General features: G+C 49.3%; 6 protein-coding genes across 11 annotated transcripts; 2 read left to right on the plus strand and 4 right to left on the minus strand.

The window, feature by feature from the left end:
- The first annotated feature begins 7,761 nt into the window (after window positions 1-7,761).
- Window positions 7,762-43,970, plus strand: OSBPL2 (oxysterol binding protein like 2). Of its 2 annotated transcripts, XM_084296907.1 has the most exons (15): window positions 7,762-7,805; window positions 8,562-8,658; window positions 21,013-21,177; window positions 27,119-27,266; window positions 27,515-27,590; window positions 28,914-29,048; window positions 29,779-29,876; window positions 30,612-30,794; window positions 33,561-33,668; window positions 34,970-35,059; window positions 35,696-35,819; window positions 38,465-38,593; window positions 39,458-39,581; window positions 40,197-40,287; window positions 41,206-43,970. In XM_084296907.1, exons 3-15 carry the CDS (start codon window positions 21,141-21,143, stop codon window positions 41,306-41,308), a joined length of 1,446 nt encoding a protein of 481 aa, XP_084153033.1. In that variant the 5' UTR covers window positions 7,762-7,805; window positions 8,562-8,658; window positions 21,013-21,140; the 3' UTR covers window positions 41,309-43,970. The 2 variants fall into 2 exon arrangements, with proteins under 2 accessions (XP_084153033.1, XP_084153034.1); XM_084296908.1 differs by lacking the exons at window positions 7,762-7,805; window positions 8,562-8,658 and adding an exon at window positions 12,353-12,595.
- Window positions 43,971-44,868: 898 nt separating this feature from the next.
- Window positions 44,869-51,576, plus strand: ADRM1 (ADRM1 26S proteasome ubiquitin receptor). Of its 2 annotated transcripts, XM_084296519.1 has the most exons (10): window positions 44,869-44,931; window positions 45,107-45,317; window positions 45,518-45,634; window positions 45,714-45,837; window positions 46,253-46,339; window positions 48,611-48,692; window positions 48,849-49,078; window positions 49,355-49,512; window positions 50,555-50,657; window positions 51,352-51,576. In XM_084296519.1, the coding sequence occupies exons 2-10, from the start codon at window positions 45,108-45,110 to the stop codon at window positions 51,456-51,458; spliced, it is 1,218 nt and encodes a 405-aa protein (XP_084152645.1). In that variant the 5' UTR covers window positions 44,869-44,931; window position 45,107; the 3' UTR covers window positions 51,459-51,576. The 2 variants fall into 2 exon arrangements, with proteins under 2 accessions (XP_084152645.1, XP_084152646.1); XM_084296520.1 differs by lacking the exon at window positions 46,253-46,339.
- A 171-nt stretch (window positions 51,577-51,747) lies between these two features.
- Window positions 51,748-135,668, minus strand: LAMA5 (laminin subunit alpha 5). Of its 2 annotated transcripts, none has more exons than XM_084296729.1 (80): window positions 135,326-135,668; window positions 129,615-129,767; window positions 101,530-101,647; window positions 98,849-98,967; window positions 97,654-97,824; window positions 97,086-97,183; window positions 92,403-92,518; window positions 91,350-91,468; window positions 91,073-91,163; window positions 90,418-90,552; window positions 89,906-89,968; window positions 88,506-88,646; window positions 87,978-88,115; window positions 87,415-87,549; window positions 86,453-86,587; window positions 84,468-84,605; window positions 84,242-84,294; window positions 83,949-84,048; window positions 83,405-83,457; window positions 82,904-83,009; window positions 82,085-82,184; window positions 81,656-81,812; window positions 79,835-79,973; window positions 76,877-77,019; window positions 76,669-76,775; window positions 75,991-76,144; window positions 75,338-75,498; window positions 74,655-74,763; window positions 74,028-74,125; window positions 73,331-73,532; window positions 72,781-72,907; window positions 72,441-72,580; window positions 72,106-72,221; window positions 71,616-71,827; window positions 71,321-71,525; window positions 70,951-71,095; window positions 70,507-70,647; window positions 69,972-70,133; window positions 69,691-69,792; window positions 69,524-69,607; window positions 69,013-69,243; window positions 68,368-68,481; window positions 67,953-68,080; window positions 67,647-67,727; window positions 66,996-67,210; window positions 66,339-66,439; window positions 66,068-66,248; window positions 65,647-65,790; window positions 65,412-65,563; window positions 65,219-65,329; window positions 64,195-64,306; window positions 63,474-63,644; window positions 62,392-62,588; window positions 62,189-62,305; window positions 61,960-62,114; window positions 61,644-61,785; window positions 61,245-61,347; window positions 61,012-61,125; window positions 60,715-60,894; window positions 60,348-60,490; window positions 59,928-60,113; window positions 59,550-59,686; window positions 58,964-59,117; window positions 58,695-58,828; window positions 58,409-58,571; window positions 57,840-57,971; window positions 57,459-57,610; window positions 56,997-57,129; window positions 56,608-56,748; window positions 56,288-56,418; window positions 56,038-56,205; window positions 55,823-55,955; window positions 55,534-55,682; window positions 55,227-55,413; window positions 54,844-54,996; window positions 54,564-54,723; window positions 54,334-54,464; window positions 54,147-54,237; window positions 53,309-53,428; window positions 51,748-53,175 (listed from the first exon to the last, which is right to left on the minus strand). In XM_084296729.1, exons 1-80 carry the CDS (start codon window positions 135,641-135,643, stop codon window positions 53,021-53,023), a joined length of 11,106 nt encoding a protein of 3,701 aa, XP_084152855.1. In that variant the 5' UTR covers window positions 135,644-135,668; the 3' UTR covers window positions 51,748-53,020. The 2 variants fall into 2 exon arrangements, with proteins under 2 accessions (XP_084152855.1, XP_084152854.1); XM_084296728.1 differs by having other exon boundaries at window positions 51,748-53,178.
- Window positions 135,669-185,661: 49,993 nt separating this feature from the next.
- Window positions 185,662-189,041, minus strand: RPS21 (ribosomal protein S21; the record flags this gene model as incomplete). Of its 3 annotated transcripts, none has more annotated exons than XM_084296649.1 (6): window positions 188,994-189,041; window positions 188,722-188,786; window positions 187,788-187,851; window positions 186,588-186,659; window positions 185,895-185,950; window positions 185,662-185,722 (listed from the first exon to the last, which is right to left on the minus strand). In XM_084296649.1, exons 2-6 carry the CDS (start codon window positions 188,769-188,771, stop codon window positions 185,713-185,715), a joined length of 252 nt encoding a protein of 83 aa, XP_084152775.1. In that variant the 5' UTR covers window positions 188,772-188,786; window positions 188,994-189,041. The 3 variants fall into 3 exon arrangements, with proteins under 3 accessions (XP_084152775.1, XP_084152776.1, XP_084152777.1); XM_084296650.1 differs by having other exon boundaries at window positions 185,895-185,946; window positions 186,584-186,659; XM_084296651.1 differs by lacking the exon at window positions 185,662-185,722 and having other exon boundaries at window positions 185,891-185,950.
- Window positions 189,042-191,766: 2,725 nt separating this feature from the next.
- CABLES2 (Cdk5 and Abl enzyme substrate 2) lies at window positions 191,767-213,022 on the minus strand (the record flags this gene model as incomplete). Its single annotated transcript, XM_084296431.1, has 10 exons — window positions 191,767-192,257; window positions 192,714-192,918; window positions 194,139-194,245; window positions 194,647-194,750; window positions 195,505-195,670; window positions 196,330-196,438; window positions 197,873-197,950; window positions 198,673-198,765; window positions 198,944-199,015; window positions 212,499-213,022. 10 exons carry the CDS (start codon window positions 213,020-213,022, stop codon window positions 192,117-192,119), a joined length of 1,599 nt encoding a protein of 532 aa, XP_084152557.1. The 3' UTR covers window positions 191,767-192,116.
- A 7,344-nt stretch (window positions 213,023-220,366) lies between these two features.
- On the minus strand, window positions 220,367-231,101 carry RBBP8NL (RBBP8 N-terminal like; the record flags this gene model as incomplete). Its single annotated transcript, XM_084296379.1, has 13 exons — window positions 220,367-220,485; window positions 221,433-221,559; window positions 221,891-221,986; window positions 223,606-223,734; window positions 224,072-224,897; window positions 225,432-225,595; window positions 226,856-226,938; window positions 227,101-227,267; window positions 228,493-228,565; window positions 228,880-228,992; window positions 229,310-229,405; window positions 229,974-230,016; window positions 231,035-231,101. 13 exons carry the CDS (start codon window positions 231,099-231,101, stop codon window positions 220,367-220,369), a joined length of 2,103 nt encoding a protein of 700 aa, XP_084152505.1.
- Between the last annotated feature and the right edge of the window lie 51,810 nt (window positions 231,102-282,911).

Here is a 282,911-nt window from a genome sequence, read left to right on the forward strand (position 1 = left end):
CGTTATTCATGCCAGTGTAAATGCCGCGCTTCGAGCCAAAGCCCTCCCCGCGTGCCAACGAGGAGAGAGTACCTGCAAAATCCGCTTCCTAAGTGGCAGGGCTTGAAAAATGGCAGCACGCTTTGTGTACGGAACGGCCAGGCTGAGGAAACCCAGCAGAGGTGAGCCAGGTTCCCCTCCTGCCCTCCTGCCAGGTCCCGTCCCCGGCAGAGCTGGTGACCGGGAATAAATCCAAATGTGAAGCGGTCCCTGGGCAGTGCTGGGGGAGAGCAAAGCTCTTTGTCTGGGCTTCTCCCTGCTGGAAGCCCTGAGCTAGCAGCCAGCTGGCGAGGCTCCTTCCTGCCTGCCCCGGCCCTTGGGGCTGTGTGGCTGGAACACAGGGATCGTGCTCTGGGCTTGGGAAATGGCAAGCAGGGCTGTGGTTTTGGTGGCCGCACAGAGCTTGGCGACTGCGTTGTCCCTGGCCTTGGCCACCTGCTGGCGTCACAGCCCCCAGGGCTGCAGCAGGTTTGGTTTTGGGTTCAGGACTTTGGGTTTTATGCATGGAAATGGGGATGTGGAGAGGTTTTAGCATTCGTATGCTGGCAGCAGAAGGGAATGGCTACTTGTCAGCTGCAAATTCAACCCATCTGCCTTGGTCATTAGAGACTTCCAGTTTGGCATTTAGCTTAGACAAGGTAATGGACTCTTTTTTTGCACTGTGCTCAATCTGAATCTGTCTTTTCAGTTTCCAAATATATACACGATAACCAAAATGATTCATGGTACTTTAATACCTAGAGTTATGCAGTCCCTTCCTTCCCAACAGTCCTTTCTTCAGTTCTGATGGCCATTCTTTTACCTAATAACTTTTTTTCTCACATTTTCTGGAAGAGCTCCCTTAGACAAAAATAATGCTGAACATGTAAGACATCCTTGTGAATATCAATTAAGGGTTTTCTTCTCCTTCTGCTCCCCATTCCTCCTCTGGGCTAAAAGCAAGCACAGTCAGCTGTAGCTGACACAGAAGCTGAAGAGAGAGGCATCGTAGTTACTCTGCCTGTCGGGGTTGCTTGTACAGCAGACGTCAGATCCCGAGCCAAACTTTCCAACTCCATCTGGGACAGGAGCTGATTTTTTTGTTCATACTCAAATATTCCATATATTTCATGATTTGCTTTTGTGGAATGTCACAATGAGACCATTTTTATACTTTTCCTTTTTTAACCAATCTGCAAATGAGAATCATTTATTTCTGGAAAGTTTACGTGATGATTTTCAAGCACAAAAGATACTGAAGCACAAAATGAATGTGGATCTTATTTTGATGGATGTGTGTGAATTAGTGGTTACTAATTAGTTCTAGTGGTTGCCTAGGGACCAGTTAACAGGACTTTGTTACATTCAGCACAGAAAACTGTCCCAGCAAGTAATATGTGTGTATAAATATTTGTTGGATTGATGGTGGTAATTTTGCAAAGATAAAGAAAATTACATGCTGCACTGACTCAGAGCAGCCTATAGTTTATCAGTAAAAAAGCTTATCTGCAATACACCCCCACCTTTTCTTTTTTCAGGTGTTATTGGCAGCTACAAGTGGTAAGGTTAAAGTCAGGGACTTTTTATAAAATTACAGAACCTGTTCCCAGGGGTAGTGCCTGCCTGAGCTCTGTGCTGCGTGGTGAGGAGGTGGCACCCTGCTGGGAGGGCAATTGTCCCCATGCTGGGACCTCTGCCAGTCCAGGTGGCTCCTCCCCGTGCTGTGGGGCACAGTGTGGACGTGTCACCAGGTGTGCTTGAAAATATACAGGAATGGTGCATGCATGCTACAGAAAACTCTCCTCTGCTGTCATTTCAGCCACAAAGCATGTGGAGAGGGAACTGGTGCTGAGCTGGGGAAACACTGAGCTACTGAATTAATAATATCTAATTCTATAAGGAACTTACTGAAATTAATTTACCTGACATAAGCAACACCTGTGCATTACCTGGGCAGTAGAAATCTGTTTGACTTTCTGACTTGATGTGGGGAGGATCCAAAGGAAAGCATCCCTTTTGCTCTGGGCTGTGAGGAGCATCCCTTCGCCCTGCCTCGTGCACACCTATCCCGGTCAGCCGCTGCTGATGGTGAGATCCTGGAGACGGAGACAAGTTACCAAGGAAGCGCTCAGTCAGGTTAAATCTTACTCACACATCAGTTCTGATCTTGCATCAATAAATACAATTAGCTTCTACTGACTTAAATTTCCAGAAAGAAAGCATCATACAAGCTGTTGAATTAGTCTCTGATGTAAATGCTGACATCCATAGGTAGAAATTTGGTCCAGAGAGTACAAAGGTGACTTGCCACGCTGCTGTACATGTAGCTAAAACCAGACATTGTAATTAGTTCTAAATAAGGCACTCTTGTGGCAAAGTTTGACAAATAAACCTCTATTAGGATAGAAAGCATCATTGACTGCTGGCAGATAAACTGGTGGCAGCGTGCTGGTGCATGGGCGCTGGGAAAATGGAGCATCCTCAGGTTTGCTCCTGAAATAGAGCCGAGGCACGTTGGTGCCCAGCCTGCAGCAGGAGCAAGTTTCCAGAGATCGGTCTCCGTAGGGGCTCTTCTGGTGCTTCCCAAGCCCTGTACAAATGGGGGGGTGATTAAAGCTGGGAGCTGATCTGATCCATCCCCATGTTCCCTTCTGTGGAGGTGGAAGGAACGCAAGGACCATCCTCCCAGGGAGGGTGAGGCGGGATACGGAGCTGACCTAGTTTTGCACAACTGTTCTCACCCAGAGCACAGCCTCCTGCTCATCGCTGCTGGGCTCCGGGAGTGGAAGTGTCCAGTGCCAAGAGCTGTATCTGGAGTTAGAGGAGTTCAGGATTCGGCAGGGCAACCTCTAGACTTCGTGAGAAAGCAAGTATTTTAAGAAACGCTCTCACTTACCCTGGAAAGTCCCCGTACGTTCAGCTTTTGGCTTTTAAGCTTTCACAAGTTTGGCTATGCAGAATTTCAAGACTTTAGTTTACATTGAGGAGAAGTGGCTCAGACCCTGCCCTGCCCTCAGCTGAATGTGTGCGGCTCCCAGGGGAATTATCACTGAAGCGGAGGACACAGCCTGTTGTGCTTTCTCCTTTACATGCCATTACAAAGAACATGCTTATTCAGCCTTTTAACAGGCTGGCTATTTCTACTTATTCAGCTTTTGCCATGTTCCCCATTATTTATGGATTCCTTTTTCTCTTGAATTGCTTTTCTTCGGTTAAAATTGGTTGCTGGTTAAAATTCATGTGGTTTCAGCATTACCGTGTCCTCCGCTAAAGCCTTATCAGTATTACCAATGTCTGCTTTTTTAGTGTCTGTTTTATATTGAATACATTCATGTGACACTAGCTGCTTAACAATATCTTTTTTTTTTTTTTTTTTTTTTTTTTAGTGCCAGCAGCTTGAAATTCAGTATTCCAGTCAATCGAATTTATAATGTCTGTCTTGCAAGATGGGACAGGCTATAGAAGGAAACCTTCATTATTCAGACCGTGGAACATTTGGATGTTTCACATTTTGCAAAGTTGTGTCTGCCTCACTTGTACCTGGATGCACCCTGCTCTCATTTGGAAAGCGGGAGTGCCTTCAATGCAAGCTCTCAGAGGCAGAAAGTTTTTTCCCGTTCCATGTTTGCACAGCCTCCAGCACAGCGTGGCACGGGGTGTGCCGTCTTATTACCCGAATTATCACGATTTAATATTTAACAAGCAAACTGCAGGACTGCAGAGAACAGGAAGGGGAAAACCACCACCTCCACCTGAGTCACAGGCACACTGCAGTTCTCCAGGCTGGCATCTGCCCACGCAAAAGGCACCACCCAAAGGGCAACAACCAGGGTCTGTGCTCCTCGCTGCAGTCCTGTTTTTCTCCTGGGGCTTGTTCCTTCCCCCCATCCCACCCAGTTCCCAGTCTCGCTGTGTGGCTGATGGCACAGCTCCATCAGGCAGGAGCTGTGGTAGGAGACAAGCCCCAGGCCCCGCAGCCATGTCCCTGCCATGCTGCACGACCCTCTTCTCTCCTGGGTGCACTGTTTGGGGCACTTCTCCGCTGATCTTGCATTTAGCGATGGTGTGTTTAATCCATTGTTGTGATACCTTGGGGTTTATCTGCTCAGAGATATTTCTGGATCGCTGCCGCGCTTTTAATTCACACCCTCCCTCAGAACAAATTAGCCTTCAAGCACGGACAAGCCCCATGCTCCTGTGAAGTGTAGCTGTTGGTAGGCAGGAGAAAGAATGCTTCCAAGCACGCTCAGCACATACCCACAAGGACAACGCCGTGTCTTTGAAACTCTCTGATGCAAGGGGAAGCTCCAGATTCGTTCTGGGTTTCCCGTAGCACGAGTGGGTCTGGAGAAGTGGCGTGCGGGGAGCCTGGGTCAGCTCCAGATGAGCACGGCGTGGAGGAGAGACTGCCGGTGTCAGGCGGAAGTCACTGGAGTGCTTGCTAAACAAATGGTTTGGGTTTTGAAGTGCCCTTGCTAGAAGTCATCCAGTGGCAGAGGTGAGCACTTGCCCAAACACGCCGTGACTGAAGTGGCTGCCTCTGCAGGCTGGCTCCCTTTCAAGGAGGAGAGAAGAGGCATTTGGCTCTGCTTACCTGCGACCGGTGAAGGACTATGTGTATTATTTGTGCAGTAGCACGCCACACAGGAATGGGATTACCTCTAGAGCACAGGATCAATGCGTTTTGTTTTTCCACTTTGCCCTCCCTTATTCTGTTGCAATTTGTCATTTGTAAACCTGCTGCAGGGACAAGGTTTTCTTGGAACAGTTTTGAAGTGGATTGCATTGCTCCACGGTAGGTGAACAGTTGGGTTTATTACAGGTGGAGCTGACAGTTACACCTAGGTCTGAGGCAGCTGCTCCGTACTTTCCACTGTAAAACCCCATTTCAATTATGTTTAACATTGCAAAACTTTTGGCAGCAAGGCAAAATTTTCAATGCCATCTCCTTTATAAGGCAACTGCTCTTTCCCCTCGTTGCCAGCACAAGAGGGAAACAAATAAGGATCGAGATTCTTGTTGCTGCCCCATATACATACGTACATTTGATTTAATACTGCTAGAGAGGAATAACCCTGAATGTTTGGCAACATAAGAAAATTTCAATTTTATTTGTATTTTCTCCTAAGCATGGGAATTTAGCTCAAATGTGCACACCTTTAATTAAATCTGAACAGGTACAAGAAACCAGTACTCCTTAGTCATATATCAGTGGATTTCCCTTTCCATGATGGTTTTGGAGAACTCTTGGAAATCAGCTGCTTACTCGTGACAATGGCTTTGCTTAAAAGCTGCAGTACAAGTATTTATGTACTAAATGGTGAGCTTAAATTCTGATGGATTGCTGAATAATGACTTACTGAAACAAACAAACCAACCAAAAAAAAACAAACAAACAAAAAACCACCACCTTTCTGGGCAAATCAGTAAGATCTTGTAAAAGGATTTAGAATGAAACAAATTATCCTCTCCTCCCAAAGCTTTGCATTCCCAAAAGATAAGTCCAACAACACCTGCCTTGCAACACAGCCTGCATCCCTGCAGGGCTAAACCAACGTGTGGGTGTAGCAAGACTGGATCCAGAGAGACCAACACATCCTCAGAGCCAGCAGTGCTCCCCCGAACACTCCTGAATCCCAATGTGTGTGAGAAATTCTCCAGAGAGATTTTATTTAAGAACTTATATTGGCTCCAGAGCGAGGAGCATTGTCATTGTTAATTCATGTCTCATGTATTGTCAGCATGTGGCTGATGGCCAGGGGCTGTCAGCTCGTTTAGGAGTGAGTAATACTCCAGAATTGGCATACAGTGTGCCACGTAAAGTGCTTGGAGATAGTAGGAGGGAGCCAGGTAGCAAAGGAATGGTTTGTGGTTTTGCTATTGAACCTCTGAAAACAAACTCACTTTATACAAGTGCAGGTGGAGGAAGAAACTGTCATGATCAGGGTCTCTGCCTCCAGTCTTACCTCTGACCACCATCCATCCTTGCAAAACTTCCTTGCTGCCTACAGCAGATAACCAGATAACCCTGCCCGGCCCTCCTGTCCTTAACCCCAGCCTCGACACAATGAGTTGTGCTGGTGGCAGAGGTCTCCGGCAGTGATTTCCTCACTGGCCTTGGAGTCATTCCCTGTTAAAAGCATTTGTAACTTCCTCAGATGAAAAACCTCAGTGCTAAAGAGTCAAAATGCTCCACTTGCTTTGCATTCAGAAGTGCATCAATTGTTGGGAAAAGATCATTTAGAGGATAAGTATTTCTGTGACTCATCTCCCTCCTTCGCTCCCTCCAGTTCCTTGTTCAGTCTCCAGCTTGTCATTCCTGACTGGTTTTTCTTAACTCTTCTGCCTGCTCCTCCTGATGTCCAGGAGGATTTCCCACTGGTGAGGACAACAAGGCTTCCCTGGGTCACTACCAGCGGGTCTTTTTGTCTTTGTGATAGGAGACATACTTCATCCAGACCGCCTGGTTTCCTAACTCCTCAGAAGGATGCTTGTTATGGCTGGCTGAGCTGCAGCACTTTGCTCTACACACGCTTCACATTCTGTTTAGTTTATGCGTATTTTTTTTTCCTTTTAAAGTCCTGGTTGCTGGGTCCAGTGAGAATCCGTTTGATTGTTAGCTTTCAAGTATGACGAGGGAGGGCGGGAGCCATTAGGGAGGATGAGAGTTTTGAGTCTCTTTGATCATGAAAGACATTTAAGCGCATGTGAAGGCAAAGCTCCTTGCAGGCTCAGAAACGAGAAGGCAAATAAGAAGAGCAGAATAGGTGTTATCTAAGAGAAATGTTATGAATCAAATTCATTTCAAGCTCCTGACTCAGAGTTTTGATACTTGCATCAACATTTACAAACGTCAACTGCTTTAGTCTGCCTCTGAAACGAGGGGGGCGATTACAAACCTGCCTCGAGTTAGTGGCTGTGTACGAACAGGTGTGAGTTCAGGGGAGAGAAACGAAGGCACCTGCTGGCTGCTCTCCTGGTGACACAGCTCTGAGTCCTGAGCCCGAGCATTTCGCTGGGCTCTCCAGGCACCGTTAACCTGCTCCGAGGCCACAGAGGGTGACGGAAAGGCCTGGACACTGAGGCCTGTGGGTGACGCGCTGTACCCTAAAACTAAACAGAATTTACCACATAAAACAAGGTAAATCTGAATTCTGTAGGATAGTTTGGATTCTATAGGCAAACCTTGACATAAAATATGAATTAACACCAGAATGCGCACAGCCCTGAGAACACCCCGTGACAGAGCGCCCACAAAAAGGTTTCTAAGGGACCACAAAATCTTCTATCTTCCCCGCCCATCAATCAGAAGGTATCTTTATGCTACTTAAGTTATGGTGATTTGACCTCTCCCCACAGACACGATACCAGCGCAGCCACCCCACAGAGCACACTCGCCCACACCCCGTACAACCCCTCCGTGCTTGTTGTGCAGTGACCACGTCCCCGTTCCCCCATAAACTCGCCGGGTGCCCCCCTTAGCGCCGCGGGGGCTCACGGTACCCATCCTCATCTGCATATCCCCGCCCCCCACCCCGCCCCATTGGCCAGCACCCACCCCCGCGGCCGTGCAGCCCTCGCGACGGCGGAGCTCTCCGCCTCATTAGCATTAACCCCGCCCCCTGGCGGGAGGGCGAAGGAAGCGATTGGTCCGTCCGCGCGGCGGCGGGGCGAGGCCTCGCTTTGTGATTGGCGGAGGGGCACGTCGCTCCGCCGGCGCGAGGGCCGCACTTCCGCCTGGGTGTCAGCGGGGCGGGGCGGGGGGGCTGCGGCGGCGGCGGGGCCAGGTAATGGCGGGGCCGGGACGGGGCTGAGGGGACTGAGAGGGGGCTCTGGGGGTTGGGGGGGGGCTCGCCCTGACAGCACGGCCCCAGCGGCATCCCGGGGCTACGTGGGGCCGGGTCGGGGCCTCAGCAGGACGGGGGCAGAGCCTGAGGGGGACGGGGATGGGATGGGGACAGGGAGAGGGACAGGGGCAGGGAGCAGGCCAGGGACGGGAATGGGGACAGGCACAGGGACCGGGGTAGGGACAGGGATGGGAATGGGGTCAGGGATGGGGACAGAGGGATGGGGACAGGGACAGGGCACAGGATAGGGACAGGGTGAGAGTGGGGCCAAGGACAGGGATGGGAATGGGGAGAGGGAAAGGAATGGGGACAGGAATGGGATGGGAACGGGGACAAGGATAAGGGCCAGGACAGGGGACAGGGACCAAGACCACAGCAGGGCCCAGGACAAGGACAGGGCTCAGGCCTTTCAGCGTGCAGCACGGGCTGCGAGGCACTGGAGCTCCGCGAGCCCTGCCATGGCAGATTGTTGCTTATCTTTCCTTCTTCTCCCCTTCTGCTGGCTGCTTTTGGAGCCGGGTGGCTGTGGGAAGCAGTCTGAGCCCCGGCCCCTGAGGTGAATGCGCTGAGCCCAGCTTCAGCGCAACGTGGGAGCCTCGAGGGGCCCCTGAGGCCCCGGCTGAAGGCTGGAGCTGTGGGAGCTTGCAGGAGTCTGGTTGTCGCTCTGCAGTCACCTCCTCGATGTTTCTCTTACAGAGCTCCTCAAAGGGAGACGAGCAAGATGGGAAAAACAGCAGGAAAAAAGGCTTTTGTTTAAATAACATGCCACCAGAACTTCTGCATGGTTACACAGGTACAAGTTACGTTGCCACTTACTTAATTTGGATATTAATGATGCTTGTGCTATCTGTTTAGACTCAGGGCTCCTTTCAGAAGCGCTCATCACTCTGCAGCACTCGCAGGCCAGAATTTCGGATATGTGCTGAAATTCACTGTCTGTTTTCTGGCTGCTCTAGTCCAGCTTTTCCCTTCAGAAGTATTTGGCCAAAGCACGCTCAGTGCAGGCAGGTAGTAGTTTTGTTCACTGTGAATTTTCTTGATTAAAATACACGGCCTTCACTTAAACTTTCAAAAAGGGACAGGGATCTGCAGCCTGGGTTAGCGTTAGTGCACTACTCATCTCATAACATTTCCTTTTTGCAAACATACGCATGCGAGAAGAATTAAATTTGTTTAATTCCAGCTTAGCCTTCCAGAGTTCGGTAACCCCACATTCTTCTTGTTACTGGGGGCAACCACATCTGTATCGTCTTACAGACTTCATGCCAGCGTGCTCTGGGACTTCTAAAACCTCAGGGCGATTTCTGGAAGCAGTGACTTGGGTAACTTCCAAGCGTAAAGCCGTGGGATGGAAGTAGGAGAACTGGCTAAACTAGCACAGAGGCAAGAAATTCCGAGCAGAGACTTATCCCTGAGTAATCCCCTGGGTTTTCAGTTTCTGTAAACATAGCTTTTCTTTAAAATACTTGTCAAGTCATACAGATTTCTGACCACATGATAGAGCTGAGGGCAGTCTGGGTTAAGATCAGCAGTGATTCTTGGCGTTGCTTTCCTGAACCGACAGCAGCACCTCGTAATGAACTTGTCTCGGAGTTTCCTTTGAGCTCTCCCTGACGTGACATCTGCTGTCCAGGAATAAATAGGCTGCTTCTTCCAAAATGAGCTCTTCAGCCACGCCAATGTAACGCTGTAAACAGGAGACAAAAGTTCAAGAGAGAAAATGATTCAATAACGAACCCTGCCTGGAAGTAGTTGAAGGCTGGACAGGTTAAAGGCTTCCCTTGATGTGATCCTGAAAAAGGAAAATAGAGCGTGGTGCAGGGAGCTGTTTGTTTGCTAACATCCGTGCAAATGGAGCTGGTTTGGGAACTGTGGTCCTGGGGGGTCCTTTTAAGGGTTGGGTGGTTTCTTTAAATCAGTTTTAAAACTGGGGCTGCTTTCTGTGGGGCGCTCTTGCTCCAGCTGCCGGGTCGTCCGGTTGGAGCTGTTAATTCTTCCAGCCTTTCTTCTTGTGAATCCGACTGTGTGAATGTCACACATGCTGACCTAGAACAACGGCGAAAAGCTCAGCTCTCTGCGAGGTTAGTGCTGGCTGGAAAACATCCCAGGCAGGCTTTTTTCGCTTTGATAAGGCTGCGTTTTTACATAGCTATTTGTAGTGCCAGCCAGATGATTTTTTTTGTTTGAACGCAGGATTCGCTTGCAAGTCCGCTGATTGTTTTTCGGCAGATAATTCATTACCTCTGGCATCTGAAGTAACTCGGTCTGGAGCAGTGCAATGTTGCATCATGCTGCTCGATGGCTAGGACCTCATTTACCAGCTGGCTTTTTTTGTAGTCGTTTGCTGAGCGTCAGTGCTGTCACCTGAGCCACAAAGATACCCGAAAAGAAACATCTGTCCTTGACACCGTTGTGCTTACTGGTCGGTCTGTTTTCTGTGAAATACCTGAAATGGTTTCTCTCAGTGTTCTTGAAAGCAATGCACAACATCAGGCCTGCAGAGAGAATGTGTTAAATACGGAGTGCTCACCTCAAATGTTTTCGCTGAGTTTGAATGTACAGCTGGTCACAGGGGCATCGTCACCAGGCGGAATAAATCGGGAAGTGGCAGCCCTGAGAAAGTTGGTCACTTTTTATCTCCTACTTAGGAAGATGCAGGGCTTTGATAGGCTTCCTGTGGCAAAAAAAAAAAGGAAGGTTATATATTGTATTGATTTGTTTACGTGGTTTTTGTTTTTAAGAGGCCACTATGGAATTTGGAATTAAAAAAGACTGGATCTCAGACCTCTAATTCTTAACAGCTTACTGTGAGGAGAGCAGATGATGATGTAATTATTTACTTTGTAGGCTCAGAGCCTCGTTGCGTGAAAGCAGCAAGCAATTAGGATGTGTCAAACGTGGCTGATCATTGCTTTCAGTTATGCTCCTCAAAAACGTGTTGTAGATTCAGTGCACAAAGATAATGGCTTAATTTTCAGGATCAATGGGGTACAAGAATAGACCCAGCTTCCTTAAATTTGCTTTTTTTTATACGGTTGGAAATTCATTTCCTTGTCTAGACGGAGCCTTAGGTTATTTTGGTGTGCGTTGTTATGCACGTAATCAATTCAGACAGATTTCAGCGTTACAACTGCCCTCCCTTCAGGAAATGCAGCAGGATGGGCAGTGTTTTCCTCCCGTGATCGTTTATAATCTGTCGGGAGCGGGCACAAGAGGTGAATTGTTCCTGCAGCTGCAGGAATACGTCTGGGTGGGCCTTTTAATCTTGGCCCTCTTGCCTTGATAGTCCCAAACTGTTGGATTTGTAATGTCCTTGCTTAGCTTAGTGGAATCCTTGAGCTGTGGGAGTCCTGTTCGGGTTCAGTTCCTTTGCTCTGGTGTTCAGATGTGGATGGGGTGAGGTTGGGGCTGTAGGGATGGGGTGAACCTTTGAGGAGGAGTTTCCACGCTCATGGCACAGTCCAGAAGTCCGCGTTCATGAACTGGTAACTTGGCTGTATTTTCACTACCGTTGCTTTAACTCTTCTAGGTCAGTTTTTAGGGCTCCCAAAAGAAGCCGGTACCACAGCTCATTGTATTTTGCTTCTCGTCATAGTTCAAAACTAATTATTCTATGAAGGTCTGACGATGGGAGGCATGTGAACCCCACCGTGTCTCTGCGCTTCGTGTCACTCGCCTCAGACCTACCCAGCAAGGGGCACGTAGGTGGCAGAGGCCAGCGCAGGCTTTGTTCCCTACAGTGAGCGAGCAAGTGGAAGCAAGGATCCTTTCAGTAACCCCCAATTAAAAATCTTGCGTGTTGTGAGGCTGCTGAGGAGCCAGCTCACCGAGCGTGGTTGGTTGTGGGACAGCTGAACTCGGGGAAGAAGCTGTGCTCTTCTGCCAGGGCGTGTTCTGTCCAGGCTTTGCAGAACAGCAGAAAAGCTAGTGGACCCTGTGGTTTAGTAATAAAAGAAAAATGCGATCTATATACAAAGATGCAAATAACTTTATACACATGGCCTTATATACGTGGCTTTAAACATGGTGCTGTACAAACTTATTATCAAAGAGGATTAAGGCTACTAAGGAGACAATTAGGTGGATTTTTTATTAAAACTGAGCAACAGAGGTGAATATCCTGGGTTATGAAGTCAAATTTTAGCTTTTTTTTTAAAAAAAAAAAAAAAACAAAACAATCACAACCCTTGAAAGTTATAAAAGTAACGCCTTTACTTTCTAAAACTTGTGAATTTCTGGTATAATCTTAAAACTCTTTAAGAAACGGCCTGCCAGCTTCACAGCAACGTTTCTGTGCGCTGTTTGGATGAGCTGGTGCTGCAGAATTTGCGTGAGGAGCTGTTGGTAGGCATTAAAATACAGCTGCTTACATTGTGGGGCTTTGCACTCGGTTAGTCAGCTGTGCGGTCCTGCTTTATTTACAGTATGATCACTATCCGAATTGTTCACAGGCTCCTGAACATGATTTGTGAGTAGAGAAGTAGCCCAGTGCCTCGCAGAGAAGAAATGCAAGACTGTGCCTGCTTGGAGAGAATGGGTCTGCGGAGACAAAGCTTAAAAAGCACCCTTGAGTAGGAAAACCTATAAACTGAACTGGAACGGGCTTTTCTTTTCTCTGGTGATCTTAAATGCCGTAACTGCCTTCGTATCCTTACATTCCAAGGATCGCTTTACAGGGGTGGTCACAATATTATGAGAAATACTGAAGCACACTTAATTTTACCTTCCAAGTAAGTTTTCCTTCAAAGATAAATAGTTCATAAATGGTTGATTGTATGTCTATTGACAAAGATAGATACACCAGAAGAGCCTCTGTGCTTGGAGTTACTGATTGCTTCCTTCCTTGTCCTTCTTTCAAGTAAGATGATAAATCCTTCAGGAGCCCAGTAACTAGTTTTTCAAGGCAGTTTTCAATTACTTTTTTTTTTTTTTCTTTTAAACAGCATGGCTAAAAATGAGCTGGTGTGTCAGTCACCATCCAGTCTGGCATTATGCACCATGGGTAGGGAAGGCGGGTAAAAGAGAATTTTAGGATATTTTAGCATCGTGAACAATGACCTGGTTTCCAAGAGGAGACTACAGACTCCAAAGAACGCTGCACCCAAGTGTCTCAAATATTAATGCAGTGTTGAAAGTCAGAGCATTTACAAAAAAATCAGTGTTTTGCATCAGAAAATACTGATCTGCTGGAATTGTGTTTCCTTGGTCTGTCTGTTTTGTTAGGTTTGGGGCCAGTTCTGCAGTTCTGGTTTTGGCTGGAGTGGAGCTGGGGATAGCTGTCGGTTCCTAACGCAGCGGCTCACCCTTCTGCTAGGGTCTGCTCTGTCCGGTTTCATCTTTACAAGTGTTTGTGCTCAATAAATAATGCTGCTGACAGCAGGGCTGTGCTGGGTGTGTGTGCAGGTACTGGTGCTGGTTCTGATGCAGAACGAAGCCAATTTTGCAGCCTTCCCTCAGCTGCAGAGCAGAGCACCGGCGTTTCAGTTGGCTCTGATCCTTGTGAACTATTACCAAAAATCTATAGCCCTGAGAGAACAAAACGCGATTCTCTCTGCCGTAAACCTGCTTGGCACGTGCCTCCAACGCTGAATTTTGGGATGTTCGCTTTGCTGCTACAGGAGCAGGCCCGGGTAAGCTGCCGGCTGTGGTTGTGCAGGGGGTCAGCAGGCAGACAGCTCGCCCCCACGCAGCCGCCCACCCCCCAGCGTAATAAGCAACAGGGGAAAAAGCAGAAATAAAATAAAACAAAGCCAGGTGGTGCAAAACCACCTGCAGCAGGGAGAGCTGCAGCCTTCAAAGACCTGGAGGAGTGGCAGGGGGCCAGGCCTGCGGCCGATCTCTTCCTGAGCCCTCCGTGCTCTCCGTTTGCCAGGTTTGAGAAGTTGTCTCCTCTTGCTGGAAGCGCTGGGTGAGCTGCATCGTGCCGAGATATCTTGGTGGGAGATGCTTTTATATTCGAACTTTGGAGTAAGAAACAATTCCGACTTGGTAAATAAAATCCTCTTCTGGATTCTGCCATCTGCGGAGCTGTTCGCTGGGTGAAGAGATTTCAAGTGCATAATTACAGCAGGCATCTAAATTGCCAATTAAAATGACTTCTTGGCAAATTTTTATAGATGTTTTAGATCCACTGTTGTCGGTAACCTAATTTCGTGAGTCAATTAAGATTCATCCTTGCTGAAGCTTTCATTCAGAGATGAAACACTGCAGTCTGATGCTTTCAGGAGATACAGAAGAAGCAAAACCACATTAATATTTATCTTCTAGTTCAAGCTGTTTATTTCTGTCCCTTGAAGTACTACAGCTATGCTTCATTTCAGCTGGCAACTTGAGAAAAGGTGGGGTTGGCTCTTATTCACCAGTCGTGTTTTAGGGCTGCTGTCTGGTGGTTTCTGTGTTTTTGTTTCAAGTGTGGATGTGAAGGCTGGATGTATTTGATCTTCCCCTGGCTCTTCTGGAGGTTGTTTCTGGACAGAAGCTGTATCCTGGATGCAGGATATCAGACTAATGGAAATGTTATTTTTTATTAACGTACGCTGTCGGCTGGATTAAGCAGGCCACGGAGTTATTTTTCCTTTGTACCGAGCTAATTTTGAATTCTGACCAAGCTGTTTCCACTGAACTGAGCCTGTGCCCTTTTGACCCATTAAAGAAAAGCAAAAATCTGAAAACTGAGTGTCCTTTCAGAGCTCGTGGGATTTGCCCCTGCTCTGCCTCCCTGCTGGCAATATCTGTGCAGCATTTTCTCCATATGAGACTGGAGAGAAAATTCTCTTTTTTTTGTGTGATGAAAACCTTGCTTGATTTTCCTTTTTTTTTGTGTGTGTTTTATAACTTTTTTCTTGCTTGCAAGTATTTTCCTTTCAAGTTAACCAACTCAACTTGTTTTAAAATTTGCTCTGGAAGTGCACATCCAGCAGAACCTTGCCAGGCATGTGAAAAACGTAATGAATGTGCTGGTTCATTAATTCTTTGGTGGCACGTTAATTCCAGCGGACTGAACTTCTAACACCCTACCTGCTAATTCTGGCGAGCGCCTGGTTATGTGTATAAGTGCTTGCTGTTCCCGTGTGTGCTTTTACTCCAGTGCTCCTCCATCTGACGAATAGATGCTGTTTCTGTAGTCGCTGGCTGTACGATGAACGTGTCCGTGTGCTTTATTTATTTCTCACAGGGCAGAACGTGCACTTTAAGAGCGAAAACCCAGGCCTCGTGAAGGTGGCAGGACGGTGTCAGTACAGCATTTGCTTCCCAGGATGGCAGCGTGGTGTAGAACTTCAGCTTCAGGTCTGGAGGACTGAAACAGAGCAGGTGTAGTTGTCAGCTGGACCTCAAAGCAGCTCCTGCTGAGCTGCATTCCAGGGCAACAAGCTGCTCCAGCTGTGAAAGCTCCCCTTCCTGCAGCGTGGAAATGCTGCTTCGAGGAGGAGTGACAGCTTTTGGTTAACCAGCTAGGTCTTTGTTGGTGATTAGCGTAGAAGAACAAGTTAGTATGGAGTAACTCGTTATGTTAGATCAGCTAAAGCATGGTAATTGCATGTTTGGCTCTTAGGGGTTTATTTTTGGACAAGGCTTGGTGTTGTTTCTTTTTAAATTGATGTACGAGTGGTCAGGATCCAGAACCTTAGCAAGACAGACATAAAATTTTCTGTTTGGTTTTATTTTTTTTTTTCTCTTTTCTTTCTTTTTTCTGTTGAAGAATGGAATTTGAGAAGGAGCAAGCATACTTAGTGACAAACTTCAGGAATTACCAAACCTGGCTAGGTAACAGGCATAGTAAACTTCAACTTGTAGCACTCGGTAGTGCTGTAAGCAAATGCAACGATGCTCTAGACAGCCTTTGCAGGTAATATTTGCAGCCTCAGCCAGCTCCTGGCGTTGGAGCATGCAGCTGCTGAGAGCATCCCCACACCTTTGCTTCCAGGGAATGGACCAGTCTCAGAAACAAGTGTCTGCGTCTGCTCTCCTACCGGCACTTGGATGTGTGTCACTGAGTGTCCTGAGCACACGAGGTGCTTTCTAAGGTGACTTGCAAAGTCTTGTGCCTTGCTGTCCTGGTTTTTATAGTAAATACACGTGAGAGTTCTCGCCTGGAGAGAAGCACGCTTTCCCCAAGAGCAGCCCTCTGGGGTGTGCTGTGCTGCCTGCTGTGACCGTTGGTGTGCCATGTGTGTCTGGGGACAGCCGTCGGTTCCAGTTCTCCTGCTGGATGTGCTTCTGGAAAGCAGCAAGTGGTGTGAGGAATCCCCTCCTCTCTGTGGGGGTTGCAAGGTGTGGGACAGGCTGCTGCGGGGATCAGCTCCCGTTTCTGCAGGGTTTAATGCAGCTGCGTGCTTCTCCATCTCTGCTGTACCTGCATTCTTATTTCCCTCCCTGAGAGAAAGGCAAAGGGGCTGCTGGGCAGGTTGCTGCCTTTTATGATGCTTTTCCTCAGGAGAGAGCAGGGCCCTGCTCCTGGTCTGCCCAGTCCATCTCTTGGCTCTTAGGACGCGCTCCTTGTGCACCATCCCAGCTGATGAGCATTTTCCACATCTTCTTGCAAGGAGTTTGCACTTGAAGGAGATTTTTTTTTTTTTTTTTTTAACTACCTGTTAAAAACTGGGTGAGTGTTAGCTTTTATTTCGGCCACCCTCTGCATGTGCCTTACCCTGCGTGTGTCCCTCAGGGCTTTCGCACATGCTTATTGCAGGTGGATCCCAAAGGGAGCACTGCCGTGCCCCTGCAGAGCATCCTCACGTCCTTAATGAAAAGGCCTGGCCCTGGTCATGGGGCAAACAGCAATGTGCAAAGCTTCCCTAATAAATTGTGAGAGTTGAAAGGCGTTTAATGAAGATTTACTTGGTTTTGATGACTGGTTTTGCAGCACTGATGACACCTTTGGGTAATGAAGGAGCAAACCAGAGCTCGTGCCCGGGTGCCTGGTAGGCAGCTGTATGGCAGCCCCTTACCTTTCAGGGCTACTTGCCTGGGACCAGCAAGGAATTCTTACTTCAGCACTGGCATTCACGTTTCAGATTGTGTTATCAGAGAGCATCGGGTCTTGTTGAACCTGTTTGTGGATGGCTTTACAACATCAGTGAGGTGTGAAGCTTGTGTCAGGGGACCCGAAGTGGTAGTCCTTTGATTTGAAGATAGCCAGAAGATGTTCCAAGTTCTGGCCTCCACATGCAATGCGTGGCTTAACTCTTGCTAGGCTGGTTTTGCATATTGCAGTCAGTGCCATGCAAATCAGCAAAATGATCAGGAAAAGCAGCTTCTGCCCAAGCTGCTTGTTCAAGGCTTGCTTGAGTAGATTATGTTAAACTTTGTTGTCTTCTCTTAATTGCTTTGCACCCACTTTATATATAGATTTTGAGTAAAATTGTCTTCTGAATAATCTTAATAACCTTATATAGTGAATTTCTCAGAGCAAAATACAGGCTGCTACAGCCTGCAGGACAGATTCACCAAGCAATTACAAAGTTGTTGCGATGGGCGTTAGGCTTCTTTAATCTGTTTTTGTAGTGTAGCTGTAGTCTCTTCCAGTTTGACCTTCAAAATAGCATCTCTCCTGTAGGGAAATCAATCTATTAGAAAAATAAAAGTAAATGTGGCACTTTATATGCATGCGCACACGACCCGTAATAAATCAAATTAGCATTTACCAACCTGTAGCCTGAAATAGGAGAAAATAGATGAGCTTTGTCATTTATCTTGTGAGCCACGAAGCCTGTGCTGCTTGTGGTCAGGAGTGTGTTGTCATCATTAAATCTCCAATTTCCAGTGCTGCTAAATGCCTTTACTCGCAGCTTTTTCGTGTTATTCGTAAAGTGATTTATGTGCAGCCTGTCTTTAGGCATAAATGTGCCAAGACAGCCAGAGCATAATCCCCAGCCCAAAGCACCGTTCTGGGTGTCGGGGCCTCCTACTCGGGCACAGCCTTTTGGCACTGGCTGTTACACGGAAACCCAGCGAGCTGATTTCCACCTGCCATCAGCAGGCACGTACGGCTGGGCTGCCTCTCTCTGCATCCTTAATTTCCCATGAGTGAGTGGGAAGGAAGCCCTACGTGGAAAACCGTTTTGTTTTTATGTCCCACACAGTGATCATCGGGAATGCGGAGAAAACACCGGCGTGTGCTTTGTGTTTCATCCGTGCTGCAGGACGAGGAGTGAGCAGAACCTGGTGTCTGTGCTTCAGAAAAGGCTTTCTGGGCTGGGAATCAGTCCTGAGCCCCCGAGGTCTGTCTGACGTGGGAGTTGTGCACCCTTCCTCGAAGGGAAGGGCTCTGTGGCGGCTTTGAGAAGAGCTGTTAGCTACAATTGCTAGCGTGGAAGTGAAATCTTTCCAGAACACGATGGGCACGGGGGAGGAAATACAGATTACAAGCACTGAATCTGAAGCAAACAGGATGTTTTTGTCTTCGGGCATTTCAGCCTGGTGGAAAGTAACTTTTTGCTGTTGCTTTTAGAAAGAGAAAGGGACTTAATCCTAGCTTTTTGGCTCATGAAAGCCAAATGCTGATATCATTGTGTGTTTGGATGCATGCAAATTCATGGTAATCTCTGCTAAATAAAAGAACCGAATTTAAAAGCAGTGGTAGGAGCGTTAAGTTATTCCTAGTGCAGCTCTGATGCAAAACACGTTGCTTTATCCTTTTCAAAATGCTCCTAATGCTTTAAAAGAATTTGTGGCTATTATTTAAAGTGACATCCACGAATATTTTGGTTTTTAGGGAGTAGATCGCTGCTTGTATGCAACTCCCAGGGATATGGCAAAGTTTTGTGCTCAGTAACAGTCCTTGTAGGGTGAGTTGTGAGGTCTGTATCACAAGGAGAACGTGGCATCACTCCTTCTTCTCGTTCTCAAGTCTTTCACTGCACTTTTCTTGCGTTTGGAGATGGGAAAGCGTGGAGGAAATCAGGGAATTTGTGTGCTGTGTGTTGTGCTGGGCCAGCTTTCTGGCGCTGCTGGCTGCTGTTGTGCTGGCAGGCTGCGGTATTTGTGGGCAGTTGAAAGCAGTAGCTTCCTAGGATTCCCTTTTCTCCCCCCATTCCCAGCTGAAAGGTTTATGTAGCTGCATCCTCGAGGACAGATTTCCCACAAAGACACGATAGAGATGGAGACCTGGAAGAGAGACTTGCAGGCACCTTGCTGGCGTGGCTGGAAAGCTGGGAGAAACTGCTGGAGGCTTTGCTGTGAGCAAGCTGTGCTTACAGTCAGCACAGCCTGCTGCTGGGCGAGGTGAGGGAGCAGCAGGGCTGCTGGCCTCCACTCTTTTTAGGTAGGGAGTTGTGGATGCACATTTCATTAAGAGAAGTAGGCATTTAAAGACTATAATTAATTCTGCTGCTGTTCTGAGCAGGAGCATGGCATCCTGATCAGTTCACCCAGAGATCTGGGCCAGCTGCTGCTTTTGCACCAGGTATTAGTTCAGTTCTCCCTTTCTCTGTTTCTGTCAGCAGCCTGAAAGCCCTGGATCTTCTCGAAGTGAAGCTGCTGCTGCGTTGCCTCTGCAGGCAGAGCACTTGCTGGCAGCCCTGGCTGGAAGTCTGCACCCATCTCTGTCTGTGTGTGCATCTTTTGAGCTGTTGCATCCTTCCCGAGAAAGAATGAGGCAGTTTGACAAAACCAAATCAGAAACCTGTTGCTGGTGGGCAAGGAAGTTGAAGAAGGTTTAAAGGGCTGTGGCTGGAGCCCAGGGAAAAGGGAAGGAAACTTCTTCAGCTGAGAACAATTGCAACAGCGTGGTAGCAACAGTCAAGAGAGGCAGGTGCAGGAGGTTTCCTCCTCGTGGAGATGAGGATTTGTAAAGGGGGGAAATTGCTGAAGATTGTGTGGGAGCTCAGATAGTAACTATGGTGCAGAGATTGATGTAAAATCCTACGGTGCTGGGCAAAATAGGTGGTTCCTAAGGAGAAACTGAGATACCTGGCATCGGGAGACGTAATGCTCTAAGGCAAATGCCGCGTTCGTTAACTTAGCTGAGGTCTGAAATAGGCTGCTCCTGCTCCTGAACAGAGAGCTGGGAGGACTCTCTGTGTGTGAGGCACTCAAACAGCTTTTGTTCTGGGCAGCGAGGTGAAAAGCCTTGAAGTACAGGGGGAATCGTGTAATTTGGTCTCTCGCAGAGAGGAGGAATTGGCTTGAAACATGGCAAGCTCTTCTGCTAGGAGCAGAGTGCACTTCTGGCTTTGTTCCTCTTAATTGGGATGGAGTTGTGCAAGTTATAATTACGCTGGAAAAGCTACTCTCACAAAAGCAGTGGGATCGTCAAGGGTCATAAAAAATTGTGACTGACGTATTGAGGTTGTTTTGGAGGAGATCCCGGCAGCAAGCTGTGCTGCTCCTCACCGTGTGCTTGGCTCGTCCTTGGTACCTGCTGAGCACTGGGGAGAGTGGAAACTCAGCTTGTTGATGAGTCTGCTTTGCCTAAAAGTGGGTGAAGTAAAACTGCCTGCGTTACACCACCGCCAGCCATCTGGAATAGATCTAATTCGGTCTGTCCGTAAAGTAGAGCTGGAATGCTTCACCAAGCTGTAAGTTATTTGCAGCCTGCTTGGCTTCGCTGAGCAAAAGTTGGTGTTTCTTTACGCTCTCCATCTCGAGGGAAAAACCTCTTGTGGTTCCTTTGAGAGATCACAGCAGCAGCCCGACAAAACTTCTGCACTTGTGGTTAGATAACAGTTGTGTAATGTGCATGAGGCCCTGTGTTTTTATGCAACACTGAGATTTGGGCATGTAAAGGTCTTTTTCTTGTTCCCATCTTTTTTGTTAAGGATGCGGTAAGGTTTATCCTCTTGTTGAAGAGGAGAATTTTTGTTTGGCCAGCTGTCCTTTTCTTCCTTTTGTTCTCCTCTTCAACCTGGACTTGCCTGAACTGTGACTTGCAATAAATAAGGTGTATTTTCCAATAAAGTATAAAATCTATTTATATAGAGAGAACAAGCGTGGCGTAGCACATCTGTTCTTGTGGTAGGTAGCGATCATCTTCAGAATGACTTTGGTGTCAGAAGTGACTCTTTAGCACGAATGCAAGAATCCAGGCGTGTGCACTTCCTTTTGTTGTGGAAGAAATAGGAAAATGAGTATTTTTCAAGTGTGTGTGTGCTTGTGAGTACAAAAAGCGTGGACATTGCTAATTCTTTGTTCCTGTCTTGTCAAATAGATCATCTAAAGCAGCTGGATATTTGCAAAAGAAGACTTCAACAGCGTACAGATACTTCATCTCTCAATCAGATTCAACAATGCATTAGAGGAAGCTGGCCTGGCTGTACAGAGATTTCACACTGAAGGATGAATAGTGAAGAAGAGTTCTATGATGCCGTTACGGGTGAGTGATTGGCACACTACCAAAAAAAAAAAAAGGTGTGGGGGGAAGGCATGAGCTGCACTACGTGTGTGGTGAGGTGTTAGTAGTGTGTTACCATTACAGGTTAAAATAAAAATGTTTCTGGTGAAACTTGTAGCAACCTCTTCTGAAAAGAAGAGAGGAAGAATTATAATTGAGGTTCAGGCTCAGACTTGGAAATGATGTATTTTTTTTTTCCTTAAAGCTCAATGCTGGCTATTATTTTATCATTGCAACAGTCCTTCAGTGCCAGAGTCTTGCTTTCATTTTCAGTAAAATGCAGGTAATTTTATAGCAGCTTGAGAAGTAATGCTTTTAAGACCCTTTGAAAGGTGAAACATCTTCTGTAGATTATTTTTACAGTTGTGTAATTTATTTATTTATTTTAATAGAAAACTTATTCCCAAGAATTGAAGTAGAAATGTGTTTTTACATTTCTACAAATTGCTGTGAAAGTGGCTTTCAAGATAGGGAGCCCAAAGTCTTTGCAATCCAGTGTTGCTACTACCAAAGCAAACGGTGCTCACCTCACACTGAAGCAGTGTACCAAATAGTACTTTTCTTTGAACTAATAAGAATAAATGGTTATTCGTAAGAGCTTTACATGTTTTTAGCTGTGAAACAAAATGCTTAAAGTATTCTAATAAAAAAAAGCCCTCTCAAAGATCCTGAACAATATAACTTTCCCACTTGTCTCCTTAGAAATCCTGTAATAGCGGTGAAATGAGAAATGCTGGCAGCGGTGAGTGTAGAGCCCTTAATGTAAAGGCCAGGGAATGAACAGAGAATAATGGGAAGGCTGAAGGAATGGAAGTAGCATGTAGATGCAAGTGGGTAAGGTGGACTTTGGTTGGGTGAGGGCCTGGGCAACCTGATCTAGTGGGTGGCATCTCTGCCAGTGGTAGGGGGTTGGAGCTGGGTGAGCTGTAAGGCCCCTTCCAACCTGAGCCGTTCGATGATGCTGTGACTTAGACATGGTTGAAGAGGCCTATGAGGAATAAATGGTGGGAGCTGGGTCACCAGTGTGACCGACAGCAGGCTGTACGGGACTTGTCACAGTTATGTCAGGGGGAAGAGAAGGATATTTGGATTGTGTTCATACTATCTAGGAGTGATAGGGGCTAGAACTCCAACTTGCTCTGTAAAATCTGTAAAGTGTGCTGTAAAAATCTTAAAAATACTATGGATTGTTCCAGTGCATCTTTGGTGATCTTATAATTCCAGGATTTCAGGACCACAGCCATGAATGAACTAGAAATTACTTAATTTGAAAAGCTGAACAGAAATGTGCATCTAAGCTTGGGTTCTGTGGCTTGCTGTTTTGATGTTGGTGCGTTCCTTTGCCTCTTGCTGCAGAAACACACAGCCCTCGGTGTTTGAGCAGTTGAATTTTCTCTTTTTTTCATCTTTCCCCTCTTTCCTCAACCCCAACAGGCTGATTTGCCCTACAAGTGCTGAAGGAGGCAATGACTTCTGAGCTGCTGTACGTGAGATGTTCTTGTGCCTTGCAGTCTCTGCTGGCTCTGCTCACGAGTGAGACGTAACAAGTCAGTTCTGAGAGCGCTCCTTGTCCTGTCCTCAGCTTGTTCTTCTACTAGGTGACATGTGATGGGAGGAGAGAAGCTTCAAAGCAAAAGAAAATCAGATGTCTTGATGTGCTCTCAGCACAGCCCTCTTCTGACGGAGGGTGTTGGTTTGCAGCAGCTGCTCCAGGAACTAAACGAGGTTGAACTTTTTCCCTGGTCTGTGTTGCCCCGGAGCATGCCCCACAGGTATTTGGTTTACCAGGAGTGCTCAGTTTGGAGAAGCTTGTTGCAGATTCTTCCTTCCTCGATACTGTCTTTAAAGACAGGTGTTCAATCTCTTCCTCCAGCTAGATGCTTTAGAAATTACTGACAGTTTGATGGATTACTTGCATGAACATAATGAAATCCAGACCTACGTGTTTGTAGCTGTGTCTTGTCCAAGTCATACAGAAGTGTGATGCTAAGAGCAGCTCTGACTGTGTCTTTCTGCATTTGTGTTCCCAGCTGCTGGCGCCTGTAGCAACTCTTTACTCCTCTTAATTCTGTGGACTGTGTCTTTCAGGCAGCGCTGTGTTGGATTCTTTAGACTCCAATGGGTCCTGATTGTGCCTGCCTATTCTTTTAGTTTTTGGATGGTCTGGACACAGTAGCTGTAGACCTAGTTCAGCCAGGAGATCAAGTTCATAACTGAGGTCCTTTCTGAGTCAAGGTAAGCTTGGGTTCCACAGTGAGAACCTCAGGATTTGGGGTTGCAAATTCTGATTTAAAAAAAAATAAAATGAAATGCCATTGGCAGACTCCTCGGTCTGTTCCTTCCAGGAACATTCTCCATAATTTAAGTCAGATCAGTAGATGGGCAGAAGCCAGTCCTAGATGTGTACTTGTTTTCCTCTAAGTCTGTGGCTGGGACGTGGCTACCAGGAACAAGAACATTCTCCAGCTGTGCCTCACCTCCATGTGGAGATGAAAACAGTGTGTACCTCGTGCTCTTCTCCACTTCCTCCCCCAGAATCCTGGGCCCTGCATTCCCCAGGGGGAGCTGCAATGTGTTCCCACAGGTTCCCTGCTTTTAGTGATTGGGATACTGTGGTTTCTGCCCTATAAATAGCAAACCAGGCTTACGAGGGCAGCGGAGCTCCATCAGAAGTTGTGCTTTAGAATTCTGCAGCAATCTGAGCAGCAACCCTTGTAGTGTGTTCTCTAAAACGTGAATTGGCTCCTTGAGGAAGCCACAACTCTTCTAGTTATAAAATAACTTCTAGTTATTCCTTGATGATAACCACTTCTAGCATGTAAACCTCTCCTAAGGAGACACCTGGTTTCTGTTGTGATGGATTTCATCTCGTAGGCTGGGAAGCTTCCTGCTTCTGACACCGTCCCCATCACAGCCAGAAGTCACGCTCATGGGATGGATTTCCGTGCTGCGTGGCTGGGACTCACCCTCCTGGTGGCTGGGTGATGAGCACACTCACAAACGTCCAGGACAGGCCGTGTTGTACAGGTGGTGAGTCAGGTTCGTGACTGATGGAGAGAGTTTCCGTAGTGAAGTTTCCTCGCATTCAGAGGTGATTGTCATTGCCGATTAGCTGGACACGTGGCATCCTACTGCAGCAATGAGTACTTGCCGTGGGAATCTTGAAAATGTTACCTGCAAGGTCAGTTAGTTCTTGGCAGCACGGCGTCTGCTTTTTCTCAGGTTCGGGAGGCAGCCTGCTGTGAGACTGGAGCAGGCAAACCGCCTGGAGGAGTCCAGTTCCTGGAGGAATGCAGATTCTTCGAAGTCTTCTGCGAGACAGGGAGCACGCAGCTTTGATCGCTTGCCTCTGGCTTATGTCACTTCGGGATTGATAATCTCATTACAAACTTGTTACGGACTGTGTGCCATCAGCTTCTGCCGGGTCGGACCTGTATCTTTCATTAATTCTGCCAGATCTCTCTCTGCCAAGGTGTTTTGTGGAAGGATTGCAATAGAACAGCAAAATGTTTGGCTAACAATTTCATTTCATTCTTTTAAATGACCTGCAGTTCCAGGGAAATCTGTTGTGTGCCTGTGAGGTTCATCTGGCCCGGAGCATCTGTGAGCGTGTTGCCCTTCTGCTTCCTACTGCTTGGCTCCTGTTCGCTGTAAACTCTCTCTTGGGGAGCAAGAAGTGAGGTCCCTGCTGCCAAACGTATATATTTTCACGATGTTTGGATTGAATCAGCAGATTCTGCCAGTTTTTAAGTACTGAGAGCCTTGTGGAAGCCCAGCCTGCCTCCTGTTGGAAGCAGCGTGACACGGCTGCGGGTGGCAAAGGCTTGGGTTGAAAACCAAAACCCAACCCGGGCAACTTCTGGCAGTGGAAAAGTTACCTCTCCTTTTACTTGCTAAATACACTTCCAGCATATTTCTCCCTACTCTTTATACCCTTTTCAGGTCTGAGGGCTCCCAGGACGATGCTGTTTTGATTCTCATTCTGTCTTGAGTGACAGCGCTTAATTAGTATGTGAGGAAGCTGCTGGGCATGCGGGGCAGTCGTGTGGCTGCCGGTGACTCAGTGCTGTGCCTGCGCTCCCTCCCAGGTGGATGTGTAACGTAGGCTCAGGGGACCTGTTTCATTTGCAGGATGGGGAAGAAGAAGACCACGAAACTTAGAGTTACTGGCAAGTCCTTTTTCTTTAAGCTCTTGAAGTAGATTAATGCTGTCAACCAGCTTAGATATCTGACTTTAAAATTTAAGACTTTTAAAAAGCTTTGTTTGACCCTTTCCGCATGTAAGTTGGGGCTTTTGATTATACTAAGTTTTGAAACTGTATTTCTCTGTGCGATTTCCTCTCCCACTTTTAAATCCCAGCTTTTCTCTTCACTCCTAGTGGCCTTTCACTACAAAAACTAGCCTGTATTAAAGCTAAAGCTCGTTTTTACAAGTTCAGGGCTTTAATAGCAGTTGGAGAAAGACTTTTGGAAGTTACTGAAACTGTACCAAAGCATTTCAGTGAAGTGTTTTATTCCGAATCAGTATAGAGCTTCAGTGAGGAACAGCTTTTAAAACTTTGTGGTTGGGCTTGTAGCAGCTGTTAGTGAAGATTGAAAGCACAGTTAAACACTGGGCTCTCAACTAATTGAAATGCCCATTAAATGTGATGCAGTTCCATATGTTGTGTGCGCTTGATCAGCCTTCTGGCTGAGGGCATGTGTGCCGGAAAGCTCTTGTGTCTTTCCCCCGCTTCATCAGTCAAAGTTATTTCCTTATGGCCTACAGAATTTGCCTTTTCCATCTCCTTGCACCATAACAGGTTCCAAAAAAGCTAATATGTGGTTAGAAATGACATTTTGAAATGATAAATGTTGTTTTGTTGTGGGGTTGGCTGAAGATAGGCATGTTGTTTTATTTTTTAAAGACAGGTGTTTCAGGGTAATCTTCATTTTCATAACCTGAGTATCTATACCCATCATACTTTCCAATTAAGTACTACGACCTTTTAAGGTGGGGTTATTGCTGTATAATTACACGCTTGTGACATCAAAATGTAGGAGAGGGTTTAATACATTACATCACCCTGTATAACTGCTGTTTACCAAATAGGATTTATCAGTGGTACTTCTTTTTCCCAGTTTTGGATGTTGCTGTTTTTATCCCTAAAAGAAAAAGTAGCTTTTTGTTTCTCAGTGTACACAGGGCTGCTTGCTCACACTCCCTGGGTGGGATCACGAAGAAAATCAGAAAGAAAAGCATGGGATCTCATGGGTTGAGATAAAGACAGTTAACTAGGTAAAGCAAAAGCCACGCGTGCAACCAAAGCAGAGTTAACTTGCTGCTTCCCATCAGCAGGCAGATGTTCAGCCACTTCCAGGAAAGCAGGACTCATCATTCACAATGGTTTAGTGGGTTAAAAGCCTGTTTCCAGTAGCTGTCTACCCAAGTGGATGGAATTGGATGTAGGAAACAAAGAAGTTTAGATATCTTATGTTTCTGTTGCTCAAGTAGTCTGGATGTTTGCCGCTGGATTGTGTAATGCGTATTTTTTCCTCTTTATTGATCCTTGGCTGTTAGCAGTGAGTAGGCAAAGTAATTTTTTTTTCGAGTCTTTAAGGAGAACTACATAACTAAACAAAATTATTGCAGTCACGCTGCAGCTCTGAAGAAGAGACAATACAGCTAATCTGATCAGGAGCTGCTGAAGAACTTGTAGGATTCAGCAGTGTGAAAAAATGGTTGAAAATCCTTGATCCTAATGCAATGCTTAGCTCTAAATACTCTTTGGTCACTTAATAAATGTTCTTCACTCTGATGTTTTTTTAAAATAAAATAACCTGGTGTAAGTGTACTTATGCTGCGAGAGTTGTAAAATGTGAGTGGCACTCTGTAGCGTAATAATGTTCCTAAGGAAATTACCACTTTATGGTTTTTCTACAGGCTTTGATTCTGACAATTCTTCGGGAGACTTCTCAGAAGCAAATCATAAAGTCACAGAAATGCTCGATCTAGATCCGCACCAAAGCAATAGGACTGAAAAGCATAACGGAGAGACAGAGATTCAAGAAAATGGAATTAAGAGACACAGGTAAGCACACGGTACTGCCTAATAAACATGAAATGAGTACGTGCTGACTGATGATCTCTTGGGGCATTGCTGTTCTCACTGTTGGAAGAGGTTATTCTCTGGAACTGAACACAGATTTCACCTGTCTGCTTCCTGTGTCAGCTGTGGGTTAATGCTTTGCTTTCTTTGTTAAGTACTTGAGTCCCTGTACATTAAAATATCTTGTTGTTTAAGGGGCTTATGGTGACAGTTCTTTTTTCCAATTACAGGACATCATTACCTGCCCCAATGTTTTCTAGGAGTGATTTTAGTGTGTGGAGCATATTAAAAAAATGCATTGGACTGGTAAGTTAGTCTAGATGAAATATGCTGATGTTAAGTCTCCTAACTTCAACTCATTAACTGTACTGCTTAGAACTTGCCTACAGAGTGAACCTGGTACCTTTTGTGTTCTTCCTGTAAGAAACTGCAACTCTATTGCGTTACTTGCTTTAGCTGTTGGAGCATATGGTTTGGCATTTCTAACGCTGTCCTGAAAGAACTGGACTGAAGTCATTAAGAATGTAGTTCTTGGTGTTCTACACTGATGTCTTGCTGCCACAGATGCTTTTTGGAAGCATTAAGCAATTGCATTCATATCTTCTCTAGGGCTGCCAGTGCAGTACCATGTGAATGCAACAGACAATTTTTTGCCATTTTAGCTTATGTCCTCTAAGAGAGAGAAATGCACTGTCTAAACTCCTTTTGTTAGGATGAGTACACATCTGTTAGAACAATTTGCTTGAACTAAATCGAGTTAGTTTGGAGTTGCTTTTCCTTACTGCCTGTGACAACGTGAGGAAAATGTTTTATTCCTATCTGCTGGCATTCTCCCTTCCCCTAAGTTGTAAGCTGTGACTGAAGTGCTCTGTCATGAGTGCAACTTTCTTAACAACCAAACAGATTTGCTTGGATATGGTGTAAGACCTGGGGAGCTGGAAATCTGCCTGAACTCTGTCTCTGTCTTGTATCCACATGCGAAATGAGAAACGTACTGACGCAAGGAACAGGTGGATTTAATAAAGCCCCTAAAATTTGTTAGAGCGCTTCAAATAGTATTCTTTATATAACTGTTCCTTTGAAAAAGAATTTGTGCTTCCTGCAGTAATCTAAAATAGTTAGATTTTATGCAAATAGGTACGTGAGGTTTTCAAAGGAATGTGGGGTACTTAAATACCTTTAATGAGCTGGTTGACACATCAGTGCTGCTATCTACATAAATTTAAACCTATTCTGTTTTAAGAAGAACACAGAACGGAAGGTAAATTTTTTTCTTGAATTTACTGGGTTAGCTGGATCAATTTTGGAAGGTTTTTTATTCTTTCTGTTTGCTGCTAAGTATCTGCAGTGCTTTTAACCCCTTCCAGCTATAGCAATTAGAGTTATGCTACAGCCTTGCTTAATGTCTTTTGAAGAATGCTACGCCAACATTTGTAGATGTAGAACTCAGTAGCATGGTGTAGTGGTGCACTTGTCAGTCCTGCTTAAAGGTTGGACCAGATGATCTTAGAGGTCTCTTCCAACCCAAATGATTCTATGAGCTAAATTAACCCACAACTTTTCAAAATTCTTCTCAGTTGATAACTTAGTATTGTGTCTAAAAAGCTAACGTATCCTTTTGTTACCTAGGAATTGTCCAAGATTACAATGCCCATTGTGTTCAACGAGCCATTGAGTTTCCTTCAGCGGATAACAGAATATATGGAACATATATACCTCATTAATAAGGCTTGTAGTCATGCAGACCCCTTGGAAAGAATGCAGGTAAGTACCAGCTACCAGCTTCTGTTTGGTTAGAAGTTGCTCTCTCCTAGTCACCTTTCATTTTCTAAAAAACGTCGACTGGAGTGCATTTCTTTTCTCTGGTGCTATCATAAGAACAAGGCCCTAACTTTTTCAGGACTGCTTTAACTGTGGCTCCTGTTATGTCTTTATTTGTTGTGAAAATGAGATCTTGGCTTTAAATCGTTTTAAGTTGATTTGTTCAGTGGCTCCGTGATTTTTAAGTTACTGGATGAAAAATTGTTGTGACAGAGACAAACTTCAGCATTCTTCTTCTCCAGACTGGCTGTTGTTCTGCTGTTCCATTAACTGTTTTTTATTCTATGGTTATGTGTAATCCCTGATTCTGTAGTACTAGCCTCACAACAAGAAACTGAATGAATATTGTGATACCAGGCCTGGGTGTTGCTTACAGCTCTGTTTTACATGAGTGAAATTGAAATGTATTACTTGTATTTTGTTTTTGTGTATGTAGTACATATCCCTACTTACCAGCCTGAAAGAGATTCCAAGGTTCATTTCTATCTGCTAATATTCAAGAAACCTCATCCATGTTGGAAATGATGCATGCCTGACCAAGGTTTTGGCCTTAAGCACTATATAGAGCTTTCTTTTGGTGCGAATAATAAAATACTGCAATATACAACAAATACATTGAAATTACAAGTTTAATATACTGTTCTCATACCAATGTGTTTTTATTTGCTTATAGGCTGTAGCTGCTTTTGCAGTTTCTGCTGTAGCTTCTCAGTGGGAGAGAACTGGCAAACCATTTAACCCACTGTTAGGAGAAACCTATGAATTAACCAGGTAATAATTAAAGTGGGAGCTGAGGCTATTTGTGGGAGCACGCTCTCAAACTAGTTTAGGTGTTTATTCAGGGAAATAAGTAAAAATCTACAAACATATATTTCTGACTAAAGCTAAAATTGTTTTCCCCAAACTAATTCTAAATATTTAAGAAGTTTCATAAAAGCTAATAATTTTGTGTTTATATATTCTTTGAATTATTCAGAAAAAAAGAGTCTAAATTCTTCTGCCAAAGACACCTGACCAAAGACTCTAAACTAATTTAAAGTGTGTTTTGCTGATCAGGTCAGGTAGAGGAGTTAGTCTGGGAGACTTACCGTGTGCTTAAATGGGTGGTATGTACATGGTGAAGAAATCAATTTCCAGTCAGATCTTCTGCTGCTGCCCAAGCAGTTTCAGTGTTTTCAAGAGTTATTTCAGTCAAACTTCTTGTAAAGCCTTTCTGGGTAGAAAGCCACTTAAGCGTTTGAATGGGGATTGTTTCTTTGTATAAAGAAGTATTTAAAGGGGAAAAAGTATTAAGTGTATAATTGCTGTCATTTTATTAAATGTAAAAGTGTCATGGAACTAGAAAAGGGAAACTCTCACCTTCAGAGTAATCTAAAAATCCTTTTAAAAAAAAGTTACTTTTTTATTCTGTAACAATAAAAAAAAAAAAAAAAGAAAAGAAAAGAGGTTGATCTAGGGGTTAATGTTCTTTTTTTTTTTTTTTTTTTTGTGTGTGTGTGTTGCTAGGGAGGATTTAGGATTTAGGTTTATATCTGAGCAAGTCAGCCATCACCCACCTATTAGTGCATTTTATTCTGAAGGCCTCAATAAGGACTTTATTTTTCATGGATCAATCTATCCCAAACTAAAATTCTGGGGAAAGAGTATAGAAGCGGAGCCTCGGGGAACAATTACTTTGGAGCTTCTAAAGTGAGTATAAGAAGTCAATATCTTTTATGCTTATATCCTTAACATTTAACTTGAATAAAAATATAGGTGATATCCTCCTTTTGGCTCTTCATTGATGAATATGTGAAAACCTCTTGCTGAAGAGATGGTAAAAAATTATTTACAGGTTATTTTTCACTCCTTAATTTAAGAACTCTGGTTTTGGAATTGTGCCATGCTTGTGTAGCTGTTTCAATTTGACCCAGTTTTTGCACCGTGAAAATTAACATTTCCTAAAATGGAATGCAATTGAAAGCTAGTTCTGTGAGGGCACTTAAAATTCAATCAGAACTAAAATTCTATTACCAGGCTATTCAAACTCGTTTCACTTTTAAATATTGTTGCTGGTTTTGATTGTTTGCGTGCATGTTTGGTTAAAAAGAACTGCTGCTTCGGATTAGCTGCTTTATGTGATGGTGAATGCAAGGAACTTGTCAGGATTTCTATCATCTATTTAATATTCCCTGTGTACCATCACTTTCCAAGTAAAATCATGAGTACCCTTCCAGGTTACATGCTTGATTGGAGACAAGCCTAGCAGTCTTAAATAAGGCAACTTTGCACAAGCTGTTTTGTGCCCTGGTGGCACAAAGACTCTGGAGCTTTCCAAAATGGGTCACAAGCATGTACTATCACAGAACAAGCATTCTGCAATTGAACACTTAAAGGTGCTTTTCCAAAAGTTTTCCTCAGGCCTGACTTTGAGGTTGTTTTTGAAATATCTTATGAAACTTCTAAACATTTGGTTTCAATAAAGAGGCAACTTGACTGCCGCATCAAGCATCGACTCTTCCTGTAGTTTCTTTTGAAAGCACAGTTTATTTGTCAAGCTGCTGGCATCTAATCTTCCAAAGCTTACAAAAGTACGAGCTTGTCTTGAATATAAATAGTGCTGTAAATAGAGGAAATTTCTTCTGAATGTAGAAGTAGCTATGAATCTCAACGTAGAATGCAGACTTGGCAAGAATATTCGGTGGAGGGAGAGCCTTTATGTAGAAGACTATTAAAATTCTTGCTCTGCCTAATCAAATCACAGTACAGATTTAAACCGGCGTGTAAACAACTAAAGCACTTGTTTTAAATATTTGCACAGGTTAGTAGCAGAAGCTGAGCTCAAATTTTGAGCCTGTTAATGTTTTGATTCATCCTGCTCTGTTGGTTTGAGCGGTCTGAGAATTACTCGGGGCCTAAGCAAAATTGTAGTCATTGTTAAGTACTGTATTTTTGCTAAAAACAACTGTTTTCGGTGTGTTAGAAAACACACCTTCCTCGCTCCTCCAGCACAAACGAACGTTTCAATTTGTCTGCACAGGGCATGAGTGTCTTCTGGTATATTTTATGCTACACAAGATTTTGCTGTCAAGTAGTTCATGAATAAAAATGTACACTAAGGCTGGTGCGATGCAGGTTTTTTTTTTTCCACTTGAAGAGTAGTCATTATTCTAAAGTATGCTTGAAGATAGTTTGCTGTGGAAAATAGTCAGACATCATTGATCTGTTTTTTCTCTGTGCTGAAAACTGACAGGTGGAAATATTTAATATGTGTGTTCTCTCCATGCTTAATGGAAGTAGAAGCACAAGGCATTTGTCACAGAGGACGCTACTTGTTTCTGTGTTTTTGGTACTAAAATAGAGTTTGCAAGCTTTTCTAAGATGGGTTGATTGCTAACCAGGTAACTTTTGTATTTCTTTTATCAGTATTGAAAGAGGCATAAGAATAGGAGGCTTTGATGCTGCCAGGCTAGTGATAAAAGGATTCCTGTTACTTAACATTTTGAATGTTTTTTAAGGGTTTAGGATCTGTTAACTCATCTTTGTAAAGCTTTTTACAAAATGTTACAAAACAAACAAAAAACGACAAAAGTAAGTGGAAAATTCCTCCATTTTTTGGACTCTTCCTCCTCAGTAAATCTTTGGGAGAAGGAAGGAATTGAATAATAAATTTGACATTTAAACATTGTGCTTATGAGACTGAACGTAGTGCAGTTTGTTTAAAATCAACTGATTTTAAACAAAAGTTAATCTCAACCCCCAAACCTGCCTTCGGTGAGGCCCACCTTCAGGCCTCACACACTGATGCAGTGTTTGTGGAAACCATTTCTGCAGTTTTCTGACTCCTATTGTACTCCTTGGGTTCGAAAGCCTTTACCACCCACAGTTTGTATGAAAGATTGCCTGAGTGGTTAGTCTGACCGACCCTCGAGGAGTGCCTTTGTCAGGTCTGATGGTGACTAACCTCTGCTGGAGGACTCAGCCATCCATCTTCAGCAATAAAAGATCCTCTCTAGGTTATGGTACAGGTTTACAAGAAAGCTTTAGGGTAAAATTTGCAATGCTGCTGCAGTAGCTGAATAGAAGACAGTGTTAGGCTTTGTCTGTCCAGTTCTCATCTGAGCGTTACCTGTCACGTATAGCTTTAAAAGCTCAGATGAAGATGTATTCCTGGGCTGCTCTTTAAGCTGAGCTGGAATTTGTAATCAAAAGTGCAGCAACTGTAAAAACTGACTACTTCAACTATGTAATGGGGAGAAAAGTAAAGGGGATATCACTTTATGAACTCACACTAATGTTTACATACGGCACATTGTTGGCTTATAAAGAAAAGTCTGTTTCTTTTCTGTTTTGAAGTTAACTGTGGGCTGTTCACAGGAGTGCTAAATATTTTGCCACAAATAGAATTGTAATAAGGCTTACATTCTGCCTCAAGCTCAAGAACCTGATTTATTTCTCTACTTATGTTTTTTACAGACATAACGAAGCCTACACGTGGACAAATCCAACCTGTTGTGTACATAATGTAATTATTGGTAAACTGTGGCTAGAACAATATGGAACAGTAGAAATTGTAAATCACAGGTAATGCTGACCATGGGACTGAGGGCTGGCTTAGAGGGGCTGGTGCATTGTCATTACAAAGCAGATACTTCTAATTTTTCTCAAATATGCACAGACCTTTATAGGTCTGAAGACTTTTTTTTTCCACCTTCTAACAAATGCAAGCTACTCACTGGATTGGGTGTAGTATCATCATAATATAGAAGGAAAAGGGCTAGATGGCTTACAGGCTGCAAAGGTTTTACATTTGAGAGTTACCTATTCACGTTCAGCCTTATTGGCAACGGACAGAAATTAGATTTAACTCCAGAACCATTAAATGGAATAATTGTTGGAGATTTGCAGTAGTAGACCTCCCGTTGATTGACCTGTTGATTGTGATTTGTCACTCACTTTAGTTTTAATAATAGAGAATGCCTTAATTTAAGGGTGCAGCACAGAAAAATGACTGCAGAGTAGGAAAATGCGAACTTAAAGCGTGTCAATTGCTCTGCCAACTGCCTATGTAAAAGCTTTTTACCTTACAGAAAATAAAAGAGAGAATGACCTCTTGTAAGAAGGGAGGATTTTATGAAAACTGTATTAATTCTGCACCTGTTTTTCTGTCAGTAGATTAGAGCTTTAATTCAGCAGGGCTGCTGGTTTGATGCTTCTCATCACATCAGATCTAAGTTTCTGTCTCTTGCATTCACACATACATGTAAGACTTGGGATGGTCTCTGTGTGCTTTGTGCTTAATGTAGCAACTTGGCCAGAAACCTCCCTGGGAGACAGTATTTGCACATGTGTACCTCTCAGATGCTGACGTATAATGTTGCTTTGTGTTTGTAAAATATTTAGTTCAGAATTTTTGACATGCAATTTCAAGGTGACTCTTGAATGCCATTAACGAGATTCCCTGTGTAGGTCATTCATAAAGCTTTATTTAATTCCAGTTAGTTGTAAACAGATGTTAACCTGAACCTTGGTGTGTTAATAGTGTACGTTAAGCTGTATGCAAGACTGTATTCCATTTGATTCCTTACATTTTTGGTTAATTTTAGATATGCATGAAATTCAGAAGCACAGTCATGTTTTCAGTTGGCTTTCACAGGCTTGTTTTGTCTTCCTGTGTGCATTTTCTTTTTTTTTTTTTTTATGGTATTTTGAAATGCCCTAATAAAATAATAAACCATAGTTAAATAAAAATAATGATATGAATAATTAATCCACAGTGCTTGCATGGAAAAAGCTAAAATAAGGTGTAGTTAAAGAAAAAAAAAGGAATTTATTAATGTATCTCAGAGCTTGCTTATTTAAGTGCGTGCTTATTTCCTCTACAGTACTGGAGATAAATGTGTCCTTAACTTTAAACCGTGTGGACTGTTTGGGAAAGAGCTTCACAGAGTAGAGGGATACATCCAGGACAAAAAGTAAGTGATAAATGCCTGTTGGCCTCTGTGTTTCTGAGCACCGTGGCATTACTTTAGTGCTGGACCACAACTGATGTGACTGCAAAGTTGCTAGCAATGCAGATTATAATCATTTGTTCTCGGCATCGATTTTAAACTCCTTGATTCAAGGATAAGCATTTTAAGCATTATTAGGAGAAATTTTCCAGTTCAGTCATTTGAAATAAAGGTATTCAGGGAATATGCAGAGTAGTTGCAATTGATTTCACTGTTTCACAGTCACGGCTCCAATCTTCAGTTTAAAAGAATGAGAATACAGTTATTGGAAGTACTTAATCAAACCTGAAGCTGTGATGTGACTCTGGGGGTCTGTATGGTAAGCTGCTGGCTTCGCTGCACCCACACTTGTTTTAACAGTAACAAAAAGTATGTGATTAGGTCATGAGGATGCGTTCTGCAAGACTGCGTAGCAGAAAGACTAGAATAAGGTGAATTGTTTTCTTTGCGTTAATCAGGTATCTGGCTACTAAGAAATTTTGCAAAGAAATATAAAATGCAACAGTAGGAAGCTGTGTATTTAATATAGACTAGAATCTGAATGACTCATCTTAGGCTTTATAAGAAGCAAAAGCTAAGTCTCCTTCGCTCTCTCTGCAGCAAAAAGAAGCTGTGTGTGATCTATGGCAAGTGGACAGAATGCTTATGGTGCACTGATCCCACTACATATGAGACTTACAAAAAGAATGAAAAGAGAGGCGGTGAGCAGAAGAAATTGAAGCCGGTAAGATGAAGGATTCTTTAGGGAGTAAAGAATGCTTAAATCAGTTATGTTGGGCTTGCAGCCTTCTAGAGTTTGTGATGCAGGCAGCCTTGACAACAAAGGGGTCTGGAGACCTGTGGGTTTTTCATCACGTGTAGGCCAGGTCGGACAAGTTACTCCCAAGCCTTAGCGTTAGAAGAAAAATGCAAGATGCTGTATGGTGCAGAGGACTGTTGGGTTGCCCAGTGGCAACAGAAGTCTTGCAAACCCTGGTCATTCATACAAAATGAAAATGATAACTAAAGAGTGACTAGCCGCTGTTTAAGAGACCTGAACTTTCTTTTAGATATTCACGAGAGGAATCTAGAGCAACAACAGGCCTTGGTTTTAGCTCTGGATTCTGTCACGGTGCAGGTTTATATTTTAACTTTTTTTAAATAATAAGATTTTGTTCATCTTAAGAAAATCAACTCTTTCTTTCCTTCCTTCCTGCTGAATTTATATTTAGATGGGGAACTGCCTGACAGTAAACCAGATGTTGACATGGAAAGTAGTCAAAGAGAGTCTTTTAGAACAGTGTCTACTCAAACCAAAGGATTGAAGTTAGAATTTTAACCGTATGGAGCTATTTTCCAGTGTATAAAACAGGCCCTCTTTAACTTAATGGGGTGTTTTTGAATAAAACAAATGAGCCATGTCAGAGGAGGCAGAAGGAAAATAAAAGGGGAGAGGAAAAAGCGATGCTGTAACTCTAGAATGTTCTTGCCTCTTCTCTTCTGGTTGGTGTGGTTTTAAATCCGTTCTCGTGGTGAAATCCTCTGAACTCTCACAACATGGCTGTGTGCTAAGACAGTCAGATTCTCCTCTGGTTCAGGCTGATGGCAGAAACCGAATATGCAGAAAATAAGTTCTCAGGCAGGTGGGGGAAGCTGCCCTGTGATCTGTGGTCTGTGCAGTTCAAGTAGGTGAAAACACATCTGGTGGTACAGCTTGACAGCTTGTGTTGTTTGGCCTGATCCTGTGCAGAGAGAATGCTTAACTTGTGTGTGCTCTGCTTGCTTTTCAGCTGTACAAGGAAGATGTTATTTTCCACTGTGTTCGTGCTGTGTGCAGCCTCTTTCTTTCCTCTAACTGCTTACAGAACCAGCTTGTATTTTCTTCCTAAAATAGATAAAGCCAGAACAAAAGTGATTGAGGTCTGTGGAGTGAACAGTGGAATAAAAATAGTGAGGTGATCAAATAAAACTCTTCATTCTGTTTTCCACCCCCATGCAGCATTTTGAAGTGACAGTCCAGCCCGACGAGATTGCCCGTGCTGACACACGGCTGTCTTTAACTGTAGCATTGAGAACGGGAATGCTGGCCACAACCACGGAAAATAGACTTTTTTTTTCTTTTTTAGCTGTTGAGTTCTTAGTGCAATTTAGGCAGCGTGTGCATTAATGTAAATGCACTGAGGCGAGGTGTGAGTCCTGATGTGAAGAAGTGGCTTGTTTTAGGTTGAGGTAGATGGAATTGGTGAGGCCTTCTGTCCCATTAAGCACCTAGTTTAGGGAATTAATTATTCTGCCTCCACAGAGGCACCAAGAACAGCAGGGAATTTTAAGTGGCAGCAACTTCAAGAAAAGAACAGGAAAAATAACTAGAAGTAAAAGCAGTGTTAGAATGTCAGCCTGCATTAATGTCAGGGGGTCCTGTAAAGGCTCACTTGGTAGCAGAGAGTTGTACCGAAGGTCCTAGGCAGAAGTCAGCAGCTGTGAGTGACAGGAGGAATCATTTACAAGGACATAATTGTCTTTTCCAATGACACTCTTAAAGGTCCAAGTAGCTTCTGAGATGTGTATCTGACCTAGAGTGGGGATAAAAAGGCTTTTCTGTACTTGGAAACCTAAGAAATCACTGCGTTCCTATAAGAGCTGCAAGCCCTCACTTTTGTTGTCCTTTCGTTTTGTGCAATGAAAGGGAGCTGGGAGCAGGTCTGCTGTGACTTGGCCTTCTGAGAGCAGCCTGGTGAAGAATGTTGCATTTGATTTTATGGATTATAGCAGTGCGTCTGCTAACGAAGGAACTTGGAGAGAGAGACACCATGTTTTTAACTTCAGTACCAAGTCTTCGTAGTGAGAGAAGTGGCAGTGATAACAGTTAATAGAATCTGTATCATAGAAAATCAGATTGGAACAGGAGCGTATCTGTTTTTCAATCCCACATCCAAATCTTCTGCAAGTGATGAAGCAATACCCAAAAGCATGCGTGTGCTGTTTATCTTTCTTATGCCATTATGAGAACTGGTTTAAACTGCTGCCTTGACTCATCTAAACCTGAGGAAGTAATAGGCAAAATGAGTAGTTAGACAAAATGAAGCTCTGGCATGGGATAGAAGGGAAGCTCATTTCTGAAAGACATTACTGTTATGTTTTTTTAATGGATGATGAAGCTGCACATAGGTGGTGAGAGACTCTTCTATATTAGAAGCAAGAAGTTAAGATGAAAGTTGGAGGAACAGTGTAAAGAATGAGGAAAAGCAAATGTGAAGGGTGATGCAGCAGTACAGGAGCGAGAGTAGCATCTCAAATCTGAATGGGCTCCCCAGCAGTCACCCTGTAGAACTCTAGATGAAACTGTCTGATTTCCCTCTGTTCCCCTGCCAAATGTTATCTCTGTTTCAGAGTGAAGATGTTATTAAATCTGAAAATGATGAGGCTGATGATATGCCAGAAGTTCAAGACACTGTGCAGTTTGTGCCAGGCAGCAAATTGCTTTGGAGGATAAATTGTAGACCACCAAACTCATCGCAGGTAACTGTTTCCATCAGTCTGTGTGTTCCTATTAGTAGTGACTCATCCCAGGGAACATGAGCAATGTTCAAAGGAAACCCTGGAGAAGTGTCTATCTGTAGCCTGCCTATTGACACATCCTGGCAGTTCTTGCTGCAGCAGCAAAATTAAACTACAACAAACTGTCTGCTTCATCCCTGTGCTGAAAGCATCACTCCTGTGTCAAAGGAGACAGAATGCGTGATCTGCCTGCAGCTGCTTCAGAGTGGAGTTTGGGGTCATTTGTTTGTCTGATCTGTCAGGATCTTTGCACCTGGAGTGGCTAAAGTATGGCTGCATGTTCCCTTCTGCTGACCCTGCCGTTGGGAGATGGGCTTACAAAACGTGCAGTAACCGTGCATCTGGCTGTTAACTTACATAGTTGCAAGTAGACTTTTTGGAAATTGCACAAACAGGTGCTTACAGAATTAGCTATTGTCTTGAAAAAGCCCAGAATATTGTCCTCTGAAAGGAATGAAGGAAAGGATGTCTGCTTTCCTGAGAAAAACGACTTGCTTTTTTAGTTTTAGGTGTAGATTTTTTTTTTTTTTAAATCACTGTACTAAGTATCAAGCATGAGGAAAATGCATCTTGATCTTCTGCAGCAAAGCCTGCTTAAAAAATTAAAGGTGTGATTTCCATTCTCTTCCCTTCCTTGTTCCTGCCTTCTCTCCACTTAAAAAATTAAAATAAGTCAGTTTTATTTGTGACTAAACTTGCTTTCAGGGTAGCCAGAGGGAAAAGGTTTGACTCAATAATTTCTCTTGGAATCTTTGTTGTGTCCATTCAGTATAGGAAACTTAGTGCTACTTTGCCAAAATAACCTGTATTTAATTTGCTTTTAAGATGTACAATTTCACCAGTTTTGCCGTGAGTCTCAATGAACTAGAGAAGGGCATGGAAGCAATATTGGCTCCCACCGACTGTCGGCTACGTCCAGATATCAGGAATATGGAAAATGGAAACATGGGTATGTGTTTGCTGGAGGAAATACTTTAACGTTACTAAAATTTGGGGGGGATGACCGGAGGGATATAGGAACACTGTCTTCAGTTTCTCATTCCCAGAGCAGCCTTAACTTTATTTCATTCTGTACTAACGAGTATGCTTTTGAACAACGTGCCGTGTCTGTTTTCTCTCTGAAATGCCTGGGAGAGCAAGTGTGTCCAAGAGGGATCCCGAGACTGCTGCCCTGGGTTACAGTGTGTTTGCATGTGTGTTTACTCAGGGAAAACTGCCAGACCTGCTGTCCTGCTCTCACGTTTGTTGGGAAGAACACAAGATGAAATAGTGGAAAAAGCACTGTTACGCACGTTGTAGATTAAATTCTTCCCTGGTGTCTGCGTGCAGTATTTCTGAAAGATAAAAGGCCGTAATTTCAGTTTGTAGTCACAACTTTTCTGAAATGACAGTTTTACATTTACTACCTGCAGCTGTCATTGTGGAGTGAGATTGTGTACAGCGAATGGCTTCTCTTGTTTAAACGAGCTGTGTTTTATTTCTCTGCAGTCTTTTCCATTTTTTTCTGCATTTTTTTTTGTTTCAATTTTACTAAATAACCTATTCCTATTGAAATGTTTGCTAGATGTGGCTAGCAAAGAAAAAGAGAGGCTAGAAGAGAAACAAAGAGCTGCTCGCAAGGAGCGTGCAAAAGACGAAGTGGAGTGGCAGACACGGTAAGGAGGAGGGAGTTGGGCATTTACTGCTCGGAGTGGTGGGGTTTTGTTGCCTGAAATGTTTTTATTCAAGACAACGTGTGTTTGATTTCTTTCATGACAACACAATTTGTAGTGTCACTTAAAGCATTTGCTGGGTCAACATTTAAATAATGTAGCTGGAAGGCAAAATTGCTGATAATTTTGTCCTAGAGAAATTATTTTATAATAAATGCTGCAACCTGTCATAAGTAACTGGTAATGCTGGGTTGTTGGTATTTATTTTTTGGTGGTGGTGGTGGTTGTTTTTTTTGTTCTAAAGCCTATGGAGGTCATCTTTTTTGATAGAATAAATAAAAAGTTAAGTCTCATCTCTTCTTTAACCTATTTCTGTCCAGCTTGGAAGTTGAGTAACATGTTGTGGCTCTCTAGGACCTTTTACTTTCAAACTCCTTTGGATTTCTTGGCTTGGTTACTTCAGAAATCGCATTTTTTATTGCATAAAGTGACTTCTCAGTCATCGAGTGCATCACAGTGAGGCATGATTTGGCTCTTGTTCCTGCTGGCTGTTCCTCTCAGGAGCCAGTGCTGTACAGTAAGGTGTACGCTGAAAGCCAGCTGCTGCAGGTGTCTCCTTCAAAGGCAGGAACTGTGGGCTGCTCCGATGATCTCATGGAATTCAACGTTCTGTTTCCAAAGCCTGGGGATCAGTTACAGACTAATTCCAGTTAATGCCTTTGAAAATCTGTTTGAAAATGTAGGAAGTTTAATGCCCTATTTTTCATGTTTGAATATTTACAGAGTGTTTTTTTTTTTTTTTCCAGTAAGAAATACCAGTGTCTTTTAACAACGTTCTTGTGAAAGAAACAAAGTCTTTTTTTGTTTGTTTCTTTCTGCTCTTCTAACAGTTTGCCTTCTTTTTATTATTTTTTTTCACAGATGGTTTCATCAAGGCACTAACCCATACACTGGGACTTCAGATTGGCTGTACTCAGGTGGCTATTTTGATAGAAATTTCTCAGACTGTCCAGACATATACTGAAATTATGGAACCAATTGCTCATCTCATCTGGACATCACTAGATTTCATTCTAAGCCAGTTACTCTGGTTTTGTTAATAGCAAAAAACAGCTTTTCTAAGTAAATTTTAACAAAACATCTATCAGTCAACAATCAAGGATTTAATTATCACTAATGTTGGATTGCCAAATATTTAAATACTGTTGCGTTCTTCCCATAAAGCTGCACCTGAAATCATCATGTTTTCACTAATTTTTAAAGGGACCTTTGGTTCTTCATTTTTTTCCACCGTCATTTTTGTCAGGAAGGTATGCTGTATCTGGTAGAGCTCATAACATCCTTGAAAACTGTGTAACTTTAATAAAATAGAGATAATATCCTCTTAGTACAATAGTGAAGAATCTGAAGTCTTCTGAACTTGGAGCAGGGATGAAAAGTTGATATGGTACCAATGTGATAAAATCTAGTACTGTTCCTGTGAAGAGATGCATGTGAAACTTTCATATGGTATGTAGCACTATATGGGGATTGGAGCTCCTGGCCCCTCTCTCTCAACATGATTTAATAATTCAAAGACTTGGAGAAACAAGAAACAACTTTAGCTTCTCAAACTGTAGTTGTCTGTTACAGAGTCTTCACAATTTTTGGACACTGTGAGCATTAAGCTGTATACCTGTGATAAAATTACATAAAAGTATATGTTAAGAGAAGAGAAAGGTGCATTAAAAATTGTGTGCTTTTTCTGAAGTCAAATGCTGTTCTGAAAATAAGAGAAGCTTCAGAAGCAATTGTAGGAATGTAGAGGTGGTTACAATGTAAAATATATTGCTTGCTACCACTTGGAGGCTTAGATCTTCCGCACTACTTTTGGCAGCTTTGGCACTGTGTACGCTTCTAGACTAAACTTTTATTTGGAAGCACTTGGTATATATATCCACACAGGTTCATATTTCCAGGATGTTTTTGTTTGCATGTTTTTTCTTTATTAGGTCATGTCTGTTTTGTATGTTGTGAAAAAGCAGAATCAATTTAAAGCTGTGGCATAGTTATACCTTTTACATGTTTTCTGTGAGCACGTGATGTCATAGACGTGGGATTTTTTTGTTCCATATCGAAACATCGAAGCCAGATAATATTGGACATAACTGAGCTACAGATCAATTACTGAACTGATGCATTCATTTTCTTTCAAAGTGGTATACTTCTTGGGGGGGAGAGGGGGAAAGGAGGCTTGAAAAAGTAGGTCCAGTAATTAAAACTAATCCTATGGTTGCTTGTTCTTTTATGAAAGCTTCTAATTGAGTAACTAGGCAAAAATGGAGAGTGGCTACACTACTGTTAGGTTTACGGTAAAATTCAGCAATTGCTGGTGTTGAGCATCAGCACCTTGAGGAATATGTGGAAGAATCAATCCAACTGACGCCTAAACACATTTGTGGTTTCATCGAAAGAGTAGATTGTTCTTCCATCCCAGCTACAGGATAAAAAGCAAAAGAAAATGCACATACAGAGAAACATTTTTATCTCAAAGTATGCATCTAATGATTGGATTAACTTTAAATTTGGGGGATTTTTTCTTCCTCATTAGAAAAATGGGAGAAATTGTAAAATTTCAAGGCAATAAAAAGGGCTGAATCTGAATTGTGCTCATGGCAACTTTATTCTGTTGCCAGAAATCATGCTTTGAGCTGATTGCAAGTTTTTCAAACACACGAGCTAGACATGGTAAGAAGGTGCAGACAGTAAGTTTGTATTTTCTCCTAATAAACACATAGACACGTTTAAAAAGTCCTTGCTGATCTGTATGGGACAGCATAAAAACACTTTCATCCTTTTTATAAAAAATGGATTTGAATGACTGTTCCAAGCACTGTAATCCTCCTTGCAGACTCCCTGCAAGCTGACTGGGGAACCATTTATATTAGATGAGGATTGAAAACATTCAGTTTAAGCCAGTTTAACATCTGGGAGTTTAAAACTTGCTTGAACTAAATAATATGTTTAAAGTTTGAGTCATGTTTCTAAAACAATACATATAAGTAGAATTACCAGAATGGAAAAGAGTAATTGCTAAAGAAATATTCTGGTTTTGAGAAGGAATGTACAGGTTAGCATCTCTCTCCTCTAGGTTGTAATTCTAATTCAAAGACCTAAACCCTTTTCATTATGCAAAACCAGAGACAATTGTAACAACACGTTTAATCAAAACTTCAGGATAGAATTTTCATGGAATTTAAAAATGAACTGGAAAGGTTTCTAAAATAAGAACACTTCTTTAGTTATGTCTTTACCCCCTTCTCCCCTTCCCTTAGTGTAATGTTCTTAGTGAAATTTCAGATTGGTTCCAAATCTGTTCTTTTAATTTATTGTTCTTCATCGAAAGCATTAACAAAATATTTTCTCATTGCTGCCAAAAAAAAATTATGCCTGGCTAGCCGTGGGATGCCTAAACCACATTGTGATTGCTCTGAAAGTGAAAAAGTTTTATTTTAAATGCAGATCTCGCCTCAGTAGTTTACATGTCAAAACTTTAATAACTTTGCACCTTTTAAAAGAATGTCACTTTTATAACTTGATTAAACACTGTATATAAGATAAATGTGTTAGTATATGTTAATACGACTATGTAGAGAAACCATCTAGAAAGAGATTATAATAAATACTTAATTCCCTTTGGGCCTCTAGGTGGTGAGAGAGAGGTTTTTGTGAAGTGAGACTCGCGTTCTAGGGCAAGAAAACTGTTGGGGATGGCTCTGGCTTTGCTGATCGGACAGGGCCAGGTCCCTTTTTGTTATCACGGTGATGCTATTGGGCAAAAAGCGATTTAAATCGCAGCTTGGAACACCCACTGTGGTGTCCTGTGGGGGACCTGTGGGGTGGGGGGTGAGAGCAGCCCCTGGGGTGAGCTGTGGTGATCTGTGCCCTCTGTCCAGGGACGTGCCCAGGGCTGGGGCTTTTGCTGAGTTGTGGTGGGAGGAAAAAATTAATTGTGTGGCTTTTGAGTTGTGTCTTTGAGGCGATTTTAGCTGCAGGGGGGGAGCAGCTGCTTCCAGACACCAGCCTCTTACAGAATTGTTGGTACCCAAATTAATGCAGATGGGAAGTGTATCCCCTAAATTAGCCAGGAAGAAGAAACAGGACTAAACAGCAATATTTACTGCTGTTTAGTAACTGAAACCCATTTCTCATCGGTTTGAAACCCAATGTTGGAAGTAAAAAAGAAAAAACCCTCCCGGGACCGCTCAGGTAACCGCCTCCCAGAGGTGTTACCACAGGCCTCAGCCCTGCCCGGCCCCGTGCACCCTCCAGCCGCTCCCTGAGTGGGATTTATTTTTAATAAACGGCATTTTATTGACTTTTATTGAACATCTCTGTTTCCACACAGGGCCGCGCGGCCCCTCACAGCGGGGGGGGGGGGGGAGAGAATTGGGGGGGGGTTGGGGGAGGGGCAGCGCCGCCATCTTCCCGCCGTGATGACACAGCAGGCGGGGGAGGGGCGGGCCGCCGCTTGAGTGACAGCCGCGCCGTCCAACCGCGGGAGGCTGAGCGTGGTCCGCCCCGCCCACTTGTGGGCGGGCTTCCGGCGCGCGGGGCAGGAAGCGGCAGCGGCGCGGGGCCTGAGGCAGACGGCGGCGGCGGCGGCAGGTACCGGGGGGGGGGGGCGGGGAGCGGGGAGCGGGGAGCGGGGCCGGGCCCTGAGGGGGCTGAGGCGGCTCCGGGGCCTGAGGGGCGGCCGCGGGGCTCGGTGAGGGCGGAGCGGGGCCGGGCGGCCTCGTCCCGGGTCCCTGAGCGTTCCCCTCACCCCCCCTCACGGCCGCAGGATGTCCTCGGGCGCGCTGTTCCCCAGCCTGGTGCCGGGCTCCCGGGGCTCGTCCAGCAAATACCTGGTGGAGTTCCGCGCCGGGAAGATGGCGCTGAAGGGCAGCACCGTGACGCCGGACAAACGGAAAGGGCTCGTGTACATCCAGCAGACCGACGACTCCCTCATCCACTTCTGCTGGAAGGACCGCGCCTCGGGCACCGTGGAGGACGTGAGTGGGGCGTCCAGGGGAGGCCTCGGGCCGCGGCACCGCGCAGGGAGCTCCCCGGAGGGGATCCGGGGGGAGAGGGGGTCCCCAGGGCTGGCGGAGCCGCGGTGCTTTGGGAAGGACGGGAGGAGGGCAGGGGGCTCGGGGAGGCTGGAAGTGACATCCCTGTGACGCCTGCTCCTCCCTCCCGCCGCCTCTTCCAGGATTTGATCATTTTCCCCGATGACTGCGAGTTCAAGAGGGTGCCGCAGTGCACGACCGGCCGCGTGTACGTATTGAAGTTCAAGGCGGGATCCAAGCGGCTCTTCTTCTGGATGCAGGTTTGTGGCAAGTAAACGGTAAAGGTCCGGGAGCGACCCGCTGCCAACTCGCCTTGTACCAAGAGCGGCTTCCTTGCAGGAACCGAAGACTGACAAGGACGAGGAGCACTGCCGCAAAGTGAACGAGTACCTCAACAATCCCCCAATGCCCGGCGCTTTGGGTGGGAACGCGAGTGGAGGCCACGAGCTCTCGGCGCTGGGAGGTACAGTCCGTTCCCTGCTCCTCCGCGCGAGGCCCTTGTTTAGAGTTAGCACTTGTAGCTCCTTAGGGAGGCATTGAGACATTCCTGCTGGCTTTGGAGGGTGAGTTGGGGACAATGTTAATGCCAGAAGTATAAACGGGCTTTTAGCAAAATAAACTGCGCTGTTGTAATAGGTGCAGGCTGAAAGTTAAGACTGCCAGAAGAAGGAGCTTGATTCCAGCAGATTCTCTGGAGTCTTACCTTTTTATGAAGCCGAGTTGCATTTATCTTTTATGAGCATCATGAATCAGTAAACACTTGAAACTGTTTTTTCCGTACAGAATGTGATGCCAATTAATCTCCTGCTGTTTGAGCCGGAGTGCTGTGAAAAAAACCTCTGTGAATATGTTGTGTTTCAGAATGTTTTTGTTTTTAGGTGAGGGTGGCTTGCAAAGCCTTCTTGGAAACATGAGCCATAACCAGCTCATGCAGCTGATCGGACCAACGGGCTTAGGAGGACTTGGTAAAATGCTTTAATATCTTTATGCCAAAATGGTATTTTCTCCTGCCAGGTTAAATCTTACCTGACGATATTTTCAAGTAGTGCTATTAAGCTGAATAGCGCTTCTTTCCCATGAGAAAGCAGCAAGGCCCTGCCTCAAATGTGAGCTGTGGGGCAAAAAAAAAAAAAAAAAAAAAAAAAAAAGGCAGGAAATGAGGGGTACCAAATCTAGATGGCACTCATCTTAGGGTGCTGCCTGCAAGGAACATAGGCTCTGCTCCTTGCTCTGCTGAATCTTCTGCCTTTTTGTTGTTGTTCTTGTTTTTAAACCCCTTCCTCTTCCTCCTAAATATTCACTGGAGCAGGAACTGAAAACCAGGGGCTCCTGGGTGAGCATCCCAGCTGTGGGCTCTGGCTTGCATCGTCTCTGATCCAGTGGATATTTGTGTGCAGAGTGGAGTTCACGAGGAAGGTTGGAGCGCACCCGCCCTGCAGCAATCTGTAGTCAGAAGAGGACAGCTCAGCTTAGGGCTTTTTCTTCTGGGGAGAGCTTGAACCACTGCTCTGCTTTTCCTAAAGGGAGTGAGAGGGGCACTGGAGTCACTGCAGCGGTGTTCTCAGCGCTGCCTGTGCTCCAAGGCCAGCAGAGCATTTACTGAGAAATCAGACCCCGGAAGGCAAAGGAATACCTAGCAGCAGGTGGCAGTGACTGAGGTTCTGTGCGTAAGCTCCAAAGTCCATCTTTGTGACACCAGCAGTAGTGTAATTAATTGTAGGCTTCAGATACAGAGCTGGTGCTGGTGGGATGTTCGGATGCAAATCTAACATTAGCGTTGAAAGGTTCTGACTTCCTAGGATGTGTTTGGAAAAGACCTTCTTGCTTCCTTCTTGGAGCTTCACGTGACTCCTGAAACTTCCTTCCTCTTATTTTCAACACGTTTTTTCAGCAGCTCTTCTTTCTTTGCCTTTACGTCTAGCCGTAAGACAGCTCGACACGTAACTCAGAGCCATCTGCTTGCCTCGGCAGGCAGTGGTTGTGGTGAGTCCGTGTGGATCTCTTCCCTGGGTAGCACTGGGTTCTCTGACATCTGGTTTGCATCTCTTGGGACTTTGCTTCTGTTGCAGCTCCTGGGTAAACTTTTCTGAGCGAGGCCAAGCTGGGCAGAGCAGCACGAGGTGCGGCCTGGTTGGTTTTTTTCACCCTGGTGTTCCTGCTGCTGTGGGAGCGAGCACAGGGCAGGCCCTGCAGGCTGGGTTCCACGCTTCAGGGGCGCTCCTGTACAAAGCACGGAGCGCACGAGGGCAGCAGGTGGCTGCAGCTTGCTCTGACTGCCTGCGGTCTGTTGATCGGGGTGCTCAGAGCGCTGCTGTTCTGCTTTCCTTGCCTGCAGATAGTTCCCAGGAGCTGGATGATGAAGGCAGGGTAGAAAAGTGCGTCCAAGCAGCTGTGGTGTGAGAAGGCACCGAATGGGAGGCGTGTGGCGAACGGGGCGTTTGGTGATCATGGCTCAGAGGGATTGTAGGGGACAGTCAGTCACTGACAGCTCCGCTGCACCCAGGAGCTGAGCCTCTCCCCAGCTCCTCAGCTGGTGTTCGTGGGGCTGCAGCAATTCCCTGGTGGCTGCACATGGTATGGGTGAAGGAGGCTCTGGGCTGATTTCTTGGCACGTGCCAGTTGGCTGAAGGTCTGGTGGTGGTTTCTTGGTGGTTTCCTGCTGCGTTTCTCGGTCGCTGTCCTGGGAGCACTTTGGTTCTGTGCGGGGTTGTTCTCACTTGGCTCTGCCTGGGGGGTGTTGAAGGACTCTGCTGCTGCTGCTGCATCTCTCCGTTAGGTGTGAAGCTGCAAAAACTGCAGGTGTGGGAGGGAGACAGCGGTGGTGCCTCAGGGGCTGCCTCTGCAGTCTTCTGGGGGCCTTGGCTTTAAAATTTAGGGACCGGTTGGATTTTTGGAAGCTAGCAGATAAAGGGGGAGAGAGAGAGAGAGCTCTGTTGCAAGAGTCATGCGTGTACAGCACGAACCGAAGTCATTTCATCCTTGTTTACATCCAGAAATTGAGTAATTTCTAAAACGTGCAAGTAAGGCAGGTTTCTAACGGGGATGCAAGCTCAGGAAACGAGAGCTGTTTAATTACAGAGCGGTGGGTGGGGGTTGGTCTGGGCTCTTTCACCCCCTCCTTTATTTTAGCAATAAAACCTTTCAGGTACAAGAGTGACCTCTCTGGACCAGAGAGGTGCGGGAAACCTGAAAAGAAACAAATCTCTAAACCCCTTCTTCTCTTATGTTTGCGGAAGGTGGGCTGGGTGCGCTGACAGGTCCCGGGCTGGCCAGTCTGCTTGGAAGTGGGGGACCCCCGACCAGCAGCTCCTCATCAAGGTAGGGCGCCCCTTTGCTCCCAGTCCGGAACTTGTTCCGAATTCCTGCTGCTTAAGTGGGAGGAATCGTGGCCAACTGAAGGGAAAAATGATGGGAACTAAGACTGCTTGTTACCTCGCTGAAATGAGGATATTGGTTTTCTAATTGTCTTTCCAGCTCTCGCAGCCAGTCAGCTGCTGTGACACCATCTTCCACGACTTCTTCTACGCGCGTCACGCCTGCCCCGTCCGTTCCTGCGGCTGCCTCCGTGACCAGCCCGAGCCCCGTCCCAAGTTCGGGTAACGGAACCAGCTCGGCCACGAGCCCGACCCAGCCCATCCAGCTGAGCGACCTTCAGAACATTTTAGCTACCATGAACGTGCCGTCTGGAGCAGGAGGGCAGCAAGGTAGCGGGGTTCTGGCCAGGCAGAGCTGTTTTTACTGTCCTGTCCTGTTCCAAATGGGTTTGAAAGCTCTCTTAAATGTTTATGTATTTATTTATTTTGAGTGCTGATCTTCTTGGCTGCTTCAGGAATCTTATCCTCACTCCAGAACTGAGAGAGGGAGGGAGGATGGCAGCAGTGTGCTAAATGCCTTTCAGTACTCTGCTGCAACATTTGGTTATATGACAAGATGTGGGGTTTGTCTGTAGTCTAACAGCCAGCCGTTTATTTTCTTCCTAGTTGACCTGGCAACTGTTCTGACTCCCGAGATAATGGCTCCCATTCTGGCCAACGCTGAAGTTCAGGAGCGGCTGATGCCTTACCTTCCCTCCGGGGAATCCCTGCCGCAGACTGCAGAGGAGATCCAGAACACGCTGACATCTCCGCAGTTCCAGCAGGTAGCGGTCAGGGCGCAGTTCTCCTTCCCTCCTCCCTTGGGTGTCCCTTGGGATTCATCTTGCCCGGCTTTTTTAGGTCCCTGCCACTGCTCAGAGCAGGAATTTGATCTGTAGAAGTGGGAGGGAGGAGGGACACGATGTAGTGGAGCACTGGTTCATCCTGCCTGTGGCCACCAAAGGGCAGATCACAAAGGTTTTTTTTGTTGTTGTTTTTTTTTTTTTTACTTTCTTTTGGATTTGAGCTTTACCTTTGCCATTGTTATAAATGCTCTCTGGCAAGTGACAGCTGAGTAGCAGCAAATTCACTATTGCCTGTCAGAGTGGGCTGTAAGCAGTCTCTTTAAAGTTCAATCATTAGAACAAATACATAGAAGGAAGAGATGCTGATGTTTATAGCACTACTTCCCTTTTCCCTCCTGAAACACTAGTATGTAATTCCAGGAGTGTCCGTCTGGATGTACTGCTCAGATTAAATGTGATGTACTACAGGCCAGCCTGAATTTACAGTGACTGAAATTTGTCAGTATGCAAAATTCCATTGGCTAAAGAATGTTTTTAGCTTAAAATGTGGCAAGTCTTGTGCAGACAGGGCTTCAGAAATGAGGGCTGTTGTTGAGCAGTGACCTGCTGACAGCGCATCCTGCACCTAAACTGGGCATCCCCGTGCTGGGGTGCCAGGAGGTTCCGTCACTCTGATTGTTTCCTGCTCGGTCCAGTACAGCTTGTTCACTTGGGCTTACTGGCATGTAGTTGTTCAGGAACAGCCACTGCTCCTCCTTACGGAATACTCACAGGGCCTGTGGTGTAGAGGCGTTTCCAAGCCTGGCCCCAGTGCAGTTTGTTGGGTTGTTGTTTTGGGGTTATTTGTTCTAAAAAGGGCAGAGCCTGCTCCCAGGTGGGCCACGTGGGCAACGTGCCAAAACAGGGAGTGGAAACAGCCAGGGACTGCTGTCCTCACAGTTATTGCACAGTAGCCACAGACACCTGGTGATGGAGAAGTATGATGCAAGCTTGGTTTTGATGTCCTGACTCCTGTTCCCAGGCATTGAGCATGTTCAGCGCTGCCTTAGCTTCAGGACAGCTCGGCCCACTAATGAGCCAGTTCGGCTTACCCGCAGAGGCAGTAGATGCAGCAAATAAAGGCGGTACGTACCAGTGCTGTGGAGAACGCGATGAAGTGGTTGGGTTTGGTTCTTTCTTTTGTGTGTGTGTGTGTTTTATGTTGTGTGTTGTTTTTTTGCACTGCACACACATAGCCCTTGACTGCAGAAGGTAACGATTCTGAGCAACTGTCAGAAGCTGACTCTTACACCACTGGTCTTAAAATCAAAGGGCGAGTGTGGCTCAGGTGTTGTGCAGCAGCCACGGTGCTGATGTCAGGCTTGGGGTTAGAGAATTCAGGGCTCTGCAGAGGGATGTGCCAAGCAGCCTTCTGGGTGTTTTCTTGAAAGGGCTCCAACTGGCTGGAGATGTCAGGCAGCTTGTTAAGCAATACTTTATTTTTGTGAGAGTCATCAATGAGTCAGCTAAAATAAGTTCAGAGCTAGGGCCTTTAGTACTGGGAAAGGGGGAAAGCACCGCTTTTTCTTGAGGAATGTTTAGAATGTTTTCCATGATGGAAGTAATTCAGTGCTTAGGTCTGCCTGTGTACAAGCTTAAACTGCATAAATCCAAAAGTGCACGGGATGGCCCATGAGTGTTAATGTTTTCTTCTCTGCTCCTAGGCTCTCACTGTTGAGCAATGGTTTGCTTTCCAACTAATGACACTTAACCTCATGCAGACAATGAATTCTGTTCCAGAAAATGCCAAATAAAGTAACTAATGTGTTTAACTTCTAGATGTAGAAGCGTTTGCCAAAGCAATGCAGAACAGTGTGAAGTCAGACCAAAAGGAAGGAGACTCTAAGGACAAGAAAGATGAAGAGGAAGATATGAGTTTAGATTAAGTTATTTGCTCTTCCTTACAGATATCCTAGATACTAACTTAAGCAACTGCAGTAGGATTACTAACTTCATATTATGCTTATATAAATCTACAAATAAAGGAATTTTCTTTATCTGCCATACTGGTTTTGTTTTCTCAGTCTGTCTGACCTGCACTTAAGCAGTACGTGCTAAAGTACTGCTTGTGGTAAATACAAAGAGGGCATCCTTGTTGTGCTGCTCCCTGAGGTGGGGATTAGTCCTATTACATTAGTCTCATTCTTTCTCTTCACCAGGAAAATGAAAGAGAATAACATAAAACTTTATTTGACTCCAAAGTATGTACCAGTGATTTACAAAGACCATCTTTAATACTACAACTTAAAAACAGGTCATAATTACATTGAAGATGGACATGTTAAAAACCCATTTTACAATATTTACCCCTCATAAAAAACAATATGATATAAGTTATAAGTCCATTTCAGAAGCAAGATTTTGTCCCCAGGTGGCTAGATATATATACACACACAAATATATAAATGATGTGTAAGTGCACAAGTGAACTCGGTGTCTTGGGAGAAAAGGTGTGGTGTTCAAGTGAAGCCTGCACTGTAACAGGAGTGAGTTAGGCTGAATGGGAGAAGGCAGCTGGTGGCAGGGGAGGTGATGGCAAAGTGACATCGCAGCTCCAGACAGAGGTAACCTTTCTTCAGTACTTCCCTTTCAAACAACAGGTTCTTGCTTCGTACAACAGGACTTTTGTCAGTGGTAGCAAAGAGCTGAATGTAACTGCAGAGAGCTCCGTGGTGGCTGTGACGGCCTGCTTTCGCTCAGCAGTTCTTCCAGCCTATTTTGTTCCTCTTTTTTTTAAATCTTATAAATTAATCTGATAGGCAGATGCTAATTCTGAGAGCAGAATTTTGTCCGAGGCCCCCCCTCGCAGAGCTCTTTATTTGTGTAGCGGCAGCAGGTGAACTGAGCCTGACCTTGGGGGCAGCGTTAAATGCGGCCTTGCTTATAAAAACACAAAAGTGACGGAATTAATCCAGTTTGTCCTAATCGCATTATAAAACAGAAACTGCCTCCAGCCTTTAGCAGAAGACAGCCTGTGACTGTTACTAACTGCCTCAAGTGTTCTGTGACCTAAACCTACGTGCGGTGTGAGGGTGGGGTGAAGGGAACAGGGTTCGGGACACGATGCACAGCTGCTGTGTGCTTCAGCCCACGTTCAGCAGGGACAGCTGCTCCTAACACGAGCTGTGTCAGCACGAGTCCTGTTGCAGATGCTGGACCACTGGGGAAGGAGTCGGAGCTGTTTCCACATCCCGCTCCAACTTTTTGGTTATATTTGTGAAAAATGCCTCTAAAGTGCCCCCTTCTCTCCACCTTCCTCCCCTGCCCTCCTTCCCCGTGGATTCGTGGCCCCTCCATGGTTTTGGCCCCAGCCTGGTGCCTGGAGGCTCGCGCTGCATTCGCTGCAGGTCGGGTACGTTTGGCCACAGCTAATGGCAACGAGGAGGTGACGGCGGGGGCCCAGGGAGCGGGGCGGTGTCTGTCGGCCAGGCTGTACGCTGAGGTGCACTTACAGCACGGGGCAGCCCCTAAGGCCCACGGAGCCCCTGACGGTCCCGGTTTGCTGCAGGTTCACGTGGCTCTGGTTGATCAGCAGATTCCTCATACAGCCCACGTAGTGAGGGAGGGGAGGTAACGATGGCGCTGTGCTGGCCTGCTCTGTTGCTGCTGGAGGAACAAATAAAACCAAGCATTAGTGGGGCTAGTAACAGGGCAGGGGGTTAAGGACATTTTATTTGCAAAAGCAGGAGTATTGCTTCGGGGAATTTTGTTCTGGATTGCATCTTTCCCCCCTCACCTGGCTGCCCTCCCAAGTAGAAGGTCGCCCTTGTGCTGGGTGCAGGAGGCTGGCTGGGCCCCATTGTGTATTTTCGTTCCGTGTCCACATCAAGCTGGAGGACGTTTTTCCGTTTGGTAACTTGGAAAGAAATCAAAGTCAGTCAGTGCTGCTTCCTCACCTGGAGAACGAGTCCACCACCACCGGCCAGTGCTGGAGCACAGCAAAACCGGGCTGGTCAGAGGCCCTGGCGTGGTGCTTGAGAAATGCCCAGGGTCAGGAGAGCCTCCCCCAAACCTGCCTTGTGGCACTGCAGCTGTCCCTAAAGCAGGGCATTTTCCTGCACAACAGAGCTGCCCTCCCCCAGCAGGGGCTGTGACCCCCAGCCCAGAAAGGCCTCGGTGCAAAAACCTCAGCACTCACCCGATGGCAAATGCATTAAAGGCTGAGCCCGGACAGGTGGGGCTCCTGCTCAGTCACCTGGCCCCACTGCAGGCTTTGAACCCGCTGGCCCAACCTGCACCCAACCGAGCCTTTTAGCCCCAACCCTTTCACCCCCAGTGGGATGGAGCCGAGCCTGGGGCTGGCCTGGCAGTGTCCTGGGACGGCCCTGGCCTTGCCAGTGGCTCTGTGACCTGGTAAACGCCCCGTCCCTTGGGCTCACCAGGTCTGACAGCACTAACGAGACCGGGCAAGGGCTCTAATTAGGAAATCACTTAATTGCAGCTACAATCTCCCTGATTAACTGCATGCAGGTGGGAGCTGGGGTTTAAATACCCAAGGAGGGGCCCCAGGCTCCTCCTAGGAGATATGAGCAGAGCAGCAGGAGGGGAGCAGCACCCCAGAGCTGTCACCTCACCTGTGATGGTGTGCCACTGCCCGTCGCAGAGAGATGGGCACGGCACCGATGTGTGGAACTCATCAGCCCCCGTGTTTGCTCTCACGGTGACCTAGCACGGGAGACAAAACCATCAGAGCTCACTGAACTGAGCGTGGTGGGCAGGAGATGCCTCTGACAACCCAGGGGAAGCCGCCCTTCCCGCTACCTTCGTCTCCTCCATGTACAGCAGGAGGTGGTGGCTCCTTCTTGTGCCAACGTGGAAGATGAGCCCTGAGGTGCTGCGGGGACGGACCTCCAGGGACACCTCCACGTCTTGCCCAGTTGCCACTGCATCAGCTAAAAATGAAATGCTGCTGGTGAGAAGGGGACAAGGCACCTCCCAGAGGCACATCCCTCCCAGGGCCACGGGAACCAGCCCGGGCTGCTGTGGGGTACCTAGGCTGATGGAGCCGCCCTCTGCAGCAAAGAAGACCCCGCTCTCCAGAGCACCCTCGTAGCACGGCGTCACCCCAAAGGAGTAGGAGGGGGCACCCAGGGGCTTTCCATCCAGCTGTGGGTTCCTCAGGCAGCCATCAAAGCTGGAGGCTGATGTGTCCTGCAGAAAGAGGCCGTGAGAGTGAGTGCAGAGGGGCCAAATACAGCAGGCACGGGGCCATACCACAGGACCAAGAACTGCCAGGGATGGCACGATGCCACGGGACTGCCGAGCCCTTACCGGCACATGAACCTTGGCTTTTCCAGCTGGGACCCCCCCCACGTAGAAGGGGCTCTGGGCCACGAAGAGCCCTGTGGTGGCCACTGCAGCATCCTGGGCTCGCAGCCCGTCAATGACCAGCTGGGCTCGGTGCTGGTCTCTGCCGAAGAAGACCTGCAAGGACCAAAGGTCAGTGCCGGGCTGGGGGCTTCCTGGGGTGGGAGGAACCCCAGAACCGTGCCTGGGGAAGGGCGAGGCTGGCTCAGAGGTTCAGGCAGCCCTGGCCACAGCTGTTAGAGTCCCACGTGCAACTGAGAAGGGACGCTCAGAGCAGGGTTGTGGCAGGAGGGGGGGGAAGTGACACGTTTCAGCGAGGCCTTGCCAAAACCCAGCCCTCTGCTCACCGTGTGCCACCGCCGGTCCCGGTACTTGTCTTTGCTGCGGATGCGCAGGCGCTGCCTGCCCACGGCCACCACGAAGATGAAGCGGCCGTTGGAGACAAAGAGAGCCATGAAGGTGCCCCTCTTGCCCGCCACGTAGAAGAGCAGCCCGTTGGAGGAGTTCAGCTTCACCTCCAGGGAGAAGTGGGACCTGCAGGGACAGGGGGGTGATGGGGGCACCCTGCCAGCCACAGCTGCAAGGAGCCACCACTCCCCAGGCGATGACTCTTGGGGCTGTGAGTGTGTGGGGTGAGCACGGAGGGAGCCTCACCTCTGGCTGAAGGAGGCCGGGATCTCCTCAAACTCCCAGCGGCTGCTCGGGGTGCCCCCAAAGCGGAAGGTGCCCTCAGCTGCGTGGGGCAGCCGGCAGAGCCCCTCCCGGTTATGGCGGCGGTCCTTTGAGAGGGCCTTGCCCGATACCTACAGGAGTTGCACCAAGGAATGGAGTGAGGGGAGCATCCCTGCGAGTGCTGCAGGGCAGAGGTGCCCAGGAAGGGGGTGATGGTGGTGCTTGGAGTGGATGGGGGAAGGACATAGAGAAGTCTGACAGCAGCTGGTACCTTGGGTTTCCTTCTGTCCTTCTTCAGGGCAGCTCGGAGCTGCTGTGGCTGCTCTCCCCAGGGACAGCTCATGGTGACGTTGATGCTCTCCACATTCTGTTGCAGGTCCACCACCATCTGTGGCTCTGACCTCCTACAAGCAGGGAGAAAGAGGTTTTGTTACTGGGCCAGCCAGGCAGGCAGATAGGGCTGAATCTGTGCAGAGATGCTTTTACCTCTTGACAAAGACGTTGGCGATGCAGCCGGTGAGGTTGCTGAGGGCACCTGGCTCTGGCGAGCCCCCGAGCTGGAAGAACATCCGTGCATCCTGCCGTCGCTGCCGCCGGCTGGGCCTGGCCCCTGCCGTGGTGTCCTGCAGCTCATCGTCCACGTACAGCCGCACCCTGGCAGGGAGGAGCAGTGAGGGCTGAGCAGGTCCCCGTGGTGGCTGGCCCCTCGGGCCCCGCGCACCGCCGGGACACGTACCCACGGCTGTCACTGTAGAAGGCCACGTAGTGGGCCCGGCCATCTGCGTAGGCGTTCTCAGTGGTGATTTTGGTATCCAGCAGGTTCAAGGCCAGCTGGCCCCGCTGGAGGGACACCTGGCACGTCCCCTCCTGCAGAAAGCACAAGGGTCCATGGCACTGCCACCCTCCAGGAGCTCAGGGTGGAGATTTCACTGTGGATTCACTCCCTGACTCCCCCAAAATCCCTCCCTTTTCCAAGGAGGAGCACTGCCACCCCCAGAGCAGGAGTTAATGTTTCTGCCCCACCCCAGGATAACCGGGGGGACAGCAGATGCCCACCTGGGTCGCGTGGTGGTACAGCAGCCCCTCGTGCTGGCTCGTCTGGAAGCTGAAGCCGCTGTAGAAGTCCCGCAGCCCTGGCACGTCCTTCAGGGCCAGGGTCAGGTAGCCGTGGCCGTGGACACTGACTGAGCGAGCCAGCTGCAAGGGAGGCCAAGGAAGAGAGGTGAGAGGCAGGCCCAGCATTTGCAGGTTGCTGGCAAGAGGAGCAAGGCAGCTGGGTTCTCGCTCAGTCTGCCTGGTGCTATGGCTATCACGTGGAGCACCTTGCCCTGCCCCCCTGCACCGAGAGGCCGTGGATTTTATGCACCTTTCTGCACGGACAGGAGATGGGGCCTGTCCCAGGGGTTCTCTGATCCTTTCCCCAGCTGCCAGAACATCGTGCTTACCAGAAGGTCTGAGGTGCACCCATAGCTCACGCCAACGGTGTTCATGCGCTTCAGGTCAACGTACTTGCCAAGGGCCTTCAAGCCCTTCATGCAGCCCCGGATGGGCCCACCCGTGGGGAATAGTGCCTTCAAGCTGCAGGAGGAGCAGACAGCGTTATCAGACAGCCCTGGGGGGGTTCTGGCCCTGCAAGCCCTCAAACAGAGCACTTGGGACCACGAAGGCCACGCGTGTCTCCAGTGCCTTATGCACAAGGCTGTTTCATAGCACCCAGCTCGGCCGAGGAGGCTCAGTGACGCCCACCAGCACCTCATCCCTCACTGGAGATGTCCCATCCTCAAGCCCATGGTGATGGGGGGGATGAGGAACCTTCCCTGCAGAGTTCCAGCAGCCCTGGCTGTGGCTGGGGAAGGGCCAGGGCCACCCCCAAGGACTACAGAGATGAATATCTGGGCTGGACCCACCTGGGGGGCAGCAAAGCTGGGGGCACGCCGCCCAGGTAGTAGGAGACAGCATTCTCCAGGGAGTTCTCCTGCTCCACCATGAAGATGGTGAGGCGCTCCAGCCGCACCAGGATGCGCTTCTTGTTGTTCATCTTCAGCAGGAAGATCTGGATCTGCAGACAGAGGAGAAAAAGGACCTGCCAGCCTGGGGCAACTGGATCCATCACAGAGGATGGCACAAGGTGTCCAGTTCACATTTCAAAGCAAAGAACACCCCAAAGGGAGGCCCGCAGCCAGCAGGCTTCAAACCTTCTCCCAAAACCAGGGGTCAGGTGCCCTGCTTGCCCTCCGGATGAAGAGCCAGCCCCCCACGTGAGCCATGCACCCAGCGCCCTCCCTTACCGCTTTGTTCGTGGTGCTGCTGACGGTGAGGGAGGACGAGTTGCTGCTGGGTTTTGCCACCTCCAGGCCTGTGCTGAAGTCGTAGTAAAGCACCAGCTTCCCGTCCCGGATGGCCAGACAAAGGAACTGACCCTAGGGGAGGCAGGTTGGGTGCTCAGCATCATGCCCTGGTGCCTGGCACACAGCCCGACCTGCCTTTTGGCACCAGCAGCAGGTCCTGGTGCCTCAACCCATCGCTGTGGCAATGAGGAGGGATTCATGTGCAAGGAGCAGCCCTGTGTGGGGGGCACAGGGATGGCACTGCGAGGTGGAAATGCTCCTCACAGCACTGACTGCGCCAGTGAACCCTGGCCTAGCTCAAAAGCTCTTGGAGCTCAGGGGAGGCCCTCAGGCACCAGACAAGTGACTGCCTTGGCTGTGAGGTCTGCATCCAGCCCTCTTGTGGCTTTTAACAAAAGTGCAGAAATACTGCTCCAAGCAGCTCTCTGCCACCTCCGAAGCCCTCTCCTCCCCACTGCCCCAACCCACTGGTAGAGGGGTGGAGGCTCCCTAGAGGAGCGGGCACCTGCCTGATTCTCCAGGAAGAAGAGGATGCCGTTATAGGAGACAACCCGGATCTCCTGCTCGAAGCGCTTGGTTGTACCAAACTGGCTCTCAAACTTGATCTCTGCATACCCGGTACCATCAAAGTAGGAGCCGTCGGTCAGCCAGGGATCTCCTGTGGACTTGGACCTGGACCATGCAAGAAGAGACAAAAGGCATCACTTCAAAGCTGACTGCCACGCTCTGGGGCAGCCAAGGGTCACGGTAAGCCCCTGGGACAGGAGCTGCCCTGGCCTGGTTGCGGTGCCTTACCTCGCACAGGGCTTCTCAGAGGTGGTGTCCAGCTGGAAGGTGTGCTGGAAGTTGTACAGACTCACCACCTCCTCGTTCAGCGTGTCCAGCTCCAGGCACCCACGGTAGTTGGGATAACGCAGAGCGGGAGGGGGCTGGGAACGGAACCAGATAAGGCAAGTTTGGTCCTGGTTTCCCCACCATATCGAGGGCTCTCCCCCCAAGAAGCTCCAAAGATAATGCTGATACCTCCCAGAAAACCGTGCCTCCCTTCCTTCTGCCCGTCTCACCGTGAAGCTGGCGGGGTAGCCGCCCACGTAGAAGACCACGTTGTGCGGGTCGAGGTTGAGCAGCCCCTGTTCCCCCTTGGCCACGCTGTCTCCCTTGGTCTCGTGCACCGTCTGCCTTTCCACAATCACCGACATTTGCCCGTACTGCAGTATCCTGCGGCAGGGAGAGATGCTCAAGGTAAGTGGAGACTGCCAAAGACAAGCCAACCTTGCCCTCCCTGAGCAAAGGGCCTCCACACGAAGCTCAGCTAAAAAAGGGTGCAACCCCCACCAGGGAACCCCACAGCAGCAGTGCATCGAAAGGAGTCAGCACTCCTGTTACCCGTGCTGCCACCAGGCTGAAGGGCCTCACCACGGACAGCATCATCTTTCCTTTCATGAAGGCACCTCCCAAGACCTTCCATGATGCGGTAAGATAATTTCCCTGCCATTTTTTGAACTTGATCATTTAGAAATGAATAGATGCTGGAATCCACGGCACCTCTGCAAGCCCTGCCTGGGTTTGGGCACAGCACCACCACGCACGTGCACTGCGGGGACAGGCTCCCAGTGAGGTCCCTCAGGCCATGTCCCATCAGTCTCCTACCGGTTAATGCTGATGGTGGCGAACTGCTCTCCGATCTCCTCATCGACCGTCAGGGAAGCTGGCTCCTCGTTACCCAGTTTGTAGACCCACTGCACTTTGTGGTCCTTGAGCACGATACCCAGGTAGTCTCCAGTGGCCTGAATGCAGGGAGAGACAGGGCCACGTGTTGGCAATCAGGATGCACAGGGGTGCACCAAGTGGTGCTCCCCCTGATGCACCAGAGCTGGGGGAACAGCAGGGCATGGGGAGAAAAGCTCCTGGTTCCCCAGGTGCTGAGGGCTGCACTGAGGGCACGATGCCTAGGCAGAATCCCCCGCTGACACTGCTCCCTGTCTGGGCTCCCGCTGCCCCCCTCCTGCCCGTGCAGTCCCATCTCACCTCTCGGCTGCCCAGGTACAACACGAACCGCCCCTCTTCTGCCCCATCCTGCCGTCGCTGACGGCTCCTGGGCTCAGGATTTTGGATGTAGAATTTGAGGGATGTGTAGGCTGCCAAATCCTGCAGGTTGCTGGGCATCCGGACCTGCACGCCTGAGCTGCCGTTGAACTTCATGGGTACTTTCACCTGGAGGGAAAGAAATCCAAGCCCAAAGGGCTGAAACCACTGCTGCTACCTCTCGTCCACGACCGCTCTGCCAAGTCCACTTTCTGGAGTCTTCCCTTCAGAAAGCAGCCGTGCCTGGTAGCCCCAGAGCTCTTCTAGCTCCCTCTCCCACTTACACACCACCCTCAGGTAAGCCCTCGCTCACCCCAAGCTCCTCGCCCCCTGTGCACAGCCCTCTCCCTCCCACAAGCCCACCTTGCTGGCGGCGTTCCTCGCCTGCGTGATGAGCTGCCGGATCCGCACGATGTTCTCTGACACGGTGGCATTCTTGTTCCTCCTGTTCTCCAGGCTGCTCAGCGTCCCCAGCAGGAGTGGGATGGTGCTTTCCAGGCTGGACACTGGAATTACAGAGGAGCCAGTGTTTTTGTGTTAGTGAGGAAGGGAGATGTGAAGATCTTGCAATTTTGAGATGTGCAAGTCCAAGCAGGGTCATGCTATCACCCCCCAAGCACAGCAGCCTCGACGAAGGGTTTAAAGATGCTCCAGTGCATGCAATCTCTTGCAGTAAAGGCCCAGGTGATGCACACACTGCAGACTGAGATTAAAACAAAGGAGCACTCACCGGATTTCTTGGCGTCTTGGACTGCTCGGTTCAGGTCTTCGTTTCGAAGGCCTCCATACTTGTCCTTCCACTCATCCAGGTTCCTCCTCATGGTGCTCAGGGTATCTTCCACTCTTGAAGCTGTTTCGTTGGCCTCTGTCGCTGCTGCTTTGGCTTTCTGGATCTCTTCCTTTGTGTCCTCTGGAAAGACAGGAGGAAAATCTCTGAGGTGGCCAGAAGAGAAAAAGAAGCAGTCTTGGCTCACAGCCTGGACTTGAGAAAGGAGGCAGAGAGCACCAGTGCCCACCCAGGACAAACCTTGGTCCCGTCCCAGCATGTCTTGCACAGACTGCAGCTGGTTCAGAAGCTGCTCCTTTTTCGTGCGGAGGTCGGCCAGCTTGTCCTTCGCTGTCTGCAGAGTGCCTTTAATAGCTGCAATTAAAGAAATGTAGAAGCACATACTCTGCATATTGGGTCTCGGTCCAGCCCAAAGGACATTGTGATCTGCTACTTCTGCCCAAAGCCTTCATCCTGCAAGGAGTTTCTCTCACCTCCATTGAGTTTTCTCTGCTGTCTCATCACAGACTCCTCAAGATTGCTGCTGTTCCTCTTCAGCTCTTTAGAGATAGCCCCGAGATTTTCTGATATGACATTCTGTAAAAAAAAACAACAGGTGCTGCCTGGGAGTCTCGAAGAAGAATTCAAGTCTGCTCCTGACCACCCTCAGAAAATGCTCATTTGGACAACTGAAGTAGGGTGTCCTGTGGGATGTGATGGAGAAACCCCAACCCCGAAAGTCCAGCCCTGGCCTCAGCAGATCTTCTGTTTTCTGACTAAGAACAAAGTGCTGAAGTCTCAGAGGGAGGGGGCAGCAGACCACTACGTGTGGGTGTGAAAAGCTGCAGGACCGTTGAGGGAATTTGTCTTTTGCTCATCTGCACAGCACGTACCATCAAAGCCTCGCCTGCTGCCTCGTCGGCATCATGGGCTGCTCGCTCAGCTTTTCTCACAGCTTCAATGATGCTGGCATAGGCGTTGGAGGCATCAATCGCCCTCTGGATAAAACCATCTTGGTTTGTGCCCTGGATAATGCTGTGTTGGAAGACAAAGCTGTCAAGCCTGTGGAGCTAAAGCCTTGGAGACAACATGCCACTGCTCCCCTGCTGCAATGTAGGGGTTGTGGTTTCTCATCCCCAACCCTCAGAAGTGAAGGTTGGGTGGTGACAGACTGAGAGGCAGGACCAGGGAGCTGGGGGGATGTCTCACCTGGACAGGTTCTTGGCGAGCTCGCTCAGGAGCCGGGCATGCTCCTCCGCCTGCTCCACGATGGGGATCTTGCTGCTGGCTGGGGAGAATTTCTTGACCCGCTCTGTCAGGGGCAGCTTCGCTCCATCCAGCAGTGCTGCCAGCTTCTCGTACGCCTGCAAGGACATGTGTCACTCCCCAGGGCTGCCCCACTGTGCTCTGCCCATACCAAAGCAACTCCATCACTCACCTCCTTCGCGCTCTCCATCTTCTGTAGGAAGTTGGAGACCTGGGCCAGGGAGTCCTCAGCCATCCTCAGGGTCTCCTGCACCAGCCCGTACTGCTTCTGGAGCTCACGGCTCTTTTGCTGGACACAGAGATGTGGAGTTAGGAGCGAGTGGGGCCAGGGCAGGAACCCCTCACTGCTGGGCAGAACGTCTGGTGAAGGTCTACCTGACTCTCCTCCAGGTTGTTGCGGTTCAGACTGTTCAAGTCCTCTGTCTGCCTGGTCTTGTTCACGGCCTCGTTGAGGGCATCGCGGAGATCCATCAGCTGGGAGCTGTGCTGGGCCAGACGGTCCTGGATGCTGCTCACCAGGTCCCGGTTGGACTCCCAGTGGGAATGAAACTCGTGCTTCACCCGATGCAACACTGAGAATAGAGGAGATGAGAACTGTCACTAAGCCTTCCTGCTGTGTTAAAGGGCTCTTTCTGTGCTTGGTTGTGGAAAAGCCTGATGCTGGTCTCACTTTGTTGCTATCAAGACCCGAAGTGACTATCCTCCCTCCCTTCCTCTTTCAGCATAGGATCTCATCTAATATTGTCTAAAAATTCTCAGTGCTGGTGAGAGAGAGAGCATCTCTTTCAGAAAGATGCTCAGCCATGCCTGTAAGGCTCCATACGATGGAGAACCTCTACCTGAGTCCCATTCCACTGCTTCATTACTCCCATTGCACTTACTCATTTCTAGTGAGAGACATTTTATAACTCCAGTTGACATCTGCTCAATTATGTTTTGCCACTGTCTGCTAATCAGAAGCACTCAACTCCCTGCAGTAGCTGGTCTGCCTGGTTATGCAGCAGAGCTTTGCACAGGAGCAGAATGTGACCCCTTGGTCCTGCAAGGGAAGCCCTCGGGATGGCAGGGCTGCTGAGGATGGTGGGCTGCCAGTTATTATTCTGAACCACTCTCTTGGGACAGTGAAGAAACACAAAGTGACTCATTCACATCCACACACGATGCTTACATGATAAATGCTAACTCCTGGTTCTAACTTTTGTCATTTTTGGTCATCAAACCAAACCACTCAGTACAATTTGCTGTAAAATTCATTTTGAGGGGAATAAAAAAAAAGTGATCCCCTTGGAGTGTCACAGAAGACCCAGAAATTACTGTGATACTTGTTAGGGGTGTCTGTTTGAATAACCACACCCTCCAAACATGACCATGATGTGTAGTGTCTGCAAGGGCTCCAAACCAGGCTGTCAGGAACAACCAAACCAAGCAGGGTCTGCACAGCTCTGTCCCGGACTCACGCTTCTGAGCTTCCTCATGCTCGCGCCTCGCCAGCTCTTCTTGGCTGCCCAGATTCCGCTCCTTCATCTCCCTCAGCATCCTCTCCACCTCAGCCATCTTCTGCCGAAACTCCTCAGTGGAGGTGGTACTGGCGTTTGCCGCCCCAAACTTGGCCATCTGCCGCACCAAGTCTGCAGAGAAATCCAGTCCTGTTAGCACCAACGGACCCCGGTCCCTTCACAACCCTCTGAGACCTCCCATCTCTCACATCACCCTCACCAAAATGCAGGCAGCCTTTGTTCTGTACTCAGGCACCCAAATTTCAAGATTACACAGGTGTATTGCCACGTTTCTGTCTTGTTGACCACTACCACTAATACACGCTACATCCTGAACACCTTCTTGTGATTTTGCTGCCTCTCCACGATCCAGTCACTCCCTGTTTTGCTAAATCTCTCCTGAAGCAACAGTTTTATGCATTTTAATAACATTTGTGCTCAAGTTTCACGTATTTTTTCCAAAGATGGCATTCAGTCAGACAGCTGGGACTCACAATAACCTCTGGTTTACCTAAACAGCCATCAGTCTGGGAGGATCTCCACTACATTTGCATCTCCCCTTCTTTTATTTTCTTTTATTTTTTTTTCCATGGCCCTTTCTAAGTGATGCAGCACTCTGCTGTTTGCAAAGCAAAATTCCCAGCAGGAAAAACCCACAAAGCAGGGACGCTTCTTTACCTACCTCCAATGCTTTTCTGAATACTCTGGACATCCAGCAGGAGTTGCTCCCCTCTCTGGTAAGTCTCTCTTGTATTCTTATCTAAATGGTTTGCTTTTCTGGAAGTCATTATCATCTAAAACACAAAACACTGGCTTAGCTCAAGTGTAAGTTACGTTTAATGTGACCCATCAGAGGGTATGATGTTCCCCAAAAATACAGGAGGCTGGGAATACACAGCTTTTGAGCTCCTTGAAATCACACCTCCTGCAACAGCTACCCGGTGCTGCGCTCCTGTGATGTGTTACGGATGGTCTTATTTACTACCTTACAGGAGCACAAGTGAGAAGTGAAGCTCCTGGTGCATATACGTTCTGGATCCTGAAATGGTTCTAAGACCACAGAGGACATCTCTGTCCTGCACTCTTGCTTGTGACACAGGAAAAGGTTTAGAAACCAGGGAGATTATAAATGAAATCAAATTCTGCTCAGTTTACAAATTCTCTGAAGACACAGGTAGATTTTCTAGACTGTACCGATTGCACCTCGCAAAATGTGTGCAGTACTGAGGCCTCTAAGGATAACTAGGATTATATATAAATATAATATTTGTATAACATTATATACAAATATAATATTTGTATAAAACAAAAGGATTTATTTGTTTGCTGACGGGGCATGGCTTCTCTCTGCCACAGGGATACAATCAAGACAGAATTGGATATTTATGTTCCCTCCCATATGCTACTTCTGTAAATTACATTTTACTGTATTTATTTTTACTGGTTAAATACAGAACCCCTTCAAAAGCAAGTGTTAAACTAAGAAACAGCCGTCAATATCACAAGAAGTTTAACAGCCTCCAGTGGAGCAATGCAGGTAAGGTAACTTGGGCACCTGAGTAAGACACCCCAACACCTACAGCTGGGCTGAGCAGCAGATCCATCGTGCCAGAACTAGGTTCCTCACAGCCTTCAAAGCCCTCATTTTAGATAAAAAGGGGGGACTCTTGCTCTGGCAAGGGGAGGGAGATGGAGAAGTGTCCTACTTTGTGCTGCAGTGCATTCAAGTCCTGCGTGAGGTCCGTGTTCTCATCCTCCAGCTCATCAGCCCTTTGCCTGACCTTGCTCACGGCTCTCTGGTACTCACGCATCTGGTTCTGGAAGAAAAAAAAAAAAGCTGAAATTAGGCCAACGGGCCAGCAAGCACAGGCAAAAACCAGCATTCTACCTTGCACGCACAGCGATAGCTGCCATAGTACTGTTGAGGCCGTGGAGGCGAGCCCAGGCGATGGAGCTGGCGTTGAGGTTGACCAGCTGGTTGCGGATGGAGGGCAAGGACATCTCGATGCTCTGCAGATCCTCCAGCAGAAGCAGGACACAGCTATCGCACACTGCCAGGGGAACGCAGCACTCAGCGCGGGGCCCTCTCCCGGGGCTTCCCGCACCTCGTTCCCCAGCACTGCAGGACACAGACCTTCACACCTCATGCTGTCCGGGCCGTTGGCCACCGGGATCTCGTAGTCGTGCATGCAGACGTCGCACTGCTTCCCCGTCAGCCCGTTGGAGCAGGTGCACTCCCCGGTGCGCGGGTCACAGGAGCCCCCTCTGCACTCACACTCTGCCAAGTGTAACAACAGGGAAAGGCCCGTGTCATCACTCTGTGCTGCTGCCATGCCGGAGGGAGGGGAAGAGGTGGTTTTATTCCAGCTGTGCAATTGCATCTCTGGATATCTACATGCATGGCACTACCGGGGGCTTCCCTGTGGGTTCTGGCGACACGCACAGGACCCCAAATAGCAGTTAGTTGTTTTCCTCCCCTAACAATCTGACAAGCACACATGCCACCAAAACCTCGTCCCACTCCTCCACGTGAGGAACCCAGCAGCAGGACTCACTTCTGCAGCCCCTCTCGCTGAAGCCCCAGTAGCCAGGGGCACACTGCTGGCAGCGCAGGCCGCTGACGCCAGGCAGGCAGCTGCACTGTCCCGTCTGCACATGGCAGCTGCTCCCCACAGCACCAATGTCACAGTCACACCTCTGGCAGCCGGAGCATCCCTCGAAGCCGTAGTACCCCTCCTAGGGAGAAGCAGGTCAGCGGGTGCCCCATTGACATAGGGCAGGCGTGTGCCTGCGCAGGCACCGTCACGGCACGCAGGTGGCCCTCACCTGGCAGCGGTCGCAGTGCTGGCCTGTCACCCCAGCCTTGCAGAAGCACTGGCCAGTCTGTGGGTGGCACGAGTCGGTCCCGCAAGGTGAACAGTTGCACTCTGCCAGGGAAAAGATACACCCAATTATGTGCTGAACCAAAGAGACTGGTCAGCTACTCTCCAACCCCCTTATTCCCGACAAGGAACCCCCAGGGAATGTTTCTGACTACCACAGAGCCTCTCTCCTCTTGGACCTGCTCCAGCTGACTATTTATTCTCATTGCCCTCGCCCAGGACAGCCCTTTTTTTTTCAAGCTGCTGCTCCTGAGTGGTGCTGGGAGTGGGCTGTGCACATCCACACTCCCGGGGAAGCACCAGCACCGCTGCTGCAGTAGCTGCTTGGAGCAAGACTGTTCCAGCCTGGGTGCGGCTTGGCAGCCTACAGACGGGTGGATTGGAGGTTTTGGAGTTGTGATACTGGAGGGCATGTTTTTAGAGCTGTTTTTTTTTCTTTTTTTTTTTTTTATCATCATCTTTAGAGGCTGCCTGTCCTGGCACGTGTGTAACTGAGCGCATGACTCATCCAGGCAATGCGCAGCTCATCCAAGGCACTTGACATATCAAAGGTCTGCCTGTCCACCTTCTCCCCACAGTGCTTGCTGCCTGCCCCACTCACGCGTGCAGTTCTTGGCTGTCACGGCATCCCCATAGAAGCCAGGGGCGCAGACCTCGCACCGTGCACCGGCTGTGTGGTGCATGCACCCCGTGCAGGCACCCGTCAGGGAGTCGCAGCTGCTGAAGAGCATGTTGGGATCCGTGTTCCTGCTGCAGTCACAGGGCTGGCACGAACTGCCAATCACCAAGGGATTGCCGTAGTATCCTGGGGCACACCTGGAGAAACACAGCAAGTTAAAACACAGCCAGGGCACCGCGGGGATCCTCAGAGCTCTTGCTGGCACCACACATCAGTCTTGAGCAATTATAACAGTGAGGGCATCCAACACTTGCAAGTGATGCAGCCCTGGGATCTCAAAGCACTTTGTGTTTTCCCTTAGGATACCCCAGAAAGGTGCCTTTATCACAGGCTGCAAGTTAAGGCAAAGCCCAGCTAAGCAATGCAGCCCCAGTAATGCAATTTATCAGCAGTAAAGACAGCCATGGGGTATCTGCAGGCTGAAAGGGACAGAAAGGATTCCCGCCAGAGCAAATCACACTGGGGGCAAGGCCACTGTTCCCTCTGCAGTTTCTACTAGAACAGCTTTTGTTCTGCCACAGCATGGGATTAGCGTGGCTGTGGCCCCAGAAACACGGGTGCCATCACCCTTACCGCTCACAGTTGGGTCCCGCGTAGCCCGGCTTGCAGAGGCACTGCATGTTGGAGCCCTTGCGGACACAACCGACAGCAAAACTGCAACGACAAGGGGTGAACGGGAAGGTGCAGGCACCTCACTGACGTGGTGCCGGGGGGTCAGTTACTTGGTGTGGACTGCTGGGACCTCGGGCAGGAGAGTGGGTTTGGGGCCACGGACAAGGCGCACCCCCCAGCACCAAACCAGTGCCCTGATGTGGGCCAGTCTGGTTCCCAGCAGTTAAATGAGGGGGGAAACGGGCAATTCCACACAAGGATGCTCACTTGTTGGAGGCAACGGAAAGAGGACACGGACATCCAACACACTGCAGGGACCCTTCAGCAGAGTGGCTGCCCACGTAGCCGTCCTTGCACTGCTCGCAGTGATCTCCCTCTGTGTTGTGCTGGCAGTTCTGCAAGGACAAGGCAGGCTGCGGGCTCAGCACTGACAGCAGGAAATAGCAGCTCGCACAGACAATTCCCCACCAGATATCTGGATGCTTTGGTCCTTCCTCTTTCCTAAAACTGTTTTTCTCCTGAGGCTGACCCTGAGTGGGACCACCCCTGAAATACCACGTGCAGCTAATGCTGTGATTCAAGCGCGGTCCCACTGACGCCGTTTGCATGTGAAGAGCTTTTTTAATCACACACTACAGCTCTTCCAAGCCCAAAATACCATGCTGGTGCACTGTTTACTTACAAGGCATATCCCAGACCCTGGCAGGCACTGATCTGAGTGGCCGTTGCAATGACATGGGATGCATTTTCCCAAAAATAGTCCCTTGGTGTCCCTGTAGTAACCTGGAGCACATTCCTGAGGAGAGAGGAGAAGACAGAGACGTGAAAAACAGCCTGACAAAGCAGAGACTGATTTAGTTTCCATGACAGAATTTCCACAGGGCTGTATAGATAGAGAAGAGATTAAAAGCAAACAAAGATTTTTTTCCATGCAGCTCTTTTCCGTTCCTCATCAGTAAGAGATAATTGCGCAGGCAGGAGGACCTACTCCAAGATACTGCTAGAACTTGATTTTGGTCTTCAACACCTGAACAATTTCCCCATCCTGCCTTTTCCAAGAGGCCAGATGCAGCTAATTCATGTCTCCCCAGTGTGCTGTGCTGTGGTGGAAGGGAAGCTGTGAGCAGGCTGCTGCAGATGAGCTTGAGAGATGTTTTTCCTTCCTCAGACACAAACTGAGCTGCGATTAAAACTAAAGCCCTCAGGGGTCAACAATCCAAGCCCCATGGACTGCCACCTGCACCAAGCACGATGGGTGTCTGAGGCCCCAAATGGTGGCTGCTCAACTACTCTCTGCCTGGAATTGCATGTGCCCTTTTGCCCCTACCTGGCAGGAGTCTCCCTGGTAGTTAGCTGGGCAAAAGCACAACTCCACGTTGCTGGCTTGGATGCCCGTAGCTGTATCCGTTGCGATCTCCAGGACCACACGGCGCAGGGACACAGATGAGGAGAGTTGGGAGAAGAGTGCCCGTATTTGCAGCTGCTCCAGGTTTGCCAGCACCATCATGAGCTCCTCTCTTGACACAGGGTTGTGCGTCTCCGTGTGCCTGAAGTTACCCTAGTGGGAGAAGACGAAGACCTGACATTACTGGCAGAAAACATAAGCCCTTACTTTGTTCCAGGCGCTTGGACATCCAGCCTAACCTTCACTTCCCTGCTGTTGGGATGTCTCCCCTTTGCACAGGTAAAACAGTTCCTGGATTTTCACAGCCAGTTCTGCTGCAATAGGCAGCAATAAAAATACTGAGCTAAACAATCCTCCCTTCTGCCTACATGCTAGTCTTGTCCTTTCAGTAGCATCTGAACACAACGTGGTGCACACGTGTGCACAAACTCACCTCCACCAGCTGCAGCTGACCTTCATGTACCCCCCCTGGGGATGGGTAGGAGCCTTCCAGAAACATGATGCTCATCTGATTTCCCTGGGAACAGCAAGGAAAGTGTCAGTCACCACCTCATCCCGCTCACGGTAGCAAGAGTCACCAGAGAATTTCTCAGGCTGCACCTTCAGGATCACGTCGGGGCGGGACTCCATTGGAATGAAAACGTCGCCCCTCCGGGGGTCGGAGTGGAGCTCGTAGCGCAGGTGCCCACCGTAGGAGGAAACCTGAGGGAGAGACGGATCACATACGTTGCTGCAAGTCCACACCAGGACCTGAGTCAGAGCTGTCCGTGCTCAATCACGCGTGAGCCGTGCCTGCACACTTGTGGGTACACTGCTGGCATGCACGTTGGTGTTGTCGGGGACGTGTGTGGCTGCTGGTCCCGCTCTCGCTGTGTTCTTACCCGGTCCCCGAGGTAGGAGCTGGGCGCAACCCAGTAGAGCTCCTGATAGGCATCTGGGAGGTTCTTGAGATCAGCGCGGAGGAGCTGTTCCTGCAGGCTCAGGGATGTTGGCACTTCCTGGCGGTCACTGCTCAGCAAGAGCCACCCGTTCATGTCGATGAACTGCAGGGAAAGAACAACCATACGTGTTTTCCAGAGCCCTCACTGTGGCCTGGTGGAGCTACAGAATGTATTTGGGCGCTGACGCTTTCCAGTACAGCTGAAAGGATGCCAAGAGGGTCACAACCTCCCATGCATCTTGATGAAGCCACTGGGAAGCTGAGCACCAGCCCCACGTGGCACAACCCTACTACGCCTTTCCACCCTACGAGGCCCCAGGGACCAGAAAAAAGGGCTGAAAGTGGGAGATGGGCACAGGATGACAAATAACCTTCCTCACAGCCTATCTTCCAGAGGGTTAAGCTCAGTGTGGGATGGAGACCCCGAGGCAGCAGAGAGCCAGGCAGACGGGAACACAACTCATCAGCCCCCTTACCTCGGCTCGGTACTTCTCAGCACTGCGGCAGCGATCGGTCGCACCGAAGCAGAAACACTTGGTGCAACCCTTGGGGTTACTGGCGTCCAAAGAAAATGTCCCCAGGCGGCACTGGTCACACCTCGGGCCCTCCACATTTTCCTGGAAGACAAACAAAGCTCAACTGCATCAGCAGCTCCTTCCTAGGCCTTAGCAGAAGACAGAGACGGCTGTATGAGTGGTACAGACTGCCTGGCTCCCCAGCAACTGCCTGATAAGTGAGCCCTTGCAGCCAAGAAAAATAGGGAAAAGAAGCCTTTCAGGGTGTTCTGAGCAAACTGCTCCTTGAGTCCGGCTCCCTCTTGGCCCACCAGACACCCGTAGCCCCAATGCTGAACATTTTGCCAGAGCAAGGAGACTCGAGCCGAGCAGAAACGCACCACGTGGAAGTGCTGGAGGACTGACCTTGCAGTGACACTGCCCTGTGACCGGATCGCACGTGCTCGCTTCCGTGCCAGCTGGGTGGCAGTCGCAGCGCTGGCAGTTGGGGTAGTGGTAGTAGCCGGGGGCACAGAGGTCACACTGACGCCCTATGACATTGGGCTTGCACCTGCACAGGACACAAGATGCAGCATTAGAAACCTCAGCGTCACGCTGCTGTGTGAGGATCAGTTGGATTTTTAGAGCTTCATCCGTGCTGGCAGGGACACAGTGCTGACAAGGACTTCCCCATGCTGTCTGTTTCCTCCCTGCAGCCTGCCAATGCATCCAGTCACTCCCCCAGGGACTGGAGAAGCTGCCAGGTGTGCCCTGGGCAGGGACAGGGCTCCCTCACCTGCACTGCCCGCTGTCCACATCGCAGCCTGGCTCTGTCAGCTCCTGCACGCCCGGCCGAGAGCAATTGCAGTCCTCGCACCCGATGAGGGGGTGGCAGCCAAAGGTCTGGGGCTCACAGACAACGCATTCTGGCTTCAGGGTGTGCGGAGGGCAAATGCATTGCCCCGTCACTTCGTCACAGAGACGTGTCCCACAGTCACAGGCTGGAAGAGGCAGAAAGAAGCTGTGTTTATGAGGGCAAGACCCAGGCAGCCAAAGGCAAAACGGCCAGAGCAGGAGACAGGACAACTTACGCCTGCAGTTGGGGAAGCCCCAGTAGCCGGTGGCGCAGCGGGAGCACTCTCGCCCGATGACATTGGATTTGCAGGGACACTGCCCACCAAAGGGCTCACACTGGCTGCCCCGTGCCCCGGCCTCATGGCACTGGCAGGGCTGCGCCCCGTTGTTGTAGAAGAGGGACAGGGAGATGGCGGAGTCGCGGCAAAACCTCGACGATGTGCTGGGACTGCAGGGGAAGGCAGGAGGAGTCACTGTGGCATGCCCTCCCAACCTTCCCACCACCCCAAAATCCATCAGGATGTCCTACAGAGACACCGAACTGGTGGGATGGAGAGCCCTGTGACACTGAGATCCCCCAAACACCCCTGGGTTTGGTCAGTAGATAAGGAAAGCATTAACCAGAGCCCTCCCCTGCCACGCACAGTGCCTGCAAAGGGAAAAGGCTGTTGCTTTCTGTGGAGCATGCAGCCCTCGTACAGCAGAGCAGCCACCCAAAGGTCTCACTTGATGTAGAAGCTGTTAATGCCACAGCTGCTGATGAAATCATAGGACTTGTCCAAGGGTTCCTCCTGCAGGTACTGAGAGCTGTAGCTGTCTTCTGGCACCACAAGGATGTAATCCTGCAGCAAGGACAAGATGGGTGAGGCTGAGCTGAGCTGGACAGATGTGAATCCTGCCCTCAATTCTACGCCACTAGCACTGGAGATTGCAGCTTTCAGAGGTAGTTCAGAAACTGAGGATGGTGGGAAACATTCTTATGGTGACACAGATGCAAAAATCCCCAAGCCCTGCTGGAGCCTGGTCCAGCATGCCAAGGAGCTTCCCAGAGTGAGACTCACCAACCACAGCTGCTTGCCCTCTGGCACTCGAACCACCACAGTCAGATCATTATCAGTAACGTCCAGGATAATCTGGTCCTCAGAAACTACCAGGCTCCGGCACCCATAGCCATGGGGACAGAAGGTCGCATTGGTCTGACCTGAAAAAAAAACAAACCTCTTGGTCTCACATTTCCCTTGCAGACCCCACCACACCCTCCCAGTCTGAAAGAGCTGAGTCAATCTTCATGCTTACATTCCTCAGAGAACCCAGTTATTCTCTAGCGAGAAAACTTTCTGGGGCCCCTCTTATAGAGCTGCTGCCTATCAATAGCTTTCCCCAGGGCTCTGTTCATCTCACCTTGCCAGATGCGCCCCCCGTTGATTAACACTTCCACAGGGAAGGTGGGGTGGTTGGGCTGGTAGTAGTGCAGGATGAAGGCGTAGCGTCCCAGGTTCTGAATCCGGCTGTTGAACACAACAGCATCCTGGCCCCAAACATGAGAACAGAGAGACAATAAATAAATAAATAAAATTAAATCTGATGCCCGCACTTACGCCTGCTTGTTTTTCATTTATTATTGCACAGACTTGTGCTCCTACTGCACAACTGTCAGGTAACAGTCAGACATTTGGTGAATCAGCCTCCCTTTCCTTCTCACTCCCCTTTCTAACAGTACCACCTGCACAACTGGGAGTCCAAAAAACCAAGCAGGGCAGGAGGGAGGTAAGACAGGAGAGCCCACAGGAATTACAGGTTCAGGGACAAGTTTAAAGTCCTGATTAAATTCTGACAAGACTAACTGCTAAATTGTTAAAGCTACCGAATAAAGAATGAAAACTGTTCCATGCCCCAGCTGTCCAGTGTTACAGCACCACCACAAAAGCCCACCCCACGCCCACGCTGCTACCTGGGGCTGTTGCAGGAGGATGAGTTTTGCAGCGGGGTCCACAGCTGTGGGAGGCCGAGGTGCAGGCTCCAGCGGGACCCCGGCTGGAACCACGTGGACTGCCTGAGCCAGGGGGACATCAGAGGCAATGGGCAGAGCCTGCCCCCCCTCCAAAATGATTGACTGGGAGAGCTTCATAAACCTTGAGGGAATGCAGGAACTGCTGCAAAAGAAGAAGATGGGATGTTAGGAGAGAGGCTTTGGCAATGCTGGCAGGATAAGCACACCCTATAACACCTTTAGGATTATGAAGGACAGCTGCTGAGGGAGAGCTTTCTACTGGGACCTAAGGCTCTGGGACACAGGTTCAGCAGGAAGGACAGAAATCTTGCAAAGGCTAATCCCTCTGCAATTATTTATTCAGAGCAGTGTTAAGAATTTGGATACATTGAGTGTCCCTTGTTGTATATGAGCAAGCACAGGAAAGCCTGTTCATGATGACAGCTGAGGATCTGCCCCAGGAGGCAACGTGGAGTTTAGGGAAAGGAGCAGCTGCCTGACTTCCAGTCCTTACTCCATCACTGCCTGCTTGGTGGCCATGGGTGAGGAGCTTCACTGCAGCCTCCTACACCAGAGATTTCTTTCTCCAGTGGTAAGAATTTAAGAGGGCTTTTGAGAACAGCCACATTCACACTAAAATCCCGAGGGATTCTGTTACCTGTTGGATGAGAACGTGCCATGGACACTGATGCAATGCACCTTTGGCTCGACAAACTCCATGGTGAACTGAGCAGCGGGTACGAGGTACACCTTGTGCTGTAGGGCATGAGAAGGAGAGACGCTTGGTTACACAACAGCCTTTGCCACCGTGACTCCACAGCAGCTTTGGAGTCCACATCAGCATACTGAACACCCCCCTCGTCAGACACGTTGGCTAATGCACAGCAGGCTGCACCCCTGCTTAATGCCCCTCCTTCCTTGGTACAAGCCCTAAGGTGTTTAGGAGCTCCATGTATTTATGGAGATTCTTCTATTATGGCTTCTTCTATCCTCCGCTAAGCAACCACGAATGCCTCCAGGTAAAATGGGAAGAGACACTGCCACATTGCTCAGAGCTTCCTCTGCAAAGAGCAGCTTCTTCTGACCACCTTCTCCCAAACCCACGTCTCATGATCTATTTCACAACACTGCTGAGCACACTCTCTGCCTTGGACTGCTCATGACTCAGATGGAGACCTAGTATACAGCCCAGTTAGGAGCAGAAAGCCCTTCCACGGACTAGGTGCTGCTCCTGCCTCTCCTCCTTGCAACCTGCAAACAGAGCTGCCCTCGCAGGGAGCCTTACCAGGAAGAAGTCAGCCAGATCAGCGATGAACCGAATTGTGGCCTCCGAGGTAAGTTCAAAAGTTGCCAAGCGGCTCTGGGAATCTACAGCAATCCCTCGACAAAGGAAACTGGGAGACAAACACAGATTTTGAGGCCAGCCTTGAGCAGGGTCACGATCTATTTCTTGTCTTGCCAGCTATATGTCCTGAAGGCATTTACACAAAGTCCCTGTAAATCTTTTTTGATGCCTTTTCTGGCAAGTCATAAGAGTGAAGTTTCCCAAGGACAGCCCAGACATTTGTTTCCTATTGCAAAGGTTGCAGTCTGAAATCAGACACTTCTGTTGTAAGGGACAGGGTTTGACCTGCACCATCAGCTCCAATAAACCCACTGTAGGCTGTTCCCTAAATCAGGGCCCCTAACAACGTACCCAGCTGTAAAGGGGAGCAATACATCTCTTGGCAGAGGTACTACAGGACTACACCGGCACAGGTGTACCAGGGGTACCATGTAGTTCCCAGGGACAGCCAGTCACTAAAATCATGTCCAGCTAGGCTGAGTTTGGAGGTACACAGCTTAGATACACAAAGCTGCAGCATTCTTTGTTTATGTGATAAAGCAGAAAAAGCTCGACTGAGGGAGTCTGTCCTCACCATGTCACAGGAAGATCGAAACCCTTCTCTGTCTCAGAGCTGCCCATACCTGTAGACACACGGGTAGAAGGTGAAGGTGCCCTGCTGCATGGCCAGGTGTGGCGAGCTGACAGCAACGCCGATTGTCTGCAAAGCGTTGGTGTTGGCGTACTCCACGAGCAGCACGTATTGTCCGGGCTGAGCAATAGGCAGCGACAACTGGACTTCCACCTGGAGGACAGAGAGACAATTGAAGGGGGGTCTCCTGTCCCACTCCCCACAGCGAGTGCATGCAGGGTGCCTGTGCTGCAAACCAGCCTCCTCTGCACAGCCCATGCACAAGCTGGAGTTTGCACCTCTCGTGGGAGGAGATGTGTCACAGCACTCATTTGTGGTATTTCAAGTGATCCTGATTCCAAAGGTGTTCAAAGCTTTACTCCTCAAATCGATCTCCCCCTGCCCCTGTGGAGCAGTTACTGCTCAGTGAATTAGGACAGGATAACCCATATTCAAAGGCACGTGCTGCTTGTTTGCTCAGAGAGATTTGTTCCAGATTTACACCTTGAGGTTTGTCTTTCTGTGTTCTTTGGGCTGCAGAGTATCATCACTCTGCTACCTGCAAGCTGTAGACTCTCAGGGAACACTCTGGGGGTACAAGGAGAGACTGAAGGGATGAAGTGACCACAGTACTTGTGCAAGGAGTGGAACAGAAGTGCTACTCACATCGTTGCCGCTGCATGTTGCCATCCAGGGATGGAAAAGCGTGAGCTGCTCCGTGGGACACCCTCTGGGTAAGCGGTTATCCAGCCTGCACACCGCGTCCACCCCGGACACCGCAGGGAAGCCGTCCACAGACAGGTACTTATACAAGAGGCAGCTAAAAGCATTGAGAAAGAATTTGGGAAGTACTGCTGTTAGATCAAAGTTGTAAGAGTCAAGAGCACCCGTGTGACAGGATCCCAGCAAGGTCTGAAGAAGGCTTTGGTCCAACACGAGGGCTCCAGCACCCAAAGGAGCATCTCAGGGTAGTGTGGAGCAAGACAGCGTGTATTATAGGGCCACCAAGGGCAGTAACAACAAAAAGCTTCTCCCCTTGCAATGTTCTTTATACTGATGATCACTGCAACTAGCGGAGGGGACAACTAATGTCCAGAATCCAAGCAGCCTTCCTGCCAACATGGACAGAGAGGTCCTGGGCACTGGGAACACATTCCAGCATAGCAAAGGGGCTATGGTCTTATCAATTATGGCAAGATGTTATCAACCATGGCAAGTACTCCACAAAGCAGTTTTACTGCATTCAGACCCTCGCAGAACGTGGACTGTGTGTATTTCTTGACCTCATGCCAAGAGGAGCCAGAGAGTAGATCTCACACAGCACAAAGACGTGGGGACTCTTACTTCTGGGTAGCTTGTTCTGGGGCTGGCTGGTATGTACATGGCTCCGTGACCTTTAGCTGCAGGATTGGAGCTTCATAGTATGAGCTGGGCAGCAAAACCAGATAGTCCTAGAAGGAGAAATAGGAGAGTTAGTTCTATTTGGGACACCTGCCCCCAGGGAGCTGCTGAAGCTCCCCGTGGTGGACGGAGTGCAGGGACTGGTCCTTACCAGCAGCACACCCTCTGCTTCAACAACCAGAGACCAGGTGTTGGGGTTGAGTACAAATGGCTCCCCAAAGCTGTTCTGGGGGACGGTGACAAAGGCTGGCTCTGTGCTGGGTGCAAAGACAATCTGCTTGGTCTGCTCTGTACCTGGAGTGGGAGGGACAAGAGGCTGTGAAGGCATCGGGGAGGAGATGGGAAGCCTGGGGCTGCAAATCAGAGGTTATGCTGAGGGGAGCGGCTCTGTAATGCAGCAGGGAGTCCTGGGCTCCTGCTCTTTTGGTGCTGCTGTAGCAGAGGCACCACAACCCCACACCAACCCGTAACAGAGGCATCCACTCTAAATCTACTCAGTAGCTTAATGGGAGAAAAAAAACGATCTCTGCAATCCTTGATGATAATCCACGGCTCTCACAGTGTGCTCTGCCTCCCTGGACTGCAAAGCACAGAGTACTGCATCCCAAAGAGCAGTTTGGCTGCTAGAGAAGGAAGTCCTCTGTGAAGCATTTATTCTGAGACAGACAAAAAGAATTGCCCAGGTACACTTTTCCTTAGGGGTATTCTCCCCCCAGCTCCATGGGCAAGATACCTGCCTTCTGGCAAACTCTCAGCCCCTCAGTCTGTGCTCCTTTCTTGCCAGCAATAAACTCTCTGTGCTTGAGATTTAGACATTGATTTTAACTGACAGGACAGAAGAGATTTTAGTCCTGATCCTGCTGCAGTTGAACAGCTCCATGGCTCAGCTGACACATTTCTGTAACCTTTGAATTCATTAACTTTGGATGCAAAAACGCAAACAGCACCTAGGAGCAGACTGCCTGCCTGTTTACAGTCTCAGGAGGGTTTTGAAGCACACGATTAAGAAGCATTCACTGACTGTGGCTGCACGGGGAGCAGATGAGATGAAGAAGTGGAGAACGTCACACTGACAACCCTAGTATGGTACACGAGCATCAAGGCATAGTGCAGAGGGTCAGAAGCTATAGCAAGGACTTGTGCTGCTGCTGGGGTAAGGCAGTCTCTTCTCCTGTGTGCTAGGTCTGCAACACGCCTGGCACCAGCTGAGGCCAAGCCCTCACTTTCTCAGATGGGAAGCAAAGGTGAGGATGCAAGGAACGAAGACATTTCCCTCAACAGGCAACGGGGCAGATTTCCTGAGCAGCTGCAGTGTGACATCCCTTTGACTGGATGCACAACTCAAACTGAGAGGGGTTGTGGAGGTGGGGCAGGACAAATTGGTCAGTAGATTATATACCTGGAAAAGGCTTCCCTGTTTGCAAGCCACATCTTCTCACTTATCTTCTTCACGCAGGGAGAGAGAGAATGGTTCAATCTGTCCTTTCAGTTTCTTTCCAAGTCACTTGTCCTTTACCATCAGAAGCCCATTCTACCCAGGCAGTGTTTCTGGAGCCAGTTTGGCCTACCAAGGAAGCTGCCCCCCTAGATATCATTGCTGCTGTATTGGTCAGGCAGTTTGCCTTCAACACTACAAAAATCAAGTGTTGCCTTTGAGCAAAGAGGGAAACCCATCATAAGGCAAATGAGCTCTGCTGCTGGATAGAAAAGATTAAATACTTCCAGACCTTTGGTCAGATCCTGAAGCATGAGTGTGGCTCATGCTTCTCTGGGCTTTCTGCTGTGTAGTATGGCTATAAAAATAAACAGCTTTTTTTTTTTTTTCCCTCAAAAAAAGGTAGAAAAATAATATCTTGGCATTTCAAACCTTGCATATGATATCAAAGGCAAAACATCTTCTATGTCAATTTAAGACAGAGGACAGAACTTCACACTGATACATTAGTTAGCTGATCTCAACAGCGTTGTACAGCAGGACAATGTCAACGCAGAGTTGTTAGAGTGGTAAAAATAATCAGCCAGCTGTGTCCTAAGGCACTTGCATGGCTTCAGCTCTGTCCCCATGCAATCTTGCTCACACTGATTCCCAGAATAATCGATTCCCAGGTCTCTAGGCTTGTTCAGCCATCTTTTGGTGTCTCGTCTTCCCCTCCAGCAGCTCATGTCTTGGCAAGAAACTAACTACCTGAGTGCATTGCCTTTATAACACACGCAATTCCAAGTCACTTCCAAAGCTTGCACTCTACAAAGCCAGCAGCCTGGCTTGAGAGAAGCACAAGGCAAGGACAGGCCTGCCACATGAGGGCATCTGTGAAATAAAACCATGCCCAGCAGCCAAAGTTTGGATCCAACTCCCAGCATTTGGCCCGTTCTGCTTTTGTGGAAACTCAGCTCAGTTCTGCCTGGGGGTACTGAGGTGATTTTGACCCTTGCAGGAGAGACTGCACCTAGCTGTACAGCAGCCTTACCCAACAACAGCCTGGCTGACAACAGTCCTCAATGCACAGCCCCAGGACTGGGACCAGCCTGCCACTGCTTTGTTAAATAAGGGGGGCTGCAGGCTGAAATCAGCCTGAATTGGAAAGGCAGGACTAATGGGATAAAGCCGTATGGAAGTGTCTTCTGTAAAGGATGATGCAGAAGGTTGCCTGGGATGGGGAGGAGGTGGCGATGGTGCAGGGGAGCAGGGCAGTCTGGGATCCTTACCTCTCCTTCGTGGCTGATAAGCTGTAATTTTGCCATACACAGTGGCCCCTCCTGAATTAATATACCTCAGGATGACATGGAACAGATAGAGCTCTGCCTCCTTCACGTCTACAGTGACTCTGATTTTATTCTGCAAAAAGCAAAAAAGCACATGGGGCACACGTCACTGGGAGGCCAGCTCCTGGCCGCTCACCCACGCTGCGGGAGAGCCTGACCCGCCTGCCTGCCTGCCTGCCTGCCTGCCTCGCTTCCCCCTCCCTTGCTACCCCAGGGCACAGCACTGGCCGGCCGTCTGGGATGGGGACGCTTGGGATGGGCACACCTGGGACAGGAGAAGGGGCGGAGGAGTAGTGTCGCAGTGTGGGATGCTCTGAGTTAGGCTAGAAGCGAAAAATGCACTTACAGTTGTCACAAACATTAAACTTTCCTTCCTCAACGACCGAGACCCTCCCTTCCACACTGGCGGGCCCCCGGCTGACGTAGCGGAAGACGAGGCGGAAGAGGTCGGGGGAAGTCACATTGAGGGTCACCACTACCTTGGGCTGGTGGAGAGAGAAAGGGGAGAGAAGCAGAGCACACCTTCAATTACCTCCACCGCCGACAGCCACCAGCCTAAGCGCAGCCGCTCGGCTCACTGCTCCCAAAGCGACATGCCACAGCGCAAGGAGAAGACAAGCACATCGGCCCTGCCTCGCCACGCTGTCCCTTCCAGGGCCACCCACGGAGGGAACAAACTGCTTTCAGGAGTTGGGTGGAGAGGCTCCAACCCCACGGGGAAGATTCTCTGGCACAGCGGGGTCATTCGGCTATCCTGGGGCACGCGCCGTGCCAGAGGAGAGGTTTTAAGAAGTTGTTTTTCTTATCTGTGTGTTGCTTCTGGGCTTTGTGACATAACCAGCTGGCAGGGACCAAACACTGAAGCTCCTGTGCTTACAGGTCTCTGCCCAGATGCCTACAGAGAAGGCTACAAATGGAGCTGGTGCCTCATCCCCAGAAACCCGCAGCGCTACGAACTAGTGGTGCCAAGGGAACGTGCCACTGAGGGACGTGTCAGCCCTCCGCCTGTCTGGACACTGTTTGGGAAGGTACTAGCTAAGTAGATGCTTCATCCTACTCGTTTTAAAGAGATCTAAGCACCTGCTTAAATACCCTTCTGCCTAAAGAGCAAAGCAGGGGCTATGCCTGGGGAGACTCCCTGAAGCTCCAGTTACACACCTTCTCCCCACTGGAGAGCAAACTGGAAGGACCTTGCAAAGAGCAAACTACAGGAGAGACCTGCCAGCAGAAAACCATGAGCTTGACCTTCTGCCAAGGCCTATTTCTATCTCATTGCCAACGCTGGATGCAAAACAAAGCCACGAGCTTGAGCATGAGCTTCATACTTAAACCTTAAGGCTAGGGTTTTCTCAAGGCAGCCTACAGCAGTTTGTTGCCTAGCTCTTATGTACAAATTCAACGGGAAATGGCTCATATTTTTGTCCCCTCTGTTATTTCACTTAAGCATGTAAAAAGCCAAGAAAACTGAAAGTAAATGCACCAGAATAAGGAACATCTTACATGGGACAAGACTGTCAGAGAATCACTGCCCTGCACCCCATCCCCAAACACGCACACAGGTGATGCTTCTGCAGGTGCCATGCAGAAGAAGAATCCACCCAAGGAAAAAAAAAAATAAAAGAAGGGTCAACAGATGAAATAGCTTCATCTGTGGGGCTTAGACAACTCCTGGTTAGTGTAAACCATCATTATGGCAAACCATCTATCAGCAAGAGCAGAGGCAGACCAGTAACAAGAGATCCAAGCCAGACATGGCAGCAAAGAGGGATCTAATTTATTTTTGGAAAAGGGAGAGAAGGTTATGCAGAGAGATGCAGGAAAGAGCAGAGTCAGATGAAATAGCCACAAGGAAACCCAGATACACTGTTTACAGACATCCCTGTAAGTAATCACCAAGCTACCACCTTTATCTAACCGGATTAGGATGTCAGGGGACTCCCAATTTAGGATCTTTCCCCTCATCAGTCTATGCTGTCCCTAGCACTACAGGAAATATCTGCACAAACAGGCTATATATATTCCCTGTGCTGTTTATGTTGGCTGTCATGTGACTTTGGGGGTTTGAGAAGCACTTGGGGTAAAAGATGTGTGCCAAAAGCACGGCAGCTCTCCACCAGCCACATCCTCCACAGTGGGAGCTGGGCTGGGTCGGAGGCAGCAGGCGTACCTGGATGGAGGACATCTGGGCGTATCCTCGCCAGCTGAACCCCTCAAACTCCAGGGGGTTGTAGCCGAAGCGCACGGCCCGGCCGGCTGGCGTGGTCCCTTCCTCCAGCTCAAATTTCAGGTGGTGAAGGTCAGGGAAATAATGGTCCCGGGCAGGTCTGCGGAAGAGAAGGAGCACCGTTACCTAGTTATCTGGAAGGAAAAGCTCCTGACTCGCTCACCAACGTTCCCTTGAGCCTTTTGAGGTGTTAGATGTTAGTGACGGACCCTTCTGCATGCCACCCCTGCGGGCAGGAGGACAGCTCTGCCAGGCACGCGGCTGATGTGACAGCAGCCCGGAGGGTCAGGTCCCCATCCCAGTGGTGGCAGAGGCCACCAGCCCCGAGACAGCGAACGAGAGGCCGGGCACCCTGAGGTGCTAGCAGCTTACTGAGCGCAGGTGGGGCCGCGTGTGCTCTGACGGCAGCGACAGGCTCCGCTCCGCTCCTCGCAGGATGGCCCCAGGGACCCGCCAACGTCGCAGCGGCAGCCTGTGGGCAGGAAGCGCCTGTTTACATTCCCCCCGTGCTAACGAGCTCCTGGTCCCTAATCAAAGGCGCGCCCCAGCGGGTGGGGAGGCTGGGGCCACTATTTTTATTCCATTGTATCCGTTTTCATATTGGCCCCGGCCCCACTTGGACCAGCTCCTCTTCCACCTCAGCGCCGAGCTATTTCCAGACGGCTGCGGGAGTAACAAGGTCTGCAAACCCTCACGGCCGGGTGCCGCAGCCCTGCCGCCAGCAGCAGCCTCGCTCCCTCTTCCCAGCCCTTCCGGGACCGTGTGGGGCCAGCCGACAGCGGCCGGATCTCCTCCTTCCTCTCTTCCCATGGGCACCATGGAGAGCAGCCAACCCCACGTCCACCTGCTCCCGGCAGGAGGAAGATGGGGTGCAGCTGCAAGGACGCGAGCGATGGTTTCAGCACACCAGTTTCTGAGGCAAGCAGCACCCAGAGGTGCTTTCCTGGCCTTTCGTTCCCCAGCGTGATGAACATTTGTCCTTTGTCCACTAGCATCTACCCAGTTGGGTCTCCAGATACACAGCAAGATCCAACACCTGCTCTGGACCATGGTTTGTTCAAAAGCAGGAGGTGGGACATGCCCTGCTCCTTTCCTCCGAGGCCACCAGTCAAGGGGTATGTGCAGACACATGTTTTAGGGCCAGCTTTTGTGCCCTCCCCCCTTCACCTGACACACCAGAAGGGGACTCACCTTGGCAGCCAAAATAATTTGCATTCTCCATGCTGAAGTAGCCGTCCTTGCACGTTGAGCAGAACTGGCCACAGGTGTTTGGTTTGCAGAAACACTGCCCGTCGCCCTAGGAGAGAGCAGGCAGAAAGAAGAGCTTGTTCCCTCCCGCTGCTCGTCATGGCTGAGCCATCCCTCAGCTATTTGGGTCCTCGTCTGGGATACTGGAGGAGCATTTTGAGTTTCATGCTTCCTGTGCGTGGGTGGGCCAGATAAGTGCAATTACCCAAAAATGCAGGCAAACAAAAAACCAGGCATCCTGGGCCAGACACAGAAATATTTAGGTGCCTAATTTATGACAGGTCTTAATCCTATGTTCTCATGCAAGCACAGATTGTGGTGCAACCTTTGAGAGCTCAGCGTCAGGACAGGCTTCTCCAGCAGCAGCTGCTGGAGACAGAGCCGAAATGTTCCCAGCACAGCACAGACTGGGAGGTGCCCAGAGGCAGAGAGGAGCAAGCTCACCTGCTGGCACTCTGCGATTCCGCTGATGGTGCCCTTGGTATCACACTTGCAGCCTGGAGAAGGGGAGATGAACAAGAAAGCCAAGAAAAGCAATCAGCACCTGAGGAGAAGCCTGACGGGTGACAGTCCCCAGCACATCAGAGGACACTGACTAGGACAAGAGGAGCTGGGAACTGGGCAAGCAGGGGGTAGAACTGCACGAGGGCTCACTTGTCGTTTTGGGGCAGTTACTGTTGCAGACACAGCTGTCCAAGACATTCAACTTTTCTGCACAGCAGGACGTGAAAATCTAAGTGTGCAATGTCTGCAGGGAGGGCTGAGAGTGGCACAACTCACTGCACGAGCCCTGCGTTCTGTACCAAGCAGAAAGATTTGGGCTCTAACCTCTCCCCCTCCCCAGACACCTCTACCTTTGACCTGTGTCTCATTGGGAAAAAGGAAGGAAAGGTATCACATCCATCCAGCAGTGATGATCCCCACAGGCTTAGGTGTGGGTCTTGCACCATTACAGCACGGAAGGGGCTTTTTGAGGCCATTTCCTTACTCGTGCAGCCGTAGGGATTCTCCGGGGTCAGGTTCCAGTACAAGGGCTTGCATCTGTCACAAGCTGGGCCTTCAACGTACGCCCGACACGCACAGGAGCCCTGGAGAAAGGGAGGAGGAGAAAGGAGCAGGTGAGGACTTGCAGTACAGTGGCTGGACGTGGTGTCTGCTACCCTTGAGTGGACAATGGCTGTTTTCAGCACTGTGCTTAAGGACGGATTCGTCCCAATGTGAGAAAAAGGGGATCAAGCGAAAAAATGACCCGAGCTGCTGGCAGGTTTGTTTGGTACTCACCGGGGCCAGTGAGGGATCTGCAGTCACCAACCCCGCAGGGTTACAGGAGCCCACTAGAAAAGAGAGGCACAAGGAGGGATTGATAAAGAGACAGCTCACACCCTGGCTGTTCCTCGAGGTGGTTATTTCTTCCTGACGCAGCTGCTGGGGAGCGACATGCCCATTTCCCAGCACCACACCACGTCCCAGAGCAGAATCCCCGCCCCAGGGAGGAGAAGGGGGCTACCTTCACAGTGTGGAAATCCGTAGGCGCCCGGCACGCAGCTATCACAGCGCAGTCCCGTCACTTTGGGCCGGCAGCTGCACTGCCCTGTTTCCTGGTCGCACGTGCTGTGCAGAGAGCCCTCCCTGGAGCACTGGCAAGCTGCAAAAGAGGAGAAAGCAACTGCTGGGCCTGCAGGGCACAAAGGCTCCTGCCTTCAAGGCTTCCCACCAGCAGCCTCTTTTGTCTGCCTGACCTTCACCCAAGCAGTCAAAAGCACAGGTTATAAATAACAGACTCGTTCTTTGATTTAGTTAAAAAAAAAAAAAGCTAAGAAAAACAATGCTTTTCACATTTTTATCATAGCCTTTCATCTATAGCGAGGTGTTATTTCGGTGGTGTAGTTCTGTTTAAAGAAAAGGGGACTGCATGATCTCACCCCCAAAAGGTCAGCAACCAGTGAAAGATCAGACCCTACAGAAGCCTAGGCTCCTAAGAGCAGCGTTCAGCCATCAGTGTCTGCCCTGGGGCTGTTGAGGACGAGCAGCAGGTCTGCAGCACCAGACACAGCCGTGGCACTGCCAGCAGCTGAGGGCAAGGCAGGGCAGTGGCTCTGCAGCTTCCTGTATAACCCAACCTGCCTGCTGCGAGTGCACGGAGAGATCCTGCGGCCCTATCGCATGAAAGGTCAGCAAGCTGTCGGGCAGCTCTTGGGAGCTCCTCAAATCCCTGCTCTGATGCCAAGGGGGGAGGTTTTAAGCTGACGCCTTGGACTGGCACAGCAAAACACTGTTAATTAAGCTACAGATTTAAAAACAAACAAACAAAAACATGTTCTTCTCCTCTTTCCTTGCCATGACTCCTCTACAGCTCTGCTATCTGGATATTGCTGTAGGATATTAAAAAAAAAAAAAGACTACTGAATTCCTGTGAGACCATTTCATCCATGTCTCCAGCCTCTTCAAAGGCATACTGCCGGCATCAGCATTTGCTAGGAGCGCTCTGCCAGCTGGCCGTGGCTCAGGCATCCACATTTAGTATGGTGCAAGAGGGTGATGATGCTCTTTTGTTGCTTCAGGGAAACTGTATCACAGATTATTTTTTAATGAGCAGTAAATTCTTGCCGGGAGACATAAGAGTACATCTGGCTTCCAGCCGGACTGCCGACGGGGAGGGATAGAGGACACTGCCCAGAGCTGCAGAAGGCTATCCAGAATTCCTGGGGCTGCAGGCACCTGCCACAGGCATCGCTCAGCCCTGGCACCAGCAGGAATGATGCAGCACCCAGGGAATCTGCTGTGAGGCTCTCACCATGCCACCTTGAATTTGAGGCTGACTTGAAACCCCAAATCCTGATCTGCGTTGTTCAGCCTGTTGTGCAACTGTACTCCAGCTGGTTTCAGCACAGTTGCTGTGCATTGGCATGAACTAGGGTGGAGCAAGCCCTGAAGAGCCTAATTGTGTCCTGTGAGCCACGTCTGAACGTCTCATGGCACCAAAATGTAATCTGAACACATGGTTTGAGACTGCTGGGAAAACATCAGCCTTCTCAGACCCCAGGACAGACAGATGCAACTCAGCAAGTTTTATGTTCATCTGCACACACTTCTTCCAGAGAGAAAATCTGACCCACAGCTGCTCCCCAGTTCACACTCTGTAGGTCTGCTTCTTCAGACCTCACTGGTACAGAGGCCATATATCCAGACCGGGTTTCATCTCCAAACCAAGCAGGCAGACCCAAGCTTCTGCTGTTAGTGACTATGAATGAACTGGGGGAGCCAAAACTGCACAGCCTCTGGGAAGCACTCCTTAGCAATATTTGCCCATTATGAAGCACACCTATCAGGTGGATAGCCAGGTGAACCGTACACAGGAAAACTGATCCCTGCTGCAAGAGCCAGCTGTATTCATGTATAACCCTGAGACATGGATTACGGACAAGAAAACCATTTCAATAACAACAGCAGCAGCTCCTCCCCTCGGATCCTCTCCCAAGGGTGGCTACTCACGTGTGCAGCTGGGGTAGCCGTAGAAGCCCAGGGCGCACTGGCTGCAGGTGTGCCCTGCAAAATTCGCCTGGCATCGGCACTGGCCAGCTGGGCTGCAGTTGTTGTCCACCGCACCTCGGGAATCACAGGAACAGGCTGCAAGAGCAAGACTCTCGGTAGTCTGAGGGAACACACGAGCTGTGGCCAACCACTGTTGCTCTGAATTGCTGTTCAGTCCCACAGGAAGTAGCTATTTCCATCAGAAATGAATTAATTTCTTAATTCTCCAGAGAGACGGGGAATACTTCCATCAGAAATGAATTTTCTTAATTCTCCAGAGAGATGGGGAATACTTTAATTTAAAAACATAGCCATACCAGGAAAATGCCCCTGAGAGGTTTTTACAGCCAATTCAATGTTCCTCAGCAGTTTAGTAGATTAATGCACCAATGAGAGATAAAAAGGCAGGAGCTGAGACATCAGGTCACAGACGGGTTGGGATAAGGAAGCGTGACTGATAAAAAAAAAAGCTTTGTCCTCCAGGCTTTGGCACGATCCATAACCTCCAGAATAAGCCTGCCAAATTCATTGTGCAAATCACATGGGTTTTCATTTTGGGAAGCACCAACATCTGAGAAAAGGCGTGTTTTTTGGAAGGTGACAGGCCAGCAGGAACTGAGTGCTAACCCTCACCAAAACATCCCACGTGAATAACAAGAATTTGAGGCACGCTCATGCGACATGCACGGCTGATGGGTGCTGAGCAGGGAGCCGGGATGGCTTCTCTCCTCTGCATTCAGCTACACATCACCTCACTCTGCCATGAGGAAACCTCAGATGCCTTTCAGCTGCCTTGCCAACACGGAGCCAGCTCGTTCCTCTACTGAGAGGTGTTTTGGGGAGACAAAGCACCCTGTGCCTTTCACGGCAGCACTCTGACACGTGCACATCCCCCCCTCTTCACCTCAACGCTGTGCTCTTACCGTAGCAGTGGGGGTAGGAGTGGTGCCCAGTGCTGCACTGCTCACACCTCGGCCCAGCAAACTCAGGCCTGCAGAAACACCTCCCGGAGGAGTCGCAGCCTCCTGGCAGTGTCCCGACAGCGCTGCAGCCGCACACTGCAAGAGAGAGAAAACGTCTGCTCTGCTCTGGGAGTACAGGACAAAGCTCATGGTAAAAGGGGGCTTTTTATGGGACTCTCAAATGGGCATGTAGGTGCTGCCCTAAGCGTTCAAACTGTTGATCTCTGCACATTTCTGCACATCCTCCAAAATGCCCACAACACCACTTCTGGTATTCCTTCAAAACCCTACCTGCAGACTGACTCTGCTGTAACATCTACCCTAAAGTTGGCAGAGGCAGACTGCTGCTGTCACCCTGACTGCCACTATTTGTGCTCACTTCTTACTATCTTTTTTCCCAGTAAAGTATCTGTAAGCAGGGCAGAGACTGTCTTCAGACAGTTTTTCAGACCTGATGCACTCTGACCCATTTGCAGAGCAGAGACACGCACACCCCCCAGGCCCCTGGAAGGACGGATACTCACGCTGGCACAGCGGGTAGTTGAAGTAGCCAGGAGCACACTGATCGCACGAGTGCCCTTCAAATCCCGTTCGACACAGACACTGTCCTGTCTCGCTGTCACAGGTGCCATCATACTGACCGGGGCCGGAGCATTGGCAGGCTGGAAAGCAACAAGGACACTAGTTAATTAAGCAGTTACTAGTTAATTAAGCGGTTTCCCTTCCTAGGAAAGGAACCAAGCTGCCCGTTCTTCTGGGGTGGAAATGCAGTCACTGGACACACCACAGGGGACACGGCTGACAGTTAGCATGCCCAGCCCATAGCTCACATCCCTACGGAATTTCTCAAGAGCACCCCGAGGCTGGATGGACACTGGAGGGTTAGGGCTGGGTGGAAAATACCAGCGAAAGTCCTGGGAATTTGTCTCTTGGAAGTAGGGCCGGAGAATTCCCCCTCCCCAGCACAACCCGAGGATGGGGAGAGGCGTGCTTCTCCCCGGGAGGGAGGCCAGCAGGGGGAGGCTTGAGGCCGCTAACCCGGAGTCACTCACGCTGGCAGCTGGGTCCGTAGTGGCCTGGAGCGCACTGGTCGCAGTGTGTCCCCTGGAAGTTGGGTTTGCACACGCACATCCCCACCCGAGGGTCCTTGCGACAGGCGTTGCCTTCCGTCCCACCGGCGTAGCAATCACAGTCTGCAGAGGGACACAGCAAGCAACAACACCGTGCTGTCGGCTGAACTCTGTGCCCCAGAAGTCAGGGAAGGGGTTGCAGTGAGAGGTGACAGCTTAGGTTTGCCCCCTAACTTAGGTTTGCTCCCTAATAACGTTCCTATCGGATGCAAATGTTTTAACCAAAGCCTGCTCAGCCGACCAGCACGGCTGGCGCAGGGGGTTGCAGGGTGATTTGGAAACATCGGCATCACGCAAGGTGCAAGGTGCTGGCCTGCAACAGGGCAATGCACAGGGCAGGCAAACGCTGACGGCACAAGCCCAGGAGGCTGATTTGGTGCAGCACTGCCCAAGAGCTGTGCATGAATAACCAAACTTCAGCTAACCAGGGTGGGGTTTGGGCTTCTTCTCTGGCCACTCTGTGCTCAGCTGCATCTGAGCCCTTCTCGCTGTCAGGGCAGGCTGGTGCCCTGCGCCAGCAGCGCTGAGGCCCTCTGCCAACCCTGCCTCCTGCAGCAGCACAGGGGGATGGGCTGGGGAGGGAAGTGCAGAAATCATCCAAGAACCAGAGGAAGGGGGAGGCAGGGAAATGGGAAGGGAAGTGAGAAGTTCCAGCTCAGGAAAGAAAAACCTGTCTGGAAGATATAGAGTTTAAAATATCAGAAGGAAGGAAAAGGTTATCTCCAGCATGCTGGGGAGCATGAGACAAAGGAGGACTCGGTGGGAAAAGAAACAAAGACAAAGGGTGAGATCAGCTGAGAGGGGCGATCATCAGAGAGGAGGGGGTTGGAGGGGAGCGTGGATGAGGGCATAGGTGAACACTGAAAACAACACAGGAAGCAACACAGAGCGAGCAGCCGCCTGTGGATGCTTCCCAGGAGTTTGTGCACTTGTGGCTTTGTGCAGCAGGGCTGTCAGCGTGGACCCACTGTGCCTTCCACCACATGGAGAATGCAGAAAATGCAGGTGTGGCACAGGCACAGGTGTGTACCAAAACCCAAAGATTAAGATCTGGGAGAACACAGCTCAAGTTCCACCTCAGCCACAGCCCCTCCATGCTTTTAGGGTGTTCCTTACAGAGGGGGACATCCGCACTTGGCCTGGACCCACAGTTACTTTCCCCTACAGCTGTCTCCTCTCTCAGAACCACTCTGTTTCAGGGCTGTCCCTTATAACGTACAAGGCCAGTAAGCTGAAGACCTGATCTCGCATTAGGCAGCGAGGTATAACAGTAATAACAGCAGGGTGATTGCCAAAGCAGCAAGGAAAATTGCAGTGCTTACTTATTATCTGTCCCGCAGGGAGCACTTGTTCTCCAGTATCGTTGTAAGCGAAAGCTGGAACAGCTATTTGGAGAAAGAGACACCGCACAGGTCATTGCACACACTCAAAGAAACCCTGTCAGAACAGCAATGGGTTGAGGGTCCCAAAACTGAACAGGCTGAATGTGAAACACGTAACAAAGTGCAGACATCCCGCTATATAAAAAACAATTACAGCCATTTCAGAGCCGGGCTCTGGAAGGATGTCTTTCTCTCTCCAACACAGAAGTCAGCAGTCAGACTCTAGACAGATGGGAAGTTCCCACTGACTACAGGGAGCTGGGTTCAGCTCTGCTCTGCTCCAGCCTCCACTGAGGCCGAGCACAGCTCCATCCACACCAGTGGGAACCACTCCCGAGACTGGACTGCCAATGTGGTGTGAAGGAAAGACATCTAAAGAGCAGCCACAAAGAAAGCTTTGACTACTTCTGTGCCCGCTGGGTCCATGAGGTCCGAGACCTTGCTGTACTTACGGTAGCAGTGGGGGAAGTCGAGGTATCCCTCGGCACAGGCATCGCAGCGCTCCCCGGTGTAATTGGGCTTGCAGTAACAGCGGCCGGTGAGGTCCTCACAGGTGCCATCGGTGAAGTCAGACTCGCAGTTACAGCCTGCAGGGAGGGACAAGCAGCAGTGGCCATCACTGATCAAGACCCTTGGCAGCCACAAGCACAGCAGGGGCATTGCTAAACCACAGAATATCTGCAAGAGCCCCCACCATCTGATATGAATTCCTTCCAGAAATAAAAAGAGTGATTTTGAGAGGGTCTGGCTTAGAGGCACAGCCAGCAGTGGTTTGTGGCTACTGGCTGAAAGGGCACAGAGACAGCAGCTAAGATTGGATTTCCGTGGGGGTACAGCAGAGGTGACAACACAGTTTTAGGTCACTCCAGCCTTGGACACACCACCACTTCTGATTTCATGGGTGCTGCAGACACGTACAGGCTGCGTGTGCACACACGCTTCCATGGACAATGCCAGCTGCAGCAGGAACTGCCCATGTGGAGCCATCTCTCATGGTGCTGGACTCCCTGCACCAGAAAAATCTCTCATGCCAATCCCCAAACCACCCTCCCCAGCGTCACCAAGTCCAGGAGGGTGTCTGTAACCTGCGGAGGAAATCACACTCACGATAGCAGATGTAGGGAGAGTCGATCGGGTGGTCAGGGGAGCGGTAGTATCCTGGGATGCACCTCTCACAGTTAATGCCAGTGGTGTGATGCTGAAAGACAGGGGGTTACACGGGCATCAGTTCCTCTGCCTGCAGGACAGGATTCATGCTCATCTGCCAGATTTACTAACAGCTCAAGGGCCCAGAGGGAGTAACTCGGGAGTGTCAGCAATGACTGCAGAAACACACACACAAGGATCTGCAACATCTTTTTCCACCAGAGCCCCTCAGGCCTACCTGGCAGTCAATGCAGACACCTCCCCCTTCGTATCTGTCTTCACGACTTTTGCTGGCTTTGTGGCGATCCACCTCGGGGTCGTAATAGCAGTCATAGGCGTGGCCATTGCAGTTGCAAGCTGAAAATACAGAGAGATTTTAGCCAAGTCATCAGCCCTTGGAGGTCCTTCTGTCACCAGCTGGATCCCAAGATATTAACGCTTCCTTGTGGGTTTGATATTGAATGGGTTACATTTCCATGAGGAAACTCGCTTGAATGTATCTGGGGGAACACCCAAGCTTCCAGGGATCTTCCAGTTCAAAAGCACAGAAGAAACAGCTCTTTCACAAGGTCTAGTTTAAAAATGAACAAAAAAAAAATACACAAAAAAAACCATGACAGCAGGCACAAAACCAGAAGAAAAATATGTGCAGGCGTGTAGAGACGAGAAAGAGAAATTACCCAACTTTGGGGCCTCAAGTAGCCTGGCTTAGAGGGCAACATTCTTGCTTCTTTTATCCCACCCAGGATGGAGGTGAGCTGTAAAGTTCAGCCTGCTGTCTCTACTAACCCACAAGAATAAGATCTAACTGTCCTTTGCTGCCCTGCACTTAAAAGAGATCGTGCAATGTAGCTGTGCTCTGTGCTCTGCATTCCCAGTGCTGCACAAATTCCAGTGTCGGCGTTTACCAAAGGTTTCTCCAGACAAATAAAGATGTCCTGTATGTAAACAGACCCAAATGCAATTCATCTTGGAGACAGAATTGAGCAACGAGACTTGCCTGTGTGAACCCTTGGATATGGAGGAGGAACTGGAGCGTGAGCAGAATCAAAGCCCCGTACAGACCTTGCGGGCCTCCCTGTGCGAGCCTCGACTAAACAAAATTAACCGTCGTGTAAACTCTCTCAGCAGCACTGCTGATCTACGCTGCACCCAGTGCTACACACCACAAACCACATGATTTTGGTGAAAGACTTCGCTGCGCTGCAACGCCGAGGGGCCGGGGAAGCGTGGCCAACCTGTGCTCTGCGAACAGCTGGGAAAAGGAAGGAAAAACCCGGCTCCAACTTACGCTGGCATTCGTTTGCGCTGTCGGCAGTGGCAGGCTTCCACGGGAACTGGTTGAAGCCCGGGCAGCAGCGGTCGCAGGACCCGCCGCAGGTGTTGTGCTGGCAGTCACACTGCAGCCTGCGGGGGAGAGGAGCGAGGGTCAGCCGAGCCTGGCGCACCGACGGGGACCTGCCGCAGAGCCCCGCTGTGCGTAGCTGTCACCAGGCAGACAGACCAATGAGCAACGTTTTGGTAAAGCAAATATTTTGGGTAAAAGGCTTCTAAGGCATTTTTGTTACTTCTGAGTTTCCCTTTTTTTTTTTTTTTTTTTTTTTTTTTTTGTGTCTGTGGAAGGAATAAACGAGCACGGAGGCAGAGAGGGATGGGGCCATGCGCGTCCCATCCGCTCCGCCAGGTGTACCTGTGCTTGCAGAGAGGAAGGCTGGGGAATGTGAATGAAGTCTTTTAGCAGACGCCAGCCCACGCTCCCCGTGCAATGCACCTCCTGCTTCCCCAGCCAGCACGGGCAGGGCTGTGCTGGGTAAACAGGCGGCTCCTGAGGCGCCGGGCAAGAAATCTCGACGGTTGACCGACAGATCTCATCCCTGCTCAATCACGGCACTGATTCATTAACAGCAGTGACATCATCTCCAAAACCTCCACTTAGCAGAAGGCGATCCCCATCCAAAACAAATGCTTTCTGTTGTATTAGACTTATGGATAATACAGCATGTTCCAGCTTTTATCTGTGCAATTACTCATTTCCCCTCAGGGCTGGCCTGCCACTCCCCTCTCTCCCTCCTCCACTGCTTTTCCATTCAAAAGCAGCGTTTAAAAATAAACCTATTTTTTAAAAAACATCAGGCACAAATGGCGTAGTGACTCTGGATGAAATACAGAGGTACAGACACACTCCGATGGCTGCAGTGAGTTGGGAGTGTTGTGTTTTCCACCTACACAGATTTTGAAGATGTGGGACCTGCAGGCGTGTGTACAGTGAATAGTTAGGCAGAGGCAGCAGCATGGGGCAAGTGAACTCATTTTAATGAAATATGGAATGACATGAAAGTCTGGGAGAAAGTTCAGGAGTTTGTTTCAGCCAGAGAGGATGAGGCAGCTCCCACCTCTGCTCCCAGCTGCACGGGCAGCCCTCTCCTTGCAGATGCCATGAAACGCTCAGCTGCAGTCGGCTCTCTGCGCACTCATGCCCTGTCCTTACCCACATTTTTGGACTGAGCCATGGCCAGGAGAGTCCAGGCAAGAAACCACATCCCTTAGGGGCTGGCTGGAGTCAATGTGGCAGAAATGAGCCCCAAAACATCCACTGCAAACTTTGTTCTTCCCATGTTTTGGAGATCCAAGAGGGAGACCCAGAGAAAGGCAAACATTGGCCCCGTCTCTGTAACAAAACCACCCACAGGCCTCTCTCACCTGGCTGACCACTGCCCAATGCCTCCGAGGAAACAAAATCTTCTGATGCTTTTTTTCCATGGCAGCAGCTGGAGACTAACCCCAAAATATATACGTGTTGAAAAAGATGGTCACTGAGTCAGGGAACTTATAAACCTGCTGAGCAGTATTAATCTCCCTGGCAGGAGGACATGGCTCCAGCCACGCATCCCAGCTCTTTAACATCTGAGATGTTTGAAAGGCATTGGTTCAGTTCCCAGAAGGCGAAAAGATGGCCCTCAGTGAGTAAGAGGCATGTTTCAGATGAAGAAGGAGCTATTTATTTACTCTGCTCTACAGAGTTAGCAGTGACCTCTCAGAAAGCTCATCTATCACGGCAGCTTTACTGCACCTTGTGTCGGGTCCATGCTGCTAATGAATTATGGATGAACGTTCACAAGCTATAATATTTACATGTTTCATTGACTGAATATATACAAGGAAGAAGAGGGAGCGGCTGCGTTCACATAGCACACGTATTTCCTGGCCATCCAGCCGTAAACATAAAACCACAACCTTCCCACTCGAACTGATGCTCAACAACTGCGGGTAAACAGTCTGCAGAGAGTGTCTGTGTCACAGCTGAGAGTGGCACACAAGTGCTGCTGTATCTGGATTGGGCCAGAACAATATAAATTGAGCCAGAACAAATTGGGCCAGAACAGGATAAATCCAGCAGGGGAAAGCATTCCTGACTTCCTCCCACAGATCTGCTTTCTGAGCAGCCAGGCCTCTGTCTTTAAATACCATTTTGTTGGTTATCTTCAGCATCGGGCACAGAATCAGCAGCTCCTCTCTCTGGTTGTCTCTCCTCTTGCTCGTACGTCTGTGACGGAGCAATGAAGGCACAGAAACAGGAGCTCTTATCAGGCAGAAGCAGAGCACTCGCAGGGTCCTCCTGAGCTCACATCCACGGCAGCTGCATGTCAACACACGGCTCCTGCCCGGGCCCTTGGTTTGCAACATGCCGAGTCCTTGCTGATGCTTATCTCTGCTCGCAGGGTTTGCCAGGAGCAAGGTCTGTGCCCGATCCTGCTGGTGCTCACCTTCACCCAGGAAAACTTTACTTCCCAATGCTAAATTCAGCCTGTTTGACTGTCGTGTAAATAGAGATGGGTGTAAAAAGTGCAACAGACCCTTAAGGGGGCTGTATCTGCCCTCGCAGCACAGGGCCTTGCACACACACACGCTCACGCCAGATGTGCTGCCAACATACCGTGTCTGGAAGTGCAGCCTCCGTAACTTGGCACTTGAGAAAAACTTTCCTAAGCTGGATAAACATCATCATTTATGGCCAGGAAGTCAGCTCATGAACATGCTCCATCATGTCCTAAAATCTCTGCCAACATTTCTAGCTCACCTCACTTCTATCAGAGTGCTCATCCTGCCTTTCTGGGCAACGGGAACAAAAAGCGGGCATGTGCTGGAGCGGGAAGTTAAAGCGAGAGGCAGAGACCTCCCAGACAGGCTGAGACATAACTGGGATTTTTAACAGGGCTGGGCCAAATCACATTCCTTGCCTCCCTCTGTTTGCATTTCCTTGCCCTTTCGCCGTGGCATGTCGGCGTCTGAGGAGGCAGGACATGTGCAGCAGACACCCCGCGCCTCCCACTCGGGGTTCTGGACAAATGACACAGTCCTGACAGCTGAGGCCGAGGACACGAAGGGACGGCGTGTTCCAAGCCCCAGCTGCCCCTGCGATGCCTCGGGTTGTGTGGGGTTGGGGTAGGTATTGCTGTGCTGGCCCCGTGCTGTGTCAGGATGGGAGTGATGGGATGAGGCCCGGCAGTGCCTGCCTCAGTGGGAAGGCTGCACACAGCTGCTGCTGAAGCCTTGGAGAAATGGCAGGGCTTCACCAATTACTTGTTTTCTCAACCAAAATGCTGCCCCCGGTATCATATTTCCGCTGACTTCTCTGGGCTTGCCAACAGGGTACAGTAATGCCATGAGAAGCTCTTCATTTGCCCAGCTTCTTTGTCCTGATGGATCCCCAAGGGCCTCACAGATGTTGTGTGCTGGCTGTGCAAAGCACCCAAGGAGGAGATGGCTTCTCCTCTAGGCAAGTGCGATCTGCTCTGGGTGAAACGCAACAGCTGCTCGCTAACAAGTGCTGCGGCTTTAGGAAACAGCTTGGGGCCTAGAGGGAAGATGCCAAATGCATTCACAGTGAGTGGAGGAGATGAATTCCGGGAGGCAGCGCAAGTCATCAGCAGAAGTGGCATCGAACAATGATCCCAACACATCTCTCCTCCCTTGATTCCCCCTCCCTTCCTGGAAAACCCTGAGCCATCAATGTCAAGGCATTTCCATGTTAAAAAATGACTCTGCTCTGGTACACGGGTGCACAGTGCATCCAGCAAAACCAAAGTCTACAATGAAAACAAGGAACCATGCACTCAAATATTTATGAACTTTCCTTTGTCAAGGAGTTAAGCACACTGACGCAGACTTGCTTTTCAATACATCTTTGTTTTAACGCTTAGCAGCTTTTAATCTTGGCTGGGACTCACTGGAATTTTATTTTAGAAGATCCAAAAGCTCTACATGATCCTTATGAGAAAGTAATATAAGCTTCCCTCGTCCAGCTGAATCTACCCATCCCCTTCATAAAGGCAACATTCAGGATGCAAACAGATGGCTAAGATGCAACACTTTCATGGTTTAAAGAAGTTCTTTGGCATTTCAAATTGCTGAGGCGGATGGGAAGAGTCCTATGAGCCAAAATTTAACTGTTTTGCATGCTCTTGTTCTTTGCAAAGAGTATTTGTTTGGCTACATACACAACTTATCTATGGTTCTGTGAGTATAACTGAACTGCAGTCTCTATGTTCTTGGGAGACCATCCACGTATGAGGGCATTGCCCCAAATCTTAAGAAGGCATGTGGGAAGTAAGAGTCTTCTAAGAACGTGTTCAGAACACAGCCCTGGGCTTTGATGAGAAACCTCCTTGTTCAACAATATTGGCTCTGCGTGCTCACCTTCCCACTCCAGCACTCTGTCCCCATGGGGATGGCAAAGTCACGTACAGGGAAACCACACCAGGGAGCTCATCTGTCCGAAAGACAGATGGGCAAAACATCTTTCACTTTTGCTACTTTGGCTGAACTGGTTTCTAGTTTGTTCCCAGGACAGAGCCAAGAGCAACAACACCAGCACAATTACGAGCTCAGGATGGGACTCGGCTCACACTGCTGTATTTCATTCGTAGCACAATTAAAATGCTTTTACACAGAACTGGTACTTTGAAAAACATACCTGTAAGGGTTGTTGGGGTCTTTGGCATCACAGACATCTGCATGGCCATGGCAGACACAGCGCCCTCCAATGCTGATATCTTTGATGCTGTAGTAATACTGGAGAGCACAAGAGAAGTTAGCCATTAATATATTTATGAATAAGCCTCACAACTCTCCTCCTCAGGATTCAGCAGGACTTTATTCAGTAAAATGACACGTTGGAACACTTTCCTTGTATCAGAAAGCCTGACCTCATAGGGTGCAACATCTGCCTATGGTAAGACCTGCCACCGCTAACAGAGCCCATGAGCTACAAACCGGGTGTCCCACACAGCCAGAAAGCTCTGTGGGACACCAGGAAGTGGTTCCCTGTTTCATGCTGTTCGTGCTAAGATCAACTCTTCCCAACCAGCCTCCAGCTCCAGCCACAGCAGTGGTGGCACCCGCTGCAGACACCTTCTGCATGGGGAGCCCAAGGAAATTCCTTCCCATGGGCAACATCCAGGGATGTCCTTTCCCTAGAGGTGGCACCCAGACCCCTCAAACACTTCCTCCTCATAAGCAAGAAGTATCAAAGTCCGCCTTACCCTCCTGGTCACTGTAGGGTCCCTTAAAGCTTTGCCCATCAGGTGCCCAAGCAGCGTGTTTGTCTGCAGGAAGCGCAGTCTGATGTTGGTGGCCTTTGTGAAATTCCGCAGGAGAGGAGAGTAGGAGAAGTTCATGGCTCCCGGGCGCCCGTTTACGAGAGAGACAACAATCTGAGAACACGAGGAAGGAAAACAAATCAGCATCATCCTCTGATAAGGGAGGAAAATAATCTCTCCCTCAGCTGAACCCAAGCTTTACTCTTTTACAGGACAACTGAATCAGTTCCCTGCTGGTCTTTTATTTGTCTTAACGCTGAGCAGTGTAAGTGGCGTCCAAAAGCCAAGTGGGAACCATTTGATACGAGCACTTTCAGTCACTGAGAAAACAAAACTAGAAATCTGTTGCCTTTTTACACAATTTAACAACTGCCAACAAAATCAGCGCTGAATGTCTATTCCCTAAGCAAATTTCTAGCATGAAACATAGCACGGCTCTGTCCTTCGTGCCCAGTCACTGTTTGTACCAAGGCTGCTGCATCCCTTGGAGGATGAGCAGTTCTGAAGTCTCCTGTCCAATGCAAGCACCTGCCCTGGTCTGCCTGCTTTTATTACCTGCCCTTATGGAGGAGTACAGATTTTAATCCAAGCACTCCCCAGTATCCAAGTTTTTATTATCAGGCTCTTTCTATTTTCTCCTCCACTTTGCTGTCCTCCTCAAAAGCCTACTGCTGACTTACATTCCTCTGTAAAGAGAAATACCCCTGGGTTATCCACACTTTGCTGCCACTCCTCTGGGTTAGCTGGGCTGTGGGCAGCAGCAGGGCAAGGGCTGAAGAGCCCCCAGGACTCATGCCCTGAGCACAACCAACTGGAGGCAGTCAGGTCCCTCCGGACTGCTGCACCCCATGGCTATTTTTCCATGTAAATAGAGGCACAAAAAAAGAAGCAGGCAACAGGAACGCTGCTTCCATCAGCCTGGTGGCACAGCCACAACCCAAACGTCCTCTGGGTTCTACTAGGGTTTGTGCGCTGGGAGGATAGAGAACTTTCTTCATCCATACAAGGAAGAATTGCCCCATGTCTCCTAAGAGACTTTTCCACCTATTTCAGTGCTCAGTCACTTCACTAGTGTTTTTTTTTTTACATCCACAGAAGCCCTGGGAGCCCCGGGGGATGACCATGTGCAGCGGCTCACCTCCCCATTTTCTAAAGGCACGATCCGGGAATATTCAGTAGTGCAGATAGCGTGGTCGTCCTTGGTGATACGATCCACGGTGTGCAGTCCAAACTTCTCAATGCAGTCCCTTTTGGAAGCTGTATCAACCAGAGATGAAGGCAGTAAGAGGAAAGGAACAATTCAAAGCACTGTACTGATTTCTCCACGCTGGCCAGCAGGAGAGAAGGGTCTATACTCTTTGTTAAGTGCTTACTAGGTAAAGATTGCTTTGCATCAACTCTCTTGTTGATAACACACTTGTGCTCCACTGCTGAGAAAGCAGGGAGTCGCTGTGAGAGTAACAGGCATCATCAGAAATTCCTCCAAATCACCTCACTGCAGTGAATTAACTCACAGATGGAAGGTAGGAAATGGGCATTGCACCGACTGTGACCACCTACCAAAAACTTGCACTGCAATTTCGGCATTAAGCTGACAGTTTGAGCTCTGACCCTAGTCTGAATTTGTCGTCTTCATTTGCTGATGTGGAATTTGCTACGCTGCTCCTGCTGAACTGAAGGGCTGATTGCTACACCTGGTCTCCAGCAGCGTGGCCCTGCTCCATAAACACTGCTGTGGCAGCAGCAGGGGCTGAGTTGCATCCTCGCGGAAATATTTTAGCTCTGGTGTCTCGCCCCCGAGCTCTGCTCCACCAGGTGCTGCTGTAAAGGCAGCTTATCCGAAGCCCCGGGCGAGGAGGAACCTGTCACTGCTGTGAGATGATTGATCTCCAGAGCACTGCCGTGGCAGAGCACGGAGACGGGATGCTCAGCAAGAGCAGCTCCTTAGCAAAACCAAAAATCTTTTCCAGCTACCTCAAATCTCCATGGCTGCATGAGGCAGAAGTCGGGCACTCTGGCTCTGGCACCAGCCGGGAGCGGGCATCCTTCATGTCCTGTCCCCATTTGAAACGCTGCGTGGGGAACCCTTCACGGGGATAAACACCACCACGAATCTCACCCCGGCGCTCCCACTTCTTTGGTGGCCAAGGAAAGCAGGGAGGATCCGCACTGCCATGCTCCCTGCGGCCCCGCTCCCCCAGACCCCATCAGCTGCCCTAACAGATGCTTTCCACAGCGTCATTTCTGCCCTCCTCCTGCAGAGCTGAGCCCCAGAGCACTTCAGTGCCCTGCCTGGGACAGCCTGGGGAATTGAACGCCTCCCACCAGGGCCGGTGTCACCCCCGGCCAGGCTGGCTGGCGTCTCTGCAGAGCGCTTACAGCTCTGCCAGCTGCTTTTAACCACCCTAGCGAACCGCACAGTGTTTTTGTTAGACCACCTACAGAATTCCCCAAGCCTAAAATAAACCTCTGCAAAGGACTCGTCGTGCTAGTGAAGCCAGCACGTTTCGGACCAGCAACCTCTTTATTTCCACGGGAATTTTCCACTGGGCTGCATGGTTACATCTCGCTTCTTCTCAAGGGGGGTTGGCGTGGACAGGGCTTGGGGTTGCAGGAGGGAGGAGAGCTCCAGATGTTGCAGCGCTGCCACTACAAGCAGGAACAAGTCTGTAGGGCAAGAGCTCTGCCCCAGACCGTACAATAACAGAACTGTAATGGGCCCCAAGAGAGGCACTACAGCTGGGAGGGAAATTCTCCTTACAGAAGAAAAAAACCAAAAAAAAACAAAAAAACAAAACAAGCAACTTGACAGCAGCGACTCGCCCCTAGCACACGGCAGAGGGGAAAATCTAAGTGCTGGAGAGGAGCTGCCATGCCAAGGCAATGCAGCACACAAAATGCCTGCAGCTCTTTCCTGCACAAGAAAAGGCCAGCAGAGCTAAAGCACGGGCTGACAGGTAACTCAGAAATACGAGCCCTGAGGGGCAGCCCAGGGCAAGGCCTCTGAGTGCTCCGAGATCCCTCCATGACAGGTTTTAAGCTCTGGTTGTAGATCTTAACTCTCATCTTCTCCCAATTAGTGCTGCTGCTTCTGGGCGGGGGACAGTGGTTAACACGCTCCTCAGACCTGGCTGCCCCACAGACCCCGTGGGACAAATTGCCAGAGAACCAGCTGCTCCTAAAGAGATCAGGCTTTAATCAGAGAATTGGGAAGGAGGGAATTCAGATGCACAGATGGATTTCTGGAGCCTCCTTGTCCAAGTGCCTCCTCTGCTCCCATCAGGCCAGCAGCAGGGCAGCGGCTCCCCACCCTGCCCAGGCTGCATCCCAGCTCTGGTAAGCAGGAAGGGGAAGGGGAAGTGGGCTGCTTTCTGCCCCCAGACTTTTGGGTTCCTGCAGCCACCTGGAAGTGAGCTGCGGGTTTGTTTCTGGGGAGCCGAAATCTGCTAGTCTGGGCATGGTACAGGGCAGGCAGACAGAGACAGGAGATGGAAAGAAATCTGAGGTTCTGCACCTAGACCAGCAATGCCCAAGCACTGACACCAATGCCAGCTTTGGCATCTAGAGATTTGGGTGGGCACCAGTGACAATACCTTAAAAAATATATTTAGAAAAGCTGTTCTCCTGCCCTGAGGAGCACCACAACCTCACCCAGCTGCTACAATCCAAAACTCAACTCTTGCGGCCTTACTGGGCAGGAGACACATATCACATCATGGCAGTGACCCAGAAACAGCTCCAAAGCATCCCAGTCCTTGCACTTGGGCTTTCTTTTGGCTTCACTACGCTGCAGCTCTCTCGTAACGCTGCCGTACTTACAGGCAAAATACTGCCAGGGCTCATAGGTAAGGCCGAAGTCAGTAGATCGCTCCAGCACCCAGAGGTCAGGACGAGGAGAATTTGCGAATTTGATCAGGACATACGCCACGTGGAAGAGCTGAAAGAGAGGAACACGGAGTTAGTCGGCTGCTCAAAGCTTCGTGAAAAGCAGGGGGAGCCTGGGGGCTCCCGGATGAAGAAAGGAGCTGCCGCTTTGCAGAGCCCGCTGCTCACAGGCAGCTTGTGGAGCAAAATCCTCCGTATCTAAAAGGATGCTGATACGACACGGCTGCGGGAGAGAGACAGATTAGGGAGCTCAGCTCCCACGAGTCCGAATGCAAACAAAACTCAGACTTTGTGGCTACGGGCTCTGCTCGGGAGGCTGTGCTGGGCGGCTCCTCTGACTTAGCCTCGACTGAGCAGGTGGCACCAGAAACCAGTGCCCATGTCCTGCTGAGGAAACTTGTGCTGGTCCCACCACCAAGCTCTGCAAGGAAATCACAAAACGCTGCAAAATGCTATAAAGCCTCAGGGGGCTCTTGGGGTATCAAGTGACATCCCGAACTGTTAACATCTGCCCGGAGCCTGGAACACCCCGTGTGCACCTTGCATGTCATACCTCAAAACTAGATTTTTTTTTTTTTTTAAGGCTCTACACTTGGCAGCTCTGCTGCACCCACACAAGCCACATTTTGAAGGTGGTTGCAAAAAAGCCCCGTGACTGCTCCTCTCCCCCGGGCACCGCAGGTACAGGAGGGCAGGAGCCCCACTTGGCTCCAGCACAGCTCCAGCGCCGGGCTGCCCCCGTTCGTCTGGACACTGACGTGTGTGCACGCAGCCTTGCCAAGAATAAAATAAATGTACTCTGTAAAGAGCTAAAATGTCAGCGCTAGAGAAAAACAAAAGCCCCAGCAGAACTTCCCTTCCCCGGCTGGCACGGGCTTGCTCCAAGAATCCCCACTCCATCATCCTGTCACAAAGTGATATTTAAAGGCAAATAAAGTTCTCTTATCAGAGAAAATTCCTAACATCAAAACCAACCCAACAGGGAGTTCGGCGCTCGAGAAATGGAGATTTACGGCTCAGCAGCCCCTCCTCACACAAAACTGGTACTGTACGAGCATATATCCCCCAAGGATTACCCGGGACATGTCTGCAGGGAAGGAGAAGGCTCCGTGCCTGCCTCAGCGCGGGGGCACCAGAAAGCTGCCTGCACCTCGGCCTGCCCCAGCCGCACACGTCGCGGAGTCAGAGGGTGAGGATTAATCAAAACAGGCCTCCAAAACAGCCCTGCCAGTAACTAGGCTTTATAAGGGGAATGGAGGAGGCAGGGAAGGGGCATTTAAAGCTACCAGGTCAGCCATGAAGCACACGCCTTGCTACAGCCACGCAGATGAGGGGGTCTGAGTGCTTTTAGGGTACAGAGAGGGGACGGCGCAGCCCTGCAGGATGGTCCCGGCTCTGTCTCAACATCAGCAGGATGCTGCTGACACCAGGACAGCCTCTGCTCCACTCCCCAGGGGCTGCTGTGGTCCCACTGCGGGCTGCTGGCACCCACACTCACACCTGGGGGATGCTCGGGGAGCCCCATCGGGCTGGGGAAGCCGCGGGTCCTGCAGCACCGTGGGGCTGTCGCAGGTCCGAGGCCGTTCTCTGGCTGCCAAGGGGCAGGAGCGTGGGGTTTGTGAGCACCGGTGCAATCCAGAGCGAAGAAATCAAAACCCAGCACAGCTCCCGGCTGCCAAAAGCCTCGTGAGCGTGTCCTAACTCCATCAGGTCCCGTCCCCAGGGTCTGCCCTATGAGCTACCAGCACTGAATTTAGGATTGATTTTGCAGTACCCAGCCTGAAGTGGCAGAAAACACCCGATAGTGGAAGAAGCCACAGGGTAAAATTCCTTCAGTTGCCTTTAATGCACCGTGATGGACACCACCAGTCAGGTCTGAAACACACTTGGCGTTGCCCTCAGCCCAGAGGACACATCCCTGCCACAGCAGCACCGCGGAGCTTTGCTCGTGGCATTTCTGCCCTGCTGGGGGACCCACGCAGGCACGATGCTTCCCAACAGGACACTTTGTTTTGGGCACTTCCCAAGAGCAGCGTTCGCGTTTCTGTTCTCACACTTCGGGGGAAATGCTTTCAATGAACAGCAGCAACCCCAAAGACGGAATTAGAAACATGAGGCACGTCCCTGTCCTCTCCATTTATCTTCTCGCAAAGACAGCCAGCCACGAGCTTACAGTCAGTAAATCCCACGGAGTTTCTGTGGGGTCCTTCTCGCCTTCCAGTCCGATGCTGGAAAGAAATGTCCCTACCCAAACATCCTCCAGTCCGAACTCCTCGCGTCCTTCTGGCTCTCAGCAGTGCTCGGAGTCACGATGCAGCCACAGCAGTGCCTGGTGAGAGGCTGAAACTCGACTCGAAGCCAAGCCTGGGGCTCAGCGCTCTGTAACGGGAAGCCAACAGCCAAAAAAAGGCCTCGTGCTGCCGGCTGCACTAAATACCCAGCATGCTAACTTATCTCTTACTGCAGCATTTTGCAGGAAAGAACCAGAACTGCTGGGTCCTCGCTGGTTCAGCCACGGCTCAGCCTAAGCCCAGCTCAGGTTCTCCTACCCTGCTCCTGCTCCCGGGGCCAAACACCATTCCCTGCTCCATGCCCCAGAGCAGCGTGAGCACTACTGCATGATGCTGGGACACATCCCTTCCAGCTGGGACAGCAATTTTGGGACACAAAGCAGGCAGCCAACATCTCACACCCTCTTCTTTCCAGCTCGTACGGGCTAGGCCCATCTCTAGTCGGAGCACAGAAAACATTCAGGGGGCTGTGACCGCAGTGAACCTCCCCCTGGAACGAGACCCACATCCTGGTATTCAGAGCGATGTCTCGTCAAATCTGCTGAGTCCCCTGCCTCGCCATCCTTATCTCGTAGAGTGCGACAGCCTGCCGGAAAAAAATCAAGGCAGATTGCTTGCTTCAAGCGCACGTGCTGAGAAAACTCACAAAGATGGAGCAGTCGCTCCAAAAATAGAGCTGGCAAAAAAGCCAGACTTTTTTGTTCCATGTTTAGTTCCAGTACAGTTCTGCCCCACCAATATTGCAAGAGAAATGGTTGTGCTTTTTTTTTTTTTTTTTTTTTTTTTTTTTTCCAGAGCCTTTATTTAGCTCCTATTATCAGGCAGATGAATAAAAAGCTCTGTGCTCCCAGACTCTTGGGCAATTTCTTTTTCCCTTCTCCACAGGGCAGGGAGGTGCAAACCAGCTCTGATGCACACACTTGCCTCCAGGCAAGCAGATCTCAGGCTCTCAACATCTCCAAAAAAAACACCAGGTGCAACTCAGCCCCCCTTCATTTCACACAGTGAATCCTCAGCCAGGACACTCAGCCAGGGGTATTTTATGGTGCCATCTCCCTGCTGGCAGTGGTTTTGGAGCCGGTTTCCCCAAGGACCATCGCTCGCAGTGCCTGGAAGGACGGAGCCAGTCCCAGAGCCAGCAGGGGAAGGTGGAGGTGAGGGCAGTTCCTCCACCTCCCTCCCACTCTTCCCTCTGCTTATCTGGGCACTGGGCAGCTTTACGAGCACCAAAACACCACGGAAATGTAATTCTGATTACTGCCCACTGCTAAGATTTTGAAGAACAAAACTGAGGACCTGGAAGGCAAGAGAAACCCCGCTGCTGTTGGGGCAGCGCATCCTCTGCCCACACGGCAGCACACGGCAGCGAGCTCCCCCAGCTCCTCGTTCCCTCTCTCCAGGCACCGATTGCAGTTTTCCAGCCCCGGGAGACACACGTGAAAACAGGACAGCAAACCAGAACCAGCCCCATCCCAGCCCCATCCCGAGTTTCTTTGGTGAGGTCTTGCTCACACTCCTCCAAGCTGCCGCAAAGCCACACGGCAGCATTTAGTAAACAAACTACATCCCGGAAAGCCAGGGAGCTTCTGACTTGCCCTTGAATTTCTCCAGGTCAGCACCCTGCCCCTTTTAGATCTTCTGCCTGTAATCATTTATTGTCATTGAAGCAATGGGTTTACTCATTTACTGCCTGGCTGAGCTTCAGCTGTCCCAGAGCAGCGTTATTTCCTCCTAGCCCAGCCTTCAGAATCCTTCATTAAAATATCCGTGTTGAGCTGCTGGGAGGTACATGCCTACATTTAGTCACACGAGAACAATTTCAGCCCTCCTAGGAAGCAAAAACGGTGCTGGGGCTGTTCCGACGTGGCTGCAGGGACAGGTGACCACCAAGACTCGGGGGAAAGGAAAGGGACTGAGCTCTGCACTGAGCCATTTTTGAGTTTTTCTCTTAAAACTCAAGAGTTTTATTGAGAGAGATCAAAGAAAACCCTCTCCTGTTCTCCACGGTCTGGGAACCACAGACCAGCACAAAACCTGCTCAGTGTCATAAAGCAGCAGCAACCCAATGTTTTATGATGATATTTTCTGAACGGTGCCTGTTCAGCCCCTTCCTAAGCAGCATGGCTTTTGTCAACAGCCGATGGACAGCTTTCCACAAAGGATTTTTTTCTTTAAATGCCGCTTCTGAGAAGGATTTGGCTTGTTCGCCGATCTCACACACAGCTCTGCTTTATCTTCGCAGCATCCTCCTGTGCGAGCTGTCCCTCCCTGGGCAGTGCCACGCACGCCTCCTGCCAAAAATCCTCGGGGGACCAAATCCGGGCACCCGGCACGAACCAGGGCAGAGCGGTGCTGCTGCGAGGCTTAGGGAGCATCCAGCAAGGTCCTGGGGCTGCAAACAGCCCGTGTGATGTGGCTACACCTGGGGGATGCTGATGCATCAGCCTGGACGTGCTTCAACACACACGTGTGCTCAGCCCCAGCTCACAAGCGTCCCCCCTGAATTCAGGAGCTGGTTTCTGCGCTAGCCCAGCAGCCAGCCCGGTGTCGCCGAAGCCAGACGCGCTCACGGGGCGTGCAGGTAACTGGAGGCATCACAGCAGAGCAAAAAGCTGTCAGGGCGGGAGGGGATGGCTGGAATTCCTCGAGAGGATGCTTCAGCCACTTCCAGATAAGGATTCACCCACCCCAGGCTTTCACTGGGCATTAGGAGATATCCGGCACTCAGCTGAGATGCCCTTTGCACTTTCTAGGCTGGTGGGAGAGGTGTAAGGTATCTGCTTAGAGACAAGACTTAAATATTTGTCTTTAGCCCAAACTTGAACTAGCACAGCCCCAGGGAAGGGCTAAGTGGGCTTTTCTGCCACCACAGAGCAGATGCCCTTCGGTACCCCACACAGGGGGATGGATGCTGGCCCCCAAGTCCAGCCCAGCCCTGGAGCAGGCTGAGGCACCCCGTGGGACACAGGGAGGAGCGGGTGCCCCCACAACAAGGACTGAAAACCTCCCAGTTGCCTTAATCCTCCTGCAAACGCCAGTGCAAGCCCAGCACCATGGGGCAGTAAAGATGCCCTTAACACTCCCTAATCCTTCAGCGATAAGATGGATAAGATCCCATGACCGTATTCAGGATTTCAGGATCTCAGACTATTTACCTTGAGGTGTCGACTCTCTGTGACTGTCAAATGCTTCCAGGAAGATTCTGGGAATGGTTTTTTGGGAGCCAGCTGTTCTGGGAGAGCATCTGCATCGTAAGCAGCTGGCAGGATTAGGGGCAACTCCCACTGGGCTCCTCCAAAGGGCTGCGCTCCTCCCAGGAAGGCCTTACTTGGAAAGAGGGGTAAGGAAAAAGGGACTCAAAGAAGAAAAGGGGAAAACGAACTCGTGCAGAGCCACCTTATGTGCACAAATGAAGACGGTGAAGTGCTCGCCAGCAGCTCCAGGCAGCTAGGTGGGCAACGATGCCCCCCAAAGACCTGCTACTGCAGAGGAATTTCACTGGGAGTCACTCAAATCCTGCCGGCTGACCCAAGCCAGCCACCTACACAGAGATGGCTTTGAGGACACACAAAAAAAATGTTCTTGGAGCTGATTTTTCAAAGGCTCTTTGTACGTTGCCTTAATTCTGCTCCATGCATCTACCAGAAGCGTGCCGCTGATTTCAGCAAAAAGAAAACTATGCTAGCAGAGTCTACTCGCCCCAAAATATACAGAAAAACGAGCTTCTCTATAAATAGAGGGCTCAGGGAGTTCCTGCTTGCTAATCCTGATGGGAGTGCTTGCATCCTAAATCTGAAATCGCTCAGAAAGCAGGACTGGGGGACGCGATACGACAGCAGTTATTTGAGGCAGCAAGACACAGCTCTCTTCAGGGAGCTGTCACTTCTCACGTAGGGAGAGTCTTTTTTTGGTAACTCCGCGAGAACTGGTCTCTCTCTTTGCTCTGTTATTCTTAGGAGGCTTTCTGTATGGATTTCAGCACGTTTCTGAAATAGCATCTCGCACATTTAATCACTGAATGCATTCAGGACGTTCGTTTTGCATAATACGAAGCAGTAAATAAATGAAATGAAGCAGTAAATAAATGAAAAAGATAAACCGTGAAATGAGGCCTCCGAGGGAAAGTTTTTTAGAGCTATTGCTTCTAAATGGTTATTAATAGAGATCCAGCCGCCTCCTTCTTTTCCATGTCATGACAACAGCTGGAAGCCAAAACCAATTGCGAAGAGCAGCAGTGGAGGACCCAGCGGGCAGATGCGGTTTTATTTGTGCCCCACGAGCCTCAGAGATTTACTAAAGGGAAAGCACTGATGCAGTTTTTAATGCCAGACAGACTTAAAGAGCTAACAGGGAAAATATCTCCAGGTGCACCAGTACACCAAGAACCAACAGACAGCGCGCATGTATGGAGGAGGGAATGGCATGGTGTGTGCCACTACATCACGGTTACAAAACCAGCCATCCGCTGCTCCCTGGGTTATAGGAGCTGGTCGGGGAGGCTGAAGGCAGACCTACACTCACCACTCTGCAGCCAGGACGGCGAAGTTCAGTGGCAGCATCCTCCGACAGCCCTCCCCGAGCTCACAGCCCATCTGGCCCCGGAACAGCTGACGGAGAAGGCGTCTTGGCGCAAACAGCCATGGGATGTGGACTGAGACAAACCAGGCATTTCTGCTGCATTTTTCAAAGGGTTGTGGAGGAGGGAGAAGGTCTAATTTTAATGAAAACCATGTCCTCCTTTCTTTCCCCCAGTAACCGACCATCTCTGTGCAGCAACCACTAGCACGGCCTGGAGGAGAGCCCGGCCCAGGCCCCATCTCCTGCTGCACTGACCGAGGCTGTGGGCACAGGGTGGGACGTCTCAGGGCATCCATTCCTCAGACAGAGAAGAATGAGCTTCATGTCGAGAGCTCTCTTACTTATAACAACTGCGTGGTACCTCCTCTTTACCAACGTGCAGTCTAATAGGGTTGAAACTCTGACCTTGAGCACAAGGAAAAGAAAGAATCCCATTAAAAGATCGTGTTCATCCCTCCTCCAGCCCAGCACAACACTCCTATGAGAGGATTTCACCAAGAGGGTGTCAGATTGGGAGCAGCACCAAGCTCTTTCCCATCTCCTCTGACTGTATTTTAACAGCTCTTGGTTAATTTGGTTAATGGCTCATCAGCTGTGTGCATGCCGAGGTGCAGACAACGAAGCGCCCACAGTCACGGATTGCTCTGCTGGTAAAACACACAGAAGGAATCCGTGACTTTGGCAGCAGCTGTGACCAAAACCCATCATGAAACACGGCACGTTGCTGACCAGGTGTATGGGCACAGCTGGGGGCACAGCTGGCACGATGCAAAGCGTTTGTGTCCTGACAAAGTGAGGCCTCAGCGGACCTGCGAGCGGAGTGGCCTCCCCCAGGCCGAAGGCTCCCACACAACCCAGGAGGAATTTCAGCCTGCGCTGGGCCAAAATTCCTCAACTTCCTCCCAGCAGCAAGCAGCAACTCGCTAAGCAGTCTGGTGTGACCTTTCATCCTGCTTCGTTTCTGCTCCGCAATCAAAGGCAACCAGCACAGCGCAGCGCGGCCTCCTGGGTTTGCCCAGTTTCTGTATGGGAACGGTGTGGGCACCTGAAGATCAGCTTGGGAGCGCTCATCTTCATAAATAAAAATACATAAAAATAAAGCACGGTGGTGTAACGCAGGGCACCTTCATCTCACAGCTCACCCCCAAGCTCAGTGATCACCACTTGTGGTTAAATGGCATGAGAAAAAACGGGGTTCCTGCCGAGGAGGAAGCCCTATGAGGGATCTTGTGACTCAGGGCAGGTATAAGAGGAAATCCCTTAATTTGACTGAGATTTAAGTATTTTTAGAGCAAAGTACGGATGATGTCATACACCTTTGAACACAATGGCCTCATGTCTAATAGCACAGTGCTCTGAGCTACCCCAAAGCTGCCTCAGGCACATCGCGTGCCCAGCTGGCTGCCTTGAACTTCCAGTGCCGGCTCACCCCTGCTCCCTGCGCAGTGTTATCTCTGCTCGCAGGACTTACTCCAGCCTTTTCTTCTCTTATCACCAGCTCCTTCCTGCCCAGCTTCAAGAACGTTTAACATCACAGAAAAGAGCGCGAGCTAAAAATATATATTTATATGTATATATTTATACACACGGACACCAATCTGACTGACAACCTGGCTATTCAGCACCGGTGGCAGAGGCAGGCTGGCGTTTTGCATGCATGGAAGAGGAGAAGATGTCTCCTCTGGCCAGTAGGGATGGGAAACCTGCAAAATTCCTCCGGTCCCTTGAGCGCATCGTGGTGAAGTGTTGCTGTGAACTCAGCCCGAACCAGCCAGACCTACCCGCGGCCCATTGTTAATCTCACAGAAGCAGCAGCGCTGGGTTTGAAGGAAAGGGAGAAGAGAAAAGGCAAACATCTCAGCTGCATACATATATATACATATATATATAATACATATATATATATATACATATATATGTATATATATACATGCATATGTAAAGAAAATAAATAAATGAGCAAATAAACTCAGCCCCAAGCTCCCTGGTCCCAGCACTTCCCCCATGGGTCGGGGTTCCTGAGTCACAGCTGCAATCCGAGGCCAGGCTCCTGCTGTGGGATTTTTGCTCAAGCCCTATCTCCAGGAAGAGTGCGGTTACGACACCAGAGGCACCATGCGAGACAAACACAATCTCCTGAAGATAAGGCTCGTCTGTGGTGAAAGGAAATTGGCTGCTTTGTTCCCAGCCAGAGCCCCTCTCCAAGCACCTTTCCGCGTGCGCTCCCATCTCCTCCACTGAGCCTCGGAGCGCCGTGGGTCGGGGCTGGGGCCCGTGCGGAGCCCAGGAATAAATAAATCAGGGAGCAGGCTCGCTGCCAACACAGCCGGCAGCCAGGGCTGTGGTTGTTGGTGGGACAGCCTCCCCAGAACCCAGTTAATTGGGCCCTTTAGACTCGCTTCAGCTTTTGAAAGGAGGCCACCGTCCTGCACTGCTGTTTGCCTGCTGCAGAAGCGAACTCGGCAGCCCCATCCATCACAGCCTGGTGCTAACGAAGGCCAGCGATCAATTAGCAATCCCCACCGCAGAGGTTTCTGAAACCCAGATGTGCTGCGGGGTGTTCACCTACCCTGGCTACCCTGCAAGTCTCTCACAAAGCAGCTTTGAGGTCATCTGGGCCATTCGAGTCCGGTGCTATTTTTAGGGCTCCAAATCGTGGCGGGATATCCGGGAAGACTTCACAGATTGAGTCCAATTCCCACAGAGTTCAAGACCCAATTGCTCACCAACTCATTCTATCCTCAAGGGCTTTTTCTTAGCATTTGGCTTATGCCCTCCTGCTTTCATTGGTATTTTAATTCTTAAAAAAATATTCTTATTAAACATCACTTTAAAGGGAAACACATGCTGCCGTCTTCGCGGGCAAAACATTTTAAAGCATTCACCACATTGGGAAGGAAAATCTCAAACGTGTGAGAAGCCCTTTCACAGCCCGCCTCTCCCGTTAGCTCTGGGCTGGGGTAAGGGAAAACGGGAGAGGCCAAAAGGATGGAGACACCGTCAGAGGTTCTCAGGCAGGAGAGAACACCACAGCTGATTTCTGCAATTTGGTGTCAGCAGAGAGAGCAGATATGACACACACACACTTAGGAGCTTGCCCCATCCTACAGCAGTGTCCAAGCCCGTTCCCATTCCCATTCCCATGGGGGTCTCTGTGTGCCCCTCACACCCCAAACACCACACGGGCTGTGCGAGCGCTGCCTGCTCCCAGCTGCAGAACTGGGACCACAGCAGAGACTGGTGGCTCAGGCCACCATCCCACTTGAGGGACCACGGCTTCCTTTCCTGTCTGAGAAAGATTTTAGTTGCACTTTCCAGCTCTGCTCTTTCTCCGTCAGTGACCTCATCTCTCACTGGGGGCTTATTCTGATTCATACTCCTTTGAAATTCAATTAGCTCATGGCAAAATTTTCGGTGTTTTTTCCCTCTCACACCGACGGATCACCCGCAGCATCAGATGAGACGTTGCCTCGTTCTGCTCCCAGGGCTGGTTCAGGGATGCGTCCCCATTACACCACTTTCAGCCGAGCTGAGTTAGAGAAGGGGTTGGTACCAACCACCAATGACAGCCCTCTCTCTCCATCTTTCCCTACCTTTCCAAAAAGACACTTTTTTTTCTTTCCGAGAAGACCTGTGTGCTGCCATCAGTCCCCAGAGTCACCACAGGATCTGCCAAGGGGAGCTCACCCAGAGGCAGCCACCACAGACACCAACACCTGCAGCCGCCTGAATTCATCTCCTCTAACCCCTGGCACCTCCTTGACCAAAGAGGGGAAGCACGTGCCAAACTTGGGAGCCTTAATTACCCAAGGTTAGGAGGAATAAGTGGAAGGCCGTGTCCTAGGACCCCCCTGGTAGTAGAGGCGCCCTGGTCATGCTGGCCTGGCCAAGACCACCAGACGCACGCAAGCTGGAGCCAACCCTGGCAGAGGAGGCAACGCTCCACAAAACTGGAATTCACCCCTCCTCCTCCTAACCCAAAATAGCCCCATCGCTGGCTCTCGAGATCACTCCAGGACTCGAGGGCTCAGGGGTCAGATGAGGAGAGAGGCGCCGTGGGCTGGAGAGGTGCCACCGAGGCAGCGACGTGCAGCGTGCTCGCTCAAAGGGGCTGCTAAAAATCGCTTATTTCTGCTTTTAATTTTTTTTTAAATTAATGCAAAGCTGCCTACAGGTAGACCTGGACACTCGGTTATTGAACCTGTACCCAAATAACAAAAGCGACAGCACTCAGCCTAAGCTGATGTATTAAGGCAAGACCCCAGCGCCTCCCCGGCCCCTTCGTCATGTCAGCGGTTGCTCCCCGCCGCACGCTGCTGTGCGGAGAACAAATGACACTAACCCGCTTGTCTACAGCACATTATGCTTTGAATTATTTATTGCCACTCCAATCGGAAGAAAGAAACATTTCTCTCTCGGACATAATGAAGAACACATTTCCAGTACTTAACAGCTGGAAGCCGGAAAGGTAGCCAAAGAAAATCCCTAACTATTTTTTTTTTTTTCCCTTTAAAGTAAGCAGCTGGAAAACTCATTTGCTGGGGAAGAGGAACCCTCCCAAACCAACTCGGGGAAAGAGTCAATTAAACTCGGTCACAATTCACAGGCAGGAGCTGATAAGATCACATGAGTGTGATATCAACCGTGCTATTGATAGTTTCTGGTATTTTCTGATGGCAGCGGGATGAAAAGAGGCGGCTTGTATGTAATGAACTCCAGCAACACCCCCTGGCAGAGATTTTTGGTGTGGTTTCGATCAGCTACTGAAGTATCAGGGGATTCTTTAATCCCTTCCCCACAGCTCAGCAACCGATGAGCTCCGGGCGCTGCTTCGAGCTGTCCCTGGGCCCAGCCCCAAACAGAGCAGAGGTGATGCTGAGCAGGACACGCACACAAAATGCTGCTTTGGCTCGTGCTCACACCAACCCTGCAAAGACCAGGGACCCCTTAGCACTTTCCTGATTACACATCCCTCTCTGCTCCTTCAGCGCATCCCAAGGGCTGGAGGCAGTCACTGACTGCAAGTCCCAGGGCAGGGGCGTTGAGCCGAGGTGGGAAGGAGCGGGGCTGTGCTAGCTGCCAACAGATCTGTGCCCTCCGTCGTGGCTGAGTTGTGGCTTCAGCTGGTGTTGGGCTGCCCAAACCTGGCCTTGCCAGAGGCACTCATGGGGTCCTGGGGACTGGGCCTCTCGCCCCTTGCCCCCAGGGAAGCTCCCCCTGTGGATGCACCACTTGCTTTTCCCAGACATGTGAGCAGCTGACAGCAAGGTCCTGCTGCAGATGGGCTGTCTGGGAAAACGTTTCTCCTCCAAACTTCAAGACAGGTTCAAATTCTTTCAGAGGGAGGACTCACGCGGGGTTGTTTTCTAAACACATGCAGTGTTATCATAACTAATAACAGGAAATTAGGGGCTCGCTGTGTGGCAGGAGGACACGCAGTCCCTCGGGGGCAGCTGCTGCCTGGCCCCAGCATGACCACAGCCCCCTGGCTGTGCAGCAGAGGTACCAGAAGCACTGCAGAGCTCTCCATGGACCCAGCGGCAGCTACGAGCGAAGAGGGAAGGTGTGATCCAGCCAAAAGCCTTCCCATGCCCCATCCTAGGTGCTCTGTCTCCTGTAACTGTGGGACAAGAGATGTTTAAAGACGTTGTCCCAGTCTCTTGCCAGCACCAGACCCCATAGGCAGGTCCAAAAGGGGCTGTGCCATCTCCTGTGCCCTGGGGATGTGCGGCGAGCCTCCCCTTCCCTGAGCTGCTCCCTGGCTGCCACTGAGCAGGCACAGGGAGAAGAGCTGCTGCTCCTGGCAGCCGCAGGGAGAGAAGTTTGCTCACGCTGTGCTCCAGCGCTCAGTTATCTGTCTCAGCAGGCGATTGGGCTGTGCCAGAACAAACAGGACAGCAAATAAACAAGGCGTTAAGAAGAAACGCGCTGCAGACACGTGCGGTCACTCTGGTCTTCAGCCCCAGTGGCTCCCGGGGCTCAGGCATCTGCAGAAGCTTTGCTTTGCTTGCCACAGAGCCTTGCTCCTCTCTGACCCACCCCAAGACCGCCGAGCAGGTAACCTGGCTGCAGAAAGCGCAAACGCAGTGGCTTCACTTTGCTTGAGGGCTGATGCTCTCAAAACATCTCCAGCTCTCCTGGTCAGAAAGGTGTCAGCACACAAGGAAGAGGCCAACTGCAAACAGCATCACTCCCGCGAGCACTTCTGCTCAGGCAGCCTCCAGCAGCACCAAATTTCTGGCCTGTGAGGCACGCACGAGCCCCAGCAGCCAGGCACTGTTGGACTGAACTTCCCCGGGCCGGAGGAGCGATGTGTTGTGTTTGAGGCCATGCCCCTGACCTAGTTTCGTGCTCGCAGCAGTGCACCTGTTCCCCCCTCTCCCTTTCAGCAACCCGAGCCCAGGCAGCTACACCACCAACCCGCTCGCATCCTGTCCCCCCAGCCCCGTCCCAGCCCCGGGAACATTGAGACGCAGGGGACAGGGGCGCCAAGCCACACTGGGGCTGGCTGCTGACGTGAGATGTGGATGTCAGGAGAGGGTAAAATAAACCCCAAAGCTTTTCCACCACCGAAGACAGAGCCCCAGCCTGCACAGCACCCAAGCGCCCATCCCCACGCCCTGCCCAGAAAATAGCACTGCTGGGGTGGAGCGGGGGATTTACTGTGCTCCAACACAAGCAAAACAGACAGCGATGCAAGGAGGGGTTGTGGAAACAGCGTAAGCTCGGGGTTACAACCTCAGCGTGCCTCCAACAGCCGCTGCATGTCCTCGCTGTCCCCTGCAGCTCGCCTCTGTGGGGATGGGGGCAGCGGGATGGGCAGCTCACAGCCACACGAGATTAACGAGGAGCTGCAGCACGTTATGCCCCCACGAGATTAACGAGGAGTTTTTAATGACCCGGTGTGAAGAACCCGAAACACTTCTACAGCAGCTGCAAAGAGCAGCAGCCATCGCACTTCTGTTCCTTGCCCAACACTCACAGCTCTTCTACGGCAGGGGATTTGGGAGCGTGATTTAGGGTTTAGTGCAGAGCTGTGCACAGCAGTGACATAAACACCAGGGGGACAAGAAGCAGCTCCTGGAGGACAAGCAGCAGCCCTCAGCGGGACGCAGCCCATCCTGAGAGGTGCTCTGCAGTCCATGGGAGGCCACTGCACTGTACGGCCCTGCTCCCAGGGGTAGGTTTATAAATATTTTCCAGGATAAACATTTGTAAACAGCGCCTTTCAACTCAGCCGAGAACTGAGTCTTGATCTCCTGCTCTCACAGAGAGTCGTCCTCTTCAAAGGAGGGGAGGCAGAGCCACGCGTGCACACGGGGCAGCTCCGAGCAACCCACCCTGTTTGGCACCAGCCTCCAGAGCTGTCGTGGTGGGGTTTGTGCTCGTGGTGTGTCCACCAGGCGCAGCCCCAGCCTCCCCTGCCATGCCTCCCCGCACCGCTCCCAGGCATGGGGTCCGTCGCCCTGGCGGCCCTACAGAAAGGGGATCTGCCCGGGGAAACGCGATCACCTCTGCTGCGAGGGACAGGGGTCAGATTCTGCTGAGATCAGAGCAAAGCAGGCTGGCATCTGACTCCGAGCCTCACAATTCCTGAAATCAATACACGGCCCGCCGTGGTAACTTCACCTCCTCTGCTCTTTGAAGAGTTCCCTCCCGTCCCCCTCCGCCGGCCACGAAAGCAGGCACTGGGTGGTCCCTCCCAGGGCTGTAAATTGGCTTGTTGAAAGCCTCAGCAAAAGCAAGGTCAGCCGCCTTATAAACTGTGCAAAACCAGCAGTGCTGGACAGCTATTGGCATGGTATTCAGGGATATGCACGGCCACACAGCTGCTTGCACCACAGCAGGTGTACCTACACGTAGACCAGGTACAGCCACAGACACACAGATTTCCCCCAAATGGTGGGCAAAGACGCAGCTCTTAGCACCATGCCCCAGACCTTCAGCTCTGGCTACAGAATGAGGTAAAAGCGTTGTAATTGTGGAGCTGCTGCCCTTCGCTGTGGATAATAAACCCTCCATGCATAAAACACACCCTCTGGGGAAGCAGAGCTCCAGCTCTGCACTCCTTAGCTCCTGCCATCAAACAATTCAGGTGTCCTCGTGAGGTGCAGCGATAAACCCACAGCTTTTTCCTTCAGGTTCAACCACAAGAGGGCAACAGCCCGGGCACACAGCTGATCAAAACCTGAGGTCTGCCAGGAGGTGACCGCACGCTACAAAGCCACTGCTGAATGCTTGTAGAAGGAAAAGGGAAAGGAAATGCAGGAGTAGCTGCAATGCTTCTCATCAGAGACATTGTTTTTGTGAGCTGGGCAGGAGAACTGCAGCTGGGCTGCCTCTCCTCCCAAGAGGCAGGACGCAGTGCATGGGGCTGCCGAGACCCAGCCTGGCTGGAGCCACTGACGGAAGGGACCAGAGAGCCCTGTCCCACCGCCCAGACCTCAAGTGTGGCTGCTTGCTGGTCCCCCAGTATGCCCGGGACTACTGCAAGCACCTTCCCAGAACCTCACAGCATCCTCATTCTGCTGGCAGGCAGAGATCAGGGCACAGAGAGCAGAGAGAAGGCCAGCCAGCCACTTGGCAGAGACCTTCAGGCCAGTTTTCAGCCCCATTCCATGAGCAGACCTTCACATGAGGATCCGCAGCTCTGTGCTGCAGCAGCATGCTCCAAACCCTCCTTCCTCAAACCCTAAAAACAGGGTTTCTTGTAAAATCCTAGCGATTTGGAAAAACCCAGCTGTCCTGCAGGTATTCCCACCGCTCTCAGCCTTGCCTTTCGCGGCCAGCCTGCGGCATCGCTGCAGGGCAAACACATTTACTGCTTGCTCAGCCCCTCCTGCCTCCCTGCTCCCACTGCCCAGCCCTGGAAAGGAACAGAGATAAGGGGAGCGCTGCAGAGAACACAAGGGCTTAAGAAAGCTGCGATTGAGTAGAGATAAGAGCTCTGGGCGTGTAGGCACGCACCACTGGAAGAAAGACCACCGGTGAAAGAAGGGAGCACGTGTGCGCTGGCACGCGGCCAGGGTGGGGGCACAACGTAACCACCCCACTTACCTGGAAGGTTAAAAAGTTTTTAAGCAGTGGCATTATCACCCTCAGGGTGCCTCTGCCTGATTAAATACATCTAACTGATGCTTGCCATTGTGGCTCCGTGCAGATGCTTGTGATGTCTGGGCAGCCCAGCACGGTGGAAAGAGGCGCACGGCACAAACGAGCACCCTGCTCCTCTGCCCCACGGCCTGGGGTAGCTGCTTGGGCCTTTTGGGGGAAAAAGCAGCAAAAAGATGGAAGTAAAAGGATCAAGGCTGTGACCAGGACCCATCCGCCCAGCCTGGGAGCAGAGCTGTTTGTGGCCAGGCAGGCACAGCACCGGCACTGAGGCTGTTTGATGAGCGGCACGTGGTGGCAGGGCTGCACAAAGCCCCTTTTTGGTGTGAGCACTTCGCTCACCACAGATCCCAAGCGATTCGCTGTGTCTTTGTGCGGTCTGATCACCTCCAAGGAGCAGGCTCTAGGCCCTGTAATCTCTGTGTGGCCCTAAACCGTGCTCTAGATTGCAAACGTGGTGGTAGGGACTGGGGGAAGGAGAGTGCTGGTGCACCGCAGAGGCCTTGGAGCATCCTCCTCCCCTGGTGCTAAAAACCCAGGCTCCCCAAACGCTCCCAGCCTGCTGCTCTGACAGGCACCCTCTGCAAAGCCCTGCTACCAGAGTTGTCCTACATAACGTTGTTAGCCTCATTCAGCCAATAAGCCACAAGCAGAGGGGAAAGAAAATGAGGAGTTAACTGGATACAAAAATGACACCTCCAAACACCCCTGACTTGCAGCATCGAGATGCAATCCCCTCCCTGCACCACACTCAGAGAGCTGGGCAGAGCCTGCTGGAAAGGGACCTGGGATGAGCGGGGCTGTGCAGAGCCCACACCAGCTCCAGCTTCCCACCTGGTAAATCCGAAGCAAGCATTTCAGCGGCCAGCCCCAGAACGAAGCAGTTGCAGGAACTCGGTGCAGCCCTCCCTGGGAGCACACGATCCCTGGGTTCCTCAATGAGACCCGCTCATTTTTCACACCGTTAAGGGAAAAGCAAACAGCTTCAACATTTCTGTGCCTACATTAGGCTCTCAAGCACATTTGCTGCCTATCTTATCAGCAGGGCTTTAGCAGCCTTTCTAAGTTGTTTCAAGACTTTGGCCTTCAGAAAGCTGGAAAGGGGGGTGGAAAAAACCTCTATTCATACTTACCAAAGCACAGCACATTTTCAAGAGGACATTCCTCCCATCCAGAGCAAACAAATGCTCCTGCCTGTATGTTTGATGCATTGTTTAAGTTACAGTAACACCAACCCAGATTCGTTGTGCAAGACAATTTCAGTTTTCTTAGGAGTTCCTGGACCAATTTACAAGTGGAGGAGAGAAGCCAGACAAAAGAACACTTGTCTCTGCTTTAGAGAGGATGCAGGATGATTTACACCCCGGTTTTACAAGCTAGGACCACAGCCTCGTTGGGATGGGCTCTTCAGAGCATGCAAAGAGGTGTACAAACCTGGGAGCTGCTCCATGAGCAAACACTCTAGGCTCTGTAACACTAAAAATTAAAAAAATGCAGTAAGAGCTGTAGCGAGACCCTTTTTAGTAACAACAAAGCCTTGCTGATTTGCTAAGTTTACTCAGGAAGGCCTTGGCTGAGCCATTGGCTGACAAAAGGAACAGCCAAGTCCCCTTAAAACTCCAACAACTCCCTGCTTTTCTTGCCACCATCACCGTGGGTCTGGATTTGTTACAAAGGCTTTCTGCAGTCACAGCAGGGCTTCGGTGGCACCACGGAGAGCCTCCAGCTACAAGTGGTGAACGATGCAGGGGAAGCCGACAGCCACGCAGCTGAATTCACAAGCTGACACAAGCTCAGCACTTAATTTGCCAAAAAACCACAGAAGGCACAACTTGTAGAGCTGTGACACAGCAATTTCACATCAAAGAGGATTTCAGCCCCAGCCTGTCCCCAGCCCACCCAGGTTCTCTCTTTCCTTGCATTTATGGGATCAAAAAAAAATTCCAGTGTCATACATTTCACTCGCAGGGCTGCAGCAAACTCACTCCAAGTTGCATGCCAGCTTCAGCTCCGAGCGTTTCCTTGGGCTGTCCTGTCCTTTAAGAGACTGGAAGAACAAAGAAATCTTGGCAGCTGGCCACGCTACAGGCAAATATTTCCCCCGTTCTCTTGAATGAAGTGGATATCCTGTCACAAACCTGCGCGCTCGGGAAGGGTAAGGAGGAGAAGGAAAGGGAAGAGGATGAATTAGCTAAAGATTGGCACGAAGCGAGAGGTCTCAGCATGCCACCGAAGCCACTGAAAGGATTTCATTTTACACGGCCAAATGCTGAGGAGGAATAACTCACACGAACCTCAGAGCTCACTGCCACCCAAGAGCCGCGCACCTAAATCCTTCTGAGCGGGTCTGGAGGGGGATTTGGATGTCTCGTTCTGACACCAATTTCTGTCTGGTTCTGACCCAGTTCTACAAGGACACAAACACCACTCCCTGTCTGTTCTCCCTGTCTTTTATTTCCACCTTGCCCACTCCCAGAGCCAAGCAGTGGGTTTGGAAAGTCCCTTTCAGTGCCACCATCAGGCAGCAGCTCCAGCTCCCACCCGTACAGAGACCCGACCCCAGCAGGGTCCCTCTGCACGGGCACGGCCAGAACACCGACGTGCTGACATTTCAGCAATGTTGCTGTTTTGTGATTCTTCTACGTGGTTCCTGCAAGCTCTGGCAGCGCTGCGTTTAAAGCTGTTGGTCAGCTGTTAGCAGATTTCAACAATACCAAACCTGGCACATGCGAGCAAGCTCATTCTTCTGAAAATCTGCGTTGGAGCCACGCACCACGTTAGCGTTGGTCAGCAGGTTTCCCACCATGACACTGCCATTCAGAGCCGGCTTCGCTGACCCAACAGCAGCGCATACCAGGGGCAGGGCGGGATTAACATTCCCAATGCCACCGCTAACCCCAGAGATCTGCAGGCACAGCAGTTGTGTGACAGTTTGTGCCGCTGCCGGGATGCGCAGAGCTCGCAGGTTTTGGACTCCCACGAACCCCAGCAGCGCCCTCGTGTTCACGGTCCCGTTTACGGAGACTCGCTGTGAACTGATGCCAAGGCAGAAAGCAATGGCTGGTAAATAAAGGAAATAAAACCACACAAAACCCGTCGTGGACTCCAGCCAAAGCCTTCGTGCCCACTGCATTTGGGTGAGCGCAGACTTTGCAGAGGACTGAAGGAGGATTAAGCGGCAGCTTTAGCAAACAGCCAGAACAACGCACGATGAAGGCAGCGGTAGGATTTGTTTGCAGTTGTACGGCTGTTTACTATTTGCAGCTGTGTGCAAATAGCAGAAAGCCATTCTTTTCCCCTTCCGATCAGGCCTTGGCATCATCTGCATTTGAGTGTACCCAAGAGCTGCCTCCAGCAGCACGCCAGCTGGGTTTTGGTTACAGGGCGTGCTCTGATCACTGCAACGAGAACCCTCAGGAAGCCATCAGCAGAGCTCGGCTGAGGGTTTGTGTGTGCAGGAAACAAGAAAGAGCAACTAAATGCATGTGGGAAAAGCTGGGGCAGCTCTCAGGGTTCGGCTGTTTGCCTGTCACTGCATGGGTTACATGAATGACCACTGAGAGCCCTCAGAACGGCGAGCAGCAGATGTGTGATCTATTCCCAGGCACCAGCTAGAACAGAGCTATCTGTGCAAACTTTGCCAGCAGGTCTGCTCCATCAAAGATACCATTTTCAGCAGAAACAAGGTATAATGTAAAAGCCCTCAATGGTAACGCAACTCTTCCAGGATAAAGGCACCTTATTCTAACCCCTGGGTAACCCGGTGTACCATCCGACACAGACACACAGCTCTGCGACCAGGGCTGGGCTAATTTAACCCTGCTGGCAGGGCCACAGCTTCCCCAGGTAAATGTGGTGGGCAACGAGAGGTATGGAGCTTCCCACTGCATCCAGGAGACTCAAGTCTCTCACCAACATTTTGCCTCATGCCAATGTTTCCCCCAGCCCTTGCTATTCAATGGAGGGAAGGACAAATCAGACAATCCTCGCACTTCCCTCCAGGAGGCTGAGGAAGCATCCAAGAAGAGGACTAAGGAAGGAAGAGGGTGCCAAGTCCCCAACCTGAGCTACCAGCCCCACCTCTGCTCTCCCCGTATCTGGTGGCTCCATTTCCAGGGCACGTGGGGCAAGCCGAGCGCTTGCAGGAAGGCAGCCCCGTTGCTTCCTGCGCTGCACAAACAGGAGCTGGCACGATCCCGACCCACCTCCCATTAGCGGTGACCTCACGTTAACAAAGGCCTTTTTATAGCCACACTTGGCAAGCCCTTCTGTGGGGCACCAAGTCACTCCTCCTGCCCTTGTCTGACTCGGGTGACCTCGCCCAAGGAAGCCCCAAGCCACCACGCTGCCCTCACCTCCCGCAGCCATCCACAGGCCACCCTCAAGGCCTCGTCCTCCTCCCTGCATCTCCCCCATCACCAATCCCTGTTCCACCCTCTCCTCTTTGGCCAGCTCCTCAGCACGCCTCTAGAAGCAGAAACTGTGGCCTGTACACACAGATCTGGGACATTTCCCCCCTTAGCTGCCGCAGGCCCTCAGGCTGCTCCTAAGCCATTTGAAGGCTCCCCCCCGGTGCCATCCCACCAGGCTCGTGCCTCCCACCTCACCCCTTCCTACTCGTCTCCTTTTTATTCTGTCAAGCAGGAGGCAACGTATCATTTACTGCACTGCTTGGCACCCCACACAGGAGGGGAGCTCTGGAATTCGAGGAGCACCGAGTCCAGAAAACAGGAAAGGGCTGAGGATCAAGGCTGGGCGCAGCCCAGGGGCCCCCGTTTACAGCTCTAATAAAAGGATGAGGCAGAGATGAAAGCAGGGCTGAGCCAGGCGTGGTAAGGCAGAGAGGGAAACGTGTGGGGTGGGGCAGGCAGAAGAGGCTTGAAAGAGCAGACAAGCTGACTAGGCAGATGATGAGGTGCATTTTTGTGTGTTCCTTGCCAGCCCTGTGGATTTGAGCCAGGACAGGGCTGTGGCAGGCAGGAATGGCTCCAGAAACCCACCTCGGGAAGCAGGAATTACCCAGTCGAGAGGCTTCTCACCGTGACCTGGACAAGCATCAAGGACCAAACGCACTGTGCAATGCTTCCCAGCCCATTTCTGGGTTGCAGACACTGGCGCGCTCTGTGTCAGGGCTGTGACCCTCTCTGCTTCCCCTGGGCACGCCGACCTTTACAAATGCTCCCTGCCACGTCTGTCTGCAGCAGGAAAACACAACTCCCCGGCAAGGCAGAGGCCCGACTAGCTGGGTCTGGTCTGTTTTAACTTGCCTGGAGCAGCCACAAAGGGGTCAGCCAACGCCGACCCCGCAGCACGTGTATCTGCACACATTCACACCCGACTCAAGGCACACTCTTGTTTACCAGCCCAGCCAAGCAGACACTTTCCAGGAGAACAGCAAGAAATTACAAGGCTTGCCTTCCAGCTATTCATTGCAAACCAAAGCCTCCCCTACGCCAGCTCCCAGCTTGCCTGACCTCTCCCCGGCTCGCGCTCGCCTCGAGGCTTTCTCCTAATCTTTGAAGAATCCCAGGGAGCGGAGCAGGACTAGGCAGCCTGGCAGGGAGGGAGAGCTCTGCTGGAGGAAACCTCACTGCCAGCCTCCTCATTTCTCATCATGCCGAAATTTAAAAATAAGCAGTGATACCCAGGGAGAAATCACCCTGGAAATCTTGCATGCGATTTTTAGAAGCGGAGTAATTATCTTTTCATCAGTCGTTACCCGGAGCTGTCCTAGGGGGAAAGCTGAGGCTGAATTTTAACACCTGAATTCTCCTTAGCTGGTTCAGGTCCAGGCAGAGCAAGCAGAGCCTCTGGGAAGATTAAGCAGCTGAAGCACAAGGGTTATTTGTTCAAGATGCAAAGGCCAGTCAGAAATAACCCCTGTGGAAATCACAAAAGGTGCCGCAACGATGAGTGATGTGCTCAGAGCAGATCCTCCTCCACCAGGAGTCTTCAATTCTCACTGCTCAGGGCCTGGCGGGTCTTTGGGGAATCAAATGCTGCAAGTGCAATGCCCCCTACTCACTGCAGGCCTGGAAGACTGATTGTAAGCAGTACTGGTTCATGACATAAGTAAACATAACAGAATTAAAATTCACATGTCGCCCATGATTTACCTCAAGGGATGTTCTGTGTGTCTTCTCGCTTACAGCAACCAGCACAAGCAGTAACAAAGTAAAAAGGACCAGCCTTGCCTGCTCTGGACCCTGGAAAAGGGAATTTGGTATCTGACTTGGCATGGCTGCTCAGAAGGGAGGAGATGGGTTTGCTCCCGCTGCTGGAGCAGACAGATCCCCACCTGTTAACAACTTAGCGCTCCCTTCCCGCTTACCTGAGCGGCTCCTGCGCAGCCGCTTGAGCCAGGAATCCTGTGGGAGCCGGCAGAAAGCACAGAGAGGTTGAGAAGGCAAAAAGGCAAAGCAAAGGCAAAAAAAAATCCCCCCTCATCAGGAGTAAAAAAAAGAAAAAGCTCCTGGTCTGGGTCAGGGAAACTGCAAGTTTGAAAGAAACAGAACAGAATTCACAAGCAAAGCTATTTCAAACAATAAAAAGGAAAATACATTGGGAGAGAAGATCCACACACTGGCTCAGTGCCAGCTCTCAGCCTCACACCTTTCCAGCTTCTCCCAGGGAAGCACCACAACCAGGCACCCTGCTTCCACTAGATGTTCACGTTAAAACACGGCAGCACTGACCAGGATCCACAAGCAGAAGGGGTACCACAAACTATCTCACACCAGGGAGCTAGAATTCTGAAGCCTAGAAGCGAACAGAGATCTTGATCTGCTTTTGGAGGATTTTAGGCAGTTGTAGAGGATTCTACATAGGAGAGGAGACTGTCGCCCCAGCTGTTGAAAGCAAAAAGGATTTCTGCTCAGCCTGCTTAACAGGCTTTATTTTAATACTGCTTTTGCTCCAAGAGCCAGAAAACACTTTGGAGAAAGAACGTCTTTGTTGGAGATTTTACGCCCCAGTCCTTTACTTAAGGTGCAAAATCTCCCAGTAAATGTCACCGGGCCTCCTACCCCTTTCCCACAGTGGCACACCAGCACAACAAAGAACTAGAAGTCCTTGCAGTAAATGATTTATTTTTTTTAAATAAAGACTATGTACAGAAGTCCTGAAATCTTCATCTGTTTTTGGAACGCTCTATGAGAAACTCGTGCCAGGCAGCTGAAGCACTGTGTGGCCCCGAGACAAATGGAAGCTGTGCATTTGCTATAAATGTGTGTACAAGAAGGACGCAGAAGACATCTCCACCAAGGGGAAGAAAAGGAAGAAACCCATCACAAGTCTCCCTCTGTGTACAGTGAGAATGAACAGGATGCCTTGGAGGAAAACGTTGGCAGCAGTGATATCATCCAGAGACAAGTGAGAGATCTCACAGCAACTGAAACAAGGGTGCAAAAGGAAGAAGGTGAGAAGCTTTTAGCTGAAAATTCTTCTTGGATGACCATAACCCTTACCCCATGCCAGGCTTGGGGTAAGCAGCCACTAGAAAAGCTCCATTCCAGAGCAACCACGAGCTCTCTTCTTGGGATTTCATAAATTCGCTCATTAAGAAGGATATTTGAATTAACTAAGCCAGGGAATAAACATCAAATTCACGTGTGCTGACGGCTTTTGCTGGCAGCACGGAGGTAAGCTCAGCCCATCGGCCTGCAAGGCTTTCCTTCCAGCTGCCTTTCAAAGAGGCTTCCTGCACCACCAGCAGCTCCCGTTACTATTCCAACTCACTGAAACCAAACGGGAGGCTAGAAACAAGTGTAAGAAGATTTTAGAGCGCTGTGAGGTGCCAGGTGCTGTGCCCTGCTGTACTATGCCCTACAGCGTTCCTTTAGCATGGGGCCAGGCACATTTCCACCCACTGAGCCCAGCCCAGAACTTCAGGTTTGTCACCAAGAAAAGGGATCCCAGGAGAGGGACTGACTTGCTCCTGCAAGCCGGGCCTCATGCCCAGGACCTGAAAGCATCCTGCACGGCTAACTTCTGCGCAGAGCAGGGCCCCGGGGGCCAAGTTTGCAGTGCAAGAGGGAGAGGAAGCAGGATAATGCCCTGGAAATCCACCACAGGAAAAGACACCTCCTTTTGAGGCGCTTTTCAGCTGGCCAGGGGCTGAAGCGCCCAGCGTGCCCTGTGCCAAGCGACACCTTCGCTTCGGAGCTTGAGGAGCCTGGCACGTGTAAGGTAACCAGCCCAAGAGCAGCCAAAACAAATGCTAGCTTTGGCACATCCCGCTGTAATACGAAACTCAAAAAGGAGGCTTCAAGGCACCCAGTAAGCTCTCAGCCTGCTCCCTCACCTAGACACAGCCCTTAGACTGCAGAAGGCACCACCCCGCTGGCCCAGGAGCTCAGCTCAGTGCTCTTCATCTTCTTTTTATCTTCCCAATTTACCAATAACTGCAACTTCTTGTTTATTCATCTTCAAATCCTCTAAAGGGAACTACTTTTTAAGCAGTTAACAGCCCAGATCTCCCTGCTGGGTGGCAGAGGTGAGGGGACGCGGGTGTTTCGTGCTGGTGACCAGGGCAGAGGGGACACCGCGCAGCCTCCGAGCTGCCAGACCTGGCTCACCCCTTCCATGGGGGCTTTCAGCCATAAAGCCTGTTCCAGCTGAAATGAGAATTAATCACCTTTAGGGGCGTAACTCCAAACTCCGCTGTTCTCCAGTGTCCTGGAGCCGCTGCCCAGCTACCTTCCCACCGCAGTAATTAACCCCAGGCAAGCACTGGCACGAAGCTCCCGCTCTCGCATGACGGCGAGCATTCCTCTCCCTGGAGTTGATGATAAAGCACCAGCTATCCATAAACAGCCCTGGGAAGGGCTGGCCCGGGTTCACCTTCACGCAAGGAAGATGTCAGGCGCTGGCAGGGAGCCAGCCATTCATGGTTCTGTAAACCTCCTGAGTTTTGTCAGCTCTGACTCAAATGACCTACTTGGGGGGGGGGGGGGGGGGGGGGAAATAAATAAGAAATCCATCACACCCTTTCCTCCCCTCCACCCACTGCGGCGCTTAATCACAGGGGACAGTTTCCAGTGAGGGTGAGTCATGGCCTCCTGTCCCTGTGCTCGGTGAGCACAGCACAATGCACAATGGTGTCCCAAAAGCGCAGCACCCTGCGGCCCTTCCACCCCATGAAGCCGGCCCCGTGCTCCACCGTGGTGCCACGGAGCTGTAGGATGCAGCAGGCAAAGCCACGCGGTCACCCAATCATTCATCCTAAACACGTTAAAGCTTTAGGCATAAAGTCAGGATTAAAAGCAAGGAACAAAAAGAGAGCCTATTCACACTCCCCGCCCCAACAGCTCCTACAATCCATTTCACTTCCCTCCTTGGAGCTGCTTGCCTTAGTTCTGGCTCCCAAATTCAGCTCTTACAAGGGAACCCTCAGTGACTTTTATTCCTCTCCAGCTTTTCACCCTACCAACTCTTCAGAGACAAAGCTCCCCTTCCCAGGAAGGCAGGCACAGACACAGCAGCAGGAGCAGCTCAGATCCAGCCCCCGGTAGATCAGCAGCCACAATCCCTTCCCGTGCCGGGGCAGGAGCTCTGATCTCCCTCGCCAATGAAGCTGTTAAGATTAGGCCACTGCTGGCACTAAGATGACATGGTGCAAGTATTTAATACACTCCTGACAGCTGGGAGGCCAGCCTGAGTGGGTTTTACTGTTTTTTTTTGGATGTTTTAGAAAAGAAAATCTTACCTGCTGGCTGTGAATTATATCCCCCCTCTCTCCTTCCCATAGGATTTTAACACCCCTGTGAGGAGAGCAAACTCCCATGCAGCAAGAGCAAAGCCCAACAGGCTTCCTAATTAACTGCCCCTCTCCCAATTGCCACAGCCTTGCCAACTGCTGGAGAGACTCAATTCCAGCTGGTAATTAAGCAGTTACGGCTCAGGAGGGACAATGGCAGCAGGAAAGCACCGCAGCGATGGGACAGGGTTGACACCACAGCCTCCTGTGCCAGCCCCTGCTGAAGGACTCTGCCATCAGCACGGTGGGCACCAGCGATTCCCCAGAGGGACAACAGCTTTTCGTGGCCATCAGTCCCTTAAATTAAGACTTAATTGACCCAAGAGCTACCTACAGGGTTACGTGGAACAAGGAGAGGCCTCGTCAGGCAGCCAAAAAGAAGAGCCCAGCACTCAGACATGCCTCCGAGGGTGTTACCTGCACCTTTCACAGGTATCCAAGGAATTTGCAGAGCCCGGCTGCCAGGTCCACCAGCCCGCTCCAGCACTCACCCCGCAGACCCCACTGGGTCCCAAAAAAATCCTCTTTACCCTGCTCCCTTTCAACCAGCCTGAACTTCAAAAGGAGGAAATTAGCAATTTTCATCTTGTTTCTATTGTCTGACCCACCAAAACAAAGGAGGGAAAAGCAAAGAACTGACTCTCACCAGGAGCATAACCGATTATTAAAGCAATTACGTACAATAAGGGCACGTATTAAGAGGAAGCCACTGAAAACGGGCTGATACTCCAGTTTGTGCTCCTGTTCCAACGAGCTGGGCAAGCACTTACTTTCCAGAAGCAGGAGGGACGCCGAGAGATCTGTGAGGCCAGAGAAACTCCCCAGCAGATGAGACAAACTGCGGCCAGCACCATGCCAGTCGTGCTACCAACCTCATACAAGCAATGGCGAGCAAATACAGGGGGTTAGGAGACAAGGTGAGCTTCCAGCAGCTCAGTTTCAGCAGAGCTGCAGCCCCCCCAAATTATTCCAGGCTCTGTCTCCCAGCACTGCAGCTTTGAGGGCTGCAAACCCACAGATGAGCCAAAATCACCAGCTTGCAAGTGGCTGGCATGGCTGGATGAGCTCTGGCCCGAAGGCAGAAAACTGACGGTGAGTGACAAGGAGGAGGAGAAGCTCTCCAGGAAAGTTGGGCTTTGAGAAGCCCTTTCCTGAGCGCGGCAAGCAAGCAGAAACCACATGGCAGGCTGCCCCTTGGTTGGGGGGGAGGCTGCAAATAATCCACCCCCCAGCACAGCCCTGCCAGCAGGGAGGTTTCTGAGAGCCAGCAGATGCCACCTACGTCGGCTAGCAGGGCCAGCACACTGTGTGCAGCCCCAGAAGGCTTTGCCCACACAGCACTGTGCGATGCACGCTGTGCCCCGGGCAGTCGGGGACATTTTGGTGGGGCTGTGTATTGGCACGCACGGGAGAGAACAGAGCCGGGAGGGTGCTGAGAGGCTCGGAGCAGGCGCTGTGGGACAGCAGGGAGCAGATCAGAGACAATCCTGGGGATTTTGAGTCTCCCTCTCCCCATAACAGAGGTGCTGGGGGCAGAGACAAGGCAGCACAGCACCACCAAGGAAGGGGGATCCCACACAGCAGCTCCCCGTCCCTCAGACCTCGTACCGGTAAGCAGAGCCACGTCCTGCAGCCCCTCAGGCCTCTGGTTTCTGACACTTTCCTCTTTCCTGCAGCTTCGGATGGGACATCTTTCCCACTGCTTTCCCTAAGCCGAGGAAGGTCTGAGAGAACAGCCTGCTGCCAGAGGAATGGGTTTGGGGCTGAATAGGAGCAGCAGAGGGCTGGCAGTCATCGCTATTACGATGTTAATTCCCTTTGACTTGCCAGCATTAGAGACCGAGCAGCCATTGTCACCCTTGGTCTTTTACAGGAAGATCTTCAGCAGGGCTAGCTGTCTTCAAAGAGCTTTAAACACGCCAGTTAAAGTTTTACAGCACAACCTTAAATTCCTCAGGGCTGTATTTTTGTGTTCTAAAAACCGCATCCCTTCAGGAGCCAGGTACTCCCCCTTTAGGGGAATGGCATCTGTGTGGTACAGGAGATTTTCATGACCCAACTTTTAGGAAAAAAGCTAAATAGTAACAGCAAATGATACAGATGACAGTTAATACTACGAACAGACAGACGAGGTTTTTCCCTTCCAAGTTTTAACAGAAAATGCCATTAAATGAGGTCTCATCTCAGCCTCACAGCTAAGGCCACTAAAGGACTTCAGAAGCCCAGAAGGGCCGGTCCTCGCCAGCACAGCCTCCAACAAGCCCAAGCAGGACTTGGCTTACCTGTCCGAGGTCCAGAGTGACGTTGACCTGGTTGAACTCCAGCCCCCGGGACAGCGGGGGGCTCTGCCACCAGCGCTCTGTCCCATCGATGGCGTTGGTTATGGGGTGCGCCTTGTTGCTGTTCGCCGAGGAGCAGATGTCGCAGTACTGGCCCTGGTGGAAAGCACAGAGACAGCACTTAATGGTAGCCAGGAAAACACGACCCACTGTGCCCAGCAGCAGCCCGAGCTCCATGGCCACCAGCCCGTGGCTCCTGTGCTGAGGCTGCCACTCACAGCCCTGCCAATACCCGGAGATCCTGACCTGGGCCATTCAGTCATCCCTACGGACCCAGGCTGCCAGTTCTCCTGTCCAACTCCGCAATCTGTTCCTTGTCAACCCATGATTTCACAAGCACTGTCCTTTCAGCTACGTTTTCAAGCTTAATGGTGTAGCAGCCAAGTCCCTTTTGCTGGTGATGCTTCAATGCAAGGCCCGAAAGGGACAGCCCCTGCTGTCACTTGGCCAGGGACCCCACTGCAATCACTCTCATGAAGTCTTTTCTGCCTTGCTTTTGTGGTGCAAGTGTCTCTGTCAGCTCCCTGGACACGCTGCCAGAAAAAAACAAAACAAAACAAAAAAAAACCAAACAGCTCTGCAACTTTAACAGCACCTCCTGAGCAGGATCAGACAAAGCCCCGAGCTGTTAAGGGCAATTCTTTCTTTCCTATTTAACGCACAAATGAATCTGACCCACTCGCAAGGAAACCTGCAAGGAACTTGCTTTGTGGAGCCCCTGTTCCGTCACTCGACTTGCTGCTACAGAGCCTGAAAGGGAACTCTGTTGCAGGCGATTTGCCTTTAAAAGCTGCAGCTATTCCCAGCAAACACGCTGCCCTTGCCTGTCCCAGCTGCAGCCAGCTTTAATATTACACCAGGTACACGATTTCAAGACTGGCAGTCTCCTTCCTGCTTGCTCCACGTGCGCCCCTAGGAGGGCTGAGGCAAGGCACAGCCACCCCAGAGATTTTCCAGATGCCCCAAACTTTGGGAGAGTTGCAGTGCAAAGGGAACTGAGAATTCCCTGCATTCCTCCCCACGGCCATGTTATTTGCAGGCAATTATGCAATGCAAATTGTGCCAGACGAGCACACCTCTTAATTAACTCCCCCAGGAAGGTGGAAACAGCAGATGGGTAGGCACCAGGACAAAGAACAGGGCAGCTGAAACCACCCTGGTGCCATGCAGGGAGCTCCTGCTGGACGGAGAGGTCAGGATGTGTCCTGCTGGAGCACGCCCCGAGCAAGGAGGGCGAGCAGAGCAGATAAAACTGACCCAGTCCTGAGCACAAACCTCAAGGGGAACCGGTGCAACTGGTTGTGTGGAAAGCTCTGCTGCACGATGCACACCGCTGAGACCAGGAGAAATGAGGAAAGGTTACAAAACGGGGATAAAAAACAAAACCCAAAGTGCTTTCATACTTCAGATTCTTGCTACGGATGCAAAAACTGTTTCGAACCGAGCGTTCGCGCTGATGGGTGGCAGCCAATTCAAGCTTAATAAGAGGGGACTAAAAATTAGGCTCAGCTGCTATACATTTGTAATGCTGATGTTATCCCTCGGCACCGCTGAGCAGCCTGCATGTGTTAGCTGCCAGGGGGCTGGTAACACGTCAACAGCTGAGCTAAGCTTGCTGTTAAAAGCATCACGGCCCTCCCCCCATGCACCAGTTGCTCGTTAGTTGTTTCATTAGAGCTGGACCTAGATCTGGTGAGAATCGTTTCCAGTTATTTGTGCATATTAAAGCAAGTTGTGCTCCTGTGCAGCACACCAGGTCTCTCTGGGAGAAGGGAAGCTCTGCCATCAGTGGAGGATTTTAATTAAAAAACAGTTGAGAGGCACTGGGTAGGCGGACAGCAGGTTACCAGAGCAGGAGAGGCGTGGATGGCACCAAGGTATGCCACAGAAAGAGCTTCGGCAGTGCAGGGAAGATGCAAAGCAGCTCAGGGAACACAGAACTGCTGCTATCAGAGCAAACTGCAAAGGGAGGGAGATAAGGAGGAGATGTGAATGGAGAGCAGCTTCCTGCAAGGCCTGCTCCTGCTCCCACTCCCATCAATAGGGGCTCTGAAGTTCCCCCCAAGCACAAAGCCTGGCCCGGCACCCCGCTGGCAGGGCTCGCCTCGGGGCAAGCAGATGGCTTTGTCCTGGTTTATCTGGCCTTGCCATGACCCAACCTCTGCTCTCCTCATCTCATTTAGCGGAAAACCACAGGGAGCGTGACCCAGCCCAGGCGGTTTGGGCTGAGGTAAGCGGGGCTGGAAACGGGGTGCAAAAAGCTGTATGGCAGGCAAGGCAAGGAGGTGCTCCACGAGCTGTTACCGGGGCTGTCCTCCCAGATCAACCAGCTGCTCACCCCGAGCTCACCGGGTGTCTCCTGCAAGCTACAGCAGCTTGCCCTAAGAATTACTCCATTTCAGCTGCAGTTAAGCCCCCAAAGCCCAGTACCTTCACACACAGAAGCGAGGCGTACAGCACCAGCCGGCCCATTGCAGCCACTCAACCAGCTGTTGTGTGACACAGCGCAGGATGAAGAAATGCTGCTCACTGATGAACACAGGGCAGCAAATGCCACAACATTCAGGAATCAAACAGATTCAGACCTCCTCTGTTACACCCAGGCAAGACCTCCCATAAGCATCAACACCGCTCAGGTGCGATTCAACACGCAAACCAGAGCCCTGTGGCAGCAGGGCTGAGGTGAGGGCAGGTTTCAAATGAAAGCACCCGAGGTGGTGATGTGAAATCAGTCCGGCTTGTTGCACGTTTTTAAGTTCTAAGGTAATTGCCTCAATTAATGCCAGTAGCTTCCCTTATTGTTGTACTGCTAATCTCCTGAAATCAAGCAATCATCTGCAGCCCCTGCTGGCTTTGGCAGGGCTCAGGAATAGCCCCCGGGGAACTGGGTGGGATGGGGAAGCTCCGAGCACCCCGCTGTGCCTCTGCCCCTGCCTGGGGAGACAGATAGCTTACAAGCATCTTCGGTAAAGCCTGATGAGAAAAATAAACCTGTAATCTCCCCTTTGTCTCAGCTTCAATAGGTGGCTCAAAGGCACTTCTCATTAAGGTGGGCCTGGCCCCGCTGATTAATGAGGGGAAGGAGGGGAGCAAACCTTCCTGGGAGTCCCCTTCAGCGCACCTCAGCACCGCCTCGCCTCACATCCTTACAGGCTGAAAAGCCTCCCGCGGTCAGAAATGCTGTCTTCTGCCAAAGAGCCCTCAATAAAGCAAAGGAAACTCCTTGAAAAGGTTTAGAGCCTTCCCACAAGCTGTGCCAAAAACACTGCGAGTGTCTTTAGGGCAGCATTATCTTAGAAAGCTCAACGATTATCGCCATTTTAACAATATCATGTTTTAAAAGTGCATGAATTCCCTTTCCTAAAAGTCTACGACGATATCAAATGAAAGGCAGAAAACAGGACGGCTGCGTTAATGCTTTCCCAAACTTCCCTTCACCGCCACAGCAGGTGGAAATCCCTTGGAGGGTCCCAGGAGGCATTACTCCTGAGTTCCTGATGCAAAGCCCCTTTACACCAGGGCCCCAGCACACACAAACGGCACCGAGCAGGTGAATGGGTAAGGGCAGGCACTGCGGTGGGACACACAAATACCAAGGACGTGTGTGTGGAGCTCCTTATTGCCACTGCAGCCTGCCTAAATTGAACACTTCCCTCCCACCCCCCTCTTTGCTTTAGTCACCGGGTGGTGCCAAAACCCCTCAAGGGGATGAATTGGGAACTCTGACCTCTGCTCCCAGCCTCCTGCTTCCTCCCCTCCCCTCTAGGTGCTGCCTGTGGTCACGGAAAGGAGCCACTACAAAAGGAGTTTTCTAAAGCTTTCGGCCCTACCAAAGAGCGCTGGCCTGGGAAGTGGTGCTCAGATCAAAGGATCCTGTGCCGGAGCCGTGCAGGGGACAGGAGGGGGCTGCAGCAAAACCTGCAGGCAAGGAGCCCTGTATGGCAGCTGGGGGAATTCAGGAGGATTTGCACACCCCGTGGTACCAGGAAAGTGCTGCACGTGGAGGATGAGTTATCCCCGAGGCTGGCACAAGCCCCCGTGGTTTATTTTAGCCACTATCCTCCATAGCACAGCGTGTGGGGCCAGCACACAGACAGAAGGAGAGGGATAAACACAGACCCACATCTGCCAGCTTTTCTAAGTAGCCTTATCCTCCTACTTCTGCTTGAGAGGTTATTCGCATCTGTTTGTAACTGCACACAGCAGCCGTTCATTCTTTACTTTTCCTTTCTTTTTTATACATTAAAAAAAAAAAAAAGTGCATCCCTGTAGGCAAAATGACTTCAGGTAGCTCCCGAGGGTCTCCCTGTACTGCTGCTTAAAGCAAAGCTTGCTCCAGTTGGTGTTTTACAGCACAGCAAAGTGAAACGGATCACTTTTAAACTCTCAGAGGAGACTCCGTCAGCTTTTTGCCCTCCAGTAACATCCTCAACAATTTCTCTGACAAACGGGGCAAAATTCCACCTCGTAAACACAAAAGCCAGAAAATTCCTCGTCCGGCACAGGCTCAGGAGAATGCGGCCAGAATGAGAAAAATGCTTCAGAAGCTCATCTTACAACAAAGCCAACCCCAACAAAAGGCCGAGGAAGGCTCTCTCCCAGAAGCTGACGCTTCTCCCTCGCTCCTCATCCCTGCTGCGTTCAGAAGGGACAATCCCATCGCTCTGCTGCAACAGGTGACCTGGCACCACCGACCCCACAAGCAGCACACGCTGGTGGGCAGCAGCTGCTGGCTCTGCAGAGGGTTTCGTGCTGCAGGAGCATTTCGAGGCAGAGTTGCTTCTCCCTGCTCGGGCTGCCCCGAGGGGGGCAGCAGGTCCGGCGTTCCTGCAGCTAAAGCGAGTGTTTTACAAGCCTGTTTACAATTCTTCTTCCTTCTTTTTAAGAGGGCCGGGGCAGTTAAGCTGCACAGCAGTTTTTACACCATCTGCATTCCTGGCTGTGTGCTCCCTCCGGGCTGCTTAAAATGGGACCCCTGAGCTAAGTCACCTGATGCTTGCTTGTAAAACGCTCCTCTCAACTTTCCCTCTGCTCATCCTAATGCCCCAGCGAACACAGGGGGGATTTCAGAGTTAACCCCCCCCAAAGCTAAATATTACCACGCGTGGCACAGCGATTCTCAGGCTGGCAGAGGACTTCAGGGGCTGGCTCACCCAGGACGTAGGGCCATAAAGAGCCAACCCCTGTGCAAATAACGCCCTGGGAGCCCAGCGAGCCACGCTTCACGTGTTCGACTTCTGGGGAGCCCGGCAAAGCAGAGCACGTGTGCTCCGTGCCCTGGCTGCTCCAGGGGGCTTCCCACAGAGCCCGGCCAGGCTGGAGGGGGGTGCCTGGGGGCATCCCAACCCGCCCCTCACCCCCTACTGGGGTGCCCAAGCACCCCATGATCCGGAGGACACCGGCTCTGCATCAACTCTGGCCACATGGGAAAACACTAGTGAGGGTCCTGGGGGTTTGTGCCCCTCACGCAGCCTCCCCCCTCCTCTGGCACCCACAGCAGGGTGGCAGAGCTGGGACAAGGCAGCGAGGGCCAGAGGGGCACAAAAAGGGGGCTCAGACTCCCTTAGACGCCCCCAACCCTTCCAAAAAGGGGGATCCCGGGGTGCAGCTCCACCACCCCACCCGCCTTACGAGCCTCCCCCTCGCCGCCCTACCTGGATGGTCTGGTTGGGGTCCCCCCCGGCCAGCGGCCCCCCGACCAGCTTGCAGTACAGATCCTCCACGGCTCGGCGGCTGCCGGCTCCCACCGCCTCCTCCCCGCAGGTGGCGGTGGCGGAGATGCGGGTGCCCTCGGCCAGGTTGAAGTAGGGCGGGTGCAGGCTGTGCCCGTTCACGTCTCCGGGGAACGAAGCTGCGGGGCTGGCGGCAGCAGCGGGAGGCACCACCAGCAGCACCAGTACCACCAGTATCCCCAGTAACCCTCTCGACACCCTCCCCGGCCTCTCGCCTCCCTGCTCGGCCTCCCTCGCCATCTTCCCCGGAGGCAGCGGGGGCGAGCAGCGGCTTCCCCCGAGCCCCAGCCCCGGCTGTGCGCCCCGGCGCGCCGCGCCCGCCCTACTTCAGCCCCGGCAGGCGCCGCCTCCGGACCCCCCCCTCGCCCCCCGGAGCCGGCCTCGCCCTGGGAACCCCCCCCCTTAAAGGCTTTAGGGGAGGAGAGGCCAAACGGGGTGAAGCGTTTTTTTTTTTTTTTTGTTGGTTTTTAAGGAATGGAAGGGATAGGATGTTCGCGGGGAACAATGTGGGCATTGTGTCTGCGGCGCGGCGCTGCCGTGGGCTCGCTCGCCGGTGTTTTCAGGGCGTTAATAAACTCCATTAGCCGATAGGTTGGTTTATCTGCAGGAAAAAGCCCTATTACTAATTAACAAAGCGTTAAAAGGTCCCACACAGAACCCGGCTTACTCTTCTCGAGAGTAAGAGCTCTCTCCTTACTCTCCTGCTCCCCATCTGCTCCCCCCGGTGCTGTCCCCCCATGGCACGACCAGCGAGGGCAGATGGGTTGGTGGAAGGCATCTTGGGGTAAGAAACTGAACTCTGCAGTTAGTTGTACGCATCCCCAAAGCAGTGAGTTATATGCATCACCCAAACAGCAAAAGACATCACCAAAACAGTCAGTTACACACACCACCAAACCCATCAGAAACATGCTTTGATTTTCCACCACGTGCAAGCTCCTCTTCAATCCCCAAATCAAGCAATACGCTGTTCTGATAAAAGGTGTGCCTGAACTGCCTCGTGCTCTTTATTTACACTAAGAAAATACAGAATAAAGCAACTGAGATCAGGCCTGGACTCCAGACATTGGAGACCTGTCGTGTCTGAACCCCACACCACAAGCACCACAAGCTCCTAAGTGTGCCCAGGTCCTCAGAGGCTGCTGCTGAGCATTTGCCCACCACCTCTCATCGCCATCTCCGTGTCCTTTTGGTGGCCAGTTTGCAGGAGCTATCCTGCTGAAAAAAGTCACCGCTGCCTGTCCCCGGGCATGCACAGCCCACGCTGCACCAGGACACCAGGGCTGAGCGCAGGGTGCTGCAGGGTGCCCGCTGCCACATGGCCAGCAAGCACCGAGCACAGCCTCCAAACCCTTTCAGCTCCACAGGGTTCCTAAAGGGCTTCCAGGCGTCTTTAACCCATTCCTGCTCATCTCTTTGGAGGTTTTCCCCCTGCTTTTCCCACTTAATGCCGGGTCTTACTACTTAGCAGGCGAATATATAATTTAAAAGCTAAATAGAGCCCTTGAAAACAAATTATTTTAAAAAGCACGGGCAGCCTTTGCCCTTTGAAGTCCACATTAAGGTGGGCAGCTTGCTCTGGGGAACGTGGAACAACCACCTCTGAGTGTACCACCTCTGATCTGCAGTAATGGTTAACTAACGTGTTTATGGACAGGAAACCAATACGCCACAGAGCTGGAATTAAAACTTCCTCAAACTTTATCTAACGCCATATTTCATTAGCTGCTTATACCCCATGGCATCTGTGAATACATGAAAGGAGTTAACAAGGAAAGCAGGGCACAGATTAAGAAAATAGCTTTCTCCCACCCCCACAAGATTGTTACAAGGCAAAACACTCGGGCCAGTCTAATATCTGTAATCCCTCTAGTGGTAATGTTGTGGCACGTAATTAATCACCCCTCCAAAAGGCAATTAAGGGAAGTGAACAATCCATCCAGAGCGAAATCACAGCTAGCACGTGGGTTTTGTGGCACAGGCTCAGCAGCACCCTGCAGGAAAAATGCCCCTTCTGCAGCCCAAGCTGGCCTCAATCAGCCGCAGAGCTACTCCGCAACGGCAGCTCAGGGACTGGAAACACGCCGGGGCCACCTGTATGGGAGTGCTCAGGGAAGCAAGCAAAATGCTTTAAAGAAAGAGGTTTCTGAGTGTTTGTTTTTTTCTTCTCAAATCACTAAAAGAAAGGGGCAGTGGGTTTATAATGGACCTAAACACCCAATTTTGAGGTTAACCAAAAAGCTGAGCTTACCAGGCTTGAACTCCCATCCTGATGCCAGCCACTAACAGGAAAACAAGGCAGGATGTATTTGCTAATCTGGCCCCGACACAAGTCCCCTGGGCACACATCTCACCCGAGAGCCACCAGCAGCAACCATCGCAGGTGAAAACCCCCACAGGTCCACAAAGAGCACCGCTCCCAAAAAGACCTCCCTGGTCTACAACAGCTGGAAATCTGGTCGAACACCAAAGCCTTTCTTCCATTTAAGAAGCTTTTTTAAAGCACTAAATTCAACAGCTCTGGACATTTACTATTCACGTTATCTACTGCTGTTCCCCTTTGAATTTTACTAGCGTCTTGAGCCAAGCAATGGTGCTTCTTCGCTTGGCTTCATGAAGCTAGGAGCTGTGGTGATACACTCTCACACTGGAGGTGCTGAAGCAGAAAAGACCTCTCCGTTTAAATCCAATCCACCACCGACTGCAGAAAGAACTGAAAAAATCCAGCCCCTGGCAATCCTGCTCAACTGTTCTCCCAAACTACGTGTAGCGACATGACTTCAGCCAGGCTGCTATCCATCTGCAGCCACTAAAGGCATCTGAATTCCACTGGAGTTTTTCATTTTGCCTTCCTAAAAATTGTAGGACCATGAAGAGCTTTCCAAGAAGCTGCCACCAGAAACCACAAACCTGAAGAAATGCCAGCATTTGGGGAGGGTGATGGGAAAGAAAGAGCTTCAGAGAGGTCTGAGAACAAATGTAAGGCTTGGGTTCCCCAAAGCTTACCTCAGTTAGGGAACCCAGTTTCTAAACCTGAACAAAGATTCATCAAATTGCAGTCACCAGCCTTCCTATCTACTTGTCCCCTTTTAACCTCTGCATGTCCCACAGACAGAAGTGAGGCCGATCGAGTAATCTGGTGGGAATACCAACAGGTTCTGCTTGCTGGTAATAAATTAACTGGCTTTGTGTTGTCTATTACACAGAGAAATTACACAGAGAAAGCAAAGAAGCTCCGCACTCTGAGAAAACCAACGTATGGCCAGTGGAAGGAGAAGTGTTGCCTTCCTGCACAGGACTTCCTAGCAAGGTAGCACTACATTCAGAGCTGTCAGTGCAAGCAGGGCCTGAGCCAAGAGAAATAACCCAGCATATGGTTTCTGTACCGTGCATTATGTGGGGTCAGGAACATGTTGTCTTAAGGCAGATTTAATTACTTTTCTACTACTCTGCTGCAAGCGGTGTGAAGGAATGTGTTTCCTGAGCTTTGCTGGGTGGTGACCTAACAACATGGCACCTACATCACCATTTTCATAAGCAGGTCATTTCCCGACACACGTGCGTCAAGATCAGCTACTAGATGCTGCGAATTAATTCCACATGAGCTGGAACTGAACCAGCACAAGCCACCAGAGCAATCAATAGACTTCAAGCACGCCTCCAGCTTCATAATTTTACAGGCTGTACCTGAGAGGACTGTAAAACAGCACAAGCAGAAGACATCAGCAGGTTTCGAGTCCCTGTCGTCCAGTGAGCTCGCGTTGGGTTTGCTCAGCTCGAAGAAGCGTGGAGAGGAGCTCCCTGTTCACACAGCCCCCCCACGCCTGCACACACAGACAGTTGTGCAAACAGCCCCCAAACAGCGACTCAAAGTACATTTTCCCTGTTTGTTCTCCGAACTGACAGCTCAATTACAGCTTCTTCAACCCTCCTGCATCTTGAGGGATTGGGCACGGTTTGGGTCTGCACTGGGAAATGGCTGCAAAGCTTCGCTGAAGGCATGAGGAATTTGAGCAGGATCTGCCTCGCTTTCTCAGCCTTGTTCTTAGGAATGCACAAAGCTGAAGGCCAGAAGGGGTGAGCAGACTCCCCACACTGCTTAATCTGCCCCTCTACTGCAAGCCATAATATTCTATACTGTGGTGTTATACAAGCACCCTCTGCTTTGATTAAAATACTCCCGATGCTGGTTTTGCAATGTTAGCAGAAGCACAGTTAAAATTGGACAAACCCTACCAAAGCAGCCTGATACGGTGATGCAACGGGAAACAACTCTTGGAAAGGCAATCTCCTTTGTATCTCCTCAAAACTGAATTGCATTATGTGAAAACGAAACCCCCTAAAACTCAGAAGCTCCAAAAAAGCAAGAGCAGGATTAAAAGACATCTGGAATTAATAGCTTTTTTTCCCCTTTGTAAAATCCCTTTAATGTATCTTATCTTTATTTCCTGTACAGCGTTCCCACTTCAACATTCATTCAAATTTGAGAAAGACTATTTTGATTCATAGCTGGTCAATTCGCCATGCCTGGGCAGCACCTTTTAGTTAAAAACAAACAAAAAAAAGGCACGCATCTGTGTTTTGTCTGCGGAGGACACTTGCACGAATAGATCAAGAGGTTTCATAATCTAGCAGGACATGTTACTCTACACCAGAGAATTCAATTCACTTTAAGGTCAGCCTGTACCTTCCCTGTAATCAACTGCTTCCAAAACCCTCCCAAAGCCAGAACAGGTGTTTCATTCATGCTGTCTGTCTACCTGGCAAGGGCCCAAATACTTTCCTTTAAAGCCCGACCTCCATATTACTCCGGCGTGCACTGAAAACGTGCGCGTGTGCCGTCTGCTAGGCATGCTTTAGGCTTGGTCATCGTTAGCTACGTGGTTTTTTTTTTTGCACAAATCTAACAGGAGCACAGCTGCTTTTTATGTTAATAACTAAACCACGCTTTAGATTTACGCCACGCAGCTCTCCCTTCAGCCAGAATGGCCCTGAAGGGCCCTGTGGATTTAACGAGCTGACGTGTCAGCAGAGATCAGCTCACCCACCAGAAAAGTGCGGCTACTTCTAGGGTGAGGCACGGTGGCTGCGCAGCACCGCAGGAGAACGGAGGCTACTGGGTCAAATCGAAAACCCAGAGGAAGCAGGGGGATGAGCGAATGTGCTGGGGATGAAAAGCAGCAGCGATGGGAGCTAATGCAGCCCCTCGAGTGTGGACAAGCAGTGGGGGAAGCTAGAGACCCGCAGACAGAACAGGCTGGTACTGCCTGCACCCAGGGTGGGACGGATCCAGCACTGCACGAGGGCGACTGACTCCAGGCTGACTCAGAGAACAGGATTTCTCCTACCCTGTCACTGTAACTTCTTGGAATACCAGGAAGTTCACTCTCTCACAGATGACTTCACCCGCACTTGTCCCTGTGCCCTGTGGCTATGTGCAGGAATACTCTTCAGGCACGGGGGCATGACAGACCCCTGCTGCCCTCTAGAAAGATCAGATCCCATCCCGTTTTTCAAAACCCAGGTGGCGATTATCAGGTGCAAGGTTCTTCGGGGATCTCAGAAAGAATAGTTGGCACTTCTACTGCACATCCACACATTTTTTTGTTGCTGCAGTGGGAGGAGTAATTCATGCCAACAAGGACTGCTTGGGCGAAATCATCCGCTGCATTTCCATTCAAGGGGTTTCTTTTCTCCTAGCCGTTCTTGAGAGCTCGTGCTAATGTCACAAATAACTCTGGAAACAATGGGTCCTGGAGCAAGTTAGTAGCTAGCATAGCTAAAGGAAGATCTCACCCAGATGAGAAAGGCAAGGCACAGCTGACTGCTGCATAGTTTCCCTCTGCCTGCCCTGCCCCTGTGACTGCGTTTTCATTAACTGTGCCTCCATTCAGCTGGAAAGCTGCGGGTTTGCTTACATCAGGGAAAAGCTCTGATTTTATTAGCACTCCTAAACCAGCACAAAACAGAGCTCGTGGGCTGTTTGCTAGGTTACTGCAGCACAGCACGGACACAAATACACCTGCTCCCCAGGACAGCACAGAGCTGCTGCTATGAGAACAGCTCCTGCCTCCCAGCTGGCCTTTTGTCAGTAACTTTTCACCTACACCTGGGGACTTGGAGGTCAGATTTCTTTCCTGTAGTCAGAGTGATTCAGAACTGCTTATCTGATTGTGTTTGGGGAATCTTTCTACTTACAATCTAAACTTGACCGGAGGGGTGTGCTCAGATCCGTGTGACAGCCGCAGGTTGCTTGTTTTGCCTTTGTGCGCCGTGGCTGTGCCTCACCTGCCCAGACAAACGCTGCGATGCTCCCCGGGGTGCTGCCCTCCAGCACCAGCTGAAATCTCCACCAGCCCACCATGCCTGCACTAACTCCCACTGAAAACAAGGAGACAGGTGCCCACTGGTGCCTCTTGCTACCTGGAGTCCCAACACAGCAGGGACACGTTCAAATACTCTTCTGATCTCCGCAGTGTGAACATGCTTGGGTCCTGTTAGGGCTAACTCTCATTTATCAGATCACACAGAGCCAGTTTCCCCAGGACTGATGAGACCTAAACCATGCCTTAAAGCCCCACCACTATCAAATTCTAGTACATGGACTTGATAAATACGCTACCTTCTCTGCCAGCCAGGATAATAGTATTGGTATTTTCCTATGAAGTCCCATTTCTTTAATGAGAAATAACAGATGATCAATAAAAAGTGTCATTAGGGACAAAAAAAACAGGCCTCAGCAACATTTCAAGAACCAAGCTCATCCCACAGGAAGGGTCATCTCAGCAGATATACCAGACCAGAAGATATCCTTTGGTTTCTGTGTGTGTTTTGCCAGCTTAGAGGGATGCCCAGCCTAAAACACCCTGGCTGTGGCTCCCCAAAGCAATCATCAATAGCTCTCATGTCAGTCGTAAGGATAAGAATTAGAGGGATGTGCACGGACCTAGCAATGCAACAGACTTATTGAACAAACACTTAATTTGGGATCTCCCTGCTACCTCCAATCGGCAGCATTTAAAAAAGCACCAAGCTGAATGAAGCGGGGAAGCCACGTTCTGGCTGTAAAGCTCCAGTTTTTTGCCGCTCCTCAGCAGCTTTTCTAATTGCTCTGCACATGTTTTCCCAGATGAAATCAGAACCGTGGGTCTTATAAACAGTGCCAGCTGGTAAAGAGGTTAGATGCAGTCTGAAAAAAAAAAAAAGGTTGAAATGAAGCAGTTCAAAAGCAGTTTCAAAGCAGTTTTTGAACGTGGGAAATAACCTTATTCCCCAAGTCCAGGAAATTGAATGGCTGGGACCAGTGACACTGGTGTAGGGAGGACGTGGGGTCTCTGCCACCCCAGCAGGCTGTGCTGGGTCAGCAGGCAGCCAGGGGGATTTGGCTGAGGGATGGGAAGCAAGGAACAGCCACCCTGACAGGAGTTACCCTTACTGTAACCTTCTGCAGACAAACCACTGAGATAAAAACCAGTCTCGATGCAGGGCTTTTGCATTTTCTTCTCACTCCAGAAAGGGCACGGGCAACAGAAGGTGTGGGAGAGGGCAGCTCCTCTGGAGTAACAAAGATCAACGCGGACACACAGGAGTCAGCACCCTGGTTTTGCACCACCACCACCAAACGCCCTCGTGTTTGCATTACTTTGATTTGAGCACATGAGGAGACATCCATACCTGCATTGCCACTTCAGAGCTGGAAAGAGGGAGATTATTTATGGCCCAAGACACTCCACAGGGCACAAGGAAGTGACGGGTGACAGAGTTTAGCTCCAGCTGCACATTGTGGGTTTTGCCTATGGAGAATGCTTTGCCTTTTTATTTTTTTATTCTTCCCCGGGATGCACTCAATCCAAGCACAATATTGACAATAAACTCTTCTTTCCGAGATTCCCAGTCCTAATCCGTGGGACTTGGAGAGGGCGAAAGCATTGTAATGAAATATTAGCAAGAGTTGCCTTGGTAACTGCCCAGATGAAGCCCTCTTATATTCACTGAAGTTCTCCCAGCGTGACTAATACCTCCTGGGCTATAGTTACACCACTCCGAACGCCCTGAATGCACGACCAAGTAAGCAGAGCAAACACACTCAGGCCCCATTTACACAGTTATGGCTTAATCTGATTATTTTGTACTTTGACTGAGTGCAGGGGAAATTTGCAGGGCTTCACTTTGCAATCGTCCCTTCGCTTTCATCTTGCACTTCTCGCTAATTCAAGCTAATATTTCCCATCCGGCATTTCCTAAGGCAGAACAAACCCCAGCCTAACAGCTGAGCGCAAACTGCACTCATCTGTTAAAATGCATTTAGCAACATTTTCTTTCCCCTGCTAACCTTATCAGCGAGCGTAGCAGGTGAGGAATGTGGAGGGCCCTCGTGCAATGCAAAGCAAGGAGCGCTGCATGCACGGCCCTCACCAGCCCCTCGGCAGCAAAATTCAGCTCACAGTTTTCAGCGACTTAAAACCATCGGTGTGAAAGAAAAGCAGCAGAACCCCAGGACACAGGGAAAGGCACCAGCAGAGATCCTTGCCTGACCTGAACAAGCCACCTTTTCCCATCACTTCCCTCTCTGCAAGCTCCCAGGCACTGCATGCACGCCGTTACCCTTCTGATGGGTGGAATCTGAATTGCTCAGGTACATGCCCTTGGCCACGTAAAGCTTAAGGCTTGCACAGATCAGAGATTTTCTTTTGCTTGAGTAGGGACCTGCAAAGATATCCCCCGAGCTGCAGTGCCGCTGTTCCCCAAGAGGCTGGGACGGCCCCACATATACAGGACCGTGACAGCAGAGGGAACATAAGTGGCTCCTTTGTAAACCACAGCTGACAGCAGCAGAGTGCTATCACCACTCCAAACTCAGGCTCTCTCCGTGCACTGGCTCCCTCCATCCCAGCCATCCAGATAACCCTTTATTTTCCTGTTGCAAAGCTCCTTTCACTGACAGAACCAAGGATTTAGAGGTCCGTGAGAGGATAACTCTGCACACCTGCTCTTCATAACCCACAGTCCAGCTCTTGCTGCTGGGAGTACAGGTCTGACAATTTGCTTCCCCGAGTGGGATCAGGGGCACAGCGCCTACAAGAGGGGAAGACCAAGAGTTGTCACATATTTTCAGCGTTTTGGAAATGCATAAAATGTGTTCATTTGGGGAATCTCAGAATTCAGACACCTATTTTTTTTCCAGCACACAAAACTTCCAAGACTCCTGTTTTAGACGTGAGAGAGGGCAACTGCAATATCAGTGACAACATGCGCTCTGATTTCCTTTCTTTGGTTAAATGGGGGAATGTCAGTAGCTCTCCAAGCATTTGAGCTGAAAGGCTGAGGACAGCTCAGCTAACACCCCGTAACTCCTGCGTGGTGACCACTGAGCTATATCCTATTGCAGCTACACGATGACTTGAGTCTCCACACCTGCCTGTGCGCTTTCATCTCCGAGTGGGCCACGAGCCATAACCACGTCCTCTGCAGGAATTAGCCTCGGCCAGCTAAGGCCTTGCTTTCCTGGTGAAAGCAAAAGGTCACAGCAGATTTTGATCTCCTTCCTGCAGCTCAGGGTGTGTGGCAAAGGGCTGCTGCGATGCTGCAGCTGTGGTTCTGCAGACAAGACACTGAAAAGGCTTGGAAAGAGGCAGCGCAAGGTTTGCTACCAGAAGAGGGGCTGCAGAACAGGGGCATTTTGGCTGCGATATTTGCCTGACTGGTGAGTAAAAACTGCAACCTGCACAGGATATTCACACCTCCTGGTGCCTGCTTGGGCTGTCCCCATCACAGCATATTCCTGAAAAAAACAAATTATTCAGCAAAGAGGAACAACGGATACAGCAGCACAGCCTCTCCTGGCACCAAGGGCTCATGCACAGTTCGGTTCTGTGCTGCACGCATGGACGGGCTCCTCAGAGTCAATTTGTAGGGGATATGTGGGAACATTACTGCTCACTCCTAAGCCTTTCACCAGCACTGACTGGCTCACCCTGTTAGTGCCCAGCACAGCCTGGGCGTGCTGGAGTAAAGGTGGCATTTACACCTTTCCTCAGTGTTTGTCCCTTCCACGTAGCATGAGCTGCTTTTTACACCCGTGTCCACCACAGATAAGAACTCGCCATAGTTTGGGCTCCATATCAGGAAAAGATTTTACATATTTCCATTGTCACAGGCATTAATCTGAAATCTAAATTACTTCCTATTTGGGAAAACATCTGAGCTTTTTCCATGCACATTATTCCTCCAGTAGCTTAATAGGAACAGCTAGCTATTTGGCACTTAAAAATAATCCTCCCCCCAGTAGGAAAAGATAGCAAATAGGAAAATAGGAGCTTCCTCCAAAGCAGAAGAGCTGTTAGCCTGTTTCTAACACCCTGGAGAAAGATGGTGCCACAGCCAAGAACCTGGGCTACAGCTGAGGCTCAAATCCCTTCTCTGCTAGCTTCCTGCATTACCCCGGACACATCATGTAGCTTTATCTTTGCGTCTCATCACCAACTCAAAATCAAAAGTAGTAACAGTCGTAGTGGGATGTTATGAGAATAAAAGCTCTGAGAGCTGTGCTCAGCCATCAGCTGGTGATGGACTTTTAACTTTGGTAAAACAAGCTAAGCCCTGCTTGATTTTGTATGTCAAATAGACTGCAGTGAATATCCCACAAATGCTACCAGGCCTCTCCAAGTCACCTTCCAGGAGATTAAATGGCAAGCACAAGAACTGACACGTTTGCCAGGATTGACACAATTCAGAATCAGGATGATCCCTAAACTCCATTCCAAGGGCTGGTGAATGGAAAAACCATCACCAGCTCTGATGCACACAGCAGGCTGAGAGATTTCTCCGGTATTTCTCCAAGTCTATGAGCTGGGGAAGCTGTGGCTGGGTGCTAAGGCAGCCTCTCTGTGAGCTGCCCTGATGAGCTGGAGAACTTTGGTTCGTCCCAGAGGATGAGCTGCTGTGCAGAAAGGCTGCTGCAACCCTAGAGGTCAGAAACCTTTGATGATAACCACGGGGAAGCACTTTGGGATCTCTCCGTGCAAAAATGTTGGTGTGGTTTTCCAGACATAACATTTCACATCAGGCAGTTGAAAACATAATAGAGACTCGTCATGGGTTTATTCTTCAACTGCTGGTTTTCAGTGTGATATTTTCTACCCGTGTAATAACCTGCAATTTCCTCAGCACTTTAGGGAAGGTTTGGATGGTGCAGAACCTTTGTACAGTCATCCAGGTAACCAAAGAAATCCTCTTAAATGCAGAATGGCTGGTTTGCTGGGGTAGGTCCTCTTCCTGCTTTTAAAAAGTTTGTGTTAATACTATGGATAATATTTTAAATAAAGAAGAAAGAAACCTCAGAACCACAGCTGGGATATTTGTGGAAGGTTCCTCTCCAGTTTTCAAAGATCCTAGAAAAACTGGCAAGGCAACCAAAAGCCGTTTTACCTTCTTTCAAAACATTAAAGGGAAAAAGGCACTTTGCGGATTAGGAGATTAAAATTACAAATACACTATCTGGTAATTTTATAGTAATTAAAGTCATTAACTTGAGTGTATGCTGCCACTGCAGCTGGTTTGGGCTTTCAGAATTTTATTTAAAGGACCCACATTATTAAAGAGCTTCAGATGTGGAATTACTGATGAAAGGTATCCACTCCGGATTGATCCATAGCTCTGAACTTTTAAGGACTCCTGAGATGAAAGCCGTTTGGAAACTCCTTTTGTGATTTATGCATATAGTGCCTGACATCCTCATCTTCATGCTAGGGATTTATCCCTTCCCTAATGAGGTGAAGGTCAGGCATGCCACGCTCGTTTTGGAAACGGAGAGGGTATGGGCGTGTGCCCATTGGCATTCTTGCCTTGAGCTCTGCACTTCAAGCATGAGGTATGAATAAAGGAATTTAATTAGTTCTTGCCTGCTTCCATTAAACTGCTCTAGAGGGAGGGATGCAGGGAGTGTAATAAACAGAGTATGTGATTTGCATGTTAATAAAGGTACGTACACTTTCTCTGGACAAGCCTTGACTTGATACCAAGATTAGAACTTGCACAAACCCCAACTTGGTTCCAAAACAAGCCCACCACACACAGCAGTACGAGTTTCACAGGGCTTTAAACTTAATTACAATCTATTCTGCTTTTGCTGTTCAGTGTCTCTCTGGCTGTTCCCTGGCCTGCAGCTCACAGAAGAAGCAGATTAAGCGCTTTGTGGAGTTTATCAAATCCTTATTATTACAGGCACTCGCTGGGTTTGGGAGAGGAAGCGTCAGATTCTCGTTTGCTCGTTGTTGATTGTGTTTCAGGCTGGAGAGAATGGAGGAGAGCTGCTCGCTGCACAGGAGGGACTGAAGCCATGGCTTGACAACATGTTGTCTTTGGCAGCGGTGTCAGCCTAATCTCTTTCTGCTCTCCTTCCCCTTCTGGCTGTGCCAACATAACCATTTGTGGAACCAGGCTGTGAAACAGAACAGGGAACTGACCCAGGTATAAAAAGAGATGCAAAATAATTTTATTTTTTTTTACAGTTTATTTTTTTTAACCTATCTTAAGCTTTCCCTATGAGACTGCAAGAGTCAGACATCTGGAAGCACAACTATTTCAGTACAGGGCTGTTAAAACAGGTAAGCACTAGGAGCTGTCGAGAGGGAGGACATCCAGCTCTCGCTGATTTAAGACAGCCATTCCTAATACCAGGAGGAATGATGTAAAGCAAAGTGGCATGTCACTAGGCCAGAAAAAAACTGATCCATCCATTTTAGGGGAGAGAAGACAGGTCAACACACTTATAGCTGAGTTTTTTATTCTTGGAGCACACAAGTTGTGCTGTTTCACCTACACTTACCAATCATGTTAGGACAAAATGTGTTGCTGAAGAATTCTCTAGCCGAATCCAGACTGGTGATACAAATAGCACAGTTAGTTTCAGGAAAGATGAATCAGCAGAAATAAAATGGAAAAAAAAAAATAAACAAAACAAAAAAAAAGAACTTGAAGTTCTTATCTGGGAGCTGGGTTGAGCCCTTTTTTTCTCGTGAATTTCATGTTTTTTCTTGGAAGAATGACTTGCCTGCATGCCAGGCTCCCAGCTGCAATCTGCTGCAGGCAGAGCAGATGTGATGCTACACACTGAGGTAAAAGCCTCTCCTAGGATGACTGAAAAGACAAACTCACATCGTAGCGTGGCCCATGGCATCAGCAGGGGACAGGCACCCTGAACCACTGCAGGTACAGGTGGCGATGGTGTCTCCCGACAGGAATTTGGAAGCACAGCCGTGTTCTCAGGGAGAGATCTGGGTGGTCTCTGATGCAGCTCGCGCTGGTAATTTGTGATAAAACACCATCTTGGCAACATCCCCCAAACACCTTCCCCAAACACAAAGCCCAACTTTGTCCCTGGAGCATAGCATTCAACCCGACACAGCTGCTCTGAACGCAGTCCAAAGGCACTGCAGAGGGTGGGAGGTACACGGGAAAACCCTGCAGACGTTTAGGTGAAACTGCCTGCTCACTTCCCCCAAACCCTCACCTTACAGCTCTGGCACGGCTTCTGCAGTGGTTTTTGGTGCTTTCATCGGGCCCCAACGGCTCGGTGGGCTCGCTCCCAGATCCTCCCCACCCCATCAAACCACCTGCACCAGCTGGACTCGGCCCTTCAGCCCCCCCAAGCCATCCTAAAACATCCAGGGGTTTTGGGGGGAGATCCACCTTTACACTTTTAAACCCCAGAGTATTTCACAAGGTGTACCATGGGAGAGGATTTTTTGAGAGACAACATGACTTGCAGTCCAAATCTGCACGCCTTAAAGCGGTTAAATTTTAAGGTAAACAATGAACTTCTGAAAACCAGGCCTGCTACAGCAGACAACCAAAATCCTTAGCTCTGCTCAGCAGTGCTGCCCGGCATGCATAAAATTAGGAGAAAAGGATCCCACATGAATATGCCAAAACGTACAGCATGACAGCAGGCTGCTGTTCTCCACATAACGCCGCGTCGCTGACACTCCGTCCCTGAGAACCTCGCACCATCCGAGCCAGCAGTAAATCCCCGAATTCTTTGCCAAGTAGACACATCCTGTTACTCCTCTTTACAACTTCAGACATGAAGGCAAAGAAGTCATGTCATTTACACGAGGTCACAGTGAGTCCATGCCAGACTTCTTCAAAAATAGCTGAAAATCCTCCCCAAACACCTCCACTGTCAAACTGCAAGTTTGAAAGGCGGAGAGCTGGAGAACAGCACAAGCTCCACCAAGCAAAAATCCCTGCAGAATTCCTCAGGCATGCACTAAAACCCTACAACTCGTCCCGATGTTTTTTCCACCCTTTTGGTGATTGCTAATCTTTACGGCGTTTACATTCCGTATATCATTTTTATAACCAGTGATCAGAAAGGGATTATGAGCAGGGGCTGCAAGTTATTCACACAGGGGCTCTGTTTATCTGAGCAAAAGGAGCAGCTCTGCTACTTTAACCATTTGCACGGTGGCAGAAACACCCTCACGGACATGCACAAGGCCAATGGGCTGTCCTACATGGAGAAGTAACATCTCTTAAACATGCAGCAGACACAAACCCCAAGCAGGCTGTCATTTTTACACCCAGTTTCCATCCATCTTTTCTGAAATCAACATCAGCAATCGCATCCCTTCTCCCACACTGCCCAGAGTGTGCTGGGAGTGCTCTGACGAAAGAGAGCTGTGACCCGAGGACCCCTGGCAGGCACAATTTAGAAAAGTCCCAGCGCCGATCTAAATTCATACCAGAGGTCACTTCATCCCCTGGGAGCTCGCTGGGGCCAGAGCTCAGCTACAAGAACTGGGCTGCCCAAATCCACCAGAAGGAAACTGAAGTCCTGCCAATGCCGCTGGATTTAGTTTACCTCGGCTGCCAGTGCCCACCGCCTTGGATGCAAAGGTTGGTTATCCATTTAAGATGCAGCTGGCACCTCTTAATGCTAACATGAAGCCTGACAAGGCTCCCTTGATCCTCTGCAAACATCCCAGCCTTGATAGCAGAAACGCTGTGGCTGCCGTTTTGAAGTAACGAGTGGTATCGCCCTGCTCCCACTTCCCTTTGAGCCAGAAGATCAGAAGAAAGAAAAAAATTACAAGAAAAAAAGGAGCAAGGCCTTAAAGAAAGCAATCAAGTGTCTGTAAATATTCAGCAGCTAAGAAAGGAAATGGATTCACTGATGCATAACAGCATCTTCTGAAATATCAGGAAGAACAGAGACGGCTCTCATCTAGGAAGTTAGATGTAATGAGAACAAAGCAACTGCTGAAGGGAAGGAAAAGGGACCTCAGGAGACTTTCCAGGGCAGGAAAGGGTTCCAGGTTATGGCAAAAATGGAGAGTCAGGGATTTAATGCTTGTAAGGTCATACTGCAGACTTTCTGGGGAGTGGATTCTCCCTTCGTGCTTGCTTGCAGAGTGCCCTGATGCCTTTGAAGTACTGTATAAATTATACAACAACCAAGAAGAGTGGAACTTACTGGTCTGGGAGGCCTTTACCCTTGTTTAAAGACCACTCCCTCTATACAGATACTCAAGTTACTTCAGAAAAAAAGAAACGAAAAAAAAAAAAAGCTGGCATTCACTCCTTTTTCCTACCAGGTGTGTGTTTCATCTCCTGCCTAGCTATTGTGTCTCTGGCCTCGGCAAACACAACGCCTGTGCTGCTGCCTCTCCGGGCTGGAAGCAGCTGTGCTGCCTGCCTGAGGCTGGGCATGGGGCACGGGGCCTCCTTTGTGCCCCACCGTAAGACAAGCCACGGAGAGCACGCTGCTGTAACATCTGGAAACCAGCTTCCTCAGCAAAATTGGGACGTGCGTGCCCAGTTCTGTTGCTGATGGGGAAAGGAGGAGTTAGTTGGAAGGAGAACCTGACAGCCCTGATCTTTAGCTGACAGGAGCTGTCTGCCTGCAGTAAATCAGGGCTGGGAGGCGCTCCACAGGCGTGAGGGTGATCGGCAGGCTTCTGAGGCAGCACCAGCAAATCCACCATGGGGGATCCTTCCCCAAGAATGAACCTGCTGTGGGTTGGGGTCCCCCCATTTATGGGCTGTGCTTCTGCCCTGTGCATGAGGTGAGTGCCCCTGGGGCGCAGCACGCCTCTGCAGGAGAGGAGCTGGGGTTTTGCAGGGCGCTCGGCGCGCTCCCTGCTCCCAGCCCTGCAGGTAGGAGCACCCACCTAAACCCACAGCCCCTCCCCGCCTCCCCCGCAGCCTATTGTTGCATTCGCAGTCGAAAGCAAGCCTTGGGGACAACCGCAGACAGCTCTGGGAGGCAAAGGTTACAGGTGTGCCCCACGCTCCCTCGCGGGGTGAGCTGCTGTCGGCAGAAGGGGCTCCAGGCCCCGGGGTGACAGCTTGACGAATGACATGCCACATCAAGGCTGGCAGCCCCTCTGCCTGGGAGGAGCGCAGAGCTTCACGAGCATTTTTCTCCTCTGAAATCATTCCCCTGCCTGGCTGCCATTTCTAGCCCCTTCAGCTCATTTCTACGCCTTCATAAACTATGTTGGAGATAAAAGGTAGCAGGAGATCCCCTCCTCGAGGTGGAGGCGGTCGGCCCCTCAGGGAGCTCCAGGTTTGAGGCTGGTGATTGTCCCAGACACTTCCTGGCACAAAGGGTGGCTGTGGCAATGGGGACAACTGCCCCGGGGGACCTGGCGTTGTCTTCTCACCCCTTACACAGCTGCGTGATGTGGACAACAGGGCAGCTCATCCCACAGGTCACCCCTGGTTCTTTGCAGTTAGTGGGAGTTACTTCAGCTTCTTCCCAGCCTGACTTTGGCTCTTCGCAGCCCTGAGAAGCCTCAGGAGGTGACCATTGCCCTGCATCTTCACAACTGGTAGGAGCAGAAATTGTCGAAGCACAAAGTCTTTAACTCCAGTCATTCATTCCCTTATTTCAGGCAAAGTAGGGAGATCTGCATTATTAAAACCTAGCCCTTGAGAGTCCCTCTGTAGCTACAAAGTCCCGTTCTGCCATTGACAGAGGGCACCTAATGTTGGCAGCAGACTGCCCAGCCACATCAGCAGCAATGAATCAAACCCAGGGATCTGTTCTTCAGCCCATGCTGCAGCTCTATCAGTGCTGGATCCTGCTGCAAGCACAGAGCAGTGCCACCCATAACATGAGTTTCCTGGCCTGAGCTCCCCTGCTAAGAGAAGAGAAGAGAAGAGAAGAGAAGAGAAGAGAAGAGAAGAGAAGAGAAGAGAAGAGAAGAGAAGAGAAGAGAAGAGAAGAGAAGAGAAGAGAAGAGAAGAGAAGAGAAGAGAAGAGAAGAGAAGAGAAGAGAAGAGAAGAGAAGAGAAGAGAAGAGAAGAGAAGAGAAGAGAGAAGAGAAGAGAAGAGAGAAGAGAAGAGAAGAGAAGAGAAGAGAAGAGAAGAGAAGAGAAAGGACCTGCAGAAAAAACAAGTCCATATAGAAAAATTATTACTATTATTATTATTATTATTATTATTATTATTATTATTATTATTATTATTATTATTATTATTATTATTATTATTATTATTATTATTTAACTGAAAATATAAAGATGACCGAGGCTGCAGAATTCTTTTACTAGAAGAAAGTAGGCAAGGCAAGAAACACCAAGGAAGAGCCTAACCACATGAAGCTGGTGCATACTGAAGTGTCTGAAGGATTGCAGCACAGACACCAAGTACATGGGAAAGAGCAGCCTGCAGGTCTCCCCCACACCCAGAAGGGCCGAGGCCCATCCCCTGTTTCAGCAGTTCCACGTGGCGTACCCAACCATGGCTCATAAATCTCAGCTAATCGGGGCACTTCCTTCGGCCCCCAGATCTTTGTTTAATCACTTTCTCTAGACCACGCTGACTTTCCAGATCTTGCAGGCAACAGCTCAGCACTTCCAGCAAGTGCCCTGACCGAACGTCCCAGCTCGGCGTGGCGTCTCCACGGCTCGAGCTGCTGCTGCCTTCGCTCACCCACAAGGATTGGCAACTGCAACGTCCCCACGGGCTTCCTCGGGGCTGTCTCACAGCGGTGCCCAGCACCACGAGCTAGCTTGGACAAAGGTTTACTGTTAGATACGGCCGCTTGTGCGGTTTAACATGCATCATCTAGCATGCTGACAAAGATTAAATGAGTCATCCTTTAGCAAGTGTTCAGCTGGCCAAGCTCAATCTCGTGGGGATTTCTGACTGTAACTCAAGCTACTTAAATCTGGTCTACATTAGACCCCTGTCAGCCCAAATGGCTTAATTCAAAACGTATGTGGGGGTGTAATTGCACCTTTAAATGTAGGCTCAATGAAACCCAAAGGTACTTGGAAGCCCAAGTGACTTCTCATGAAAACCTCCGAAATATGTAAAAACAAGCAGCCTGCTCCTCCAAGGCGGCAGGAATCTGACTCAAAATGCACCTCAGTGAGATCATGTCTCTATCTGATACTGATCCATGGGAAAAAGTTGGTAGCAGTACAAGACACAGTAGCAAAGAGTTTAAATTGTCCATGTCTGGGGACTGTTCTTTGAGCTTTCAGGGAGTGCCTGCTATTAAAATCCTCGTGCTGTAAATAGTCCAAAATCAACTATAATTTTAGCTTGTGACTCAAGCAGAAGATAAAAATTATTTTGAAAGCAAAACAAAAGATGCTTCACTTTCGTTTCTGATGAGTTTGGATTGAGGGAGGGAGCACTAATCCACCTACAGAGATAAAGAATGGGACAGCTAGTTATCTCACAAACTTTTAAGCATATTGGCCACAAAACTCCAGGCAATGCAATGTCCCTCACATTTTCCTGGCATCTTCCATCACTGGAGGACTCTAGCCTAACTTTTAAAAATTAGACATTGGTACTTCCATGGTTTAATCTTTTTAACAATGAAACTGCCTGGCTAGCACTGCTGGTGAGAATTAGATCTTGAGATGCATTTTTGTGAATGGGGACAATCAGTCAGAGCTGTCAGGAAGGCATTTGTTAGGATTACCAAAGCTGTATCCAGAAGCAAAGGTGTTCAGAGGAAACCAAATGCCAAATGCAGCAAAGTTTCGTTGTGCAAAATTAGCAAACAGCTGGACACCCACACGTAAGAGACTGACCACGTGCACACATAGCACATATCTGCAAGGAAAGAGAAAAAACCTGATGAAATATGCTGTCCTAAAGACACTTTCAGAAAGCACTTAGTACAGAGCTCACACTTGTCCCTGTCCCACTGGCTGCCCTAAATCACGCTGTGTATTTATACCAACTTAAACCATTAAAAATGATGCCCTGTGTGTCACCGACCACTGCACGACAGTGTGATGAGAAACTTCAACATGCAGAAAACACGTGGGCAATAAGCTGCACAGGCAGCTGCATCATGTCTGTCTCCGTGCTTCCTCCTCCCTTGAGCAAATGTGCTTGCAAGGGGCTTGCCGTGGGCAGCAATCTCAGCTAAGACACAGCCACCCTGGGAGGAAATGGAAAAGCTTTTGTTCTCTAATATTCCTGGATGATGTCTCCTAGACCAGTTCCTGAAGCTGGCATGAATTCCTGCGGGCTTCTCTCTGTCCAGCTGAAAGACATAACACTTGTGGAAGCACAAGACAATCTCTCACATTCCACAAACACTCCAAAAACACAAACCAAAACAAAGAAGCACACAAAATCAACCACAGAGGGTGCGAAAAGTGTATTCTCACTTGCCTCTGTACCAAACACTGAAGCAAAAATGTAGAGACACACGAAGGGAGTGAAAGCAGCAGATGCAGGCAGTCGCTGTCTGTCATCAGCACAGCAAATGGTCCCTACAATTACGAGCACAGGCTCTGTCTAGTTTTGGCATCATTCATTGCTAGTGGCTGCTGCCATATAATATACAGATGCTGTAGGTGAAATTAAACCTGGAACACCAACAAGATATATCATTTTAATCCCAATCACTGATGTGAAAGGCATGCTCGTGCTGGAATGCAACAATTTAAGTGTTGTTCCTGTCAATCTTTAAAAGCATTTGCAGGCAAATCGAGCTGCCCAAATTTTAAAAAACAGAGTAAGGCAATTCAGAGTAATAAAAATGGTGTTAGATGATGAGCAGCAGAGAGAGGAGTTGCTGAGATGAATTAACACGTAAAATCTTGGGGACTTATCTGTATCTCCTTGTCCTGCAAGAAACTGACCCTTGTAGTGTTTGATATGTATGGTTCAGGGTAGGAGACGCAAGTAGAAACAGTGGGGGAAAAACTGGTGTCTGTGAGCAAATCCGTGTCTAAACAGTGGGAAACACGGGGGTGATGGCAAGGAAGAGAGCAGGTTCTGAACAACAAATCCTGATCTCTGTGGGGCTTCCCCGAGCCTCAATTAGCCAAGCAATTCCCATTACGCAGGCGACTTTTCCCTCACCATTGCCCCAATCAGCCTGGGCGATGCAGGCAGCAGAAAGCACGCTGTGTTCACAGTCCTACACACGCCTATCCAAACACACCCTTTTTCCAAGTGGGAAGCCTGAGGAAGGCCAAACAAAGGGATTTTTCACATTTCAAGTGTGTGCTGTAAGTACCACAGCTATAGATGAGACAAGAACAGGACCCAGCCTCTCTCTCTACCCCAAACACACCACTGCAGAGGCACTGCCTGTGCCAGTACAGTTGCATCTCCTTTTTCTCTGCAAACAGTGCCCTCAGCTCCCCATCCAGCCTGTTACATCAAACACGGGATTTAGTTAATCATATACAGCAAGAACACAACCCTCTTTGTCAGAGCCCTGCAAGCCTAAGAGGCTATTCAGGCAATGGGTGGGCATCACTTGAATGTATGCCACTGACGAGGGCCAACCACTCCTTGTTTCCCTGCCATCAGTCACACCAAGTCCGTGGAAGGCAGCAGCACACCCTCACCTGCCCATCTCTGCACACCGAGCCAGCCAACACCCCCAGAGGGGTCCTGGTGCTGGTCTCTGGCCATGGGCAGGCTGCAGGTGGTGGCCTTTGGCTGAGCACACAGAGGTTGGGGCTCCCTTCTGCAGTGAGGGACAGCTGTGTGCGCTGCCAGGGGGCTGGGAGAGGGTTTCCAGCCCATTGATTTCAGTCCCCAGTAAGGTATTTCATCCCTCATCCTCCCACTGCATTTGCTGCCTCCCTTCTTTTGGCTTGAATGCTACAGTAATATGAAGTGGGGCTTGATGCACACTCCTCCAACTCCCTCTTGCTGACCACATCATGGCATCTCCACTTGTTAGCTCTACATCTGCTCCTGGAAGCTTGAATGGATTTAATTTGCTTGAGTGGCAGCAACTCCAGGGGGCAGTTCCTGGAAGTGCCTCTGTTGGGAATGAACCTCGACGAGGCCAAAACTGTTCCGCAGACAGACCTCACACCTCCTTCTGTTCAGCTGCAAAGCTCATGAGGAAAGCCCAAGACTGAGGTAAGCCCAAAGCAGAGTTGGTAACCCAAAAGGCCCATTCCCTACACTCCCATAACTTTGTTTTTCAAAATCGAAAATTAGGGATGAGCTAATGTTGGTTTGGGCCGGTGTAGCCACAGGCTGCCCTGTGTGGGCCGACCTACTGTCATCCCAGGACCTCCACCAGCAAGAAGAAATGTGCGTAGGCAGAATTCCACAGCCAGCCTCAGCCTCAGATAATATCATGGGAAAACACAGGGAGGACCCTCGGGGGAAGCAATCCCATATCCCCAGCAGCCTGCTTGAGCGGAACACGCAAGCTGTCTCCACTGTACGTCTCTCTTTGAGTTTCCATACGTGCAGTAAATGCCCCGTTGTTTGAAGGCTGACTACCAAACACGCTACGCAGATCCGAGCAATTAGCAAAGTATATTCCACCAGCCAACTGTGTAATTGGTGGGCCATTAAATACAGTGCCTGATTAATAGACTGGCTGTAGATTTGCAGACCCAGCTCTTCTCTCTGCTCCATTTATTGGAAAGAACCAGAGTATGTAACGGGACGTGAGTGCAACTTGTTCCCATTGGTACCACCCATACTGGGCTGGAAATACCACGGCTCTGGGTACGTGCCCTTCGGTACGGTCTCAAGGGAAAAAGGGGACTGAAGTCCTTTTAAGAATGAGGCAAAATTCCCATTACGGAGAAAATTCCCTGGGTGGATGTGTGCTGCCCTATTACCATAGTTGGCTTTGTGTCATCTCTCCGGCCCCTCGGATCTGCAGGGGGCAGCCTCTGGTGGTCTGGAAGAGGACAGTGCGGAGCCCGGATGCTTCTGGGGGGATCTCACACTGCTCTGGCCCTGGAAGCGCTCCAGGGAGATAAGGCTGTCACTGAGCGATGAGATGAGCCCGCTAGAACTGCTGACACAGCGTTTCTTTTCAAATGTAAACATTTGTTCACGGTCCAAGAAAGCATTTCACAGTGCCCAGCCCAAACAGTAAAAAATAAAAAAAGAATCTCCCCTCTCTCCCTCGGCCTTCTTTAGGAATCTCAATTTAAGTTTTATTAGGTTACCAAACTCTGGGGTTTTTCATCTGCTTTCTGCACCATATTTGGGGTATATTTCAAGTTTTTCCCTACAGTCCTTACGAATAGAAGTGTCCTTTAAAAAAATGCAAGCAGAAAAGGAAGCTTCAAGTACAACTTTTGATATCGCAAGACATGATAAAATCACAGGGGCTGGCAGAACTGGCAGGCTGCCCCGTCCTACTCCATCCGTGGCCTATGTCCCTTTGTGAATTGCCCTTTGTTTGCTACAGATTCACTCTAGCGGTTTCTCACACCAAGAATTAAGCCCTATTTTATCCAAACCTGGCCCAGAGGGCCTTTGGCTCCTAGCCAGAACATACATAGCATTTCTTTTTATTTGCTCTTCCTTTCTCAGTCTCCCTCCCTTCAGGGTCCTGTTATTATTATTATTATTATTTTAAATCCTGATTTTACTGATTAAAGCGCTTACTTTCATGTCAATACATTCATTTTGTACTGCCTTTGGGGTCAGAAGGAAGTACGCATTATTTTGGATTTAAAAGGAGCTGGGAGAAAGCCGAGGAGAAAAAGGGATGTTATAAAACATTCCTTCGGTACTGACACACAGGCACCGATATCAGCGTGGTGATGATTCGGGACTAGGGAGAGAAATGACATTTAGATAAGAGATCGCCTGCAACGGGCCCAGGAAATGTGCAGTTATCAGAAGGACCGTGCCAAAGGAGCCACCGTGAGTGTGGTGGGACATCAGGACCCATCACAGCAGCTGATGGGCTGGGCACAGGCAGCTGACAGAGGGTGCCCGGCAGGCCAGTGACACACCACGGGCTTCCTGAGCCCACCACAATGCATGTTGCCATTTCTCTTGCTGCCATAGCTTTAAAATTAGAATTTAAAATAAGAAATTGGTCTCAGCACAAGCCTGGAAAGCCCCGTACTCCAGCAGGCAGACACCTGGTGCCAGGGACAGCTACACCAGGCCATGCCTCTGCCAGCTGTGGTTACCTGCACCTGGCACACACAGGTAACCAGTCTGGGCCAGACTTTTGGTTTTACCTGCACTTGTCCATGCTGCAAGCTGCTGTCCACCTGGCTGCTCCTCTCCTGCTGCAGGATGTTGGTTTTCTGGCTTTGCTTTCAATGAACTGCTGTCACACACCAGCACCTTCCTGGAGTCCTTTGCTGTTTGGATGGTGCCCTGACAGTAAAGAAAACACTGGGTCAGGAATCTCTAATCAGAGATTGTCTAGGCAAAGCCAAACCTGCCCGCTAAGCTGGCTATAAACACAGGTGACTGCACAGCTGGATGGAAATCTGCATCTGAAAACCAGCAAATTCTGGCCCTTTTCCAGACATGGAGGTCTAAGATCAGAGATCCTTCTGGTGCACAGAACATGGGCACTGCTGCCTTCCTTGTTCCCATGGCTTTGTGAGCACACAGCCAGTGGAGTCACGATCATCCCCCAAATCACTTACTGCCCCCTGCACACTCACCCTGGACAAGCACCAAGGCTCCTTGCTCTGACTCAGCCCAACCTTTCCAGCTGTGGTTGCTCTCGAAGTCCCTAAGGCAAAATCTCTGAGGGGGCAGGATAACCAGAAGCAATTGGAAAAGCATCAGAGCCTGGTAGGACAAGAAAGGTTTTCCTGAAGACTTACAGGTCTTCCTTCCCGTCCTCCTATCTGCTCAGTTTCTCCTTCACATCTAGTAACCATTTTCACCTTCAGATTCTCTCTGCTGATCTCAGAGATCTGACTGTGTGCAGACCCCTTACAACAGACACCCAGCTCCTACTTAACCTCGACCATTTCCTTCCCTCCCTTCTCCCTGTGAGATGAGCCCCTGTGCAATTGCCTGGTTGCTCCCTGCTGAGAGCTGACAGCACCACCTTTTCTTTCTCTGATAAGACTTGGACCCCGCAGCATTTGCTAAAGGGCATGGAAAAAATAGCTACATCTACAGAGACCTCAAGCAGACCAAGGGGTAGTATCTCCATCCAAATTTGGAGTCAAATGTCTTTTAAAATCAATTTGTACTCAAAACAACTTCTAATCCTCCCTTGCTCCCTCTCCAGAAATCAGAGGGCACTTTGAGGCTAGCACAGGCTGGAGAACAGAGTGCGCTTCTGCCAGGAGTACCGGGCAATTTATTACAGGAGATTGCACTCAGGGAAGGTGCTCATGTGATTAGGATTTTACAGTCAATTAAATAATGGCCACATTTCTAACAAAGGAGCTGGGATTAAGGAAGGACTCCAGAATGCCTCCTTTCCTTCCCATCTCTGATGCCAGCCTCGGGAATTTCCCCATTATTAACCCAGCTGTTCAATTAAAGCTAACCAGAACAAGCAAAACTGCTTCTGAAATTTCATTCTAATGGGAATCAGACAGGCAGTTCTGCCATCAGGCTTTTAGGAAAGTACACATAGGAAGCCGTCCTGGGTCTTGGACTTTATCAAAAGGATTCCAGCCATGTGTTTAGTGCAAGGGGTTACGCTGTTGCTGCTCAGGTCATTTCTAACGAGCAGACAGGGATGTCCTGCTTCTTTTAAGATTAACCACTAGCAGACAGCAGATGAATGCAGTGCTGCTGCTTGGAAAGTACACACTCAGCTGTGACTGCTCACACATTTCCAGAGAACACACAGCAGAGCACTGCCTGCACAGTGATCTGAATGTCTCACGTAGTGAATAAGCACACAAAAAAACTTCCCTCCCTTCCCAATCTCTCCCAGCAGGCAGCAGTGCCTCCCTCCAGATTTCAGCACATCTTTCTTTGGAATTTTCCTCGAGTCATGACCACTGAGCACCTCTCAAGCTTGGCAGCTGATCCCTCCTTGTTTACCCCCTCCTGCCTGAACGTGTCCATTGCTGCTACATTTATCTGGCTTTATCCCTACTTCCAAGCAGGACAGGGCAGGGCAGGACAGACATGGAGAATCAACAGACCCTCTCCAGGTGCTCAGGGGTTCTGGCAGCATCAGCTCCAGTTTTATGGCAGCATCAGCTCCAGTTTTATGTCTTCCCTGTTTGTTATCTCTCTAACGAGCCACCGTGTCTCTCTTCACATCTCACGTCTCTTGTCTGCTGTTGTGCTCCATTTACCCCCAGCTTTTGGCCACGAGAGAGGGTTGTGTGCAGCTGTGAAACCTTTCATTCACCTAGCACGATGCGTTTTGGGAGGGCAGCGTGGGGGCAGCGCTGTAGCAGGAGTTCCTCATTGCTTCCCACACCTTGCGAGGAGCTCAGCTGGCACCTCTTAGAGCTTCTAGCAATCATGCTGTAGGACCATCCACTCGTATGACAATTTTTATTGTGATAATGGGAGCAAAAAACAAATCCCCTTACAACTCTGGATAGCTTCCAAAATACGTCCCCGTCCCCCTCAAGAGTAACTTCAAACGTTTAAGTTAAACCTTAAGAATAACTCATGCCCCATAATTAAGCACCTCATTTTAGTATAAATGGATCTCCTTTTGAATGAACTATTTTGTGTACTCAGGTACCAGTTCTTCTGCCTCCATTGCTTCCATTTCTTTGGTTGCCGGATTACACTGCTGGCGTAGGCATCTGCTACAACTGAGCCTTTTGCCTCCGTGGGCAGTGACGAAGAGTCGACTGCTGCCTGGAGACGATCTACAAATTGCGTAAAGCTCTCACTTTCACTTTGTTTTATTGTTGACCATGGCGATGGTTTGGCAATAACTCTAGAGGTTGTATGAATAGCTTCTCTGGCCGCACGAGTAGTTGCCATAACTTCATGGGCCCGCAGGCCCTGGGTTTGCGCCTGGGGGGTGATCATTGTTGGGTCCGTACCCATTAGCCGCTGCAGGCTAGAGCCATACAGTGGGTGATCCGCCCCAGTTACTTGGGCCAGTTGTCTCGTACAGTTGTCCTCCCATTCCTGTTTAAAAATGATCATCCCTGCCCCGTCAAAGATCAGTCTACAAGTTTGTTTTATATCAAACGGGCGCATGTCGTCTCCCCTGAAAACGCCATCTATGAGGGTGGAGACCATTGCAGAATTAAGCCCTTTATCCGTGATGGCTTTAACAATTGCTTGTACATCCTTAGGGCTTATTGGCGAATGGACCCTCTGTCCCCCATCTGTCACCCGGACTAGGAACGCTAGCATGGCCGATGGAGCCCAGTTGGCGCATGCAATCTTAATTTTCCTCCAATCCATGAGAGGAATTTCTCCCCCTCGCGGTGCTGCTTTATTTCGGATGGGGATATTTTTGCTTTTGACTCTGTCTGTCCCCATTTCCTCCTCCTCCTCCGAATTTGAATCAGTATCTGATCCGGAGTCGGAACTCGACTGACTGGTCACCTCCGAGTTCCAGTACCCTTCCGTCGAGCTCCGGCCCTGACCACCATCCTTGCGGGCGGGCCGTTCTCTCCCTCATGGCTTGCCCCGCATTCTGCTCGGCGAGGTGTTTGCCTCACAACAGCACCTCTTCAGATGGACGTTCTGACTGGCTCTCTGCCCCTCGCTCGTGCTTCTACCTCCTCCCCAGTCGCCCCCACAACCCTTCTCTTTCTCGTTCTCCTCCACCATTTGCACATGTTAGTTAGATCTAGCACTTCCTCCCTGTTCCCGCCAGAGGCATCTTCGCCTCACCCTTTGCTTTCTAATTCGGCGCCATCTTGGGCCGCATATGGCGGTGGTCTCGCCCAGACTTCCTCAGATCCTGATTCCCCAGCGGCGCCCCTGGCTTCCTCAGCTAACCCACCCCATTGCTTATGTAATTTTGAGACGACCTTCACAATGGCTTCCATCTTCCTTGGTGGGCCGGGAGCGTACACGGTGTTATATAGCCTCGGCCCAAAATGTCACTTCGGCTTGCTTACATCAAAGACCACACGCTACTGCCCATCAAGGGAGGGGCTCCATCTTTCCGTACAGCGCGATATCTTCAAGCCGCCAGACCCTAACTACCCACAAAAGAGTCTTCACTCCCCCAAATGTGGGGCTGCTCTTAGAATGCAGATGGGGGACATTGCTCCAAGGTAAATGACCTGACATTTGGATATTTCTCTTTATAGATATTATGCTTTATGAAGACCAGGCATGGCATTGCAACTACAGACTTCTGAGTTCACTTGCTGATTCTCATCCTTTCGAGGTCCACAAATGTCCACCTTGGATTTCTCCCTTAATTCCCCATTCCGAAAGAATGGCTTGGCCTAGGGGAGAGTCCTTCAATAGTTTTGTTGGCCAAAGAGCTGGAGCCTGAAAGTCAGAAGTCTCCGTCATCCTACAGGAAGAGAGAACGTGACCTGACATGCGTACATGACCTGACATTTGGATATTTCTCTTCAGTATCAAGACCAACCAACCACTCACAAAACCGCCAACATGCATAAATGAAGGAAAACCAAGCACGGCGTGCCACAGCTGCTCCAACCGTTCTTCTGGTTAGCTCGAAGATGGAATGTGAAGTAGTGGACAATAAGAAGGACAAAGTGATGCTCTCTCTGAGGGCTCTTAGTATCTACGGCCATGGTCTGCCCAAGAACTTGTCTCTAAAGACACCAAGTTCTTTCTGGACGTGCTTCTGCAGCAGCAACAGGTTCTGCCCCGGGGGTCTCTGGCCGGTCTTTTGGGGTAAGGAAAGCCGGGGTGCCAGCTTGGCTGTCTCGCTTTCCGTATGCCCATAGATGGAGACCGTAACCTGGCAACTGTGGACTGATTATGTGCTCATAATGCAGCCAGGCAGGATAAAAGGCAGCGCCTCTTCCTGCCGTCATCACTTCTTGGAAGTGCAGCTGTGACAAACGAGGTAGGATAAGGCTTGTCTCCAATGTTGCCACCAGCTTGTCTCCAACAGTTCCATCCTGTGGACTGCTGATCAAGCTTCACGTTCCTTACTCAGATGAGACCAGTGAATACGAGAAGGTTTAAATTTGCCTTCCTTTTTACAGGCACGAGATGGGTGCAGCGATGTCACAGGTTAAACGGTCCACTGAGAAGACCCTAGCGGTAAGATTAGCTCCTTCAAACTGCAAAAATTCATGCACTTTTTTGGACATAGGTGGTCTAGTGCAAAGCTTGCTACTGTTCATATGATAACTGGGCAAAAAAAAGGGGGCAAAAGAACTAAAAAGTGAAATGCTGCGGATACTCGAGGCCTTCCTTACCTGCAGCAGAAACTGCAAGCTCTTCATGTGATGGTGTCCGAAGCGTGCAGCTAGCTCTCACGCGCGCTTTCAGGGAGTCTTTAGTGGAGACAAGATCCTCTAGTACCATGGGCAGTGAATATTCGTCCCCAGATAGAGGTCTATGGACCACTATGGTCCTTCTCCCATAGTGGACGTACTTCACTGAAACACAATAACTTCACGAGTGGCCAGCCAAAGTTAGGAATCCCAGTCAGCAAAGATGCTATGAAAGGCTAAAGGCCACTGAAGCCCAACTCCAAATCTCTCTGGTTGTTCTTATTCCCCCAGTTTTCTCCCTGCATTTTCAGAAAGGCTAAGAAGGCTCTACGAAGCCCAGGAAGCAATACAATCTACTGACAGGTTCAGATGCGCAGTCGCCACCAAGTATTTGACTTAAGAATGAATTCCCCTCAGCATTTGGTAGGGATTTCAGTGACTGTGAGCAGGTGGAGAAAGTGGCTTCAAGTCAGGTTGAGGCCTCAATTCAAATTCATTCCTGAGAAGCGCAGATGGCACAGTGCAATTTCTTCCATGAGTAGCCTTGGATTGCAGAACCCTAGCGCTTCTCCTGTGCCTCTTCCTCCCCTGTGAACTACTGCAGACCACTCAACCCCTTAGCTATTGGTCTCAAAACAAAGTAAGCAAACAAACAAAAGGCCAGTCAGTCCAACACTGCAGGCTGAAGCTCAGTCTGAAATACAAGCTATGGCACGATGTACCTGTTTCCTTGGCAGGGCACGATGCAGTCACCTGACGTGACCCCGCACAAGGGCTCTTTCCAGCTCCTTCTGAAGGAACGGGAGTCCGCCAGGGCCACAAGACCCAGCTTGGTGCGCCAGCGCCCACCAGTGCCACGGGCACGGCCACGGGCACGCAAGAGACGCATCCGTGTCAAATCTGTGGAAATACTCCGCGCACGGGGGCGTCTCATGGAAACCATCGAGGAGGAGCCCCTGGGCGCCCCTGGCGACATTGAAAACGTCCCGACTGCTGACAAGGAGCTTCAGAGCCACTTCGACAACCTGGGTGGCAGCAAGGTGAGTGCAAGAAGGTTCTGCACTTGACAACCATTCCCCCCCATCACTGTGGCCTTGTGATTCTAGCACCTCTGTCAACGTGAGGAAAGCATGTGCAACTCTGCCAAATCTCCTTGTTTTGCAAGGACAGCACGGCAAATGGAAAGGGCGAGATACTGCTAAGCACCATGGTGCCATGAGCTATCACCTAAGCAGCACATGAATGCACCATTCACAACCTGCAGTGCCACACAAATTTACCATAGAGCAGCCTGGAGAGCACTGCTGCCAGCACAGCACCCCCTTCCAATCTGCTGCTGCTTCATGTCATTTCTGCCCCCGAGAACCCTAGCAGTCTCCTACCAGTAGCTTCTAACTCCCATCCCCTTGACGTCTTCTAACAGGGAGCAGAAAGTGAGAGCAGCTCACTGTCACCAGCTCGGACTACTCCGTCTGACAGCAGCGCAGACGTAGAGGAGTCCACTGTTAAAGGGAGGAGGGCAGTCTCTGAGATGCCCTCAGAAAATGGACAAAGCACCAATGCCAAAGGTTAGTCTGACCACTTGGATCTGCTTTCTCGCTTTAGTTGAGTGCACTCGATCTCTGTTGTGACGAGGGGCAACCACATTCGTGGCATCAGGAAAAGAACGTGGTGTTCTTATTGATGCCAAACAAACTTTTCGGCTTTCTCCATTTTATCTGTGTGTTATGGAGGAGTGCCCGAAGCCCATTAAACACTTGTTGAGCAGAACACAACAGAACGGTGTCCTATGTTTAGAGAAGACAACCCAAATCTAAAACTAGGATATCAAAAATATGGGCAGCATTCATCCATTATGAAAAGCAGGAACTTCCTATTCTCCGTTGGTGAAGATAGTTTGGATTTGGAGCCGTGTTGCTTTCGTAACAACACCTTAGCTTTTAAGCGTGGCTTTCAGGTTTCCACAAGTCGAATGCTCTGTGCTTGATGTGTTCCAACGTAAAAGTTGCTAAACGGTTGCTAAAAAGTTGGCGTTCCTGTTCGTTTTGCCTACTGCTTTTCTTTCAAGATTTGAAACACGTGCACCCATCTCCCTCTCCCCAACTATGATGTCTCTTTGTAGTTTCAGAGGGTGGTCGAAAACTTCTCAGAGGACTTCGAGAAGCGCGCCCTCCGAAGCCTGGCAGCACACTGCAGCTCTTTGAGGAGAATGTCTCCTTAAAGGATCAAGAGGCTCTTTATCAAGCTGCAGCGGCCAAAGCAGAGAAGGGGAACTGCTTTCCTAATCAGGTAAGATCCCAATGTCTCATTAGCTTCTTAATTGTACGTTTGCTTTGCACAGGCTCAGACCCTAACTGTCTTTATTTCTACAAGCAAGCTATCAGATGGCTCATGGGGTGGATCAAAATTTAAATCCGAAATTAGGAAACTTAGATAGCAAACATACTCATCCTTCAGTCTGTCTCTACCAAATGAGGTTTTTCATGCTACATACCCCTGGTCTTTTGGACAATCCCTTTTCATTCATGGAATTGCTCTTCTTTGTAGTCCACCTTGGCCTGAACTTCATTGATGAGGGCCCTAGGCGTGAGAGAGAGCAGCAATGCGCTTATCCTATTTCCTCCTGTTAACAAAACACGGCAGTTTCTTTCCCACAACAACTATTCTTTATCGCCAAATACTAAAATCCTATTCAGATGCACAGTGAGCTTAGAGCTCTCGCTGCTCAAACTGAAGGATTTGAAATCGCTGCGTTATAAAACAGCGGCTGCTTCAGATAAGGTACGGGAAGAGTCCAGGTGTTTTCAAACCACGCAGTTCCTGCCCACTGGCTTCTTGATTTCCTCATCGCTTTGGAGTATTCGGAGCAGATTCCTGCGGTTCCTTGGGCAGAGAAGGTTCAAATTCCCTCCTCCTGACACTGCAAAGAATGCTGCAGTTAGGCTCTTTGAGAACAGGCAGACTGCCTCCTCAAGGATCACCGTTGCTCGTTCCCAGCACGAGCAGAAAACTGAACAGCTAACAATGCCATTTGTAATACTAAGCAAGGAGGTCTTCCATGCTAAAGAGCTCGAGGGCAAAATCCCATGATTTGCTTGCTTCCTGAACTAGTACACCCAGTTTTAGAATGGTGTCCTACGCAGCCTTGTTTGACTGTGGTAATGAATGGGCTTTCCCATTCTTGCTGCTCTGCAGCGGTTCAAAGACGGTGGCAGAAATATGGAAAATGCTTAGGTGTTGCACTCAATCCCCCAGTAAAGCGAAGGTTTTGTGCACAGGTTTCTCAGGAGGGAAATGCCACTCCTCAGACAAACGGAGAGAAGGCTTCTACCATGCTGCAGCATGCTGCTGGAAAAGGTAAGAAGTGGCTCGAGAGTAAAGGCTCCCAGAGGAGCACAATGGACCAAGTTCTTGGCAACTGTCTTCACTCCCCCAAATGTGGGGCTGCTCTTAGGATGCAGATGGGGGACATTGCTCCAAGTTATTCAATGGGACTTAAGAAACAGCTTTATATGTTGCTACACAGAGAGGAGTTTGGGATGAGAAGGTAGCTTCAAATATGTGTGGAGCTGCTGGAAAGAACTGGGCATATGAAGAGTTGCCTGGAAACACATGCAAACGCTTGCCCCTGGATAGATAACATTGTGGACGATAAAGGCTCAATTGATAGCCAAGCAGAAGAGGCCTGGAGACCATAAGCACCATGTTGAGGCGCTGCTTCTGCACTTTAGTCCTGGGATTAGAATTCACGTGGTAGGTTACTTAGGTGAAGACCTAGGCCAGCTCTGAGCCTGGCTAATGCAGGTACGGCAAAGCAGCAGGCAATACCATGTCCCATGTCCCTCAACAACTGATTTCTCTTCACTTTGTTCATTCTGTTCTTTGTTTTGAATTATTTTTCTTTTTTCATATTCTTCTGCATTTTTTCCTTTACAGCTGTCAATGTGGGGGCACGCAAGATGGAAGCGCTACGCCAGCCAAAATCTACAATACCTCCAGCGGCTTCCAGAATCAAAGAACTTAACGCAGTCATCAAGAATCAGCAGCATGCTGTGAGATGTCCACATCACCTCACAGCTGGTGCACCAAATCAGAACGGTGACAGAAGTGAATTCACAGGGGTCCAGGTGTTCCCTAATCTTCGGGAGCCACAGAGGAGGGAACCACTGCGCGAGCCAAAAAGGAAAATCAACTTTGCAGCTTCCAGACTGAAGCTCATCAACGAAATCCATAAGAACGAAAGAAATGCTCAAAGATACCCATGCCAGCAAGAAGCTGCCTTACTGCTTTCTGACGCGCGGTGCTCTAAAACCCCAGAAGGTGATGGAAAGGACAAAGATGAAGCCCTCACAGGCCGCGTGTTGTGCAGCAATGCACAACACGTTTCCAATAAAAACCTGTTATAACTTAAAACTAACAGACTTGTCCGAATGTTTGCTGCCTGTCTCTCCTCCTAGGAGTCTCAGCAGTCTTCTCCCATCTTTCTTTGGCTAAGGCATGTAGTGAAAGTTTGCCTAACAGATACTGATGTGGAGGTTTAAAGCCTCTTGAAATCCTGATTGAAGCACTGGCCAGCCCCTGAGATGCACATTTCTGCTGCTGGTTTGTGAATGCAGGGACACTCAGAAGTTTGTTTCTGTGTTTCAAAACCTAATTGTACAGTTTCAAAACCTAATTGTAAACTGGACAGGAAGCAGTGCACATTGCTGCACGGTCTCTTTCATACTACGTGAGGCTGCATTGAGATGGGATGAAAGCAAGATCACAGGTTTGGCACTTCTGCAGGCAGCTCATTTCAGGACAGTTAGAAGAGCTCGCTGCCTGCCCTGCCTTCACCTTTCACTACAGAGCAGAACACGGCCATCTGCTCCTTTCTTTCAGTGACGTTTTACAACAGTAAAAACATGATCATGCCCTAAAAAGGACGGGCTGACCACAACACAGATAATTATTATTAAAAAAAAACACTATTATTTTATCATGCAGCAGGAAACACGTGCTGCAAAATTACTCAAAGCATGAGAGTCAGCCTAACACCGGAGCTAGGAACAACCACTGGCCAGAGACAGCCAACTTCTCACAGTTGGATCTTTAACAGCAGATCTATAGTTTTCCAACGCAAAGTTCTTGTGTTTTTTTTTGTATTTCTGTTTTGGTTTTGTCTTTCTTTTTTTTTTTTTTTTTTCCCCAAGCAGAAGACCTGATTTTTCTCCCAAAGTTCTACCTCATTTTTATTCAGCCACTGTAAGCAAAAGCAAATGCTTGAGGCACAGCCGGAGTTAAGATGCACAGACTGCCATGGTGTGGCCTCCTGTCCTTCTCAAATTACCTTCGTCTGCAAAGGAGAGGAATTCTGGAACTGCAGTGATGACACCGAAAGGGTGACGGTGATGGTATTGGTGTCTTGCTGCTTCAGGGACCATGGATCTATGAAGTGTCTAATTCCAAGTCCCAGGAGAGATGCTGGCACTGTTTCTTAATGTGTCTTTTTAGATTCCAACAAAGACTTTGCATTAGAAAATCAGATCCCAAAGCCAACATTTAAGCAACCTCCATAAGTCTGGCAAGTTGTTTTGGCCAATAGATGTTGCTTTCCTCATTAGTGAGTTTCCCAGCCACCGAGTGACAGTGAAACAGGAGTTTGGGGTTGTTTGTTCATAAAATAACATGTTCTGTTCCTTCTACATATAAGAACATGTTCTGTTCAAATCAACTTTGCAGCTTCCAGACTGAAGCTCATCAATGAAATCCATAAGAACCAAAGAAATACTCAAAGATACCCATGCCAGCAAGAAGCTGCCTTACTGCTTTCTGACACGCGGTGGTCTGAAACCCCAGAAGGTGATGGAAAGGACAAAGATGAAGCCCTCACAGGCCGCGTGTTGTGCAGCAATGCACAACACGTTTCCAATAAAAACCCGTAATAACTTAAAACTAACAGACTTGTCCGAATGTTTGCTGCCTGTCTCTCCTCCTAGGAGTCTCAGCAGTCTTCTCCCATCTTTCTTTGGCTAAGGCATGTAGTGAAAGTGTGCCTAACAGATACTGATGTGGAGGTTTAAAGCCTCTTGAAATCCTGACTGAGGCACTGGCCAGCCCCTGAGATGCACATTTCTGCTGGTGGTTCATGAATGCATGTTCCATTGCTTCATTTGGTGTCCCAGCCCTAAGAGTAGAGATGGCAAATGCGGATCCCTCAGGAGCATTTGTTAAGACCAAAGCTTTGGGGTACCTGGAAGCAGGCTCTGACCTTTGGAAATGCAGGTCTGCAGCCTGGGTTGAAGTCGTGAAGGCACCCGATCTTTTGAATGGGGATGGTGACCACCTCTGAAGTGATGTAAAAAGCAGGGAAGCTTTTTCCGACTTGTGCCTCGTGGGCGTGCTTAGTGAAGCTGGCTCTCACTCAGCAGCGTTTTCTTATGTGTGGGAATGAGGACGAGAGATGGAAAGTGGGATGGAATGGTTGGGAGTTCCTCAAGGAATGCGTTTTAATGAAACAAAAGATGACATTTAAATACGGGGTTTGTTTCACTGCAGATTTTTGGCAGTAGACGGGGCCCTTACTGGCATGAAATTCTGTGGAGTTGGGAAGCCTTTGGGAGATGGTGCCCACATGCAGTATATTGGTGCTGCCTCCTGAAGATCAGCTCTGATTTGACTCAGGCACTGAGCACCGAGCTGCTTGATGAAGACCAGGCATGGCATTGCAACTACAGACTTCTGAGTTCACTTGCTGATTCTCTCCCTCTCGAGGTCCACAAATGTCCACGTTGCATTTCTCCCTTAATTCCCCACTCCGAAAGAATGGCTTGGCCTAGGGGAGAGTCCTTCAATAGTTTTGTTGGCCAAAGAGCTGGAGCCTGAAAGTCAGAAGTCTCCGTCATCCTACAGGAAGAGAGAACGTGACCTGACATGCGTACATGACCTGACATTTGGATATTTCTCTTCAGTATCAAAACCAACCAACCACTCACAAAACCGCCAACATGCATAAATGAAGGAAAAGCAAGCACGGCGTGCCAGAGCTGCTCCAACCGTTCTTCTGGTTAGCTCGAAGATGGAATGTGAAGTAGTGGACAATAAGAAGGACAAAGTGATGCTCTCTCTGAGGGCTCTTAGTATCTACGGCCATGGTCTGCCCAAGAACTTGTCTCTAAAGACACCAAGTTCTTTCTGGACGTGCTTCTGCAGCAGCAACAGGTTCTGCCCCGGGGGTCTCTGGCCGGTCTTTTGGGGTAAGGAAAGCCGGGGTGCCAGCTTGGCTGTCTCGCTTTCCGTATGCCCATAGATGGAGACCGTAACCTGGCAACTGTGCACTGATTATGTGCTCATAATGCAGCCAGGCAGGATAAAAGGCAGCGCCTCTTCCTGCCGTCATCACTTCTTGGAAGTGCAGCTGTGACGAACGAGGTAGGATAAGGCTTGTCTCCAATGTTGCCACCAGCTTGTCTCCAACAGTTCCATCCTGTGGACTGCTGATCAAGCTTCACGTTCCTTACTCAGATGAGACCAGTGAATACAAGAAGGTTTAAATTTGCCTTCCTTTTTACAGGCACGAGATGGGTGCAGCGATGTCACAGGCTAAACGGTCCACTGAGAAGACCCTAGCGGTAAGATTAGCTCCTTCAAACTGCAAAAATTCATGCACGTTTTTGGACATAGGTGGTCTAGTGCAAAGCTTGCTACTGTTCATATGATAACTGGGCAAAAAAAAGGGGGCAAAAGAACTAAAAAGTGAAATGCTGCGGATACTCGAGGCCTTCCTTACCTGCAGCAGAAACTGCAAGCTCTTCATGTGATGGTGTCCGAAGCGTGCAGCTAGCTCTCACGCGCGCTTTCAGGGAGTCTTTAGTGGAGACAAGATCCTCTAGTACCATGGGCAGTGAATATTCGTCCCCAGATAGAGGTCTATGGACCACTATGGTCCTTCTCCCATAGTGGACTTACTTCACTGAAACACAATAACTTCACGAGTGGCCAGCCAAAGTTCGGAATCCCAGTCAGCAAAGATGCTATGAAAGGCTAAAGGCCACTGAAGCCCAACTCCAAATCTCTCTGGTTGTTCTTATTCCCCCAGTTTTCTCCCTGCATTTTCAGAAAGGCTAAGAAGGCTCTACGAAGCCCAGGAAGCAATACAATCTACTGACAGGTTCAGATGCGCAGTCGCCACCAAGTATTTGACTTAAGAATGAATTCCCATCAGCATTTGGTAGGGATTTCAGTGACTGTGAGCAGGTGGAGAAAGTGGCTTCAAGTCAGGTTGAGGCCTCAATTCAAATTCATTCCTGAGAAGCGCAGATGGCACAGTGCAATTTCTTCCATGAGTAGCCTTGGATTGCAGAACCCTAGCGCTTCTCCTGTGCCTCTTCCTCCCCTGTGAAATACTGCAGACCACTCAACCCCTTAGCTATTGGTCTCAAAACAAAGTAAGCAAACAAACAAAAGGCCAGTCAGTCCAACACTGCAGGCTGAAGCTCAGTCTGAAATACAAGCTATGGCACGATGTACCTGTTTCCTTGGCAGGGCACGATGCAGTCACCTGACGTGACCCCACACAAGGGCTCTTTCCAGCTCCTTCTGAAGGAACGGGAGTCCGCCAGGGCCACAAGACCCAGCTTGGTGCGCCAGCGCCCACCAGTGCCACGGGCACGGCCACGGGCACGCAAGAGACGCATCCGTGTCAAATCTGTGGAAATACTCCGCGCACGGGGGCGTCTCATGGAAACCATCGAGGAGGAGCCCCTGGGCGCCCCTGGCGACATTGAAAACGTCCCGACTGCTGACAAGGAGCTTCAGAGCCACTTCGACAACCTGGGTGGCAGCAAGGTGAGTGCAAGAAGGTTCTGCACTTGACAACCATTCCCCCCCCATCACTGTGGCCTTGTGATTCTAGCACCTCTGTCAACATGAGGAAAGCATGTGCAACTCTGCCAAATCTCCTTGTTTTGCAAGGACAGCACAGCAAATGGAAAGGGCGAGATACTGCTAAGCACCATGGTGCCATGAGCTATCAGCTAAGCAGCACATGAATGCACCATTCACAACCTGCAGTGCCACAGAAATTGACCATAGAGCAGCCTGGAGAGCACTGCTGCCAGCACAGCACCCCCTTCCAATCTGCTGCTGCTTCATGTCATTTCTGCCCCCGAGAACCCTAGCAGTCTCCTACCAGTAGCTTCTAACTCCCATCCCCTTGACGTCTTCTAACAGGGAGCAGAAAGTGAGAGCAGCTCACTGTCACCAGCTCGGACTACTCCGTCTGACAGCAACGCAGACGTAGAGGAGTCCACTGTTAAAGGGAGGAGGGCAGTCTCTGAGATGCCCTCAGAAAATGGACAAAGCACCAATGCCAAAGGTTAGTCTGACCACTTGGATCTGCTTTCTCGCTTTAGTTGAGTGCACTCGATCTCTGTTGTGACGAGGGGCAACCACATTCGTGGCATCAGGAAAAGAACGTGGTGTTCTTATTGATGCCAAACAAACTTTTCGGCTTTCTCCATTTTATCTGTGTGTTATGGAGGAGTGCCCGAAGCCCATTAAACACTTGTTGAGCAGAACACAACAGAACGGTGTCCTATGTTTAGAGAAGACAACCCAAATCTAAAAGTAGGATATCAAAAATATGGGCAGCATTCATCCATTATGAAAAGCAGGAACTTCCTATTCTCCGTTGGTGAAGATAGTTTGGATTTGGAGCCGTGTTGCTTTCGTAACAACACCTTAGCTTTTAAGCGTGGCTTTCAGGTTTCCACAAGTCGAATGCTCTGTGCTTGATGTGTTCCAACGTAAAAGTTGCTAAACGGTTGCTAAAAAGTTGGCGTTCCTGTTCGTTTTGCCTACTGCTTTTCTTTCAAGATTTGAAACACGTGCACCCATCTCCCTCTCCCCAACTATGATGTCTCTTCGTAGTTTCAGAGGGTGGTCGAAAACTTCTCAGAGGACTTCGAGAAGCGCGCCCTCCGAAGCCTGGCAGCACGCTGCAGCTCTTTGAGGAGAATGTCTCCTTAAAGGATCAAGAGGCTCTTTATCAAGCTGCAGCGGCCAAAGCAGAGAAGGGGAACTGCTTTCCTAATCAGGTAAGATCCCAATGTCTCATTAGCTTCTTAATTCTACGTTTGCTTTGCACAGGCTCAGACCCTAACTGTCTTTATTTCTACAAGCAAGCTATCAGATGGCTCATGGGGTGGATCAAAATTTAAATCCGAAATTAGGAAACTTAGATAGCAAACATACTCATCCTTCAGTCTGTCTCTACCAAATGAGGTTTTTCATGCTACATACCCCTGGTCTTTTGGACAATCCCTTCTAATTCATGGAATTGCTCTTCTTTGTAGTCCACCTTGGCCTGAACTTCATTGATGAGGGCCCTAGGCGTGAGAGAGAGCAGCAATGCGCTTATCCTATTTCCTCCTGTTAACAAAACACGGCAGTTTCTTTCCCACAACAACTATTCTTTATCGCCAAATACTAAAATCCTATTCAGATGCACAGTGAGCTTAGAGCTCTTGCTGCTCAAACTGAAGGATTTGAAATCGCTGCGTTATAAAACAGCGGCTGCTTCAGATAAGGTACGGGAAGAGTCCAGGTGTTTTCAAACCACACAGTTCCTGCCCACTGGCTTCTTGATTTCCTCATCGCTTTGGAGTATTCGGAGCAGATTCCTGCGGTTCCTTGGGCAGAGAAGCTTCAAATTCCCTCCTCCTGACACTGCAAAGAATGCTGCAGTTAGGCTCTTTGAGAACAGGCAGACTGCCTCCTCAAGGATCACCGTTGCTCGTTCCCAGCACGAGCAGAAAACTGAACAGCTAACAATGCCATTTGTAATACTAAGCAAGGAGGTCTTCCGTGCTAAAGAGCTCGAGGGCAAAATCCCATGATTTGCTTGCTTCCTGAACTAGTGCACCCAGTTTTAGAATGGTGTCCTACGCAGCCTTGTTTGAATGTGGTAATGAATGGGCTTTCCCATTCTTGCTGCTCTGCAGTGGGTCAAAGACGGTGGCAGAAATATGGAAATGCTTAGGTGTTGCACTCAATCCCCCAGTAAAGCGAAGGTTTTGTGCACAGGTTTCTCAGGAGGGAAATGCCACTCCTCAGACAAACGGAGAGAAGGCTTCTACCGTGCTGCAGCATGCTGCTGGAAAAGGTAAGAAGTGGCTCGAGAGTAAAGGCTCCCAGAGGAGCACAGTGGACCAAGTTCTTGGCAACTGTCTTCACTCCCCCAAAGGTGGGGCTGCTCTTAGGATGCAGATGGGGGACATTGCTCCAAGTTATTCAATGGGACTTAAGAAACAGCTTTATATGTTGCTACACAGAGAGGAGTTTGGGATGAGAAGGTAGCTTCAAATATGTGTGGAGCTGCTGGAAAGAACTGGGCATATGAAGAGTTGCCTGGAAACACATGCAAACGCTTGCCCCTGGATAGATAACATTGTGGACGATAAAGGCTCAATTGATAGCCAAGCAGAATAGGCCTGGAGACCATAAGCACCATGTTGAGGCGCTGCTTCTGCAGTTTAGTCCTGGGATTAGAATTCACGTGGTAGGTTACTTAGGTGAAGACCTAGGCCAGCTCTGAGCCTGGCTAATGCAGGTACGGCAAAGCAGCAGGCAATACCATGTCCCATGTCCCTCAACAACTGATTTCTCTTCACTTTGTTCATTCTGTTCTTTTTTTGGAATTATTTTTCTTTTTTCATATTCTTCTGCATTTTTTCCTTTACAGCTGTCAATGTGGGGGCACGCAAGATGGAAGCGCTACGCCAGCCAAAATCTACAATACCTCCAGCGGCTTCCAGAATCAAAGAACTTAACGCAGTCATCAAGAATCAGCAGCATGCTGTGAGATGTCCACATCACCTCACAGCTGGTGCACCAAATCAGAACGGTGACAGAAGTGAATTCACAGGGGTCCAGGTGTTCCCTAATCTTCGGGAGCCACAGAGGAGGGAACCACTGCGCGAGCCAAAAAGGAAAATCAACTTTGCAGCTTCCAGACTGAAGCTCATCAACGAAATCCATAAGAACGAAAGAAATGCTCAAAGATACCCATGCCAGCAAGAAGCTGCCTTACTGCTTTCTGACGCGCGGTGCTCTAAAACCCCAGAAGGTGATGGAAAGGACAAAGATGAAGCCCTCACAGGCCGCGTGTTGTGCAGCAATGCACAACACGTTTCCAATAAAAACCTGTTATAACTTAAAACTAACAGACTTGTCCAAATGTTTGCTGCCTGTCTCTCCTCCTAGGAGTCTCAGCAGTCTTCTCCCATCTTTCTTTGGCTAAGGCATGGAGCAAAAGTGTGCCTAACAGATACTGATGTGGAGGTTTAAAGCCTCTTGAAATCCTGATTGAAGCACTGGCCAGCCCCTGAGATGCACATTTCTGCTGGTGGTTTGTGAATGCAGGGACACTCAGAAGTTTGTTTCTGTGTTTCAAAACCTAATTGTACAGTTTCAAAACCTAATTGTAAACTGGACAGGAAGCAGTGCACATTGCTGCACGGTCTCTTTCATACTACGTGAGGCTGCGTTGAGATGGGATGAAAGCAAGATCACAGGTTTGGCACTTCTGCAGGCAGCTCATTTCAGGACAGTTAGAAGAGCTCGCTGCCTGCCCTGCCTTCACCTTTCACTACAGAGCAGAACACGGCCATCTGCTCCTTTCTTTCAGTGACGTTTTACAACAGTAAAAACATGATCATGCCCTAAAAAGGACGGGCTGACCACAACACAGATAATTATTATTTATTATTTTATCATGCAGCAGGAAACACGTGCTGCAAAATTACTCAAAGCATGAGAGTCAGCCTAACACCGGAGCTAGGACCAACCACTGGCCAGAGACAGCCACCTTCTCACAGTTGGATCTTTAACAGCAGATCTATAGTTTTCCAACGCAAAGTTCTTGTGTTTTATTTATTTTTGTTTTCTGTTTTTTTTTTTTTTTTTGTCATTTTTTTTGTTTGTTTGTTTGTTTGTTTTTTTTCCCCAAGCAGAAGACCTAATTTTTCTCCCAAAGTTCTACCTCATTTTTATTCAGCCACTGTAAGCAAAAGCAAATGCTTGAGGCACAGCCGGAGTTAAGATGCACAGACTGCCATGGTGTGGCCTCCTGTCCTTCTCAAATTTCCTTCGTCTGCAAAGGAGAGGAATTCTGGAACTGCAGTGATGACACCAAAAGGGTGACGGTGATGGTATTGGTGTCTTGCTGCTTCAGGGACCATGGATCTATGAAGTGTCTAATTCCAAGTCCCAGGAGAGATGCTGGCACTGTTTCTTAATGTGTCGTTTTAGATTCCAACAAAGACTTTGGATTAGAAAATCAGATCCCAAAGCCAACATTTAAGCAACCTCCATAAGTCTGGCAAGTTGTTTTGGCCAATAGATGTTGCTTTCCTCATTAGTGAGTTTCCCAGCCACCGAGTGACAGTGAAACAGGAGTTTGGGGTTGTTTGTTCATAAAATAACATGTTCTGCTCCTTCTCCCTAAGGCCACACAGACACTCAAAACAAGAACCCCCACCAACATTTTCCAGGAAACGGTGTCTTTTGGGAATCTGAAAGATAGAATGGAAATTGTTGATCAGAATAAGCAGCTGTACATCCCTTGAGGGGACATTCAATGCAGAACGGGATGCTGCCTGAAACTCTGTTTATGTTGGGTGGATTTATGAGCTTCTCTGATAACAACTGCTATCTGGAGCAGAATCAGTTACCGCCCCCTTTGCTGGAATTTGGCTTGGTTTGTTCCCAGCTCTGAGCACCTCTGGAGAGTTTCTGGTGTAGCTTTGTCATTGTCCAAATTCATGAAAAAGGGAATTTAAATCTAATGGTAATTTATATTAAATTAATATTTCTTCTCTGTGAATTTATATTAAATTTATATTAAAGGCTCTATTTACCTCAGAGGTCCAAGAAATCTTCAGACTGGGCCAGAGAAGTAGTAGCAAAGAGATTGTGCACCTTCAAGTAGCAATGGATTGTACAACGATCAGCCCTTTGTGCCAATCATGACTTCTAGGTTCCAGCTACTGATAGGAGAAATGGGTGACTGAGAACAGGCTCCCCATGAGCGTTATTTTTGCATTTTAGAATCCCAAAGCACCAAAGGTATTATCTCAAGAGCATTGTAAATCATAGTCATCCTTTCCAGCAGTCAACTGATATGACTCTCCCTCTCCTTACCCATGCCCTAAAGGAAGAATAAAACTCAAATTGTCCTACCCTCATAAATGATTTGGGATTCAAGAGGAGAGAAAAAAAAAAAAAAAAGGATTTTATTTGCATGCCCAGAAAATTCACAGGTGGTGTTAAATTTCCCTGCTGCATAGAGGATAAAATCAGCAAGTGTTTAAAATAGTAAATTAGGACACCTGACTGGTTCAACTCTACTGAGTTTACTGCAGATGTTCCCTGAAGTATATCTGCCTTGTGTAAGAGTTTATTTAAATAATGCTGCCACTTCACCTTGCATTTTCTGATCACCCCTCAAATCAATTTGAAGTTTTCTACTTTTTTCACCACATTCATTTTAGAGATGGTTAAACTCTAGTATAGGTTGTAGTAGCTGAGAGGTCTTGCTCAAAACAAATGTCACTGTCAGATGTAGCAATCAGGTCTCCTGAGCCTTGCTGCCAGTGTGCTGGTTTTTTTGAATGCCTGAGATGCACACTTCAATGGAAGGGCACCAGGAATAGCTCTCTGCTCAGCAGAAAACTGCTGCATATTATTATTTTTTTTTTTTTTTTGTTTTTTTTTTAAGGCAATGAAACCAACAAGGGTTGAGTAACAGAATAATCTATACCCACATTACCAGCCAAGATGGGAAGTGAATGCTGGCCACAGTGCTGCCTGTCCCACACCTGCAAAGACTCCTCTTCCCTAGACATGTGCAGCATTTGGGAAAAGGTAAGGAAAAGCTTAACACTTGACCTCTTTTTACCCTGAAGGGATTTGTGCCTGATGTGGTTACACTTGTTTCACTAGGCAAGAAGGCAACTTGTGAGACATCAATGCCGTATCTGATTAAAAGACCCAATTGGCACCATTACCTTCTGTAGCAGGATGCAGGCTCTCCAAAGGCAGTGCTATGTCAAGATGTGCTGGGTTTCCAGAAATATGAGCTCTGTGCTACAATGATCAAGCTTCCTCTCAGGTAATATACTTTGCAGCTTGAAAGCTGCTTCCTTAATGTTTTTTTCCTCTTTTTTTTTCTTTTCTTTTTTTTTTTTTTTTTGTAGTTCACATTTTAATCAGCACCATCTGGGATTAGCTTCCTTTTATTTACTTATTTTTGGGTACAGGCAGTCTTAGATCTTCAGATTTTGGTCAGCCTGCCTGGAAACTTTTCCAAGTTTGAGATTACCAGCAACTGTACTGAATGCTGGGATGATGATTTCAAGAGCTTGAAAGCAGACACAAGACAGGAGCAAAAGTGACCTATCAGCAGACACTGAACTTAACTGCAGTGTCAACTTTTTAAGGTCATTATTTCCTCAGCAGAGCCAGCCAGTGGGCTGTACAGTCACAGATTTGGCTCCTGTGCTTGGCTGAGTGACCCAGCACAAATGACCCAATTTTCCTAGGAATGCAGAGGGAGTTTGCTGCAAGCATGTCTCCATTGTCCAGACCAGAAATCAGGCACAGAAATCACCTTCTTTTAGCCAAACTAATCAAAGGGAGATTCAAATCCCCAGCCTTTCTAGCCCTCATAGGGGAAAGAACTGAGTGAAACAGGGACAACGTGCAAGAAATGATCTCTTGTCACCCTCCCAGTGCACTACCCAATTTATTTTTAAGTGTTATTTTCATTCAGCCTCAGACATTTGAAATACTTTGCCTAGGGCATGAACTATCACATTTCTCAGCTCAAAGAATATCCAACTATCAACCATATAGAGTTTCGCTAATGACTTTATGAAAAATCTGTTTTGTGAAATAAAAAGCATTTTTCTCAACCTTTCTTACCTGATAGACGTTGCAGTTTACAAGAGTGGCCCCAGTAATTTCAGTCTGCATTGGGATGTCAGTGTGTGGCATTCTGGTATGCTGTGATAGATGGAGCAAGATCAAGGCGCTTTTCTTAGAGGTCCATTACCCTAGGAAATCAATAAAAAATTATTTAATGTAGAGCCAGTTGAGCGACCTGAGTACACAACATCTACATTTTGACAAGCATGGTGTGTCCTAGCACACAGTATGTCTGCAAAGTATGACTTTTATTTCCATCCCTAGCAAGTCTGGTCTCCCAGCACAAGGATATCCTCCATTTTCTTAGGAAAACATAGAATCAGCTTGGCTGGAGAAAGGCCTCCCAAATCTAGTCCAACCATCAACCCGAGCTACTGAGTCCCATCACTATACCATGCCCCTTATCACCACGTCTTACTGTCCTTCTGATTTTGTCTGTGATGGCCTCTACAGAACTCAAAATCAAAACCATGGCTGCAGCTTTATTCATTACCTACAAATGAAGCAGGTGGCCCACATTGATGCTAAGTCTGTTCTAATTTGTAAAAAAAATTTGTCAGTCTATTAAGCCTAATATTGTCTGCATTTCACAACAGTTCAGAAAGGAAAGGAGAAGATCTGGTGTAGGTTAACAGAAAATGCACTTACAGCTCTGGGACTCTGAAGATCCACATTTTAATCATGACGCTATCAAGCACCTGATGGATGGCCAAAACACATTTTCAGTGTCATCCATTGCTTTCTCAGGCACAAACCAGGGATAAATGTACACGCGTCTCCGTGAAGACCACAGAAGCCTGCTGAGGGAAAAGTGCCCCACACAAACGGAAGCATCGCTGAAGTTTATCACAATTGTAGCACCAAACATTTTTTATTTTAACCACTCTAACCGTTTGTGCCTCAGTCAGGACAAGAGTTGTGCTGGGTGCGTCCCCTCACAGGTGTCTCTGTGAGGAGAGGCCGCGGCTGGCCTGGGCCTGCTCCAGGCGGCCTCACCACAGGGCCCCGGAGCCTGTCCATGGCCCTGAGGACACCTGTAAGGACAACAAAATGGCATTTAGCAGCAAGATGTGAGGGAAAAAGTGTGAGAAACGGCCCTGTGAGCACCAAGGATGAGAAGGAGAGGAGAGGAAATGCTCTGGAGACGGCTTTTCCCTATGGCACCAGGGAATGTAGTGTTGCTGAGCCTGGAAAATGGAGGAGTCAAGAGGGAGGCATTTTAACCTTTGTTTCTCAACATCCAGCTCCGTTTTAGTTGGCAATACATTACTTTTCCCCCATGACGAGGCCGTTTTGCCCGTGATGGTAATTGGCACCGCTCTGCTCCTGCTGCCCGAGGGCGATGCGCAGCAAGGCTCTGCTGTCAGTGGCACAAGCGGGGCTCGCCTCCACAAACAGCGCCCGTTCTGTTCCCTTCTCTCATTACCACCAGCTTACAGATCTCATGATTGCTGCTGGCAGTCCCAGACTGAAGCGTTCCCAAATCTTCAGCAGAAGCAGCATGTTCTCAGTTTTTTTCTTCATAATCCCAGTCCAGTAGAAGAAAACTAGAGAACAGAATTTCCTGACAGAGTAAAACACAGGCATGTGCACTGCAGAATAATTTCACTTGGTTCCGTCTGGCCATGTTCACTTTGCTTGTTATCAGTTCTCTGAGAACAGATGTTAAATAAAGTGCCCTTTTCCTCATAAAACATTAAAAAAATCCCACTTTGACCTTATTAATAGTTCTCAATTCTTAGTACCTAAGGCTCTGATTGAGGATTTAGCCAAGGGAAACTCCTGCCTGATATTAAACAATAGTGTATTTCCCAGCAGGAAAAAAATCCTAATTAGTTTTCTATATTTTTTTCATGGCTGATTACTCCAGCATACATGGAGGGAAGCTGTTCCCCCTGGGATGCCTAAACACAAACCGTCATCAGTGCATTAACCAAAAACAAAAGCATCCTTAACCTATTCAGTACTTGCATCAGAGAGGTGTCTTTATTTCTGCGTATCACCAAGAGTGACAGCAACTGAACAAAACACGGGATGGGAATAGACAGCCCTCCCTAACATCCAACCGAAAAACAAAAATGCTGCCAAATCCACTGCAACAGCTTAGCTCAGTCCTGCCTCGATCTAGGCTTTCAGCAGCCTCCAGTATCACAGCAGCTTTGTGCCTTTGCTTGCTTTAGGAAAATAAACTGTAACCCTTTCAAGCTGTTCCAGCTTCCTTTCTGTAAGGAGCACTGGTGAGGCAGCCTCTGCTCCACACTGCCTGGGAGTTTGAGCCTGCAAGCACAGAGCAGCAGTAATGGATATACACGAAGGCAAAAGACACCCTTGGCCTTTTGTATCCTTCTTCTGAGTCACAGTGCTCCTTTTATGAGTAAAGCACAAAGGATGCCAGGAAAGCATTTTGCCTGTTGTGTTCTCCCAGCCTTGGCAGAGCTTTGCCTGTTTGGCACCTTGCAAGCAAAACTGATACGATCGAAGCTGCTAATTCTGTGCTCCCAGCAACAGAAGATGCCGTGGCCTCCTAACCCCAGACCTCCGATCAGAACACGCAGAGATTGTCCAAAGCAGCTTTTCAGCACCACGTAGTTCATGAAAACCCTTAAAAGAAACCAAATCAGCATTGTGAGACATCTACAAGCTCCGATCAAAAAGCAAGGTGTTTTAAGGAGTAGACAGGCTCTGCCTGTACAACAAAATTTTGGCCAAAGACACTGAAATAGCCCCAGCTAAATCAGCTGTCTTTAGGATGCCACTGCCAAGTCCTTGTAAGTAACAGAAAAGAATTTCATGACTTGGTGCAATGTAACCATGTAAGGGCAACTCTGTCCATCTTGTACAGTACAAGTACAGTTCATTCCCTTTCATGGCTCTAGAAGATCTGAACTATTCCTGTCACAGGAACAAAGAACATTTTACATCACAATACCAGAAAATGCAACTCAGAATTGATTTTTAGAAGGACATCCTCGTTAAGATTCTGCACAAAGTTTTGTAAAACCTCACGCTGTGTGTAGTTCTGCTGGTGCAGATGGTGTGAATTTCAGGAAGCCTTTGGAACAGCACTAATCCACTTCCAGTCTAAGTTTAGGATATAACATCATATTTCATAGGCTTATTTTGACAAGAAAATAAAGTGATTTTTTTTTTCTTAAATTCTGAAATACAAACAGCAACAATCAGTATTAACAGCAGAGGTTTTGAATTACAACATAATTCTTAAATAATTAACACTGCGGTGTAAATTTAATTTGGTAGTTATAGTTTAATGGACATTTATTGCTTACAAAGACATGAGAGACCTCAAATTCATCCTGAGCTTTTAAGCTGTCAGTTCACTTTGTCTTAATGGGGGAATTCCACTGAAATCCACATGGATGAACAGAGTCCCAGGGGATCAGAAGCAAGTCAACAATATTTAGACTCTTTGGTAAACTTGGCATTTATCAGCAGTAAACAGTTACTGATTTATTTAAAGTCCTACCCTAATACCAAGGCAGAAACAGCTAATTTAAGATACGTCAGAAAGAAACATCAAGTCCAATTAAAACTTATCTCCCTTTACTGTGTATGAAGCAAAGTAATGAGGATTGGACGTAAGCCAAGCCAAGATTTCCCTGGATTGGAGACTGTATTTGTCTTTCCAGAAAGTGTTTTCAGAGATTTATCTGCTGGAAAAATGAATTATTTCCAGGAGAATCACAACAGATTTTTATTTTTCTTTTCTTTTTTTTTTTTTTTTTTTTGAGACATCCTTCTTGGTTTACTCTGATGTCAGAAAAAACCTCCAAAACAAATTTTGTCGTTGTTGGTTTTTTTTTGGGCTTTTATTTAAAAGGCATCTGTCTCATGTGCTTTCTGTATTAGTGAATTCAACGTGAAACTTTTTTTGGTCTTTTTAACTGAAACACAGGAAAGTTCTGTCACCTTGGAGGAGGACTAGTAAATTCAAGCGTTAACAGTGGAAAGACAGAACGTGTGACCAAAGATGTTTTAGTTCACAGCCATGTTAGCAAAGGCTAAGAGCTACTTTCAGCCTTCTCTGCTCAGAAACAAATGTTTGCATTACACTGCAACTACACATTAACATGGCCTGATTTAGTGCCTAGGCTCAGCAGATACCATAATCTTCCAAAGAAATATGTTGCAGCTTGAAGTGTCTAAGAAGCAGGCAGAATACAGATAAGGAGAAAGATACCAAACTCGGGATAGTTGATCCTCCTCCTTAGTTCAGAGGCAACAGTACCCCTACTCCAGACTCTCAAGAGAAGCCTGAGGCTGAAGTTTCCCACACCCATATGGATCCACAGCAACTTGCAAACAAGTCAGAAATAAGCCACATGGTAACCAGCTCTGCATGGAGACAACTTACAGCATAAACAGGAAAGTGTCACAAAAAACATTCCTATCATTTGAGAAAACTTCCGGAGGGCCTATACAGTGCTTAATATGCTGTTAAAACATAATGAAATTATGTGAGATCCCAAAGGTTCTTTAGTAAAGATACAGCACCTTGAGCACAGCACTTTACAAACACAATACAAAACCTTGCTGGAAGGCCTGATCAAACAGAAGACTGGACAGGCCATGAAACAAGGAACTTCTGGCCAATCTTGGCACACAAATTGGGAGCAAGTTCAGAGGCACCAGGAAAATTTACTGCAAGATCATGCTGATTTTAAGTGTTTTAAACACCTCAGTTTTATAGTATTCCTAAGATTTCAGCACTGCAGAAAAACCAACTTTATGTCTAATCCAGTATCTAAAGTGAATGCCTGAAACTAACTCAGCAAGCTTGAGCATCTATGTAGTCCGGGGTAAACAATTTTTCTTTCACAATGACTGCTTCATAAGCTTTGCAGGCAATCCATCAGTTTAAATTAAAACTAAGTATCTGAAGTGCAAGTAAAACCTTGAATGAACTTTTTCAAACTAAATTATAAAAAAATTCTTTCCATGTTATGTCAAAACTGTGAAGTGATGGAAGTTAAACAGACAGGGAATGGATAGATAAGAGAGGCAAAGTCAGCAAATGTGGTATTATTTTAGACTGTTTGCATCCTCCCTGGGTTCTGCTAGTAAGATAACTAAAAAAAATACATCAGCAGGTGGAGTTTATCCATTGAAGAGCTTTTAAGTCAGTTATCAAAATATTACCAATTATTAAGAGTTATTTCTCCTTTAATCATTTCTCTGCTTCTCAGCACCAAAGTCACACTTGAGAGTAAAAAGTAAAGCCTCAAGTCTTTCTCATGTTGAAACGAACTTGCTGGCATGCAAAAGTATTTCTCTAAGTTTTCCATGAAGTCCAGTATTAGTCATTTGCTTACAGAATGTGTACATGGCAAAAGAAATATTGTGAGCCTTTTATCAGCAGAAAAAAGCTAAACCTGGATATTATAACCAAAACAAACTCTTCGTTTTTCCTGTGAAACGGCAGCAAGCTGAATTAAGATTGGTACATTGCAAACAGTTCCATCACAGATTAAAAGAGGAGAGGAGCTACAATTGCAAAACCTATTATAGCTAGAAATACAGATTATAGAGGACAGAGGAACAAACTGGAAATTCTTGATTTTAAACTCTGGCACGGCTCTACAAGGCGATGTGCTGCATGAATTCACAGAATCTGTGTAATACACATCCTTCTTAGGCCTGCATTTCTACGTTCCTTTAAGACAAATTGTAACAACTCCACTGCTGTTTATGACTTGAACAAAAGACAGAACACAATATACATTTGAACTGTTTATTTTATATCAAACGTTCCATACCAGTTTCTTCTGTTAGAAGTTCCTAGAAGAAAATTAAACAAACATTGTTAGAAACTATTTAACAGCTCAAGTAATTATTTGGCCAACTGTGTAAACACCCTGTAAATACAGCGTATAGATTTTAACCTAGAAGTTGAATTTAGGTACTGAATTACTTCTGCGAAAGTTATTGAGGATAAGGTAAAAATACTTACTTGGAAACAATTCCATCATTTTTTGCCAGACGCAGAATGGAGTCGTCTGATTCTCCCTTTAATAAAAAAGTGAGCACATAATTGCTATCACACATTAAAAAGAGAGAAGCAGCAGCAGCATTTCATGCTGGCAGTGAAATGCAAACTTTTTTTTTTTGACAGATCACTGCATTACGCAGACTACACATTACACATACACAGACTGGCATTTTTAAAACAAGCTGTTAAATCTTTTGCCATTCTTCAAAATAATAAATAGAATTTGACAAAACAGAGACTTGCGTTAAAAAGAGGTACTTCTGAGTAAATGAGCTCTAGGAAGCTTCACATCACGCTTACAAATTTAAGTTATGATAGTAAATCTCTAATAATTATAAACAAAGTCAGATATCAGTTGCTTAGTGCATTCTTAGAGGAAAAAAATCCACTTGCATCTTCTAGTGATTTTTAAAAATAACAACAATAACAAACATCAATGGTTCTCCAAACCAATGAACTGAGGAAAAAACAGAAGAAACTCATTCTTGCAAGTGAATTAGTTCACATCTTCACACTGCTGTCATTATCCCAACAAAAGCTCTCCTCTAGAATGTGCAGAAGGCACACTGCATTTCCAGGGCCAGACATAAACCTAAAATATTACTAATCAATATAAAGGGAATCATGATCATTTTTGAGCTCAGGAAAACTTACCATCCTACGGATTGCTCCACAAATGGCGTATGTCTTGAACTGGCCATTGACTCTCCCCGTTACCTTGTCGACCTGTAATTACAAGCAAATTACTCCATACAGATTCTTACAGAGTTCTTGCAAAATTTTACGCTTACCTCACGCTTGCCAAAACCTTGGAAATAAATATTACTTGGTCAACTTTGCAAATATTTTTTACTGCAAACTTCAAAAACGCAAGGCAAATAGTTCAGCTAGTATACACAGAGGACCTTTTAATTTTATTTAAAATAAATTAAAAAAAAAATATTGTTTGCTACATAATGCAGGTATAACATCTAATGGATCAGACAGCATTAAAAAAATACAATAGAAAATGGTAGCTCAAAAAAGAGAACACTGGAATTTTACAGAAATGAAACAGTTCAATGTAAACCTGATCAGTGTACTTTACTGTCTTTATTATTATTTTTTTTCATGTTTAAGTCAGTATAATTGAAAATAGAGGTCAGGGATGGAAGGTGACAGTGTTGTTGAGGGACACAAATGGTTCTAAGCATTTAAGAACCTGAGAACCAAGTTAAAGAAATGGCAATGCAGCACACAAAATGCATAAGCAATCTCATTTCAGTTAACAGAGAACTCATTTCAGCGTTAACAGAAATGCTTCATGCAAAACATAGAAAATAGTGCTTTAATTAAGCAAAGCAGAACAGAAAAAGAGTTCTGCCTGGGAAACTGCACCTTTCTGAAACTTGGTACGAACTGTAAAGAGCATAGATCAAAAAGAATAAAAAATTGAGACTGGGTGTACGTGGACAGGCTGAAGAACTGTGCTCTTACAGAGAGGTGAAGGTAGAAGGGCTACTGATCTTCCAGAATTGAGCACTCTGTTTTCCGTTTCCTTCAGGAAAAGGAATCCCCTCATTTTTAACTCTAAATGTCTATCCTTGGGAAGTTTTATTTACTCGGTTAAGCACTGGAACAGACTGTTTTCAGAGCTTTATATAATTGTCTATACAGAATTACTTTCCAATAGGTTGAAAAATAACTATGGGTGACATGCCAATATTCTTGCATATACGAAAGCTTTCTAGTTCTACACTTGTATGACTCCTAGTGAAGCATTTGGAGATTCATCACAAGCTTTTACATTTCCTAAGTTCTATGAAAATTGAAATGTGTTGCTCTTTTATTTGTCGCTTCTATTGAAAAACTTACCTCAGAAATGTTTATCTGAATAGAAGCATGATCCTTGGCACCGATAATTCGGTTGCTAGCAGAGCTAAGGAATAAATAACAAGATATGTTTTAATAAAATGAAACAGTGGCAGCAAACAAAGACTATTAAAATCAAACTTACATGAAAATTAAAGCTGTGCAAGTTCAGATGCTAACAGCTTAAGGTTCACTGCTCAGAAAGCCAAAATCAAGTTTTAAGAACATTGAACAGAAACTTTCACTGGGTAGAGTCATGCTAAGTTGCCAGCTATCCCTTTAATTTAATCTTTACAAACGCAGCTCATTACTATTCAGTGCACACATAAGCACTGACCTTCAAAATGCAGAATATAATGTTGTCCCTTTTTATGTGCAAAAACCCCCTGTGAACAGTGGAACTCATAATGTATTTTCTGTGCCTTTTTTCATGGGGAGCCAGTAGAGCTCTCAGAAAATGCACAGGTCGCTAACTTCGGTCCTTTTAGAAATCATAGACTTCAGTAATGCTTTCTGTATGTGCTTTATTAGGTTTAACAAAACCCAATTTTCTCTAACCTTAAAAGAGCATCAAAGATGCACTATCAAGACAACAAATAATCCCTGAACAAGTGCACTACAGGATCGTGTAGCTCAGAAATGCTCACACAGCACCAATGCACCCATTTTCTCCTGAAAGCAGCCACAAAGGAGCCACCACATCCCGAGACTGACGGGCTGCACCTCGAGATGCTGAGAGCTCTCTCCAAACGGAGTTCTCCTTACCTATCCACACAAGGCGAGCATTGTCTCCAAATCCACCTTCCCCTTTACGTACTTACGCAAGACATTTATACAGAAACCCGAACAGAAACTTATATTTTTCCACCGGACACAGCAAGCTAATGGTTTACGGATCCAAGCCGCTGGCTGTTCGGATCTGCCGGTCCCCACTCACCACTTGCGAGGCACGTAGAGATCCACGAACTCCCCGGCGTCGTTCTGCATCTCGCCCGCTGATCCCTGCGGGAAGCGAGGCGCGGCTCAGGCCCGGCCCCACGAGGCCCTGGGGGGGAACCCCACGCAGCGCTCCCGACCCTCCCGGAGCCCTCCCCTGGCGCTCCCCCACCCCTCCCGGCCCCCCAGAACCCGGTTCCCAACCCCGGGCCGCCCCCCCAGGGACCCCCGAGCCCCCCGGGTGCCGCCCGCGCCCCGCCGCCGCCGCCATACCTCGCGCGCGGTGCTGAGGAAAGGAAGGGGCGGCCCCGCGGAAGCGGAAAGGCGTCAGAGGGAAGGGCGGGCTTCCGGGGGGAGCTGTGACGTCAGCGGTGTTTTGGGAGTGACGTCACTGCTCATAGGGGTGGCGTGATGTCATCAGGGCACTTTACTTTTGTCCCCCCCCAAAGCCATGAGGGGCCGGGGAAGCCCCCATTGTGTCCCCCCCCCTCGCCCCCCACCCTAAGCACAAGCCCCAGCAGCATAGCACGCAGGCGTTTGGTTACAAAACACGTAGAAAAGGGGTTTATTTCACAGCATTTCACAGAAAAGGGCACGGACAGGGAGCGGGCAGCAACCAAGGACCTTAAATTAACACGCTAGGGCAGAAACCGTGACAGAGGCGGGTGCAGACAGGAACAGCTCGCTCCTGTCACCTCCACTGGGCGCTGGCTGCTGCCCTCTGAGGTGACCGGAGCTCCTTGGGGAGAAGCAACATCCAAACACGCTTCGTGAGGGTCCCCTCTCAGTTTATCGATTGGTAATGCAGGAAGAGTCCTTTGCCACACGGTGGCAGCTTTTAGGTGAGAAGAGAAATATTAACACACAGGCAGAACCCAACAGGATGGCGAACTAGCTCAAAATTCAACTCTAGCTACAGAGAAATAACAGACACGCACAGCTCGGGTGCCCTGCAGAAGTGGCAGCTCCTGCAGAGGCACCACACCAGAGGTACCAATGTACAAGGCGCAGGCCCAGCAGCTGGATGCTGTCGTGGTGTCCTGAGCTTCCCTGCTCAGCAACACTGCGTGGCCCTGAGCCAAGCTGTAGAGTTCCCTTTAAACAGCATTCTGGCATTTAGTATTCCTTACCCTAAGCTGTTCTTCTGAAGAAAATGCAAACTAAATAACCAAAGGCCAACGCTTTCCCATTTATATCACGTGAAACCCTACCTTCCATTCTGGGAGGGGAGCTCTAGCCCAAATGCCCACTGCAACTAGATAAACTTCCACTGAATAGAGACTGGACTGCTCCAAAAATAAATACATTTTTCTCTAGATGGCTGAGAACATTACATTACAGAGAACTTTATACACTAAATAAAAGGAAATCCCCAGAGAAAGTAATTTTGTGGCTTCCTTTACACTACATGAAGCGTTTTACTATTTCTGGAGATACCTTTGTGAGGAGTTTCTTTGCTCAGTTCTAGCTCTTCCCCCTCACACAATGAGTATAGGAAGTGGTGGACCACTTTAGTTGCGTTTACCACATTTTTCTAATTTCAAGGCTCTCTATACTCTAGATGTTTAGTACATTGCTATTTCTTGCATGCAATGACAGTTATATTCAGTAGAAAGCTGAACTAGTAGACATTTTTCTAAACTTTTGGAAGATAACTGGCAAGGTTATTGTCTAACTTACCGCCTACCATCTCACTTACAGAGACTGGAAAGTCCTTCTGTGTTAAAGAGAAGTCAGTATCATTACGTTTACACAAATAACTTGAAGCTACATACAGTTGAACACACAAAAGATTTGATAGTCACTGTAGTTATTATATGAGAATATACATTTTGAGCCCTACTTAAAGAAGAAAGGGCTCCAGTATAGTTCTGGTGCAACTCTAATGACAACAAATTAGCTTCAGGCAAAACACAGCTGAAGAACAAAGATTCAGCTTTGTTTTTGCCTAAAACCAACATTTAATACAAGGAACAGCAATTTACATTACTTTACATATTAGATAGCAGGTAATCTTATGAGGTCTAGTATTTCATTTAGGAGTCAGACAAGTTACAAATTTCTCAGTCATAACAGCCAAGCATCAGTTTTGTTTCTTGCAAATAGGCAGTTACTTGTGTCATAATATTGCTTTGGAAAATAAAACCAAGAGCCAGTATCACAGAAGGTTCCACATATAATCAGAATTCATTCCCAACCTGGATATTTTAAAAATAAATGAAGGAATAGCCAATGGTCAAAGAAGTTATTTAACCTCTGGCATAACCATTAGAATGCTGCCTGGCACCAGCTGTTAAGTGGCTGTTCCGATGTGCAACAAATGCTAGTTTTGAGGACCATCACAGTGACGCAATTCTTGGAAGAACGGAATTAAAAAAGTAGCATTTTAAATATTGAGCATGCTTTGTTTCACTGGCTTAGTTTGGCAGGAATAGCTCCACACTTATGTACTTGCTCAGAGCACTAAGACCATATATAATACAGTCATACTAAAAAGGTGCTTATTTCAGACTACAAAACACAAATGAAACCCAGAAATTATACATTTTACAGCAAGTTGTTCTTAATTAGAAGCACTCATCTTCCATTTAAGAGCAAATTAGGATGGCAATCACTCTGCAGCTACCTTGTTCAACAGGTGGTATTTCATGACCTTTTGAATCAATCTTTACTTTTTAAATAAAGTGTATAATCTTAAAATACTATAATTAACTAAATTGAAACAGTAATTTCAATCTAGCTATAGATAGTATAGATGCCCCGTGTATCATTAGTGCAGATATACTGGAACTGTTTTCCTATATGCAAGGCCAATGTAGGTAAAGAATAAATGGCTATATAAATTCAGGATTTCCCACTAAATAACACAACTAACTTAAAAAATACTGGTACCAGACCAGCCGGTTTTAGGCACATCTTCAAAAAAAAAAAAAAATAAAGTATGTGTTTCATTAATGTAAAAAATGCAAAAAGATTCGTAGAAACATCTAAACCTTATGGTGCACTGGAATGGAAGTGATGCTTCCTTTAGTTTCAAGGACTACAATAAAGGCTTAAAAAAAAAAAAAAAAGAAACAATACCATAGGATTCTTCATAGGGAAGAACAGTTTTAGTCAAACTGAAAAGATAAATAAGGAATAATCAGCAGCCATAACAGCTAACTGGTGAATATTTGTGCTTCAAATGTCCAAAAGAAAATAAAGTTCAACGACTCTTCTCGTACCATCTCCCAGTCTTGGCATATGTGTCCGTAATGCACACCTTGACAGTTCACACCCACGTCGCAGACTTCAAAGCTAGCTGTAGCCACAGCAGGATGCACAGTGGCACAGAATGGCCAGTGGCAACTTCAGCAACCGTGTTCAGTGACGCTATCAGCTGGAAAGTAGCTTTGGTTAAGACTGTTGTGTGAGCCGTCTGTAATGAGGTAAAACTTGGTTTTCAGGAAGATAGAGAGCCAGTTCCAAAGCTACAAGGACGGTGAATTCAAAAGCAATGAGATCTCTTCTGTTGAATCTGAATCTCTCTTCTAATTTCTATGATGGCAATGAAAAAGAGAGGGAGGGGGGGAAAAAAACAGAATCAGTTATCCACAAGATACCAATGCACTATCAGATTAAGTCTGCATCACATATTCCAGCTTTATGCTAAGTCAGAGAATCAAAAGCATTGCCACAGATCAAAAACGTAAACAGCCTTATTAGCTCAGCTGTGACACCCGCAAAACAGTTACTGTTTCTCAGGCAAACATTAAATGAGAAAATAACCTCACTGTAGGATCCATAGGACATTAGACTGCCATCAGTCAGGCACTTATAATGAATTAAAAATAAGCATCCAAACAGAAGACCTGTGATGAGAACAAAAACCTACTGAAAGAGCTGGTCTTGAATGCAAACATGTGCTGCTAAAAATCTTGCTTTTCATCTTTACCTTGTTCCGTGAAACAGAAAGGTTTTGACCAAACCTGAAACAAGTTGTGTAGTACTTACATCTATAAGGTGTTTGACTTCGTGTTTCCTGAGGTCACTGCTGATCTTGGCTGCAAGCAGAACGCAAGCACCAGCACACAGTTTGCGGTTCTGTTTGTTAAGTTTGCCTTGGAGAACGAGCTTCTCAAAGTAAACGTAAGCCATGGACACAGTAACTGGCTCCAGATTGCATTCTTCACTCAGATTCCGCATTTCTCTCTTTAAACTGAAAATAGAGAGGAAAAAAAAATGAAATAAAAATCCACCCTCTCCAACATGAGAGCTTTTATAAAACACTCTAGAAGCACCTCAGCATGGGAACTCAGAAGAGCATACAGGCAAAGCTCCTACTTAGAAAACCATGACTGGTATTACCTTCAGTTGGAGAAGCCCAGCTGGCTGCAAGCTGGAGCTGATAACAAACTGATTTAACCTGGCTGACATCATCTACTGTGAAAGAACACGCAGGCTGCTGCTGTATGGCTCCTTCTGAGATCCTGAACTTGTTTGTGATTCATATCATAAGACTGAACCATGCTGGCCTACACAATGCCACATCAAAGCTGTGCAGATGGAGACCTGTCTACCACACACCTCCAAGGAAAATTAGGTCTGAGGGGGAAGGCAAATTGGTTTACACCCTTCTCACAAAAGCTAGCCTTTCACTTCAGAAAAAAGGCAAACTTTATGCTGGATGCTCTTTCACTGCTATCATCCATGCTACTCCTACAGAAGATCTCTCTGCGAGCTGACAATTGAAACAGCTACAAAAAGGAGCATGCAGGACACTGGCAGAACAGACTCTGAAAGAGCAAACCTTCCCCTCGCAGCTGGGAGCTGCACACAGCCCCAGTGATTCAGCAGTATCGTGTTTTAAGCTGGCTGTTTCAGAAGGCCCTGACTGCTCTCTGAAGGCGCAACAGTGCATCTCACTGGTGAATACTCAGATGTGTCTCCTGGAAGGTGAGGAATTCTGTGTGCATAGTCCTGCCTTCATGAGATGCTTTTCTTTACCATGACTCCACAGACCTAACCTTTTTTTTTATCCTAGAGTCCTGTTAGAGTCTACAGTGATCAGCAAGTCTTGTAATCAAAAGATGAAAATAAGCAGAGGGTCCAAACTGGTTAAGAGTGGGACTGCACAATAGCAAAACAATCAGGTTACCAGTATTTGTTTCAATGCTAACGCTGCTTCACTGTTAATTGGCTATTAATGTTGATGAAACAAAACCCATCTAAGCTGTACTATGAAAACCAACTGTTACCCTTTTCCAGCATCCTAAACATCTCTGTACAAGGCTGTCATCCTACAGTCAGCTCAACTGGCAACAAGAGATTAGCATTTAATCATATATACTATTAATAGATCTAGTATTTGCTCCATACAAGTGGAAGATAAGTCTGCAACAGCGTAGAAGTTCTTACTATTCACTGCGTGTTTCTTACCTCCTAATTTTGCTCAGCGTCAACTTGATGTGAGGAAACTTCTCTCTAAAGGTTTCGTTCATATCCTTCTTCAGGTCTGAGGGCTTCACATATTCTATGACCGTTGTCTGAAACACAGGATGCAAAGTGTATTATTTCTCTTGTGAACAGTACTGACAGCAAAACAAGGTTTCCAAGGACACTTTAGTGCAAGGGCAGAACATTTTCTTTAACTCTTAAATTTCCGTAAAGACTCGTGTAATACCTCAGGTTGAATTTCAGCCACATAAAATCTTAATTCATAATGAACCAGTAAGCAAATGGTTACAATAAATAAGCAACAACACAGAGATATGTAAAGTTGGTCTTTGACAAGCAGTGTACAAAATGATTTGTAGTTTTCTTGATCTGTTCTCAAAAAGCCACAACTACTACTTCCTAGAGGATTTTCTCTTCCCTGTGGAAGTTCTTTACAGGAGGACCTTCAAGGTGCTCACTCACTCCTCTGTTCAGCTAGACAGCTACTCACCATGTAAGAAGCAAAGATGAGAACACGTTTGTGTTTTCCACAGGGCCACTGAGGGTCGTCCAGAAGATTTGGATCATACTCTGCTGCTTCCCCAGCTTCACTTCCTGAAGGAACGAGGAAAGTACAACAATGAGCCATAAGACACAGAGCTTTAAGTTCTGTTTTCTCTTTAATAAAGAGTTCAAACAGCAAACATTAGAAGTGTTGGCAGACCCCATTAGGCAGATAAACTGCAGCTAGTCACCTGTTTTCATTCCACAAATGAACGAATCAGTATTAGATTTATTTAAAAACAAACCAGCTCCATCTCTAACATACACCCAATGCACCATTTTAGACAGTGCACGCTAACAGTTTGTCTTCCAGAAACATGCACAGAGAACAACTGCAGAAGACTGGATTTATACTGCTTATACTCAAATCTAGCAGACAGCATCATCAGGTTTGCTCTTTTACACCAGAGAATGTATTCTTGTCAAAACCCTTGGTTTATGCATTGTTACAGTGCTAGAAGGCAAGGAGGACCATCTGTACCCACACACACCAGGTGTTTCTTGTTGAGTAACATAAAACTCCACATTTCTAAGGAAATGCTTTGCAGTCCTTGAATTTCAAAAACTAGGCCAAATATACAGAGGATGTAAGGAATGCAAGCAAGTTTCAGTCCTAAGGCTCAGCCTCTGTACTTCATTAACAAGACTCCTTTGCTAGCCCATGCTAAAACCAGTCTCCTTCCAAACCCAGCCCATTTGTCCCGATAATACACTTCACCACTTGCAATTGTTTCAGAAAAATAAACTCTTTTCATGCTTTTCTGCTGCATGCACAAGTGGTGACAGTGCTAGAAACTGTCCTTACCAAGCTCTGTTCCTGCTGGAATCGTTTTTGCTGTCACAGGTTTGTACCTCGATCCGGGAAGACTCCGTGAAGCACTAGCTCGACATGAAGGAACAGCGCTGTGGCTGTCAGCTTTGCGCACAACTAGGGCGTTGGTTGGATACAGGAATTTTGCATAGGACACAACCTTCAAAAAAAAAAAAAAAAAACAAACAAACTTGTAGTTATAGGGGAAAAAGTATTGAAAGCTTATTTCCAGACACCAAGGATTTTATAACTCAGATGTGCAGAGTTTCTATTTGGGAGTAAAGGCCTTAGAACTGGGGGGGACAGAAGGGAAGGGAAAGTTGAGCACAGGAATGTTGTACTTTTGTGACTTCAGGATAGAAGCACTGTAGAGGATTTGGGGGAATAAGAAAAAAGGGAGAATCACATCAACAAAACTCTGGCAGTAAACAGATTTAACTGAAGAGGTATAAGTTTCACCCATATTTTGTTTTGACAAAAAGAAAATGTTTTGATTAGAATATCATTTACATGTTGCCTGAGATACCAGAGTCAAAACAATTCTCCAGAAATGGAAGCAGAAGTCACCAGGGACTTTCATGTCCTCCTCAGAAGCAGCATCATGACAAGTCAAACATTTCAGATTTTAAGAATCTAAATTTCCACTGCTTTCTAACATTACAGTTCTCACTTTATGCAGTGCTGTGCCATCCAAAAATTAAGTAATTTTCCTGGTATCAAATGGTCACAACAGTGAAAGGAGCCAGCTGACCCACCATCATCCCCGTGCCAGTTACTGGTTTGGTGATGGAGATCAAGAAATAAAAATTATTTCCTTACCTTGCCGTCAGCACCTAGCTCTACTCCTTCCATCCCGAGGACCATCTCAGTGGAGACCGAAACTCCCCCAGAAGGATGTCGCTGCTTCTGTCCTTCCATTTTTAGATCACTAAATGAAGATAAGAAAACGCATAATTGGAAAACGTTCCACAACCTCATCTTCTTTTTTGGTGAACACCAGGCTGATCCTCTACCTGCAGCCAACAGTTGCATTACGCAGAAACAGTGCAATCCCTCAGCCCCATCTCCAAGCAAGTATTAAATTTTAAATACTCAAAAATGTGGGGATGTTCACTAACTCAAAAATCATATTTCATCTCATTTTAAAAATCAGATTTGTACCAAATGTACCTAGAAAAGGTACTTCTCTTTTTTTTTTTTTTTTTTTTTTTAAGTACGATCTTCCTGCATAAGGCTATACCATTTGTAATACACTAATTCTCAAATACTTAACAGCAAATGTGATTTACATTACTAGTTTTCCAGGATTAGAAACTTGCCTTTCAATTGTATTTTTTCCAACCACTGTGCACACAAGCTCACACTAAGAATTAGGGCTGCTAGCAGAACTGTTTCAGTGATGGCAGCGTGCAGCTTTGTCACCTATATTCCGATGCAAAAAAAGCAGCTTTCAGTTGAAGCACTGCATCGCTAGCTTACACACAAGCAGAACGACACCGTGCTCAGAAATGCTCTAAAATAACTCCAGTGACCTTGCTGCTCTTCAATTAAATGAAAAAACATTTTCCCATCAACTATTTTTATAGCAAGTGTATTTGAATACAATACAATTCCCACCACTAAACATCCGTTTCCTTCTTCCATAAGTTACATACAGGACAGAAGTGGCAACACAATTGTTTTGGCAGAAGTGGATTAAAATAAAATGAGTATTTTCTGTGGTACACTCGTAGATCAGGCCTTCACAGAATCAACTTAGAGCTCATACGAGACTGAGTAAAGCTGCAGGCAAGTCCACTTGGCAGGTTTTGGTTCTCATATTTGATCATATTTGCAGTTCTATATAAAAATGGAGTACAAACATTTAAAGCAGAATCAATCGGTATCAATTGGGCTAAACTGCTTCTGTTTTTCTTACACTACAAACAGCGACATTCATGGCTTAGGATAGGTGAAAAATGGAAGAGTTTCTTAAACTTAGTTATAGATTAACTACTAAACTTTGAAGACTTTCTAGTAAAGAACGTAGCATCCTTGTCTGATGTACATGGCAACAAGCCACACTGTGCTCAAAGTTGATTTCAAGGATTTCACAGGACTGCAGTGCTTGAAACATGAACAAAGACCTTAAGAGAGGTTTGCCCTTTTCCAGTATTTTCTCTAGAAGTTTCAGTGAACACCAACGCTGCAGCAACATCTGATTTTACAGCGCTGATAGCAAGTTCTTGTCCTTACATGTAAGCAGTAAGTCAAGTACATTCACCGGCTTCAAGCAGAAGACCTATACCATCTATACTCATTTAAAAAGATATTTTGCAAACAATAGACCAGAGATTTCACAAAGTGGTTAACGATGACTCACCTGATTCGTAAACTCTCCCCGTAAGGTAGGATCGAAAAAGCCACGCACAGTGTTCGTTTAGCACAGATTAATACTATCCTGTAAGCAGAGGGGAAAAGATCAGGATAAGAACTGAGATTCAGAAGTTACAAAACAATTTTTTATAGACTGTGAACACTGGATTCCTCTTCAATTGCTCTGTAAGTTACATAGATACTGATACAGATTGTATGTTTCCAGAAGGCAGCACAGAAGCAGAGGTTTCCTTCTGACCCTGCAGGGCCTCAGAGCCAAGCTCTGTCTCACACTCCAGCTCTGGCATCACCCTCAGAGCTGCTCAGATATCTGTCATAATTATATATATATATTTTATTTAAAATCAATATATTTTAACAAATATTGTATATTTAGCTGGATGATGGTACTACTCCTAGGTCTCACACAACTAACAATAATAAATACGAATGCAACCCATTCTTTCTTTTCTGCTCAGCAGCTAAGAGCCAAGGACTTGGATAAACCAAACCATTCTCCTTACATCCTCCTCAGCTCTGACCTGTCTTTGTGCTAGAGATAAGGATGGTGTTAGGAGAGAATGAATTAACTTCCTCCCTTTCTCCTCAAAGCAGAACAGCAGAACCATCGGAAGATTGCTGCAAATGTAGCACCTACCAGCACCTACTGCCCTCAATATAAGTATGTTTAAAATTAGCAAGGCCACAAGGACATTGCATTAGTCCCCTGATATTAAAAATCTAATCACACTGAACTGGAGTTTACTTACGAGCACACACGAGTACAAGGGGCACGGCTGAAGTTACCTGCTGTTTTTTGTGTCATACTGCCTCATGTTCTTGATGAAGTGCATCTTCTTCAAACTTTTGTGCCTCGGAGACCCAGATATATTCTTGGTTCTGCAATTGTAAAAAAGAAAAAAATATCTTAAGTGCTCCGGCAAAGAGCCATGCCAGTTTTATGATCAGATGGCAGCACTAGCATGCAGGACCTCAGATATTGGCGTGGAAGAGGGTGGAGGGAGGAGAGGACTGCATGCAACGAGTTAAGATTAATGCTGCTTTTGAAAAAAAGTACCTTTGTACACTGGCATATTCCACTATGTCTTCTAAAAAGTCTAGAGAGCAGCGCTGGGAGATAAAACGCCTTCTGTAAAACGTACAACACCATGAAGAGTGAACAATATTAGTTCATGGCCTCGGAGTTTATGAACTGCAACAGATCTATGAGCTCTTAGAACAAATGGCAGCTTTTTTTGGGGATTTGTTTTGTTGTTAGAAGAGTGCTTACCAAGGTGTTTCACATTCCCAAAAAGGCCAAGAACTTGTTACCCCCTCTAGGAACTGTAAAATCTTTCACTTTGAGTACACATTTATACTGACTTCAGTAGCAAGAGCACTCACTGCCTTCAACACAAAAGAACACCTACCTATAAGTTAAACACCTAAAAAGCTTCCCAATATTTCTTACAGGATTTTAAATAAGTATCACAAAAAGCTCCCTGTGTGCATCAAGGCAAGGGAGCGAGTAGTTTTATATTGATCTACCAACACGTATATATACAGATATATCTGTATGATGATGGAACATCTGTATTTGTATTCCTGATTCTGAACACTGTGCTCCTCCAGCAGTAGGCTTCAGCAGACCAAGAGTCCATGACACTAGCCCAATAAAATTGACAGATCTCTCAGGAAAACAATAGAGAGGACTATTAGAGGAAGCTAAGCATATTCAGGGCCCATCTGAAATCCCAGAATTGAAGACACAAGGAGAATAATAAGAATCTTGTGAGTTACTTTAGCAAAAATAAGATATTACACAAGAAAAAAAAAAAAAACACTGCCAAGTAAGATGCATTATGATTGTCAAAGTCAAATTGCTCTTTGTGGGTAGAGATTTACAAATAAATTTGGAAACTGGCTGCAATTTCCGTAGGAACAAGGCATTCAGATTCAGCTAAAACACTGAATCACCAAATCACTGACACTACAACTATCAAATTCTATTTTTTTTCTGCTTTTGTTTAAGTATACGTCACGCTGTGCTTTTAGTGCAAGCCACATGCATTCAAGTCCCAGGTTTTCTTCCAAAGTATCATCATAACCCAACTGATGGACGGTATTGCCATGGATGCCAATTGAGAAGAAGCTAACTAGATATAATCTGTGGGATGCTGCTTTGACAAGATCAACTTTTGGAAAAACCTCACACTTAAAACTCCACGTATTTTTACCTCTGGAAAAACAATAAATACACTGAGAAAGAAATTATTGCTGTTTACTAGAAGTTGCAGATCTGTAATGCAGAAGATAGCAGTCATGCTGCTGTGGAGAATGTGTGCTCAAGGTTATGCAGGTGTAGACCATGGGAAAGCTCCAAAGTCCTCAAGAACAGTTTCCAGAGCTCTTGTGTACATGAGCAGCCAAACCACTCAAAGAGACCATGGCCAAGCTCTCGTGCTTGGAAGTTAATGTGCAACACTAAAACAAAACCATGGCACCTTGGGTGGTGGGGAGTGGAGGGGGCAAGGAGATCAGGCAAAATGGGATTTATTAATTGCTAAGAACTATGGATGAGCTTTTACAGCAAAGATTTATAGCTTCAGTTGATTCAAGCTGAAGATCGAAAAAAGGTGCTCAGGATTTAGTCTGGTCTTGACGCCCAGCACTTAAGAATTTGGAAGTAACTTGACAATCTGCTAATCCTGGTGACTTTGCTTTCTATCCTTCAGCTGAGCTGGGTAAGAAACCACACCACACCATTTTGTCGCTACTTAAGAGATACACCAGAGCTGTCCAGCCTATTTTGGCTTCTAACATGCAATAAGAAAACACCTTTGTGAAACGTGGAGGCCAGTCTCAAAGGTCCTGGCATGAACTGCAGTTCTCCATGTCCCCAGGCTTCCTCCCCTCTATTTCAAGGAGACCAGACTGGATGCAGACAGAAAGCAGCCTTGTATGCTGAGCAAAGGAAAAGCAAAGCTAAAACCAATGACAACAGGCATTGGTACAAAAAGAAGATGTAAAAGGTTCTGTAAAAGGATGCCAGCATAAGGTGCCGGTAAGGGTGCCAGAGTGACCACCAAAGTGCTGGGCCACTACAGTAGAGACCCATCAAAAGCCCTATATCTTCCAAACACTGCTGCATTTCCCCAGCAATAGGGACAAGAGCACAAAGCACCTGAACCCACTGCTCTGTCAGAGCCTCTCAGTAAAATGCTGCTGCAGCGAAAGGAAGATCCTGCCCCTTCGCTCAAAACCACAATGACTCACCCCCACTGTGCCAACAGGAAACTTGATTTTTAGCTACACTTCAGCTTCACTTGAGGACAGAAAATATCTGTCACCTTGGAGAAATTCAACACACTAGGCAAGATACTCTCCTCAAATCTCAAAACAGGGAATACGCAAAGAGGTCTCACTAATCCCAGCCATGCTAAACAGGTCGCGTGCCCAAACATTTTACAAAGAGAGACTTGCTGGATTCCTCAGCAGCACTAATCAGCAAAGCATCTTTATTAGAGCATCCTTGGAGCATGCTGGAAGCTATCAAGACTTCCTGAGTTGTACACACCCAGCCTGCAGACTGTTTGGGTTAGTTTTGGTGCTCTTCTCATGCAGTAATTCACACCTCAAGACCAGGCAGCACAGGATCACTTCAGGAGCTGCTGGATCTTGCCTGATGAAAAAGAGTAGTCGTGTCCCCTGGGCTAAGCAGATTCATCTAGGATAACACCTCTTGTTGTGCTCTGATCCACAGGAGTTCAAAGGATTTTAAGTCATTTACACAGTACATCTGTTGCCAAACGCGACCTAAATACTAAAGCAGCACACCAAAATCCATACCCGCGCTGTCAGTTATCTTACACACACTCCTACTGACATGCTACTTGATAATTAGAAATCGAATCATCCAATGTTAAAATTTTAATGAGTTCTATGAAGCAGGCTGTAATTTCAATAGGATCCTAAAAGAAAGCCCAGGCCTGTCAGCTAATACCAGCTATTTCCTTGACAAGCTACGGAGGGTTTGTGTGCTTGGAAGTCAAGTCTTGGTCAAGAATTCACTTTTTGGGTGCTTCCCCCACTAGTTTAAAAGCCAATAAAAACAGGACCCACCCAGGGCTTCAACACACACGCAGCGTGTGCCCAGAGATAAGGGACTATCGAGCAGAGGGATTCTGGATTGGGGCTGGGTTTGTTATCTCCACGCACACACACGGCCACGCACAGCCCAACAGCGCTGCTCAATCTGTGGTGAGCTGAACGTGGCCGTGAAAAACACCTCATGATCAGATAAAAACCAACAACTCCAGCAGCAGCCAGCCCACAATTTATCCTTTCTGGTGGACTTCCCACTAAACAAACCCCACTTCTGAGGGCTTCAGACATCTGTCCTCCTCGGGCCCTGCCAGCGTCCTAGCAAGTGCCAGAGAAACTCTCACAGAGGGAGACGACAATGGAGAGGCAGCACACGGGACTCCTGGCCAGGGGTTTACTCAGCTCTTAAGTGTTCCCAGCAGGACAGGACACGGCTAAGAGCAGTCTATGTATAGCACCGGTAATCCCTCAGTGTCCTGTCTTGCAAATTGAAAGGAAAAATCTGTTTAAGTCACAGCTTCAGATTAAAGACCAGTGACCTTTCAGATGGCCTGCCAGAGTATTTCCCCTTGCCTACCCACAGGCTAGGCCGCACAGGCACCCCAAAGAACAAGAGGAAAGTGTGAGGACGTTGCTGTAGTTGGAGATTCCTAAAACAGCCACTCACAAACAGATATCCTGTAAAATGCAAGAAGTGCAGCTGTCATTTGGCCCTTTTGAAGCGTCCCTGTTCAGCCCTGCTGGTCCCTGTATTTCTGCCACAGCATGGGGACTGACTGACAGCTCTCCTTCCTTCCTAAGGGAGAAGTCAGAAATTTCTAAAATCTGACTGGGATTCTCTTGTCCTAATTAACCTCCCCTCTCACAGGGACAGGTCTGTGCCCTGTGCCAACCCTACAGCCAGAGGGGCCATTTGATCAGCATTCAGCTGCTTTCTCCCATAACTTTATCTCTGAGCCACGCAGCATCTGGAGTCCGTCTTCTGCCTGACCTCTTACCACGATTGCTCCTAGGGCAGGGTCAAGCAGGAGAGGAGAAAGCCTGCACTGCTGTCTGACACCACTATTTCAGCCTCTGCACATTTTTCCACTTTATAAGTAGTACCTTCCTGTAAACATTTGCAGAAGGCTATTAAAGTAATTAATGTATTGCTGGTGATGCTTGCTGGGGTGCAGAAGAGTGGAAGTGAACTGCCTCCAAGCTAGAGAGTGCCTCACTGCCCTGCAGGCTGTCTTTTAAGATGCTCAAGTGATCACAGAGAAGGGAGAACAATACCTAAGCTGAGTGTTAAGTTGTTCATATTATCCTTCCTCAATATATCGGCAGCATTTCCAAGAGCTTCTTCTCTTGTCACACTTTTACAGGTGAGTTTAATGATCTCAACACTGCTCTCACTGAACGAGACAACCAGAAGATCACATGCTGCTCACTTTTGCTGAGTTAGAACAAATTCCTATTTGACCACTAAACCAGCCATTCTCTCTCTACTGTAGGAAAAAGTAGGAAGCAAGCCAGATGATCTGAAGAAAAGGAAGGCAAAAGTAGAGGTTGCACTCAACCTAAGTTTTTGCTCCAAAATATCTGAGCTCCTTCCATCTTCTAACACCACGAGAGCAATGGTGTTGAATTAACCAAGACCACGTTAGTTTCCTAGTTCTGTAGAAAATGCTTTGTGTATGTGGCTTGGGCATGGCAAGTTTGCTGTGGGATGGCTGTCCTCACATCTGATTTTCACTTCACCTATGCAGCAACGAAAATCAAAAAGCAGGAGAAGAGAGCAGGAGGCTAAGCCCTGGGACACGAGTGCTCAAAGACACTGCAAAAGCCAGGCAGCAAGACGACTGAGGCCTCCTCTAGCAAAATGGACAGGCACCGCAGGCTTGTTTCAGTTGGAGTCACATCCCTCTGCCGGAGGGAAGGATGCCACGATGCATGCACACATGTATGCACATGCATCCACGGGCACTCTGCTAAAATTAGCAGCTAGGCTTGTATCCTCTGCTGCTCTTTAGCAATCCACACTGCTAATAGACAAATTGAATGGACCAGGTCAAGGATTTTTAATTACAGTGTAAAATTAGGGGCTAATAGAATTTGGTTTCTTATTTCTCACTTGAAAGCGATTTTAATATTGATGGCCCTTTGTAAGGTCTTCTACATGCCTCCATATAATCACAGCTGTCAAGAGACTGAGTTTAATATAGCAAAGATGAAAATCATTTATTGGTTTGTGGAGGCACTGGCTTAGTAACAACTGTCAAAGGTAATTTGCTCAAGAAATCCAGATCCCAAATCTTGTTTATAATAGGAAGACACACCTGTCAGATTTGTTTTGTCAAGACATACTTTAAAGAATTAAACTGTGTAGTTTTCCCTTCCTTACGGGCGAGCCAACAACCTGGTATGAACCACATTTCAGTTTGACTAGGTAAAAATACTGTCACCAAGGGATTAAGGAAACCAGTTCCAGTTTTTTTAGCTTAATTTTTGTCAACTGCTGTTACCTATGCCCAGACAACATTTACTGTTTCCAATCTGGCATTACAGAGTGTATGAGTGTGAGACTCCTTGTTCTCACAGCCCGTGCCTTATTGCCATCAGTGCTCTCATTAATCAGTTTCCTGATTGAAGTAGGAAAGCAGATTGAGTACAGCTCACCGGGAGCAACAAGTTTTTAGTAATTAAAGTCAAGAGAAGTCAGACACTACATTTATATTAAAGCACAGGCAAACCACCGTCACTACCACGTATCTGGGAAAATATATGATTTTAATGAAGAAAATATGCCATGAATGCCCGGTACTGAGCCATTTCTGCAGGTAGATGGTTTCAGATCTCACATGCAACGAAGCATGCAGCAGAGGAGAGGACACCCTGTGTAAATGACAGCAAGTGTACAGCTAATCACTCCTTTACAAGGTCAGCTACCCACTGTTTTATGGCAACGCTACTGGAAGCACAGACGTGCAGTGTGGATTGCAAGCCATGGTCCCAGGAGTTCATTCTGACATTTATTTAAAGCGTCACACTGCCAGAGAATAAATACAAGTCTCACAGGGGGGTCTAGTCTAAGACATTTCTCCATTAATCTTCCTTTTAAGGAATAAATCCAAACTGATTAGCCACATGAGCACAGCAGTACTTCTATGCTTCAGAGCAGATCTCTGCCAGACCTCAGGGTTAAAGAGGAGGTCCAGCTCCTTCACCCTTGTGTTCATATTCAAGGTTTGTTCACAAAGCTGAAGCAGCACCAGGGCTTTCCTGCTGGTCCGAAACAGCCCAGAGAAAACGCCACGCTGCTCAAAGAACAGTAACAGCACATGCAAGAAAAAGTAAACGCCATGCAGTGCACAGGACAAATGAGAGGGGACAGAAATAAACTGTAGCTTGAATGAAGGTGGAGGCAGAGTAAATGGAAAGTTTACTAAGCCTGGATGGTATTAAATACTAACAAGGAAAGAAATTACTGTAGATACTTGTCACAGTGGCTGCTACTTCATTACTGATTCACAACCACGTATGATTAAGACCTAATGCTACCAGGAAACGAGCTCTGTATTCATTGCATTTCATACATCACATTGTGCTTGTGCTAAGAGTGTTTAGACAACCCAAGAAGAAAATAATGCCTTCCAGTAAGTGTTATGAAAGCCATCTGTTGCAATAGAGCCACCAAGCCAGATGCAAGGTCTGCTGTGCCTAGAGCCCGCTTCTTGTAAAGTAATTCTAAAGCCCGCTCCTAAAATCCCAGCTGCTTCTCACAAAGCAAACTGGATGTGCTGCCAGGACACAACTAGTGACTGTTCCTCAAGTCTGTACCATTTTCTGTAGGTGTTCCTACTGGGGAATGCTCACCAACCTGGTTTCCTCAGTGCTTTGCTCACTAAACACAAACGCTGATCAACAGGCAAGTGAAATGCAACTCGTGTCTTTTGCAACACTGAGGACGTTATGCTAGAAACACTCCTGCACTTCCCTGAGAGATGATGATATCATTTCTGGTGCCTCAGTAAAACAAAAGCCTTCAGCACAATAAAACTCCCAAGTTACGAAAAAAAAAAAAAAAAAAAAAGGAGCTTTTACTAGGAAGAAGAAAATTCAAAACAGGTGACAGGAAGAAACCAAGCGAAGGAAAGTTTAGAGCTCTCCCAGAGCTTTAATGGGAGCTTGGTTCTTCCCACCACAACATCTGTCATCCCCACTAACCTCCAATCCAGAGGTTGCAGCCTCACCGAGGCAATTTTTTATGCTAACATTGCAACGACCACAACAGAGCAAGTGCAAATCTGTGCTGTATTTAAAGCAAATTGAGGCAGGTCTGCGGGGCAGGCTGAGCTCCTTAGTGCCGTGCCAGTGAGCGCTGACCAAGAGGAGCACTCCCCAGAGAAGGTCACTGTGTGCAGTAGAGGTGTTCAGAGCTCCTGCAGGAAGGGCTGCCCAGCTCACAGCACGAGGGGACAGCGAGATTTTAGTTTTAAAGACTCCGTACTTCTCATCAGTCAGGGCACTGTCTTGTGAAACTCTTCTGCTTCACTCACCCTTATAAGACTCTAAAGGCCCTTTATTTAACACCATCTTCAGGGGTTAGAATATAATAATTTACAGTAAGTTATACACACGATAGCTATAAACCAAAGGTTACAAGTGTTAGAGCTCTTCATCTGAAGAGCTAGCGAGACTGTCTGTAGCTGAGCACCACCCACCTGCAGTCAGCTGCTTTATCAACAATACCTCATTCTCATTACAGAACCCAAATTTCATTATACTTGCCTGCACGTCAGATTATGCATTTCTAGATTTAAACTGCAGAGCATGAAGAATTCAGAACAATCTACAAAAGGAGGCTCAAAGATGTCTTGGTGGAAAAAGTGACAGATAGAAAAAGGAGGAACACGAGACACCTGAAGCTAAGTCTCCAAGACTTCATATAACTAAAACACCACATACCACAAAAATATATTTTGTGAGAGTGCTTTCACTCCATCTTTTTGTTTCTCTTCTGAAACAAAAAGCCCAGTTTATGGCAGCCTGCAAACAGCAAGCACCACAGCTAGTAACTTCTGCACTGGCTCAGTCTCGGAGCCCTGACAAAGAAGCTTCATCATCCACAGATAAGGTGAGATTGCTGTCCACTCTACTGGCAGCTCTGATTTGAGTTTGAGCAGCCACTTATCTCAGTTCTCAAGAAGGACTCCTGTGCTAAGCCAAGTTCCAGCGAAGAGCACCAGCAACCCAAGCATTTGCTCCAGAAGTGCACCCACGGCACCCAGCACATAGCTCTTGCTCAATGTGAGTGCTGTAGCTCAAAAGGAGGCACTAACGGAGATCTGGGGGTAGGAAGAGGAGGAGGAGAGAAGCATGTCAGACCGTGAACTACAGAAACTATGTTTTAAGCCAGTACAGTGAGATCCTGCAGACTTCAGAGCTGAGCTACATTTGAAAATGCTGGTCTAATAAAACTTACTTTTTTCGTGACTTGGGGAAAGCCTTGTAAAGTAAATAACCTTGTAAGATGTTAAGAAAGAGCCATGACTGCTGTGACACTATGTAAGCCCTCGGCAGGGCACTGAAGCCCACGGCAGAGCAGCCCCAGGACGAGAAGGCTCCGGTCACCACACGCCTGCAGGACTTGCTGGAGGCCCGAAGCAGCACCCCACCACCTCCTCCTCGTCCCACCACCTCCTCCTCAGAGTTAAGCCATTCAGGTTCATCATGTAGCCTTCTCTGATGTTAGCTTGAAGAAGCAAGCCCACATATGTGGAGCCACAGCTGTCAGGACACTCGCACGCTGGCCTTGCAATGCTACACAGCCCGCCCACAGGCCTCATCAGCTGCAAGTACAGTTAATTCCCTACACACACTCCTCTGACTGCAGAGCAAAGTCACTTTGAAAGCCCTCGGACCCCTCTAAATGAAGGGGTTAAATAACCTTAGCGTTGAGAGCCTCTCTTTTGACCTAGAAACCTTCCCAGAGGCATGAAGGATCAGATCTCCAAGCTTCCTGCTGGGCATACTGCTTCTTCTGACCTGGATGAATATACCTGGCTGGGAACGCCAGATAAATAACGGGGGTAGCTATAAATTGTAAACCATTTAATACTTGCAATTCACCTGCAGGTGCAAGTGTGTGTGTGAGAAGGTTGCTGAAGCAAAACGTTTACCAAGCAGCAGACTGCTGCCCTCACATTTCAGCTGAGTTTTAAATAAAGTTCAGACGTCGGATACGTTCATTTTCAGCCCTGAGCAGCACACAACAGCCTACTGTTCATGTCTCAAAGGTCAAAGCTTGCAGCCTCTGACAGATATTGTTGCTTCCTGAAAAGCACCGTGCACGCTCAGGTTATTCCTAATAAGGCTTAGAAATCAAAACTTGGACCTTTAAGCACTATTTCATCCATCTCCACCAAACGTGTGTTAGCAGAGGGTTTCTTTTTAAATAAATGCTTCTCAAAGTGAAAACAGCTGCTGGGTTGACAATAGTATAAGACAATACATTAGCCATCATACGCATGAAGGCCTGACCAAGCATTTTTGCCATTCCATGCAAGGAACGGATTTGATCACACCTACGTTAGTGATACAGCCCCCAATTAACCCTTAAATGCAGAGCTGGTCTAAAGCACTGCTCTTACCAACTACTTTAGACTCCCACCCTAAAAGAAATCTAAATCAGCCCAATTATTTCTGATTTATCAGCACCCACCAGCATTCAGTTCAGCTGCCTTACCCCTGGTCATCGAGGGCATTAGAGCACTGGTCGCAAATAATTTAAGTCCCTGAATTTATTCATAGGCCTAGCAAAATGCAGCAAATACATGGCAAAACCAGCTGTTCTACATCACACTGCACTGAAAGTACACAGCAAGCATTGACAGTCGGGGCTGTTGTTCCCATTCCTCATTTCATGCTTTCATAACCTGGCTATTTTCAGGGCTCTTTGCTGTCTGTGTTTCCCCAGAAAGCTCTGCCAGTTTCAGACCCAGCTGCAGAAATTCATTAAAAAACTGTGAATGCCAATTTGTTCACTATCTGCTGTCTCCTCTCCATCCGCTGCTTTCTGTTAAGCTTGATCTCTGAACGACCGGAGTAAGATGGAAAGGGAGGTAGGATAACAAGTGGAGTAAGAAAGCCAGCACAACACAGATTTGTAATTTAAGATCCTATTAACAGGAGATACCTTAGGAAAACAAAAGTAGAAGGCTAAAGTCATTAAGTTCATCGAGCTCAGCCAGCAGCACAATGAAACAAAGCATCCAGATTAAACTGTGTCTCCAAGGGAGGGCTGTTGGCACACACCCTGCTCACCACTGGAAGTTTCCATCCCAAAGAAACCTGACAGCTACTGAGCAACTCCGAGAACCTCCACGTTGTGTCAACTAAGCAGGTTTCTTGTTCCTTGGACTGTACCAAAGATCCTGCTTGCTGCTAGCAAACGGCGCCAGCTGTAGCAAAGGTGTGGTGGCAGCCTGCCCTGAGCTGCCCGGCCACACCAGCTGCTAACAACCACAGCAAACAACATCGAGTTTTGCAATAACACTCTGCAAAAAGAAGATGACCTCTCAGATCTGGGCAAGCCCCTGTGCTATGAAATCATAGATGATGGCACAGGACTCACAGCATTGGCCACCTCAAAGAGATGATCGAATCTGGGGTACCCCCCTGCCCTGCCCTTGGTGTATTTGTGGGATGCTCCACTCATGGCAAATCAAAGCAGCCTTTTGTGGTGACCAAAAAAGGATGCTGAGGAGAGCAGCTGCCTCCCGTGGGCACCAGAGATGAGATGTCCTGAGCAGCAGTGCAGATTCCATCTCCCCTTTTCCTCTGGTGGCTTCATGCCTCTGTATGTTTGCGTGATGGAAACAGTTCACCTGCCTAAGAAGCAGCAACACTGCTGGATGGCAAAACACTACCCAGATCTGAGTCCCAGGAAGAGGAATGACGTATTTGCTTGTTGATTTCTGAACTTTCATTTGTAGTATGCCAAACACAGAAGGGGAAGCAGCACAACCTCCACAAGGAAGAAACTCCCTGAATCACTCATTGTGTATTTGCTGTTCCACAGGGAACAGAGCTGCTCTGTCTCAACACAAGTCAAGGAACCACCCAGAAAAAAAAAAAAAAAGTGTTCCACGTCCCTCACCCTGAAAGCCTTGGCATTGCAGGTAAAGACGTAATTCCAAGGGAATGGTTCAGCTCTGCCACTCCTGTGCCCTATGCAACTGGAAATATTTATGTTGGGTTTAATGCATCCCCAGAGGCACTGCAAAACTTATATATATATATATATATATATATATATATAAAAATATATATATAATATACATATATATATTCTGACAAAAGTCTGATATATACAGATATATATCATACATATATATATATATATATCATACATATATATATAAAGTTGTGGATTTTCTGCACATTAGTTTGTGACGTTCACTATCCACTCTTCTTTCTTTAAGGACAGAGAAATACATGTAGATGAACTCTCACTCCACGTCACCCTCATAAGAAGTAGATAAAATGATTAATGCGATGCCATCTACCCTTTCAAACATCTCTTTTCCCAGCTGAAGAATCAGGTTGTTTTGTCATTACTCATACAAAAGCCCTTTTATTCTCCCCATTACCCTCCTTGCATTTCCCTCAACCTCTTATTTCTGATTTAATCGTTTCAGTTAGATTGATTAGAATACTACAGCGGAACATAACATCCCAAAAATTAGATGCCAAGGGAAGAGGAGGAAGGACATAAAACAAGAAAAGCTCTGAGGAACACACATTAAAGAGTATTTTCTTAGTGTCTTATTGAATTGGCATTGAAAAGAAAAAGGGAAGGAAGGAATAATTTACACAAACTCCAGCGGTCCTAAACTCAGTAAGCCCATGCGCAGGCACGCCAAATGTCTCACAGAGACATCACTGTACTTGCAAAGCTCCTGATACTGAACTCTCCCTCAAAGGCCTTATCTACAACATTAAAACAGCAAAATGAGCAGCAGCACAGCTCCAAGTGCTAGGAAGGAGCTGTGTCACAGTGACACCGTGACTTCAGGCTTCACTGCTCAACAAGTGGGACACAACAGCATCACCTGTGCTCAGAGGACATGGAAGTAGCAGGCCCAGCTGCAGTTTTTTCAAGATCTAAGGAAAGAAAGGTCCCATCTTTCATAGGAAGAAAAGCAGAAAGTACTACAAATAGTTCAAGAAAATAAAACTCAGAGGGAACACATGCAGGAGGACCCCCACACCATTACTCACTGGGCTACATTTCTTTGAATTCACTCATCCTCCATCCTGAGGACCAGCAGGACCCCTCCATTAGCAGATGTGCACAGAAAGGCAGCACCGATCACTTGCTTTAGCAAAGCTCCCCAGCTTTAAAGCACAGCCAACATCTTTACTTCAACCTACTAACAAAGCTCTGGAAGCCACTATAAAGACTGCTGAGACTTAGATGTCTTTGATATTGTTTTGCTTATCTGCAGCCTCAGAGGGCCAGCTCACTTTACAAAGTTGTTTATGCAAGAAGTGGCCTAAAAAAAAAGAATTCTTTTGGAGCTCAAATCCCCAAGACCGGAGCAGAAGCCTACCTTTCAGAAGATCAGAAAACTAATACTTCCAGGCTGATAGATGTCCCCTGCAAATACAATGGTAATTCTGCATGGAGGGGCAGAATATCCTCCTCTAAAGTTGGCTTCAAAAGTTCCCAGAGTACAAGCAAATGATGAGCACTGCTTGTAGAGTCACTGCACAATCAGGCAGTGGGGATTCAAAGAAGGCCCAGCAGGAAGGGTCACATTGCCCGGAGTAAGAGTCCTACCTAGCAATGCCTCGGCCAGCTTCATCTGGAGACTGCAAAATTCAAAAGCCAGGCCCGGGAAAAGCAAGAGGGAGGGTTTCTGCTGCAGCAGACCTCCAGCCAGACCTCGCTGGGGAAATATTCTCCAAATCTCCCCCACCCACCAGACACCAGCATCAGTCTGGCCACCCACTGCACACGCAAGCAGACCCCTGGAGGGCCGGGTGACCCCCCCAGCAGGACCACCACGACACCCTGGGTGCTCAGGGGCAGCAGAGGCGCAGCCCCCGCTCCCAAAAACTGGGGGCACCTTGGCACAGGGATGCAGGGATGCTCCGGCCACCTCGCCCCCTTGGGGAGGGGGGGGCAGCAGGGCTGGACGATGCTCCCAAAAGCTGTGAGCTGGGTTCCAGCGCTGGGGGGGCTCCATGCTGCCACCCCTACAGGGCGGGCAGGTGCTGGGAGGGGTGGGGGGGCGGAGGGGAGGCTGCAGCCCCGTTTCCCACGCCCGGCTCCCCCCGGGGGCGCCGCTTTCCCACGCTCGCTCCTCACCCCCCCGGGGGCTGCGGGCCCTGGGAAAGTGCGGCTCTTCCCAGGGCTTCCCACGCCCCGCGGGACCAGGCGGCTGCGAGAAGCTTTAGGGGAGGGGGGGGGGAGAAGGTTTATAGGGCCGGGAATAAGGACTTGGGGGGGGGGAAAGGAGCCCAGCTAAGCCCTCACTCACCTCTGCCGCTGCACCTCCAGCGCCAAGCCGCCTCCCGCAGCTCCCGGCGCGGGGCTCAGCATCCCCGGCCCCCCCGGTTTAGCGGAGCCCGGCAGCCCCGGGGGGGCGGGCGGCAGCGGGCAGAGCGGGGCGCCCTGCGGCAGCGGCGAGAAGCCGCCCCCCCGGGGCTGCTCCGCTTCCCCTTTCCCCGCAGCAACGGGGGAGGAACCGGGCGGCAGCGAAGCACCGGGAAAGCCGTGGGGAGCCCTCTGCGGGGCCAGCGAGCGCGGCGGGGCTCCGACCACCTCCTCCTCATCCTCCTCTTCCTCTTCTTCCTCCCCTTCCCCGGAGGGCAGAGGAGGAGGAGGAGGAGGAGGGGGAGGAAGGAGAGGAGGAAGGGGAGGCTGCTTCTCGGCGGCCGGGCAGGGCGGGCGGCCGTCCAGGGAGATGTTGGTGAGGAAGAAGAGGGCGGCCTGCCTCCGCCGCGAGTCGCCCCGTCTGCGCGGCCGGGGCGCCGGGGAGCCGCACGCCGTGGCCGCGGCCATTCTCCGAATGAGCCGGGGCGGCTCCGAGCGCGCCGCCGCCGCCGCCAGCCCGCCCGCTCATTGGCTGCGACGCGCCGAGATGCAAATGAGGCGCAGCGGGGCGCCGCGGTCATTGGTTGAGAGGGGGGCGGGAGGGGGGTCGCGCGGAGCCCCGCCCTTCCCCGCCGGGCGGCCGGCAACGAGGGGACGCGCGGTCCTAGCGCCGCCGCTCAGAGCCTCCAAGCGGCCCCGGGCAGCTCCGGGGTGCCCCCGGCTCCCGGCCTCCTTTTTGCACGTCCCCACATCATCCCCGCCATCCCCTATTCCGCCTCAGCATGTCCTTTTTTTTTTTTTTTAACGACATTTTAAAACTCCCCCATCTCCCCTCTCAGCCCCCCAGGGCCCCCCAGCCGTGTCGCGGTGCCACAGCCGTCGTGCAAGCTCGGGGACATCTCAAACGAGGAGCACTCGTGTGTGTGGGCTGCCCGCTGCTCTAACAGCGGATTAAGGCTGTTATTGCATGCCCCAAGGACAGGGGTACCCGAGTCCCAACTCACCGGCAGCACCCGAAACCTGCACCCAGCGGTCAACGTCCACGCTCCCAGGCTGCCAAAGCAAAGCTGAGGCAGTGCAGCGCTGAGCGGGGCCGTATATGGGAAAGGCAGACCTGGAGAAGCCTTGGTTGGGATCTGGAGGAACATAAACTTGGTATTATCTCCGCGAAGTGACTCAAGACATGTCTGCATGGCACGCCGCTTCCCAGGCTCGTGTTTATACTGCACAGCATAAACACACCCCTTAGGCACTTGAGCTGATGTCTGCCACGTCCCGGGATGATGCTCAGAGTGCTTGGCAAGCTGGGGAGCTGTGCCCTTTCTGCCGCCCTCCCAGGACGTTGCTGGGCCCTGCGGATGTGACCCGAGAGTTTTGCAAGAGCGATGAGGCTGCTGGTGCTGAGCACAGCAGGGTGGGCGCTGGTGGCCCCATAGATTGTCTGGTCCCACAGCCACGCTGTGCCTCCCCTCTTGCATGCTCCAAGCAGTGGGTGCTCCCGATGCTATAGCCAGGAGCACGTCAGCCCCGATGTGCCATGAGCAGGGGACTGCTGAGACATTTAAGATTAGGCAGGACTTCGTGTATTTGCAATGCTGGACCCAGGGAATGGCAATTGCTTTTGCCAACCAGAGTCCCGGTTTTAAAAAAGCTGGGTGACATCTCTAAAAATTGTTCACATTCTCCACCAGAAATCAAACTGATGTCTAAGGACATGATCTGAAATGTGGGCATGGAATAAAGAACATATTTTGAAACTGTCTGATAAAACGCATACAGGTGCTCAGTCTTTTCATATGACTGTTTCGTAAGATCCTTTTATTTTTGTTGTTGCATACAGTTGCAAGTAGGACATCAACATTTGTCTTATAGTATTAATAGTACTTAATAATAATAGTAATAAGATTGGAAACGTATGCTGTTTTCTTCCAGGCTTTCATTAAAAGCTATTAAAATAATATGGTGCAGTACAAAGTCTCCCCTTAAAATCCTAAGAACATCCTTGGCATCTTACAACATTCAATATAGGTCAAATTTTGAGCCTAAATTATTGGGCGGAATCATCTCATGTCACAGCTGTGAAAAAATAATTTGGGATAAAAAGGAATTAAAATCTTTCCTGCTGGCAAGCTTATCAAGTAAGCCAAGGGATGAATGGGCATGGAAACTTAGCCAGGCTTTCTGCAAACAGTTCTTGAGAACCCAAGAACCTAGTAAAAAAAAAAAAAAAAAAGATGTTTTTTTCATTCTTTCCTTGTAAAAACAGCTGTAGGATGTAAATCGTCCCACTGAGTCAGCACAGGATGAAGCAGCAAGGAGCCAGCCTCCGTAGCTTTGTGGGCTGCTATCTTCAAAGCTGAATTTGGAGGTCTGAGTGTTGCTGCTGTTAGTGCTGGGGAGCTTTCATCTCCCTCTGACAAGCGTATGAGCTCACGGTGTGAGACTGTAGTGGGCACGGTGCTGTGTTTCAAGGAATCCGCTGCCGAAACAGATGGGTGGCACGACAGCAGCACAGCCACCAAGGGCAGGGGCTGGGTGCAACCCAGAGCAACCTTTCCTCCTGCACTGCTTCCTGCGGCGAGGGAAGCACCGCAGCAGGGGGACAGAGGAAGCCAGAGCTCTGCCATGACTGAACTTGCTGGTGATGCAAACCCCATGATGTTATTTTGGAAGTTCTCAGCTAGAGCATGCTTCAATCTTAACCTCTGCAGAGCCCCAGGACAAACGTGAAGGCAGGCGGTTTGGGATTTACAGCAGGATTACTGCAGGGATGTAAAGCACTGCTTTAAATCTCCAGTACGTAACTCACCTCATTCTGCTGCTGGACTAGCAGCTGGACTGTGTGGGTACATGGCTGGGAAGGCAGGAGCTGCTGGAATACGGAGCTGGTCTGGAGTGGGCCAAGCCTACCAGCCCTTATTGCAACATTATATGGGGAATAGGGTCACCAAAGTCACTGGGAGATTTCTTCCTACGTGCAAGAATTGCAGGATTTGGTCTAAGCATCTGATATGAGACAGCATTTCGAGTACATATGTGGGCTGGGTGTTAGATTTTTGCAAAATCATGGCCCAAACTCAAGCAAAGATAAGCAGGTCATGAATATATTTAGTCTGGGAACCAGTTGGAGGAAATGCTGGTATGGAGACAAAGCCCGAGGACTTTCTGTACAAATTCTCCAGCCTGGGTGCCGTGCTCCCCTCCTGCCGTCCCGTGCTGCTCCGTGCCCTGTGCTCAGGTGTCTCCTGCCAGCTCCTCCCTGCTTTGCCATCTGTCCCAGGAAAAGGGAAATGGAGTGAAAAATGTGGCTTTTGTCTGAAAGCTCGAGCACACAGGAGCATGGTTCAAAACCACAAATAATTCTCCCAGCAGTCATTGAAATGCTTTCTGATTTCTTGTGGTTAGAGCAGCACTCCCTGCGCCCCTAAATCTCAGCCACTGCAGCAGCCCTGGTGAGGCCGTCAGCTTGGGACTTTTCTTATGCTGAACCCAAGCCCAGAGGGACAACGGGCAGGAGAAACGTGGCCTCTGGGAGCTCCCCGTGCTTCTTGGCATGCGTATTATATATGTGAGAAATTACAAAAGCCTCTCCCAACCCAACTCAGGTGTGTTTCAGACCACTCCTCACTGGCTCATCCATCTCCCTCGACTGCACCCCACACCTGCCAGCCACATCTGACCCGAGCTGTTGGCCCCACCAGTACATCAGCCCTGTGACCTGCAGAGGTTTTATTCTGGCTACAGTCAGCTCCAGCTGGGAGCCCTGGTTTCTCCTGGCATCATCTGCAGCCGTGTGGCCATGTCCCCCCAATTCCCAGTGCCCACAGCAAGTGATGCAATCCTCTTCTGTCGCTGCAGATTTCCAGTTACAGCCTACCAACATGCTGAGCCCCGGGAGGGAAACATTACCAACAGACTTCTGCTGATAACAGCATGCCTTGGGCAATGACTCAGGCTTTCCTGCGTGACACGAAGTCTTTAAAAAATATGGAGCTGATTGATTTAATCGCGTGGCTCTGCACCAGGGAGGGCTGGGCGCTCGCTGCGTGACAAATGTGTGTGGTGCTTACTTGAGGGCTGGTGGATGAATGAATCAAACCCTCTCCCGAACCATGTGGCATGAGAGCTGTACTTCAAGGCGATATTAATAGATCAATAACCTTCACGGGAGGATCTTGTGAGGGGTTTTCTGGAGAGGCCCCGCTGCCGGACAGCACACACAGCAGTGGTTTGGAGAGAGCAGGGGGTGCAGCACAGCCCTGCCAGTGCTGCGGGTCTCCCAAAGGCTTGATGACAATGCTCAAGGCAGAGTGGAAGGCCATGATGCCTGAGGGATGCAGGGGGATCGTGCACTTATTTTGGCTCAAAAAGCCCTGCAAGAAACCTCTGCTCCAGATAAAGGCCAGCAGCAAAGCAATTCCCCAAATCTCTCCCTTCCAAGAACCACCACTGCGTGCTGCACTTGCAAAACCTTCCCATTGCTTCACAGCCTCCTACAATGCATCTGCAATCATCCCAAAAACTTAAAGTCTTGCTCTCCAGTTGCCCATATCCCTGCACACGAGGGCTGCCTGCGTTGCAGCTGCCTCTTCCCCACACGCAGGGTGCAGCCGACCTTGGGAAGGACCAACACAAAATGCCCATCCCACTCAAATCCCTGAAACAGGACTTAAGCAAGACTTCAGTAATGCCTGGAATGAGTTTTCCTGCAGTGAAGTGCTGAGTGAAGCTGTGTTTCCGAAGCCAGCACTATACATGGGCATTATGCACTGACCAGCTCTCATTTAAGAGGATTTTGGTACAGAGAAGGTGACTCGGGAAGAGGGCATGGCATAAGGCACCTTCAAAAGACCTACCGTAAAAATACCACTGAATAAGAACGTAAGGGAAAGGGGAGGATCTAAGCATGCATTTCTCTATTTTTGGTGCTTTTAGTTCCTGCATTTCAGCAGCCACGTCCCCTCTCGCTTGCAGCTCGTTCGACTTCCTGCTTCCCTGCACAGCAGCATCTCAGTTACAAGTGCGACAGAGGAACCTTTGTGTGGTGGCAATTTTTATTTATTTATTTATTTATTTTTTTCTGAGGTGGAGATTTATATTCACATCTAGGCTTGCACAAACTTGTTTTTTACTCCATCTTATAAACCAGTGGCTGAAAATGTCGCTTCACTGCTGGGGTAGGGGGAGGCTGATGCGCCGAGGATGAGGGGCTTGGTGTGCAGTCCCTGGGGCTGCAAGCTGGGAGCAGCCATCACTGCCGTAGGAATGATTCAGCATATACAAATGCTCAAGGAACAGAAAGCAGAAGACTTGTGATGGTCTGTAATTGGAACTGTTTTGCATGACAGGCGGTAATGCAGCCAGTCATGCTTTTTTTGATGGGCTAGGAGTGAACAGCACTACTTACGTGGCCGCTCTTTCAGATTCCAGCCCCTGAGCAGAGAGAAACCCAGCTGTGCTCCGAACCCAGTCCTGTGGGAAGCCAGCTCATGGGCCCAGCACCCTGCCTACACATCTGCACGGATGAGATCAGAGCTACAACCTGCCTGAACAAAACACACGTGAGCTGCCAGCCTTCTGGAAGGACCGATCTGTTCCTGGGACAGCTTCTCTGCTGCTTTATGCACTACGGGCCGTAACTCACACACTCTACCAAGGGTAATTTCAGTGGCTTTTTGGAGACCCCTGCACAAGGCAGCCCTGCGCTAAATGTAAGTGTGGGAACAAAACATTTAAACTCTGAAAAGCACAGATCACTTTGTCTTGGGCACAGATGTCCCTTGGAGTCCTTAGCACAACTCCATAGAGCCACAAAGGAGTGCTGGGGGAGGAAGGATCTGCCCCCAGGCTGAGTGCTGCCCACTTGCTCCTGCAATGCACTGCCCGGAGCAGAGCTGCACCTGCAGCTGGAAGCCCTGTGAGGCTCAGAGGAGCCATGGAAAGCTTGGGCTCCTTCCTTATGGCAGAACAGTTCAAGCTTCAGACTGTCTGTAGCTCACTAAATCAATACATGCATTTATCTAACGGGAATTATATGAACGAGAGACTGGCAGGCGTAAGTACAAGAATTAATGGACTTCAGCAGTTATCCACGTGTCTGCAGCATGCTGGTGGTGGGTACCAGCATGCCAGGGGCTGGATAAGAGTAGTGCACAAAGCTTTATTTCCCTTCAACAACTTGCTTGGATGCTGTTTGATTCAGAAAAAAAAAATCATCCTCACTGCTCCATCCCTGGTGCCTGAGCTGCTGGGCACCCTCAGCACCCCAAAACCACAGCCACCAGCAGCACCCCTGGGCAAACCCTGCCAAGCACGGAGCTCTGCAAGCCCTAAACCCTACAAAACCCCTCAGCTTTGGGGAGGCAGCTGTGGGTTGGTTGGGCCAGCAGTGGGATGGGGTCTCACACCTGCATCCCTGCTGCCGTGGTCCCCTCATCCCCTGCTCTGGGGACCCCAGGCAGGCAAGTGGCACTCAAAGGGACAGAAGAACCCAGACACCCCCTGCTTAGGGCTGGGCAGACCCAGGGGACAACCCCTGGCAGCCAGGGGCAAGTTTTGGGATCGCTGGGAGCAGCACGGCCCGGCTGTGCCCAGCAGGCGGCGCTGCCCGACCGCGGCCCTGCTCCCCTCCTTTATTATTATTTTTTTCCTTTTTCTTTTTTTCTTTTTTTTTTCCTTTTTTTTTTCTTTTTTCTTTTTTTTTTTTCTTTTATTTCTTTTTCCTTCCCCCCCCCTTTTTTTTCTTCCTTTTTTTTTTTTTTTTTTTTTTAAATATTTATTTATTTATTAACGTTATTTTACTCTGCTAAAAACAAAAACCCACATTTAATCAGGAGCGATGGCTGCTAAAGGAAACGGCTGCGGAAAAACACCGGGCAGGGCAGATGCTGTCTCCGGCACCTCCGCCTCCGTGTCGGCTCTGCTCTCTGCACGTGAGCTGTGAGCAGCCCTGGCCCCTGCTGCGATGCTGTGGCCGCAGCGATGCTCACCGCTGCTCTTCTTGTCCCATCCTGGGCCACAGAGCACGAGCAGCCCCACTAATTGATGCTGAAGGACAATTTGCCCATGCTTAATGCATCAGAAAAATTGCTTAAGAATGGGTGATCCACGTGAAAACAAGCTCCTGGCAGCACTGCCAAGGTCAGGGCGAGCTGCTGAGCCAGGGCTCTGCTGAGCCGCAGCTGGGACTCAGCCATCCGGCTCTTGCAGGGACACAGGTCGCCCTTCTCCTGCTCTTCTCACTTCTCTCTCTGGGGACATGTCCCTCCTGCCCAGCCCTTGTGCCTGCTCCCCACAAACTAGAAAGGAAAGCCGTCGGCGTTCTGCTGTTCAGAAAGGATGCAGACTTGTACGAAACCTGGGTAGGGATTTAATCGATGTGGGTTCACGCGTGGGGACAGCAGGACCCCGTGGTGCTCAGGCTCCAGGCAGCCACCAGGGAGCTATCCTTCGGGATTGGGGTCTGGAAGCTCTGTTCTCCTGGCACAAAATCCCAAGGAGGATTTGGCCCTGGCCCAGGGCTCCAGCAAAATCTCCCCCTCCTGGCACCAGCAGTGGGGCACAGGGCTGGGGGACACGGGGCGTGCTGCCCCGCCACAGCCACCTGGCTGCTCCCAATCTCACCCGCACCCCTCTTCCTCGCCGAGCCTCTCCTGGGGTGTTGACTGAAGGATTTTGGGGTGCTCTGCTCGTTCCAGAGCCCCGCTGAGTTCCCTCATTCCTGGCACATCAGGCAGGAGCGCGGGAGGGATGCCGAGGTCTCTGAGCCTTCTCCTTCGGCCTGCAGCTCCTGTGCTGCTCCTCGTCCTGCTCTTAGCTCTCCTCGGAGGCGTCGTGGCGGGCAGCCGAGCAGTTCTCCGGCTCCTCGGTGATCCCCGCTGAGCCCTGTTCAGCTTTGACTTTCTTTCTCCCTCTCATTGACTTCTTAGATCCTGCTAACAGCAAGATAATGATAGGAGTTAACCGCAGAGCAATGGCTTTGCATCTGAGAGGTCATCGCGGCCTAGTCCCAAAACAGGGACTGCACAGGAGGAAGCAAAACTCAGCAAAAAAATAGATGAAGAGAAAACCCTGAACGTCCCCATTCAGTCCTCGAGGGTTCACAGGAGCCGGTGCCTGCCTGCCCTGGGGGCACAGGCCCATTTTCCTCCCCATTGCTCCTCTTGGTTTGCCAAGTAAATCCTCTCCTCCCCCAGCTGCTGTGGGGCTCACAGAGCTGGCAGCCACCCCCGAGGGCTGGGCACGGAGCGAGGGGCAGTGCTGGCCCGTCAGACAAGGCCCTTTTATGCCTCTACATATCTTTAATTTGCTCAATACTGCCCTTTCTTTACTGAGAGTGCAAAGTGGGCTAGGAGCAGGATATTTCTGACAGGGCAATATTTAAGGCTTTGACAGCCACTCTGGCTTATCCTCGCCCTTATCAGGAGCCGTTTTCTGCTTATTCACCTGTAGGAAGCGTGGGCACGACACATTCCTTTGTCAGCCAGGGAAAGCCTCCATGGCCACACTGGAAAATCAACAGGGCTGGCAGAAACCTTTCTCCGAGTGTCAACAACTCGTTGCTGGGAATTTGGCCTTCTCCGATCGGCTCCTCCCTGAGTGGCTAAGCAAACATGGGGGACTTAGACCTGTTAGCTTAGGTGCTCCAGGGTGCTCTCCTGCCCCCCCTGCCCCTGGCTAACCATTAGCAGGGGCTCCTCTGGCTGCAGAGCCGACCTGTGTGGTTTATTGCAGGGAACCGAATGACTGCTGTGTCATCTTGGGCAAAATCTGTGTGCAGCATGGCATTTTTTCATCGTGGTGCCCTTGGGTTTGCCCCTCGGGAAGCGGCTGAGGTTGTAGCCCTGAGCTGATGGCAAGAGGAATGCCTTCTCCCTACCTTTTGTCCAGGGATCCTGTCCTCTTTTCCTCTTCTTCTGTAGTGCGTGAGCTCTGTCTTTGGTGCAAAAGTATTTCCCTTCAGCCTGGGCTTCTTGCGGGGCGTCGTGCTCACAGGGGGCAGCCACCTGCACCGAGCAGAGGAGCAGTCAGCCTACAAACTGCCCCGATTTCCAGGGCGCTAACAGCCAAGGACCTTTGTGACCACGGCCACAGAGTCGTGACAAGTGCTGAAACCTATCCGGAAAGAGTGACATCGCCACCCCTCAGCAACCAGCTGGGTGACTGTGGAAATGGGGCTTGGCATGGGGTGGAGGAAGAGCCACCACCTCCCGCAGGGAGCTGGGCAGGGACAACCCGTCCTGCACCTCCCGGTGCCTCTCGGAACAGGAATCCCCAGTCTGAAGGTGCTGCCAGGCCCAGGCAGCCGAAGCCAAGGGGTTGGGAGAGCAAACCAACCTCGCTGTCCGTCGTGTCTGCCTCATCGGATTCCTGCTGCCCGGACTCAGCATCGTCGTCATCTGCGGAGACATGAAAGGAAGGGTTTTGGCTGGCCTGGGGCTGGCAAGCTGACGGGCATGATACAGAGCCACTGGCTCGTCGTTACTGGGTGTTTCCATTCAGGACACCTCAAAACATGAAGACGTGTGGAGATGGAGCTGGTTGAGGCCACGTTCCCCCTGGGTGCCCCCAGATGAGGGCAGGGCTCCGGTGTCCCCATGGCTGTTCATTGAAATGGACATTTAGGGGACACCAAACAGAGGACTCTGGGGACAGACGCCCAATGACACTGTCTCTGTAGGGCTTTGCTACGAGAAGTTGGTGAGAACTGTCCCAAAGCCAGTGGCCACGTGCAGGTGATGAAGCTGAGAGGCATTTAAAATCCCAGACTTCTCCTTCCCACTTGAGACACAGGCGGTGAGATGTGTTTGGGTATGAAAGAGCCAGAAAAGACCACATGGAAGATGCTGAAGCTGGCTGGTGGCTCCTGCTGGGGAACATGTGCCAAGGAGCACTGGGAGGAGAGGGGGGAGTCACTTCCCTGCCCAGCAAAAGGGTTTTTTTTTGCTGCACAGGTTCCCCGAGGCCACACAGCCCCAGCACATACCTGCACACTCTGGGCACACATCCAGCCTCTGCATGGGGCCAGCCAGGAACCTGGCAGCACCCTGTCTGCACACCCCACATGCCAGCCAGCCCCACAGCATGCCGGCAGGGCTGGGGATGGAGCTGTGCCCTGTCCCCTGCCCAACACCCCGAGCACCCCATCACTTCTTGCCCTAAGCCCACCCAGCTCTGGCAGGGGGGCTGCAGGCTGGGCAGCCTCCCTCCTGCCCCTGCCCAGGGGGGACATCGGTGCCCCTCTCAGGCACCTCAAGAGCCCCGGTAGCCTGACCCCATCCTCACACCATCCTTCCGAGGGTTAAGGTTCACTGAAAAGTGCAGAAGTATCAGAGCATTGTTTCCTGGGCTTTGTGTCAACCGTCAGGTGCGGGCTGAAGAAAGTCCTGCATTTTCCCACACCCAGAATGTAATCAGCTGAAATTCTTCTGCCATGATGATATCTCCCTAACATGTAAATCACTGAGGACTCCCCCCTCCCTCCTTTTTTTTTTTTTTTCCACCGTGCAAAATCCCGCTCTGGAGAGTGTTCCCAAACCACTCCGACACGCCCAGACCAACTAATCCAGGCGAGCTCAACTTTCTGGCCGAGCCTGTAGGGCCGGTAGGGAGCAGGTCCCAGCCGACGTGCCTCCTGCTGCGCTCCGCATGGCTGCTGCCTCCCACCAATGGGGTAAAACTGCCCCCCGGCCCCACCGTGGTCAGCAAGGAGGGAACAGATCGGGCTGGGGTCACGGCTCGGTTTGGGGATGGAAAGGGTTTTTATTGGGGATGGAGAATGGAAAAGGGGAGAGTGCTCCCTGTCCTGCCTGCTGTGGGTAGCAGCATCCCTCCCTCCGTGCCCAGGGTGAAACTCCAAGTTCCCTGAAGGTCAAAAAGAGTTGGAAACCAGGAGCACCCGGTCCCCTGGGAGGGTCTCCCATGCTGGTTAACACCCGCTGTGGGCTGCAGGGACTGCAGGTGGTTGCAACAGCCAGCACAGGCTGTTCCCTGCTGTAGGATGCCTCCACGCGCTGCAGAATTCGCCTTTGGCTCTCCTTCTCAGATGTCACGCTTGCCTGGGGCTCCTTACCTGGTTCTCCTGTGTGTGCACTGGCAGCCAGTCTCACCCTGGGCTCTGCGAGGGCCTCTGGGTCGCTCGGTGTTGGCTTGTTCGTGGGATGTGTCCGGGAGAGAGCGAGCTGTAAAGAGCAGAAATCCCATAAATGCCTGCAGGTGCCCTAGCTATAGAAATGCTGCCTCCACAGGCAGGAGAAAAGGGCTGTCCCCGGCCCCTGTGTGATGATGGTGACAAATGCAGGGATGAGAACCAGCTGGTGTGGAGGGAGAAAGGCTGCTGTGTGCCTTTCTGCTGAGCCAGGTGGAAAACCCTATTGGCAAACACGTTCCAGAGCCACCTATTCCCAGGCCATTTCAGAATGGGACATTAACGGTGGGTGTAATGATGCTGACACCGAGCACTGGGCTCCCAACAGCAGGGAAGGAGCCACAGGAGTTGCCAACCCTCCTGGTACTCACCGTAGCTTCTTCCTCCTGCTCCTCCTCCTCCTCCTCCTCCTTGGCAGCTCCGTGCTGCTCTGCCAGCGGTGCCCGGGCAGTGCTGGACCAGAGGCTGGGGGGACGTGAACCATCTCTCTCTGTCCCATGCCGTCCACAGGGGATGTGCATGGGGCTGCCCCTGGGGCTCGGCCGTGGGCTGCCAGCCTCCCGTGGCTCCCTACAGTCCCTCCAGCCCGCTTCCCTGCCACGACCAGCGTCCGACAGGTCCAGAGGTACATCCACACCATAGTCCCTCCCTGCCTCCGCCTTTTCTCGCTGCTCAGAGCCATCCCGGCTCAGCCAGAGCTCCTTCTCCTCCTTCCCATCCACAGCATCCTCCAGGAAGGACCTCTCCTCCTTGCACCCTACCGTGACGCTCGGCCACGGGGACAGGGGCCGCTCCTCAGGCACGGATTTCGGGTCGCTCTCCGCCCTGGCCCGTTGGCTTTGCTGTCGCTGGTGCAGGAGGAGATGCTGCAGCCGCTCCCGGTGCTTGAGGAGGTGCAGCTTCCCCTCCAGGTGCTGGTCCCTCATGTACACCACGGCAGCGGGGAGCTTGAGCAGGGCAGCGCGGTCATCCCAGTCGTCGGGGGGCCTCATCCTGCCCTCGCCGTCTTTGGCCCTGAGCAGGTGGCCGGGGAAGCTGCCGTCCCTGTCGGCCGGGGCGCAGTTGCCCGCCAGCCCCAGCTGGTGCAGGGAGAAGTGCCTGTTGAGGAGGCAGAGCTGCTCTTTCCGGGCGGTCAGTTTTAGGGTTTCGTAAGACGAGGCAAGCTTAGGTGAGTCTGGCTTGGCTGCTGTTAAATAGCTAAAAGAAACAAGGGTAAAAGAAATCACTCCAGGACAGAGGAACAATCCCCTAATCACCACTGGGAGACTCTCAGAGTGCGGTGCGTGAGCCTGCCCATGCAAGCAAAGTCCTGGCTATCACTTATTTTTTGGTAAGGGCCCCACCACAGGTACCCCCCAGCGGGCTGCTCGGTCTGTGCTGGCTTTGCTTAGCCCTCTGCACCCTAAAACCCTGGGGAGGAGAAGCCCTGGGAGGTGCTGAGCCCTGCAGAAGAGCCCATTAGAATAGATAAGGAGCAGCAGGGAGGGCAGGAGGGACGGGCACCCGCTGGGGCTGTCTGAAGATGAAGGAGCAGGAGCCCAGGCTGGTCGGGCTGGATTCCAGTCATTGTTGCTGGTGTAAACTGGGAGACCCCCCCCCAACCCTCCTTTCCCTGGGGCTGTGGGCATTGCAGGATGTCTGCAGAAGAAGGTGGGCGAATACCAGCTCCCCAAAAGGGACAGGGCCAAGGATCTGTGCCTGCCCACCACCAGCCCCGAGCGGGGGACTCACGGCTCCAGGCTGGGGCTGCGCTCCCTCTCTGGTGGCAGAGGGGTTTTTCTTGCCGGGGGGGACACTGCTGCCCTCGAAGGACTTTTCTCCAGGAGGCACGGTCTGGAGCCGGGTCTCACCAAGGCGATGGTCCCGTGCAGCTGGTTGGAGATCCTCTGGGATGCCTGCGGAGGGAGCTGAGGGTGAGCGGTTCAGTGGCACACAGCAGGGCTCCGGGTGCTACCCAGATCTTTGCCAGCGTGAGCACAAACTGCTCCTGGGTGCTCCGAACAAATAACATCTTGCCATCAGCTTTTACACGTCTCCACCCCAGAGGTGCTAAGAAATGATCTGGTACAATTCCAGCCACCAGCTGACCTGTAACGTTACTGGGTTTCCCCTTTGTGCTCCCTAGCAGGACCCAAGCTTTGTTCCTTATTTGCTGGGTGCATTTCCAGCAGAGCCCCGGCTGTTACGCCAGGACATCGCGATCTCCATCTCCTGCCGTGGAGGGCTCACCACATGTTCTGACTTGACTGCTCCCTGCCTACCCAGAGATGTCACCAAGCCTTCCTGCGATCCCCATTAATTATCCTCGCAGCCTGCCTGCGGCCTTACCAAAACCCCACTTCACCTGCTCTCTCACTTTTATTGTGGCGTTCGGGTAAGCAAAGCCCTTGCCAAAACAAAGGCATCCGTGTGGGTGTGGATGTGGGCTCGGGTTCCCATGGCGAGGAGCAGGGCTCCAGGTCCTGCAGCCTCATCCCCCGGTGCCCAACATCTTCCTATCGCTCGGCACCCCTCGGCTGACACACGCTGTGCTTCAAAGGCACGGCAGGCTGACATCAATGCATGCCAGCCCCTCCAAAAATACCCATATTCATGATGCTGCAGATGGAGAGACATCTGTGATGCTCTCGGGCAGGGCTGCTGTGGTGTGTTTGTACTCCGTACCCAAACCCTCCACGTTTCACATGCTCTCCAGGCTTTTCCATCATTCACAGAGCTCCAGCCTCTTGTTCCTGATTACAGCTCAGGATAAGCTGCCCTGAAAGGCGGGTCAGCGTGATCTCCTTGTGACCAGAGGTTTCCCTAGCAAGAGAGGAACCAGCGTGATGGGCAGAGGACTCGGGGATGCTGGGTGCATTGTCTTGGAGGGTAAATATGGGAGCAAACCAAAGAGGTGTGCTCTCACCATGGGAAACAGGAGCCTACACCAAACCCTAAATGCTTTGCTTGTAGATAGTGGCGATTTCTGCACCTGGCATTGGGTAGGTTCCCTACTTGGCCTTGGCAAGAGTGTGCTGCCCAATTCTGGGTATTTGTTTTACCCCCTAAATGCCTTCTACTCCTTCTCTATCACCTTTTACCCCTCTTGATCCTGTACAGATGACCACCGTAGTGGAGGAAAGACCTGAGGACGTCAGGCTCCCTCCGTCACTCACCATTTCTGCAAGGCTGGCCTCCTGGAGGACAGTGCTTGGGGAAATCCTGCTGCTTGGAGAGCTTCTCTGTCCTGCAGGCTTTTCTGCAAAAAAAAAGACACAGCCACCCACCGTGACGGTCCCACAGAGCCACAATTTCCTTCTGCCTCAAGCCAGCACGTGAATGCAGGGACCCTCTGCTGCATGTGTGCTTGGCACCAAGGCTGCAAACACCTCGAGAGGCGGTGGGAGGCAGCAGCACCCACCTTCACCCAGCTCGAGCCCCGGCACGTCGTGGTGGGTGTCCTCTGCTGCCCTGTGAGCCCCTCTCTCGCTGCTGGCGTTCCTGCTCGCTGGGGACAGTAAGGCCAAGGGGGAGCTGGGCTCGGAGCTGCTCTCTCTGGGGATGGCTCCTGGGCACTTGGTCCTGTCCCTGCGGAGAGGGGACACGAAGGAATGAGAAGGGGCAGGAGAAGGAAATCTCCAGGTCGAGAGCCACCGTGCTGGCAGCTCTGAGCTACAGAACCTGATATATAAATATACATATCTATACACAATGTGGTTATACCGGCTCCTCAGCCTCCTTCCCTTTCAGCTTATCGCTGGCTCGGCTGCAGTCTGCAGCATGGGACGGAGCCAGGGCGACAGCTCAAGGTCTGATTTCCCCACCTGGCCGTGGGTAACGTCGCGGGGAGCCGCAGCGTTGGGTAAGCCAAAAGCCAGCCATGGCTGTTGCAAGAGCTGTGTGAGAACCCGTACGTCCCCGCCTGGGCTTTCAGCCTGGCGTAGGGGTGGATTCGGGGCCTGGGGGCTGTCAGCATTTGGAGCTGGTGGAGCTGATGCTCTCGGTCCCCAGGAGGGAGCCGCTGTGGGTCTGAGCCCTACACCCATGGCATGGATCAAGTCCTGGTTGGACTTTGTGCCAAGACATGGGTGTTTGGGTGAAAACCTTCCTGTGCAGCAGCCGAGGGAAATGCAGAGCTGGCACGCTTGGTGCTCAGCAAACCCAACCGGATCGGCAGCTCCAAAACTCCCCAGGCCTTGAAAAGCATCAGGGCGTAGAAGTGAGAGCTTCTCCTTGAGCAGGTGGTGCTTCTGAGCTCCAAAGACAACACATTTCTAAACTAATCCCTCCGTGCTAATTCCCCCGGACTTTAAACCTAGAGGAACGAGCGGGTTTGTATTTATTGGCCAACCCGACGGGTTGCACAGGGCTATGCTGGGACACCATATGCTGGAGTAGCTCCTCTCTCCTGCAGCCCCTTGTGGTCCTGTGCATGCAGCTCTGCCTCCTGCATGAAACTCATCTTGCTGCCCGTGGATGCTTTTCTGGGAGCTCTGAAATCCCAGGGCGAGGTCTGTGGCCAAGGCGAGCAGCCCAGGGCTTTACTTCCCATCCTCAGTTCCCCCTGGGGGTACCTGTGTTCCCCGAAGGCTCAGTCCTTGGATCCATGTGAAGAAGGGAGTGAGCAAAGCTCAGTGAGGACTTGCAGTATGACGGGTATTTTGCTGTCTTAGCTTCTATGGGAATCCATGGGAATTAGATGCTAAAGACCCACGAGCCCTGGGCTCATCCAGACACAGCCCTGCTCAGTGGCAGGGAAGCCTCTGCAATACCAGCGCTGCACATCACGAATGACACCCAGAAGAGCACTTACTCCAGGCTCTGGAGCCTCTTCAGTTCTTCCTTGAGAGTTTTATTCTCCTCCTTCAGGCGGCTCATTTCATTAGCTGCAAAGAGACAAGAGGAGAACTGCTATTTTGGGTGCTGCACGGAGCAGGGCTGCAGCCCCCATTCCTTATCTCTCATTTTATTGCAGATACAGAGGGCTGCCACCCCCAGCTCCGCTGCTTCTTGTGTGGTTTCCAGATCTGATTTCTCAATACCTCCACTCTTCCATCGCTCCCTCCCTCCTCCCCATCACCAAACACCTCCTGAGTGCGCAGGTATTGGAGTGGCTCCCATGCAAATATCCAAGAGAGGCACTACCTGAGCAAAGACCCAGCCAGCCACAGCCAAGCTTACAGCAGATCTTGGTACCTACTGAGGATGAAGATGTGCTGGAGGCTCTGGAAGTGGGAGGTCTCGTACTCGTTCTGCTTCTTTTTCGCCAGCTCCTGGGTGACCATGCATCTGTCGCAGAGACCCGCTCGCAGCCTGGATGAAAAGCCATGGCCGGGAGCGTGTTACCACACATCCCCGTGGGAAACGAGCACCACGCACGTGCAGAAGGGTGCACACCCAACCCGTCACGAGACATGTGAGCAAAATTGTCAGCACTCACGCAGCCCCGTGCTTCCACCTCCCCACCACCCCTCGGTTTGGGGAAGCTCCCCTGTGCCAGCCCTCCAAGTGGCAGAGAAGCTGCTCAAGTGCGACAGCCTGCTTTTGGGAGGCACCAAAACCCAGGCTGTGCCTCTAGGAGAGCACACTCACTGCCACCAAGCAGTGCTTAGCTGAAAGTTAAGGCTTACCTGTTTTCTAGCACTTTGACATTTTCTTTGAGGACCTTCTGTTGCTCCCTCAATTGGTGGTTTTTAGCAAACAGCTCTTCGATTCTCTGGGCATCACTAATGTGAGAGAAGACCCAAGAAAAGAGGGTTACCAGGCTTCTTCCCAGACCTGGGGATTTATCAACACCCAGTCAATGGGACAGGTTTCTGCTCTGAGTGCACTGCTCACGCTGCTGTAGCTCAAAGTGCTTTTACATGGGCAGAAAACAAATATGTTGGAGCTGGAGCCCAGGGAACAGCCCAGGTGCTGCCCTTGGGAGTCAGCAGCTTGCTTTGTCCCATTTTGTTGCTTCCCAGGAAACACTGTAATTAATGAATGAATTCCCAGGAATTAATATAACTTCTCATGGTGCCCGTGGGCAGGCAGGTGGGAGGTGGGCTGGGATCAGCCCCAGCCGCCCCTGCTGGGGACCTGCATGGTGAAAGGCACGAAAATGCCTAAATCTGGTGGAGCCCAAAAGCAAGATGGTGCTCTCTAAAATAAAGAACCTCTTCCTTGGGGCTTGTGGCCTTGGTGGGCACCTCCTCATGACACAGAAGTGCCTGGGAGGTGTTTAACCGAGCAGAGTGACCTGGCCCTGCAGCGTGCCGGGACGTGGGCATCGCGGGGCTGGGCACTGCTCACCGGCACTTCTCCGTCGTCAGCTCCGTTAGCTTGGTCTGCAGCCCTGCAAGAATTAACAGAGACAGAGGTGGGTGATTAGTGCAGATTCCTTGGCAGCTCGGACACAAAAGGCAACGACCTAGGTTCAGGAGGGTGCCTCGTCTGGTAGGAACCTCACTGCTTCCAAACCTTATTCCTGAGAAAGGCTGACGCCTGTGCTACAGGGCAGCATGGTTTGATGTAACTGGAAAAGCTGTGCAGAATGGGAGCACATTTTGGATTTCCACTGTTTAATGAGTTTGCGTTTCCCCTCCACCCCCGAGAAGTCTGCTTCAGTTTTGTTTCCAGTTATTTCAGCCACGCCAGGCATCTCCCAGGTGGGCAGTGTTTTATGGCTGTCAGGGCTGCAAAGCAACTTGGAGAATATTTACAGCTCAACAAGAATGGCTTTTGGTGATGGATCAGCAGACGGTACATTCTGTCAGATCCATTTTATGCAAAATAGATGTAAACATGTGGTTTGGATTGCTCAATGGTTTCCTCTAACTCTCACATGGCCTGAAATTACACAAGACAAGAATGAATTCGTAAGCCAGAATTGTTCAAAAATGCTGTTGTTTTGTTCATAATGCTGATAGTGGGAATTATTTTAATAGGAAAACAATTGGATTTGGCATTTGTTTGCTTAACCTAGTGGTTCTTATTTCAGTGATGTATGACCGGGAAACTCCCTAGAGGAATAAACTATCCAGCCTTACTCCAAGGTTTTCTGAAACAGAGCCTCCAACCCCGGCTACTTCTGCCTCACGGATTATTGCATCTTTCCCCTTTCCCTCTGATCCCTCAGTATCCAAGCCATACCCCAACCCTGTGGCCTCGGAGGAGACACCCAGCACATGTATTCCTCACTGCTCGCACCCTTCTGCAACCTTCTCTGAAGTCTGCTTTCGTCCAGGTGTTTTCCCAGCACTTTTGGAGAACGTGGGTGGGAACAGCATCACCACCATCACACCGGCAAGTCACCTTTGTCACAGACTACGGACCTTGGCCAGTTTATAAAAAGACTTCTCATGCTGCCCTACCTTGAACTTCTTTCTCATGAATTTCCTTGAGCTTGTTCAGGAACTCTGCAAAAGTGTCCGTGGTCATGTTCAGGGCGGTGCCGTGCTCCCAGGCTGTGTTGGAATTGCCTGCTTCCAGTATAAGGATGTCCTTCTCTTTTAAATTATTCAGATTTTAGCCTAGAACAGAAAAAGTGTCCATTAAAAATAATAAGAATAATCATAATATATATATATATAGTGTATATGGTGTTTTGCAAAGCCTTAGAAACAAGACAAAGAAATACCTGCCCAACTGCAGAAAGCAAAATAATTTGCTAACCCATACATGCAACAAAAGTAGCATGCTCACCAGGAGGAGGACTCTCAGAGCTGCCCACCCTGCACCAGCCCAGGGCTGGGAGCACAGACAAAGCAGAAGGGCAATGGCTTGGAAAGTGGCATCGCTGCAGGGCATTGCGGAGGGCTCTCACCCTGCATTTGGGCAGGAGGGGTGTGCAACCTGGGCACCCAGGGAGCACCCTCGGGGTGTGCCAGCAAAGCCTTGCACGCCTGGTGACCACATGAGCTGCACCACAAGAAGAGGGACATCCCTGTGGGAGCCTTCAGCATCGCCACGTGGGAGCTGTGCAAACCCATGAAACATCACGCTGGGTGGCTGAATCATGGCCATTAATCCCCTTCCCAACAAAGCCACTTAAGCCACGTGGATATTAATGGGGAGAAATCTGCCCCTCTGCATCTCAGAGGTGATGGGCTGGAGTGGAGCTGTCAGGACTGGAGTTTTGTAGCCCCACAGTGGCAAGGGGAGAGCCTCGCAGCCGCCGCACGTTCCCCTTCCCTGCTGGCACCCGCACGCCTTTATCTGCATGCAGAGCAGAGGTGTGCCTGATCGCCTGCATATGCAAGATGTGGGCATGCAGAGCTGGAAGAAGAAACTTTCCCCTAAAGGGTCTGATTTTAAAAAGAAATGAGGCACGCGCCGGCGAGCACAAGCAGCAAGCTCGGCTTGCGTGCTCTCCCCACGCTCGGCTCGGTGAGACGGCGACCCGAAAAGAGCCGGGGCGCATCAGGGCTCCGCTGCAAACCTGGCTCCTTGAACACTGACCTGAGCAACTTGCCTTGGCTTTTAAGCAAATCTTGTACAAATAGACCAGAGATTTTGCTGTTTGGGGGAACAAAGAAACCCCAAACAGCTTTGCTCCCCGTTCTCTGGGCACAAAGCTGCCTTTCCCAGGGCTGGGTGCTCCCTCCCAGCCCGCAGCGCGCTCCCGAGCGCAGCGTGGCTTGTTGCGGCTCGCACAGCTAACAGGCTGGCTCGGGATCAGCCGCCGTGAAATGGGATTGGGAAGCGATCTCTCCTGCTCAACCTCAAGAACCATAGCTTAATAACGAGCCGGGTGAAATTACAGCCGGCTCATCTCCCCAAAAAAAACCCGACAAAAAGATGTTAAAGAGAGTTCCCTCGGTGTGGCTGGCAGCTTCTGGGGATTGCTGAGTCCTGAATTGGGTGCTGCCTGGGGCGAGGGGCAGGTGGTGAGATTTTCCACTGCCTCTTAGGGCTGCAACCCTGCGTGCTGGCTGGGCAGGCTTTGAAGTGCTCAGGCACTCGTTACCAACGCTGCAAGTGGGAAGGTTTTGCACCTGGAAGCAAAGCCACCAAGGGAGTGTGGGCTCCCGTAGGCTCTCCCTGGTGCTGGATCAGCCCCTGCCCACGCTGTCGTCCCCAGCACTGCCCTGTCCCGGTGTCACCTTCCCCATCCTGCTGGCATCTCGAGCAGCACTGGGGCATTTTGGGCTGCAGCTGGGATGTCCCAGGAGGGCCATGTCCCGTTTCACCTCGTGCCAGCCTGCAGCCTGACAGACAGAGCTCAGCTTGGTGGTGGTGGGAGCTGGGGGCAGGCAGGATATGGGACCAGGTCCCCATGGGCCATGGGGCAGAGCCCTCCCAGCAGTGCTGCGAGCAGCTGCGGTGACTCAGCGCCGTGGGCAGAGCCTGGCAGGTCAGGATCTGGGGCTGTAATTTTGGCTGGGGTGTGGGCAGCAGCTCTGCTCCCCGCGCACAGCTGCAGCTGTGGCTGGAGAGAGGCTGGGACTCCTCGTCCTGATCTTCTCAGCACCCCTGAGTCAGCAGGGGATGCGCGACCTGCCTGGGGGTTTGGTCCTGGGCCTTTGCATGGGAAAGCTCAGGCAAATTTTGGTGCTTTTTAGGCTGCCACCATCCCTCCCTGTCCGCACACAGGACATGAACGTGGGACCGGGGAGGACTTGGAGAGGACTTTGGGTGTCTGCTCTGTGCGCACCCACAGTTACAAGGAGATGTTGGGGAGCATCAGCCCCCCCATCTCTGTGCCCAGGATCCATCCTTTTGCCCTGGCAGAGCAGCCCTGCAGACAGCCCGGGCTCTCAGCAGTTTTGATGTGCTCCCTTCTCGCCCTGCGTGCACCAGCCAAGGCGCGAAGCCGCAGCCCCCTGCTCCTCCGCCCCACTCGGGAGGATTTATTGAGGCAGATTTATTGATGAAGACCAGAGCACAGAGACCCCGAGACAGGGGTTTCATTTACAGCCCCGAGCCCTTTCTCGAGCTGTCACTGTTAATATACACCCGGCGGCGCTGGATGCAGCCCTGTCATGGGGCCGGGCATATTTCATGGTGATGGGTGCCCTCTGCACACACAGCCCCAGTGTTGGGGAGCTCCCCTGCCAGCCCCTAAATCTGGCCACTTTGGAAAAAGCCCCAGCGATAGCTTCTCTCCCTTGTTCTCCTCATGCCTTCTTTCCTCTTGCTTGGGGAGGGAGAGACACAGGGAGGGTGTTTCCTACCCCCTGCCATGGGGTTTGGGAAGGGACGGGCTTGGGTAGTGCTGCCTGAGGTTCCCAGGTCCCCGTCCTCCCCTTCCCATCCCTGGCACAGCCGGTGGTGCTTGCATCCCCACCCTCAGCACCATGTCCTTCCCAGAAGAATAAAGCAGCTCATTAGCTAAACGAGCTTAAGTCATTAAAAAAAAATAAATTTGCGACTCTGAAGTTCTGACACTGTCAGATCAGCTGAGCTTAATGGATTTACAATCAGATATTTCCCCATCAGCAGTGGTTCAGCTTCATGTTGGGTTTATGCACTGTGCCTTTCACTGTGTGACAGCAGGGCAGCCCCGCTCTCGCTACCCAAACTTTCTCCTCTTGGCTACCCCGCTATGTTCCTGGTCTAATTTTAGAAGCATAAATTGAATTTATACTCCGAAAAGCCGCCTGATCACTCATGGAAAATCTGCAGTGCCGGGAGTATTCTGCAGGCCAGCGTGAAGCTGATCTGCTTTGCTGATGAACTGTGTGCTTGGCAGGTTTGGGGGGGTTTATTTCTGCTGGCATCGATTTCTTTGTACAGCCGATGAGCGTGGCATGGGCTGTCCCACCGAGCACTTGCTCTCTGCACACCGGTTGTGTGTGTGGCTGCTGGGTGGGGGCTGGCACACTGCAACCCCCCCGACAGGAGGGACAGGAGGAGCAACTTCAGCTCTCACCTCTGCCTCGCACAACCCGAAAATCCTCGGTGAAGCCAGGCAGGCCACCTGCACCAGATTTTAGCTTGGGCTGCTGGCTGGGGATGCTGGCTCCCAGGCCATCCTGAGCCCCAGCTGGGCCACGAGGCTGCAGCCTCCCCTCCAGCCCTTTGGGTTTCCTGTAACACTCACCCACCGCTGCAGATGAGGGACAGCACAGACTGACATGGGGCTGCAGGGCACAGGGGAGATGCTGCCCTGCTCAAGGGTAGGTAGATGTGCCCCATTTCAGGGCGAGAACAGGGGCGAATCCAGCCTCAAGTCCCAACCTGCGCACCTATTTACTTAAACCCCATAAAGTCTGTGTTGCCATAACACAGCACAGCCCCTGCCATAATGAAAGCAGCAGCTCAGCTTCTCCCCCACCGCCGTGGCCCTTTTGGAGGCAGCTTCTGCTTCCCTAACCCCTGCGGCAGCCACCAAAGCAATGTGGATTTCATTCAATAAGGTTATTACTGCCCCAAATACCCCACCTGATGTGTGCAGCAATGTGGTTGTGGGATCCCTAAGACAGGAAAGCCTGGTCCTCTGCAGTACGTGAACATACCCAGGAACTGGACTTAGGATTTAATATAGGGGGTGAGCATTTATGGGATTGAGGCGGGCATTTACAGGATCTGTCCTTGCACCTTCCCCAGCTGGGAAGGGGGCTTTGTCCTCCTGCTCCCCTGTCCCTGCAGCTCCCTGTTGTTTTGGTGAGGTTTAGCAGCAAATTTCCATCCTGCTCCCCAAACTGGGGGGGCACATTTGGACCCTGTGGCCGTGCTGTGATGCTGCCCAGGGCACGGTGGGCTTTGGGTGGATGCACGGGGAGCGAGGGCAGGGCTGTGTGCCTGCACGAGGGCTGAGAGTATGAATGAAAATAGTCACTTATCTGCCTGTGCATCTCGGGATAACCACAGCTTCTATAAACATTGCTTAATTAACACCTCAAAATGCTCTGGGAAGTGGGTAATGAAGCATTATCGCGTTTTTCAGGTGTTTTAATTGAGAAGCGGTGAGGCTCAGGGAATAGCTCAAGGCTCTGTCGGAAGCAGAGGCGCAGCTGCCTCCTCCCAGCCCAAAGCACCCAGAGCGCCCAGCGCTCCCTTGGCCTCCCCCTTCCCCCAAAAAAGCTGGTGGGAACAGGCAGGAGCTGCCCTGGGGAGCTGGGGAGCGATGGAGGCAGCACATGGCCCCGTTACGCTGCGTGCATCATAGCACTTTGGTCCTGTTCTCCCCTCCTTGATGGAAGAAAACCTCGAGAGCAACATGCCCTGGAGCCCACGCTGCTCCTGGTGGACGGGGAGCCTGTTTCTGCCCTGGGTTTTATCCTGCAAAGCTCCTTGGTTTTATCCCGCAAAGCTCCTGGATTTTATCTCTCAAAGCTCCTGGGTTGCTCTCGCCCTGCTGGGGGCTGAGCAGGGCTGCAGCAGCACCGGGACACCTCAGGGGCTCTCCTCTGCTGGGCCAGCTGCTGGAAACCAGCTGCTGTGGGCATCTGCGGTCCTGCACGAGCAAGCAGGTCTCGTATGGGGCAAGGGGTGTGAAAATCCATCATAACTACGCTCACATAAACTGGCACCTCTGTCCCTGCTGTGGCACAGTGTGCACGGCCATCCTCAGCCAGTCTAAAGCAAATGAAAAGAATAAATCTCTCTCCCCTGGATACGACGCAGATAATGAAGTCCTTAATTGAATCAGCTTTTCTCTTTGGTGCTATTTATAATAAACCTTCAGTCCTGCAGAACCATACTGGGTGCTGGTTGCACTTAGCTGGGGGCGAGAGAGCGGCGGTGCTTCTCCTCCCCAGGAGCTATATTAAACCCAGGTCCCCTGCTGATGGGGATGCTCCGATGGGGGATTTGGTGCCTGATTTGGGGTGAGGGGTAGCCAGGGGGCTGCAAAGGACCCTTTTGTTTGCAGGGATCTGCTCCAGGTGAGCTGCGCTCAATGCCCTGGTCTTGGGTAAGAGCTCACGCCTTGGGTTTCCCTGCACATTCCTCACGGCTCTCCCAAAGCAACAATGAAGAAATCTCAGGATTTTGTTTCTCTGCTTTAAAGGCTCCTTTTGGGCAATTTCAGCAACAAGAGGATTTCAGCTGTCATGCAGACGGGGTCTCCTCGGGCCGAGCAGAAGCAGGGCAGGAAGGGTGGATGCTTTCTGCTCCTGTCCAGGTGTGGGAGCCAGGTTCCCATCACTGAGAGCGGTACAGGAGCACGCTCGTGGGGATGGGTGGCAGGAATAAAGGAGCTGCCTCCAGAAGTCCTGGAGAAGCTTTGATGAGTGATGCCAAGGACTAATTCCCCTAAATCTCCATCCTGCAGGAATTCCTGCAGCTCACGGCAAAACGGGTGGGAGGTCTAAGGGAGGTCAAGAGCCCGACACCTCAGATTTGGAGGAAAAAACCCACCTGGTTGCCTGGCTGTGCCTTCCTTACCCCGTACAGCAGCCCCCAGCTGCAGGCAGCTTTGCAGCAGAGCCGGGCAGCTCCTGCCTCAGCCCCCGCCGCGGCGCAGTGTGCAGGCTAGCTGGGACTTGTGCTCCCTCGCCGCTGCTGAGCGCATCGGGGGCAAAGTGCAGGGGAAGATGCCGTCTTTGGGAAATATTTTGCATGCCCAGATATTCTCTCCTACTGCTCTTAGGCTTGCTCAAAGCCGCACTTTCTCCCCTGGCTGCTGCATCTGAAGATAAAGGGGTGCTTGATCCTCCCCAGGGCTCTGCAGGGAGCTCTGCTCTGCCTCGCTTAGCCCTGTTGTGGCACCACGGCTCTGCCCCGCACGGTGCCATCCCAGCAGGACAGCCTCAGCCAGGCATTTTTATGGGCTGAGGCATCTGTTTGTCCCAAATGCTTGGTGACACATTGCTGATGGGGACACTTTGCTGCCCAGGCTTTTGAAACAGCACCACGTGCTAGTGTCCTGTGTCCTCCACCAGAGCACACAGGAGGATGTGTGCTTGGCTCCCCTGTGAGCATTTTCAGGGCTTTCTGCATCGTTGGACAATCCCAGCAGCAAAAACAGCAGCAAAAGCAATGTGTGCAGACACAGTCCACCCCTCGTCCCCCCATCACATCCTTCAGCCTGGATTTAAGGGAGGGGAGAGCAGTCTGTGGGCTGCTCCGTAGCCCTGGCAATAGAGATGTGGTCAATTTGGGGTGGGAAAACGGGGATGGGAAGGGAGCCTGACAACCCCACTGGGAGCTATCTGCTGCTGAGTGCACGTGCTTAGGTGCAGCCCAGTGTGAGATGCTGCTTGGAAGGGGTGAAACAGGGCGATGCCCCAGGAGCTGGGTGCTGACACCCAGGGCAGCGGTGCCACCTGCCCAGGACAGGCACTGCCACCAACCCCCCTGCTCCTGCAGCTTGTCCCGGTGTGACCGAGGACGTGGCTTTGTCACAGCCCCGGATATTTGCTCAGAGAAAGCCTCCAGTCCCTGCTCTTTAAACACAAACGTGACCGGACTCCCGACTGCAGGCACACACCCCGACACCGTAACCTGCCCTGACGCTCGTGCAGATATTGCACTCATTCCGAGCACGAGCTGGATACCATTATTTCTTTGCATTTCAAATCCCAGCGACTTCCCACCGCCCTTCCTGCCTAGATGGAGAGGCCAGAGGAGAAGGTTTTGCTGGCGAGGTGAGCCCAGTGGTGCTGGGTAGGCTCAGCCCTGCTCCCCGCCGACCCGTCCACCCGCACCCTGCAGCTCCAGAGCTGCCGCTCTGCTGCACGCCTGCAGCTCCCTGCCTGCGAGGAAAACCCAAATCACCTCCACGAGCCCAAAGAGGGGACAGAACAGAAGCAAAAAGCCACGCCACTGCCCCTCGGATGGCAGCAGGACCAGGCTCTGCTGCCGGCACCAAGTGACAGCGCTGCCCCAACCACCGCTCTGTGGTTTTAGGGCATTTCTCCAAGCACAGCCCCCCCAGCTCCCTCCCCAGCTCCGTGTGTTGGGTGCCAAGGGACAGATAAAAATCGGTGCGGGCACCATACTCACGGCGGGGGGACTGCCTCTGGGGTGTCTCTCCCTCGGCTCCTGTGGCTCAGCTAAGCCGGGATCGGGACGGTCACCTGGGACCCGGGCGGCAGAAGTGAGCAGTGTGGGTGAACTCGCACAGACAATAAGCCATAATTTTTTCTTTGCAGTCCGACTGGCTCTGCTGGTTTGCGATTCTTTGCCCCGGCAGCAGAAAGGAGGCAGAGCGCGGCCGGAGCTGCTCAGCAGGTTCTGCTGTAGCGCAAAAAAAAAAAAAAAAAAAGCGGCAGGACCAGTAGGGTTTGAAGCCAAGATAGAGATTTGATTGTTTTCCCATAATTACAGCCCAACCTGCGCTGTTGGTTGGAGTCAATCACATTAGCAAACAGACCCATTTAAATCACTCAGCCACCATTAAGGTGGGAATTTCTGCTCTTTTACGTAACGTGGCCCTTTCAGAGAGGAAGAGCAAAGTGACAGTGGCATCTTGTTCTACTAAACCCTTGATATTGCCTCCCTGCAGGGCTATTTCTTGGTGGGACAGCGTGGACCAGGGGCTACCTTTGGCTCCAGCTCCCTGCTGTGGCAGGGCACAGCACAGGGCACACAACACGGCCACGCAGCAAACAGCCTGGGACAGGAGAAGTGACGTGCCCAAATCAACCCCCCTGGCTGCTTGCTAGCACAGGGTGAGAGAAAACCTGTGGTCCCAGAGCACCTCTTGGGGCACCCAGGGGTGGGGGAGCAGCAGGGGAGGGCTGGGTGATGTGGGTGCTGATCCTGGCCGGCAGCCCCAGCCCGGGTTGTCTCCCCGCTCCGGCTGCTGACACAAGCAGCTTCCAGCCCAGCCGTGGGCTGGCAGAGCCGAAGGCGACGTGGACACCTCCTGAGCCTTTGAAGTGCAGCTATTTCAGCATCCCCCAGAAAAATGCTGGCATCAACTCCCCTGCCCGGCCCAGTCACACCAGGCTGGGCAGGTCCAGCTTCCCCCGCGCTGCCCCGCGTCCCCGTGGCTGCTGCAAGCCCAGGAGGTGCACTCACAGAGTGCCTGTGCTCACCATCAGCATGGCACAAAGAAAAAGCAGCAGAAAGATGTCACCAATGTGTTCAAGAAGCAGAGGGCACGTCCTGCTTGGCTGAGAGCTGCCTGGTGAGCGCAGGGCCTCGCTGGTGGAGCTGCCTCCAAGCATGGCTCTGCAGGAGGGATGCATCCACGTTGGTTAGCAGGACATGAAAGCTGGGGAAGGTTGTTCCCCTGGGATATTTCCAGGGCTGTTGGGTAGGGAAAAGGGTTGGGAGCATTCAACTGAGCCCCTTCTCCGCGTAACCCGCTGGGGCAGCCCCGCAGTGCCGCACATCCCCAGATCTCAGCCCCCATCTACCAGTCAGACCCCATCGCGGCGTAAATCCCCCTCCATCCACCAGCAGCAACATCCCCACACCGATTTACACCCCAGCTGCTGAGCTGGCTGGTTAAGTAAGCCCAGCGTGGCGCTGAGCATCCTTGGCAGCGTTTCCTGCAGCAATCGCGCCGGCGATCTGCAGCTCTGCTGCCAAACGTCGGCTTCGGGCTCCACCGGTGGCACGCGGACGGGTCGGGCAGGCGGGGACCAGCCGGGGCTGCCAGGAATGCGGCTGCACGCCCACGCCATGGAAATGGGCAGCAGGTAAACAAGCAGCCGCTCGGCGGGCTGTGGTCCCCGGCGGACCTGTAGGGACTGTTTGGTGGTTGCTCATCCTGCATGAAATTCCTGGCTTGTTGCTCCGCGAGATGGACAGAACAAGGGGCTACACGGGGTTGTTTTCACCCAATATTTCTCACAAACCATCTGCGGTGGGGTAAAGGAAGCTCTTGTTCCCTTTTTTCCCTTCTCTTTCCTTTTGGGCTGTTCGCTCTACAAAGGGATGTGGCAATTAGAGATTGATTGCTTGGGCCAGCCCAGTACCTCAGGCTGATGTCTGCGGTGGTGGAGTTAATGGCAGCCCCACAGAAGAGGCGTCCAACTGTGCTTGGACCAGCCCAGGGCAGCAGGGAGGCGCAAAGCCCTAAAAGATAACCAGCAGCAGCCAGACCTCTGAGTGGGACACGCGGCACCGGCCGTGGGGGTACCGCCACCACCAACGGTTCAGCTGCTGTGCTATCTGCAGCATCTCCCACCGAGGTTTTGGGAAGGGAAAGGGTAAAAGGAGGGCTCGGTGGCACGGGCTGCTTGTGGGCGGATGGGCTGTGCCACCCACCCAGCCTGCAGCAGCGAGGAAACTCGAGGCAGGTGCCTGGACGGGTTGTGGTGCTGTGCGAGAAGGCAGAATCGGCACTTCTGGGAAGAAGAAAGTGATGCATTTTGTAATGATCTCCACCTTGTCTTACAGATGTCTATTGGAGATCACGCAGGCTGCTTGGAGAAACCGTGATTGCATCAAAGATTGTCCTGCTCCCAGGCTGGAAAGCAAAAAGGTCTGGACAGGAACTCTCTTTCTTTCCAACCGAGAATTAGAAAATATATATACATAAATAAAAGGAAAGGGGAAAAAATAATTCAAGCACTTTTTCCAGGAAAAAAAAAAAGTCTTCCAAGCAAAGAAACATGAAACCACTAATGCAACCTGGAGATATCTGATCAAGACTGAGATAGACGGCTGGGACTGGGAACCAGTGAGGCGAGAGTGTTGCACGGGCAGCGAGGAGGATTGGCAGCAATGGGGCTGCCATAGGCAGTGTGGGAGAAGGTACAGCAGACAGTGGTATCTAGGAAAAAGCAATCTGGTTTGGTACTCCTCTGAATTGAATCTTTTTGTACACTTAGGCCTGTTTTTCCCCTTGCTGGCACATTGCTCACCCTGCCAAATTCCAGCTCTCGCCGTTACTGGACGAGACAAGAAGGCTGTTTCAGCCTATTTGCTGGATGGAAAGGATGTGACCAAACTCACAGGGGGAGATCAGAGAAGAACAGAGCAGAGAGGAAAATAGCAGTGAAGGACAGAGAGGAGAAGGTCAGAGATGAGAAGAAGAAATTATAAAAAAGGAGCCCAGGAAGACTAAAGAAGGGAAGGTCCAGGAGTGTCAGAGAGGACAGGAGTGCCAAAGAATGTCAAATAAGGTCAAATAAAATTAAGAGAAAGTTCAGTGATGTTGGAGAAGCTCGGAGAAGACAGAAATAAGGAAAAAATAAGGTCAGGGAAGGGAAGATCAGGTTGGGAAGATCAGGGGTGAAGAGACTTAAAAAAGAATATGTGAGCAGAGAGGAGACGAGGAGGCCAGAGGAAAGATGGACATAGAAGATCAAAGAATATTTTTGAAGAGGTCAGTAAAGAGAGAAGATGACAGAAAGCAATAGGGGAGTAGGTGAGAGATTAGGGAAAAAAAAGAAAAAAAAAAAAAAAGACCAGGGAAGACAAAAGAAGAGGTCAGGGAAGAGAAGATCCAAGTAAATCTAGGGATGCTAGAGCCAACTTCACCTGCACCAGCCCCACAGTGTGCACCTCCCCGCTTGCTAACCTAACTCTGGGGGACCCCAGTGCCATTCTGATCAGTATTTTGGGACCAAAAGACATAAAACAGAACCCCAGGCTGCCACGAAGAGCCAGACGTGTCTGCCCGCCCCCGGGCAGGGTGAGCAGCAGGAGCACCCCCTGCAGTTCTTGGTGGCATTGCCAAAGTTCTCCTGCCCATCCTTACTCCATTTAGATGTAAGGCCTCTGTCCTCTACTTGTCTTGCACCTGCCTTGCCTAAGGGCTGCCTTTTTGCAAGAAGCACTGTCCTTATCCCTGTTACAGTGCAAGCAGAAAATAAATCAGGGTTAGGCAGAAATCAGGACCTACCAGTGCAGCGTCATGCAGGGCAATTAAGGACCAGAGCTCCAGATGTCTATGGTGATCTCAGGTTGGAAATCCAGCATGAAAACATCTTTTTCTCTTGTTAACAGTCATCTGTCTCAGTGAAGATTAAAGAAATGTTTTCTTCCAGGCTTGCAATCATCATTGCCTTGTCAGCGGGGGCTCTGGCATTTTTGCAGCCATGCTGAACGTGGTTTCTCTGAAGGAATCGTTAGCATGTGTCAAGTCAGTGGGAATTTGGGCAATACGTCCTCTCCCTCGTTTGGAAGTGATGTGGTCTCTGCACACGGAAACCTTGCTGGATGTGACAGCTCCACCTGCACAGCTTTCCTGGGAAGCCAAGTGAGCTGAATGTCATCGTCCATGCCTACAGGAATCCATGCTAAATATGATAAATGCAGGATATATTTGCTTGCACCAAAAAAAATCTTCCTATGGACTGTGCGGAACTTTTCCTTTTGGTCCATCCGTGGCCAAAATACAAATGTCCCCTTGCTCAGGGCCTCAGTGGGGTTTGCATTGATGAGGATGAGCCTAATGCACCACGGCTGAGGTGCTGCAGCCCTATTTCTGGCCCTGTGTCACCAGCAGCCGTCAGGAACAAGCCTGAGGGCCCTTCAGAGCCTGGTTGTCCTGGGATTTTTCCGTAGAGCCCCATAGGATTGAACACACCCGGAGCTCTCCCCAGCAGGACAGACGGGAGCAACACTGCTGGGCTCACCGCACGCTGCAGCAAACGGGCAGGAACGGAGGCCAAAAAATATATATATATAATTAAAATTAAAAAAGAAAAGCAATATAGAGCAAAGCAGCCACATTTTGCAGCGGGGCAGCCTGGGGTAGTGCAGAGCAGCACAAGTAGCAGGCAGCATCCACCAGGGGCTGCTGCCGGCTTTGGGAAGCGGCCGGCGGAGCCCGGAGCTGCCCGGCGGAGGCTGAGCGGGAGCCCCGCGGGGGAGGCTCGGGGGGAGGCTGCGGAGGCCGGGGCGCCCCTAGCCCCTCGGCCCTGCTCCCCACTTTGTCCCCCTCCTATATATCCGCAGCAGGAAGGAAATGGGCTCCCTGGGTCAGGGGCTGGCACTGGGCACACAGGGCGTGGGGTCGCAGGGAGTTCCTGCGACCCCTGGTTGGAAAAGCTGATTTTAAGGCTTTACCTGCCTCAGATTTCCATTATGAAAAGATATAAAACCAGGTTGGCTGGGAGAAGGGCCACTCCAAGTGTACCTGTGGCACAGACAGAGTAAATTCTATTTTTATACAGTTTTTTTCCTCTCACCATCTGCTTCTGGAGGGCGTAGCTCAGCTTCTCCGAGCTGTCCCACTGATTTCAAAGCCAGGAGCTGCTGCTTGCAAGCCTTCAGTCATGATTAGCGAAGAAGAGCAAAAGGCATGTCAAGGAAGAGGATGAACTTGCCCCTCTGGGAACTGCTGGAACATTTAGACCCGCAGCAAAGGGTAGCTTTTCCTGGACCCAGCAGCTTCATGCTGACACGGCAGTGCTGCAGGGAGCGTGCATGGGCTAGGAAAGGCTATTCCTGCAAAGATGTTTAACGTGAGGTTATTTGTGCTGTTTGGGCAGCTCTTTCCTGGTGAGCACTGAATCTCACAACCCAGCCTGCATGAGATGTGGCGTGAGATCCAGCATGAGATGCAGCACGGGGCCAGCATCACTCCAGCAATGCCAGTGCTGGCAGACACGCTGCGTAAAGCCAGCAGAAAAAACTCTGAGTCTTGTAGAAATGGTGGAACCAATCAATTTTTATCCATTGCCTCTCAAAATGGAAATACATTGTCCAGACCAAAGCAGAAGGTGGGGAAATCTCCTGCAATAAAAACCTCCTTTCCTTCTCGGGGCTAACGCTGCCAGCCCTGGGCCGGGATGCGCCCCGGCGAGCTGCACCCACACCTTCATCCTGCTCACACCGGTGCTACTTTGCCCTTTAGCTGTAACTTTTCCCTCGGTTGGAAGGAGAAGCAGATGAGTCCTTTCCACGTTGGCTCGGTTTTCTTTCACCTTCTTGAACCTGCAACATCTGGGTTGCAAACACTTGGGGCGAGCGGCGCTTGCCTTCCAAGGTGCTGCAAACGTGCAGGAGAGTACAAAGGCATCAGAAAACTGGGTGGCAGCTGTTCTCAATGAAGCACAAAACGATGATGGAAACGTATCTGTCCATGTCCGGCTTTGGCACAACTTGTCTAGTCAGGAAACACGTTGTAAGTTTTCACGATCCCACCTAAATTCACCTGCTCCTATCCCTGTTCCTCAGATTTTCCCAATAGCCCAACATGTGAATATCAGATACCCTTAGAAATAACCCGAGCCACCCCAAAATAATGGGGTGGTTTGCAGGGCACACTTGCATCCCAGACCCTGTGCCCAGCTCTTAACTCCACAGAGGAGACTGATGAAATTTGGGGTTTTAAGCTTTCCCTCCCCAATTACGTGGGGCAGCTGGGCAGCCCCTCATTCAGCTCCCATCCCAGCTGGACCACGGTGCTGGTCCCACCCCAAATCCATTTTTTTTTCCCTGGGGAGAGGCAAGCTTCATCTGTTTTTAGCTGGCTCCCTCTTGGCTGAACCGGGGAGGACCCCGCTGTCCTCTGACACGTCTTGGCTCTCCTTTAGGCGGTCATGACTCACGGCTTGAGAAACCCTGCATGAAAGAGTCCTTCCTATCTCTTACTCCTCTGTCTCTGCTCTGTCTCCTACAATATCCATTTTCCCTTGCTCCTCCCTCCTCCTCTGGCCAAAACAAAATAAAAAATTAAGTGTGAATTTCAGAGCCAAAGATGCTTTTTTTTTTTTTTTTTTCTTTTTTTTTTAGGCGGACACCAAGAAGTGAAGAAAAAACCCTTCCTGTTGATTACAGTTCATGAAAATGGCTCCAGTTACACGGCAAGTTTGGCAAATTGCAGAAGATGCAAATGTCAACTGAAGAAACTCTGGCAGTAAATATTTTTCACAACTGCTTTGTTAGCAAAGGTTTTCATTGGAATGGCTCCGGCTCTCAAGAGTCAGGGAGGGATGACAGGTCTTTATTTTTTGGTAGGCTTCAAATGTTTTGCCTGTAAAACACAACTATGTCATTTATCCCTCTGTAATTAATTCATCATTAATATCTCGGTCTTCAAGACAAAAAAAACTTATTTTGAAGTTGATTTCTGGAACAAGCCCTTGGAACAAAAGATGTTTTACTGTTCTCATCTCCCAGGCTCTCCTCAACACGTTATCTCCACCTGAACAACCAGTGTATGAAGCCTGAAAGCTCCAAGTCACATTCTTTTTTTCTCACTGTTTCCATCTTCTCTTCCCCATGATGGGAAACCAGGAGCACCACCTTGTGCCCACCTCGTGCCTGTCACCCTCGGCTGGTGTCACAGGAGATGACGGAGAGGTCTCACCACAGTGAAAGGCAGGAACAGGTCTCATGCCACTAATTCACCACTGGTTTCTCATCACTCCCCCAGCATCTAATAGCCTCCTTTAATGCCCAGTTTGTTGTGGTCTCTGACCAGCAATTAGGGAATATAAAGTAGCTCTCCACCAAGGGAACTGTGAAGAAAAACTGGGTTTTCTGTAGCCTCCAAACCCAGAAGGTGAATAAAAGGACTCGGCTAAACAAGCGCCGTGCTTACACATACAAATTGCTAAGCTGGTGCTAGCAACATTATGTTTTCCTTCTAGGGCCAAAATCGCTGGAAATGTAAGATTTGCCCTAGGGCCTCATTGCTAATCTGCCGGGCTGTGTGATGTAACCCTTGAAAAGTTGTGTGTGCGATTGTGCAATGGCTGGGGCTGCACGAAGCGGTGATTTACGTCCCTTCCTCACACGCACCTCGTGTGGTTGCAGGGACCTCCGTGAATTTTTGCTCTCTAAGTGTAAAAGCTCCTTTTGGGAATGCGCTGTACTTGGGCCAATGTCTCTGCTGACCTGCGCCAAGGGTTGGGCCAAAACCCTGACTTTGCAGCCCTGGGTTTGCAGCCTCCATCTCTAGCCCCGTGAGCCTCCTTCACAAGCGTGTGCCCCTGTTGCTGTCAGGAGATGCCAAGCACGTGTCCTTGTCCCATGAGGATGCCCAGGGATGGCTCCCATCTCCTCCACCTCCCCCAGATCTCCCTCCCCTGCCCCAAGAAGCTGCAAAACCACCACATGCCCACACTCCTGCATCCTGACTCCCGTGCAGGAGGATCCTTTCTCCTCCTACTCATTTTGGGGAGTCCTTTAGCAATTCCCCAATGTGGCCTGATGGAAGACATGCCCACTCCGTGATCCCTGCAGGAACGAGCATGCAAATAAAGCCCAAAGGTGCAGGGCTTCACCGCCCGCCTCCCTGCCTGGCCCTGCTGCTCGCAGGGCTGTGATTTATGCTTTGATTTGCGAATGTCTCTTCCTGCCAGGTGATCGCATGGGCCCTTGCCTGCACATTATTTTCGCATTTGCTTTTCCTTCCCTTCCCACCCCCATCCCCATCCCTCACAAAATGGTTTTCATTTTTATTAAAGCAATTTATTCTTGAGGCTGCCAAAGGCTTATCAGGTTCGGCATACGTTCAGACAAGTTGTGCCTGGTGATTTCGGGGGGAAGAAAATGAATGAAAGCAACAACACAGGGGCGGCCGAGTGGGGCTGGGGCGAGCGTGGCCGGGCTCCAGCACGGAGATTTTGGCTCCAGGCGAGGGTGGAGGTCAGGAGCAGACAGCCTGAGCGGAGCGAGGGAGGGACAGAAAAGGGGCAAAGGGGATGGGGGGAGACATTTAGACTCCCTCCAGCTATGTGCAATAGCATCGCTGCCAATCCAGAGCTGCTGGTATTCCAAATGGCACTCGGAGAGGCACCTCTCCCTGCGTGGAAGCATGTTCCTCAACGCTCCTTTAAGAAACTCCTTGGAAACATCAAGAGAAGACGAAATCTTCCTGACGAATTAATTTTCTCCCTCGGCCTGACCCGTCAGCCTACGCTGCCAGCAAAGCTCCCATTAGCTTCGGTGGAGTTTGCCAACATTTGCTCAGCTCCAAGACCCGTAGAAATCCACTGGAGCCTTTCCATTGATTTCGAGGAGCTCCGGGTCAGCTCTTCTGACTGCGGGATGAGGCGCGGGGTCTGGGCGCTGGCGCGCGGCTCGGAGCCTGCTGCTGAGTGATGAGCTGTTGGACGATGTCTTCATCTCTGGGCAGGGCCGGGAGGAGGGACGGCGATGCTAAGTGGAACCATCCTGGAGTGAAGTCATTTGTTTCGCCGCGCTCTTTCCCTTCTCCCGAAGGCTCCCAGGGAGGGGGATTGCAGCTTGAACACGGCGATGTGTGCCGAGACCAAGGCTTTGTTCCCTTGTGTTCACGTTCCCATCCATCCCTCAGCCCTGGAAAAGCTGCTCTGTCCCTGAGGTTGTCACCCGCGGTGCTGCCACCGCCACAGCCCTCCTGCCGCTGCCATCCTCAGCCCCGTGGCCCTGCCCGAAGGGAGCAAAGCCCCTCTGCACCGGCAGTCTTCAAGCGCTCCTCGAGAGGCAGCTAAACACGGCTTTTATCAGCGTATGAGAGCTTGCAAAGATAACGCTTCAAAGAAAACACGTTCTAAATACACCTTTAAAAGCCTTAAAATGTAATTCCATAAATGTTTGTGTTACTTGGGCGAGAGATAAAGCCGAGTGGTATTGCCGAATTGCAGCGGGGCCGAATACCTGCAAACTTCCCCCGTGTCGCTATCAGATGAATGGCTCACTTATTAACCCCGATCTGCGTGCGGCGGGGCCCTTCCCTTTCACACTGATCCTTTCCCCCTCTGCTCCGTGCTGCTGGCTCTGTTCGCTCCTGGCATTGCTGCTCCGCTAGGACACGGGCGCTGGTGCAAATCAGAGCAAGATCCCGAATTTAAATCCTTGGACCGACGTGGCACATCATAACAAAGCATCACGCTGACACCTTCAGGAATATTAAAACTCAAGAGCATCAACCCCAAAAAGCTATTTCAGGAGGTGAGGCTGCCCGTCCTGGCACACATGTGACCCTCCAGCCGCAGGGGCTGGACTTGGCCATTAGTGCAGGATTTGGGGATTTCGTGCTTCTCCACCAAATCCTCCCTCGACCCCAGCAGCCAGGCAGGGAAAGGTTTGTCTCCGAGGGACTGCGAGCTGTGGGGTTTTGGCCTGGGTGATGTGTGTAGGAGTTTCCAGCAGAACTCACAGCCCCAACCCCGTGGCAGGTCTCATTGGCAGGACTAATGGACGGGGACTGGGAATCGATGGCGGTGCAGAGGCAGCACAAATCAATCTGAGCTTGTCTGATGCACAAAAACTCCTGGTGTATCCTTCAGTGCTCCTAGTCTTAAATAATTAACATTATTCTTAAGGCGCTCTTTCCTTTAAGACCCCGAATGCACCTTTCTCTGTATTTAACCTCTGCAGATCACTTTTCAGCACTTACTTCCTTGCAAAACAAACCCTCTGGATTCCTTTGGATGCCAGAAAGCAAGAGTTTGAATATTTGGGTTAGATCCAGAAACATTTCCCTCTCCCTGTAAGCCAGAGAAAAAAGCATTTGCAACCCCTTTGTACCGTGCAGCACAAAAAGCTGCTTGGAGAAAGAGGCAAAGGGTGGGCTGGGCTTACCTTGTTTGCTGCCACCAGCACCCAACAACGCCAGTAAGGACAGCGAGGAAACAGATTTTCTTCCCCCAAACCCACACTATCCACAGGGAACCTTGATAACCAGACACTATGCAGGGAAGGGGCTCAGCATCCCCAAGGCAGCGGGGAGGCAGCTGTGAGCATCCTGCCCAGGGGGCTGGGAGATCGAAATACAGAGTCAACAGAGATGAAGCATCACAGAGGGGGAAATCCTGTGTTTTCTCTCAAGGAGACGTTTTCTCTCCTTTATCTAGCAGGCAAGCTATCTAGGCTGTGTATATGTTAGCTGTCAGTGCCCGGGACGATTAACATATTCCTTTCTGCTCAGCATCTGAGGGCAGACTCAGCCAAGGCAGTGCAATGGATGCGGCGGCTCCATGAGCAGCCCCAGTGGTGGAGGAGCCCTCGTGCTTCTCCAAAAGTCCTCTTTGAAGCCCAATTCTACGCTTGCCCAAGGGTCCTGGTGCTCAGCAGGAGTCCCCGGTGTGCAGGGCTGATGGATCAGTGCTCCAGCATGGCAAACGGGTAAATACATGGCTTAATTATTTCTGTAATCTCTCCTAATGACCAAGGGGAAACAACCACTCTGAGCCCACCCAGAGGCTTCGGTGCCAAACACTTCTCCCTGTGCTGATTGATAGCAGGTGCCCAAAATTCAAGCTGATAGGAGGGTGTCGAATGGTGATGGGCAGGAGGAGGTGCCCAGGGGGGCAGATGTCAGCCTGGGGGCTTTGTTGCCCAGAGCTCCTCAGCCCGTGGCTGTGTGTGTCCTGCTGTGGTTTCTACCAAAGTAGCCAGCTCTGCTTGCTGGGACTGCCAGCTCGTGAGAAGAAAACATGCCAAAATACCACCCCTGACATTTCTGCATGCAAAGCAGGGCTCTGGGTGATGGGGCTCTGTGCACCCCTAGGGCTGTTTCCCTGGGGATGCTCTGCCTTGGTGGAGATGTCCACTGAGGAGTTACAGTGGGTATGCAGGGGCTGCCACGGGTTATATGGCTGCATCAGAGGCTGCTCTTACAACACAACATCAAGAATGCTGAGAACCACAGAGGTTAAATAAATAGGAATTAATGACCCCTTTTGGCTGAATTATGGAGCAGGAAGACGACTTCAAGGTGGGGTGGGCAGGAGTGGTTGAGAATAAGCATCATGAGGAGAGAGATGCAGGTGAAGGCACTGAAAACATCTCCCCCTCCTGCCTGGGAAGGCTGGATACAGCTCCACAGGTGGAAACTGCTCTGAATGCCCCACAGCCAGGCACCAAAATGCTGGGGTTGGGGTCTGCTGTGCTGCGGGGGGCAGGATCCCTGCAGGCAGACAGATTGCAACATCCTTGCTGCCCTCCTGACAAAGAAATGCTCTGGTTTGCTCCAAGCTACCAAGCAAAGGTAGCTGGTAGGATGCCTCATTTAATGACAAAGAAATTGTTTTTTCTTCCATTTTACCTGGCTCTTACGCTTTTACTTCTCCAGGAGCCGAGTGGTGCTGAGGCTCCCAGGTCACCACGTCCATTCAGTCCTCGGTGGAAACGAGGGAGATATTTCTTTCGCCGTGTGACATCTTTGTGGCATCAATTGCCTCATGTTTTACAACGCTCACTTGCAGTGTGCTCTGTGTGCATGCAAGCACCGATAATTTTTTTGGCTAGCAGTGGCATTAAATCTTCAGATAAAAACTAATGAAGGAGAGAGCCAGAAGATGCGATGATGATGAGGGGGAGGAATCCAGAGCAGCGCGGGGGGAGAGCCATCACCCAGGCAGGGCTGTTGAATTTATGTGTGTGTTAATTAACATTTGGACTCATTAAGCATGGCTCATTGTACGGCTTCGTTGATGGGAAGGCAATTTTGGAGCTGGTGCTGAGCAAAAGGAAGTTTCCCCAGGTCTCATCCTGCCCTCATTTAGCTGGTGTAAGACAGCAGCGGCACTTAATGTTAAATGCAAAGGAAAAGGGAGCTTTTCTGTCTGAGGGGGCAAGCAAGAGAATTTGCTTGAGCAAATGCATGAACACAGCTCCCCCCAAAACCCCACACACTGGCAGAGAAACCACGAGGTCCCCAGAAATACCCCGTGGGATGCTGCCCTGTCCGGAGGAGCCAAACATTTCCCCAGTTCCCAGTATTTACTCAGCAGCTCCCCTGTACCCAGTAACAGCCCAGTAATTGGGCAATAATTTTTGGGGCTCCCATGGAGCTCAGCACCCCCAGCCGCAGTCTCTCCCACCCAGATTTTCTGGGGCATGGCAATGGTTAACACGGCTGGCTGAAATCCAGCACCCGGCTCCTCCAGCCTTCATTTCTGCTCGCAGAAAGCGCTGCGCAGCTCCTGGATGGCATTACCTGGAGTAAAGAGGTTACTGCTGGAGAGCTGGGGATGGCCACATCACTCATATGCAGCCAAGTGCTGAATCATCTGGGTCACCTTATGAGATGTCATCTATACCTGTCATAGAGATTTTACAGAAGGAATATTTCCAGGATGTTTTAGAGAGCATTAATATCATTTATATGTATTGCTTCTTTTATCCCTTTGCATAAAAAGCCAGGTGGATTTTCTTGCTGTGAATCTGGCCACCCAGGGCTTGTAAGGAGAGAAGAGTTATAGCTCAGACATTTCGGAAATCTCTAAAATGCACCTGCAGTGGTCTCCTCATCCATCACCGTGTTGTTATTTTAAGATTCAGCAACCTGGGACTTCCCAACCCTGCAGGCGAGCATCTCACACCAGCAGAAGACCTGGCCCTGTGCAGCCCTGGACTAGAAATGCTGCTCCAAGAACCAAAGGCAAGCAATTTGTTCTTCCTGAGACACCTCAATTTCTTTTCCTCTGTACCTTTGAGCAAGTTACAGGAACATATAAACACATCAAAAAAAATCAGATTAATTCTAGCCGAACATCAAGAAAAGAGGTGGTCAAGATCAGAGTTTGGTAGTTATTATGTTCAGTCTGTTTTGCCTGGTTTTCCTGATAGTACTTTTTTTCTTCAGGAAAAAATTAAAAAAGCAGCCAAGTTGCTCTGCTGGCTGTACTGTACTTTTAAGAAGTGCATTTGGTCTCATGAGAATGCATCAAATTTTTGATGCTTAGCAGAAAATAAAAATATTTGCACTCAGTTCATTTCTAGAGCTGCACATAAAATGCTCCCCCTCAGGGCATATCCAGGGAAAGACTGGAAATAAAATATAAATTCTAAATAGCAGTAAAATGTTTATCGCTTTGGGTGTTATGAGTGTTCAGCTTTTATTACTACAAAAATCAATTTACTGAACTTAGGTTTACTGCAAAATCAAAAAAGTTAAAACCTGAATTCATTCTGCTTCCACAGCTTTGCTGCTTATGCCTTTTGGCAGGGGACGGGGCAGGGATGGGGACAGGGATGGAGGTGGTCACTGCCTCCCAGGGGTGTCAAGAGTCACATCTCCACCTGAATTCCATGCCTTGCAAAATTCACTGCAGTGAAGCCACGTTATTTGCTGGAAAGTGTCAATCGGTATGCTCAAAACACTGTTGGATGTCACAGTAGTGATTCAAATGGTCAGAATAATAAAACACGGAAAAGGAGGTGCAGAGATGTCACTTCGGTGTGGCTGAACATCGTTCCTCACAACCCAGCCCACCAACAGATCCCAATATCCTCTCCTCTGTTCTCATTCCTGAAGTTTTTAAGGTTAAAGCCGATGACAGTTTTGGCAGAGCCAGGGGAACGTGGCACAGTTTGGCTAAAGCGTAGCACAAAACAAAAAAAAAAAAAGAAAAAAAAAAGAAAAAATAAGAAAAAAAAAGGAAGACTATATTGAAAGAAGGCTTGGTCAGCTCTACAAATAGCCAAAGCAAACGTTTTGGGAGTGACAGGAGGATGAAAGCCACCGAGCTGAGCGAGTCAGCAAATAGCTGGGGATAACAGCAAATTCCAGGAAGGAGAGGCGCAGCTCGGGAGAGCTCACTTGGTGCGGGCGGGTGAAACTCCCACCCACTATCAACAGGTTTGGCACTCTCATGGTGCTGAAACACGTGAAGCCCATGAGAACAAGGTGTGTAGGCAGGGGTCCGGCACCACCCTGGGGTTTGCACAGAGGAGTTTCTCCTTGGGTACCCCGGGATCCTCTTGCTCCCCTCCCCAGAATATCGAGGTGTCCAGATTTTGGGGAACGCCTCTCTGATGGCATCCCTGGCTCCATGTCCAGGAGGGCTCCATACGAATGAGGTGTTTCTGGAGTGATGCTCGACATCTCCGTGAGGAGAGCCAGCAGCTCTTGCCAGCCCTACATATTTATAGGGGAGCAGCCACAAATATGATGCAAACAGCGGGGTCTTGGTGCGGGGCGCCCAGCCCGGCCGCCTGGCTGCCCACACAGCGCGCCCCCGCTGCCTTCTCCAGCTGGTGCACCAGAGCAGCCCCTCAAGCTTTAGCTGTCCACCTCGCCAAGGATGGAAAGTGCTTTGCAATTTTTCAGAAGGTCATCTGATAACCCTGTCAGCCTTAATTGTGCCATGATCAAATCTCTCTCCCTGCCCTGCCGGGGTGGGATGCATCAATCGCGAGCAAACACCACCGGCAGACCGTGCCGACATGAAAGGCACGAGCTCGCGAATAATTTATTAAAAATGTGCATGACAGAGAGGATTCCTCTAAATTTCCTACCAAAAATAATAGGTTTTCTTGGCTTGCAAGTGAGAAAACAAGCGTGAGGCCCGATGAATCACGGTGGGAGTGTGGGCAGGCATGCAGCATGAGAAGCGGTGCCGTCTCCGCTGCCCCGGGCATCAGGGTGGGATTGGGACACGGAGGGGCCTTCACTCCTGCAGAGCTGCTGGGGGGAACCCCCTGGTGTGGGCTCTGGGTCAGAGCATCCTCACTGAGGTATGATTATGGGGGAAAATGTTTTTTTTTTAGCTGCCCCCAGGTAATGGTTACTGATCTGGGGCCTGCTCTGCCCATATGTCCAGGGATGTCGTTGTCTGTCCCTGGTACACGAAGCAGTTGCTCCACTGCAGGGAGCTCTGAGCACCACCAGGTGCCTCGCCAGGGGCTGCATCCTGCTCATTTGCTCCAAAAGCTTTGCTGTGATGCCGTTTGCATGAGCAAGATCAAAAAACTAACATTCAAAGTTAGTTGTTAGAGCATTATTGTTCCTTCTTGCCAGTAAAACAGACTCCTCACCCTCAAAATCCTGGTGAAAAGACACAAGTGAGCAAGTTTTAAGTCACAAACTTTTTGAGTTTTACATCCATTGAAGAACATTTGGTCAGCATCACCGGATAGAGAAAGAGCACATGTACAAAATACCCTGACTTTTCACCCAAACTCGGGCTGTTTTTCTGGAGAGGCTCAGCATCCCAGCTGGTGAGCATTTCCCTTGCTGTGAACCCGAACTGTGGCTCTCCGGTGTGAGAAGTCCCCACCTGTCTGCAAACAGCCTGCGCAGGCGATGCTGACCCCGCTGCAGCACCATGGGGCTGCTTCTCCCACCACGTGGCCTCTCTTGGGATGAGCTGCAAGCAGCCGTGCCCCTGCTGGCTCTGCCGGGATCGCAGCAGGCATCTCCCAGGCCCTACAAAAATGACCCCTGCCATGGGCTTGGGGAAAAAGAGGACCAGCTTTCCTTGCTGCTACCAGCATGCCAATCACCCACAGTGTGAGCAGTGTCCTGAATTCCTTCTGCCATTAAGCTGGGTGGTTATTTATCAGCAAAGATTTCACAGCGAATAACCCTATTAGCCAAGCTTTCTAAGCCAACGAGGATTTCACAGTAAATATCCCTATTAATCAAGCTTTCAAGCTACCAACTCCAAGCCCTGAAACTACAGATTAATACAGGTGCTTTAAGAGACCGATGCAGCCCTTTGCAGCAGGAACCAAAGCCACCTTAAGCTGTTATGATGGCACCAATGACACCAAGATGCCCAATTTTTCCCCGTGCAACCCATGCAGAAGGGCGGCCGGACTGACCTCCTACGGGAGCGGAGGAGCCCTGCAGAAGCAGCAAGCATCAACTCTAGGAAATGACTGCCACCTCCAGCCCTCCGCCTGCTATTGGAGCCGGCAGCTCCTTGGGTGACTCTGGGGAACGTGGAAACTTGTTTCACCGCTCGCTTGTCCCGCAGATATAAACAGTCGGGCCTGGAGTGCAGGAACACGAGATGGCAATTATCCCAGAGCTATTAGCTGCGTCTGAATATCATAGACTCGAAGCTCCCTTGATCCACTGGAATTTATATGACCGTTAATGGGGACTGTAAATTGCTGTCAGTGGGGATAACTCGCTCCATGGGGTTTTGGAGAGGCGGAGGGAGGGGGGAAGTGGGGAGGAAGAGGGGAAGGTGCCCTGAGATGGACACGAGGAGCTGTACAACAGCTTTAAGGCGCTGCTGTCTGATGGCATATAACAGATAATAAAAATATGTTTTAATTTAACATATAAGGATATGGTGTCAAAATAAAATGTCTCAAGGACAAGTAGGGAACATAAAAAAGTCATAGTCCATGCTGTGAGCATCAGCTGCACATCATAAAGATACATTAATGGTGTATTTCTTTAAAAGAAATTTTCATACTTGGGGGTTTTATGAGAAATAAGTTTAAAATATTAAAAGTGGAAATTTTATGATTGGAGGGGAAAAAGCGTTCAGCTGAAGGTGATGGGAACAGAAGGAGTGCAGAAGTGCAGCTCTCGGTGCTTTGTGGTGCCTGCCCTGTGGAGCTGGGGCCCCAAGCCCTCCGTGTGCCAACCCAGCGTGCACCCACAGACACCAGTGGGAAATTGTTTGTTAAATGGGAACAGGATCGTTAAATGGGAAAAGGATCATCAAATGGGAACAGAATCATCAAATGGGAACACAGTCAGGCCCCAGAGGTCAGAGCTCCAGGCACACAACGATGTCTTCTTGTAAAAGAACAGGAAAGCATAGTTGCTTAAAACAGATCTTGTGTGCCAGCAGACAAAAATAAAATCAATGGCAGAAGCAATGCTTTGCTCTCAGACAAGGGTTAGGGACAAAAGCAATTAATCTGGGGGCCGAGCCGGGGTGTGGATTGGTTTTCTCTCACCCTGGGCGAGGAGTGAGGGTGCTTTGCAGATGACTGCCGTAACAACCAACCTGGGAAGCTGCCTCCAGAAATACCACTCCGGGCTGCTGGTGGGATACTTACTAGGAGAGGGCTTGCTGTAGCTTTGCTTTTGTAAGCTGTGTCGTGTTACCTCTGTGGTGAAGTCTGCAGGAGTTGGTTCATGTCTGGAAGGAAGATGCTGGTTGTACAAGAGTTGTCCTGGAAGGGCTTGCAGTTATCAGTGCATCTTTGCAGAGTTTGTGGCCGTAAGGCACAGAATAAAGATCTCAAAACCTGGGGCTGGTCTTGCTGGGTTCATCCGGGCACAGACTTAAGAACGAGACCCGTGAGGTCATTTTTTATCAGTGAGGGGAAAAAAACATTTTAACCCAATGACTAAAATATCCTTTCCTATTGTTCCACTTCTCTGTCACTTGCTGGGAAGAATAACCTGATATTTCCTTCCCCTGTCCTGCCGCTAAAGCTGCGGATTTCAAGGGAAAGCTCCCCAAAATGGGGGCTGTTGATGCTGAATTTCCAAAATCTGATTTTCCATGTGCAACCATAGATGGCAAGCAGCTGTTGGTGGAGCCCACTCGTAGGGACTGTTTTACCATAGATTTCACTGGCATTAACATCCAAGGGTCCTGAACGGAGACAAGGTGCTGTGATGCTCCTGAGCCAGCTTTTCCTGCTTGCAGTAATTTGATGATTTAATACTTCTAGATATTTACCTGCACCTCTTCTGGTTCTTACAGTTGAATAGACTTAGCTGCAGAACAGTGTGATCCTAAAATGATAGGAACCGCTTGCTCAGATTGTATTTTGCGTCTCATATTTGCAGGCAGGAGTGCAAAGGGTTTATCCAAATGATCAGTTGCCAGCGTGCCCCTGGGTTGGAAATAACAGCTCTGGAGAAAGAAGAGCTAAAACTTCATCCAAACCTGTTGCCATCGCAAAAACATCTTTTTTTTTCTTCTTTTTTTTCCTTTCTTTCTTTTTTTTTTTTTTTTCCCAAGCTATAAAGACAAACTTGCAGTGCCTCGGACACCATAAATATTAATGCAGAGTACATTATGTCTGTGCAGTGTAACTATTCATGATGCATGAATATTAATGCCCTACATCTGAAACCTGTCTCAGGGTGCTCACAGTGCACATCAGCCAAGCTTTTGTGGCTCAAAGGAAGCAAACCTTCCCTCCTTCGCTTAAAAACCTGTGCTCAAGCCAGTCATGCAAAAGCAGCAATTGCAAGCATTGTTCTAGTAAACTTTTTGGAAGGAATGTCCTTAAGACAAAACTAAATAAACCCAAATCCTGGTCCCTTGGTCTCAAGAGCCTGTAACTCTGTACCTGGGGAACATTTTAGGCAGCTGAACCCTGCCTGAGGCTGAAGGTGGCATTGCTCTTCCCCGTGGCCCACGAAGTGAGCCTACCATCCTGAGGCTGCTCAGAGCCTTGTGTGGTCCATTATATTTTATGCCGGTTTCCTAAACATTCACAGTTAAATAAACTATGATAACACTTCATAAACATTTTTCTAACATGCGGAATGTTTGACATGAATTTCAGCTATTTTAAAACTAATAAACAATTGTCAATCGGATGTCGGAGACTAAGCAGAAGCCACAACTGTTCTTATGGAACATCAAAGGCATAATAAATATCTTATTTTTTTTTAAGCAAGCCTTTTGTACTTTTGCATATGAGCCTCTGTTTGAGAGCAGAGGAATGGGTGTTGGGGCTGTGTGTTATGGTCTGCCATGCTCAGGGTTGCGACTGAGAAATAAGAGGCATCACGCTTTATATGATCAGGCTGCACCTAAGAAATCTTGTGGTATTTGGGAAAAAAAAAAAAAAAAAGAAAAAAAGAGAAAAAAAAAGGAAAAAAAGAAGAAGAAAAAAAGATGAGTGGACATCAGGTTCCCTCTCTGCTAGCTGCAAATGCACTTTCCCCTCCCAGGTGCATGGCACTTTGTGAAACTGTTTGCTGCTTGCTCCACCATCCCTCCAGCACCATCCAGCATCGCTCCTGGGGAGTGCAGAGGGAAGAGGAGGATTTTATACCACCGCAGGGCCTTGCTGCAATAGCTGAGCAGACGTGGGGTCCCTCAGCTCAGGACCAGCCCTTTGATCGTGCCCTGCTGGGCGGGGAGAGGAGCCAGCACGCAGCCGCAGCTGTCAGCAGAAATACAATGTCAGGGGAATATATATATATTTTTTTTTTCTGGGGAGTGCCCCCGCTTGGAAAAAAAAATAATAAGGAGCTAATTTAGAATAACAGCTCATTTAGCAAGAGATAGTCCATCTCCTTTAATCTACTGCTCGTGACGTCCCGGCTGGTTAAAGGTTTCCCGTCCCGATAGCAAGAGCTGCTGAGCTTCGGGGAGGAAACTGTGGCTGCTCGATACGTATCTGTGTGCGGGTCAGGAGGGAGCCCCCACGGGAGCAGAGCTCTCAGGCTCTGCCTCGTCTCTGCCATGCCATGGAGGACGTGTGCTCTGTGATGAGATGAAAGCAGCCCCTGTGGTCGGGAAGGCGAGGGGTGGACGGGATCACCGCGCTGCTTTGTGGAACTGGGAAATTTTGGGACTGAGGCTAAGGGGGAGTCTTGGGGCCGGATGCTTTGAAAGCTCCGCAAGATGTCGTGGCACAAGACAGAAGTGCTGGAGGAGCACTTTAAAGCCACCCATGAGGCTCTGGCCAGCTCTGCTTACCTGGGGCCCTGTGCCCAAGCAAACTCCACCAAGAAAACCCCAAACATCCATCGGGTGAGAAACCAGGAGGGCAAGGATCTGCCCAGCAGATTTCCCACCCTTCCTTAATGCTCCCGGCTGCAATGCCCAGGGAAAACCAAGGTGGCCAGAAGCTGCTCTGCTCCACTCCACAAAACCCTCTGTAAACTCACACCCTTCCCAGTGCCACCTATGCAGATGCCATTTGCTGCTGGGGTTTGCTTGGGGTCCTGGTGCTGCGGGATGCCAGCTCTGCCCCTGGCATTAGCGCCGTGCTTCTTCCCTCTGTTTTCAGAGCTGCAGGAGCATTTTCATCTGCTGCACTCGCTGGGTTTTTCCCAGCAGCAGGAAAAGGCTGGTGAGCCCCCTCGGAGCCAGTCTGGCTGCTGCGGGCCCAGGCGGGCGCTCGGGCAGATAAGTAAACACTCGCGGCTCTGACATAAATTACTTCAGTCCTTGACAGCAGGACACTGACCAGGGTCGCCTGATAAGGGAGGGAAAGCCTTGCATGTCTCTCAGTCCCACTCAGATATTTCACAATAAATGTCACTGGGAAAGAATAGACACTTCTGTACCCATTAGGCAGCTGCATGTTCCTGTCACCTTGAGAAGGAGGGACGCATTGTCAGAGCTGTCGGAGCAGGCAGGAACCAGCTGTTAATCTGCTCCGACATCCTTTTTCACAGAGCAAGTGTGAACGGGGCGTTGCAAAAAAGCCGGTGGGAAGGTGATTAAAAATAGTCCCTCCATGAACACCTATGGGGTGTCACCAGGCCACCGGTGGGGAGCACTGGCTGGGGGACAAGGCTGAGAGCTGGACGGAGGCACGGCCTCCTGGTGGTTTTGGCTCTGCCACTCTCTGTGGTCACCTCCTGCCTGTGCCGTGGTTTTCCCTCAGCAGGGATCACAGCACCCAAGGGCAGGACATCTCCCCTTGCTTTTCCTGGTGGTGCCTTGCCTTGGAAAGACAAGAGGTGACCCAGAGCCTCCCTTAGGTCTGCTTGCTCAAGCCCAGGTGGCACGGTCGCAGAGCTGGGCTTCAAACCTGTAAGGGGACGGGACGGACTCGCTCCTTCCTGGCTCCTTCCACACCCCTGGCCAGGTGCTGCTGCTCCTTAGGGACCATCTTCCTCTTAGCAACATTACCGACCAGCGTGCCAATTTCTGTAGTGGAAAGTGGTCAGATTTTTGTCCCAGTGGGTATGATCACTGCAGACCCACTCCTGTTTTTGTAGCTTTATTTACAGTGAGTTGCTGCTGCTCCCACTTTTCCCCCGTGTAAATCACCTGCACATCCTCTCTGCCAGATCTTTTGGCTATTCTTGGATTCCCCTGACCTGCAGATCTCCAGGGCTTTAGTCTTCGAGCTACAGCTCCCTTTTATTACTTCAGAAATTAGGAAGACGCCTTCTTTGGTGGAAGGCATCTGCTTAGTGTCTGATGCGTTTAGGATCCTCATTAAAGGGATATTTCCCTGGCGTTATCTCACGCCCGATCTCTGGAGGAGGACGCTGGTTGCTGAGGCTTCATGCTGCTGCTCCTTTTTGGTGTCCCATGGTGGTGTGGGCAGTGTCCCCATGTCCCCGGGCACCCCTCGGGGCCAGCCTTTGCTCCTGGCGGGCTGGAACAGAGCCGGCTAACGCTGCAGCTGAAAGCTGCCTCACAACTTGATGTTCAATATTTGATTTCGCTCCACTGTTTAGCCTTTTAATGTGGTTCTGCTTATTTTTACAGGTTTCCCAATCTGCCCCCTCCCCAGATTGTTTATATTTTTGGAAAGCCTTCTGTTTAGTGCCTGTAATACCCCTGACATCCTCTCGCTGCAGTGGTCTTCTGCTACCCGCTGCTCCGCCGGGACTTAACTGGGATTTGTTTCAATACTAATCTCTCAAACTGTTTATTAAACCCCCTCCTGATTTATCTGCAAAAGATTTTCCTTAAGTTATAAAATCTCAATCAAAATTCCTTTGGGCATTTCGCATTCCCCTCTTACGACCACTAAATCCTGGTTGTTCTCGCCGTGACCCCCTTGGCTCGTGGTCAGAGGCGGCGGAGGGTGGGGATGTGCACAGGGGCAGCTTTGCAGCCTTCCTGCAATGGGGGCTGATTCATCACAAGCCTTTTCCTAGACTCGTTCCTCTGGAACCATTTCTTTGCTGTTGAGCTTCAGACCTAGCTGCCAGCAAGGCTTCTCCCTTAGCAAGGGTGAGTTTTCCTTGTTGATTCATCCCCTCGCACCTAGTGCCAAGCCCGTAACTTGCTAAATAATTCCTCTTCCACCTTGGTGTTTACATTCTTCAGATATTTTCGCTGCTTTTCATGTCCCGACTCATTTGTCCCTCGGCTGGGTTACACCCGGACCCTTTCATCTTTGCCCATCAGAGCAGCTCCCTCCAGCTCAGCGGCAGCAGCACCAGGCAGGCTGCTTTCTCCAAAACCAGATTTGTCTGTCTGTCCATCCATCCATCCATCCATCTGTCCATCCCAGTCCTTCTGGGACAGTCATAGCCCCAAGCAGGGGCTCATTCCCTGGGCCTGGATCCCCCTCAGCCAGCAGCTTTCCCACCCAACTTGCGGTGTCCATCAGACCAGGCAGTGTTTTACGCCTGGTCCTTACTCAGCGGAGCTCAGGGGGCACTCAGCCCTCTGAAATCTGTATTTGAGATGTAGATCATGAGCACATGCAGCAAAGCTCCATTCTCCCACCCCAAAATACCTTGCCTGTTTCCCAGCACAGCTCTTACCTAGTGCCCAGGGCAGTTTTTGGCTGGAAAAATTTATTTGTTGGGGTTCAGCCCAATGAACAGCTTTTGGGATCTATTTAAAGGAGATGAAAACTCTTTTCTGGCCTCCCGCATATGCAATAATGTCACACCAGGGGTTCAAATCCTTCCCTTGGTGTCATTCGATTATATATTTACTATAGCAAAGACATGGCACTGGAATAACACAGCTATGCAGAGAAAAAAAAACCCTTATGAGTTTAGTACACACTATTTCCCCCCAAACACAGCTCCTGACTAAAGTTGTCCAAAGAAAACAATCCACCTAATATAAGCAGAACACTTCAAAGAGAAAATTACAAGGGACAAAACCGATGTGAGAGGATGAAGAATCCCAGAGGGGCTTTATCAAGATCCCTTTCAGTGGACGTTCCCATGTTTTAGTGGAAAAAAAGAAAAACAACAACAACAGAAAAGACCCGGGAGTGTGAGCCTCTGCGACTGATAGAGGATTTTCCCCTGGCTAGACACAGAGCCTCTAAAAAAGCTGCGGCAGAGTGTGGGATCATTAAACACCTTCAGATTCCTTCCTCGCTGCCAATCACGGCATCAGCAACCGCCCTCTCCGTGGCGTCTGCTGATTCCACTTTGAAAACCTCCCCATTTATCACCGCCGCGAGAGATCCTGCTGAGACCGCTGGAGCCTGCTGCTTGTCAACAGGGCACCTTATCTTCTCCAAACATTTACTTAACCCTTTGTCTCACAGCCGGGGAACAATGGGAGCCCGGCCGCGGCCCCGCCAGCCTCCTGCACGGGGCTCCTGCTGCCACCCCAGTCCCGCGTGGCCGTGGGTGTCCGCAGAGGTGCTGCAGGCTGTGGTGGTGCCAGCCAGGGAAAAGGTCACTGGGAACAAGGCAGGGAGGAGAAATTATTGCTAAGTGTTTTCTAGCAGGCACAGAAGGCATGAGGAGCTTCTCTAGCTCTAGACAGGCAATAAAATGCACCACTGGTAACCCAAATCAGGCCAGGATTGGTGCAGCTCCACTTTAGGGCATGTCACCACCTTCAGAGTGGTAGTTCAAGCTGTGTACAGCCCTAACCATCGTTTTGTATTGTCCTACGCTCACTGCCTTTGTAAGTGGAAGACTGGATGTGTCTTCACTGAACAACTTATGTCAGAACAATTTTTTTTTGGTGAATCTTGTTTTGATGAAGCAAGTGAACCAGTGTTACAGGTTTTTTTTCTGGTGAGAGACAGATCAAACGTCTGTGACAAGAAAATGAGGTCTCAACTCTTGACCTTTGGTGCAGCAGGGGAGAAACCTACGGGCTGGTTTCTGGACCTGCAGCTCAGCATCAACGCCGTGCATCAATTCTGCTGTGCCAGCGCTGACAGAGTCACACACCACCGTGAGGTCATGGCAGAGACCCACACAGCCCGGCTAAGAGCCAGGTGCTCTTGGCATTTATGAAAAACACAAAGAACCTCGAGGCTCACCTCATACCAAAAACCTGAACCAAAAAGCCCTGTGACCTTTCCACCATTTCCAGTGGGCTTTGGAGCAGGATATTCCTCCACCGACCCAAGAACAGCCCTCTAGCAGCCCTGCAGTGTGTTATGGCTGGCAGAGGCACTTGTCCAGCAATGAAGAGGGACAAAAATCCACAAAAAAAAAAAAAAACCAGGGAACACAGAAATGGGCCTTTGCAGCTCTGCTTCCCCGGTTGTGAACAAGCACAGCAACCCAGTGGTTGCACTGAGGACAGTAACAAACGGCCGCACATCTGAAGCTGAGCTCCAAGCCTTCACATTGTCATTGCGAGCTTTGTGCTGTTATCTATGACAAGAGCTGGGAGTTCACATCTTTATCTATGAACAAAGACTCGCAGATCCCGGCAGCGTTTGGCGGTATGACAGCCTCAGGAAACGTGGAATACAGCTAGCAACAAACAGCTCCTCTGTCACAGCTCTGGTGGCAGACTGAGGCTCCTTTCTTGGTCCCAGCCCGGACTGGTGGATTCTCCAAAGTGTTTTAATTAACTGCCCTTCACGGGCTTGCTCAGCAGAGCTGGGAATGAGCTTGATGCATGCTTGTATGCTTCCAAGTACTCCTGCAAGTTGTGCTACCCAGGTGGTCTCCCTGAGCCATTTGGAGGGAATATAGGAAGGGATAAGAACGAACTTTGTGCTTTCTAGTCCTATACACGTTACATCCCGACTGTCACTTCATTACGTACTTAATTAAGCACATATTCACAGCCTTGGGGTCACCTTGGGGACAGTTCCTTCTGTTTTTAACTCTTGTGCTATCTAACAGAGCTTAGGACCCTTTCTAATGAGAGAGTTTTTTCATTCTCCAGCAGTGAGTGTTGCACAACACAAGTGTGACTGCTGGCAAGTGACTCATGCTGAATTTGTGCGATATTTGGCAGGTCAGCGTGGCCCTGTGGACACCACACTGTGGTTACTCAGATGCAGGTAAAGGAAAGGACTCCTTCAAACGCAGCTTAGGATGCATACTTGGAAGCTGTGCTCTCCCTGCCCATGGGAACACAAGAGGAACAAGAATGATGTTGCCAGCCACTCCAGAGCAGATTTGAGGCCATCCCTGTTGGACAGGGGACCACAAGGCAGCAAGAAACCCGCAGCACATGCACAGCATGGGGAGACCTTCAGGACATGAGAGGGCAGAAGCAGAGAGCCCTGGTGACCTTCTCAAGGGCACCATTGTTTACTCTTCAAACATTGATTAAAGCATAACAGAGCCCTGGATGGAGCTGGTCTGTGTCCTGAATTTGAGTAAGTGCTCAAATAGTGCTTTGACCACTCTGATTTTCACTGTACTCAAAGAAATGCCTGTGGCAGGAGTCAGACCGGGCATCATTCCCTGAACTTTTTCTAGTGACATCCATGTTTCTCTACGTAAGGAGAAGCTCTATTCAGAGCTATGCAACTTCTCAGACAGAAAATGTGCTGGTTTAAGGCCTATAGGGAAGTTTAGTGATGCTCTCATGCTGCTTTCCATCTTTTTGGGGGCCAGTGGGAAGTGCCAACTTGCTCCAACTGTTAATTTATTCTTCTAAAGACTTGTGATTAAGACACAGTGATTTCTCATTGCCCCCCCCCCCCCCCCCCCATTTTTTTTCCTGCCTTTTTGGACAAGGAATGCACAAGCTTCCTAATGATAAAATGGAGATGAAATTACCTTCTGTCATGGCTTAAAGGATACTGAGATAGGGAAGGAAGGATATATGAATAGGTCAAAGGAATGGTGTCATATTTTAAGTGACATCCGAAAAAAAATCCATCTTTATTCATTTGCTAAAGAAATGAACAAAAAAATGGGGTGCAGGCAACTCAGATAACTTCGGATTTTGAAGGAACTTTTTATGAGGAAGGAAACCAGACTTTTGATATAGTTCATACAACATTTATCCTAAGAAGTGCTATAGGAATGTGACATACGTTTAGTCAATGTGCCTTGGTCTGCAGAGGACACTGCTCTGTAACACATGACTCCCATTTCCTTGTGTTCTTTCTGAGAACAGCTCCTGAAATGGCCAGACATCTGACGTGTTCCACTGTCAGTGAAGACAGTCCTTCTGGCACGGGGCACGTAACCTTTTGTTTTCACAGAGCGTTACTGGACTGACTGGTGAAGTGGCTGTCATACAGCGATGGCAAGCTTTCCCCAGGCTAAGTGACATTCCCAGACCCTTGGCAGCAGAAGACACGTTTCTCCTGCGGTGGAAGCATTTGGAGGAAAGCCCCGCGCGCTTTGGCAGCGCCAGCTGGGTACCTGGCAAGGATCACTCAGCACTGCCTGCCCTCGCTCCGTCCCGCGTTACCTCCACTGCGATAACGGGAGCCTGCGAGCATGCTTGTCCTAATCCCAACAAGGAAAAGCGGAATTACATCAATCTGCAGGGGAGAGAAAGACACCACATTGGGGATGGATGAGATCCAGAGTCTTGTGTCTGTTTTAGGGCACGGTTCTAGGTCAACAGTGGAAGCAGGGTGGCAAAACCACAATACACAGGGTTCTTAACGAGCACGGGGGTTAAACACACTGAAGACAACAAAGCTGTTGTGGTACCTTGAGTTACTGTTCCCATCAGTGCAACCAAGAATTTAACAGCAGCTCTTAAATATATATATTTTTTTCTTTTTTTTTTTTTCTCCAGTCCATATTTTTTTCTTTTTTTTTTTTTTTTCTCCAGTCCACCAGTGATAGGCAGATGTATGACAGCAACATCCTAAAGCACCAGACACCTGAATGCAGCTTTGACATCTCTGCTGCTGGCTGACAGACCATGTACATTTCCTTAAATGCACCTGCTTACTGATGTGCTTTACACCACTTCCATGGAAATCAGCCATTTAGCATTGGAACTGGGCTGACAGCACACCCAGATCATTGTGCTGTTCAGCAGATGTTGCAGTGGCTTGGCCAGGTGAAGTGATACACCCTGAGCTCCACGTAATAGCATTAGAGATAATGAAACCCTTTTGGGATTGTCAGAAGTACTCACAGGATTCTGGAGGCTGCATGCTGAAGCTGTAGGTCTGTACTGAGCTCTCCTGCCTCTCCTTGGAGCTGGTTCTGCAGGAGCAGGAACATGCCTGCAAAGAGACCAAAACGTTATGATTATGTGAAGGCTGACAGGTCCCCGACACTATCTGCTATAGCAGAGGGTGCCCATGCAGATACGCACTGACTCCTTCAGGAGAAATATTCTTTGTGAAGAGCTGACTAATCTGAAAATGCCTCCTGTGTTCCTACTCCAGGCACTAAACTGAATAAGATTTTTCCCCTGAGCCATTTTTAACTTAACAGTGATAGGTGAGTATCAAGAGAGAAAAAGCCATACTATTACATATTTCTTCTGCTAGCATAAATTAAATCTTTTCCTAAATCTTTCATTCCAATACAGGTGTATCTGTACCAAGCCCATCTCATCAAGAACTGATTTTCAAGTCACCCTTTTCAGACTCCTTTTGCCCCATCCTTGTCCATGCGAGGAGGTTGCTCCTGTGGCAGCAGGCTGGCTGCTGGGTGAGCATCACACTGCTGCCTCCAGCTCATTGAGCCCAAGACGTGAATGGAGCTGAAAGTCATTAAGCCCATGAAACATCAGTTAAGCTACCATGGGATTTTGCCAGCCTGTAATTAACTGGCTGTTAGAAACCAGAAGACCAGACACAGTAGGTTAATACCCCTGAGTGCCAGCTTCTTCGCTGCCTGAGAGCTTGCTGTTAGCTTGGCTGAGAGAGGAGAGCAGAGGAGAGCCCTACAATTATGTTTTATCCACCAGAACTAGCTTCTGGCTGGGTTCATGCACTCATATTGTAAGGGGTAAGAGCATCTTGTGCTCCTACTGGATAAAGCAGACCCCCAGGGAAACACAAAATGAATATTTTATTCATTAGTCATTTTTCATTCATCTTCACTTCTATGAAGAGGCTCCAAGCTGCAGAGAATTTAGTTGGAAAGGTATAAAAATATTTCAAGTTCCCACACCTTCACTCATTGCACATTTTTCCAGATATTCTTCCCAGTTCTCACTCATGTTATACCTCTAACCCGTCACAGTCTTCTTTTAGGCATAATGTCATTATCTATTACTTTAATCCCAAAATGGTGAGGGAGTGCTACATGGAAAAAAAAGTAATGGGAAATAGGCCCAGCAAATGGAGTTAAGGAGAGATAGGAAGGAGCCAGGGTCTGTCAGCTCCCCGGGGCCCCGCAGGATGCCTGCGAATGACAGACAGCATTTCCCTAGTATCAGACGAGGCCAAACACATTTCTTGATAAACTAATTAGGTAAATGTGTTGAAACAATGCAGTGTGACTGGGTGCTCGCTGGCTCTGGCTGTGCCTGGGGCTGAGCTGCTGTTTGGTGCCATGCAGAGCATACGGCCTTCTTCTTCAGCTTCCATGTAGGCACTGGGCCTAACCCCAACCACCAGGCAAGGGGCCTTTAGACCTCCTCCTGTTTCTTCTCCTACACAGGAGACACCGCTGAGTTCAGCACCATGCCCAACATTTTTTGCCTCAGTATTATAGCCAGCAATAAGGAGCAGATTCACAGTAGGGCCAAGGCAGGGCCATGGAGACCTTGGCCACTCTTTCCGCATGCTGAGGACTCCCTTTTCTCCATCCACCCCAAGCCAGACCACTGGCAGCAGCATTTGTTTCGAAACCCAGGCAAAAAGAAACATTCCCAGTCCACATGCTTGCTCGCAGGATGAAAAATTACATCCTATCCTTCCTCCTCCTCCCTCTCGGTCCTTCACTGCCTTCCAAACATGATGCCGGGCCGCGTATATCCTGAGCAGCCTTTGCTCAGACACGACAACCTGGACTTGACCCCTGAGGTTCTGGCTCCACCGAGTCTTCCTGGCCATTTTGGGCAGCAGGAACCTCTGTCAGCACCAGTGATGGATGGCTTCAGTGGGAGAGAGGCCTACAGACTAAAAGTCTCACAAACATGGTGACAGGCAAAAATAAAATAGATTCCGAGCACCAGCAGCTTGCTGTGAGCAGAGCCAGGGAAGGGCCTGGTCATGGTTTGTAGCCACAAAGTCGTTCCTCTTCCTGCTTGTCACCATCCTTCCTGCAGCCCATGCGGTACTTAAGGTGTTTTTCTCTTGCCCAGGCATACGCTGGCTTTCAGGTTTTCCCATACCTTGCCTTAACCAGCAATAGCTGGAAATGAAGGAAATAACAGCTCGTTTCTCTAGCAAGTTACAAAGGGCATTGCAGGAGCCTTCGCAGGCCCCATACATGCCTGAGGCCATCTCTCTGCTTTGTCAAGACTGAGCCCCCAGCAAGCAGACAATCCACGGTGGTATCTCCAACCAGACATCATGATCTGCCTGAGGGACAGCTTGACTGACAGATGGCTTTGTTATATTGTACAGAGTCAGGAGAACTTCAGGACAAGATCCATCTCCTCAGGACTCTGTTACTTGCAAGATGTTCCTGAGAGGTTCCCTGGTGTCCCTGCCTGGTGCCCACCCTCAGCTGCCACCTGTACCCTGGGCTGGGCTTGGCACCACAGGATTTTCCAGTGAGAGACACCCCAGAGAGTGGCCTCAGGGACATCAACTTCTTGACTCCTTGGCAGATTCTGGGCAGCCAATGCAGCCCAAAGAGGAAATGAGGACTGAGGAGCAAGGATCTGACCTTGTGCTTCTGCCTCCTTTTCGAGATTAAGCCGTTTCCTTATGAGACACACACCCTGCAGTCCAAATATTAGCTGAGTTTCCATTTCAGGCAGTGCCATTATTAGACAACTCAATCCCAGCATGCATTTGTACCCACTCTATTTCATGACATTTTAACATTGAAACTCCATTCATTTGCTAGGAATGGCCTTTCATTTGCATATCCAGTGTAGAAGGCAAGCCCTCAAGGTCATCTGAAGCACTCCTCTGGATCACCAGTGACCTGCAAGCACTGGACTGGGGAAGCATCAGTCAAACTGGAGGGACAAGTCACAGCAATGCTTTGCCACCGCTGGGCTCCACAAACCAGGACACAAGCAGGACATCTGTCATTGCTTCTGGGGACAACCAGATTTACATTCCTTCTCTCCAAGGAGCCTCCAGACTTATTCCACCACCAAAGCAGCAACATGGGCTACACCATGCAAAACGTTTCCTTCAGCCAGGGTGATCAAGGTTGAAGACTAATGGAAACCTCTGGAAACCCTGACTCTGGCCAAGGAATTGGGGTTACTGTATGACAGCAACTGTGTGTGCTCCGAACCCTGCCCTTCTGCCTGTGCCCCTTACTTCACCTGGTGCTTTATGATGGGTTATGCTAACATACATGAAATTTAATTTCCGGTTATTAACCCACAAGGAGGGTATTACTGTTTTCAAAGACTTTACATTGCTTCCAATTAGCGCTGCCCTTTGGTTTATGGTATGTTGTTTTTCTTGAAAACCTTTGAACCAGGTTGTACATGAGCTGAAGGGCATTCTGGGGTTGTTAATAAAGATTAACTCTTTTAAGCAAATACCTGCTCCCATTCATTTGTAAGGATTACACTGTTGCAAAGGAAGGGGATCTGAGGAAATGTTAGCTCTTTGCTTTGCCTTCAAATTTCTCAAATATTTTTATGCTTTCCTGTATCTGGGATCCCATTTTCCAGCCGTGCCAAAGATGTCCCTCTTTCCATTTCCATAGCAGGATGGCCACAACCAAGTAAGAGCTGCCTCCAGAAGCTGGACACACAGCAGCTATCCTGCTTCTGCCAGAGAACGGCTTTGGGATAGTTTTGTCCAACCACTCCATAAAATGTGTAAAGAAAAGAGGAAGCTTGAGACATTAAGAGGAGAGAAAGGGGGGTTACTGTAACTTTTAAGCAATTACTATTTGACTGCCTTGTTCAATCTCAACTTCCACTGCTCATCTTTCTCCATGCCACCATGAAATTTTATGGCTCCAAGTTAGCTTTAGTCTTTCTGCTTGTCTGGTATCATTTATCTCTTTACTTTCAGATTACTGATGTACATTACAAACACAGAGGCAAATATGTCCTCAGTGTATGTATTCTCACTCTGACTGGCTTTCAGCTTGCTTTTGTTATTACTCTATGATGCTGCCAAAGGATGTATTCACCTATGTTCTTTTATTATTATACCTTCCCTAGCCAGAACATTTAAAACAAGGAAACCAAAAGATTTACTCTAGGAAATTTAGCTTAATTTCTCACCTTTCAGTCAAACCCTTCTCTAGATTTCTGCACATGCAGCTTCCACAGGAGAATTGTTCTTTGAAGTGTGGGTATTTGTACTACACCTCTGCAAGGCAAGGTTAGATGTCTTTGTCTAAGAATGACAATTCAAAACATTTCCATTTTCCTTCATTAAATCTGGCTGCATGACCAACACCTGAACTTTATACTCGTATTTAAATGAGAGCAGCGAGCTCTGTCCTAGTGTTTTGCACATAAAAACAACACATAGCTCTTATTTTCCAGAAAGATCACTTGAGGAGGGGATTGCTGGTGTTCCTGATAAGCTGATGGCAACTTCTCCACCAAGGCACTGTGCCAGTCAAAGAGGCTGTCAAAGGTGATCCAACAGCTAACAACTGCCACTGCTGCAGCCTCTCAAAATGATGCCTTCTGTTTATTAACACCTCACCACCCAGACTAGGACTTGGTGCTAAACAATAAACAACAGCTGGTGGAGCTGAGCCACCCATGAGCATATCTTTCAGCTAAACTCTTAGGTTTCTTCTGACATGTCCTTTTTCCTCCCTGTCCTGTTGTGTCTGGATGGCACAAGGCATAATCATGCCCTTATTGGGTGCTTCCTGAGTTGGTTCTGAGCTTTTGGTGCCCATGCAACCCCCTAGAGGCACGTGATTCTCCTACCTGAGTTGCAGAACCCTCATTCCTGTGCTCCAGGGGGACACAGATCTCACTCCCACCTCTAAAAAAAATACTGGTGAGCTCTCAGGGTGCCAACCCAGTATCTTTAATTCTAAATATATATATATATATATATATATAAATCAAATTAAACAGAACTTTTTTGTGAAGAGCTCTGGAGGTTAGGGAGGCAAGATCTACACAGATTTCATTACAATTCAGGAGCATCTCACCCTTTGCAGACTCAAACCCAAGGTAAGATCTATGTGCCAGGCAGCCACGGGTCAATACATTCTTTGGCCACGCTCGTTCCCTAAAGAAATAGATGCTTGGTGGGGGAATGGGCTCATTTAATCTATCCTCTGCTTGCACTTCTAGCACTTCTCCCAAAAGCTCATCTATAAAGCAATGAGCCTACAATCCTGTGTAGAAAACACATTGCACTTCTGTTTTCAGTATGGCCATATATCTGCAAGGACATGCAGCCAGCAAAATGGCTGAAGCCTCAGTGGGTCTGCGGACATTTATTGTGAAAAGCAGCAGAGGAGCAATCAAAGTAATTGCTTGGGGCCGAGGCACGTATTTCTAATGAGTCTCGTTGCAGAGGGACTTATTCAGTGTCTGCATTATTTACACAGGACACCACTATCAGTAAAAGGCCTTATTATCTACTCTGTATTTGTTTCTATATCTTTTAGTTTAGCAACTCTCAAATTCAGTGTTGTTTTTTTTTTTATTTTTATAGCTTGTTTCCTCTTTAGTGATATTATCATGGAGCCAATAAAAGTGTTTTCCTTCTACATCTGGTCAAGGAAAGATTTTGCTGGGTACAAGAGTCATATTTCTGCAAATGCCTCCGAGTGAATATAAAAAGCTGTTGGAAGCAATTGAGTTTACTGTTGCCTTATGTACTGTCATTAATTAGGAAATAAAACAAACGGCATTTTATATCACTTGTAATCAAAATGTTACAGTCTTAAAGCGAAGTCTTCCAAGTGCTGAGCCTGAGAAGAGGCAGTCATATAGACAAGCAGAGGAAAAAAGGATGCAGGGTTTCTATTCTAAAATTTATGGTCCATGTTTTCAGACCGACAGTGTAAGAAGGGCTTCTGTGCTGAGAGGCAGGATGAGGGCAGCTGCCCTGGCAGAGCAGGCAGGATTACTGCACATAGGGGCTGCCTGGATAACTGGGCAGCTGCCCTGATTTATTCCACCACTGCAGCATCACAGTGACTGTCTGAGCAGCAGCTCACTGTCTGGCTCCCATTCTTGGGTATCACAAGACACTGATATTTAGTTATCATTCCTTCCCTCTGCTTTAGTTTAAATTAACATTTTTTAAGCCCAAAATATATTTTAATAGAACACAGTTTTCCTGACTTCCTTTCTAGTCACCTCCTTCAAAATGTTGAGCAGGATAAAAAAAATCAATAATAAAAAAATCCAAACAAAATACTTAAAAAGAAAAAGAACATTTCGTCAGCAAGCCTTTTTTTCCACAACCTCTAACATTAGGTGCCTTTGTCAACTCCATTAGGACCATATCTGCACTTTCCGGAGCTTGAATGCTTTCATATATTTGGCTCCATATGAACAAACTGATGGAGCAAACATATTAGTAGATCATTTGCCATGTACATGATTCAGATACCCAGACATGTACAAAACCCAGGCAGGGATTAACCAAGTCTGACAGCACTGATGTGACTCCAGTTCTGTGTATGTATAAGCGATAATGAACCAAAGGCCCTGTTTGTCTTCAAATAACACACAAAATGATTAATTATTCGGAGGGGCATGAGTAATAATCACAATATTATATGCTCGACCATAATGGAACACTGCTCTCTTCTTGCTTTGTTCCTCTAATCTTGGAGAAGCAAATATCCACAGGGTGTTACCAGTAGGCTTGGAAGGAGATTGCAGTCGCTCACAGCTTATGAGGAGTACTTCTTTCCCATTGTGATTTTATGCCCCTGGGACACACAGAAAACCTCTTTGGAAAATACACATAATTGCTAAAGGATTAAAGAGATGTACAGGAAGAAAAAAGGCAAAGAACTCCAGTTGCAGATTGCAGACTGTAACACGTTCCCGTTAAATTCAACAGCAAAGTTTTCTTCGGTTCAAGAACAGGTCCTAACTGAACTTTTTAAATCGTTGAGATATTCCTTGATAAAGATCACACACTTTGTCACAGAGATGCATAAAAGAAAGAACAGATACTCAACCTCCCTCTATTTAATGTTTATTCATTTGCTTCTGATGCAACGCAAAACTGCTCCTTTGGACATTCACCAAAGCAGCAACTCCAGCGCTGGGATTTCTGCCCCTGGGGAGAAGCACACAGCAAGGTCAGGTGCAGGAGGAAAGTAGGAGGTGTGCATAGCTTTGCTCGCAACCCGAGGTGCGGACACACCGGTGTCTGAAGGCACAGGTACCTGCTGGAGACCAGGTCCTGCCTGGGCTCCAGGCCTGGGGCTTTGCTCTGGGCTGAGCGTTTCGCTCTCAGCCAGAGTCAGCAGAGGGAGCAGCAGCCTCAAGTCTCCTTTCCCCTCCAAGGAGCAGCCTAGTGAGGAGGTTTCCAGCCGAGCCCAGCACAAACTGGGGAGCAAAAGGTGAAGCAGGAGCTGCCAGTGCCTTGCTCCAAGGAGCGGAAAGCAGCAGCTGATGCACATGCTGCTTCCACCCTGCCTCTGTGATCAGAGCCCTGTCCTCCAAAACATCCCCTACTCAGTTAAATAAATTGGAGAAGGGGCTAAAATCATAGCACAGTCAGTATTTGCCTCCCCTGGGATGCCCACACACTGCACAATAACCCCAGGATCACAGAGCCCCAGGAGAAGTTCAGCAAGAGGCAGTGACCAAAAAGGGTTACTGGCTTTGAAGTTATACCTGCATCAAACCCACATACAGCTAACAACAATACTTTGTCTTCCTTGCTGAAACAACTAGACCCATTTTTTCTGTATTCACTATATATAACTTCGCCATCCTCCTAGTTTAAAAATATTATAGTCAAATCCTGTCTTTGCCTATTTTTAGTTGCTATTGTCCACTCTGACATTTTGGTGTACAATATTGACGTGGATGCATATGGATTCAGCAGAGGTTTCGAGATTTTTTTTCATTGGGAAGTGACCAGGCAACACAAGTTGTGTTGTATTTGTGCAATTTAATTCTCAGGTTAATTAGAGCTCAGCCCAAGGGAGGTTGCTGCACTTCCTCAGGCACCACTGTCTCTTCTCCTACAGGGACCCCCCTTGAAGGGCAAGAAAGCAATTGTGTTGCCTCCATGGGAACTGACCCTGGACAACAGAATTCCCAGGAAAAAGCTGTTTTGTCACAATTTTTTCCCTTTCAGATTATTCCCACCTCTCCATCCTCAAAGGTGACTTGGTTTAGGGGTGCACTTTACATGCAGGTCATGCTCAAGTGGGAACAGCATTTTATATCTTAGTCCCCAGGGTTATTTGTCAAAGCAGCATCAGTTTCTGGTAGAAGTTCTTATACAGAATTATAAGGGAGCCTTGTCATTCTCCCAGCTAAATAAGCTGCTTCCACCACCACCTCTTGGTCCAGCTCTGCCTTCAAAGCACCTCATTTTGGTCATTGACAGACAGGGTAAATGGACATGTGTATGCTCCCATGCCAAGCTCTTCCTGATGTCAGAAGGACCTGAGCAAGCGAGGGATGTTGCTCTTACAGTCTACCCTACAAGCAGGGCCTGGCTAAGTGTGTTGGGTCTGTCAAGCTAGGGGAAACTATTATGAGTTAACTGTTCTTGCAGTAACATCTGAAATGCAGGACCAGGCAGCTCTGCCAGCACATCTCAATGTCAGCCTTTCCCTCTCTTTCTGACCCACAGCATCCCATTCAGGACTGCCCATGGGGCACCTTCTTGTCCCCACAGCCCCCAAAGGGCCCCCTGCCCCCAGCCGCACTCCTTGCCAGCCCTGACATTTGCGCACACGTTCCTGTGACTGACCTCAGTGAAGCTGGAGTCTGATGCAGAGGGGAAAATATTCCCTTCACTTGACATACCTACGTGTTAAAATGAAACAGGCTCATACAGGGGAAAAATCGCGCTGTTATCAGCGTGACATTGTGGAGTCTCACGATCATAATCCAATATTAGCGTGCGATAGGGATCCTGCCGGCGGTGCAGCCTGTGCTGGGGGACAGATTGGACCTTGTGGGTGACCTCTGCATGCCTCACAGGGCTGCTTTCACCTGCCACACAGCCCTGAGCACATCCCCGCTCCAACACAGTATTTGTGACTTTTGGAAGGGAGGGGGGGGGTCTGGGACCCTTACTCCTTGACACCCTAAAATCTTTCTGGGCTTCTGGTGGAAAGGTCCATGGAAAACAGGGACATGATGGGGAGATGCAGTGGCACCAAGGGGAGGTTGGATGCAAATCCAGACCTCTTCCCATCTATCTGCCTTCCAGACCCCTCTCCTCTGCCCCCGAGGTCCCAGGCTTACCTGGGTTCCTGTTTATTTTACACTTGCTCAACTGCCTGAGTTTACAGGGACCTCGCCTTTTAATGCGGTAATCACAGGATGTGGAAGTGCTATCACCCACACTTTATTCTGCCAATATCAGCTTCCCTGCAGCACAGGGCAGCAGCTCTAGAGGGACAGATCAGCCTCATTGCTCCCCTTTCTAGGTGCACAACAAGGCACAAGAAGCCAGGCACTTTCCTTGTCCCCAGCAGGCACATCCCTGAGTTCACCCTGCTCCAGGACAGCTCAGAGCCATGGCTGGATTCATCCCTCCAAATCCACAGCATTTATCCGAGGCATGCTCAGCCAGCATCTGAGGCTCCATCTCAAGCTGCTGGACCTGCAGCACCCAAGCCCCTCAGTCACAGAGACGACCAACTCCTTTTTGGAGCAGACTGAGATGCATGAAACCACAAGCTGAATCCTCAAGGAAAAAAAAAATAGTCAAATATTCCAAAGCTAATAACTAATCATAAGAACCCTCTGAACTGGAACAAACCAGAGTGGATTCACACTGGCAGAAGCTCCCCCCATAGCCCAGGTAATACCACCAGCCCCTGCCCAGGCTCCAGGATGGAGGTGATCACAGTCCCTGGCTCAAAGGCTGGTGCCTAAAACAGGGTCTGGCCTGATGCCCTGCTCCTGTACACAGATGCCACACAGGAGCAACAGGCTCTTCAGTCAGTCTCCTCCAAGGAGGAGCCAGATCTGGTATTCAAGCCGAGGAGGAGCACGGAGCCAAAGGCCAGCAAGCTTTCACATCTGACAGGACCCATGAGAGCAAGTAAACCCTGTGGCCTCATCCTGCAATCAAACCCCAGCCAACAGGACCCGGAGGGCCTCAGACCTTTCCTCTTTCCATAAATAAAGCCATGCATGTCCAAGTGTTGTACTTGGACGTGGACCTGAGGAGCCCCGTGCCAAAGGATGAGCCGAGGAGCCCAGCCACGTGCTGTGCGGGGTGGCCGCGGCCAAGCCCTTCTGGCACCCTGGCACATGCCCAGCCTGCAGCAGCCAAACCAGGCACATGTGCCTTCCCTGGTGTTCATCCCATAATCTCCCTGGCTCAAATAAGGAGAGTTAACATGTCAATTATGTCCCCATTACCGTAGCACTCATTAGCATGGCACAGTGAGATCCTGGGAGATGCCCTCTTGATGGAAAGTGGAGGGGGAGGGAGAATGCTGGGGGAGCCTGCAGGGTGAATTCACTGGGGAATGGGTTTATTTATTTATTCTACTTCAGAACAGATTTAACAATACTTAACTATTTTAAGGAAAAATCAATTACCTCAGTTGCTAAAATGGTGGAGAGGCAAGCCTAGATAGGGGCTGACCTGAGGTATACCCCTAAACCCAAACCCAGCATGTTTTTCCAAACCAGAGGCAGGAGAAGCAGGAGAAGCAGGACAGCAAACAACACTGCTCACACAGGCAGCCACATGCCACTTCCTCCAGTTGTAAAATCTGAACCTAACATTAAGTTCAGTACAGCAGTGGTTATACCCTGCTAGAAACCATTTTATTTTCTATCTACTCATAGCCTTGCCTGTGTTCCTAACTACAAGACGGGTAGCAGCTTGTTTATTCGCATCCCACAGCAGATGAATAGGATACACACAAGCTCCGGGAGGCACAGCATTTGTCCCTGCCCTGTGAGCATCCCTGGCTGGGAGATCCCCACTGAGAGCATCCATTTATAACCAAAGACAGAGGAGATTCACCTCGGCTCTGCGGAAAGTCTCTTTACGTCATAAATTGTATTTAAAGGCTCTTTCAAGAAGACAAGCAAATTTAAGAGGGCAGTTAGCTTCTGGCACTCACATGCATAACTTTATTTGAGTATTCAATTTCCTCCTTCATTCATAAAGTAAACATCGGAGTTATCTGAAAGTGACTGTATACTTATGCAGTGTTTTCTTAAAAGAGTCAATAGGAGCAAGGCGACATAAAATGCTTCAGAGAGCATGACACAGGAAAACACAAGCCTTTAAATTATACACATTCAGGAAACGGTTGAATTCAGCATTTTAGATGGAGAGGTTAAAATGTTTGTGCTGAATTGTATTAAATCTTTCACCAGTAAATCCTGTAGGAAGCAGAACATTTGAGGGAGCCCACTTATTCCCAGTGTCTAGGAAAGACTCCCAGAGTTTCAAAGGAAAACGGCCATTAATCTCACTGGACAAGTGCAATCTAATAAAAGCTGTTGTTAAATTAAGGCAACGTTGTTATTAAGTGTTTTCCAAATTTAGTTTGTTTCCCCCCCTCTCAAAAAAAAATCTGTTCTGAAATGGAGGACCTTTGTTGCCTGAAATCATTTCTTTTTAGGGAGCAGAACAGGATCTGAAGCCCATGCAGTAGTTAATAGTTTAATGTACTACACATTTACCTTTACAGAATTTTTACATGCATCGATGAGGTCTTGGTTTGGGCATAGTCTCCCTGATATAACTTTCATGGGTCTTTACAAAGCAAGTGAGCTTTGGGAGTGCAGAAGGGGCCAGGACAGGTTTGCAGACTTGCTTCTACCACCAGGGCGGCCCCGTGCCCACTGGCTGACCCCACCAGTGACCACGTTTCTCAGACACAAGCCAAGCTTAACTTTATTTTTTAAAAAAAAACAAACTTCAATTCCAAAACAAAGTCCAGAGACCAGAAACTGTGGCCATTCCTGCCACCAACCTCCCAATGGACCTTTGTCAAGTCATTTTGCCTCACTGCAGCTCAGCTCCATCACCAACAGAACAGCATGACAAATGACCACTTACACGAGGATGATGCCAAGAACTGTTCCCATCACCACAGTGTACAGATGCAAGGAACCAAGCCCAGAAGTTGGAAATTAAACATTTTACCAGAATTTCATAGCAAAGACTTGTCAAACACCTTTGGTTTCTTTGGATTTTTTTTTCTCTGCATTTATTCTCAGCAGCACTCTGCTTGTGACGATGTAACCAAGAATTAAATGAGGAGAAACTTTAAACTGCAATGCTGATATTTACCTTCATCAGCAAATGTTTATCATTTGGGGGATTTCTTGCAGATTTTGTTTAAAACAAATCAAATTGGACTGTTGAACCTGATTCCAGGTATAGCAAATGCCCAAGCTGTCTGTGCAATGAAACCACCCAACTGCCAAATCTCTATCCAGACGTTTGATTTGTAATTCTGTACTTGTACCTCACTTTGGCACAAAAATCTCTGGGAAAGGGAAGGAAATCAACTGGTAGGACTGCACATTTACAGCCTCTTCCAAAATTATATCTAAATTAAAATTCAATTTCAATGGAAGATTTAGAATGGATAGCTGGATTTTTACTTGTATTTATTTTTAATGTATTCAGGAGTATAGAGGGCCTGAGGATCTGAAGCACTGAAGCATGTGAGCTTCGCAGCGGTCACTCAGACCTGGCTGGGAAGGGAAACTCTCAGCTTTCTTACAAAACAAACTAAAAGCAAAACAAACCACTTTTCCTGGTGAGACTTTCATTCAATTCTGCAGACTCAGGAAGCTCACGAGATAAGCCTCTGCTCTGAGGATACACTCGGAGCTGGCTGAAGCCTAGACCCAAGCTGGCAATTAGCAGGAACACAGCATGCTTTATGAATTAACACATTTGTCCAGCCTGTCCCAGGGTGGAAAAATAACCTGCCTGCGGTCTTTTCTGCAGCCCAATTGTACCTCTTCAAAAAGGCATTAGTGGTTAAAATGTGTGCCAGTCTTCCAAGAAACCTCCCAAGGAAGTCCTCAAGTTTCCTGGTTGAGCAGGACTAAGCAACCAATGACATTAAAAAAAAAAAAAAAAAAACACACAAAAATTTTACTTCTGGATCCAGTGGGAAATTCAGAGGCATTCAAATACTCTGTTAAAAAGCTTATAAACCTTGAATCAGATTCTGCTTTTGTTTAGATTTGGTTTCTGATGAGGAGATAAGAAGATTCCTATTCTACCCAAACCAATTTCCTACTAATTATGGACTGATCCCCAGCCTGTTTTTCTTTAAAAAAACATAAAACTGAATTTCATTACAAGAGCAGATGACAGCTATTTTAACTGAAAAACATGGATACTATTGTGGTTTTGTTTTTGGCTTTCGCCTCCCGCAAATGCAAGAGGGCTTGGTTGCCATTTATTCAGACTGCCTTTAGAAAACAAAAGGAACTCCATCCCCAGTGACCTTGCTCAATGCACTCCAGATGTAACTGATTTTGTGGTTATGTTACAAGCCCCATTGACACCACTGTAGCTAAAATGATTGGTGATGCACAAACCCAGCCAGAAAGGAAAACCAAGCCAGAAAGGAAAAAGCCAAGAGGTATCTTCATTTCAGAGCAACCACAGACATAAAAAAAAAAAAAAAAAAAAAAGACAAAACTCTGCAAGCACAGAGACCTTGTGCAGCCTGGTGCTCCTGAGGACAACCTCTCAAACCCATGTCTACAACCCGTGCAGGGTGCTAGCACCACAACCATGCGAGGTAATGCTTTTCTCCTCCACAGCTTTATCTGGAAGATGTAGGTACAGGATCCCATGGTAGGGGCAAGAGCAGGCCAAGTGCTCCCTGCCTCGAACACCCAGGGACCTCAGTGTGGTGGGACAGGTGGATTGCCTCTCTTCTGGGTTTACAGCCATTCACTCTTCAAAAGTAAAGGCATCTCTGAAACGAGGGTGCCCGGGGCAGTCCTGTGCAGCAGGGAAAGGATGAAGCCTGGGGACAAACCCTGCTTCTTTATCCAAACATAAGGGCAAGCAGCAATGTCAAAGTCAATAACCTCTGAGCAGAGCCCATCCAAAAAGGCATACTTATTAAAACTCGCTGCTTGGAAATGAGTTATCCATTATTAATATTTTAAATTGCTAAATCCTTTCTAATCATGTTTTAATATGAAGCAAAGCTGTGTGATTTAAAAGCAAACCTAAGACACTGCCAATCACTCCTGGGCATGGAGCAAAACCTGCCCAGGGAATACTGATGAGACCAAGTTTCCTGCAGGGATGGAGACTCTGGAAGCAGTTTACTGGGACCCCAGCCTCCTCTAGGAGAGGCCACAGGGCATTTCTGTGCTTTTGGGATGTCCTGAGCATCACAGACACCACATTTCCTTGAGCACAGAGCAAAGCTGGCACACAAGGCTTGTGCTCATTGACCTATTATGTAGATGCTAGACTGGATTTTGGAGCAAGCTCTGGAATGGAGAAACAGGTCCAGGAACAGTGTCTCCTTACCCTTTGTTTTTATCATAGGCTTTCTACAGACTCTTGTGGGACAGAACATCTCAATGCAGGAAGGATTTGCTCCTGGAGAAGGCCCATTTTGGGCCATGTGCTGGTGTACCACTGCACCCAGCTGAAGGCAGTGAGGTTTGAGTTGCAGTTGGCTGGGATGAACAGGGTTATGGAGGAATGACAGCCTGGGCTTATCACATGTGACAGTGGAATGAAAACAATGGTGACATGTTCAGTTACATCCAAGTACCTAGTGAATCTCAAAATAAACTGAAACCCCAGCCTTTTTGTAGCTGTATTATTAAACATAGAAAACATATCCATGATATAGCAAGGTTTAAGCACTGTAGGATGACAGAAAAGCAAGCTTACGCTCCTCCTGCTGAATTTCCTTGGAGAGACACTCAGAAACACCATGGTTATGCCCGAATGCTCAGCAGTAACCATCGCCCTCTAGAAGCTCTCCACTCCCATTTGGCATGGAGCATTATTAATCAGGGAGTAGAGCTGTCAAGGCCAGGCCCAGGAGTGGCAGCTGTCCCGTGGTCCCCATCCACACTGTCCCACGGTGACAGCCCTGCTGGTGACAGAGCACCGTGGCACAGGGCCATGCTCCCGCAAAGCAAACAAAGGTGGATCTGAGCAAACTGCCTCCCCAAAAGGCTGCTTTGCAGTGCCCTTTGAGCAGCGGCTTCCCCATCGAACGTTTATGCTTGCAGATCCCTATATACACAGAGCACCTGCTACAGCCTCCATTGGCCTCAAGGTAAATGATTAACATGGCCAATTCCACCTCACCTTAGTCCTGCTCACACAGCAGGGTGAGTTCTCCAGTACTATTTTCCTACCTTGCTAAGGCCAGAGCAGGAAAAAGAAGGAGCATCAGCACTGCTCCACTGCCAGGTGTTAATAACAGGCTCCTACAGCTAAATGCACATCGTTTCCATTCATTCCATGAGCCAGAGCTATTCTTTTTTTATTACAAGCGAAGAGTGAACAGATGGGAAGGATGCTGCCAACACCTGAAGCGACAGCAACATTGGAGCCCTGCACTGCATGCATCCATGCCCACTTCTCCTCCTATCCAGCCTCCGGAGTGGTCCCAGTCCCACACCTTGCCCCGGAACAGGGCAAACGCAAGCACAGGTGAAACAGGAACCACAACTGGAAGTTCCCATCACTGTTTGCTTTAAACCACTTGCTTCATAGGAAGGAGTAAATAAGAAGAGGCGATCTTTTTTCTATCTACCCTTTTCCCTATTTGTGCATCCCTAGCTGAGTGCTCCTTTCACACCACGAAGCAGCTAGCTGTGCACCCGAGGCAAGACAGACAGACCTGAATTATAACAATTCCCCACTTTCCTCCTCTTTTATCCTGTCAGCAGTATAACAGCACCTGGTAACAAGGTTAGAGGTGTATAAAGGAGAAGATTCAGCACTGCTGCCCCGTGCCAGAGGAGGGGTTGGCCCTGGAGGCAGTTCAGACCCTGACGTTATCGAACACCACAGTAGTCAAGGTCTGCTCTTGGCCACGTTTAATGCTGCCGTGGAAGCACTGGTTGTAAAAATCTTTCTTTAAATTCCAATACTAATGCATCTCTCAATGACACTAAAGAAAGCTTGCAAGAACAGTAAAAGGCCAGTAAATGCTTACAGCCCCAGCAGCCTTAGAGCACTGTGGATAAAGCTTTTTTTTTTTTTTTTTGCCAATTTTGACCATAAAGGCAGTTCACCACCCCTACTATCCTTTCTGCCCAACACATACCATACCCACAGCATGTTCTCCTTGGTCATACTGCTGGGCAGAAGTTTTACTGACATTTGGAAGATCAAGCCTGTGGAGAAAACAGCAGGCTATGGGGAGGTGCTGCCTTCAACAAGGGCCTTTCTGGTATGTGCTTCTTCTCACCAAGCCTCCCCTTGAGGAGGAGCTCCTTTGGAAGCCCTTTGAAAAAGGTGTTACTGCTCCACATTAAGTGGTTTGGGGCTATTCAATGTAAATTCATGCTGAACAGGAGAGGTTCTGGGGGACATCACCTCCTGGCCATGAAGCCTTCTCCACAAAGGACCACCTGAGGTGATAAAAGGAGCGGTACTGTTTGTCTTCTGCTCCTACACATACAATGGTGAGAATGAATATTCAGCTCAGGTTTAACTGCTGCAGAGGTAAGGGGCTTGGACACTTAATTACTGCGGCACAGGCTGTTTTCCTGCCTGGTATACAACCAACATAGCCATAAAAGCACAGGAGAGGAGCAAGGAACAAGGCCTGGGAAGTATTAG

This window comes from Netta rufina, assembly GCF_964035555.1.
Source record: "Netta rufina genome assembly, chromosome: 16".
NCBI classification, from domain to species: Eukaryota; Metazoa; Chordata; class Aves; order Anseriformes; family Anatidae; genus Netta; species Netta rufina.

Coding starts and splice junctions, on each gene's coding strand:
- ADRM1 (XM_084296519.1), top strand. CDS start 45,108: ATGTCCTCGGGCGCGCTGTTCCCCAGCCTGGTGCCGGGCTCCCGGGGC. Junction 45,318..45,517: donor CCTCGGGCACCGTGGAGGAC/GTGAGTGGGGCG, acceptor CGCCTCTTCCAG/GATTTGATCATTTTCCCCGA. Junction 45,838..46,252: donor CGAGCTCTCGGCGCTGGGAG/GTACAGTCCGTT, acceptor TTTTGTTTTTAG/GTGAGGGTGGCTTGCAAAGC.
- LAMA5 (XM_084296728.1), bottom strand. CDS start 135,643: ATGGCGAGGGAGGCCGAGCAGGGAGGCGAGAGGCCGGGGAGGGTGTCG. Junction 72,908..73,330: donor TCCTCCTGCAACAGCCCCAG/GTAGCAGCGTGG, acceptor GTTTGGGGCCAG/GATGCTGTTGTGTTCAACAG. Junction 62,115..62,188: donor AGATGGAGAGCGCGAAGGAG/GTGAGTGATGGA, acceptor ATGTCCTTGCAG/GCGTACGAGAAGCTGGCAGC.
- OSBPL2 (XM_084296907.1), top strand. CDS start 21,141: ATGAATAGTGAAGAAGAGTTCTATGATGCCGTTACGG. Junction 29,049..29,778: donor ACCCCTTGGAAAGAATGCAG/GTAAGTACCAGC, acceptor ATTTGCTTATAG/GCTGTAGCTGCTTTTGCAGT. Junction 39,582..40,196: donor TATGGAAAATGGAAACATGG/GTATGTGTTTGC, acceptor AATGTTTGCTAG/ATGTGGCTAGCAAAGAAAAA.